Source organism: Lichenostomus cassidix, chromosome 3 (assembly GCF_008360975.1).
Source record: "Lichenostomus cassidix isolate B80296 chromosome 3, HeHo_3.0, whole genome shotgun sequence".
NCBI classification, from domain to species: Eukaryota; Metazoa; Chordata; class Aves; order Passeriformes; family Meliphagidae; genus Lichenostomus; species Lichenostomus cassidix.
This window is the reverse complement of record NC_139483.1, coordinates 13,992,635-14,213,284: the sequence shown is the minus strand read 5'-3', so window position 1 is coordinate 14,213,284 and position 220,650 is coordinate 13,992,635. Positions and strand designations below refer to the sequence as shown.

Sequence of the window (220,650 nt, the reverse complement as noted above, 5' to 3'; positions counted from 1 at the left end):
ACTGAGGCTTCATCCTGATGTCTTGTAGGGCATCCCTCAAGAGTACTGTGTTTCACACATGATTTTCTCAGAAGAAAAGAAGAATTTAGGTTTTTTCTAGTAGCTCAGAGCTGGCTGTCTCTAGCTCTACTTCACCTTTTCCCTTCAATTGTTTCAGATTTGCAAGTAAGATGCCACTAGTAACATAGGAAAGCTGCAGTCACTTCCAGCCTGTTCTCAGCACTGCCTACAGACTGATGCAAATTGGCACATTTAAAGCCCAGGCAGACAGCAGCTGTGTAATCCAGTGGCATTTCCTTCTAAAATTTTCTGCACAGAAGAGGAGCTTGAAAGGAAGTAACAGTTTGGGGAGAAATCCAATTCCAGCCCCAGAGGCAATGCTACACTAAGCAGTAAATCTTCTTGTCTGTGTCTACAGAAAGACTAAGGCACTTCTGGCTTGCTGGCTGTGTCTCTGCAGCCAGGGAGGAGCCTGCAGACTTGCTGCCCCACTCTTCTATATCAGAAACCTATTTGACCATGCAATTCCCTGTCAGTGCATGCTCCAGGTTTTCTTTTCCACAGAAACCTGGATGCTGCCAATGGAGGATGGGAGAGATGCTCTGTACCTTATTTCAACCTGACATGGCTTTAGGACATGAGCAAAAAACAATACCAGAGCCAGACACTTTTTTTTTTTTTTTTTTTTTTTTAGCTTGCTAGGTATCCAATAGTTCCAGGCAAGTCAGGCAGTGTCTGATGTGAAAAACAAGCTCAAAAAATCTGGAAACATCTAATTCATGCAGAAAAGTACTTACTAAACTGGAGGAAAATAGAGACTTAAAGCTAGTCAGTGCTGTAAAGTCACAGACAGTTACATAGCTTCAAGGTAGGAATGCCTCCCATCTAATTCCAGCACAATCTGTCACTCGGCTTTGAAAAAGGCAGTGTGAGCAACAGTCATTCAGTAGCAGAAAACATCAGCATCCATTGTGCCTGCACATCACTATTGGAAGGATGATTTCTGCATGATTTCCTTCCTGGGATCCCACTGGGGTTTTTTGCTACTCCTTTTTAGTAAGAATGGACCTACTTCTAAATTTCCCATTAAAACAACGTTTTTGATCAAAAATGCAGTTTCTGCCACATGAGAAACTCTAGTGCACTAACAACTCTTTCATCAGGAGATGTAAAAAAAGTTTTGCTTTTAGGGTTGCCTAACCTGAGCTCTTAGGGTGCCTAACGTGAGGTTACCATCCTTCAGCCCAGTGAGCTAACCCAAAAGGCTGAATTGCTGCCCCTGCCACCCTCCAGCCTCCCCATCCCAGCAACTGCTCCAGCAGCAAAACATGCTTTCCTGGCTGGGCTGAGTCAGGGAGATTGCTGTAGGTGGTGTGTGGCAGTGACATTTTAGGAGAAGGAGTCCAACGTAGGAGGCCAGACCAAGAGGAGACACAGAAACCCAGGCTGCAGCTCTCAGGAGATGTGGTTTCCCTGCACAGTGAGAAGCAATTTAACTTTGAGCTGACTCAAAATAAAAGGCTGAAGGATTTTTCTCTCCCACCTCCCTTTTACATCACATGGGTATTTTTCTCTTTCCCAGTGTCTTCAGGCTTTCAGTTCCTCTACTCAGCTACAGCCTGTTCTGCTTCTGGGAAGATCTGGGGAAAGGAACTGCAAATAGAAAATATGTCCCCTTGTTTCTGTCCACCTCTTCCCTCAAGTGCTTTGGTTAAAAAATAAAAAACAAGTGTAGATCTTATACCTCTTTATTTTTTAAGTCCAGATTGCTTCCCCTAATGCTTTCTCTAGTGTTTTCAGCTATACTTTTTTCTTCAAAAAGAAATATACCACTTCACATTTAAAAGTCACAAATTGTGGCTTCCATTTTGTCAAAAAGGCTGGGCTTCTTCCAGGTTTAGAAATGCACTGAAATCTGCCAGGTTTTGTCAAACATTACCTTCCTTTAACAAGAAATATTCATACTTTTTGGATTAAAGAGGAGAAGCAGCCATTCAAGTGCCTTTTATAAGAGGGAACATTCTGTATTTTCTTGGGTGCAGACATGGGGGAGGAGGAATATGGAAAGAAGAAACAAAAAAGAGCAGACAGAAATATCCAGCTGAGGGCCAATCTGAGTTTATAATTGGTATCAGATTCTGCCAGTCTTACTCATGTAGTGCAATTCCTATTGATTTCTGGAGGTTCCTCACAGGGTAAGCTAATGTTTAACATAAATAAGGGTTACTGAATCTTGTCCTTGAGAAGCAGGGGTCAGGAAGCTGTTATCAATTGAACTGCTCTATTCCTGACTGGCAAGCCTGCTCAATTCGGGGTTAATTAACTGATTCCTTAAAGTGGAAGTGTTGTGGAGGAACATGATCATTACCATTTATACTCATTCTAATATGATGTATTCCAACTCCCTCTCCATCATGTCTTACAAAGAGTGATCTGGTGAAGTAGAATGACAAGTCTTTGCAAAATGATCTTGAATTCTGCCAGATACTCATAGTTTAAGTTGTCTGGCAGTGCAAGATCAGATACAGTGTGAAAGGCAATAATGTATACATTTTTACTCCAGACTATTTTCTAAGCTTGTGTGATACAAAACCCCATCATTGCTGCTTGCTAACTTTTTATGTCAACCTTTGCTATCTATCCCACTCCAATGTGCAGGAAAGAAACTTTGAATTTTACCAAGATGCCATGCATCCTAGTAACACTCTGGAGAGATTGGCATGGAGTCTGGATTCTGGGGCTGGATGCAGTATTGCTGCCAGGAGGCAATGTTGCAGAGAGGGGCTATGGCTGTGGTCTCTGAAGGGACCTGGCTACTCTGTCCATATATCCTTTCCCTGTATCTTGCAGTACTTTAAGGTACTCATTTGCTCACATTTTCCTCCATTCATTAATGCATTCTGTCCTTAAATATTCAGCTTTTCAAAATAGTAATGTGTATTGTCTAGTTGAAAGGTTAATCACAAGGAGGTGCTTGAGGTGGGAAGGCTTTTCTGGGGAGGTTCCACATGTTGTCAGCTAGTCACTCTTAATGGCAGTTTCCAGTAGGTCCCCTAGCTTCTGGAAGTGACATTCTGTCTGACATGTGCCAGCCATGCAATCTACCAAGCCCTGAAAAGTGCAAATATTAACATAAATGCATATTAAGTTACTGTGTGTTAACTCTTAACTGAAGTAGGGAGTGGGGGTTCCAGCAGAGGCAAACAAATAGCATTGATTTACACTGGCTTGAGGATTTGGCCCATTACCATCTCCTTATACCCTTCTCAGAGAAGCTGCAAACTAGTAAAAGGCTTTTCCTGGAACATGGCAAGGAATTGTATGTTTAGACTGACTAGTAGTAAAGTTGGGGAATCTTTCTTTAAAATTGTTTTGCTGGATAGCTCATTCCTCAGATAAGAGCTACTTAATTAGTTAAATCCTCCATCCTAGGCCTGCCCCTCAGGTACATCTTCCTTCTCAGCTACCCCTTTGAAATCCAAGTGGATTTTGAAGAACAGCTCTGAAGATCCAGGATATCTGTGTGTCTGACCAGTCTGTCTTTTGAAGGAGATCCTGGATCAGCTGTACCCTTGCTGGGTAAGGGCTGTGTGCTGAGCCCCCCGTGTGCTGTGGCCACCCCAGCAGCTCCTGAGTGTCTCCTGCTGCACTGCTGATGGTATTCTGGTGGTTTAATCTGCTTTAAAAGCTGGTTTTCTTTGTAGCATAATTTGACGGCAGTTTTCTTGGGCGTTTTTGTCGCTCTAATAAGTATGCTGTGAGTACATCTGCAAGCATTCATATGTTAAGATAAAATTACTGATGGTGCTCATCTCCCCCTGTGCTGCTGCTGCTACCTCCAGTAAATGCTTGTGTGCCTGTATGCCCATGTACAGACAGATGCATGTGCACAGCACCTGATCCTGCTTCTTAATTATTTTTAGCCCGATTCCCAGAGTTGTTCCGCTTCCTGCTGATGAATGGGAAATTCTAGTAGTGCTGTTTCATTTCACCAGCCTCTCAAGTGTAGAAATTATGGTAAATTTGAGAACAAGTGAGATTAGATTGATAGTTACACCTCCTTCTTTAATTAGCCAACCATGGGATCTGTGGAGATAAGGGAGGGGAATAAGAATTTACCATGGTGAGAGTGCTGGAGGTTCTTTCTTTTCTGTCCTTTCTTGTCCGTCTGTTCTCACTGACAGTAGCCCCTTTCGTGATGTGGGTTTATTTACAACTGCCCTGACTGTGCTACATCAATGGTTTCCCTGACCTTGGCTCAATGATTATGCAACAGAGCGTTGTAAATTATCTTGTCACTAGAATCTCTATTTAGGCAAGTATAATCACTTCCTTGTAAGATCCCAGGCCTGGTGTACAGAAACAAAAAAATCAACTGCATAATAATGAGGGCAGTGCACTGTTAGGGATGAAAAAGCCCCTCTGCCATATGGAAAACTACCACATACTGGCGCTGGAAGCCTGAACGTCAGGAATTTGTGCAGAGTGCTTAGCAATCTTCAGCAAAAAGGTGTAAATTACTATTTGTTGCTGCCCTATAAAATGCAGCATGCCCCATCCTTTCTTTGATGCAGCACTGAGCCTCTCTGTGCCTCGCTGCAGTGACACTTGGCAGTGCTGTGATCCCTCCCTGGCAATGCTCCTGCAGGCTCCATATTGCAGGGCGCCTTCTTCGCCTTATTGGCTCTCTGATCAATGTGACTTGCAGCCTAGTTCTCCCACACCCATGGCAATAAAACATGTAATGCTGGCTCTTTCCGATGCATCAGAGGGGCGGGGCGGAGCGATCGCATTCTGCTTGCTCCGAGCAAATCCCATTATGGAGATGAGGGATCAAGTGGCCGTGTGGCTGCAGGTGGGTCTGTGCACACATGTGCATACTGATTCCTTCAAGGATATGTATCCTCGCTTGGCTTTGCCAGCTGGGCTGCAGGGGATGGGAGAGGGATGGGCTCTGCTAGGGATGGCTGTGTCCAGCGAGCTCGAAGCAATTTCAGATGCAGCGTAGCTGCTAAAGCCAGACCTGTTCTTGTGTTTGTTTCACTTCAGCTGAGAATTACACTTTCCCTTCTTGTATTTCAGAATGATGGGAAATGTCCCTCCCACAAAACACCCCTCCAGTATATCTCTAGACCAACTCATCAGCAGCTTTTCATTTCTCTCTCCAAAACCTTGAATGTAAAACCTTGGGCAGCTAAATTATTACTACTGTACCTGAGGGAATCACACTGTCTTGTTCTTGCTCCAAAGATTTTACAATTAGTCCTCCAGCACAATACCTTCTCCTCTTCCTCTCCATAGTAACAGGGGAACTGTTATTTTTATATATTTGTTAGGAATGTAGTTAGCATTCACTGAATAAACTCAGAAAGCAATATTTCACATAGAATAATTATGAATATGTATTTACGTGAATAAGCTGTTGATTTTGCATGAATTCTGCACACTGTTTCTTAGGCAAATATGCTAATGATTGATGTGTGAAAATTTACTTTATTTTGGGCTTGTCAGACTAACTAACACAGTGATCCAAATCCAGAAAATTATTTCCTTATGCCTAAGGAACCATAACAATTACAGGAATATACCAGGGAAGTTGATTACTAATACATCAAACCCTTCTCTATGGATATGATGACTTCGCAGCAATATTTCCAAGTAAAATTTATTTTGCTGCTGTCTCTTGGCATTGGTATTCTATCAGGTCCTCATGGCTGTATCAGCTGCACCAGGAGACCAATTACATTAGAATCCTTTCCCATGGTCTCTGTGACAAAACCTGGGGGCAGTGATGCCAATGGGCAGAGAAAGGGGCAGTGCCAGAGGGCCATGGCCATCTCAGCAGGCACTGGGGAGCAGTGGTGTTGTTTACATAAACTTCAGCAAGGATTTGGACAGTCTCCTGTGTGCTGAGCTGGAGACAAGAGGACTGAGCAGGAAGATGAGTGGAAAACTGACTGGACCACAGGGCTCCAGGTATTCCATGCTGCACGTCTGAAGTAGGGACTGGTTACTGGTGGTGTTCCTCAGGGTTAACTACAGGGTCTGATATTATTCAATGTCTTCATTAACGCTGGAAAATGGAGTTATGTCTGATGGAACCACTCCAAGATCACCGATGACCCAAAACTCGGGGGAGAGTCAATACACTGAAAGGTAGGGCATTGAAGAGGGATGACAATTGGCTGGAGGAATGGTTTTGAGTTTTGAGAGAAACTTCATGAAGTTCAACCAAGGCAAATGTAAAGTCTTGCACCCAGTAAAGAATAATGTCCTGCAACAGCACAGGCTGGTCTTGCTGGAAAGCAGCTTTCAAGGGGAGACCCAGGGGTCCTGGTAGACAACAAGCTGATGGTGGTGAGGCACTGGCACAGATTGCCCAGAGCCATTGTGGATGCCCCATCCCTGGAAGTGTTCAAGGCCAAGTTGGATGATGCTTTGAGCAGCCTGGTTTAATGGAAGATGTCCCTGCCCATAGTGGGGAATTGGAATGATGTGATCTTTAAGCTATTGTATGATTCTATACTGGGTCAAGTTCAGCAAAAAACACCAGGATGCTCAGGGTGCTGGAGCATATGGTGCACAAGAACAGGTTGAGAAGGCTGGTTGTTCACCTGGAGAAGAGATGGCTCAGGGAGTATCTCATTGGTCTCTGTTACCTACAGAGCTACAGAGTACCTACAGGTTACAGAGGAAATGGAACCAGACTTGTCTTGGGGGTGCACAGCAAGAGGCAGGGGGCAGTGAATCCCAACTGCAGCGAGGTGAATCCCAATTAGGTATAAGGAGAAAAGCTTCATGGTGAAGATGATCAAGCACTAGAACAAGTGCTCAGAGAGGTTGTAAGCTCTCTGTTCTTGGATATACTCAAAACTTATCTGGATAAGGCCCTGAGTACCCCCTATTTTGAGCAGGAGTGTGGACCAGACATGAAAGCTCCTTTCCTGCTTATTTTATGGAGATTTTATGGCGAACACTTCTAGTGGATTTTGCACTTGGAAAACTACTCCTTTTATCTGTATTTTGGATATCTTTCATGTCACAGTAAATTTCACCAGAAAGGCATCCAAAGAATGGGAGTTTTGCCAAAGAAAATGAGTGCTGAGACTAATTTGTATCATGACAGTCTGGCTATGAATTTATAATTGTATCACTCTAAGCCCTGACTGGTTCCATACCTACAGTTCTCTGTAGCTGAACATTAATCACCAGCTTCTAGGGATGAAAACCTTCCGGAGCTTTCATCCCAAGGTTGTGGGGGATGTAAGCTCTGCCCTTCAGTGGGCAGCCACAGTCTCTGGCTCTGTGTTTGCAGCCTGCCTGACTGCACTGAGCAGCCCCACGTTTGTGTGATCTGTGACTGCTCTTCAGAGCAAGTGTCAGGGAGCCAAACGTGCAGCCTGAGTGTCTCCCACATCACTTGCATGTGGAGAACTATGCAGAGAACTTCCCAGCTGTCCCAAGTGTTAGTCAGTGGGAATTGTGCTGTTGATATAAATGACACCAAGATTTCACAGCTCCCTTCCCTTAAACATGTGCATTCAAATCCTAGAGGCAATGTTTAGTGCAAAAGTAAGTTAAATAAGCAGGTTTGCACAAAACCTCTGGAGGTCTTTTTGGGGGTGTTTCTTTTTGAAATGTGAATGGGATTTTGTTTGCAAACTGAATTTAATAGTTCAGTCCTGATGATGAGCCAGAAACAACCATCTTGATGTGAGTTTGTATCTGGAGGAGCATGCTTTGCACTTCGCTCAGCCATTTCAGTGGCAGGTCACCTATTCTTCTAATTCTCTGGCTGATGTGCTCAATGAAGCATACACAGAGAAGTCCTCCAAATTGTTTAAGAAGCTTTCCTAAGCCCACAAAGATAATTCTAATTTCTGTTCGTATGGCAAACAAATAAATAAGAGGAATTAAACTAGTGGGTAGCTACATGTTACAAGACTTTTTAGCATTGTGACTGATTGAGTACAAGATGTGTTGCTTGCCATTTCCTGGAATAAAAAAATGAGCTGTTGAGTCTTAATGTGCTATTCCAATTATGGTTATAAAATACTGAATCAAGTCTTTCTTTAAAAAAAAAAGAGAACCATTTGGAATTAAACAGTTCAACAGAATTAATAATGATTCCAGATGGGCCTGTATTTGGCACTAAAAAGTGTGTGAAAGGAAACATTTTAAACCAGAAGCTTGAATGATTTATAAGAGTTCTTGAGAGATTTTTCACTAGTAAAGATGCCCTTTCAGCCTCTGCACATTTGGAGCTAACAAAGGAAGTGACACTCAGTGAGTGAAAATCTTGGCATTGGTGAAAAACACACATATGTTCACAAGCAGAAGTGCCTGAAATAGCACAATTAGCAAAGCCAGGTTCTTGACACACTCTCGGCTCCTTGTCTCCCTATCAGTAAAAGAGGAAGAGTAGCAGCTTCTCACCTTGAAAAGGTACTGAAAATAGGAAATTTCTCATGACTGTGGAGTAAATGATACCATGGTTATGATACCTGTAGCAATCTGGTGAGAATAAATGCAGCTTCTGCTTGCAAGTTAAACATTTTATTAGGTCTGGGAGAGACAAGACTCTGAGCCAGAAAGAGAGAGGTCTATGTCTGGCAACAATTATGTTAGTATCTATTGCTGGGCAGACTTGGGACTACTGGAAGTAGCACAAGGCAGAGTTACAAGCTCTTACCCAAAAACGAACACTATCTAATGAACTGACTAATTGTCTCCCTCTTCCATAGCACCCCTGTTAAAACCACAAAGTATTTAGCAGACATTTGACTTTCTTAAATGCCAGTCAGTAGTTGGAATTAGCAAAAAAGTTCGCATTGTGTGGTCAATCAGCCTCTTTACTGGTCACCATGATTCATGGATTGTATTAAATGGAGGAACAAGGAAACAGATTACTCACACTTCTTGTATCACATTAAATCAATTATTAATAGACAGCTGGGTATCTGACTGCCTTGTACTCTGTTATGAGCTTGTGGGAATGATGAGCAGCAAAGCAGAAGTTAATAGACTGCCCCAAACCACTTTTTCACCAATTATGTTGTTAACCTGGTGTCAATTAATGGAAATCACTGAACTTCGCATCCTGCCTCTCCTGTGATTTACAACCCATTCCTTGATCAAGACTTTAGGGAGGATGTCTTTTCAGGGGGAGTGGAAATGACAACACATGGCTTCTGTCTCATATTACATCCATTTGTAACCTGCAGATTTAACTTCTTTTCTTCCTGTAAAGCCTGAGAGACATCCCCTCCTCCCTCCACCGTGGTGCAGCTAGATGCCAATGCCACAGAATCTCTCCTTGCCAAATTCCTCCCTTTTATTCCAATGTTCCTTTCCTTTATTTCCCCACTTTAACACTTTTCTGTCTGTTAATGCCAGTCTTTCTTTGCACATAAGACTGCCCAATTATTCATAATTTCTGGGCCCAAGTTCAACTAGTCTGTTTGAAGATGATAGTTGTTCTGCACACACAACTTCTTTTTATACTGGTGGTCCTGAGGCTCATATTGGGCTCCTGGGAGCTTGTCCTTTTTAATGAATAAATGGCATTCTTATTTACCTGGGTTAAAATGTTAAAAACTTATTCCACATGCAAGTGATCAGATCCCATTTCTTTCTAGAGCCATCATGTGCTGACAGTCACACAGTGGCTTTATCTTGTGAATGAGTATCATGATCCTAGTTATGATTTAAAGGCAGATGTAGTGTGATCAGGAATTTCATTCATTAATTCCAGTTGTTGAAAATAACCAAGAATTAGCCTTTAAGGTTTCATTTTTAATTGCATCTTAGTGGTTAAGCAGCGTATCTCCACCATCTATTAATTCTAAACTTAAGAAACATCGAAACTGGTCCTTTCACTTCCTGGATTTTCCAGGCCTTCAGTTCTTTCCCCTTTACAGCTGCATGACCTTGGGAAAAGAAACCAACCCCAAACATTGCATGTTGGATGTAGGAGAGTTTCCATATTGTCCATGTACTCTGTGCTCTGCTGGTTGTGCTGCCTGCTCTCTTCTGCTTTGGGTGCTGTAAGAAGACTGCTTCTGTAACCACTGCTTCTCCTTCACCCTCACCATGAATTTATCTCTTCTAAAGGAGTTCACAAGGTTGCTCAGTTCCTTCTTGTTCTTGCTTGTTTTGTGCTCTTGTGCTAAAAAGATTAGTAGAGAAACTGATCTTGTGCCTTTTCTTCTCTCTGCCTTATTCAGCAGCCTCCATGGAGTGAAATGTATTGTGTTGTCCACAGCTCTGTAACTTTTCCATTCATCCAGTATGTTCAGATGAATCTGACTTTCTAGTGTTTAAACCAAAACTCATCCAAGCAGATGGAAAAAATTCTCATTCCCTCAGTTTCTGGGCCTCATAAACTTGGCTTGTCTCTGCAAGTCCTCGCACCTTTTGTATAATTATTTATAACTTAGCAAAGTCATTGGGAAGTTTTCTAAATGTTGCCCAAATGAAATATCAGGGTTTCACACCCCCTCTGTGGAGCTATAGATGAGCTAGAAAACTCAGAAAATTTGTTCTGCTGAATAAAATAATACTAAAGATTTGGGTTTAATGTTGGGCTTAGGCAGGCAGAGCAAAGCACCAGCAACTCTGCCTACGAAATGTAGGGAGAAGAGCCAAACCTCATAAACATTTCCTTTCAAGGAAAATAGGTTTTGAAACAATGTAAATAAAGACATTACCAAAAGCATGCTTTTCTTACAGGACAGCACCATCCAGAATGGATGTTTTTTTCCATTTAGAAATAAAGAAGTCTGTGAAGCAGACTGAAGCTTCTGTCAGAAGCAAAGCAGTCTGGACAAGGATAGGAACAATCAAATTAAAATTAATCTTATTTTTTTAGGTTTGTAGAAGCTGTCTGTGAGGTTTTCTTTTGTTGGTTTTTTTTGTTGGGGTTTTTTTTGTTGTTTTTTTTTTTTGCTCTGAAGGTCTCATTTTCTGACAGAAGATCAACAGAATTTTCAACCTATGCTTCTGTACATGTTTCTGTAAAATAGCAGATGCTAATGCTAGCATTTATTCACAAAAACAACCCCAGATTTGAATGAGCCACTAGGAAAAATACAACCTTGCTGCTGCTGCTTGTTAAGAGACAGTTTTCCTGCCTTTTTTCCTGACCCAGCCCACGATTAAGGTGGGAGTTGGGACTTGAATCCTGCAAGACTCTATGGCAGGCTGGATTATTCACTTACTGATAGCTGTGTTGCAGTAGTGTGACACAAGCTTCAGGTCTGCACCTGCACAGCATTACTTCATTTTTTGGATATATCCTTCTATCCTTCACAACCCCTTTCAGTTATGCATAAGAGCCTTTTAGCCATCTCCTACAGCTTGGGAAAGGAGAGGACAATTCCCAGCCCATTCCTTGGTCTCTAACAAATCCTTGCTGCCCCATTGGTGGGAGAAGAAATTAAAATGAGGAGAAAGGCTCTACTTCTAATGCAGAGCCTGGGTCATTAAATGGCTACCTTGCAGGCCCACAACACCTGTGTTAAAGCTACAAACTCAAGGTGATTGTTTATAGGTACAATTTTTCTTCTTAAAGATGCAAATTTGCAGCAGAACCACGCATATTTCTGCTGTGCCGGAAAAAGGCGTTTGAATGAACTGGCAGATTCTAAAGCCCACTAGAAAGTGAAGCTCACTTCTGCTTTCCCAGTTGCCTAGGTGATTAACATGAGACAAACACAGTTCTTCCCATGGTTAATCTCCAGTCCTTAAGACAAAGAGTTTTTGGGCTTTGTGTTGCAAGATGTGAAGGTGTTTCAACAGCTGGATTTCGCAAGAGCTGTGCCCTCCTCCTGTCCCTTTGCTTGTGTGGCGTTTCTGCTGTGAAGGTCACCTTAGAGTCGCTATCTGAGCACCCTCCAAGCTGTCTTAGGGCCAGGAGGGGACAACTGTCCCTGGGGGCAACCAAGTTCAGCTGGTGTGTGCCTGTATGCAAAGCTCCCAGTAGTTAAAAATATCAAGCCATAGGCAATTATCTTTAGTGCCATTAACAGCCTGTAAGAACCAGAGCAGCAAAAGGTGGCTGGCCGTGAGAAAGAGCAGATTGCTGGGCTGGAAATCTGAGCACCAGGCTCCTGCCTCTGGCGTCCTCACCAAACTGTGCAACTCTGGGCTCTCAACTGATTTCTAATCCTCCTGCTATTCTTCCTCTGCCGTCTCTGTTTGGAGAGTAGGTCCTTTGTGACAGGGGTGGCTCTCCCTGGGTGTTTGTACAGTGCATGGCACAATAGGCCCTGATCCCCATGGATGGCTCCCAAGCACAGAGCCTTCGGATGAGGCTTCTGGTGCAGAAATTATCTTGTGTGATGGTTCAGAAAACCCGGTTCTGCTGCATTTTTCCTTCTCCTTTCTAAGGATTCCAGGCTGCTCGTAAACCAGCATCAACACGAGACATGGAAATGCTGCTGCATTTCTGTGACAGATCAGGAAAGAGAGCTACTAAAATGTGGAATGAGTATCTTTAGCTTATATAGCAAACCCCTTTTTCTCCCCTCTCTCTCCCCCAGTTCAGTATTGCAAAGAGACAAAACCTTTTTTCAAAACAAAAAATTCCCTGCTTGTGTTCAAGGTTTTGCCTCCTGCTTCCTCTCCTTCTTCCTGGACTGGAAGAAGCTGCCACATCTGCAAATATGTGCATCCTTTAATGTCTTCACTTTCTTCTATGATTCTCTGGTGACCTCTGGAAACTCTCCAGGGACTACTGGAGCAAATTTTAGCTTGAGAAAAATAGTCTCCCTTTCAGAGGCAACCACTGAACATGTGTGTTATGCCTAATCAATGATGTTACAAACACCTGCATCCACCTAGCCCTATTCACCCACAAATTAGGAATTTTTTTGTGAGATAAGAATTTTTGGTGAGACTTGAACATCCACACATTGACAGTAATCAGATTTTTAATTTTTTTTTTTTTTTAACTGGGAAGCAAAAACTACATCATCACCCTTCATTTAACCTCTCAGCTCCATGGTGGAGGAGACAAGATGGAACAGGATCTCTTCTGAAGATAGGCATATAGAGGTGAGGGATTACAGTACAATTTCTCTGACTCCTACAGAATTCAGAGGTGAGGCTGGAGGGATTAAGCTGGTGATATTTGGGCTAAAGCAGCCCATCACCTGCTTGTTACCCAGGAGGGGAAACCATTCTCCTTTGGGCCAAAAACTTTCCATTACCTTGCAGGGCAAAACGGAGAGCTGCCTTTTCCATCCTGTGCACTGTGCATGAATTTGAAGCTGCTTCAAAAAAGAAGGGGTTAAAAAAAAAAGAAAAGAAAAAAAAGAAAGAGAAAGGGAGAAGAAGTTATTTCAGACATGTTTCCTGGGTTGCTGTTTGTGTCTTGATGTTTTCAGCCGAAGCCAAGTGGAACGAAGCAAATGCAGCCCTGGCTGCGGCGCTCTGTTTCCCTGGCTGGCAGGGACACCTAGTGGGTAGGACAACGTGTGCTGGGGAAGGCAAGGGAAAACACGCGGTCTTGACTTCCCACCAAGGGCAATATTTCATTTTCTGAGTCACGGCAGTGCCTAATTGATGCTCATGTTATCCTTTGGAATTAGAGTGGAGTCGGGAGGAGTTTACAGCCAAACCTCCTTCAAGGAACAGGGAGTGTAATGTGAGAAGGTGATGCGAGCAGTGTTACCCAAACTACAGCTTATGGGAACCACTGCCAGCCTGGCTTTTGTGCAATGGATTCTTTTGAAGCCTGTTACAGTCACAATAACACCTACACTGCTCTGGGTGAGAGCTGAGTCGCTGGTGCCATGATTCATCTCTGACTGCACTTAGCCCTTTCACGGGGTGCTGCATTGGGGCCACTTTTATTCTCCTGCAGACACCTACAAAATGACATTTACTGCTGTGCTCAGTGGGACAGCTTCGGCAGGAAAAAGCAGCAGGAAGCTTAAAAAGAAGAGGAAGGCAGTGTGACCATCTGCCTCCCCCAAAGCAGCAGGGCTGTTTGGAGTCAGGGCTGAGCCCAAATCCCTCCTGCCTCCTCACTGCTCTAGGCACAGGTCGGGCTTTGCTGGCCCTGTCCCTCAAGCTGTTTACCAGACTGGATCCTTGATTGCATTCCCTTAACACATGTTTTCATGGGAAAAGGTTGTTGAGTAATTTCTTTGTTTCTATTGTGGGGCTGTGGACAACTTTTTTCCTGGCCTCTTCCCAAGCACCTGTCTGGGAGGGCTGGCATGCGGATGCTACACTCCAGATTGGTGGCATCCCTAAAATCCTGCAGCCTGTGCCAGAAACAGAGACGTTACATGTGAGAAATTTCATGCAGGGAATAAACAAACCCACTTATAAACACGGTAATTTTCTGTTGTTGTTGTTTGCTTAAGATATTTTTCCTCTGCAAACTACATAATGCAGAGGCTGAGAAGAAGCAGCCTCCTGCTACCACTCTGGGGATGTAGGCCCCAAAAAAATTCTTTCACTTAAAAATATAAGATGAACTGCAGCTTTTTATTCAGAAACAGATCATCTAAATAGCAAGAAGCAGTTATGCTCTGGACATTTTGAAACCATCTTCTTCTGATCTAATTATGTGCTAGCAGTAAAACTGACACTGTTATGGTTATTAAGCACTTTTCCTTTTTTCCAGCTTTTACCAGGAATTCTATTTTAGGATTAATAGGTACTTGCATCATTTCAGTCATATGTGCTGTATTAAGGAGCATCTACATCATCAGCAAATATTTTTATTGTGCTGACACTGCACACAAAGTCAAATGTGAAGGTACAGAGCTTTACTTTTTTCCTCTGGACTCTCAACATAATTTGAATAGCTTATGCCTCATAAGTTCCTTTATTAAAGAAGGAGGCTTAATTCTCATTTAATAAAATTAATGTATTTGAAGGAAGGAAAAAATTACTTCTTTCTGACAGAGCTCCACAGTTTTGTAGCAGGACCTGAATATCTGTATTCTAAGTACTGATGATGGGAAGAAACAGCAGATAGTATATTTAATAAGCTCTTGGCACTAGTAACGTGAATTCATACATATAAGCTAGCAAAACGCAGTTTATGCAAAATTATGATTATCAGTGTGTATACAAATAGATGAAAAACTCTCAAAGTATTATTGCCAATGACTCAATGTCAAACTGGAAGGAAATTTCAAGAGAGCATTCCAAGCAGATGTGCAGAGATCTTCAGAAGTGATTTTAGTCAATATTTTTATTAGTGATTTTCAGGGTAAATATAGAGTACACTTATAAAATTTGCTCAGTCTGGCAGGCAGGATCAGAATGCAAAATGCTAAATTGAAGAGATGGTCTCAGATGAACAAGATGAAGTTCACTAATGACAAGTATGAAGTGCTACACTGCAGAGGGAGATATCAAATGCATAAATATGAATTGGGAAATAATCAGCTCAGCGTCAATATGAGAAAATGATACTGTGTGTATAGTGGTTCATAAATTAAATATGACTCAACAATGTGATTATGCTGCAAAAATTGCTAATCCCACCCGGAGTTCTGTTAATAGAAGTGTTGTATGTGGAAGAGGAGAGATTGCGCAGGCATCCTGCAGCTCCTTAATTACAGTCTGGTCACCCAGGTAGACCTTGCTGCCCATCACCTCCAGACCTTCCCTCTGCTCCCTCTCCAGCTCTTTCCTCGGCCATTCTTTGCTGACTTCCTCTGCAAAGGATCCTTGACCTCTTCTTCCCTTTGGAAAACACTACCCATACTCCTGCTGCCTCTTGTTGTTACTTCTCATGAAAACAAGTAACTGGTGATGCCAGGGGTGGTCTCCATGTGAATCCTATAGGCACATCCTATATGGATCCCACACAGGCAACATGTGCTGCTCCGAGGAAGCTCACAGGGACTCTGGCAAGGAGAGGATGTGCTGCTCTGGCAGAGGTGCTGGCTCTTGGCAGCTCTGTTCTGACACACGGGAGCATCACTCAAACCAGGGCAAGTGTGTCACTTCCAGGTGCAGCTCCATTCAAAGGGGAAATAAAACCCTTAAAAGAAACAAAGAAAGAGACAGTGCCCTGAGAATTACCACTGTCCAAGGCAGGAGAAGAGCATGGAGGGAATGGATTGCATTTCATTGCATTGTTTTTTCATCCCGATGAAATTTTGGAAGGTGTTTGGTTATGGGCTTTTTAAAATGTTTTAAACCATCCAGGTTTTAACCACCCGGAATCATTCCCATTGCACCATGTGATGACTAAGGCAGCTGCCCCAGGGCTGTGACACTGTCACAGCCAGCAGTGACAAGGTTCAGAGCTCCTTCCACCACTTCTGCAGGCAGACAGGGATGGTGGGAAGGCTGCGACAGCGCTAGAAATCGTATCTGTGTCACAAATCATAAACAGATCACCCAAAAATCTGGAGGGGGGTGCGCGGCTGCTCCCAAAGGCCAGAGGCTGCCGCTAGATGGCAAACTTTAATTTTCAAATCCTGAAGCTGCCGAGGCTCGTGCCTGGGGCCGTGTGCGGCCAGGGATGGGGATGGGATGGGGTTTGGATGGGGATGGGGATGGGGATGGGGATGGGGATGGGACCCAGCCCTGCACACACCCAGGTGGCCACCGGTGTGCCACTTCTGCCCCGCTTCTGCTCGGCACCCAGCTCAGCACTTTCCCTGGGAGCTTGTGCACTTGTGTAAAGAGCCACGAGATGCTTTGCCAGGTGTCTCTCCCTCCAAACCAGGGAAGCAGGGCTCTCCTGCGGTTTTCCGCTGTGTGGAGGCTGCTGGTGATGCTGTGAGTGAGGCCATGGGGACAGAGGTACAGGCAGTGGCTCAGGCAGCCTCAGGACTCTGCAGGACAGGGCTCACCTGGACACCCTCCACAGACCCACCACCTCTTCTCCTCCAGCCCTGGCTTTTCTCCCTCTCTTGGCCCTGGGCTGGCGCAGGGTGTTCTGGAGAACAGAGGTGTTTTTCAAGGCTCAGGACATTGTATAGGATGGGAAAAAGAGTTTTCTGCACTTCTCACCCTGATGGTTATCTTGGAAAGCATTACGAGGTAAGCTAAGAAAGCAACTCTACTGAACCTGGTCTTCTCCAGATCTTTATGGACCCCGAGGAAATGGGCACAAACTGAAAATCAGAGTGGTGCCAGCATTGCAGCAACCTCAGGTCTTGCCATATGCTGAGATGCACATCAAGTCTTACATATATTTTAGGAAAGTCTAAATATTTTCTAAATCAATCTTAATTGTCTTAGGGACTCAATGAAAATACTCATCTTCCCCATCAGCCATGTGTGTTGCCTTATTTTAATAAGTTAATTTATCTCAGTGTGAAGAGATACCTTGATGGATACTAGGAAACTCCAACCCAGGTGTGAGAAATGTGCTCCCTGTACAGAAATAAACTGTTTGATCGTGTTTCTCATACCTCAGGTTTTGGACCAAGAGCTGACCTTATGAACAACATCACTTCTAACATGGCAACTGCGACATCCTTCAATGGGATAAATCACATTTCCACCACAAATTTGATTCACTGTTCTGTGTCACACTACCAGGAAAAGCATTTCTTCACCACAGCAGATAATGTTTTTGTGGCAAAGCACAGTGGTTAACACAGCAATTTCTGTGATCCTTAGGGCTCCATAGGGTTCCATATGGTTTTCCTTGCATCTGCCATCCTTTCACATCTTTTAAAATCTTACTTACTAAGTCATTCGATACCCACCACTTGTCCTCTACACGCTAAAACTCTTGCAGAATTTTGCAATGTATTATGAAAAATAGGGCTCACTTTTACTGACTGTTTTAAATTGCGTGGCAGGAGTGCCATTTGAGCTGTATTTTCATCTCCTATATTTTAATTCTTTTCAGTTGTCTGGCCCTATATCCAGTGTCATTTGCTGAAAGCAAAATGAGACATTCCTTCCAACTGACAAAGAGGTGGCTCCTCCCCATGGTATTCAGAGTCTCCTTTTTGAAGCCCAAACTTCCCCAAGTGTGGAAGGATCTCCCCTGACTCCACACAGCAGGGTTAATCACCTCATTTCAAAAATAATGTCCTGAAAGAACCACAGGTTTTTTACCAACAAAAGCAATATTTGCTGTCTAGAATTTAGATTTGTCAGCAAGGTGAGGAGTTCAAAATACCCTTGGACTGGATAAAGGACTTCTGCCTCCAAGCCTCTTGGTGAATCCCTTTCCCTGAGGCATGGACTGGTACAACACATTCAAAAGAAGGCCTCTGCCTCCTATTTCCTTTCTGTGGGATGGGGATATGTAGTTCCTTTAGCTTTTTCTGAAAATGGCTGGCCAAACTCATGTTTCCCAGATCACCAATAACGGAGTCAAACTGAGCCCTCCTTCTCTTTTTCCTTCTCCCTCCTCTCATCTTGGAAACCATAAGTTTCTTGCTGGGTCTTTCCTCTCTTTTTCTGATGTCTTGTCAGCACTGGGCAGAGATATGTGATACCAGTGATACTTCTCAGTAATGTGGAAATTCAGTGTTAGCTAACACAGAGCTAAGGCAAACAATGAAGTATATTCAAAGTCTGATTTCCCTGATGGATTCTTGCACCTTTCAGTAATAAAAATCACAGGCAAGTGAAAAGATCAATTTAGGGTCGAATAACAAATACATAATACATTGTTAGTTATTACTTCCTACAGGCATAAGCTGAAAACTGAAAGATTTGGTGTCAAAATATGTATTCATTTTTAAGAGAGAAGGGCTAGCTGTGGGAAGGGCGAGACTGTATAGCCTTCATTTTCTGAGTGGAGAAAGCATCAGGTATTTACACAAGAGCAGGGATTTAGTTTGTTTTACTTTATTAAGGTCTCATTCAATGCTCTTTCCTGTAGTCAGGATGCACATGAAGGAGTTGCACCATCTACCTGGAGTAGCCCAGGACCTGTAGTCAACTGGGACAGTGCCCACATGCTGTAACACTGGGAGAAAAATTTAATTGCAATGCTGTTAACACTTCTCTGACATCTAAAAGGCATTCCCTGTGTGAGTGTTTGGTGCAAGGGGTGAGCATTCCCACCCACCCAGTCAGGATCTCACCAATATGAGGGACATGCCCTGTGGCTCTGAGCAGTCGAAAATGTCAAAGAGGGAGAAACATTTCAGTCTATCTCCTTACATACAAGGAAGGAAAAAAGTTTTCAAAATAACCCTCCTTCTCAAAGTTAACTATACTCACCCTCTGTGAGAGGAGAAGTGAGCTGAAATGTAATCTGTTCATGAGAAACTGCAACCTTGAAGAGTGTAGCTTGAACAATGAAAAAGTATACAAGGAAGGACTGGACCATATCATATAAGCAGCTGGATGTCCCACAGCTCGTTCATTATTGCAGAAAGGTGCCACTTGTGAGGGACAGGGAGGCTCACAGGGGCTCTGGTGCCTGGAACAGCAGCTGGGGAAAGTCACTGAAGTTTCTCAGTAATTCCAGAGCTTTCGTGAAGGGTGCTGGTTACACATTACTTCCCACTGGATAAATGTCTGGGAGGCAAAATCTGCTACCAGTGGCATCAAGAGGTGTGTTGGCCAAAGGCAGGCATGGTCTGATGGTTGTTCTGGTTTTCCCCAGGAATGCTTGTTGCACCACCTTATGGCTGAGGCTCTCTGGAAAGCACATTCAGCTGTGGAGGAGCCCAGGTGGCTTCCTGTGGCAGTGCATCCCTGGAGGTGCTCCTTGCCCCTGGACATGCCACCCCAGTGACAGTCCTGTTCACTTCCCTCTGCTTAACTGGAGGGCTTGGGGTGGGACTTTGCCTTCCATGTTTTATTCTTAATGCCACCACAGGCATTTAGTAGTGCTCAATTGAACATTTGCATTCATAGATTGACAGAATTTTGCATTCAAAATAATATTGTTTATGATTTTTTCTTGAGTTTCTAAATAATAACTGTTTTCTTTTATGTTATGGTACTACCTGGTTTCCTGTTGCCCTACATATTATGCAAAGAAATACCATGGGTAATATAAACCCAGACACTAAAAAAAAATGTTAATGACAACTGGATGGAGAAAAGGGGAATAATTATTTGAATTTTTCAAATTTTTATTGTCCTTACTCAGAACAAAGCAATGTTTAATGCCTGCAAATTTTTTGTGAAAGTGATTTAATTTTTCCGTGTGTTTTTCCTGACACATCTTAGACATGTTTTGATTTTCATTAGCTATTTGATAGCAGATTCCTGAGGTAGTGGAGAAAAAATAAAAGAAAACAAAAGAATAATACTGCTAATTGTTTTTCAAAGGGCTGTGTTAGCATTCCAACCGTTCTCATTATGCAGCAGGGTGGTAAATAAAATGAATGAATGAATGAAGAACTGGCTTTATTTAAAAGCATTAATTGCTGATGGAAAAGGTGCATGGGATTTAGTCTTAGCTGGGAAGGCAATAAAATCCTTAATTATTAATTTTTAGTTTTTAACTTTATATTTCCTCATCATGAGTCTGTAAAAATGCAACATCCTATTTTTTTTTTTTATGTCCTGTGTTAAATACAAGGGATTGCATTTAAGAAAATACAAAAACTTCCTCTTTTTTCAGTAATATTGTTTCATTCTCCCTCTCCCCCCAGGTAATAATTAAATGTAGAGCATGGAACAGGGAAGGTCTGTTTTTAATCTCGGACTGGTATGAACTGGGAGCTAATTCATGGACTCAGTTGTGTGACAATGTGGAGAAAATGGTTGGGAGATCAGAGTTAAGGCTTCTGTTTCTAGGAAGACTCATTGAAGAGCATATAGCTATTTTCCTGGAGAGATGCTTCGGAGCCTTTCACATGCTTTTTTTAATCATTTATTAAAAATACACTGAAGAGGAAAAAAAAAAAAAAGTGGAAAAAAGGAGATGTTTCTAATTCTAGTAGTTCCAAGCGGTGTCTCAAGGTTGAGCACAAAACAAACCATACAGAAATAGTAGAAAACAGTCCGCATCTTGTTGCCATGACAATGCCCTACTTATAGCACATTAAGCTGATTCATGTCTTTTCTCACCTCACTGTTAATAAATTATGGTGGCTGATGAGAATTAAGCCAGCTGGAAGAGCCAGTGAATGTAAGCAGCAAATTAATTTGCCACTTAAACGTGGTGTCCTTCAGGGGAATTACCCTCTACATAGCAAATAATATCTTACTGTATATGTAAAGCAGTAGGAATAAGTTGAAACAGCTAATCTTTGTTTTCTTTGTCATATTGACATATCACAGCTTATTGATGTACCAGCAAGAGCTGGTGCAGCCCCCCACCTGCTGTAGGCAGCAGCACCAACTTCATTTGGTGGCAGACGAGTGATGTAGAGGCTCCTGCACTCCATCAGTGAAGATTGCAGGAATAATTCTTTAAAACATTGATTCCCCAAGTCTGAGTCATGTTTTCTCATTGAAAGTGTGGGACATTTGGCCAGCAGCTGCTGGAGGATGTCACCTGCAGTCCAGCACCTTTATGCTAAGCTGGTGCACTGTGCCTACACGTGCAGGGTTACAATGGGGACAGCAATTTCCCAGCTGATGTGTCAATGGGGTTTATGCAGGTCACAGTGCAAGAATTCAGCTGAGAGCAGGCATTCATCCACAGTGAGCAGAATTTAGGCTCCTTGATTAATGTATATTCACAGTGGAAAAGGTTTTCTTCTTTTTCTGTAGGGACAGATTCAACAATGGTTATGGTAGAACTGAATAAACACTGTATAGCTCATAATGGCAGCCTTGAACAGAAACCAGCCACACTTCATTCAAACCTTTGTCTCTACACTCTCTTGAAGTCAATAAACTCTAACAGCTGGAGCTGGAGATCTGTATTGGAGGACTTTCCAAGTTACAAGTATAAACCCCCTTGAAAAATTGCAAATGCTTACTCTTGAGGTCTGAAATCTGTGAAACGCTAACTGAATTCTACTTATAAATATTCTGTGATCTTCAAGTATTTGCTCAAGTGCAGGAGTCTTACTGCTTTTGCTATATTTTTTCTTCACTGACTTTCTTCTTGAATGGATTCACTTCTCTCTCAGCTGTAAATCAAATGCAAATTTTCTTTGGCATTGCATTTCAGTTCAAGTTAACTAAAGCAATATTACCTGATCAGAATCACCGGAGGAAGCCAAATTAAACAGTTGTTCTGTATAGCTTGGCTAAGCTTAGCCTTCCTCCTTTTGATTCCTAAGTTCGTCTGTTTCTGTCCATGACATGAAAAATCAGTGGAGGCTAGCACCTGCTCATTTATCAAAAATGCCACTACAGTGTATTCCTGTGTATTCCAGGGGCTCCTTGTTAGCCCCTTCTGGTTCTGCAGCCTCCCTCAGCAAGGCTCAGCCCGGAGGATGCCAAGCACACCTACTCCTGGTCCTCCCCCACTGCATTAATTCAGACTGGGAGACAGAAGAGAGAGCTTCCCCAGCCTCAGCTCTTCTAGCAAAATGATGTTTGGGATCCACGTTATTTATTTCCCCCACAATGCTCAGAAGCAGAACCTCCCCCATATGCACCTACACACACAAAGTGGGACACAACTAAAGGTTACTTCATTATTTGTTCTCCACACATTTCTGCATATGCTCTCTGAGCACCTTTTGGAGAAGATGCACTCCATTGTGCTGGGGACCTGAAGAGATGATTCCCTCCGGGAACTGAGTTCTGCCCATGATCTGAAAGCTGTGCTTTGTTTTGGGCAGGAGCATTGTCAGCCACAGCACAGCTGGAGAGCTGGAGGCTGCAGCTGCACAGCTCCTCAGAGCTGACAGCTCCATGGGGATGGATCCTGCCAGCATCAATAGCTCAGCCTCTCAGTGTCTAGACACTCCTGCCCATCCTTTCACAGCAGGAAAACAGCCTCCATGATTAGATGGATTTTGCAATTCAAAAGCACGTCTGTGCACCTCGTCCAATGGCTTTGGAGCCGTGAGGAAGAGGCAGGCACACATTGGGAATTCTTGCTTTGTTCTGTATGCAATCCTAAAGTCTCATCTTCTTCCATTTTTGTAGTGCTCATCAGCTCCGTAGCAGTGTGAAGCTTTCTTTCTTTTTATTTCCCCATCAGCAGATTTGGATCTCAGTGAAGAGGGTGGACTGTTCTAAAATGCCTTTTTTTTCCCCCCTGTCTTGATAGGACTAGCTATGGGGACAGCTGAGAGATTTTCTGAATGGAGATTTTCAGAATTATTAGCAGCTTTAAGTCTACAAAGCTAAAATTCCTTGACTTCTTGCAATTTCAAGGCAAACACAAATTTTTATTTTATCTGAGATGAATTTATCACCAATTAATTTGGATACCCACTCTGAATTATGGAAAAATTAGCATATGTTAGTGCTGCAGGAGTTTTGCATTGAAATCTGCTAAAGACTTTCTGAAAATTGCAGGAACTGATGTGAAGCTGATTTCCAGCCTCTCAAACAAGGAGTTTTGGAAAACTATGAGTTAATCTGTACGCTACTTTTACTCTTCCCTCTCCTGTTTTGCTTTATGACAAAAGTATTAATGATCCAAAGTGGCTTCACACATGAAACGAAACCCCAAATTTCAGAAGACAAATGAATGCCACCTTCTCTCCTCTAGTGCCATCATCCACCCTGCCCTGCCAGAGCATCAGCTGCTGCACAATGGCTTAAAACCTCTCCCCTCCAGTGCAGCTGAGCAGATTTATATAAGCTGACTGACTCCTTTGCAATTTGCTGTGTGTGGAGGCCTATGGATTTCAGGGGCTGGAGAGACAGAAAGGTGACAAAGCATTTCCATGTTTCCTTTTGATTGTTTTCCCTACTCAAAAGAGTAAGTGAGAAGAGACTTGGTTATTTCTAAAGCAAGTACTGAGCAGCCACAGAGAAAGAGGATGTGCTTAGCAAATGTCCATGCAGCTTCTTGTCATGGTAGGGTGGATAAAGCAATGGCAGAGAGGGCTTTGTGATGTGAACAGTTGTGTTTCCTTCTGCATGTACTGAAAATACCAAAAACTCAAATCAACCCATGCATGTGAAGGATCATAGACTCCAAAATCTGCTATTACCTTCCTGCCCTCACCAGGAATGTTGTTGATTTGAATTAAGATATGTCCCACTTAATGCATCTTGGATGTCTGGGAAGTTTTTCTTGTTCTCTCTGCATGTACCTCTGAAAGAGGGAGACATGGGGTGGAGAGACTTTATAGATCAGCTTGCAATTTTCTCCATCTGTTTCAGTAAATAGTAGATGGAAATCATAAAAGGCAGAGCAAAAAATCAATGCATTCAGTTGCATGACACTTAGCACAAGGATGTCTGACTTCTAGAGCCTCATTCTAAAAACTACTTTATAGATGAAAGACGGGTTTTTTTTTCTCCCTAGGTTATTCTAGTTCATCTTCCTCATAATGATTCTCTCCTTCAGTTTCCATTGTGTGGCACATGATGTGATTCTTGGGGCTGCTTTGTGCAGGGCCAGGAGTTAGACTAGGATTCTGTGATTTTATGTATTGCTATTTTAAATTAAAGTGAAACAGTTTTGTGCTGTAAGATCACAGAGTCAGATTTACAACTGCTATATTTTGCCTTTTCCTCATTTCCTCCAGTACAGCTACATAGAGTGATATCAGCTTAGGGTCTGATTTCTTGTGTGGTTTTCTTAAAGCATATGACATCAAAAAAATCCATCAAGTGTAAGTCTAAGCACAGCAGCAAATTAGGGGCTTTGTAGATAGGTAGCCTTCAACAACCTATGCTATTAATACAACTTAGAATTGCCTTTGAGTAATTGTGTTGTCTATAAAATGCAGAAGGAAAACCAGTTTCCAGTCAAATTTTCATGTGCAGAAACTCCTGAGCTCAAAATTGTGAGTGTGTGATTTTATATATACAAGTGCCAGTGATTTTGTCTGCAGGTGCCAATATTACACACTGATATCATGATACAAATTATAATCTTACTTGCTAGCTTTAAAAGTGTTAATGCTCCTGATGACTTTTTGTTTTCTAAGATACAGAATTGAGGGGGTTCAGTAGCTATTTTGCAGACATAAGCAGCCTGGCTGATGATGTTTAGTTCAGCACTTAGAACAAATGGTCTTAGCATTGCCCTAATTTTATGTGCACCTTGTGTAAGAGGAAGATGTTAGAGGAAGCAACTGATAATGCAGCCACCATATCAACCTGTCTGATCTTGCTTCCCCAGAAAATAAGTGGACATTTTTTTCTTCAGTGGCTAGAAGCAGCCCCTGCCTTCCCACACTCTAATATATTGTTCTGTGTGTGTGTGTGAGAACCTCTTACCAATGTGACTTATGCTCTTTGTCATTTCTTAGCCTTAGGTTTCTCTTATTTACAGTCACATCTTGTATATGTGGCAATTACAGCCATGACTTATTTTGCAGAAAGTATGCTGGGGAAGTGTGTGATTTCTGACACTGTAAATGTGGGGAGAACCATTACCAGATGATGATCAGCTACTTGAGGATTATGGCCCATTGCAGAGTTTAACAATTTTGGATCCATGATACTTTGCCATGCTTTTGCCTGGAGACTGTATGAAAGTAATTTTTCATCTATAAAGATTTTTTTATGCTGAAGTTAGTTGTATTAAGATAGCGAATGTCAAAAGCTGTGCAGAGTGAATTATGGCTTCACTTATTCTCTTCCCTGTTTTTGGGAGGGTGGTGTCTTTCCCCCTGCAGAACAAGGAAACGCAACATGAGGCAGAATCCAGGGAGAAATGCATAGCCAGAATAACTGTAACTAACACCAAGCTTAGCATTTGGCCTCTGCTGAATAACCCCATTCCTCAGGCTTCCTAAGCCAGAGCTTGCCTGTTGGTGAACCAGCAGCAGGATTTGGACAATTGGACCCAAAGGAGGGGGTGACAGCAGGTGACAGCAGTGGGTGACAGCACTGTGCATCAGCAGCTTCTGGCCTCTGCTCATTTCTGCTCCTCTGGCCCGTTCCCAAATGGGTCAGCCCCAGAGCTGGGGTGGATTTCAATAGCACTGTTACCTAGAAACTAAGTCTGTCTCTTCCTTCCACTGCTCGCTGACTGAAGGCTCAAGGGGGAAAGTTTTGCGTGTGAAAAAAAAAAACCCTCAAAAAAAGAGAGAGGAAGGGATGCAGCTTGGTTAGCATTTCTAGACCACTGATAGTGCTGTCAACTGGTCTGCAACTCACAAGGGGCCCCAAAATCTCCACTCAGGCAAACATGGGCACTGCAAGACACTGATAGCTAGTATTTGAAAGTCAGCACTTCCTAATGTGTCCTGCTTGTCCTCTCTTCCAATGAAATGCATACTGAAATATGAGACCCAAATGTCTCCTTTCCTGATCTGAAGCAGTGGCAGAATACTGTCATTGACTTGCTTCTGTGACAAAATCTGCACAGTGGCTGACAGCCACGACACCAAACGCTATTTGCCTTTTTGTTGTTGTCAGCAGTGTTAACTCTTAACGAGCACAAAAAAGCCTGTTCTCTTTCAGAGCTCACATCCCCCTGTCTCAGTGCTGTGGGGTGAGCCATGGTACCAATTGCTGTGAGCAGTCCTGGCCATGCTTCAGCTGTTTGTCAGCTGCAGGTCTGCAGCAAAACCTTTACCAGGAGGTTTTCCTTGAGACTTAAGGTGTTTGCTGCACTTCTTAATCTTGAAGGTAGATCAGTAATTGTAGTGCTTGTGGTTACTTTAAACAGTGCCATTTATAGGTCAGGTCTGGGGAAGGAGGGGTAGCTTTGGTCACAGTCTGTCTTTTGACAGCAATCTGATTTTGTAAGGTGGGATGGGGTCACATGAATGTTTTTAAATTGCTGTTTACTACATCCTGTGGTCCAAGGTGTGCATGTGTGGAAGAACTTTATTTCTAAGGCCATGTCAGTTTATCTGTGCATTCTGAACAGCTTGATATGCTGGACATGGTTTGATATGGCTTGAGTCTGTCTACAGGTGGCTTGTTGTTCAGTTTTTCCTTATACTAGAAAATATAAGGAAGTTGCTTTTCTGTCTATGGCAGTGCATGCCATTAATTATCCAGAAATCATCTGAGAAATCTGAACTCAGGGAAACACAGTTTGATATCTGTGTGCATGAAACACCAGAGCTTCTGCAGAGACACTTAGCATTTATGGAGAATCCATTATGGTCAATGCATATTCTTCTAATTATATGATCAGGAGTCTGTGCAATGTGAAAGTTCCCCATCTGGTTCAGTCAGAGATGCTTTTTCTGGTTTTTAATTTTTTTTTTTTTACCTTGCTGCTATTCAATTTTCTGTGTATTTTCTCCCACCTGGACTCCTGTTTCCCTCTGCTGTTCCTTTCCAAGTCAGCTTGCTTCCCATCTTGTATTCCTTCCACAGTTATGAGGGGCTCTGTCCTGGAAGCCTTACCCTGGGTTCTGCCATGTGCTGAGCCCACACCAATGTCTGCTCCACGAAATCTTCCTTTCCTGAGCTGTTCCTCCTCAGCTGCGCTGGAGCACTGACCTGCCTTTAAAATTGCATATTGTTTTCCTGGGTTCATTTTTTCTTTCCCTTTGATTTAAAGTTGACTCAGTCGTGGTGGAGTCATGAACAGAGTAAAAGGATGCAGCTCCAGAAGATGTTACTTGATTTCTTAATTTTTGCAGGTTTTAAATTATTTTTTTCCTGTGCTTTGGATTTTATGCCTGACAACAGAGTTGAAACAAGTGAAGCGTTATAAATTTTGCTAAGCCCCCACAGCATTTTGAGAGTAGCTCAGGAATCATGGGACTGTTTTTAAGAGATTAGAGCTCATTTTATTTTGTCTGGGCTTTTAAGAAGTCCTTTGGCTATATTTGGGTCACATTTTCAAGCTTTGTGCTGCAACCATGAAGGCTAAAACTCAATATTTTATAATAAACTGGAATTTAGGGGAGCATCACTTCAAACAACCAAATACTGCAAGACATAATGGTGAGAGATGCCAGTTCTGGTTTTCTCCCAAAATGTGTTTTTACAGTGACCCCTTCACCACACTGAAGGTTTCTGGGTTTTCATTTATTCAAGCCACTGTTTTTTAATTTGTTTTCATCCACTGCTTTTGAACACAGCACATATGTGCAACCTGAGACAACTGTAAATTTAGTTATGAATCTGGAATAAATATATCCATACTTAGCAAGAGCTGTTTGTTGCATTGACACTTCACCTCCCTTCCCTGGGGCTATAGGATCTCTCCCAAATCCTCGCTGTGTGTAGCTGATCCAAATGCTGTGTAATCCTTTTGATGCAGTTCTGTTCACTTTGAGTCAGCAGAGCATTTTGTGTGCTTTTAACCTCCACACTGCAGCCACACCTGTAGGGGGGCTGCTAATCTAATTTTGATTCACAGTGGTGGCAACAAACAGGTCACTTAGGGAGTTAATGTCAGCTGCCCCACTAATTACTGCAGGAAAGTGATCCCATCATCCCGGATGAAAATGTCTAACTCCAGCCTACAAAGCACTTTCAGTGCACTAATTCTGTTAATGCTCCATTACTGCTACATTTGAGCTGTGTAGTCCATCTCCCAAAGCGAGGTAGTAAATCCCCAACCAGTTCCAGACCTGGGAAAATGTACAGGCTAAGACATTACTGACTGCATTATTAGGCATTGTTTTGTGTTGGGTTTGCTCTGTTTCTTGAAGTTTATTTAGATAGATCTTCCTTGCTAACTCTTAGCTCATAGTAGCCTTAATCCTCCACTTTACCTAGAAGAGAGTTAGATGCCAAAAAATACCCTGTGGACATGGATCTGATCTCTCTGCTCCTTAGATACTGGAATACAAAATGAGAATGTAAAGCTACACAATTGCAATATCTTAAAGATTAGCAGGGTCTCAGAAAACATGACAGTGGCAGGTTTTTATATACATATATATAACAGAGCATCTATATATACTCACCAATCCCCTCAAACACAGAAGTAAAGAATGCCTTGAAACATCTGGGTAGATATCCTTGAGCTTGAGATCTTGCAGCCTTCTCTTGGCATGAACAGCTCCACAGCAGCCTCAGTCCATGACAAATAACCTGGGCACTGCACATCAGCAAATATTGTAAGAATAACAGAGAGAATTCTTTGCTGCCCTCCACCCAAGATCCCCACTGAAGGCACAGGTATGTACAAAGTGTCTTATTTTCCTAAGTTTGGAAGGCTTTAATTTTTTTTCTTTTTGAAGTAAGGGGAGATCCTCACGCTGGCATCTTTAGAGATTCCTTAGGTTTCTTCCAATCATCCTCACTGTCATTTCTCCTAAAGCCCATTCGTATGTCTCCTTTGAGATATACAAGTTGTTTTGGAATTTGTTGTCAAGCAAAGTGCTTTTGAAGAGCAAAAGAAAATGTGCTGGGAGTTGCTGGCTGGCTTGGTTTTGAAAGGAGCTCTAAATGAGGTGTGTTCACAGTGACAGATCAATAAATATGCCCAGATGCCTGAGCGGCCTCCAGGCATTCCCTGTTCACTTCTCAGCTGAACTGCAAAGTTCATGCAAACTTTCATGGAAGTTGTAAGTGAAAGGGGAAGTGAAAGCTCTTGAGCTCCTTGTAGCTGCTGGGACAGGAGTGGCTGGGCAATGGCAGCTCCTGCAGGCACTACTTGTCTGATGCTCCCTGCATGCCCCATCCCTGGGATGTCTGCCAGTCAAAATTCCCTTGCACAGAGTCTTATGGAGTTCATGCCTCCAAAGTAACTCCAGGCTGCTTTTATATTTCTGTTCCTCTTTTTTATATTTTAAAAATGAGGTGTATAAAAGTGTGATAAATTGTGATATCATGACTGAACCATGTTGCACATCCTGCAGTGAGCAGAACCTATTGCTTAGAGCTCACTAATTCCATATGTAGAAAGAAATGTTTCTTCAGCTTTTTTTGAGTTTAAAAAAACCCTTATGGTTCTAAATAGAAGTTGAATATAAAAAATTGCTGTCTGAGAGGAATTTTTTTGTTAATGCTTAGGAACCAGTGAAGTGAATGGTTATAGATGACGTTGGAATGTAGCCTTAATGACAGGATATGCTGACAGTGTACATTATCATGCTATGAAACGGGTTTATTTATACAGATATAGTTAAAGCACCTCATGTGAGAAAGTGTCAGAATAAATAATGTGATTTGATCTGAAGGTGTGACTACATCTTGTTTTGCAATGCTTGATTATATACAACGCAAGGTGTCTGCTGCTTCCCGTAACTCAGACTGTGATTAACACATACTTGGAAAAACTGCATCTCTGTTTCCAATAGGGAAAAACCACCCTGACAGGTACATCTGCACCAACCCAGCAGAAGACACACCTTCAAAGAGCCAAGGCTGACATGGAGAGGCCAAAGCTGACATGGAGAGCATGGTGTGAGGCTGCACCTCTCCTGCTGCACAAGGGCTCTTGCCTTTATTTCCCACTGCTTCCCAAGGCTGCCCTGGCTGCTGGCTCTGCTGGGCTGCTTTGGGCAGATGGCTGATTTCCATATCGAGGGGCTGGGCTGTTGTGGCCACTGTGTGCACACCCTGTAACCAGGCACAGCGCAGCTGTAGCTAAGCACGTGAGAGCCACATTCGTCTTCCCGCTGACGCCGGGTTTGACCTTTCGTGAGGAAAACTGGTGGTGTCACTCGGAGCAGATGGTGAACAGGAGCTTGGTGAAACATCTGCGGTGTCATTTTTAAAGTGTCCTGTCAGGCTGGGCAAGGGCTGGAGCTGTGGAACCAGGATAACGCCGTTTCTCCTCGTTCCAGAGGAGAGCTGCCGCTAAGGGCAGCATGCACCTGATATGGCATGGAAAATGTGACCGTGCCTCCATGCAAGACATTGCCAGCGTTCCTTTGGGATGTCCTGAGCTAGGTGAAATGTACACTATCATCTTCCACAGTGCTGGACATGGCCAAATTATCCAGCAAGAAATGTTCAAAGCACAGTGGTCATGAGTGGTCTGTTGGACAGGCAAGATGCTGCGTGTGTGGATTACTCACTGACCACGGGACAGCTGCAAATGGAATACTTGCAAACCCACTCTTGTCAGCACTGCAGTCATTCTCAGGAGCATTTTAAATGCATTGTGTTGTTTTTAACTTGGTATTTAGTAAATTCAACCTGATTGAAGAATCAGTGTTGGTTCTTCTATTCCCAGAGGTAGGAGGTGAAGATGTCTAAAGAGAAACGGGCACCACTCTAGGATGAGCTGGGGAATCTGGGAATCACACCTGCTGGGGAAGGCACCATTGCTGTGAAAACTGCTGTATTGACACTGTGTCACCCATATCTATCCAAAGATATTTCTGTGCACATCTGAGGTGGGGCCTGGCTGTATCAAGGCTCACAAAAGTAAGTGGTGGCAATGGCTGATTTAGGCAGGACTTTCTCTGCTCCAAAGGGAAGGGGATGAGAGAAATGATGGATACAGATTGCCCAGGGAAGGTGATGATGCCCTACCTCTGGAAGTGTTCAAGGCCAGGTTGGATGGAGCTCTGAGCAGCCCTGGTCTAGTGGAAGGTGTTCCAGCCCATGGCAGGGAGGTTGAAATGACATGATCTTCAAGGTCCCTTCCAATCCAAACCATTCTATGATTCTATGAAACTTTGAGCAACAGAAGTGACTGAGGGGAGTGTTTAGAAGGGTTATAGGGGAAGGCTGAGACCAATGGGAAGTTTTCATCAGAGCAGAGTGTCTCATGTTGCTGGGGGAGCTAAGCCAGGTGAGAGAAAACAATTCATGTGCTTGACATCCTGACACTGTGAATTACCAGGGCCAACATATCCTTACATTTAGGGTGTTTGTGCTTCTGCTAGTGCTCCCTGAGCTTGCACTGATTTTCCAGTTGTGTGATCCAGTTTGTGTGTTGTTTGCATCTGACATACAGTTCCTGATGTGTCAAGCCTGTGTTTACCTGTGATATCTACACAGCATCTCTGTGTGTTTCATTGTGGCAACCTAAAGTGACACAGGGATGTGCCACTTTTTCCTTTGCCCTGGGCATAAAGGGAAATCAAAGTTGGCAAACAGGTCCCAGCTGCCTCAGAGGTATTCCTTCCCTTCAGTGGCTCCCTGGGACTGGCCCAGGTCAAATATACAGGTGGCTGTAAAAATATGAATGAAAAGAAATGTAACAGCACATGGTGACAGTTACTCAAAGGCTGAATTGTCTCTGTGAAGAGTAAGATAAAGGACAACTGACTGGTTTGGGTGCAGTGCCAGTGGTCTGCAGCAGTGGGAATGGGATTGCAATGGAGCTAGTTCATGGAGAGAATCACACACCCCCAGAGACATTGGTGGATCCTCCCTGATGGATGGCATGAGCATCCATCCATGACGGTTTATTCTCTTTGGAGTCCCTGAGCATCGCTCTCATGGTAAAAGCACTTTTCTCACACACTGATGGTGCTTCTGCTGCCTTTTTCAGGGGGGGATGGTTTGGGCCCCCCAAGAAGCAGCAAGGTGTGCCAGGCACTTTGCCTTTCCCCTGGTTCACATATCCCCAAGCCTGCACTCAAACTGCCATGGTTCCTTTGCGATGTCCATCTGCCCCTATTTGCTGCTCTCTTCATCTGGTGCCACTGGGCTCCTGCACAGTCATGGGGTATCTGGCCCTTGAAACACTGAGCACCAAAACCTGCTGGAACAGTTAAAATACAGCACTGGAACACCATGCTCAGCAGACTGCCTGCTTTTGCCTGTTTTGTTCTTCAATCACCAGTTCTGCCGTGTGCCTTTGGGAAAGAGCTATTTGTGTCTTCAGCGTTAACCCTGGCTGTTAAACACCACCCTTACATTTAATTATCTCAGCCAAATTCCTGTCCTTAAGATGAGCTGGCCACAGCAGGGACTGCCAGAGCACAGACCCACCAGCAACAGGCACCTCTGGGAGCTGCTGCTGCTCCAAGTGACGTAGGTACTCAACTCTACAGGCGATACTCGGAAGCGATCATTTCTGTTATCAAATTTAAAGCATTCAGGCTGACTGGTAGGTTTCATCTGATCACAAGGCAAGCTTTTATTAATCCCTTATCAATGTAGTGCTTTTGATTGAAATCTGTCTCTCTCTTTCTGTCTCCTCCCCCCTTTTCCTTGCTGGACATAAAAGACAATGGAAGGGAGAGGGCCAAACTGCTCTTCTGCAGACAAGAAGCCAATTGTCTCAAAACAACACTTCATTCAAGACCACGGGAGACTGAGGACAGTGGCAGGAGCATGAATATACAAAAGTGCCTACTGTTAAGGCCACAGCTTTAAGTGTTTAAATTCAAATCACATTTCCATTTGAGGTTTGAATTTATAGCAAGAGCATACACACAAGGGTTTCAGTGTTCTAAATAAATTTCATCTGATTTCTCAGGGTACTCCTCATGGCAGCACATCAGAGCTGAGTGCAAGGGAGCCTCGCTTTCCTTGCTCTATGAAGCAAAAATACTGAAGTAAGTTATTTTGGTTTGGTTTGGTTTGGGTTTTTGAGCTCTGTGTTAGTAAATAGGGCAGCCTGTCATATCTAGGCTCTGGTTTTCCGATTGTGAGGTTAGTCCTTGGCTTGAAACGCTATTGTTCTTGGACCTTTGCCTTGAGCTGGAGGGCTCATGTGTGGGGAGGAAGAGGAGGAACCAAGCTAAAAATAAAGTGGAACAAAATGCTGCTTATTGCCATGGAGTAGATAAAGTTTTCCTAGATGTCTCCACAGCCCTGTCCTCACAGGCAGTGTGGACTGGCACAGTTTGCTTCCGTCACATGCAAGGTGTGATTATCTGTATCCCATATCGCCTTCCTAATATTTTGCTCTGTGCTCTGTCTAATATTTTGCTCATGCTGGTCACAGCAACGGCCAGAGAAACAGGCTCCACTTTCCATTACACATCAAGCAAAGAGCATTTGCATTGCAGATGCAAGAGGAAGGTCAAGTTCCTTCTCTCCTTCATGTCCCTCAGTGTGACCCTGTGGTGTCTGTTCCTACCACAGTCCTGAAATGATAGAAGATGCTGAGAGCCACAGGGACTGCAACATTAAATACCATGTGTGTTCACATGGCTGCTCTGTCCAGAACAGAACCTGAACCAAAAGCACTCTGTCTCCCTTTATGGAGAAGCACTGAAGGCAGTGAAGGAAGGACTTCTGCACCAAGGGCCACAGCACTCGCTGTGACAGGACTTGGTACATGCAGGAGCTGAGCAGGTATTAGATTTCTGTTGGGAACAATGAGAATATCCCAAATTATATCAGATGAGCTGCAAACTAAACTTGGGGCAACTGCCATTATTCAGGATTTAGAAGAAAGCTTCTGCTGGATGGCACATTCCCTCCTTGCCCATTTTCAGGCTCTGAGTACGTGACCCTAAACCCTCAGCTCTGAAACCCTGTTGGGCTGGGCACTTGGCTAAAAGCACAGGACTGACTCAGTGCACAAATTGCCCTGTTCAGTATAGATGCCACAGAGACAGGTAAAATATTCAAACATTCAAATATTTTCCATGAAAAGCCCTCAGCTGTGTTTATCTTTGGCCAGTATATCAACATCCACCATCACACAGATAGGAAAGATCCCAGAGGCTGCATCCTCTGCCTGTTCAGCCACACTCCTCTTGCACTGGTAAAACATTCCTGCAGCCTTACAAGTTCAAAGAAATGGATGAAGGGTTTCTATCAGCAGTGTGGTTTTAGTCAGGTTGTTGTGAATAGTTCATGCACTGCATCATGAGGTGCTCAGTTTCTGAAATATTGGTGCAAGCAGAATATCACAACTGTTTAAAATTTGGGTTTAGTGTCTCTATACTGAGTGAGAGTGCATTTTCAGACATTTTAGAGACCAATCCATAATATTTCTCTATGTGAGTATAACACAGAGCACTGGTGATGCCTCTGCTTTCCTTTTGCAATATGTACTGCCTGTGCTCAGTGGGCCAGTGGCTATCTCCTGAGGATCAAACCAGGGTATCTGCACAGAAAATTCCCAGGTCTGGCATTTTAGTTTGGTTATATTATTAGCACACCCTGTTTCTTCTTTTAGGGCAGCTAATTGAGAAGCTGCAGCAGAGCTGTCTTTTCCTGAATCCCCAAAACCACAGAGGTCCCTTTTCCTTTGCAGCAGTAATTGAGAACATGTAGTCAGATTGCCTCTGGGAGTGGTGAGTTATTAAAAATCAAGCATTTGAGTACTGGTTTTGTGAGATAGAATGATGGTAAAGGGCAGACAGGCAAGTCCCTTGTGCAGAAACTTCAGGCTGGGTGTGACCTGTTGCCAAATTGCAGCTGTGTGGTGCTTCAACTGTCTTATTCTAAAGTCCTCTTCATGACTAGGAAAGGGGCTTGTGCACCCAAAGGAATGGATAATTTTCTTCCTGTGTGGGCAGTTGGTTTAATAAAACATGTCATCTCGTCTTACAAACTTTGTCTCATTTAATGGAGAAAATGCAAGTCATTTTAATGGCATGTGGGTTGAAAAGTGCAGGAATTGTCCATTTGCATCCCAATCCTTTGTCTGTGCCTTATTTCTCTAGGAGATGGGAGGTGTAAAAAAGACTCTGAAGCATCCTCTACCACCACTTTTTTCAATAATTAAGGCATTCTCTTTTTCTCTTCCTGGTACATTTGGTGCCTCACTGATTACTAAACCTTAAACCACTTCCCTCCCCTTGGCTACTGTGCATTTCATGCATGCTGGTTGCAGTAGGAGTGGGGTGGCCAGGTAGAGTTCCCATGTCAGCTCCATCCCTGCAGCCACTGGAAATTCAGGTTGTGTAGACAGTGTCATCACAGAATTGCAGAATATCCTGAGTTGGAAGAGACTCACAGGGATCGAGTCCAGCTCCTGGCCTTGCACAGAACACCCCAAGAGTCACACCACGTGCCTGAGAGTGTTGTCCAAATGCTTCTTGAACTCTGTCAGGCTTAGTGCTGTGACCATTGCCTTGGGGAGCCTGTTCCAGGGCCCAACCACCCTCTGGGTGAAAAACATTTTCCTGATATCCAACCTAAACCTCCCCTGGCACAGCTTCAGGCCATTCCCTTGGGTCATCTCACTGTCACCAGAGAGAAGAGATGAGCACCTGCCCCTCTGCTTCCCCTCATGAGAGAGTTGTGTTGCTTGCACATGGCCTGGGACAACACTCCAATGTCCCATCTGGAAGCAGGACAAGGATGTGTCTTGTGCCCCAGCCTTGCTCCTCACTGCAGGCAGGTTGAAGTGACTCACTCTTCCCAACCCAGCACTACAAGAGAGCTGGGTTTTCGTTGGTCCTCATCTTGTCATTTGAGGATTTTGGAAAAAAGAAAAAAAGAAAAAAAAAAGAGAAAACAGCAGCAAGGCAGCCTGGCAGTGCCATCTGTGCTGAAGGCTTGCCACCCCTCACTGGCTGGGATCTGCACTACAATCTGCAGCCAGCATCTGCTGGGGAAGCTTGTGAGCTCCAGCTTCAGCATTATGGGGAGCAAATTACTGTTGGAAGGAAAAATCCTATATCAAAGCAACCTCAAAACCTAAACAGGAAGCAGGGTGTCACCTGTAAACACTTGCTGAGCCTGAGTGGGCTGGACATGAAACATCCAAGGTGAATGGATGGAAGCTGGCAACACTGCCTTTTTTGTGCCTGCTGAAGGTCCTGCCTTATCTCCTGGAAATGCAAGTACAGGTGTTCAAAGTCTCCAGCATGTGACTCCTGAAAAATAAAGGCAGCAGGCTTCCTTCCTTCTGTGAAGTAGCTCAGTGTCTTCAGGGCCCCCCTGGAGGTACAGCATGGGTGAAGTTGGCTCTTCTGTTTAAAGTCTTCACCCTACCATTAAGGTTGTTATGAATGTCAGTGCTAAATTAATTGTTGTGATACTCTTATTCTGATTCTGTCTCCCCCAATGGCTGTTCATTTAAAAAAAAAGAAAATTGTTATAATTCTCTTTGCTCACCATTCTCATAGGCAATCAAATCCAGCTCATTCCCCTGGTTATATTACTGTGCACCACTACAGGAGGTGGTTAAAGGCTTTTTAACTGGCAGCTACAAAAGTATCACTTTGGTTCCACAAAATGTGTGATGGATATCGAGAACACTTTCAACCAGTTGCTTGCCTTGTTTGAATTGTGTGGCACAACTAATGTAATACCATCTTTACAAATTACGTTAATGATGACTTTCCCTGTGTTATGGAAACAGAATGGAGAGGTTTCTCAGAATACAACAACCACACTTTCTCATGTCCCACACTTTGCAATATTCAAACCAATTATCACATCAGTAAAAACATGAAAAACAGTTTCCCTGTTGGAGTCATTATTGAGAATACATGGCTGTAGTTGTTGAAAATGTGCTATCTACATCTCCATACATCTTAGTGAATGCCAAAAGACTTTACTTAAAAGAATTTTGTATTTTTCAAGCACCCACAGTGTTACAAATAGCCACAGTGGTGATAAACAAGTACACTTGCTTCTGTGGTCGTGGCTTAAATTGTGCTTTCAAGATGAATGTCTGAATATTATCAGATTGATACAGATTTTAAATCTGTATTGTCATAAGTGTGAATAAGGCTTGCCTTAGCAGCTGGGAAAACATATTTAAAGCTGGGAATAAATTAATATGAATAAGAGGATGTGTGAGGAGCTGTTTAATACTGCGGGGAGCAGAAAGACTAGGTTTTTTCAGTTAATACAAACAGAAAATTTGCATCTGCATCTTACAATACAGACCCAGGAGTGATTGAAGGCTGCTGTATAGATGTTTTTGTTGGTACGATTTTGTCAGCAAAAATTGCAGTAGAGACAGCACCTGTAATGACAAAAATTCCCTTCTTCCTAGGGCGATAAAAATCCCCCAATCAATGTGATTAATACAGTAAAAAGGCTCTACTGCCACTGTCAGTTCTGCATGTGCTGGTGGCTATTTTGCCAGTGTTGCTTCATTGGTGGAAGAGCCTTTTTCTTGTCCCTGTGGCTCCATGTTTGGTTTCAAAGTGTGGCTTTGATGGTAGATGGAAGCCTTCACCTGAGCAGCCTGGAGGTGGCTGGGTGGAGCAGCTGAATGGTCACATAACTGAGAGGGAAATATCACTGCCCTGAGTCTGCCACATTATTTCAGATGCAATAAAGCAGTAAGCCTTATTTTAGATATAAAACTTAATGAAACACTGCTGCAGAGGTGTTTCAGGAACCCTGCTGGCTTCCCTTGCTCTTCATAAATTTGGTAAACAACCTTCTGCTGTGTTTTGGTTTAATTCTCATGGGAAAAGTTTACCCTTTTGTTTCTTTGTAACTCACTAAATGCCGCCAGCCAGCCCAACATTGTGCAAGGCATGGGAAAAGGGAAAAGAGAGCAGGAAAACTCAGAAGAAACGTAACAGAGGATGTACCCACCACAGGAACCAGAAAGCAGCTCTAAGTAGCAAAATCATGGGACTTGCATCAGCCTGATGTTTCCTGGATAAATAAAATGAAGCTAATTTACACTGATGCTCTAATTGCATTTCTGCCGAGTCCAACTGCAAAGTTCCCATTTGCCGTCAAGTACAGCATCTTGGATTTGTAGATGTGATATTCCCTGCAGAGAGAGACTGGGATAACTCAGAACAAGGTCAGCCAGCCTGTTGTCACTCTCTTGGTGAGCCAGCCTGCTGTCTCTCAGTCACACTCCCAGTGGTGCTGGTGCTGCCGAGGCTGTGGTGGCTCAGGGGTGCTGTGGCTGAAAGCAACCCTGATACACATTGATTGTGTTGATGTTATGCCTGGTTTGTCACATGCAAGTAGCTCTGCCCTGCCTGTGCTGTCCCTGCATCAAAACATCTCTCGGAGTGACATTCCAGGGCTCTTTTTCAGACCCCTTCGTCCATGGAAGGAGTCAGCAGGGGAAGCTGGGAGACAGATGTGCAGCTGATGCAAACACAAATTCTCCTAATGAGCTCAGTGGAGGTGAATCAGTTCCATCAGCAAAAAAAACTTCCATTTTTTCCCAGGTCAAAAATGGTGACCTGCAGCCTGGCTTGCCTGTACCCAGCCTGAGTGTTGTCATTTGCTCCCAGGAACAATTTTTTTGCTCCCTTTCCTGTATTTTTAGAAAGGGACCGTGAAGATCCAAGGGAAGAGCTGAGGGCACCGAGCTGGAGCACCAAAAAGAGTGTTTTTGATTAACCACCTTGGTGGCTGCTGGGTTTCTTCCTGGGTGGCTCAGCGTGGCAGAGTGTGAGGCACTGACCTGATGTCCTTCTGTATGGCAAGAGTACATTGTATCAGCCAGCAAAAGCCTGGATATGTGTAATTCTTTACAGCTCATCCTCCCTCTCCTAGGCAGACACTTTGCTTTTTTATAATAGAGGGTAATAAATAAATAAATTGATATTTTTATATAATCAGCAACAACAAAGCTTTAGAGACTTCCTGAGAATCTGAAAATCTGATTGCAAAAACAAGCTAAAGGACATCTCCAGTGGTTAAAACTCAGGGCTGCTCTTTGAACTTTCACTACGTTTTTTAAACAAAGTCATCAGCTGTGATTGCATCCAGTTTGAGATCATTGCCATAATTAATTTTAATTAAAGCATTCTTAACTTAAACCTTGTGAAGGTTTCTTTTGTGTCCTTGTATAGCACCGATATTCACGTGTGATAGGACATCACTCACACGCAGTTTTGTAGTTTGATGTTGACTCACACAGCACCTGCCAGCTTAGCCATGCTTTGAAAATTCAAAATATGCTCCTGCAAGTAGGTTGCAGAGAATGCCAATACAATGATTACATAAGCAGAGGAATCCACGGTCATGCATAAATGCAGTTTTGTGAAATACCCCATCACACGTGTCCTCACATGTGCCAAAAGGTTTTTATGGCATACAGGGGATTGATTTTGCTGTGCCCTTGTCACTCTATTCCATGTGATGATCTCAGCTTGAGGTGATGATGCACCTGGACAGGGATTTGATGCACACTTCCAAACTCTCTGTAACTCTGGCTGTTTGACTGACAAATTCATCTCCTGCTCCCCCAACTGCTGTGTCATTCACTTTGGGGAAGCTGTGTAAAAAAAGGAGTGCAGATACAGCTGAACTTAAGAGTCAGAAATGTCTGGTATGGATATAAAAGTGTTCCTGGCAGAACAGAAAAGGCCATCTTAATATCTAATTGGTTTTATTCTCACTACACATTCCTTTGGCAACTGGCTGCAGGGTCAAAGCAAGTGATACTATTCCCTTTAGGACTCATATAAAGAGATTCTGATACAGAAATCAGAAAACCAGCAAGTGTATACAGGTGTGACCCTCTTGATTAGCTTATGAAAACATCATTTGGATTTAGTAGAAAATTTAACAGAACCATTTCTTTTATATATTTGAAGCCAATGTAGGGACAAAGTAAATTATTTACCATACAAATCTCCATATAAGCAGGTCCCTGTATCTAAGAAAGGCTGGAAATAATAATAATTGAAAAAATGTTGATTGAAAATTGCCTCTCTTCCCGAAATTTACTGCCACCATGAATTAGTATTCCTCATGGTAAGTGCTTGTCAAGCACATGGCCAATAAATAACGCGAGTGGTGCAAACACAGCTATGTGATCAGGAAGTTTAAAAAAGTCTACTAATGCCTTTTGGGGGGTCTTCCTGTTTCCCAGATGAAGAGTTTTCCTGCCCAGAACACTCTAAGATATCTGTACAAGCCTGTGTTGGCTCAGCCAACAGTTCACCTCTGTTCTGCAGATTTTAGCCACAGGAATCGTTTCCAGTTCTGCTTTCCTATTGCCTCCTGTTCTCAAAGGGGAGTGAGTGCAATCAGAAATACCCAGCATTACTGTTGTTGTTGCTAAAGCAAATGAGAATAAAGTTGAAAAAGCTCTTGAATGGCCTCCTGGAAGCCAGTGTTTAACTCCTGGTGTTGGGATGAGAAATACAGGTTTTTCTACACTCTGGGAAGCATCCAACACTAGTCTGCATGAGAACTGCTGAACAGACTGGACTTTGAGATCGAGCCAGGAGATTAATTCCTACTTTCCTGTCACAGCTTCCTTCCTCTTGAAGGTGGAAAAGGAGCCAAAAACCCCTAAGCAGTGTGTCTGGTCTTTGCTGTTGGCTGCCAGGGCCCTGAGTGCACCCGTTGCTTGGCTCTTGGGATCCCCATGCACCCCTTTCCCATCCCTGGCTGCTCCTCACATGCTTGCTGGATGCCCCATCTGGTCATGGACGCCTGATGTTGGGTCACCTCACCCATGACCAAGGTCTCCCTGGCATGGCCACCTGCCTCCCTCTCTTGGGCAATCCATCCATCCTAGCCCCCCTCTGTTAAAGGGCAAAATTTGCTCTGGATCAGAGTACTTTATTGTCAGTATGCCAAGGAAGCTGGCCAGCCTTTGTCACACAGAGATGGTCTTTAAGAAGAAAGATGTTGTAATTTTGTACAGGGAAGAAGGTGACCTCTGCTTGACTGCTACCAAACTGTAGGTAGGTAAGCAAGTAAACCAGGTTCAGGACAAAAGGAATTGGTGCTCCATGAAAGCAGTGGTGGACCTGAGGACCTTGGGAAGTCTCTTCCAAAGGGTGGTGTTTGGATGGTGTTTCATGAGTTCAAAGGGAAGATGGCAAAGTGCTTGGAGGAGAGACCCTTTGATTACTGAAAGACAAAGTGCAGCAGGCTCTGGAAGCCCCTGAGCTGAATGTAAGGAGAGGTTGGGAGAATGTTAGGGACAGAAGGATTATGTACACTTGTGCTGTTCCTGCCCTCCCCTCAGTGTCCCCTTATGGCCACAGCTGGGCACAAGATGATGGGCCAGAAATGAGTTTTAACATTATCTGACTGACTTTTTTTTTCTTAAACATTAAGTAAATTCATAATCTTGATTAATTAGAAGTGATCTTTTGAAGTTAACAGAGCAAAATTGCGTATTGCTGGTGGGTGTACGTACAGATCTGTGACTAAAGTTCACATGAGAGCTGAGCCCTGCATTCATTGTAATTATACTCACATGTAATGTTTGTCTAGCTTAGAAGTTATCCAGTAACTTCAAAACTTACCTTTCTGACTTACCTTTCACGAGTTCCCAGAATAATCAAATGAACCCTCAAGTAAGGAGTAGCAGTTTCTATCCTGCTGTCGATTAAGGCTCCAAAATCCAAGTTGCAGTAAAGAGGAAAAACAGCAGCATGGTTTCATACCACCTCAGACATGCCAGTGGAATAACTAATTTGGTCGTCTTGATGATTTTGTTCCATGTTTTCAAGTCAAAACTGATTTGAGCAAGACATCAGTTCAGAGAGAATTAAATGCAGTTTTTGTTCATTGTGATAATTAATTGGAACCTGTTTTTCTCTCCATCTCCCTAGTTTGTCTGATGTTTTTCTCTCAGTTTGTCTGATGTTTTTCTCTCAGACAAAGGGGTCAGTGCCAGAACGGATGTCAAAGTATAACAACGTAACATGAAACGTTAACAATTATTTGCATTTTATTTTGTTTCTCATCGTGTTTCTCATCAGGCTCCCATCTCCCCACTGAGTCTCTCAGGATGAGTGTGTGCTTTCCACATGGGTTGGAGGCTTTTCTCCACCCCCAGGTTTTGACCAAGGCACCTGCAATGTCTTCAGCTCTCTCAAGAAAGGCAAACAATGCAATTTTGTTAATACAACATCCTTTATGTGTGGATTAAACAGAAATAGATGGATCCTCAGCTATGGCTGAGGCTATCCCCATGCAGATGCCAGAATGTATGAGGCCACTGGACAGCTGTAATCAGGTTCAGGCAGTGATCCCTGCCAGCTGTTGCACAGATGTGCCTGTAAGAAGCATTTATAGCTCAGGAAGCTTAACAGGCACCATCAAAGAATGTCCTCCTTTCCTTGCCCACAGCAAAGCCCCTCCAGTGGTGTGGTACCAAAGTCTGCTGATTTCTAAATAAGTCTCCAAATCATATGATTCTCAAAGATTTCTGGTGATAAAGTGCAATGGTCTATGGAGGTGAATAGCTGGTGCATGCCTCAGAGCCTGATTTTGATCTCAGTTACACTGTCCAAGTTACGCTGCTGTAAATCAGGAGTGACTTTCCACAGAGAGATACCACATGGAAATGAGGCAGCAGACAATGCTCTGAACAGGCAGAGCTTGCAGGTTTGCCAGCAGGATTGCCAGGAAGCACAGGTGCTCTGCAGAGCAAGGTCACACTTGTGAATGCTTCTCTGCAGATGAGCTACAATGGGTTTTACAGCAACTGCTCCAGTCCCAGGGGAGAAGAACTTCTAGAGGGTTCTCCAGTAACCATCCTGGGACCACAAGCTTAGACTAACTGGGAGAAAAGGTGCTGGAGCCTGAACTGTGGTCCCTTCTGCCTCCTTGGAAGGGGTAGGGAAAGCCCCTCATGCTGTGCTGGCTGAGGCAGTCTCTATCAAATATGGGAAATAGGTGAGCAGAAGGTGCTTTTGACTTTCTGCACCTGACTGGAGATGTTCTCACAGACTCCAGAAAGGACAGAAATTGCTCTGAGGGAGATTCTGTCATCCTAAACCAAGCAAGATGCACAGGAAAATCCCATCTTTCCTCAAATGAGGATTACTGTGCTTGAGTCCAGTCATTTATCACTATTCTTCTCCACCTTGTTCTGCCCCCAGATACTCTAACCTGAACATTGTCCATTCTTTTGTTGGACTCCATGCACACCTATAACAAAGTGGATTTATACTGAATATTTAGTATAAACTTACAGTTCAATTATACATATACAGTTAAATTATGTGTATACAAAATATACATATATTCACATATATATATATATAAATAAATATATGCACACACATATGTACATATACACACTCACATAAATACAATAATCTCAGCTTCAAAAGACAAAGAAAATGTAGAGGTGGAATACAATCAGTGACTCACAGTGTTTCTGAAAGCATTACATAAGAATAACCCTGAACATGTTAGACAGTCCAGTTCAGCAACACCAGCCTGGATATTTTCAGTGGCATATGGAGAAAATTCCTTGCAATGATTACAGAGCTGTAAACTGCTGCTGAGCAGTAACCACTGCTACATGCAAATGCGGAAATTGCTTGTTAAGTGTAATGTTCAGTGATAAGTGTTTTGATTGCAGTCGTTTTAGGGAAATCTGATATATGGCAGCAGCGAGATCGAAGGAATATTAATTCCAGCTTGGATCATCTCAAGCCTTGGGACAGATGGAAGATAGAGAAAACTTTTCTCTCCTGGATAGCTTTAAGTTTTAGACAATTCTGAATTATCTGGGGTCTTAAGATGAACGAAACATGAGGACATCAAGGCTGTTAAAGCCTGTCAAAGTTAGAGTGCAGAATCACCCCACTGGCATCTGCAGGCACAGAGGGCACACCACCAGCTCTCCAAAACTCATCAGGCAGCTTCATTAGCCAAAACCCAATCTTGCACTATAAAAAGCAAAGAAAATCCTGGTCCAAAGCCCTAACTTTTCCCTGAGGATGTAGAAGCAATATTTGTAGTGAAGCTATTTTTTTCTCAAGACATTGGAGATAAGATGTGGAGAAATGCCTTCTGAGGAGGAGAAGGAGCTATATTTCTCCATAGCTCAGAGAGCAAGCTCATTGGGTTGTGGTGTTGGGTCTTCCTCCTCACCACCAACTCAGCAAAGTGATCTCTGAAAACTGGCTTTGCTTGCAGATTATGCACTGGAGGACAGTCAATGCCTCCTCCCACCCTGTCCCCTCTCCCATCTTGGATTTGGGCTTGGGAGCCCCTCATCAGGGATATCTGAGTTATCACAAGCATTTGCATCCGAGCTCTAATTTTTTATTTGCCTTTGATCTCTCATTCAACCCTCTATTTTTTTCCCCTGACAGATTCATACAAGGACAAAACAGTTTTTTTTTAAAAGTCCAAATGAAAAGTAAGTAACAGAATGTGGGGAATATACACTGCTAATTCCTGACATTTTAATGAACTCTGTGGTCTCATTCCTCCACTAAGCAGCTCTGGTCAAAGCAGCCCCCTTAGGGCAATGACAGGCTCATAAATGAATTTCAAACAACATTTTTGTGGATTTTCTCCATTGCATATTCAACACAGACTGTGCTTGGTGAACAAAACAAAGGGTTTAAGGACTATCTTAAACTGGACACCAAAATTTTGTCTGCCCCAAAAGAGAGCCAGTAATAATAACCTGGGGAATGAGAGGCAGGATGACTATTCTTTGGTTCCTGACTAAAACCAGCCTCAGATGGGGATCAAGACATGTGTGGACACATGATTTTGCACAGAATTGCATTTTGTCCTTCCAACATTCACCCCATCCTCTATTTTACCTGCTTTTGGGCAGGTTGTAAATTCTCATTCACAAACAGAAACACCCCCTGGGAGCTTCCATCGGCCGCTTGCAGCTGGATGCCATGGTGATACGAGGCTGAGAGGTGCTGTGCAGCACGTTCCTGTGCTGAGAGGGACCTGCCAGCCCTTCTTGAGCCGTGGCAGCTGCCAAAGCCACCCAGCTGAAGGGTGGAGATGCCACTCGAGCAGCTCAAGGGCCATTCGGCAGCAGGATGTGTCAGCCTGTGCAGAGGTCTACACCACCAGTTATTTTTGGCACAGCCTCAGATACCTGGCAGATCCATGACCCACAGGCTTAATGTTGGCAAGCCAGCTGTTGGTACTTTGATAGTGAAGTGTGTTAAAACCTTGATAATCCATGAGTGATGGGTATTGTGAGCGTGCCTCAAAGGACTGACTTCCAGAGAAAAGGCTTCCTACACTCAACCAGGACCATTAGTGACATATGGTTTGCTGGCTGCAGTAAGTGCATGAATATATCAACCAAACAAAATGCTGCATGATCATTACACTGCCCTTAATCAACTGGAAAGCACCTTCCTGAATGCCACAGAGAAATGCACCAGCTGGTGTTGAATAGGCTTTCTTCTCTCCAAATCAGACCATAACCAACAGGACATCTGAGTCCACATTGTTTTCCAAGACCCCATCCATCTCCTGCTCTGACTCGTGAGATCACACACAGCATCAGTGCAGTGCAGAGGACAAGTTTTATTCCTTAGCCAGGAGTTTCAGCACAGTTGATCCTTCTGCCCAGCACATCCTGCCCAGGCAGTGAAAGAACAAAACAGTACTTTTTGTCTACAGAATAAAGAAGCCATTTCAATCACCCTTCTCCCCTGTGCCTTTTATACTCTGAGTGATGGCAATATCACAGGTCAGTGTCTTTATCTACTTGGTCTGCCTTCCTTTGATTTCTCCAAATCAGCCCCTCACAAACAGCCAGCAGGAGCCATGCCAGCCATCAGCACATGGGGATAAGAATTTCAGTGTTCATACCCTGAAAAAGAAAGTTCAATGAAAATGTGGTTCTGACTGTCAGAGACCATGCAGCAACCAGACACAAGGTCCTTGACCATTATCTTTCTAACACTTCCAGACAGGAAGCCTGTCTGAAATCACTGACTGGAACAGGCTGTGACTTTTCACCTGATGATAAAATGTCATCCATGTGAGACTGAATTTCTTAGCATGCTCGAAGAATTCCTTGAGAATTGGTTTGTACCAAACCAGCCATTGCTTCTTGCCTCATACAAGGACCACATGTTTTGAGTTTCTCTTGTATGGAGAGATTATCAACTTCAGGTCTGGGGGAGATTCAGACAAAAGAAAAATTCCCTGCTGAACCAGGCTGCAAACCCACAGTTTTCAATGTACCTGAAATGGAGTCTGAATCCATCTGGGTCCTAGACAGGGAGGATCAGTAGCCTCACTACTCTTCTTATGAGCTCCTATCACATCATGAAGTCACTGGATCTGGGAACTTATACTGCCTGGGTCAACACTTCGATACCAATGATGGCATAACTCTGCAGCAATCTCTTGACATAAAAGCTTTGGTTGTGGATTAAGCACAGCTGGAAATTAAGCCACTCTCACACAGCTGCTCTCTCATCCCCCTTCTCTCCCCTCTCCCCACCCCAGTGGAATGGGGAGGAGCATCAAAGTAAACCTTGTAGGTTGAGATAAGAACAGTTTAACAACAACAAAAAAAAAGTAAAATGCAGTAACAATGGCAAGTTGCAATAATAATTATGATAATGGAAAAGGGAAAAAACAAGTGATGCACAATGCAATTGCTCCCCACCTGCTGACAGATACCAGAATCCTCCTTCCTGAACACAGATTTTCCCCTCTTCCAGGTAACTCCCCTCAGTTTATATACCGAGCTTAATGTTCTATAGTGTGGAATATATCTTTGGTCAGTTCAGGTCCCTGGCCCAGCTATGCTCCCTCCCAGTTTCCTTTTTTTTTTTTTTTTTGGTACCTCCTCACTGGCAGAATGCAAGACAAGGAAAAAGTCCTTGACTTAGGATAAACATGACTGAGCAAAACCCAAAACATCAGTGTGTTATCAGCACCATTCTTACTCCAAATCCAAAACACAGCACCACAACAGCTACTGGAAAGAAATTAACTCTGTCCTAGCTGGAACCAGGACAGCATTGCACAAAGTAGCCAGGAAGACACAAGGAAGACACAAGATAGGCTGATCATTGTCTTGCTTTGCCTCATGCCAGGTGCTCCTTGGTTTATGTCATGAGCAAAGGGGACATTCAGAGAGCATGTCCCAAAGCTGTCTTCCCAGCCCTGGAAAGCTTGTGCATTCCTCTTGCTGGACATGAGGATGGCATCACCTGTAACATGAGTCCAAAAACAACTGACAGCAGAGCCACAGCTCTTCTGTGCTGTTCCTAATTCAGCCAAAACACATCCTGATGGCAGGATGAAAGCAAACCTCTGCAGGGATTATTTCAGAGATGCTGAGCCCCAGCCCACCATGGTACAATGATGAGATGCTGTTCCCCTCCCAGTCCCCCCCATATGAACCCATCTATATTAGAGGAGATTAGAATAACCAGCTGCCTCAAATGGTGTTTTGAAGCTAAGCACTTGTAAATGCTTGAAGATATTTGTATTAAAGATAGGCTAAGCAAAAGCTGGTAGGAGAAGGAAAGCTTATAACGTGCAGGGAGATTGGGGGGTAGCTTTCAGGTTTTTCATTGGGCTTTAAATCACACCTTTTCTTTTGAATAATAATGTAAAACTATAAAACTTTGTTACTGAGAGGCACCATAATGAGTATTTTGCATTGAAATCAAAGTAGTTTCTTTTAAAAGTACTCAAGCTCTCTTCAAGCTGCCAAGTCCTTATATTTAACCTCAGATCAGAATTTGAACTACTGCCATTTGTCTTAAAATTTTAGGCATCAGCATAAAAATGAACCACAAGTAAATTCATTTCAAGTGCTGCTGAATACAAGTTGAAAGCCAATTGTTAAACAAGCAAGTACTCTCCTAATCACAACAAAAAGAGAGTGCCATAACACAAGGTGAAAATAAGCAGAAAGCAAACAGAACACACCATTGATTGAGTCCTTCATTATCTAGGATAGCTTTTAATGGAGGAACCTGCCTGTGTGTCATTGCTCTTATCTCTCCAAAGGCAGTATGCACACACTGTAAAAATCAGTCTCTTCATTTTCTGCTTGAAAAGATCATTGTGAAAAAAAGTGTCAGGGAGTGGAGGTCATGCTGATTTATTGGCAATTAAACCTGCAGGATTTCTGCACTCCTTTCAAAACAAAGTATCTCTGGGTAATTCAGCCTGGCGTGTTACATAGTGGGCTAGATTCTAAAAGGCATGAATCTTTTTTTTTTTTTTTTGGGCGCAACAAAAACAATTGACTTGGTCTTATTTAGGAAATTGCTACTATTTTCTGTAAGGTATTTGTATTACCTGTAAAGAGAGGGAGGTAAGTTACCTCTCAGCAATGCAAGATTCTTTCTAATACTCAAAGTGCTGATTTTATTCCTCATCTTTTGTTGAGGATAGCAAGTCTACAGAGACAAACTTCCTCCTGCTTAAGAGTAAATAGATGACAGTGCTAAATATATGATGTGTTGCTAAGGTAGACCACATTTGCTTTGCTCCATGATTGATTTGTCCATTCTTGAATAGGTTCTTCTGCTCAAGCTTTCAAACAAGGCTGCATCTTGTCTGATCTCCTTGTGTGTATTTTCCAGCTGCATTATTTAGAAGACTAAATAATGAAAATAGAAAAATAATGATGATAACAATGAAGAAAAAAAGTCACCCTCAAGTGACACAGCTAAACTGGAAAAAATGTTCACTATTCTGTTTTTGCAGAACCATCTCATGCAGGTTTAGGCTTACATCATTTACTGAACTAGCATAAGTTATATCACACAACCAGGTGCAATTAGGATTGATATTCCCACTGAAAGTGTTTCCAGAGTAGTAATATTCTCAGACTCTTTCTAGTCAAGGTATCTTCTTAGCTCTACAAACCTTTTTGGAGATCCAATATTGAAAAGTCCTAATGTTTTGATGGTAATTCAATACATGTAATTCAGTTCTTGGACATGTGACATGATGCGGGAGGAATACTGCAACCAACACTTCACATTTTTCCAATCAGTGATTGTATGGTTGAGAAATTATCTAATTATTAATTTTGCCAGGTAACACTACCCCTACAACTTCCTTTATAGTTACCTGCTTGTCTGAGATCTGGATCTATACTGGTGAGATGTTCATAGAAAGCTGGGTCTCAGCAGATGTTAACAGACCCTCAGTCTTAGGACAGCTGTTAAGGGGAAAAGGAAAAAGCCAAGGGCATATTCAGTCCCTAAAATGAGTGACTGTGGACCTGTCTGTATACAGCTACAGCAAGAACAAGAACTTCAGCACTGACTCCCATTCAGGATGCAGCAAGAGTTGAGAGAGAGCAAACATGGCAGGCAGCAGGATGGGGGAAGAAGAAATGCAACAAACCACACACTGCACAGTGTCCCTCATGGCTTTGCCTGGGGCAAGGGAAGAGATCAAATGCTAAACCAGGCTGGTGGTAGGAGACAGCAAAGTGGGAGACATTGCCAGATAGAAACCACAAGCAGAAAGTTACAGTGTGGGAGCTGAGTAGGCAGGCACACCAATCTGGAGAAATAGGAAGTCCCTTTGAAGTTATTACTTCAAACGGGGCTGTCAATGTAAATCAGAGATGCTGCTTGCAACAAGAATTCCTAGAAGAAGCAGGTGGCCAACCACTGCTGGGCCAGCATTTCTCTCACAGCATCCCTGGGCAGAAAGCAAAGTTAGCAAAGAGCTGTGAACAGCAGCCTGGTTTGCTCCTGTGGAAGAGACAATGCTATTCCTGGATGCATTAACCTGATAAACTCTTCTGCCAGCTTTTTGCAGGGTGATACACCAGGTGTAGGTCACCAGGATCAAAGGGCTGTGGTTTCATGGGAAGTGCTGAGACTGTATGAAGCCTGGCTGACCATTCACACATGTGGCAGAAATACCTGCATAGTAACTGAGGCTCCCTGGCTCTCGTAGCACTCACCCATGGCATTGCACATGCAGCACCCACCCCTGTGCTTTGTAGCAACTCCCTTCTTGCCTTTCCCTGCTCTTGGGTGCAGCCTAAGAGCACTGAACATGCACTGAACTTTAGCTTGGGTGAGGAGGTGCTTGGGTGAGGATGGCACAAGTCAGCTGATGCCACCTTTGGAAGGTCCCCATTGTGCCCTCTCCTCTTAGGAGAAGCAAACTGCATCTGCCAGGAGGCAGGTGTTGTCTTCCCAGGGGGATAGTGCTCCACAAAACAGCTTTGGATGGCTGTCCTCTGTGCCTAGGGAGACTTCTCCCAGGATGCCCTTCTCCATCCACACCTCACTTTGAAATAAAAGAGGGGAGGTCTGAGGGTATTGACTCTCTCATGGGAGAAGTGGAAGGGCTGATTTTCTGCACAGAGCAGAAAAAACCCCGAGCAACAAAAACACTTCACATTTTTGTGTTTGTTTTCATGCACTCAACCACCTGTGGTGATGGCAAATCACCCAGAGTCGTGGCTGTGCCCTGAAGTGGAGAGGACAGCCAGCCTCTGGTAGAAACCACGCAGGAGGCAGGAAGGAGGGCTGCAGTGATGACAGCTGCCTTGGCAAAGCAGGCACGGCTGTCCTTCAGTGGGCAGGACATTCAAGGACAGCCTGGAGCCAGGCCAGGAGGCACCAGCAGCCTCTGTGAGTGTGTCTTGGCTCAAAGCATGAGGTGACAAGGGTAGGATGGAGGGCACCTCCTGCCACCTCCTCAGCACCTGCCTCAGCCTCTGCAGCCCATCTTCCCCACACCTCCTGCTGCAGGGGGATGCAGGAGATGCCACACAGACATCCTGGGGAGCTGTGCAGAGACCCACATAGAGTACCATGACTAATGTCTGTCCCACCTATTTTAAAGGTCTGTGTTGGAAAATAGCATCACATCCTTGTCATATTTATTGGATGAGTTCTGCTTCGCGTGGTTGCTGTTTTGCTGTAAGTTTCCCTTAGTAGCTCTGGTGCTCTGAGCAGAAAACTAAGATGGAGCAAGAGGTCTGTGGGCTCAGACTGCCAGTAGCCACAGGCCTCCATTGAGGGACAGGGGACATGGCAGGAAAAAACAATCTAATGCCTTCAGTTTGAAATTTGGGAGCCAGCAGCTTTCAGGGATTCTGCACAAAACACCTTGGCAGGGCATCCTCCATGCCATGGCTCTCCAGCTTCTTGGGGCTGATCAAACACACAGCAGGACACCACCGGTAGCCTTGGCTCTGTCTGATGCCATTGCTCCCAGCCCTCCACCACCTGCTCCCTCTTGCTCTCACTAATCACATACAGAATTTAGCAGGGAAAATGGACCATGGTGAGGAAGCAGAGATCAGATTTGGAGTGGACACTGAGCAGAGACAAACACAGTTCCCATGATCATCTGGTTGCTGCCTGGGCACTAAGCGAGGCATCCTGGTGCTGTTATTCAGGAATTAGTACAGGTAGGGACAGGCAAACATCGGGACAGGTGTGAGTGTTCCCTTGATGACCCAAAAATTCTCTGCACCCCACAGGGCTGGATTGGCTCCAGACAAGCTGTTGCAGAGCTGCAGCTATGCATGCACTGCTGGGAGGCTTAGCTCTGCCTGCTGAGTTTCATGGGGATGAGTACAACGTGAGGCAGAAAGTTAATGCCTGTCTAAGAATTATGCTGGACTTTCTTTTGTCCCCTGTCCCAGATGCACTGCTGCAGCCACCGGTGACTTCACAGGCTGACAAAGAGTGAAGATGACTGTGGTCAGACTTGGAGATAAGGGGGAGATACAGAAGGTGCTCCAGAAAACCTCAAATCTTGGTTAGCGTCTTTATTGATACAAAATTGGTGGACTTTAAACACTGTAGTACGGTTTACAGCCAAAAGGAACCAGCAGGGGTACACTGAGGAGTAGAGAGGGTTGAAGAAGATAAAGGTAATAATGTTTTTTCAGGAGGTGTAGATTTTGTTTTATTTGAAGTGTTGTGCTACAACATGGTTTAAATAAAATACCTGTTTTATTTTTGTTTTTGTGAGGGGGTGTCGACTTCAGGGCGTTTACAGCTTTTATCTTTTTAATTCTCGATTGGTTTTGTGGTGACTTTTTCCACTAAATTATAAAGGGGGAGAGAGCATGCATTCCTCCTGAACTCAGATTGCATTTTTAAGGCATAAGTGGAAAGAACCTTGCGAGAGCAGACACACTCTAAAGGCCAGGGTGTAAATGTAATCAAAGGCTGAGAACAGATTCCACCTTTGGCGGCCCAAACAGAACCTTCCACATAATAAACTGAAGCCGAAGGCATCCTGGATTCAAACGTCTCTCTTTCAGGTTGCCGCCCAGCTGGGCAAAAGTCAAAGCAGCACACCCTGATCCCAAGGGGCAGGCAATGCTCCCTGGGCCCTGCTCCTTCCTCTGCCCAGGCTGCTGAGGTGTGGAAAGCACACAAGGCACACGGATGTGCACTTTGAGAGGGATAGGAATTTAGGCAAAAGAGCCTCTTAAGGGCAAAGTGTTGCTGGTACCAGCAGTGCTAGGTCTATTTTTAATGATTTGGGAATGGAGGGTGCTTTCAGCATTAGATGGCTTTAGCAATACATAATTAATACAAGTGCACTTCTGTTGTCTGCCGAGAGGGTAGGGAGGCCCTGGCTAACTTCTGAGGCTGTAAAAGGAGAAAAGGAAAGGTTGAATGAATCATAACGCGTTCAATCAGTGGAAATTAGGTAGGAGCTAAACGCAAGTTGCTGAGAATAATTTATTCTGTTCAGAACTCTGTGGCTGGGCTCTGTTTCTGCAGCTGGTCATGCTTCATGGTGCAGTGCAAGGAGCCTCCCTGCCACTGGATTCGATCCTCTGCCCTTGGGAGAATATTCTGCCTGTTATAACCCTAAGCCTGATATATCCTCACTCTTAAAAAACCCGAAAGGTTCTTCCCTGAAATTGTTTCAAATGAAAAAACACCTCAACCACTGGTTCCTCCTAACGTGGAGTGGGGGAATTTCCTTGAAACGCATTCCCATCGTTCCTTATAAATAAAATTACCAAAAGTCATCACGAGGCAGGGGTAAGCTGTGTTCTTCACAAGGTGAGGAAACCTCGGAAAAGCGAACAAACTTTTTTTTCTTTTACCCAGTGGAAGATCAGCTTCGAAACAAGACTTCTTCCTGCAAGCAAGTTCCCGAAGTCCTCTTTATGATGCTGTAAGACTGCGAGTTGCACGCAGGGCTGAGCAAACAGCCGAGTTCTTGCCCTGCAAAGCTGGAAGCCCAAAGCACGAGCGCACAATGAGCTACAAGGCACGGCAAACACGGCGGTGGCTTCGTTTTGGTTAAGAGGACAAAAAAAGGGAGAAAAAAAAAAAAAAGAAGGCGAGGAAAAGGAAGTGAAACTACGAAACTACAATGAGGGTTTGTGCTTTTATATTTTCCTGTTTTAAAAATCTTAAGGCGGCGGTACTTGTGCGGGGAAAGGGGAACTTTCGGGAGGCGGTGAGGATGCTCGGGCGGGAGGCGCAGCCCGGCAGGCTCCCGCAGCCCTCACGGCCCCGGTGGCGGTGGAGGAGGAGGCGGTGCCGGCGCCGAGGGCGGGAGGCGGTGAGGGAAGGAAGGCGGTCGGAAGGAGGCGGTGGCGCTGGCGGGGGGGCCGTGCTTGCTCGCGGTTGCCATGGGGAGCGGGAGGGCGGTGCCGCCGCCGCTGCGCAGGGAGCAGCTGCTCCCTGACACATCCCCCCGCTGCCATATTGTGTCCGCCGCCGGCCGCACGGCTTCATGACCGCGGTGAGTGCCGCCCGCGCCCGCCGCCCCACGCCCGCTCCGCCCGCTCCCGCGCCTGCCTTCGCTTTAGCTTTCGGCTTCTGCCCGGGTTTGGGGCGGGAGTTTTTTTTGTTTTTGGCGCTCCGGGAGGGTTTCGTGGGGGAAGGGGGAAGCGCGGGGAGCGTGGCGGCGGGTCCGCCGGTGCCGGGCTGGGGGGGATGCGAGCAGTGTCCCCCCATTTCCCGCGTGGGGACAGGGCGCGGAGGCGGCGCTTGCTCTCCGGCCGCCCTGGGTGGCGATGCGTGGGAAGGGGGGGTCCCCGCGCACCCGCGGCTCCTCCTCCCGGCGCGGCTCCGCGGAGCTTCCGCCCGCCCGCGGCTCCCGCGGGGTGAGCCCCCCTCCAGCCTCTCCCCGGCGGGGCGAGCCCGCGCTTCTTGCGCGCTTCCAGCCGGGCTGATGGAAAGCGGGGCCAGCCCGGCACTCGGGAGCGCGGCCCCGACGTGCCCCTCGCCCCCGGGTCAGCCCCATCCAACTCGGGCGCTCCGTTCGGTGAAATAAAGGCGCTTCTGGCGTCGCTCCGCTGCGCCCCGCTGTCCCCGGAGCGGCGGGAAGCCCCCAGGGATGCGCGGGGCGGCTGTGGCTCGCAGAGGCGTGGGCAGCGTGGGAGAGCGCTCCGGGGTTCCCGCGTTTTGGGGGGAAATCCAGGGAACGGCTGGCGAGGTGCTGGAGGTGAGGGTGGGATCTGCACGTGGCCCTGCAGAGTTTTCCATCTTTTCCGGGGATTTTCGGTGAAGTTGGGCGATGAGTCGGTGGCGGCGGCGGAGCAGCGATGGCATTGCCTTCCTGCCTTGCTCCTGCTCGGACACAGCGGCTTGGTGTGGTGCTTGGGGCTCAGGCTCTGTGCGAGCGGAAACCGGCTTTTGTTGGTAAGGGTTTCGGTTGTGAGGAGGCCCAAAGAAAGGCTTAAAAGAACAAAGAGTAAACTAAAGGGTAACCTTGAAGAGGACCCAATAAACTCATGTTCCTGCCGTGCGTGGTGCCTGCCTGTGGATGGATGCTGGATGAAATGTGGAGTTAAACATGCTGAGTTATGGTGGACTTAAATGCTGAGAAAGCGACTTGATTAGCTTTGTGGCTAACCTATAAACTCAAGATAACTTTGTATACAATATACTGTGTATGTGTATGTATATACACATATATATGCACGCACACACTCCCCAAATCTTCTTGTTGGTGGGCTTGCTTTTAGACACGTTTAGTAAGGGTTGAGTTGTAATATATTGACATGTGAGTCATTTAACTTCTGTTGTGTTTCTTGGTTTGGGGTCTGTTTTCCTCTCCTAAAAGTCTGGTGTTATTGCTACGTCTATGCAAGAAGAATTAAGCTGGCATTATCCTATGTCAGGAAACTTGAACTAGTTTGAGGGTTGTTGTTTTTTGTTTTCTTGGCAGGTGCCAATTCACATTTCCCGAGCTCTGCAGAAGGTAGTTGGAGCTGAACGAGTCTGAACTGAAAGCTCTATAGTAGCAGTGAGTGCAGCACAGGGCTTGAGTTGATGAACTTAGCCGGTGCCAGGGTGTGTTATCTCTGAGCTCAGCCGCGCTGCTGCAGCGCATCAGCTTCTGCTGGGGGCTTGCTGGGTCCAGCTGTGCCACTTGACTTCTGTAGAAACACAGAGGAGGTGATGGTTCTCACTTTGTATGTTTGAGTTGCCTCAAATAAGTATAGGACTTTTGTGTGCTTTTAGTATTTTTTTTGTTTTGTTTTGTTATCAGATATGCCCATAAACTGAGCAGTGCTGCTGTACACGGTGTTTACACTTGCAGACTGTGGTGGAGATGCTGCGTTGGCTGCCCTGCACGTCCTGAAGGGAGCTGGAGGCTCTGGCCTTGTATCAGTCCTGGCAGGTGGCCCTGAGAACTCTCAGGGACCTTGCTGTGATAAAACTTGGTTGATGTCTTTGTTGGCAGTGTCTAGACCAGAGGATGAAGTTGTGACTGCTTTGGGTGCTGCTGCTGGGGCTGTGCTGAAGGAGCTCCTCAGGGATTTTTCAGCCCAGAGGTGAGATATTTTTTGTGTAAAAAGGGACACTAACTAAGGAGTGTGCTGCCTCAACAGCTCCAGCCCCCATGGCATTTGTGCTTGAGGAGCCTTTCCATGTCCTCCAGAGAGCTTGGGATTGAAGGCACCAGCATTGCCAGCAACTCTCTGTGTCAGGACATGCCAGTCCAGTAAGTAATGGAGCAGATAGAGGGATGTGTAATGGTCCTGCTGAACGAGAAGTACTGCCTGGCGTGTGAGTGGAGTGCCTGGGAAAGAAGACAGAGGCTTAGGGACACATCAGGCTGATTTTTACCATCTTTATGAACCACGGGCTCTGTCCACTCAGTGCAATAGACTTTAAAACCTGACATGCTGAGCAAAAGCAAACTCTTCTGGTGACTGAGATAGTTTGGCATCTGAAGCTGCTGTCCGTGGGTATAGTTTAAACTGGTGAGAAAACCATGCAGTTCCCATGCAGAACTGTTGGTTCCCATAACAGCAGCGGAAGTTTTCACGTTGGTTTCACTGGGGTTGTAATTCCACCTTCCTGCCCTGCCATCTCTCCTTGCCTGCTCATTGCTGGGGTTAAAAGGAGCTGGTATTTATGAGAGGAAGTACCCCAGGCACTCAGAAGACTTTTTCCACGTGCAGGTTTGTGATACCTTATCAGAAGGAGCTGCACAGGGGGATTATAGCTAGTGAGGTGGCAGGAAGGATGGGTGTTGGGAAGAGTGCCCACAGCCACCACTGCCATGCATCACTTGATGCTGTTCCCTGCCATAGGATAGTCTTACTGTACTACTTTGGTGCAAAACAAGCTTTGTGAAACACAGCTTTCATTGCCTGGTTGCAAGTGGATGAAAAGCAGCCTCTAGTCCTCGGAAGTAAATGGCTGTCAGCAATTTGGATGAATGCTCACTCTTTTAGCAGAGATGCAACTTATGGGTTATTCCCTTTGGCTCCTTGAGTTTTCTTGCTGTGGTGGTTCCTGCCCTCCCAGGGGAGTGCTTTGTGTATAAGCTCATTTATAGGACATCACTCAGGGATGGTAACTTTTCCTGGAGGAAACAGATGGAGGCAGCGAGTGCCTCATCCCGGGGTGTGTGTGTGTGTTGCTGCTCCAAACTGAGATGGTGTTGGGCAACTTCCTGCGCCGTGTCGCTGCTGTGGCAGCCCAGGGTGACTCAGGCAGCACCCAGCTCTGCTCCCAACAAGTGCTCGCTTGCAGGCTGCAAACCCCATCCATCCCCACGGGGAGACTCCCTGTGGCTGCACGTGGGGTGTCTCTTTCCAGATCCAGTGGCTGCTTGGCTCCCAGAGAAGACACAAGAAAGCTCTGAGATCTGCTTCACTTTTTTCCTGGCTGCATCTTCTACATGTGATAGGTGTGTGTTTGTTCCCTGTCATATCACACGTGCCTGCTGGGTGATGGTGAGCTCTCCATGCCGTCCTCACCATGCTGGGTGAAAGCACGCAGTGGTGTTCCATGATACTTCCAAAATACAATTTAGGTCAGCAAGAAGAGACAGCTCACCGTGCTTGGGTAATAAATTACGTGGAATGGGAGAAGTGCTGCCTGATGCCAGCCAGCATCTTTATGACCCCTGGTGCGCTGCCTGCTCCCTGTAAAACATTGTGGCTGTGGAAGCACGAGGGTTGGGAGAGTGCTGCTGAGTGCTCTCGGCGTGGTCAGCAGCTGGGAAGCCTGGCTGCTGTGTTTGGGGCAGGAATACCCATTTTACTGAGTGGTTGCTCAGCAGCATGAGGACCATTTCAAGAGAAGCCTGGGATTTGTGCAGATAGGAATACTTATGCTGAAAGTCAGTGATGTGGATTTTGGCCTTTTTTTTGCCCAGTGCATTCAAAATTTTTTCCGATTATGTTCAGACTAGACTGAGAGCTCCCTACTTTTTCCTCAAGGGTTAGGGGATGTTAGGAACTCCATTAAATTGACTACTGCAGGCATCACCTCTCACCCCTACTCTTCTGCACACTCAGGCTTCATGTCTTCTCTCAAGTTATTTTCAGTGCATTCCTGTCTTGCAGTTTGCAGCTACTTTTAGTTTCCCAGTTTAATTGTGGTCCTGTCCTTGCTTTCTTGTTAACAGTGTCTCTGGATTCTGTTGTGCTTAGATTTGGGGCAAGTATGTGGTTGCCTAAAAGCTGAGTACCGGATTTAGAGAGAGCTTGGTGCCTGGAAAAGTTTTGTGAAGTAGAGCTGAAGGAGTGGGAGCCAAGCAGCAGCAACTCATCCCATATCCTCTGGTCTGTGAGGATCATCCCAGACCAGTTATCAGCCAGTTTGGTTTGGTTTAGGGATGTCAAAAGTAGGAGGGTTTGTTTGTTTGTTTGTTTAAACAGAAAGCCAAGTTCAACACTGGTGGAATAAAATTAAAAGCAGGTTGGCCAGGGAGGTCAGCACAGCAAAGAGCATTGCTTTGCCTTCCCCAGGCTCCGGAGGAAAGCTTTGGGAGCAGGAGCTGGGAAGGAGCAGCTGGGAAGCAGCAACTGGGGACAGCTTCCCAATCCCAAAGTTGTACCAGCAATGGGGTTTTGTGAAACGGCTCTGATGGTGCTTTCCAATTAAATCTTGCAGAAGGGTCACTTGGGGTGAAGCTTCAAATCGTTGGTTTTCCACTGGAAATTGGGAGTTTTGGTACTTTAAAGGCAGAAAAGCTGTGTAGAAAAGATAGCTTTATGTTTTCCAGCATTGGTAAACTGGTACTGACACCAGCTGAAATGTGGCTGTATTCATTTCTGTTTCAAGATGGTAGAGAAACACAGAAGGGTTACCTTGGAAAGGGAATTAACATCAGAATTATTTCGCAAGGCATTTGCTCAAATGGCTCACATGAACATATCAATGGCTTACATTCTTCTTGCATTTTAGTCCACTTAGCAAGCACAGTTCTGACTTTAAGGAAAATGACCCATAAGCATCTGTTGAAAAGCTACTATTAGCTGTAAAGCATTTTTCTTGAATGCACTTATTTCCCTTCCCTCCCCACCCCTTTATGTGACACCAAGGGTTTTTGTTATTAGTTTAAATTTCACTGCTTGTTTAGCTTTGTGTTTTCTTTTTTTAAAATTATTTTCATATCCCAGTTTCTCTGTTAGACTGTTTTCATGTGCATGTTTTAAATCTGAGGCACAGGGAACCAGGTCCAACAGTGACTGCAGCCTTTGGAAAGGCTTCAGGTTTGCAAAGTCTCTGAAGGCATTGTTGGAATAAATGTCCTAGAGGCTCTGAGCCCTGTACAGGGTCTGGGTTGGGGTCAGGACATGTCTGAGTCCACATTTCATTTTCCTTTCAGATATTTGTTTCAAACACAAACTCACTTATGTATGCATATATGTGTGTATTTAATTTAAAAATGCAAACTTTTGTGAAAAAAGTTAGATGAAATCTTTCTGTTGCTCCCTGCCCTTTCCTGGGCTATGATAAGGGTTTATTTAATCCCTTCCCTTTTGCAGGATTTCTTAAATTTTCTTAACATTGGACCTTTGAATTGGTTTTCATTACTTTTTCTCCCTCACCCTGCCTTTAATTATATCACAGAATATGGGAGAACATTGACATGAGAGAGGCTTGGAAGCATTTCTTCAAATCCCTGAAAACCTCTTCCCCTTTGAGCCCACCAACACCAAGGTTAGAGTGAAGCCCTTGAGCTTGTCCAGTCCTTTGGTTGGTTGGTTTTATTTTCAGGCTGAATTTGAGAAGCTGATAACTCCCTTTTTAATTTTTTTTTAATCCATTATTTTTAATTTCCCCCTGCTTTGCGAGCCAGGAGGAGAGCATAGGGCTCTGCTGTAGGTGCTGCCCCAGGGAGCAGCTCTGGGTGTCCTTTGTCACCCAGGGGTCCATCTCTTCCACTGTCACTGAGTCAGTTTGCTGAAATCTACAGCTGAGAGGTGGTTTTATCCTCAGAAGACTGTAATGCCTTTAGTTGTCTTGGATACGTGACATCATATAGTGTTATAATCAAATATAGGCCTGTCTGAGGGCTGGGGGGAGGAGGATCTCAGCTGCCCTGAGCAGGGGTGTGAGGTGTGCAGGGCATGCAGCAGGGCAGCCTGAGACAAAGGAGATAAGTGGGGGAAAGGTTGGATTAGTTGGGGGCAAAATGTTTGGTGTCATCCTTTTAATGCTCCTGGTCAAGCAGATGGGGTGCTTTTAATTGATGGGTTTTCATTAGTTGTGCCAGAATTTTTTTTTTTGCCTTCTTTCTTCTAACATGCAACGACTTGTAGCCAGTCCTGTGCTATGAGCACACTGACTTGGAAGTTTATCTCCAGCTTGGGTAGGTGAGCAGTGACAGTCATTTATTTGTGTAATTCTTGGGCTGTTTTGACAACACACATCGATGTGTTTAAGTCAGGACAAGCCCTTATGTTTCTTGTAGATGCAAGGGAATATGAAAAATCAATAGAGGAGTGTGCTCTTGGTGCAGTTGCTTGCATGCAAAAGCACGTACCAATCATCTTAAATGGTCTTACAGAGCCTGTTTGTGTCAGTGCAGAAGTTGTGTGCAAAGCACAACTGCCTGGCTCTGTAACTAAGACTGCACACCCTGAGCTGGTTCTGGAGAGAGTGGGTGCAGAGCTGCTGTCATTAATCTAAGTGGGATATGGCTGAAAAGCTCTTTTCCTGGATTAAAATTAGGTTTGACTCCTCAGACTTGGGCAATGCATTTGAATTTTTTTTTTTTTATTATTTGTTAAACCTGGGGGGAAATCACTGCACTGTTGGCAGGCTCCAGGTCTTCCCACTATTAGCAGAGGTGACCTAGTTGCTTGGCTGGTCCTGCAGAAATAAAGAGGTGTGTTTAGCTGTGGAGAAGGTTGTCCTAACCTGGGGCACTGATGCTGTGCAGGTGCCAAAAGGGCACCTTTCATCTGATGCCACTGTAAAGAAGGGTGAAGCAGCAGCTGCAGCTCTGTTCTCATGCAAGCTTGGCACAGACAAGGCTGTGGCATCTCCTGACAAAAAGGCTGAGCTCTTTCTTGCCAGGTCAGTGAGTCCAGCCCTGGTGGCCACAGGACTAAAATGATACCTGTGCACTTAAACCTGCAATGCTGCTGAGTTTGGAGAAGGCCACCTTTGGTGGGATGGTGGCATCTGCCGCAGCTTCATCCTTTGGGCCTGGATTCTGCTGGAGCTGAGACTTCTTCCAAGAAAGGCTGCTACAAAATAAATGTGTTTCCCTGCTTGCCTGAGGATATGCCCCAGTGGACTTCCAGTTTTGTTACCCGGTTAGCCTTCATTAAATGCTCACGCATCAAAGCATTTGCTCCTGTGGCAGAACATCCTGGTGCTCAAGGTCTTCCATCAAAATTCGCTCATAGCTGGGGGTGTTTGTGGGGGTTTGCAAACCTGGCTTAACCCAGATGTGCTCTGCTAGGCTGAGGACCTTTCAGAACTTAACCTTTCCCAAACAGCTCTCCAGTGAGTTTGAGAGAAGGCTGCAGAAAATATTACCTTGGCTTGAGACATTGAGTCTCCTCCGATCTGTTTGTGCTTCTCTGGACCTGACTGCTGCCTTAATACACCTGCAGCCTTCATCAGCCCCTTGAGACCTGGGCTTTGCTGTTTGGGTTGTGAGTGGTCTGGAAGAGCAGGTCTTCTCTGGGCTTTGGGTGCTGGACTGGCATGGATTAGCAGTAAGGTCTACTGGCTTTTATGTGATGCCAAAAATCAGACTGCTGGAACCAGGTTGTCTCTCTTCCCTCTTTCCTGATGCATCCTAACTTTCATTTGATCAACCTCGCTTGGCTTTGCAGCCTTTTAATTGTCTTACCCTGGAATCATAGTCCTCTGTCTGTAATTACCGTGCAGAATGATGTGCACCTCCACTGTGATACTTTGAGGAGTAAATGTTTTAGTTGGCCTTTCTTTTGGAGGTGCTAACACGAGATAGATGCTTGAGTTGCTTAGGATTTGGATGCATGAGGCTCTGCTTCCAGTTGGGAGTGTTAATGCCAGGAAACAGCAGTGTGCTATGTCCCTCTGAACTCTTTGGTAGGCTAAAGCACATGGGCAGAGCACAAACTCTTCCACTTTGGTCAGAGGTGCGCTTAAAGCATATTATTTTTGCATATGCCTGGCTGGAGGTTGCCTCCTGGCTCTGCTTGCAGGGCTGGGGCTGTCCCCATGGGAATTATCAAAACATCTGCACTGGAGAGCTACTTCTGTGCTCTTTGCTTCTCACAGTTTGCTCTCCTTGCTTTTACTGTGGTTTTTCTGCTGGGTCATCCCTGAGCACAAAACTCTGCCAGCTTATAGCCAAGATGGCTTTGGCGAATTCCATGACCCTTATGTAAAATTTTAAACCCCAAATATTGGAAGTGGTAGTCTTGAAAATGACAGCTTGGGGGCTGTGTTCTCACAGTGCTGTCTGCTTCTGGGCAGTCAGAGCACACGGGGAGAACAGAATTGTGGTTTTTGGGTGTCATTAAGGGTCTGTGTGCATGGAGAGGTGTTCTGGAGAGCACACAAGCTGTCAACTTGCATACCTTCAGATATGCTCCAGTGGCACTGGCTTTGCTTCTGTGATTTTATTTTTTTCTTATTTATTAGTTGATAATAGTCTAATAATAGCCTTTATGCCTTTCTAGAAAAAAAAAATTAATTTCTGGTGTGTTCATGTAGAAGATCTGTGAGGTGGTGAATTAGGATAAAAGGTAATGAGATGTTTGGATTTTTGTAATGCATCTGCTAAAAGAAACATGGCACTAACCTATATTATTTACTGTAAGTATATAACCTGCAAATAATTTTTATTTTCAAGTAGGGCATTAATTATGCTAATGATTCTCTGCTGAAACATAGTAGCATGCAAACAAACAGTGCACTGACACCACAAAGACTACGTGATTATGAGTGCCAGCTGAGTAAGTTAATCTTTTTCTCCCTTCTATTTTTGAGAAGACTGAGCGTGCCCAGCCCATATTTGTGTTGAAAACAGATTATTGCCCCCTTTCCCCTAAGAAATGGATACAGTGACCTCAGGCTTGCATGTGTGTGTGTGTGAGCCATGTGCATGTTCTTGATCTGCCACGCTGATGGAAGATTTGTAAAGGGAGATTTTGTGCAACATGAACCAGGAGCTAAAATTACCAAAACACGGCTGTGAGGTGTAAGCTCCTGTGTAGCTGCCTAAAGAGGTGCTGAACAAGGGGGAAAAGTTAATCATTATAGAGAGAACAGAGCAGCTCATGTTGCAGCAGAGTTGGGGTTTGTCTCACTGTATGGATTTTATCACTAGCTCTTTGTTTGTTTCTTTTTAATTTACGGAAGGATTGAAGGAGTGACATGAGCATATGTATATATGGCTGTGTTTAAAGCCAGCCATCGCTGACTGCCAATATAAATCTGCTCTGGTGCCTTGGGGGAGAAGTAAATTGAAGGGAGAGCAAAGCTATTTTTGACCAGCTATTTGAGCAGCTCACTTGGCTTTAATTTTTTTTTTTTAATACTGACTGAGCTGGTAGTTAATCATACCCATCCCTGCACTTAATAGAAATAAGAAACAGAAAATTAAAAATTTATGGGTGTTTTCTAGCACTGCTCCTGGTAAGCATAAGTGCAGGTGCTGTTGTCAATGTAGCTTTGCAATAGCTGGTGCAAGAGCACAGGAGCAGGTGAAGAGAGGAGCAGAAATTGCTGGTGGGAAACACGGTGTGTTTTCTGGGGGAGGCACAAATTCTGCACCTCACGGCTGCCTGGCACCAGGCAGGGGCTGGCAGGAGTGGGGAGCATAAAATGGATTATCCTGGTGCCTTTCTGTGTCGCCATGCCGCTGCTCCATTGCACGCATCGCTCCCCTTCTCCAAAATAAGGAGGCTGAGCAAATCCATCAGCAGGCAGGCTGGGCACTGTGCTGCCATGGACACGGTGAGGCTGCCAGGTTGCAGCTGGGTGGCTTTGGGGGTGGCACAGCCAGGCAGTGGACACTTTGTAGGGGAAGATGCAAGTGCAAGGAGGCTAGTGTTTACCTCAAACTGGTGTAAGAAAACATCCAGTGACAGTGCAGAGCTGTCTGGTGAGGTGTGATATGGAAACTGTCCTTGTCTTGAGCTCTGGCACTGGGAGCTGGAGCATGAAACCAGAATGATAGCACTTACAGGGACAGGGAACTGGACTGGGGTTTGGGTTTTTGTTTGCTTGGTTTTTTTTACAGTTCGTGTGAACTTTATATGAACCAGCTTTGCTGGTGAACTGCTTCAATAGTTGGAGTGTCCTGTGTCTACAGTATATGTGTGTGTGTGCATGTACACACCCTACATCTGTACAGTGGTTTTGTTGCTCTGTACTTTCAGTATAGCTCTGTTGGCCAAAGCTGTGGGTGCAGTGAAGCTCTAACATGTTCACATCAGCAGGAAAAAACCACAGCTGTTCCCATTGCATAGTTTACTAGAAGACCCCTTTTAAAACTCTACAAGTAAGGTGGTTTTTGTTGGTGTAATGCCTGTTAAAGCATGGGTAGCCTGTTCGACTGTGCATTCTGGGTGGCAGTTTTTTATAGACAATATTTTCATGGTTAGGTTTTTAGTATTTTGTTGTTTTGGATATTTTTTCTTAATCTTAAATGGTCAGCCATTATTCCTGCACCAGGTCTGAACTGCTACCCCAGTGGATGGTCCCTTCCTGTCGAGAGCTGCTCCCAGCACCCTCTGCTGTGCAGGCAAGCCCAGGTTAGGGCAGCAAGCCCTTGCAGGAGGGGAAAAAGATCTTTTGGACCCAGGCAGCTCTGGGGAACAGCTTATGAACATTGTGATAGGCTGGCCAGATCTTCCCTTGGTAGAAACAGGCAGCAGAACTTGGGAATGGCTGTGACTTGTAGGGGGATGTAAAGACTTCATTTGACTGAGACCACAAATAGACTTCTTGCTGATTTAAGTTTTGCAATTCCTTTTTCACTCTTTGGACACCAAAGGCAAACACTTCTAAACAGGGACAGTTTACAAAATAATGAGTAACTTAGGAGCTAATTTGAGAGCTGAATGGATTGGATCCTACCTGTTAAGGTCTTTTCCAGGTTTCGGATGTTGACATCAAAATAGCCATTATTTGTGTGTCTGAATTGGTGTTTCATGATAGATACAGCAGTTTCCAAGTGCTTCCCATCAGCTCTGCTTATAAACCAAGAGGAGTTAACCCATGCTCATGAGTTTGCTGGGAGGCTCCTGTTGGACCCTGTTTCTCATCAGTGACCTCGGTGTTCTTGCACAGCGTGGGGATGGTGCAGCCCTGCACTTGGGTTTGGTGGGCTCCTGCTGAATGTGCTTCTGGTGGTTTGCAGTGATTTCTGACCATGTCCTTTGTTGCAGACCAATAAAGCTCAATGGGTCCAGTCACTGGAATGACTCCGGATAAGAAAGCTGAAACGCCCGGAGCAGAAAAAGCCGCGGGACTACGGCAGTGCCATGGGATGGGCAGCCTGCCCGACGCGGGCGACGCCGGCAAGCCAAAGGCCACCGTGGTGGACAGAGATTCAGCAGATGATGAGCTCACAAATTTGAACTGGCTGCATGAAAGTACTAACCTGCTGACAAACTTCAGCCTCGGCAGCGAGGGCCTTCCCATTGTTAGCCCCTTGTACGACATCGAGGGGGACAGCGTGCCATCCTTCTCGCCGTCCTGCTACCAGAACCCCGAGAAAAAATCCTCCACTTCCAAACCCCCTTACTCTTTCAGCCTTCTCATTTACATGGCGATTGAGCAGTCCCCCAACAAGAGCTTGCCAGTCAAAGAAATCTACAGCTGGATCCTGGACCGCTTCCCCTACTTCGCCACGGCTCCCACCGGCTGGAAGAACTCGGTCCGACACAACCTCTCCTTGAACAAGTGTTTCCGAAAGGTGGAGAAAAGCCATGGCAAGGTGAGACCTGGCAGGAGGGAGGTGGAGCAAGTGGGAAATTCAGGGAGCAGTGGAGAAGGTTTTGTTGTTCTTAAGGACCTTTTTTTTTGGGTTGTTTTCACCCCACAGTGTCCTTTTAACTCTTTATTTGCAGATAGAGCTGGTTTGGAAATGCTGCTTCTGAGAAAGCATGGGATGACAAGTCACTGGGTTTTGTTATTCATTGTTGACCTGAGTACACCCAGCAGTGGTGCATCCTTTTTAAATCTGGTGCATATGCAGTTGCAAAAATCTGTTTCCATTTACTTAAAATTTTGTTAGCCTGCAATAACCAGCCAGAAATTTTAGATAACCCCTCCTAGGATTTCTTCTTGATGAAGCTTCTTAAACTACTGCTTTGTCTATTTTCCAGTGCTGGAATTTTGGGCTATGTTTCTCCTTCCCTGCTTTTCCAGCACAGCCATGTCTATGATCACACTGGCAAGCAGAGGAGATTGTGGGATGCCAACCATCTTCCCTGCTTGGATAGCAGGGATGTTTCCCCTCTGGGTGCAGATGTGATCCTCTGCAAGGTGCCCTTGCTTGTGGGCACTCTGGGTGTGTGTGGCTGAGTGTTCCTCAGTCAAGCAGCTTTCTCAAATATTAGATTGACTCTTTCACTTGTGGTGTCCTGTTACACTTTGCACAGCTCTAGCTTTCCAATAACAGTATTAATTCCTGCATTTAATGGACTGTAATGCTCTAACATCTGTCATAAGATGTGTGTCTCTGCGTGGTGCAGACACACTTCTTAAAGTCAAGGCTACTCTTTTCTGTACAAATTCTTTCTTCTAATTCATATGATTCTACTATGACTTTCTTCCTCCCTCTCTCATTTCCCATCTTGTTCCTCAAAGAGCTGGCTCTGACTTAAATAAACCAACAAACCACAGACTGAAAGTCAACAAACAAGTCCTGTGTTTGGAGGTCAGACTTGGTGGTAGCAGGCTTGTTATCAGAAATGCCTGCAATGCCTGGCGTGCTTGACAGCCTCTCACTGTAGAGATGGATCCTGGAGCTGAGTGGGCACTGGGGAGGACTGCCTTGTGCTGATAGGACTGAACACCACTGCTTCATAGTATTCCTTACATTAAATTGGTAGGGTGTTGTTTTCCCAAGCAGCAGCTTTGCTCTGAAAAAAAAAGTGAGTTTTTGTTGCAGTGTGACAAGCCCAGTAACATCCCCATCACTTGAGTCCTGTTGGGTGTTAGGATGGCTCTTAATGTGGCTCCAGGTGCTGTCATGGGGTAACTGAGATGCTCAGGCTGTCCCTGTGTGGAGGGCTGGGTCTGAGCAGGGACCATATGCTGCTGTAGGTGACAAAAGTGCTGTTAAAGGCCTGGGTGGCTCTGTCCAAGGAGGGTGACATGAGTTTCAGAAGAAATAGGGCAGGAAAGGGAAATTAAATTGGTATATGATTTCCTTCTTTCTATGGATCTGCCCTTTATGCTCTGCTGTTTCCAACCTCATGGGTTTGGAGTTACCAGTCAAACCTGCTATCTTGGCACTGGGGTGCCAGGAGCTGGAACTGCCTGGTCCCCTGCTTACCCTGGCATCTCCATTAATGTTTCTGTGCTCAGAGGATGGCTTGCTGCTCGATTTGACATCTCTAGTAGGAAGAGTAAAATGCACAATATCTCCCACTGCTACCAGCAAGGTGATGCTGATGTGCTCTGTCAGTGTTTTCCCAGGGCTCCAGAAACTGCACAGCTCTCTAATTCTAAAGAACAGAAACTGTGCTTACCAAAAAACCTCCCCCCCCAAAAAAGCCCCTCCTGAAACTGCTGAAGTTTCCTCATTTCCTACAAACAGCAGTTAAATCTTTACCCTCTGCCTTGCTTAGAAAAGGACCAGATGAGGATGCTGCTCCAAATTCTTCGTGCAAATTAAGGCTGTGGCACACATCAGCATCCTGGACTCCACGGGAGTTCATCTGGCAGATGATGGAAATGCTTTGGATGAGCTCCTCAGGTGTCACTTCTTGGAGCAAGCAGCAGTTGCTCACAGGCTCATTTTGCTGATCCTGTTGCATGTAACCATGTGCTAGCCATGCCTCTGAGTGCTTCCCTGAAAGGGCAGGATAATTTTGGGGTTTTTCCCATCTTTTTCTTTGTTAACAGCATTTTGTACCTGAAAGGGAGTACACAATCAGCTTTCTTCTTTGCCAAGTGCCTGTGGAAGTGGAAAAGTCCACAGCATGTTGTATCAGAGGAGTATGGTTTATTTGGTAACAGCAGGGTAAGAAGGGTTTTAAAGCCTTTCAAATGCATCTGGGCTCTTGTGTTGGAAGATTGTAAATGTCTGACAGTAGGGGATGGATGGTCTGTGCCCCTTCATCCCAGGACAGGCTGCTCTCTGACACGTCCTTCCTGGCTATTGCTGCTGACTCTCAGCTATGAAATCATCTCTTCAAGGTCTGGCAGCAAAAGTGGGAAGAGTCCATCCTCATCTTTGCCATAATGCTGATATTTTGTTTTGGATTGGGAGTGTACATTGAAGGAAATCTGATTTTTCCAAACTAAACCCCCTGAGCTGGCACTGCAGGGCAGTTTCAGGACACTTGCACTGGATTCATTTTGGATGGTGCTGACCTGGAAGAGTTGCTGCAGGAGCATGCTTACTGTGCCCTCATGGCTCTGGGCATTGTCCACAAGGCTTTGCTGGAGCAGATCTGAGTAGAACATCCAAGGCACTAACAGGTGACCCCTCAGCACCAGCTGCCTTGCTCTGCAGAGCTCTTCCCACCTGGCTGTGCCACCTCATGTTGCAGATGGAGCTCTGGATGATCAAAGCTGTGGCTAGTTGCTCTGTTTGTGTGTTATATTTGCATCAGCCAGCTAAATATCTGCAGGGGTTCAGGAGTCTAGGACAGCAGACAGGTGACAAACCCACGGGCTGAAATACCTGCAGTCATCCAGGCAGATGAGATTTCCAGTGGATCTCTGGTAATGGTGCTGATGAGCAGCAAGGGGATGATGCTGGAACGGTCCCAGGGACACCTGCTTGCCTTCCAGTGTTCCTGCTGTGGCCCTGGTGCCTCTGAGGAGATGGAGGAGTGATTGTGAGTCAGTGATCCTCAGAAGATACAGCTCTTTGCATGGGGATTATTAATTAATTGATACTGAGGAGAAGAGGTGTGAGGAGGCAGGATCAGCATCCACATCAAACATCGATTTGGCAGGCCACTGCTTGCATGGATGTGGCCCTGCCATTGTTTCCTCTAGAGGCTGGGCTTGGATATCTTCAAAAAACCTCCTCTTGGTAAATATGTGGTTTAGGTGTTTGTTTGTTTGTTTGTTTGTGATTGGTGTTTTTTGTCAAGAGATGGTGATAAACAACCTGTGTAGCTCTTTAAATATTTGGCTAAAGAGCAGGGCAGGTCCCATCCATAAGCCTGTACAGATAGGAGAGAGATGCCTTTTATCTGGTAAAGTTCTTTGTGAATATATTACATACCTCCTTGCACACAGGTGGTATTTTCCAGTGGTTCACTTTGCTCAGGTGGAAGCAGCTGGTGAATGCTGTCCATAATCTCAGAACTGTATGACTGCCCCTGTTTTGAGTTGCAGAGTAAGAAGAGCCTGGTGGCCTCTTTTCACTGACTCTGGAGGAATGTTTCTCTGTATCTTAAGTAAAAGTTACACCTACATTTCATTCCAACACTTGCCTCACTGTTGATGTGAAATACTAACCTCCAAAGGCAGTTTAGCATTTTAGAGTGTCCTGAATTAGTCCTTGCTAGGAGAAATGGCACAGTCTGTTCTGGCTGGTTTTAAAGCTGGATATTGGTTCCATGGCATTTCCAGCTCCAGCTTTCCCCTAACACATGACACTTAATTCCAGACCTGGGCTGGACTTGTGCTGCCTGTCTTTGCTGAGCAGAGGGTGCAGGCAAAGCACAGGAACAGCCCCATCATCTCTTTTGCTCAATGTCTACTTTTAGTATCTCCAAAGGTGGGTGGAAGTGTGGTTTCACATTACACATGACCCAAAGAAGTCACCCTGTTCACTGCCTGTTCCATTGGATCTCTCAGTGTATGGATGGCTTCAGGGTGTGCCCAGGTTCAGCTCGGTGTTGCAATACCCTCCCAAAATCCTTGTGTTGCGTTGTCAGGGCAGCAAACTGGAGGAGGACCTTGCTGGGAAGATGAAAGAGGGAAACTAACCCCCAGCAGATGAACTGAGTGAGGCATGAAGTGAAAGTGCTCACCTCAAGTCGCAGATAAACAGTGTAGAGCAGAGGTTTGCTGATCAGAGGAGTTCCTGCAGCTCCCTGGGGGCAACAGCCTAAAAACTATGAAAGGGAGGGGGAAAAAAATAGGCCAGTTGGGAAAGGTTGGGATGCTGGGGAAGGGGGTCTGGAGGTACAGGAATAGGATCAGGGTGTAAGTCTGTCATTGAGAAGATGGATAGAGCCAGTTGGGAGGATCCCCCCTCTTAGTACCTAGGTGGCTAAACCATCCTGCCAGCCACTGTGGCTGTTTATTTAAAAGTAAGCTTCTTGATTAAGTATCTTATAGACTGTGCTCAGTTTTAGCATGAAAAGATGACTATAACAAAGATTCAGGTTAAAAAAATAACTTTGAGAGATGTGGCAGCTCAGAGTTCTCAGTGAAAGACAGTGGCTTCCTCTGCAATTGTGGAGGTGCATGTCTTTGTCAGATGGGGCTCTCCCTGGCTTGATTTTTCTCTATTGATAGCAAGGTATTTCCTCTTCTCAGAAAACCCCTGTGACTTAAATAGAACCACAGACTTACATGCTTTGTAAGTCCTTTTCAGTCTGAGAAAGTCGTGGAGCATTCATCTATAAATTGGTATTATTGCCCCCTGTGGTGATGGCAGGAGGAGGCCAGCTGGCCACTGTGGGCTCACAGGAGCTTCTCCAGAAGGCTTGGGTTTCTGCTCTGATATTTAGCTCCCAGAAATCCTTTAGAAGGATCTTACTGTTCAGGTGTACAGCTGCCCCATCCTTCAGCCATATACATTTCCATTTCTGAAGCATCTGTTTTCCCCAGAAAATCTGGTGCTGTTGCATGCAGAGTTTTTAGCTGATCCGTCAGGTCAGTGAGTATGGAATTGTTTTTATTTTCCTATTTAAATTTCTTCTTTAAGTTGCCAGAACTAGCAGGCTCAAAAAATTAGGTTCTTCATTTAGTAAATCTGTGAAGAAACCTTTGAGGAGGAGCAAGAGGTGCTTTATCTTGCTGAAGTTTCAACATACCAAATTAAAAATCAAGAATGACTAGCACAGGGGTACTTATGTTGTTAGGTGCATCAAAAGTGCATTAATTAAGTTTTCAGATTTTGAAAAAGTGTGAATAATCCATCTTGTAGCTGGCCATTGAGCAAGATCTTTTTCCAGGGTGATATAAAGTTAAATGAGTATGTGTCTATATCTAAACAAAGGGAAAGGTGCTTTGGTTTCTTACCTAGAACACTGTTAAAGAAAAGATTGCTGATCAGTTTGCAGGTGCCTGGACAGATCTTTAAACTCACAGCTGTGTTTACCGAGTGTTAAAACGAGCTTTACAGCTTGTGGGGGACAAATGGGAATGGGGCTTTAGAGAAGGGGTTGTGGAGATGTTATCCCAACCTGCAAGATGGGTGCTTCCATAGTGTATAATGGGGGTTTCAGGACCATTTTCTCAACTTTAGGAGCATCCACAGTGGAACTGCCTGTGGATGTTGTGCATCAGCTGTGTAGTGGTGCGTGTTTACCTGCAGTCATTGCACTGTGCTGCAGCTTGGGGATATTAAATTGGAAAGGACTGTAACAGCCTGCCCGTGGAATTTCTAATTTGCCGTGTTTCTTTGTTGCAGGTGAATGGAAAAGGGTCGTTGTGGTGCGTTGACCCAAAATACAAACCTAATCTTGTCCAAGCACTGAAAAAACAGCCTTTTTCTTCAGCACTTGCATTTTATACTCCACCAGCGTCGCCACCCAGGTAGGTGAATGTCCTCATCCGAGCAGGACATGTGGTTGTGTTGATGTGCTGTTAGTTACCTACTGCCACCCGAGAGCAGAATTTGAGTGGGGCTTGGGTGAGACCAGCTGGGTGAGGCAGGGAGATGCCATGAGCTCAGGCTTCCCAGACAGCACATCTGGGGTGTGTCCAAGTCGCTTATTAACTGTGGCAGAGTTGAAAAGAAGAAGGTCAGGGGTGTGCTGGCTGCTTACTGGAGAGCACAGTTTCTCCAGGAGGGCAAGCAGTCCTGGGAACTGGAGCAAAATCCTTCAAGCACATTTTGTCAAGACTGTTCTAGGGTGGTGCCTGGTGCTGCTCTGTGGAGGAGGTGGGTGTCTTCTCCTGTAAGTCACTTGTCTGGATATGAAATGCATCCATTCTGTGCTGTTGTCAAAAACAATCAACTTTCCTACAGTCTGAAGTGCTTAGAGAGGCTACTCTGAGAGGGTTGTTTTTCTCCAAGGCTGTTTAAAAGCATTTTGCAGCAGGGATGGAAAAAACAACCTTTGCCATAAACGTACTCTGAGGTGGGGCACGCAAGACTTCTGAAACCAGGACTTCCTTACCAGCACAGTTTAAGATTAGGCAATAGATTTTGGAGAGTTTGAAGTCAACTTTGTGCATCCTGAGCAGAGGAAGAGGAGCAGCAGCTGGGTCAGCCTGTGGAGGCAGGAGGACAGAAAGCAGAGGAGCACGTTGGGTGAGCTCAGTTCTGAGGTAGGCATGTGGCTGGTTTGTCTGGTTCAGGAAGGAATTTGGGTGAGATAAGAGGTAATTAAGGTGTCTGTACATTGCCCCGTGCCTTAACCTTACTGCAAGGAGTTACCTTAACAAACAGGAGGAACTGGGATTGCTGGAGCAGGACGTAAGACTGATAACATAGAGCAGATGTTTCTCAGGGTTCAACAGGACACTGACCCTGGGAGTTGGCACTCCTGTGTAAGCCTTAGGGGCTGAAGGGTTTTCTGTGGGATGGGCTTGTCCAGTGGGTCTTGTAGCCCACAAGATAAAACCAGTGGTCTCTGATCTCTGTCCAACCTGGGGCCATCCTGGGTTGCCACGAGCCAGGCAGAATTATCCTGTTTTCCAGCTTTCTGTTGGAATTGGGAGCATTACTAAAATAACCCTGACGCATTTATGTATTAAGAAATAGTCAGATTGGAGAGTATGAGCTGACTGGTGGTATTGCTTGGGTTTATGGGAATAAAGATCATTGAAACGACTGTAAGTGGGCTCTGGAGGATAATGCTTTTACAGGCTTTAATGTCTCTGTGTAAGCATGTGGACTTCTGGGTTTGGGTACAACTCAGGTGAAGGTTTGGTCCTTGAGAGCTTTAATACTCTGTGTTAGTACAGCCAGACTGTAAAATGTAGGGAATAATGCAGATGGGAAGGGACCTCTGGATGTTGTCTGTCCTGCCAGAGGTGCAGAGAATCGAGACAGACTCAGCCTAGGGCAGGATGTTCAAAGCCTTGACCAGTTAAGCTTTTAAAATCTCCAGGGTCTCCAAGATTAGTTGAGCTGAAGTTGTGTTAAGTGTGGTTTACTTAGCTTGGATAAATGCACCATACTGGAATTAGGTGTGAGGAAGGAGACATTTCATCTGCATGCTTAAGTACTTTGGAAGATCAGCACTTTAATTTGAAGCTGTTGTTTTTGGTAACTTTTTTTTTTTCCTTTACTGAAGGACTAGTCACACTTGCCAACAATTACAAGGAAATCCTGGATCTAATGAAGCCACATGGCAAAATTCCCACTGACTTCAACACGGGAAGAGTTTTGCAGTGCTTGTATTTATGAGTACAAGAAAATAAGAAACAACATATTAAGACACTGCATTGCTCCCTAATGAAAGCTGTTTATTTTCCTTCAGTAATAAAAAACATTTATGTGACTTTCCATCACACACAGAAAAATATTTTTTTTCCCTTTCCGTGCTTGGATTTGATTTAAATTCTGGCCTAATTTTGGGGAAGGGCCCCCAAGGATCTTCCTTGTTGCAGAGAGAGAGGAAGCCCAGAGGTACAGCTGGAGAGAGGCTGGAAGTTCTGTCCAAATTTATCTACAGAGTGATCCTAGAATTCAGCTGCTACAGTCTCTGAATTTTTGTGTGGGGAGGCTGGTGTTCATGATTGTTTTACAGTGTGTTTGTGGGGAGTATGCCTATCATTCAGTGTGATTTTAAAATAAAATTTAAGCTGTTACTTTGAGCAGAAGCTTTCCAAAACTGTAATCTGTGTCTAGTGACACTGAAATTTGTATGATCATAGATGATTGGCATCCCTGATGCATTTTATTTCTGCACAGCTTGTTCAACAAGTCATTGTGAAGCCCTGGCTGCATTCTGGTTCTAGTGCCACACAAATTGCAGCCCTGAGGACAGCCACAGTCCTCATCTTGCAGACACCTTAGGCGTGGCTTGTCTCAGTCAATACCAGGCATTAATTTGCTCTTGGGGAGCTCTGTGAGGACATGATTTTTGAAGGAACTGGGCTTAGACAAAAGGATGAAGATGTTTAGCATCTCCTTGTACAATGGCTGGGTGGGCTGCAAAGCCAGCCATTTTGGGTTGGAACATTCCTTTCCTTTTATTTTCAATTTTTTTTTACCCATTTTTGCATATTGTCTCTTTGTGCTCCATCACTGCTACAAGAAAAGATACCAGACAGTGAACCCTAATTTTGCACATTTTCCCATTCAGCTGAGGTGTCTCTTACAGGTCAGGCTTGAAAATTCTGTCATCACCCTTCAGATTGTTCCAGCAGCACTATGAAAGATGCACATTGCTACATCTCATGCAATTTTAATAGTGTGTACTATTTTTGTTGTAGTTACATCTAACTGCCCATTAATATATTTATAATAAACTGAATTATTGGGGCTGGGTGTGTAGCAGGAAAAAAAATCAAAACGTGTGAAAGCTTTAACTAGCCCTTTATTTTGTGAGGGATTTAGGGGTACTTTGTCAGGTGCAAAGCTGGTCTGGTTATGAAAAACAACCCTAGATAGCATCACCAAAACAGTTGAGCTTCAGATAACTTTAAAATCAGCAGGTGTCTGGGTTTGGGTTTTTTTTTTCGTTTGTTTGTTTGGTGGGGGTTTTTTTGGGGTTTCTTTTGTTGTTGTTGTTTGGTTGCTTTTGGTTTTGTTTTGTTTGGTTTTTTTGTTCTTCAGGTTTTTGCCCATTACCTTTTGTTAATTGCACATCTGTTTGGAAAAGCAGATGGACACACCTGGTCCTTACCTGTCCTCTGAGCATGCCTGTATGACCTAATGTTTTGTTCACATGTAGGTTTTATGTACTAAAAAATACATATCTCCGTTTAAAATCCAGCCTTTAGGCAGGGGGTATTTCATATAGAAGGCAGTGACTTGCCAACAAGATTTTTGCTTAGTGTGTGTGTTTGGAGGTGTTTTTCAAGTGCTGCTGATGGCTTAAATAGTGCTACACAAACTCTGAACCAGTGCCAAGCCATCTACTGAGGGCAGCAGAAATCATTTGCCAACCTGTGGCCATAGAGTTGGTTTTATTTTTACCCTTCTGTGCTCATAATACTGTGTCTGCTTGACTTTGTACAAATCATTTGCCCTAATTAGGACTAGGCTTTGAGCTGTTGATTTTTTTTTTTTTTCAGTAGGTCATCATCCCCTCACTACCTGACTTCAGTCCTTCAGCAGAATCATGGCCGATCTCTCAAAGGTAAATTTTGAATTTTCCTTCACTCTTCTCCCCTAGTTTTGGCCACAAGCAGCTACTGCAGCCCAGCTGATGTTGTCTCTGTCCCTGCTCTGAAAGGTCTGCTAGATGATAAAAAAACCCAGATGTAGTGCAATGCCTGTGTATTATATTAGCTACTTGTGTGTTAATTTTAAATCCATAAGGTGAATTTCAAAGTGTAATTGGGGCCATCTTGTTCTGACAGCAAAGTATTCAGCACATGCATCACTCCCAAGTGTGACCTACTTAATGAACAGTTCAGTAGAAAATGAATCTGAAAGCTGCATATCTCTATGCAGGTTTTATTGGAGACCAAGAACTAAGAACCAAAGGCAGCAAATCTTAATGTATAGAACTTGTGGTACCAAGAGGGAGCTAGAAAGTGTGCTGGGGGTTGCAGCTTTTCTTTTAAAGAAGCCAGTTGAGCACAGCTCTTGCACCTCACTAATAAAGCTTAATGTATTGAAGGCTTATCCTAAGACAAAAGTAATCATAATTTTTTTATAGCCTGAAAGGTGAAACGTACTCAGTTTTAAAGGGTTGCATCTAACAATAAGTGAGCATGTGTTGTAGAGGAATGTTGTTAAAGCTCTTTCAAAAGGACAGTGAAAGGCTCTGCCCAAGTGGAACCTGAGCAGACACCCAACTCTGTTTTGCTGGCTCAGTAGGCTTAGGGGTGAGAAGGTTGCTTTTAGTTTTTGGCACAAACCAGCAGCTTTGGTTAGGCAGCAAAGCCAAGGCTTTTTAGAGCCCAAGCAGCTGCCTGGCCCACAGGTGATGAATACCATCCACCCAGGTAGAGGTTCTGTGGTGGCATCTGGGTGCCAGGGAAACATCCTTGGCTGGCTGGCTGCTGCAGGGCTGCTGGGTGTGGGATTCTCAAGGCTTGTTGGAGAACATGAGAAATGCCTCTCTTCCTAGTGATTTTGCTGGTGTGTCTTACGACAGATTTGCAGGTTGCCAGTCTGATGCTGCCTGTTCCAGTTAGCTATGCCAGAGGTGCCAAAATATTGAATATCTGGTGTCATTTATTTTCTGCGTGTGGGGGAGCCTGTTCTGCATTTCTCTGGCATTAGAAACAAGCCATTCATGTTCCTGGGGTCACATAGGGCAGTTCTTGTGCAGATGAACAGGATTCCCTCTGATAAGGTGCTTCCTCAGCCGTTCTGCTGGAGAAGTGTAAATTTGGGAAATACTGCTCTGTTGGGAAGAGGAATCACAAATGAAGCCAAAGACATTATCAGTGACACAGAGCACTGCTAAGAAGCCACTGCAGGAGTGTCTCCCCTCTTTCTTTGGGAGTATTAATGTACAGAAATACTCTTTGTGGGTAGTAATCCTGCATTGCATTAATGCCTCCGATTGCTGTCATTTTAACAAGGTGGTGCTTATATACCAACATCAGGTGATAAAATAAAATGTCTGTGATAGCAAGTAAGGAATGGGAATATTTCACTTTTTGATTACACTAGTAAAGTGTAGCAAAGTAATTCTTCATGCTTTATTTTTCTTTATCTTTTTGTCAGCTGGGTGCATATAACCTATGAATTCAGTGGCTCTATTTCTTCCAAAGAAAGCCATAGCAGAATGGAAAAAAAAATCACTTGAGTACAATGGGGTAGACCCTAAAGTATGCTGAGTTTAAAATGAAAGACATTGAAAACAAGGGGGGATGGTGTATATGTTTTAGAACCAGTGTTGGAAACAGCAGCTCAGTCCCCTTCCCATGTTGGTACAACATTCCCAAGGTTCTTCATGTTCTTCAAATTTCTCCTTGATCAGAGGTGAAGGTAGGGAGAATTGTCAAGATAAGGAAGCCATGCTGACAGCTCTGCAGTCCCCTTTCCAATACTATCCTCCCCTTAAATTCAGTAATATAGTTAATGCCTGTAATGTGGGGAAGAAAACAAATGCCATAAAAAATGACATTGCTGATGTTTTACTTTACCAGTTCCCCCCACAGTTCCAGTTCAGCAGAACTGAGAGCCTGTTCTGCTTGCTGCTGGTCCCTTCCAGCACATTGTCTTCCAGCCCTGTTCTCCACTCACTGCTCATACATATGTCATGCCTACCTACACCTCAGATGTGATCTTTGCTCTCAGACACTAAGGCTCTTGTGAGAACTCACTGTCTCTTTGCTCCTATTTTGCTTGGTTAGTCTGCCATACATATTTCTGTCCTGTGTAAGGAGTATTCATTACCCATTGCTGAAGTGAGCCAAAGAAGACCTTGGATTTCCTCTTCTTTAAAGGGCATGGGCATGTCCTGAAATGAGTGGGAAAGGTGTGCTTGTTTCTTTTCCCTTTCACCTTGTTCTGGTTAGAAATGTCACTCTTTGCCCTGTTATCCTCAAGGCGCCTTTCAGAAATGTAAGCAATCTACTCTGCAAAGGATGGCATTTTGCAGCAGTGCTTCTCACTGCAGCTGACAGTGCCACAGTTCACCTCAACCTTTCTCTACATGCCTATTTATTATTTAGATCTCCCTGCTCTCTAGATTGAGCAGTTCAGTGCCCTTTCCCCCCTCGTAGTCTCAATTTCTTCCATTTGACTTACTAGTGTGGAAAATTCTGCTGGAGGAGGGAGGTGTGCTGAATTAGTGCTGCATTAATGGGCACGGCTGTTCTCAGCCTTGCACATTCACTCAGCCAGGCTAGGGAGCTGCTGAGGTGCTTTGCTGTGCCATGTGTCTAATCTTTCCCTCCCAACTGGTACAAACAAAAGGCACTTGTTAAGTATAGCAACAGCATTGTCACATGAATGTCTAATTGTGTCACTGATTCTTGGCTTCGGTGAGTGCAACGTGAGAGTTCAGCCTTTGAATGTCATAGTTAAGGTATGAGGCTGATCTGGAATGGTATTGAGCTGTACAAGGGTCATGCTTTGTCTGAGTTTGTACATTCCCCCCACCCCTGCTTTTTGTTATAGGTCAGTGTAGGCAGGTATATATACAGATATATCTATATATTCTTTGTATGTTTTAGAGACCTCATCTTGTCAGGCTTACCTGAGTTCTAACATTTTGCTGCTTCTGCTTCACAGAATCTGATATTGATGCTGCTACTGCAATGATGCTGTTAAATACTTCCATTCAACAAGGGATGCTGGACTGTAAGCATAAGCCATTTTGCTCTTGTTTTTCTTCTCTGCTTAGTAGCTAAATACTTTCTCTATAAAATTTCAGGAAACAAGTATGGTCTAGTCTCCAAAGGGTAAGAGCAGTCAAGAAGTAATTCTGGTTTGAGTATTCTTTTAGCTAGCAATACAAGGGTTTGATTAGACACAACCTTCTTTTTCTTTTCCCAGTTAATTTTGATTCTTTTCTGCAAAGTTCTTTCCCTGCCCTCTCTGTGCTAGATGGTAAGAAGAGTTTCTTGGCTACTTCTCAGTTCCTCTAGCTCTTGGTTGCGATTAGCTGAAGACTGTGGTTGACAGTAAATTGGCACATTGTGACTTTAAATGCTGGCACTCCGCTTCCCCTGCAGCCAGCCAGGCAAAGTGTGCTCCTGGTGCAGGTGATCTCACTGGAGCATTTGCCTACTGACACATCTTGTTTTTCACAGGTGAGAAACCTCAGCCTCTGAAGACACCCAAGAAGAGGAGCTACGGCAGCGCCTTCAACGCTCCCAGCTCCATCAACCTGCAGGAAAACGATTCCACAGCCACCAACATCGATCCCAGCGAGGATCACAACTACAGTGCCAGCAGCATGGGCTCCCAGCGCTGTGCATCCAGGTCCAGTGTGTCTTCCCTGTCCTCCCTGGATGAGGTGTACGAGTTCATTTCCAAGAGCAGCCACGAGGGCAGCGACGGCAGCGAGGGATTTCACAGCGAGGTGGACACAGACGTGGACTATGAAGATGATCCTCTGGGAGACAGTGGCTATGCATCCCAACCTTGTGGAGATACCTCGAAGGAAAGTCAGCCCAGCAAGAAAGTACTGGAGGAGTTGTGTCAAGAAATCGATGAGGAGTTGAAGGAAGCAGCAGGGTCTCTGCTCCACCTTGCTGGCATCCAGACGTGCTTGAGTTCCTTAATAAGTACTGCAAAGACCCACTGTCACAAGCAAAGGAAAAAATAATATGTTTGTCAGTGTTGAATATATACATATATTTTTTTTAATTGTGGCAATACTCTTCTACTTTTGCCCTTCACAAGGGAGATCAAAGCCATAAGAGGACTCACTGCTTTTTTTTTAATTTTTGGCGCAAGCTATAATTTAGCCATTTATTTTTAAATCACCACCTAAAAAGAAAAGTAAAATATGTAATCTTCTCAAATTAGAAGATATGCATGACTTGTGCAAACCTGAAAGCATACTTCTTAATGATCACTTTTTCATTTTTTTTCTTTTCAATAGTTGACTTTTTTTTTTTAAAGATATATGTTTGCTCAGATGCACACTGTGGATCATATTTACATCTCTGCTGGCCCCATCTGCAGAGGTGAATTTTGTTCTGTCTAAGGGCTCTGACTTCCATGTAAAGGATTCAAATTCATTTTGCAATAAGAGAATCTCTTTATAGTTCCTAGACATCCTTCAGCCAAAAAATGTTTTGTGGTATGTTGAACTTTATCCCTATTTTTCTTTTAAAATCAGTGGTGATTGCTTACATCTTCCTGTAGATGATGCCTTTTTCTTTCTTTTTTTTAATTTTCTGTTGAGAAATGGGTAAGCAGTTCTGTTGGAGTGGGTTTTAACAGTACTGTACATACAAGGATGCCTTAAGTATGTTGCAGAATTGTATACAGCTATCCAAGGTCATCTTTCCTGTTGCTGAAAGGTAGCATGATGTGCCATAAACGTTCTCACCAATGTGAAGCTACTGCTTCCAGCAGGTGTTGGGCAAGCTGGGTAAAAATTAGGAGCAGAGCCACTTAAGAAACCAATGTCCACTGTTGAAAACAGTGCTGGATTCAGCCAAAAGTTAACCTTTCCCTAAGGGAGTATTTTCCTGGCTATTTGAATGCCTTTCTTAGACTAGTGTGGGTTTTTTGCCCCTTTTTTTTCTTTTTTTCTTCTTATTTGCCACTCTCTTCATGAATACTGTCCTAAACTGTCTACTTCCAATGCAAACACAGCCATGCTGCTGAAGGTCTGTTGCTCTGAGGGCTCATTCCAGTGCCTCTTGAAGACAACACTGGTGCTCCCACTGACTCAGTGGCTGTTGGATCAAGCCTGAAATATTCAAGGTTCTTGGTGTTTTGGAATTTAAAGCACAAACACTAGGAGAGGAAAAGAAAAGTTGGTGTTTTTTTGGGTTTTGGGTTTTGTTTTTTTTTCTTTTTCCAATTCAGTTTTAAGAATGATTTGGTTTATTTCTTGAAAGGGAAGGAAAATACTCTGCTTCATTCCTGCTTTGTGTGAGCACCTGTTAGCCTACACCTGTGACAGGGCAACGTGTGTGCAGACATGTGTGTGTCTTCTGGCTACCACAAGTGCTGCATTAGCCAGTTAGATCTGAAATTGGATGTGTTACTGGCGAGTAGTAGAGGTAAAACTCGCTGTTTAAAGGAAAATTAAGTACCAACAAAGTGGTTCTTAGGATTTCAGGAGGTGAAGATGTGAATGCTTGGTGGAACTGCTTTTTTTGCTCATGGGCTGCTTTTGAAGTCTCATGGAAAACTGTGAAGGGCAGAGCTTGTGTCAATGTGAGATGGAGGATTCAGATGCACAGAAATACTGTGAGCAGCCTGAGGTTTTGCTTGGTGCCATGATTCCAGTTTCATACTGTTGAAGAGGGGTGCTGCCTGGCTCCTGCTGAAGTGGTTGCAGCTTTCTGTAGCTTCCAGTGATCAAGGTCCAGGTATTCTGGAAGCTGTGGTCATAGTTGGCTCTGTGGTTTGGTTTGGTTCTGAATTACTTTTTGCCTCAGATAAAGCTTGAGAAGGTTAATACTTGCTGGGAGTGTGGCTGTGCTGCTGTTAACCCAGGAGCTGGTGACAATGACTTCAGTATATCTGAAGGATTGGGGTCGGGACGCTAACAACGCATTTAATCACCTTATGAAATGACCAGTGAAAACCAGTGACTAACCAGAAGTCAGCAGCAAAAGCTGCATCCCTCCTTACAGCTGTCAGCCTGGGAGAACTGGAATTGTGGAAGGGGGGAGCAGTGGCAGCCTTTCCCTGGGACACAGAGCGGGGCGGCAGGGCCGTGCTCTTCTGCTCTTCCTGCTTTGCTGTCTTCCCTCTCTGCTTCCAAAGGGGAAGGCAGATGAGCTGTGCCCCTGCCTGTCCCACCGTGGTGTCCCAGGTGGTGTCCCAACACCTCTCTTGGCAGTGGGAGAAGAGCTGCCCTTCCTTTCTCTTACATATCTGTTGGGTTCGGGTTTGTTTGCCACCTCAGTTAGAGACCCTGGTGTATATAGTATAAATGGAGTATAATTAAAAGTTATTTTGATTGTTGGGCTTTGGGTTTTTTTAGTGACATATGTAAAATGTTGATGCCAATGGTTGACTTGGATACATTTTGGCAAGAAAAGTATTAATGAACCACATTCAGTTCTTTAAATGCAGTGGAGAAGTGTATGAGACCTGTGTACATGGGGGGTTGCTCTGTTCAGGGTAAATCTGATGTGATTATAGTAAAAACTCATATTGGCTTTTTGGATTCCTGTCCTAAATTACTAATCTGCAGATGTCACATCAAATGTTTTCAAATCCAACTGTAAAATGGAAGTTGTGTGGTTTGCAACTTTTCATCAACCTGAAAAATACGAGCTTTAATTAAAGCGAAGTATACTCATACACATTGATAATGGTGTGGTCAAAATATTTATTGAAAAGAAAGGGTAGACTATTTTAAATGTTGCACCTGCTATTTTATCTTAAAGCACATTCTTCACACCTAACTGCCAGTGCCATTATCAAGTCTGTTTTATAAATGTACATTTCTTCAAACTAAAAAGTGCATAATTAAAAGTATTATGTTACTGCCATATAGTGATAAAAACATTTTATAATTGCCAATTCATTGTAACTATTATTTATTTAAAAGTGAATTGTAAGAATGCTTTCTGATCAAATGAACCAGAGTTGTTTTTAAACCATTCCCGTTAGCTTGTTTCTAATGTAGCATAAGCAGTGTCCTTGGGTTTGTTTAGAATAATTTTGCCAGTAGGTGACCAATTCTAACCCTTTTTCCTCTGGTTTAGTCCTTTACCTGTTTTAAAGACGATTTACGAAAGTTTAGTTTTTTGTATGCTAATCTCTGTTAATTAAAATGTTTATAAATTTTATTTTTACCAAAGAGATGCAATTCATTATGACAAAATATTGCAGAATAAACTTTGTTTTATAACATTTGTGACTTTTCTGCCCACATTTTTCATTCAGATGATCAAAGGGGCTTTTCTAAAATAAACAGCATTGCAAACAGAAAGCTCTGTGTTCTCTCTTTGTCTGCAGACCTTGCTCTGCTCTCGGATAGTGCTGAGTATTCCACCTTCCCATTTAAACTTCTTCTACAAGATTGGGTTAATGTGAAAAGCCAAATGTGTGATTCATTGTAGGTTGGTTAAGATGGTTGGGGAAGTCATGGGTAAAATACCTGTCAGTCCCTAGCAGGATTTGCTTACAATCACATTCATCCATAGTTGGCCCCTAATGGTTGAAGAGCATCTTAGTAAGACCAAGATTTCACCTTTAACCTGGAACCCGAGGAATGTTTTGACATCTTGGAAACTGCTGAAACACTCCTGCATAACTTTTGCCCTCCTGTGCAAAGCACTTGTTTAAACAGAAATAACTTGAATCTTTTTTGCTGATGAAACATCTGTGATTATTTGCTGTTCTGTGTCTATATTGCTGTGGCCAAGTTGCTTGGATGAGACTCAAAGATCAACAGCCTATTACAAGACAGGTAATTTAAAAAACAAGTCCCTGGATAAAGCAGCATAGGTCTTGTTTGGGGTTTTTTTCAGTGTTTCCTTTCTCTAGATAATGATTTATGATGTCTGTTGGTTCTTTATACAGAAGGCCTTATGGAAAGCACCCAGGTGGGAATACCCCCTCTTCACTAGCACAAATAACATTCCCCATCCCATTTTATACTCAGCTTGCTGCGCCTGAACCAGTGTTTCTGTCAAATTCACACACATGGCATGTGCCCTTCCAGTGCCTGAGAGGCAGAAGTGGCAGAGGAGGAAAACAAAAAGCGACATGATGTTTATTAAAAGCAGACATTGATCCATCTCTTGTATTTTTATTTGTTAAACCCACTGGTATCACTGAGTTGAGCTTGCTCTCCAGGATCTGATGACAGTAAAACTGTCTCGGTACTTGAAGTGATACTGTAGATGTTAACAAAGACATGTTTTTATTGCCATATCTAACAAAATTTAAATCACATTACAGAATATATGTGCACTATTAATATATTTGATTTAGTGTTCATCTTAATAGACTGATAAGAGAACAACTGCTCTAATTAGTTTGGACAAAATCACAGCCATGTATCCTATGTTAATGATACCTTTCTAATTGTTATTCACTATATTATGCTGAGAACCTTGAGCTCGTTGTTAAATTTCCCAAGAGTGTTTTCCTCTGTTATAACTTTGCTGGAAATTATCCTCTGTATGGAGCCACAACTCTCAAAATAAAGCATTAACTGAAGCAATTATGCACTTACAACAGCTGTATTTTAAGGACAGTTGTTGAGGAAATATGAAATAGATTAGACATATTTGGGAAAAATAGTTGTCTAAATTTGACACGGAATCTGGTTATTCTTTCACAGGTTTTGAGGTTACAGGTACCTGTAAGTGTTCTTATTTCCTGAGTGAATACATGTAGCTTAGAGATAATCACATAATAGTCCAGCAATGCTGTTACTGTGAACTTTCCCAGCATATTTAGACATAAAAATCTTCCCTGTTTTTACCTATGAGGGTTGTTCTCATACGTGGGAAGGCAAAGCAATATAATCTCTGCTTGAATTTTCTGTCTTCAGATCTGTTGGGTTTTTTTCCTCTCCTTTCCTCCAGAAGACTCTCCTGAAATATGCCTGCTCTTACCATTAGAAACTACTTAGAGCTGACATAAAATTACTACCTACCCTCTGCCAGGGTTCGTTTAAACAGCTCTTCGTTAAACAGTGGCGTGTTTATTTTCCTATTGCATCAGGACAAAAGCAATCATTTCCCTCCTTAGACTCTTGACTTGTTAAACAAACCCAGATTATTTGTTTTCCGTTTGGAAGACATGATCTTCATTCCTCTTAACCACTTTTCTGTACCTCAGTTCCAGACTGAAGTCAGCCTGCTGGCACGTGCATGAGGAGAGTGAAAATCACTCTTCTGGAGTGCTTTCCTTTGAAACCTGGCCTTAATGTTTCCCTGCCTCTGCAGCACTCTTGCCTGCATGGCCTTCACCTGGTCACATGCAGTTGACTAATCCTGTTATCAACTAATATGTTCCTATCTTCATTCTCCTCCAGCACTGCCGAATGGTGAGGCCCCAGTCAGCAGGAAATTTGGTAGCTCATGATCTGGAAGTTGATTTAATGAGATCTGTCACGATCTTTGTGATCCCTCCTGGTGACCTTCCTGCTCCCCAGGAGCAAATTTTTGGCATGGTCTGCCCAAAATAAAGAAAGAAGCACCTGTCTGTGCTCTTTCAATCTTCAGAAAAGGACATCCAGTTTCCTAAATCTAACTGTGTCTACCTGACTGTTGCTTTTATGCTGGTTGCCATAGTCTCCATATCTTGACTTTCTAAGCCCTAATGGGCAGGTGGGACTGAATACCCAATTTCTGTATTCATTCCAGAGGTGCTCATAGCAGTTAAGATATTTGGTATTTTCATACCTAGAAATGCAAGTTGGTTCTTATCAGGCCAACCTTGGATGCTCTGATGTGCTTAAGTGCTTTAGAGTTGCCAGGCAGGTGTTCAGAAAAATCTTTGTAGGTGCCTGTACCAACCCTAACACAGCATCGCTTTGAAAAACAGATTTTGTGCCTCAAAGGCTTCTTTTTTTATTTAATTCACTTGGTATCTTGGTTCCTTACTAAAATCCAGTAGGTTCCTAGTGCTAAAATTAGCTCAACGAACTGAATTTTCAGTTATTTTCAGTAAGGGTACATTTTATTCTCTCTCACTGGCTTTGTGCATGTTTTCTGAACTGCTGGTGGAGGTTTCCATGCTCTGAATACAGTGAGGCCTCCACAAATAGCAGGCATTTTGCTTTTCTTTTGGCTCTGAGCAATTTAAAAGATGAAAACTCCACCTGTTGAATTCGGCTGTGATGTGCTGGCCGACACGTCCTGCTGTTCCGCGCAGGCTCTGCACAGGCTCTTCCCCGGGTCAGGTGAGGTGTGGGCAGAGCTGAACCATTCCAGGAGAGAAGATGTTTCCTTAAATCTCTGGGTATTAACTCGAGTGCAATCTTGTTGGCTGCTACCTTAAAATATGATGTCACCTTGCCCCAATCACAGCCCATTTTCAGTGAGCGTGATGTGAGCTCCCCAGAGAAGCATCCTCTGAGTGACAGCAGCATCCCATGCGGCTGTTGCTAAGCAACAAGATTCGGCTTTCAGCAGGATCTAATTTTAAAGTATTTAACCCTAGATCTGTCAAGGTTCATTATTTCCAGTGTGCTGGTTAATCCCTACTTGTTGGTGCCCAACTTCACAAATACCCTGCTCCTTGTAGTGATGCTGTTTTATTTATCACAGATGATGTCTCAGAATGAGGGGAAGCAAAAACGCCCCAGGTAGAGCTCGATACCGAATTTCCTCTTAGCTCTGATCTGTACACAGAAATGTGGGACACAATTAGAGGTAAAAATCCTGCATTGCTGTTCTGGGAATCTTCCTTTCTTTGCAGGCTTGTGCAAGTGGCTCACCCCTTTCCTTCTAAGGAATGCTGGATTTCAAGTGAATGAGTGCGTGTGGATGGGAAGATGACAATAACAATTAAGCTTCAATTTTTAGTAATGTTATATGTCCTTTTGTTTCTTGCTGAATTTCATCTAGGTTAAGAAGCTTGTTGTCTTATCTAAAGGCATTTGAAAAACAAATTATGTAATTTTGATATTTAAGGGTGTTTTAATACCAGAAGACTGTAAATCTTTTAAATCATTACATTTGCAAATAATGGAGAAGTTCTACAGAAGATTTTTTTTCGTGTGTTTTTGGGGGGTTGTTTGGTGTGGCTTTTTATTTTTCTTAGTAGTTAACTACATTTTGTTTCTTTCTAAAATGTAGAGGCCTGGAATCCTACACAGGTATTTCACAAAAAAAAAAAAAATTCTGACCAGCTGTGTAGCTGTGTCACTCTGACTAATTACTACATGTCCCTGTAAGTGCACTCAAGTTCACTGCTACCTTGTTAATGTGATATCTCACTCAGCTGAGATAATGCTGCTTTTACTGGTCAGTATCATAACAACAACAACAAAAAAAGAAAACACACTGAGAACTGCACAATCCCTCCTCTCAAACGAAGCAAAATAAAAACAAGATTATTCAGATTTTTAGAAATGCTGATTTACTTAATCTCAACCTCATAAACCCACCTAGGAATCTTCCTCCTCCCATTGTTAGGGTTTCAAACTCACACTATATTGCTCCTCATGCTGTTTCTCCTTTCCAGTTCACACTAATCCGCAATGACAAACTGTCCCTGCCAAGGCACTTTTTGCAGCAGTCAATTTGATCAGGATACCCTCCTGCTGCCTTTCAGTCCTCCTGAGGCATCCTCCCTTCCACCACTCCAAGTTCCCATTTCCATTCCCATTGCTGGGCTTGTGTTATCAAAAAAACCCTGTTTCTGGCTTTTCTCCTGCTTGGTGGAGTGGTGTCCCTTCTCCCTGTACTGTCAATGAGGAACCTTGCCCCACATCTTCTCCATCCCTCTTCTTTTTCCATCACAGTCTTTACATATCAAAGACCTGGCTTTAGCTCATCCAAAAAGTTCAAATTATTTCCAGAGGCACCACAATCTTTTAAAAAATAATACTAAAAAATAGTAATGAACAGGAATAGTTTTGATTAAAATGTTCCCTAAACTCTGGGTAAATCTCCCAGCTCTGTCCTCTCTCCTTTCTCTGCTCATGTGTCAGTCTCTGTAGAGAAGACAAACCCACAACACCTTTGCTGCAGTAACAGCTCCAGGTTTGTGGATGTTCCTCACATTCCTTCCAGGGCTTGCAGATCTGTATCACAACTGGTGTACATGAAAGAGCATCCACTCCTCACTCTAGAATCTTCACAATGCTCCTCCTCAATTCATTTTTTTCCGTACAAAATCAGGCAATTTGTCTCTTGGGATTTAATGTGTATTGCTTTTGTTTTTCTTTCTCCAGCAAACGTTTAAGACTCTGGAATCTGAGTGTGGGCAGTTCCAGCCCGGCTGAGGTTTCTCAGCTATGGCCCCTGCAAGCATGAAGAAAAGCAAGAAACGAGGCTGCAGAAGATGTGTAGACCTTCAACAAAAGACAGCAGAGCTAGGGGAGAGGTTTCATTTCCCCAGAGAGGGGGAATTCCACATTCCAAAGAAGAAAGTAAACCCCAAACTTTTTCAGCTGTTACTGCGTTCTGCTGTTTTATGGAGTGAGTATCAGCAAGGATTTGCTGTGGAGCGACAGCAGTTCCTGCAGTTGCACCCAGGGCTGGTATGCGTTGTACCCACGAGGAACGTGAGCTGCAAAGTTCAACTCTGACTTATCACAGGCAGCTGCCTGCTCAGTTTTTCCATCTTCTCGTCCTCAGCAATTTCTTTCAGTACAAAGGCACCGCTCCCCTGGCCATGCACACACCCTATACATGACTCAACCTATTTAACCTATGGGCTGGGAAGGGACGTGAGAGAGAGAGAGAATTGTTCTCATTTCTATTTTTAAATGCTATGGGAACACTGAAATTATGCTAATGAATAGAATAATAATTAAACTGTTCTATGAGGCACATATCTGTACATACATATACTTTTTTTTTTAACTACTTGGTTTTTTTAAAATCAGAACAATCAGGTTTTGAAGAGGTGAAAGGTTATTCATAACGAGCAGTTGGTCACAGTCACCATGAGAAATAACGAGCGTGCGTTGTGAGCACACATCCTGCTGTTCAGACTTGCCGTTGCTACGATAACAGAAACAAAACACCAGTTTCGGGTGTTCACAGCTTCCGAGGATGTGGTTTATGTGCTGCTTGTGATAGTCTGATGACTGAAGATGGCTCCCTTCCAATCATTTTTGAATTTTTTCTGTCTCTTAGAAACCCTTTTGTTGTGAGTATCTGTGAGCACATAAGTGATGACAATGAAGTTTATTTTCCCAAAGCACAGAAAACATCCCGGATAATCTGAAATATGTTCTTTATTTATTTCTTTACCTGCAACTATTCGTGGGGTCTGTGAGTACAAGTTCTGACTAATCAGACAGAAAGGGGAAGACACAGTTTGAGCAGGGAAGGCAGAACAAATGAGCTTGGAAATGGGGCATTTTAAAATAATCACTGTAATTCTTAAATAAATTAGTTGTCTTGAGACAGCATCTAGAATTCAACACCCATTGTACTAGATGCTAAGCACAGACATAAGGGAAGGACAGCCTCTGTTATACTATCATTTGCTATCTGCTCTCTCCCGTGAAGACAAAAATGCCATGAGTGTTGGGAGGGATTCTTTTGCTCCACGCATCATGTTTGAGCTTGCATTCTGCTCTGCCGCCACAACCTGTACTTATATCCCCGTGGGTGTGTTTGCAGAAGGCAGTATTTTGGGGGTCCTGTGGTAACCACCCCTCACTGCTTGGCATTCCACTCCCATGAGCTCTCTCGCTCCAAAATTCTGACAGCAGGATCAGTCCCTTGCAATTACTGAGTCAGTGCTGTGGCAGCCTTGCGACACCACGCCGCAGTGACACGTCTCGGGGGTGCAGTGCCGGGACAACGTTGCTCTCCAGGGAGAGGCGAGAATTAAGGATGTGCTTGCAAGGAAACAGAACAATAAAGACATTTTTTCACAGCTGACGTTTGGGGAAGCAACGTTGCAGCTGCCATGGCAAATCAAAAGAATGAATCTGAGAATTTCCTGAGAGTTAAAAAAACCCCAACCAACAAACAAGCTGCTTAACTTTTGTCACCTGTGTTTTTGGGGAATTTTACCTGAAGCTGTTTGCCAAGTATCACCATGGGACATTGATAAATCACAACACTGTATGCTCCTAACATTATAGAGACTCAGGGATTTATGAGAAACTGGGCAAGAGACAGTACCACTTTAAAACACAAGAGGCTGGCCTGATGCTTAAATACACTGAAGTAGGGCTGTTCTGATGAGCCTCAAAATCCTGCAGTCAGCTCTCAGCCTTAAAGCAGTAGAAGCACACAGCTTGTATTTGCTCCTTTCACTGGTTTATGAAACTGGCATTGCCTCCTATGATAAAAGCCCTATATGATGGACACTTGGATCTTGTCACTCTGGGTGGATGCAGGTGAAAAAATTCTGTGTTCTTCCGCTCCGAGTGCTTGCTGCCCAGTTAGGAACATTGCTGTTGTCAGTGGGGGAGCAATTCATTCTGCCACAACTAGGCACTGTAATTCCCTGAGCTCCCTTTCCCAGCTTTCAGCTGGGAAACCTCTCTGCCAGCATTCACTGCACCAAAGAGGAGAAAACTGGATCACAAAAGCATCTTTGAAGGCAGCACAAACTCAGGAGGACTTGTAAAGTGTGTTCAAAATATTTCAGTGTGACATTTCAAGGAAAGACGCATTCTAGAAAACGCGAACAAAAAAGTACAGGTTGAAGTCAAGTGTAAAGGCTTTTAATAATTTTCCTGAACAAAATTTAGTGCACTGACATATAAGGATATACCATGAAAGGTGTGCTGCTCTTAACCCTGATGAGGAGCAATTGCAAACCCCATTTGCTTCCGTAGAAACTTCTGTAAGGAATGCAAAATAGAGTGGAAGGAGAAGTGTATCACCACTCTAATTGTTAAAAACTAGAGCTTCCTTATTTCTTATTCCAGAACTGCTGTTTAAGCCTTTCTGGTCAAGCAGAACAGCAGCAAGATCATTTGGATGAATGATGACAGTGTGTGTTTTGCTTATTTCCTCTTTTATACTTCCTAAAAATGCAGAGTGTTGTTGTTGGCAATATGGACAAGCAACATGCCCTCCAACATTAAGGCTTCCTGTGGAGATACAAACATATTTACTAATCTGGTCCCCATGTCATCTTTAGGGCTTGCCAACTCCACTACTGTGATAAGCAAAAGAATAGCATACACAGACACCATCAAAGCCTCAAGACTATGGAAAAAATTAGCTTCCATTACAGGCACCTACTATCCACTCCTGCTTAAGGGGAACAAAGACAAAAGGAGGTAACAAAAAGATGATTTATCACCTCTAGCTCTACCCACTACTGAGGAATGGCGATGAAGGCACAGTGCTGAAATCAAGTGGAAAAAAATGATACCATGGAAACTGAACAAAAATAATAATCTGCTGCTACATCTCTGTCCTAGACCAGGAAGCCCTTAACCTGCAAATTGCCAGATGCTCAGCATATACTGGTGAAGTCTTATCGCATTTTTGCCTTATTACTCTTTTCCTTACACGTTTCCAGTCATGTTCAGAAACAAAATTCTGCATTGGCCAAATACCTGGCAGGACCAAATACACCTTTTATGATGTTCTTAGCTTCTGCTTGAAGTGTGCTGATGGTATATACAGGTTTGAATGTTTGGCAGATCTGAGGATAAGCAAACAGGAGATAATTAGAGTCTCAGCAATCTCTAAAGGATGGCTGAATGCTGGAGAAGCTCAGTGGTGGCTCTGAAACAGAGACCTGCACTCTGGAGAGAACAGAGCAGAGGGAAACAGGAAAACCGAGGGTGTAGACACCCAGAATCACAGAATTGTTAGGGTCTGGAAGGGAAGTCTGGAAATCATCTAGTCCAACCCCTGCCCGGGCAGGGTCACCTGGAGCAGGTGGCACAGCAGCACATCCAGGTGGGGTCTGAATGTCTGCAGACAGGGACACTGCACGCCCTCCCTGCACAGCCTGTGCCAGTGCTCTGCCTCCCTCAGTGTAAAGTTCTTCGTGTGTTTTAATTTACAGCCACTGCTCCTCGTCCTGACACTGGGCACACTGAGAGGAGTCTGGCACCATCCCCTTGGCACCTGCCCTCGAGATATTTATATGCACTGATGAGATCCCCTCTCAATGACGCCCGAGAGTGTTGAATTGGAGTTTCTGCAGCTTGCGAGGGCACTGCACGAACCGGGACCGACCCGTGCTCCCTCCATCAGGATGTGATGGATATATTCACTATATCTCCCTCAGCTGGGACACGAGGGCTGGACGCTGCAGGGAGACCCAAGCGCAGGCACGGACACGCACTGCGGGCAATGGGAGGTCACTGAACGGCCTTTTGTTGAACGGAGTCCCCTGTGGGCTCGCAAATCACCGCGGCTGCCTCAGTTTCTCTGTGTGGAGCCCGCGGTGACGGCCCGGGGCTCCCCCTGGCGACAGCGCTGCCCGGGCGGCGAGCCGCGGGACCGGCCCCGGCACGGTGCTCGGGCAGGGATAGCGCCGGGGCACCGAAGCATGGCCCGCCGCTTTTCTTATCGCGATGGTCACGACATGAGCAGCCGGCCCCGGCCCCGCTCGCGGGAGAAGCTTTTTGGCCAGGCGGCGCCCCGTAGCCAGCGCGGCCCCGCAGCCGTTGCCATGGCAACACAGTCTCGCCGGTGTCACGTGATCCGGCCCGCCCCGCAGCCCCGCCCTCCTCCCGCCGCCATCTTGGAAGTTGCGTCAAGATGGTGGCGCCCGCGGCTTAGAGCTCCGCCCCCTCCCGCCTCGCGGCCGGCGTGTTCACGTCATCGCGTTCCCGCCGCCCTGAACCCGGAAGTGCGTCTTCTCATTCGCGGGCGTGCGGGGCCGGCGGGAGTCCAGCCGAGCCCAGCCGAGTCCTGCCGAGTCGAGCCGAGCCGAACCGAGCCCAGCCGAGCCGAGCCGGCGGGGCGGAGATGGCGGCGGCGGCGGAGCTGCAGGGGAAGTACCAGAAGCTGGCCCAGGAGTACTCCAAGGTAGCGGGCACCAGCGCCCGGCCCCCTCCCGCCCTGCTGGGGCTGAAGCGCTGGGTTTGCGGGCTGCCGGGGCCCAGGGTGCCTCCTCCCGGGGATGAGGGGCAGGCAGATCCGGCGGGGCAGGGGAGGTGCGGGTCTGCAGGTGCCGAGGAGCAGAACGGCTTCGTCTGCAAAACACCCCGGAATGCAAACAGTGGGCTCAGCTGTGCCAGGGAAGTGAAACCGGCGGTGTTTTCCCTTGTTCTCCACTTGCCAGGCGGGAGCGAGAGTTGGTTGGAGCCGCTCGGGTGTGAGCATTTGCTGAGGTCTTGGAGCATCTCACCGTGTGGTGTGGGAGCTCGGCCGGGTCAGTGCTGCTTGCAGTGTCCTGGAAGCGAGCGGGACACTTGCTTCCTTCCACACGTGCCTCCTGTCTGTCCCCGTCCTGCTGCCCTGGGTGCCTTGGCGAGCTGTTTCTTGACTCGCTGCTTGACACAGGGTTTGCAAAGATGTGGAGAATGCCCTTCCTTTGCAAGGTGCCTGAGCTGACTTCTGAAGCAGTGGAGCTTTGCTTAATGCAGACCTCTTCATTCTTTCTTCATTAAAAGGAAGAGGAAACTGTTGAATGGCCCAGTCCTTCAGCAGCCTTGGGGAAGAAAGGCAGCACTTTGGTTTTGTGTAGCCCAGCATCAGTGATTGGCACAGGGCACTTGGCTGTATTTGACACTTTTTCCCAGCTTACAAAACTGTGTGTCTTTAAATACTATTCTCCTTGGAACTGTTATAAAAATGCCATGTGTAGAATCTAAATTGTTCACAGATAGATATCCTTTTAATGCTTCCACAAAATAATTTTAAGAAAATTTCATTTGCTTTACAGCTTTGTAGGTCACAGAGTTCATGTCTTGTTTTATACAGTGGCTCTGTTATTCCTTGGAGATCACTAGTGGCTGAGGATAAGATAACAGATGGATTTTGGTGCTTGATTGCTGAATGAGCATTTGAAATGTGGACTTGAGATTATAGCTTCCAAAAGTTCCAGCTGCTGGATCCTCCTTGTTTTAGTATCCTGGTGTCCAAAAGCTTTCTTTGAACTTCATCATGCCCTTCTCAGCCTTTCTCAGTGGCATTTCTCTGCTCCTTTGGGAACGATTTGTTTCATCTCTTCCCACTTGTTGTGCAGTGCAGGTCATTGTGGGACTCTCCTTTGCAGAGCCTGTCCTCTCTGTGAAGATACTCAGTTGTTCAGTTGGCTGCAGTTGGAAATGGAGAGTAGCCTAAGTAGTTCACTTAATGTGTTGTGAATGCCAAGGAGAGAGGTGGACAAAGTTTGGCAAACTCAGGCAGTGTTGGGGGAAGTCCTTGCCAAAGGATTGCTTTTCGTCTCGGTTCACAGAGCACTCCAGAAGAAGGATGAGGGGAAGAAGAGACTCTGAAAACACACAAGCTGCAGCTTTGGCTCTCTCATGAAGGAGTAACCAAAAGGCTCTTGCAGCTCGTGGCAGCCTGTGTGGGTCACACTCCAGCTGGGCTCTCTGGGTGCAGCAGGACTGAGCTGCTTCATTCCCTGCACCTGATGTGTTTCTGCAGTCGTAGCTGTGGCAGAAAAACAGGAGTGGAAAACTGCTGCACTGCTTTTTCTTGCTAGGGAAATGGTGTGCTTGGAAGTTTTTCTGTGGTGCACTTGGAAGTCTCTTGCCTTGCCTTGCCTTTGTGATGCCTGTGCAGCACAGTGGGAATACTGCAGGGGAAACAGCTGTGCTTAGCAGTGACTTCTGACCTTTCAAATACACTCAGTCATCAGACTGAAACAATTAGCCACTGCTGTTTTACATTGAATCTTGCCTTTTATGCACCTGCCACTGGTATTCTCAAACACTGTACAAACCCTTTTAATTTGTATCTGCAACAGCTGGATTCACACATGTTAAATGAATACAAACTGCCTTTGAAGAAACCAGGATTCAAGCATTTTTCAAGGAACAGGAAGATGGAACTGTTGGTATCCTCATTGCTGCAGGGTAGAGGTACTCTGTGAAGTGACTGGGAAATAGATTTCTTGAGTATCACTTTTCACTGCAGTGATCCTAGCTCAGATTTGTCATCTGTGGAAGTAAGGCTTAGAGGGCTCTTTTTTCTATGCTTTTTATGCCTTTTTGTGTCAGTCTGTTCTCTCTGGATCATCTGCTGCAACTAGTAATAAGTAGTTTTGCATTAAAGTATAGTTAAGCTCATTTTGTATTGATCCAGATTTTGACTTTGTGAGTCCTCCTTTTGTTCCAGAACCAGTTATAAACAATTTTGGGGAGAAGAGGGGAGACAGAAATAGAACTGAATATGACCAAAAACTTCATTAGTCAAGGACGAAGTTGCAGATTTTCCATATTTGTTCCTAGTTCTTCAAATCTTAAATATATTTAAGTAACTGATCTTCAAAGGTGTTTATTGAGTGAGAATTTTGTTCTATTTGAACAAAATGTTCAGGTGGTAAAGTAACTTCTTGTTTCTTGCCAAGTCAGGATGAGAATTGGATACTTTTTTTCAATCTGATACCACTGCTATCTACTTGAAGAGAATACTTGAAAAAGCATTCACACCTGGTGCTCTCCTGAGAGAATATGATGCTTTCTGTACTTTCTCATGAATGGCTCTTATTTATTCTGTTGTCTTGCATCTCTTGTTTTTCAGCTTCGCGCTCAGAACCAAGTCCTGAAAAAAGGAGTTGTTGATGAACAAGCAAACTCTGCTTCACTGAAGGTAATCTCTAAAAACTGTTCATGCCAGGTGTAAGCTGTGACAAAATGAGTAAACAGGGGTACTTTTTACTCAAAAGTATTGTGAATGAAAGAATGAAGAAAAAACTTGATTTTACTAAAATAATTTCTGTTTTGCAGCTAGTCTATTGTTCTAATTTGTTCTTGTTTTTAATGTGATACTACTTACTAAAAGCTTGTGTACAAATAAGTGTGAACATTTTAAAATTAGGTTTTTGTCATTCAGGAGCAACTGAAGATGAAGGATCAGTCACTGAGAAAACTGCAACAAGAAATGGACAGCTTGACCTTCCGAAATCAGCAGCTTGCCAAGCGGGTGGAGTTACTTCAAGATGAACTTGCATTAAGTGAAGCTCGGGGCAAAAAGAACAAGGTATGTGCTAAAGGCAAAAAAAAACTTGCTTAACAGATGTCTGCTCCTCACCTGTCAAAGCCTTATCCTGATTTTTAGCAGTAGGTATTTTGTGTCAAGGGTTGAGCTGAATGTTCTTGTCAGAACTCCTGTTACTACCTGATATTAGTGAAAATACCCATAAAACAGGTGTTGATATTATATGTATATATATGTATACATATGTATCAATATGTATATTGCTATTATATGTATATAATACATGCTGTGTAGCATGTCAGCTGACTGATACTGAATTGCTGTCTTCCTTTGGGGATATTTATTAAGTCTTCCAACAACTGGGAAATAGCTTGGAGCTCTGTGATTAGTCAGCTGCTATGCAGAAAGCTGATCTCTCCTCATTTCCTATCCCCACCTCTTTGCTTTGTAATTTTGATGCTGGTAATAAACTCTTCAGCCTGTGATCACAGCTTTTCTATATGAATCTTGTCAAACGCTTTGAAATCTAAATTTTTGGCTTGTATTCTTTGTGTTATTTCAAAATGACAGAATAATTTCTGTCATTAAGTACTGTGATCTCTCTCTGCCAAAGTGCTTGCTGATTAAACCTAGTGATATCATATTCCAAGATCAGCTGTGCCTTCCATAGGTAACATCACAATTCCAGGGGTGGTGTGCTTGGGCTTAAGTAATTCTCAAGCATCTCTTGCTACTTTCCTCATGAGAAAACCTCTCTTAATTACTGCTGTCTTTTCTTTTTGGTTAGCTCTGAGTGTGCTGTAGTTATCAAGACTGACATTAAAGAAATAATTCAGTTGATTGTTAATATGATCATCTTCCTTACTTTTTCCCTAAACTCTTGTCCATTTTTCTGCTATCCAATTCCTTGACAAGCATAATACTGACTACGTTATTCATGCACCACAAGAGATAGTTCTTCAAAATGCAGTTTGACCCTTCTGTCCTTTTATTTCATCTTGTGTGAGTTACTGTTTTGCTAGCTGTGTTTCCAAGTTTTGCAGGACGTCAGCCTGTCTTTAATAGCTTTGCAAACCACTTGCACTGAGTTTCTTTCCTGTTCAACTGTCAAAATGCACAGCTTTGTTTCCCTGATCTGTGTCAGAGTGCAATCCTTTTAGAAGGAGCAGAGCATGGGCCCATATCTCAGATGGAGTTCACTGGCTGGCATCAAATACAAAGGTGGCTTAGCTGCCCTACCTGCCCCAAGTGCTTGAAGTTTGGTGTTGAATTTAAATGCAAAGAGTCTCTCCTGTGGTTGGTGATGGAAAGTACCTTTATTCAGCAGTGCAGTGTATGGAATTCCAGTGAATTCAGGTGGGCTGCTGCCCATACAAATGATTCCATGTGTGTGTGAGTGTGACTGCTGAGTGGAGGCTTTCCTGGCTCAGTGTTGTACCACTGTAGGGTTACAAGGATGTGAAGGAAAGTGTGCTGCCTTGAGGCTGATGCTGTGTGCAATATTCACACCTTTTGATATATCAGAGAGTGTCAGCAGGACATCTGCTCATGTGACCCTTTTGGGAATTAGCTGTGGGAACTGTTCTCACAAACCTGGGGCATGGAGATGATGAGTGCATTTTGTTTCTTTTAGAAAAGTCTAGAATCCTCATCTCAGTTGAGTCAGGAACAGAAAAGTGTCTTCAATGAAGATCTTCAGAAGAAAATAGAAGAAAATGAACGACTGCATATACTTGTGAGTGAAATTTTGTTTAGCCCTTATTTTTGGTTCAGAAAACTGGTGACACAATGATAAGGAAAATAAAGTGCTGTTTGAAAACTGGGGAGTTTAGAAGCTTAGTTATATGCAAAGCAGTAGATTGGATCAGATAGCTTGTTTATAAAGATGTTCACTAGGCAAAGAAATTATTTTGACTTTGGATTTTTAAGACAGTCTGTGGAATCACACAATACGTATTTCCTCATTTAAATTTTTAACTTTTGGTCACAGCTACCTTACTGAAAATAGCCTGGTACTGGATGGAAATTTATTAGTTCACTGTTTCAGAATTGCTTTAAAGTTTAAAATACTTTCTGCAAGTTGCCATAATTAAATCAGGAATTACTTTACCAAAATGGAATGCATTAACTTTAGAAAACTTGAGAAAAGCCTTATGGTTCAAGTTCAGTTTTTCATGTGTCTGCTATTAGTCAGCAATATATTTCAGGAATGTGTGGCAGTACAAAACTTTGTTAAAGTACTTTATTCCTGACTATTTTCTCTGTAAATAAAATAAAACTTCCATTTTTCTGAGAACTAGTAATTGCCATTAACTTGAACTGGCTAATGAAATTGGAGTAACTTACAGTACTGTATTCAATAGTAAAATGAAGCTTTTTAAAGAGCTTTGCTTTTCTTCCTTTAGTTCTTTGAAGCAGATGAGCAGCACAAACGTTTAGAAGCAGAGCTGAGGAGTAGACTGGAGGTTTTGGAAACTGATGCTGCCCAGCACCAAGCTGTGGTGGACAGCTTAACGAAGAAATACACAGAGACCATAGAAAAGCTGCAGAATGATAAAGCCAAACTAGAAGTAAGGAGTTTTTCCTCTTGCTTGCAAGTTTGAAAAGTTTTGAAATGCAATGTCTTGCTGTGTCAGCACTTACATTGTGAGATTATCTTCTTGCATAAAGATCAAGTCTCAGACACTAGAAAGAGAAGCTAAGGACTGTAGGCTTCGAACTGAAGAATGGTAAGTGTCTTTATTTCATATCATGAAAATTTCATTGATGTTAAGGAATAACTGCTGTAAAACATTACCTGGATTATTTCTTAAGAATAATATCTTTTTAAAAAGGGATTAAAAATACTTTGATAAAAACTCAAATTATATTATCATAAAGACAAGTCTGCCCTGTGCAGGTCAAGCCCCCTTTTCCTTTGCAGTGTGTGGAACTAGACAATTCCACAAATTCTGTATTCAGTAATGGCAGTTGTGTCTCCAAGCTTTTTAAGTAGCAGGGATGTTGATGAAAGTTTGAAGAATTTATTTGTAATGGAAAACTGTAGAAAGTAAACTTTTATGAAATGAAGATAATGTGAGTTTGTAAAAGCTGCTTCTAAGAACAAAGTTTGAGTAACATATGCTGAGAGAACTGACTGAAAAGAGTTTCAAAAATCCCCCTCCACTGCAAAAGCTTCTTGAACGATTGTTTTTGCTTCAGGTATAATGTTTTCAGCTAGAATATTTAGAAGTTTTTAATCAGAGAATTATATTGTTAGTTTTGGAATATTTTTGCTGTCTTGAAGACAAATTGTACAAAATGGAAAGTTGAGGACTGTGGGCCAAATCAAATCAGGGTGCATTTCTCTGAAATTCATTGAGGTCCATTTTTTAAAGAAGCTATATATGCAGTATAGATCTTTAATGTAGTGAATAGGGTGTGTAGTGAATCATCAGATGCAGAATTCCTTCTTTCACATGGTATCCCTGAAGTGTGTATTTTAATTATTTTGATAGATGTGAAGGTACTTGAATCCAATAACTCTCCTCTAATACAGCTCAGGGTTTCACTTAAAATGACTTGCAAAAGAGGATGAAAGCTGTGTTTGGCTGCCATTTGCTTTTTTGGGGTGTTTGAAAAACTGTAGTCTTAATCTGCTACTATTCAGTTCAGACCTTGTCTGTCATGTTCAATGATGACTGGGTAATTGATGTAATTGTAAGAAGTTGTCCCTACTAATTTAAGTTATACTATATTAAGTTTTTAAAAACAATAAAGCCCCACAGTTCATTTTAAATACCAAAATTACTATCTACTGAACACATGGCAGAATATGTCTCTGAGAATACTGTTCTTCTGTTTTCCCTGCTTTGTCAGGGGAAGGGATCCATTTGCCTCTGACACCCACACTTTACTCAGAAAATCCAGGGCCTATGAGACTTGACAGCCTGCATGCTTTGAAAATTAAAGGGCAGAATGTAAGGCAAAACATGTCAAACTACTTGTTTGTCATTCCTTTACAGTATGAAAAGGAAGTATCAGTACATTTGCAGTTTGTCTTGGAGTTCATTTTCTACCATGCTCAGTGCTACTGCAATACCTGCTGTACAGTATCTATGCAGTTTTGGAGCTGCTCTCCAAGAAAAAGATTTGTTGCTGTGCATGAGCTACTTATTGGCCAGTTTCTTCATCTCTTCTTTGTCTATTTTGGATTGTTTTGCCTTGTTAGACCTGATAAGTTTCTGTGTATCAAATGTTGTAAAAAAAGGAAAAAAACCTGTCACTTTGACACCCTCCCCCCCACCCTCCACTATATGTGCAGGAGTTCTAGATGTCAAATGGGAAGCAAAACAGTGAAGAATCTGGGGGACTAAGTTGGGTAAGGTGTGGACTTTGGTCTGAATCAATATGGAGTGTTCCTTGTAGACATATATATATAATGCTGGAATATATTAATGTTCATCTCAGGAATCTATTCTAATTATATTAGTAATCTTAATCACTTAGGTTCACGTGTATATACTCAGTCAAATGCAAGCGAAGAAAATTTAGAGAAAATCACTTGAGAATGCATCAGAAACATAATTGTCAAGCCTTGTCAGAACAGGTAGTATCATAGCAGTGTTTAAATATGGGGTTTTGAAAAGCTTGTAAGGTATTTCAAATAGTGATGTGACATGGTTAAGTGAATTATTGACAACTCATTACCTGCTTATTGGAATACTGCATTGGATGCATAGAAACTAATTTGAAGGCCCTTTTACATTCCCATTCAAATCCTAGTAGAAAAAAAACCTTCATATGGCTTATATAATAGTTGCACAATAGGAAAATAAGGTGAATTTTAACTCTGAAGTAAATTGAGCTTCTCAAGAATGGAATTCAGGATTTACAAGTTTATGGTAACTTTCACTGCTTTTGTTAGGGATTTGCATTCAATGTTGTGTTAAATGTGACATAAAGGAGGACAAATGATTCTTACTGTATTATTTCTATCTACCTTCTAGAAGGAGACAGATACCTATGCACTCAAAGGATGCTTATAGTGAGATATGGTGTTGGTGATACAGATGAATTTTTAAAGGTTTACAAATGTGTGTGTGTGTGTGGTTTTTCGTTTGTCTCTTTGTTATTTAGCCAGCAACAGCTAAAGAATCTTCAAGCAGCTTTGGGCAGTAGACTGGAAGAATCTCTATGCATAATTAATGAAAAAGTACCTTTTAATGACACAAGTACGTATTGCCTTGGTCTGGGTATCTTGTTTGATTTTCTTTTGGGTATCCATCTGGAGGAAGTACTCCTCATGAATTAAAGTGTGTTAGCTGTAAGAAATGTTGGACATCTGAACAGACACTTGGAGGTAACTGTAGTAAGTATCCCTAATACTCGTCATGGTCTTGTTTAGTAATTCTAAAATATCAAGTTTTTATATAAGTAATGAAAATTGTAGCTTTTGAAGGCTTTTGAGTGATTTGTCACTTGTCTTGCTTAGTGTTGACAGAATCTTGTAAATTATGAGGGAACACTGTCAATTTAATGGTGGATCCATAAAGATTGATTACTGATCTGAGAGGGTGTTATTTTTGGCAGGGTATATTCAAGAGTTGCAGTAAGTTAAGGTGGGTATAAACTGGCAGCTGCAGAGATATTGCATCAGTGATGGTCTGCACTTAGTGGGAAGTTTGTCAGCGTGTCTCATTGGTCAGTGCACAAACTGGCTGGTTCTTACCTGGAGGTTGTCTCAGACTCCTTTGTCTCTTCATGGTGAAAAAAGTCCTTTGAATCTGGGGACGTTTACCTGAAGCAATGTTCTTCTGCTTCCTTTCCAACTGCTGCTAGATCAACTGAAGTGCAGAGGATCCCCTGGAGCTAGGAGTGCTCAGCCTTTGCATGGCTTTGGTACAAGCATGGGTTAGTATGTGCTGGGTCAGTGCTGTGCATTCCTAAATAGCTGCACACAAAGGTGGGCAGGCACTGCCTGGACTCTTCAACACTAGGAGGATCTGGAATACTGAAAAAGCTGAATGTAGGGGAGAAGGAGCAGAGAAGTGAAAACGGGCTTTTGAATTTTCCTGTATATTTCATTGGTAGCTTTTTCATTTTTCATTGAGTTGAAAACCTGATGACAATGTTTTAAATAGCCTTTGGTTCTTTGAAAGCTGATCTGGCAGGTGCTGCAGGGGTGAGTGTTCCAAGTTCTCCACTGGTTTGGCAACCCCAGTGGGTCTTGGTTTAGGAGCACCAGATCATCATCTCTTCAGGAAATGCTGACTCTCATACAGCACATCATGCTTAGGTGTTGGTGCCTTGAATTGGTATCCTTTTCACTTCTCTCCTCTCACTTTGCCTGGCATCTGCTGCCTACGTCTACTTCTCTGGCTTCTTTAGCTTGCATTTTTTTATAGGTGCTTATCACTGTAGGAAAAACTTTGCTAAAATAATTTATCTGCTCTCTCAGCTGCCATAGCATAATGCTTTTGCTTCTGTAGTAGCAAACACTGCAAGTAGAGAACATCTCTTTAGTGATAGATCAATGAAAGTCAGGAGGTGTTTGTTTGCTGTGGATTCCAGCTGTCTTCCTATAGACTCTGTAGTTGGCTTCAAGTGTAACTAGCAGCTAATTTCAGTAACAATCAAATGACTTCCTGACTGCTGAGCATGATTTCCAGAGCCGAAATAGAAAGTTTTCTGAAGCATTTGGTCAGAAGTAGGATTCAGTAATTTTGGACAGGCTTTTTGTTATCTAAATGTAACTACCTCTTCCCGTGTGTTAGTAGCCAAATGTGAATGACACAAAGGGAATAGGAAATCAAAAATTTCCTTTGTGAGCAAATTTTAAACTAAATTTTAAACTGGCTGTCTTTCAACTGAATTGAGAATGGATGTGATCTCTTTCAAATCTGTGAGATTTTGTAAGCTGTTCTCTAGGTTCAAATAGCCCTCTGCCCCTCTAAAAATTGTGTCTGTTTGTAACTGAGTAATCATTCTAGTTACTTCATGACTGGAGCAGAATGCTGAAATACATGGAGAGTACATCTCACTCTGAATTATCAACATATCAAATATGCAGGAGCTTTAAAAAACGTTGAAACCATTCAAAAAGTATATTAGTCTTACTTGGCCCTCCTTGGAATGTAATTGAAATTTGAAAATTATTTTGAATTCTTTAAGTGTGATTTTTCACTCTTGTTTGTGATGAATACTGTTCTTTGGGCAAGAGGATTCTGCTGTTATCTATCAAATTCAGGGTCATCAGATGGTTAAATTTGACTTACAGGAAGGCAAGGGAAGTATTGATCTGCTGTCTCTTCACTTGATCACAGAAACTGTTACTAAGTGAGGATATTTGTGCTTGCCTACCTTATTGGAATCAGTTGTTTGTATATCTAGTTATTATTGCTTATATGACTGGTAATATTACTACAATGACTTTTTAAAAAAATCACTCTTTACCAATAAATGTCTCTTAAACCCCTCCCCGATTTAATAAGTGCATATAACTCAATTTTTGTCCTGTAGGATCTACTCGATACAATGCTCTGAATGTACCATTACACAACAGAAGGAATCAGGTAAGCACTTCATGTGGTTTCATGTGACTTTGTGCAATTTTCTACACAGATATGGAAATAAAACCTGTCATTTTAGTAGCTGGGATGGCAGAAGATAGCTTATCTTACTACTGTCATGATATTCCAAGGGCATTTCTGCCCAAAGAGCCTCTGCACTTTTCCAGAGGTAGTGTATATTGTTCTTATATCAAGGAGTCTTATTAATGTTATATGAAATATTCTTTTACTGTGTCAACCTGCAGTAAGCTAGAAGTTGGAACATGTCATTCTTAAAGTTGATTGAAACTACATTAGTTCAGAGGCCTTTTGTTGAAAAAAGGTAGGTTTGGTATCTTAAATTCCTTTTCCCTCAAACTGAGCTTCTTTACTCGCTCCATTTGGGTTCCAGAGAATGTTTGCATTTGTAAATTGCACATTGGTTTGTGCACTAAAATGCCATATTAATTAACATTACTTGTCACTAGTCACAGTCCTTTCAAGGAATAAATCTTTGAGATCTCTGTATGGTTAATTTACATTTTGTGGGATACTTCTTGCCAAAGCACCTCTTACTTGTAGCAAAATAACACTTATACATTGAAATATTTTTAGAAAACAGTTTCTGTTTGCCACTGTAATTTCATGAGATTCCTTGGGAATGTTCTATATTCAGTATTCAAAAATGAGCATTAGTTTTCTGTGAATGGCTAAATATATTAAGGGTTTTTACAACAGCAAATCAGAAGCCTGGATGCAGTCAAAATTTTCCTGTGTTGCTACCACCGAGGATGGGTTCTACAGTACTGTGGGTTTTTTTCTGTTTGCTTGTATACCTCAAACCTTCAAGTTAGTTGCATTCAGATGCCACTGCAGAAAGATTTGAAAGAGTTGCTTTCTCCATTCTTTAGAAATGCCTATAAAGAAACCTCTTTCCTAGTAATGTCTGCTGTGAGAACAGGTGACCTGCTGTTCAGTTTTCTGATGGAAATAGCCTTAAATTTCAGGTTGCTGTTGCTGAATTCCAAGAAAAGTCTGAATAACTGCATGGAGACTTTCTCCTTTTACTATTTTCTGCCAGCACTGTGTCAGGCAGCCTCACGCTTCAAGATCTGCAGTCTTGAAAATGTTCCAGGACAGATTTTTGAGTGGCTTTGCCAGTGGAGGCAAAATGCTGGTGTATTAGCACAGGCTGCAGTGTAAAGGACAGAGAAACAGTAATAGTGTCTGTTTTCCTTCCTTGCATAGCTAATTAATATACACAGACTGAGTGTAATGACTGCATTAATTATTCGCCACCATCCCAGATCCATAAACAAGATTGACTTGATTTAACAGTCCATTGAAGCATTAGGAGCACATCTCTGAAGGATAAGTTGTTCTTGGCTGAAATGTCACTATAACCTTATTCTCCTCTCCATAAGTCACAACAGAGTCTGGCTTTCTTCTGTCGAATTCGTGTTCCATTCTGGATTAATTTCTTGGATACCTTCCTGCTGTACTAAAGCCACAGAGCATCCTTGCTCATGAGCAGCAGCTCAGTTCTGTCCAGGAGAATAAGAATTGAGTGTTACTGGTTAGAGAAGCAGACACCTTTAATTCTGGGAGAAAACAGCATTGATTTTTACTAATTAAATTGAGGTTTCCTTGTGACCAGGTGTTGAGCTGTTGTCAGCAATTAGTCTGTTCTTTGGAAATTCCAGAGATGGTTTCTGTAACTGAGCTGACCTCTAAGTGTTGTTGTGGCCTGTAGTTTGAAAAATGCAGCAGAGGCAAAGCATCACCACTTGCGTGAAATAAAAAGGGACTTCATTGTCATAGAGCATCCTGCCCTTCTCTGGCATTGTAGTTTATGAATAAAAAGTTAAACATAATTGCTGCTATGTATTTTAGGCTGAAATAGTAACAAGAAAAAAATCAATGATAATGATATTTTGTATCCAAGCATGGTTTTTTTTTCATATTTAAATAGATCCATGTCAAATGCAATCATTTTATAACTGTTTTTACAGCTGAAGTTGCGAGACCTTGCTGGCCAGGCTCTGGCTTTTGTACAAGAACTTGTAACAGCTCTCTTGAACTTCCACACATACACTGAGCAGAAGGTACAGATCTTCCCCATTGATTCTGCAACAGACACAATATCACCCTTAAATCAGAAGGTAAAGTTTACACATTTCAGCTACAAGTCTGTCCAATTAGGTAGACTTTCATGAGTGGTTGATCTTAGTCATGCAAACTTCCACCACCTTTGCTGGAGTGCTGTGAATGCTCCTGACAGCCAACCTGCTGGGTGAATTCTCTGAATGTGGGTGAGGTGTAGCTGCAGAGAATCCTTTTCCCCTGTGCCTCTTCTAGAAGAGCAGTATGATAATCAAAGCTTCGCTTTTTAATTGCTAAATTGAAATGCCTTTGTTGAAAGTTCAGCTGACTTGTTTTAAAATAATAATGCACAATTGCTGCACTGCTAAATAGAGCTTGTTTTAGTTAATGCACTGGGGTATGGGAGATGTTGAGATAGAATCTGGTCTTGTGTTTAGAGTGTTTAGCTATAATGTTAAATAAAGGATAGAAGGCAGCCTTATGAGGGAGACAACCTGGACTTCGTTCCCCTGTCAAAAAATAACTTTATATTCTGATTTTGGGCTACTTGTATGAAGACCTTTCCTGTAGGTTCTGAAGCTTCAAGTCTGTAAAGCACATTGAAATTAATGTGTCAAAAGAGATGAATCAGATTTCTCATAAGTCCATGGAAAGACTTTGAGAGTATCATGCAGTGCTGTTAAGCTGCATATTTTGACTTTTTTTTCTATGCTGTGAAACATAGGAAATAACTGCGCAGGGATTTGTGTGGGGATGCATATATATATATGCTTGGGAACAAATTGCATTAAGATCAGAGTTGTCTTCATAGTTTAAAGGGATTTGTTTAGTGTTTCAGTTGCAGGGTGTATTTTGTGATTCAGTCTGTAATTTCAGTTTAGTAGTTCATAGTGCTCAGACTTCAGCTGCTGAGTTGAATTGTGGTTTGCATTGGTCAAATGGCTGCAGTGCATGTGGTGTCAGTATTAACTATCACAAAGCTTTCCTGTTCTTTGGAAAACCTCCTGTAATCTCTTTGCAGGTAACAAATATGCTTGTGGAGGTGGTTATCCACTAGAGAAATCCATTCTGTTTACCTTCTCAGTTGTTTCAACTATTTTAGTCAAAAATGCACTTCTACAGACATTCAGCGTAGATACTAGTTTGAGAACATTTTCTTGCTCCTGCTACCAAATGGCATGTCCTTCTTCTGAAAACTATGTGGTTTTGTCATCTCTCAGATTTTTTTGGGGGCAGGAATGGTTGTTTTTTTTTTTTTTTTTTAATGTGGCCCAGTATGGTGACTGGATTCTCAGATACTACCGCAGTTTACATTAGGGGAGTAAAATCATGTTTCCTAGACATCACTTCTCACATTTTTTTTTCCCTAACCTCCTAGTTAACACTTCTTTGTTGTTTTTCAGCACAGCTGAAAGATGCAATTTAATCAGAACCATAATTTCATTTTCCTTTCTTATAATTGACTCAGATTCAGTAGTTCAGGCTTTGTTTCCATAATTATGTCTCTTGTAGTCTGCCCTGTTGTGTATTCATGACCTCATTCCCTCAGAGCATGCTACTTCTCAGGACTTTTGCTTTCCAGTCACTTTCCAGCACTGAAGCACCTTTTATTGCTCACTGAAACTCTAGTTTCTCCTGTATTTTTGATAATTTATCTATTTGCTTGGTAAGTGTTCTCAGTGAGATTTTTCTTTTTAATTTTTTTTTGATTTTTGCTACCCCACCAAGCTGGCCAAAAGCCTCTCCTTAATGTAGTAGAGAAAATGAAACAAGTTTTAGGTAGTGGCTTAGCAGATTTGCACTGATTTATTTTTCCCCAACTCCAGGTCTTGTCTGGTGCTTTCAAGCTATTTTCCCCACCAAACACTCAAAGTAGATGTGGACAATTCCCTGCCAGGTTCAAGTATTCCTTTTCTCTTTAAGTGTTGGATTGCTGGGTTCTGCTGGGTCTTCAGCATCATGCTGGATAATTCAAGTCCTCTCTCTTGCAACACAAGTCAGGAGCATTCTGCATGTGTTATTTCTTCCTCCTTAGATTTAGGAATTTTCCCTAATTCCACCCAGGTTTGTGCATGCATGAAAGAGAGCTTAGCATCTCACTCTTCTTGTTAACAACTGTGACTGCACCGTAATCATCCAGGGAATGACTAAAATCTCTTGTACTCTGTTTGCCTGGGATCTTTAGCTGCTGTTGTGGTATAAATAATCAAAGGTGAAGGTATCTTTCTGTGGGGTAAAATAAAAACCAGGATTCTTTTGACTACCTATATTAATTTGTGCAAGAAGCTTTTTGTGAAACTGAAGTATCAAAATGGAAAGCTGGTGGTGTTCTTATATTTTGATTGTGTATAAGAATACGCAGTATGTTCTCAACTCTGCTTTTTTGAAGGTAAAATTAGCTGTAGGATTTACTTAAACAATTTTTAGCAAAGTCAGGCAGGTCCATGAGGCCAAAGTTTCATTATTGCCAAACCTGTCATAGTTTTAAGAATTCTCCTGTGATTAGTTGGAGCTCCATGCTTTGCTTTGGCACAAGCATGTTTTGACTCATGTTGAAAACTGGGCTGGACACAGATAAAGGTGCATCTCTTGCTCTCAGTTTGAGCTTGGGCTTAGTTCTTCAGTACTTTGCACAGCATAGCTTTGCAGATGTTTGTGCTGATGGAGAAGGCTGGGAGGCAAAGAACTTTTGGGAGCAAGATAGGATAGTTTATTCTGGTGGCCTAATGGTGGTGCATGGATCTAGCCTTAATTGGATGGAGTTGGGAAAGGAGTGCAAGAGTATTTAAAACTAAAAAGCAAGAGTTTGGTGTTCTGTGCATGGCAGCTCAAATGGGATGGGATGCTGTGGCAAAGCCCTAGGTGTGGTTTTGCCTGGACTTCAAGTACTTCTCACTTCCCCTCAAGATGTTTATTTGCCCTACAGAGGAGGTTGCTGTACATCACTGGACTGTTGTGTCTCATTAATGGCATCTTAGGCATCGTTAGAGGTGACAGGTGCTTGGCTAAAATATGCCATTCAGTTGTTAAGTTGGCAGAACTCACCGGAGCTTTCAGCAAGCACCATTTTAAATCCTCTGTGTCCTCAGTTTTCACAGTACCTCCATGAAAACGCTTCCTACGTTCGCCCTCTGGAGGAAGGAATGCTGCACTTGTTCGAGAGCATCACGGAGGATACTGTCACAGTCCTGGTAAGATTTCCTCCTTTTAGTATCCGGGATGATTTTTACAGAGCAAAAACACTTACTTGTTGTTTTCTACTTCCAGGAAACAACTGTGAAATTGAAGGCCTTCTCAGAACATTTGGCTTCCTACTTGGGCTTTTTAAGAAAGATTCTTCCTTACCAGTTGAAAAGGTACTTTTCATTTGATAGATCACATTTAAAGGCACTGTGTGAGGCATGCAGCATTTTCAGCACCTATGACTCAAATATTTAAGTCAAAACTTAAAGGACTCCAGCCTCTACTCTGTTTTAAAAGGCAGAACTCTTTTTTTTTTTTTTTTTTTGTATGTTAATTTCTATATCTTGAGATTAGGCATGGTTTTTTTTAGGGCACTAGGACTAAAAACGTGTATTTTGAAGCTCCTTCCCCCACCTCTCAGATGAGACTTCAAAAACATGTGCAGCTTTTCTTAATGTTATTCAATAGCATTGATACTTTTTCAGGTGTGATACACTGAAACTGTTAATGCACTGAGCTTCTCTGAGGATTATTTATCATTCAGTAAATGTGGCAATGTAGTGAAACTTGGCCAGCTGCACATCCCTTCTGCTGTGAAAATCTTTGTTCCTGAGTTGATCAAATGGAGGTGAATTATAAGTGCAAGGAACTGCTTAAAGAGAGGGTTTGGACTAGGGAAGGAGAAAAATCTTGATTTATGCTTCCTTTATACCTGTTCTCATGCTCCTTAGGAAGCAAAAGATAATTTATGTAGTAGAAGGAAAAGTCTTCAAACTTAAATTGCTGCAATCATTTCCTTGCTGTGAGTGCAAGTCATTCCTGGCTTGTGATGGAAACACCTAAGAGTGGAGGTGCACACAGTAATTTTCATATATTGCTAAGTTGCTCTGCTATGTTAACCTTTCTAAAATAAATTCCTAGTCTGCTGTTGCTTTGGTCTGGGGAGGTAGAGAACACCTACCTGCTCCAAAACTCGTGAACTTGTTTTTTTTTTTAAGACAATTGCTTGCTTTTTAAAAAATAATTCATATATTCCTAGTTTGGAAGAAGAGTGTGAGTCTTCTCTTTGCACAGCTGCTTTAAGAGCTAGAAATATGGAGCTGCACAGAGACATGAAAAGGTTGACTGCAGTCTTTGAGAAGCTACACACGTATGTCAGTCTTCTGGCCTTTCCAAGTAAGTGTCAGTTCTGGCCCAGTGGGTTACCCTGTGACTGGTTTTCTGTGGGTTTTTCTAGTAGGATTGAGTGTGCCTTTTGTCTTCTCTCAATTATGAAATTGGTAATAAACTACATTTTGTTACTAATCATCACTTCAGCCCCTTGTCTTCATAAGGTTATTACAATGGTCATGACTAAATAAAATCAAGTAAAATCAAGTAATAAAATCAAAAAAGTATGTATGTGTGTGGGGAAGCTATCTCCAAATGCATCCTGTAAATAGCAGTAGGAAATGGTTATTGTATAGCTTCAGCTTATTTCAGTCTGCAGTCTTTAGAAGGGCCCAGATGGTCTTTCCTACAGCTGTGAGCATGTCTTTCTGTATGTGTGGTTTTTGAGACCAAAACAATTGATATTTATAGAATCTGAATAAAATCTAGGGAGCTTGAAAGTCTTTTACCTGCCTACTCTGGCAAAATTGGATATGTGTACATTTAATATTGAAGGGGAAATCTAAGTAAATGAATCTGTTATGACTCATACTCCATGTAAATGATTCTAGTGGGTGGAAATTGAATTATTTTCAAAGCTAACTTTTTTCATTCATGGTCAAATCTTAGTGGTTTTGTTTTCTTTTCCTTCTTACCTGGTGCTTTTAGGTACAAGACCAGAAGGACTCCTTAGGACAAATTACAACTTTGTGTTTACAAACATTGCTGCAAGTCTTCATGGATTCCATGACATTTTAAAAGGTGAGAGTAGGGAATGCTGTCTTGTTTCAGCTTTTCTTCTTTCTGTTTAGCATAGCACATGTGTACTCTCTCTGTAACAGTGCTGAATGCATCATATGTGATCAGTCTGGTTTGTTTTGCCTTTACAAGCTAAGATAAGAAACTAAACCTCCTAACTATTTATTTTAGACATTCATGCATGGTTTTCGTTTCTCCATTCTGTTAGCTTTGTTCTTCAGAGTTGCTGGATTATTTAATTGTGGCTTTTCAGATCTTCCTGAGCAGTACCACTTGACTTTCTGAACTTCATTCCTCTACTGAAACTAGCATACAGAATGGAATGCTATTAAATGTACATATTTTCCCCTGCAAATGTAGCATTGACCTCATACCTGCCTTTCAAGTGGAATTTTTCCTTCCTATTTTTAGCTTGATGACTATCTTTAAAACGAATATATAACCAAAGCTTACAAAGAAGTCTGGGTTCTTTTTGAAGCTTGACTTCCTCTGGAAAATGGCTTACCTTGCTTTTATCAGAACAGTGTGGATACATAATGTTTTCACTGGAGTGATACTTGGTTATAACTCAGAATTTTAAAATTGATGTTCCTCTATGTCCCAGAACTTCAGTACCATGTAGCTGTTCCTGGGGAGAAAATAATCCATAGAGATGAAGTGATTTTTTTACTAGTCAACTGTTTAAGCATTAAGCATTTAATATTGTAAGAAAAATTGGTTTTTTTTCCTAATAGCATGAATAGTATGGCCCCATTTTGCAGAGTCCTTGTTTTAAAATAAACCATGTTATATTAAAGATTGTACCTCAAACAAAATTAGACCCTAAACCAAGAGTTTTGTAGCATAGATAAATTTAAAATACTTTCTGCCACTTAGTATGATTACTGTAATGCAAAATCAACCCAACTTACACTTCAAAGGAAATAGAAGCTCTGAGGAAAACTGTCAGTAGATTTCTGTAGCTATCAACAGAAATTCTGTGCTTAACATCTCACACTCATGCATACTTCAGAATGTTTGATTTATCTCTTCTTTCTCAATCCCAACTAATTTTGAACTGTTTAAGATTACTTCAGATTATAAATTGTGGTGGTGATGATCTGGGACTTCTCCATTCTGTAGAAAATAGTACTCTGTTGTAAAATAGGTGCAAAATGTTCACTTGTCAAGCAATTACTTTTTTCTTTTTTTTTTTTTTTGATTGGGGCAAGTTGAGAATGTTCTTACATGATAAATACTTGATTCTTTTAAAATATTGCACTGTTGAAATTAATATCTTTAGGCTAAGATGCTTTTATGAATGACTTTCAGAAAGTTCTGTGTAGTTAATTTGGCATAAATGTGCTTTTCCTTTTCCAGACATTTCCAAGCACTATAGTCAGAAAGCTACTTTAGAACAGGAAGTTCCAACTGCCACACAGAAACTCATAACTACAAATGACTGTATTTTATCCTCTGTTGCTGCTTTAACAAATGGAGCCAGCAAGGTAATGCATATTTTTGTTTCATTCAATGCCCTAACTTGTGCAGATTTTTAAGGAAAAAAAAAGCTTAGCTGAATGATTTAGAAAATCTCTCTGTGCCTCTGATATCAATAAGCTATAGTGCTGCATTTTAAAAACAACTGAGTGAGTGATAAAGGTAGGTACTGGGAAGGGGATGCTTTGTGTTAGGAAGGTTGAAGTTACATGGAGGAGCCTTAGCTTGTTTCAGGGTCTTGTTATCAAGTCAAGTTTCACTAAATACTTGTCTTTTGAAAGATTAATTGCTCCAATCAATCTTTCTGGTCAACTTAATTAAAAAAGTGTCTTCTCTTGATGTGTCTAGATGGCCTCATTCTTCAGCAACAACTTGGATCACTTCACCACCTCACTGAGCTATGGCCCCAAGGGAGGAACAGAGTTCATCAGCCCTCTCTCAGCTGAGTGCATGCTGCAGTACAAGAAAAAGGCAGCTGCTTACATGAAGTCTTTGAAGAAGGTTTGTTCAGCCAGCATGCTTGCACAGGGAGAGCAAGGTTCTGTTGATAGTTGGTAATGCCAAAGAGAATACAAACGAAGGATTTGCAGGATTTGGAATGGAAGAGATTGTCTGAATGACAGTTTTTGGCTGAGGAAGTGGAACCCTTAGTGCAATAATGCTATTGAAACCATTAGAGAGCAAAGTTGCTCTCATGACTGATGGTATGTGCCAATTCTGCCATTACCCATTTCCACTAATTATTTCTGTGCCAGGACTCCAAGGAGAAGGGGGTGGCTGCTTATTTAAATTTCCTCCTGTATTCACCAGGAATATGGAGTGAATGATACCATGTTCTTACACTTGTGTTCACTGGAATAGAGTGAAAAGCAATAGGGAAAGAAAGACAGCTGAAAAGGAGGTACACTGGAGAAAAAGTGGTGAACCAAAGGATTGAAAGCTGCCAGATCTCCCTGCTGTCTCCATTAGAAGTAACAATTAAGTGATAGTGTGCTTAGCAGTTGTTACTAAATCACTTTACTGCAATGTCTGTAAAGAGGACCTTAGGATGCCTTTGATCCTTAATTAACACTTGGAGTTTTCTGAGCACCTTTTAATCAACTGTGCCTTTTGGCACAGTGTTTCTTGTGAGCTCAAACCATTTTTTCCTACTGCCTGGTAAGCACTCAGAACATGGGGGATTTTTTCCCTTTAGTAAAGTGAGGAAAATAGTAAGAAAATAAAAATGGACTACATGTTCTGATCTAGTGTGTGACATGTTTTGAGAGGGTTTTTTTGATTCTCCTGCAGCCTTGTTCAGATTCAGTGCCTTATGAAGAGGCTTTAGCCAATCGCAGAGTTCTCCTGAGTTCTACAGAAAGCAGAGAAGGTCTTGCACAACAGGTATTCTGGTATTCATTATGCTAGCATGTATGGTAGAGTGTTTTGTAAACTTGTATCAAAGTCTCCACATATTTATGGCTGGGGTCATTTGTGGGTATATGTGCTTGTACTGAACCTTAAAATTAGACTGTAGATATCTTGTAGAGTTTTGAAAGTAAAACTTACTCTTGTCAGGCTGGGTTATCTCCTGTGCCTGCTGAATGTACATGTGGATATGAGAGACAGGGTTATGCCATTGATACTTTCATTGGGAAATAGAAGAAGTCAGATACTCTCTAATAATTCAAGTAAATGGAAAATAAAGACAGGAATAAGGCATATACTGAAAGCATTAATTTTTAATTTTGCGTGCTGTTTTGAGTCCTCTTTTGGACAATGCAGGATTTATGGCACAGGTTAAGAGCAGTGATTTTACTTTTCTCTTAGAGTAATAGATTAGTTTGTCTTCCAGTCTGCATATGTGGATTTTTTTTTTTTCTGGGGGGTGAAGCAGAGCAGGTAGCATGGTATTTTAAAGGCCTACACAGTTTGTCCATTGCTTCATATGAGTGAGAATTGCTGATTAATGCTGACGCTTCTTTATTAGCTTGTATACTCAGCCTGTGCTTGGCTCATTGTTACAGAAGCAAACACTTTGGTGATTCTTTTTTTTTTATTAGTAGACAGTATTCTAAGTGTATTAGTAGGGGTGAAATGAATTTCAGCTGAAATGTGCAGTGATTGGATGTGTTCTGTTCCACAGTTGTTCTCTTACCTGGACAAAGTGGGGGGTTCTGTGTGAGGTGGGACAGTTTGTCTTTCTAGCATAGAAAAATATAATGCTAGTGCCAGGTACACATCTTTCAAGCTTTTATGAGATTCTTCCCTGCTTTTTTTTTTTTTTTTTTTAACCTTATAGGATGTTGCCAGTTTTATGAGCTGTACCTTTATAATGCATGTTTCAAACTAATTAAATAACATGGCCATTTTTGACAAAGAGCCCCAGCTAAGCACTCAGCTCAAAGCAGTAGTTGTTGTTTACCTGCTGCAGTTTGTTAGCTCACTTATGTCATGGTTTAAAATAATACTGTCCTCAAACATTTCCTGTGTGTGGCTTTTTTCCTCCCTGGGTTCAATAACCTGGACTCTAAACTTTCCCTCCCAAAGGTCCAGCAGAGTTTGGAGAAAATTGCCAAACTTGAACAAGAAAAAGAGCACTGGATGTTGGAGGCCCAGCTAGCCAAAATAAAGCTAGAGAAAGAAAACCAAAAACTGAAGAACTCTCTTAGTGGACACTTAACTGAAACTATCCAGGAGCGTTCCGTTTTGCCAAATATAGCAGAACAAAAGAAGGAAACCACAGAAAAGAGTCTGAGGGAACCTATTAAGAGCACTAGCCTGGTAAGTGACTTTTCCCTTCAACAGAGAAAAATCCACTTTCTTTAGTAGCAGTGCTGTTTGATCAGTGGAACAGTAAAAATGAAAGCCTTTTGACTGTGTTGAAAAGCATTCACTCTTGGGGTCCTTGTATTTGCAAAGCTGCTTGCAAATACTTTGTGCAGAGTCTGGCACTTCTTGGATTTTGAGACTTTGTTTGCTGTCTGTAGTATTGTGGAGGTATTTTTGTAGTTCTGTATTTGTGTGACTGAGGGGGAAATAACAGGTGCTTAACCTCTAGATTTGTCTGTAGTTAGGAAACCTTGCAAGTGGTGTATATCTTGGGCTGGCTCTGAGTTTCCAATACTTCTATTCATCTCTAGGTATGTTAAAGCAAATGGAAGTAGGTAGGTAGTGTTTGTAAATGGGTTTGAAGGCTTATTAGGGTCAGTTTGGGTTCAGCAATTGCTTTTGGATGTAGCATGCATTCTTTCCCCGCTCTTCTTTGTTGGTAAATGGCTTTTTCCTGTTTACTAGACATATTTAAAATGAGTTGGCCTTTCCCCTGAATTCCACTTCTGAAGTGGCATAGTGGTATTAACAGGAATGTCATCTGTAAGAAATAATAAATCTACTCAACTCAGCATTCAATAGATTTTTTTTTTTTTACCTCCCCACTTTTCTGCTCAAGGATAAAAATAACCAGTGGATTGTTTTGAAATCCCCAGTTTTAAAGTAAACTGGCATCTTAAGTTTTTGATCCTCTATTTGAATCCTTAGGAGTTTGAGGAGAATGATGTTACTCACAGGTCAACATATTGTATAAATATTTCCCATAAACACAAATCTCTAGTCCTGTTGAGATCAAGGGGGGAAAAAAAACCTTGAGCCTCTATGAAGATAGTGTTTCATGAAACTAGTTGTTGGCATACACTGCTCCTGTAGAGTTTTGTCAGTGCTTACTAGTCCAAGTGGAAAGGAAGGAATTTAGAAGGTACTCAAGAAATTCAAGTTGACTCTCCTTGCTCTTAAACATAAGTAATGTTTCAGTGCTCTAAAGTGCCTCTGAATTAGTTTCATATGGTCAAGAAATTGCATAACCATACCAGCCCAGCTGCATCTTGTTGCTTTTATTGCCTTTTCCCTGTGTACATCATAAGACAGGAGATATATTTTTGAGAGTTGGTGTCAGGTTTAATTCTGTTCAAGGCATTCATATAAGCACTCTTGTTTATGTTACAGGTGGAAGTACTTAAATTTGGTTTCAGTTTGCTGCAAGATTTTTTTAGATTTAAAGTCCTCCTGTAACTGAAACCCAAATGCAGCCATGGTATTTATCTTTTTTATGCAGTTCTCATTAAGTGTATTTTTTTTTCCTTGTTCTAGATTGGAATGTTGACTATAACTACTGATAATGAAAAGGTAATCTGTTTTAAACATTGTTAAAGTCCATCTGTTAAATACTTCAATTCAGTTATGTGAAGGAATTCTTCCTTGTTGGGAAGAGAGTAAGTTTTCATGTAGGTGAAAGCAGTTCACTTCTGCAGAGGATTTTCATCTTCATCAGACACTTGATGTGTTAAAGCAAGTTAAATTCTTACCTCCTCAGTCAGCTCTTTGTCCTGTAAGGAAGGCTGACATTGAGTTGCCATCAGAGTGGCAAATTGCAGTGTGACCTGCTGTAATTGGTCTGTTGTGTTTGGGGAATTGAATATTTTTTGATAGAGCAGCCAGGCCTCGGGAGGAAAGTTGAGCAGTGTGTATAGAGGCAATGTTGTGATTCAGGTATTCAGTCCACTAAACAAATGCTGTGTGCCTAAATTTTTGCTTTGCCAGGCTCCAGATGGAGAGTCTCGTGAGGACCTGATAAAAAGTCACTACATGGCCAGGATAGCAGAGCTCACCTCCCACCTGCAGCTTGCTGACAGCAAATCAGTGCACTTCCATGCTGAGGTGAGCATGAGGCAATGACACCAAATCTCTTCTTGAGCTTTCCACAGCCAAGTGCTGTGACAGTGAGTTTAAATATATGGAGCACAATGTTTTATAAAAATCTCTTCCTGGAAAATTTTTGACTGTGGTCTAGTATGCATAAAAACAGATTCTGTAAAAGAACTTTTTATGTTTAATAAATCCTTTGGTAGCCTTGTCTTGGCTGTATTAAGAAGTATAATGTGTATCATGTATAGGTTTGTTCATATAAGCTGAAGCAGCTGGCTTTAGTTACTAAGGAAGTTTTGACTTAATTTTAAAGTGATGCTGATGTCATTCAAAAATATTTGAGTGTATTATGAAGTGGTGGAAACAGCTCTCCTGAGAAAATTGTTTCTTAGGCATAGGTTATAGTTTGAGAATTAACAAGATGATTCATTGTATCTATGGTTTCCTTTTCATTTCAAGTCATGAGGGAACATTTCTTGAAAGTAGTGGCTTTTTTGATTTGTGTAATAAGCAATCTGAAATATACCAAATCCCCAGGTTAACAGAGCAAATCCTCCTAAATATTTTTTTTAATGGTAGATGACAGAGTGTGGAAGAACCACCTTTTCTGTGATATTTGAGCCTTGTATGAAGTGAGTTGTTTCTGCCGCTTTTTACTTATGAAAAATTTTGTAGCAGTTATGTGAAAAAGGTGATATTTAGAGGATTGGCAATATGGCAGCTCTGTAAAATTAAACATTTAGTGTTAACTATTGCATTACTTTTGCATTTAAAAACGTGCACAAGCTCTAAGTTTCTCAAGATCTAAGCAACACAGAAAGATGGAAAAGTCCAAAGCAATTGCTTAAAGATGCCATGAGGCAATACTCTGGAACTCACTTTCCTCCCTTTGCCCTCCCTATCCTGTTCCTGGTAGTGTCGAGCACTTGCCAAAAGACTGTCTCTGGCAGAGAAATCCAAGGAATCACTCACGGAAGAGTTGAAGCTTGCCAGTCAAAACATCACCAGATTACAGGCAAGTAAATTGTCCTCTAATGTAATAGGTGCATTTTGTAATCATGTGTAAAGGGAAGTTGGAGCAGAAAAATTACAACCATCTAGCCTGGCCGTGCCATTACTAGGTCCTTAGTTATGGAATATAAAATCTTTAATGGTATGTAAAGGGGAGCCTTAAATAATTCACTTTAAATCCCAGGTATAAAGTTGAAGTTGGAACATGCTTCCAAGGAGAAGGTTAGAGTGGCCAAACCTGTGTGTTTTAGCACACTTGATGGATTTTTGTGAAAACGAGGTAGGGTTAATGTCAAAAGTTGTGAATTCAGATTTCAGATGATACCAGGACTTCTTAATACTTGGCTTTGTACTTGCTGCTTTGCACACTAATAGTGAGCTGAGGGCCTCTGGTTATTTTATTTTTCCCTCAGGATGAGCTGATGACAACGAAGAGGAGCTATGAGGATCAGTTAAGCATGATGAGTGACCATCTGTGCAGCATGAATGAAACCTTAACCAAGCAAAGGGAAGAGATTGATACACTCAAGATGGCCAGCAAGGTGAGTTGACAGTGCTGCCATGAGGCCCTGGCTGTAGCTGGAAAGTGTGAGGGTTACATTTGGGGTTCCTGAAGTACCCTTGGACAAACCAGCTCACAAGCTGTAGTTCTTACTCTCAGCCAGTTGGAAGGAAAACTCCAAACTTGCTCCTTCAAGGTTCAGTGAAGAAAAAAATTCTTGCAAAGCATACATGTGGGAAAAAACAAGCTCTTCATGTCACTTCATTAGGTTACACACTTAAATTTTTTACCAAGCATGGAGTCTACCCACTTGTCAGAAACAAATTTTTGACTTATCTAATGATAAAAAATACAGAAGTCTGTTGTTTTGAGCATTCACTGATTGCACCATGGTTTACCCTATTCTGATGGTTCTAGGGAGGAACAGATGTGAAGGCCTTTGCCCTGCACTTGTCTGACTGTGACACAAATAAATTATCATAGTCTATTGAATTGTGGAATGCATGGAAGCAGGTGTCACTCACCGAAGGGTTAAAAAAATTAAAATTTAAAAAATTCTATGTTTTGATTAAAGTTCCCATGATGGTGATTTTTATTTTTTAGAGTAAACTCTTCCCCTTGTTTTTCCTCAGACTTCTGAGTGTTTTAACATGACATTGTATTCTTTAAAATGACTTTGTGGTGTTCAAGCCCTTATTTCCAGAAGGAAGCTCTTGGTTACATACTGACCATAGCAATTCCTCTTTTTATAAAATGTCTTCTGGAATTTTTCACTTTCTGTACTTCCAAGACTTTAATTGGTACTCTATCTGTAAGGACCTTGGAATCTCACAGCAGAAGCCACACAGGTTGTCCAATGGTGCTGATTCAGTTGGAATCAAACTCTGAATCAAATATAGGTGGTGTTTCAGTTGAAAGCAAAGTGATGCAGTTAAAGCCCTTATCACTTGGGGAGATTTGTTGGTTAGATTCAAAACAAATGTTATCTTCAGGAAATAGGAAGACTGAGAGTTGCCAGCAAATAACTATTGCACAAAACTTTATTTTAAGCTCCACATTTCCTTTGTGGAATTATTGCAGGTCAAATGTGAGTTAGTTAGCTTTGGAACAAACTCTCTTCTGAACTAGGAGTAATCTGTACAGACTGAATTAAAATGTGTTTTGGAAAACACCTCATCAGGTGGGGGATTGATTTTTAATTTGAGGCAATTATTCTATAAGGAGATACTTGAAGTAGCGTCTGAAGGTGAATTATGATTTGATTTGCCCTTACTGCCCTTACAATATTAGTGGTATTAATACAATTGAGTGTCTTGGGATGTAACTCAAATGTCTTTCACAGGTTTCAGTTGTAGTAAAGAGCTGTTGTGCTGATGTGAGATATGTGGTATTCACCCCCCGTTGTGCTTTTTAGAAATAAAGGCATTTTCAGAGCAAACAGTTACAATCTGCCAATATTAAAAGTCTGGACTGCTTATTTTCAGTCTGACTGTACCTTGTTTGCTGTAGGCATGAATTATCAGATGTCAGGTTTTGTACATTACCTGTCTAGATTTTCTTACCTGAATTACATGTTCTGTTTTGCTTGTTTCTTGTTGCAGGGAAATTCTAAAAAGAACAAAAGTCGATAGCTTACAGCTGAGTCTTTGGAAGCTGCTGCTGCACAGGATGCAGATAGTGACCATTCATTATCCAGTTCCTGTTTGTTCCAGGAAGCAGAGGCTGGTACTGGGTCTAGTAAAAACTGAATTGGTGCTGTAAATGGCTTTAAAGTATTTAGAACTTGTAACAGATAAAACAGAACTTAATGTTGGCTCTAACCAGGAAATACACACTCTGTGGATAATTTATATAGTAATTACCTTCAGTTTTTACTGTGCACTTTTTAAAACCAGGTTTTGATTTCATGTAATAACTTCAGATTTTGTATATTTTCAAATATGTTTATGCATTAACAAATTTGGATCCGTGCAGTAGGTGTCTATTTTTGAGTTCCACATTTAATTGTCAGCACATGTACATTCCGTTACTTGTTAATAACAGTTTAAAAATGAGTTTGGAGGCTTTTTTTGGCCATGCAAGCTGTGCAGTTGCTGTAAATGTATTATTCCTGTTCTCAGCCCTCTAGAATTGGAATTATGGCTTAAAATGATTTTTACAAATTCACCAAGTTAATGGGATCATTGTTGGACTGCAACAGTGGAAACCTTTCCTGCTTGTATTTGGCACTTTGGGTTTTGAGGTAAAGAGCACAAATAGCTGAATTGGGATACTTCTATGAAATTGCTTTAAGCCATTTCTGTAACATTTTGTTTACACATGTATGTATATATATTGGTTGAAATATCTGTTTAAAGCTAGAGGAAACTGTGATTGTCCTTTGCCCCAAAAGAGTGAAACAATGTGTGTAGAATAGATCAGTTTACTGTGCTCTCTTACAGGAAAGGGGGACACAAAATATGTAGAAGATTTAAACACTGAACTTGCAAAAGGTCTTCATGGAATTAAGTTCTGATGGATTCACTGGGGGGATGCACATGGCTTTTCCTGTGTTCTTGGAAATTTGTGACCTAGAGGCCTCTCCTAAGATTTTTAAATTTTTTTTTTTTCAAGTGAAGTTTAGTACCACAAGTTTTCACAGCACTGAGTTGTTATTGGGGGGTGGGGGTTGTTGGTTTGGTTTGGTTGGATTTTTGGTTGTGTTTTGGTTTTTTTTTTTTATCAGATGCTGTTCTGCTCCACACTTTACACACCAATCTTCTGTTCCATAATTTCCATTATGGCATTTCTTTGTCCCACAAAGGTTTACTCTGATACCAGATGTGTTGATATGTATTATCAGTATGTAATAATAAAATCAGCAACGTGAAACCAGCTTGACTTTTTTCTGACTTCTGGCTATGCCCAGGTTGTGACATTGTGGTGGGGTGTCCCAGCTGTTGCTGGTGAAGTGGTTACACCAGTCTAGGTGCTTCTTTGTTCTGATAGTTTTTCGTTTTAGAAATGCAAAATAGAAGTGCTTATGGAAGGGAGGGGAGATGGTGAAAGTCTGCAGGATTTCTTACTGATGTTGAATTAAGAATTATGTGCTGGTGCTAATGAGGCTTGGGAAGTGTTTGCTTTCTCTCCAACCATTTTATGGAAGCAGATGCAGCTTTAACTGTTTCATTTAGGGTTGGAAGCTAATTGCTTTCTTCCAATTATTTTGAAGCTGCCTTTTCTGAGGACTTTTGTCTTGCAGTGAAGCTATTCTCTGAATCAAATTACTAAACATGTTATTGATGCTACTTTTTGTAGGTCGCTGCATTCAGAAAAAGGTTTTGCTTAGGCTTTTTATATGTCTGAATAAAAATAGTGTGTGTTTAGAATTTGCATTAAAAAATCAAATTATCAGACTATGTCCCAATATCCAAACTGGAATTCATATAGAATGTATAGGCATTTAGGTACAATTCCATTGTATGCAGTGATATGTGCAGATTATCACAGAATGCACAAAATTTAGGCAAAGAAATTTTACTAATACTGTAATTAATCTTCAAAAATGCAAAGTGTGGGTGTTTGACTTCCTAACTGGTTTATTTGGGGAAACCAGTGACAAAGTGTTGTAAAGTGTAAAAACCTTCAGCACAATATAATGTAAAACCAGGGTTAAAGAAAAACCCCAATGTCAGTTATCTTTTTTTAATGGACAGTTGACTATAACATGTCAGTTTTTAAAGCATTTTTAGAGTGCTTAATTCATTTCTCCATAATGTTGGGTGCCTCTTGAATAATCTCTCACTCTCAGGCATGACTAATTCAGAAAACAGCACTATTTTAATGGTTGTAATTGGATTTTCAAGAAATCTTTCCGAGCTTTGTTTTAAAGCTATACTAACACGTTCAAGGATTTCGAAATGTTCAGCTGTCCTAGATTCCTGAAAACACATCCCCAGAAACTGTTCTGCGTGTTCAAAATAAATATTTGCAGTAATCAGGCATTAATTTAACTTCAAGATTGCCCTCTTAAGAAGCACTACTTCATCAGTTTGAAACTGCCCAAGAAGCACCAAAGACATTGTCTATTTTAGAAGGCCTTAAGCTGCTGGAGGTCAGAGGTTTCCCTGCCTGAAAGCTTAACTTCTAAAACAGGAATCTTAGGCTGACGTCATAAGCTGTGCAAGGGGTGCATCTCATTGCTGTTTGAACAATGATTATTTTAAATTGCCTCATCTGTGATTTAAACAGCAATCAGCTGAAGTGTTCATTTAAAATTGGTGATGTTTGTCGTGTCCTTTGTTCATCCCTTCAGCTTCATTCTGAACCAGTTCAACATTTCATGGTATGATGGTGCCAGGATCTTCTCAATGGATGTAAAAGATCCAGACTGAAACAGCTTGTTTTGGCTGTTCTTATGGTTATTTTTCCTTTTTCCTAAGCCAGCTTCGTTTCTAATTTGTACTTGTAATCCTGCTGCTCCACCTCCCCTACCTTCCCTCCCTGGCAGATGAAGTTTTGGTGTGAAGGTCTTTGGCCCAACATGTTTTCCTGGATGCTGACATCACTGTTCTCAGTGCTTCCTACAGTTCCAAAACTCAGATTTGCTTCCACATGCAAGGCATCAATTACAAACAGGAAAGGAAATAAACTTTGTGTCCACATAGTGCCTGTCAGGAGAGGGGAGAAGTTATTTAGTGGCTTGGTTGAGCAGTGTGGAGGCTGTGGGACTTTAATAGTGTAAATCCAATGATATATTAAACTTTGGAGAACCATCTGGCCTTGTAAATTGGGCAAACCTGTTGTTGAATGCAGTCTGCATGTAAGGTAATTTGAGAGCACTGTCTTAGCAACAGGAGGGTCATAATAAAAACAAAGTTCAGTAAAATTTGTAATTGCTGCCAGAGGTCTGATTACTTCCTCCCACAAAAGGCTGGATGGTGCTCTAAGAATGCTTGTTCTGTCTCACGGCATTTTCTGCCTCTGCCACTACCTGCAGTATTGCTTGGCTGTGAATTAAAACCATGCTTGTTTAGAGGAGGCCATTTTTGCCCAGATTCCTGAATGGTTTTTTAATCACACAGAAATTTGCTCTGCCTGCAGTTGTGTCTGCAGCACTGCCAGCTTGGTTCCAGGAGGGGACAGAGGAGAACTTTTGGGGAGCTTTGTAAACCAGGGCCTGACTGGGGCTGTGAAGTGCAGCACATGGAAACTTGCCTGGGGCAGCTCTCATTGTCTGCCTCTGCTGTGTGTGGGCAGCTTTAGACATGTCAGTGCTCTTTCAGAATCCCCCAGCTCCTTACAGAGGCAAATACTTGCATTGCTGCAATGCTGAGCTGCAAAGAAAGTGTGTGGTTCTCCTCCTTGCTTATTTGGCAGAGCAAGATATGCCACCAACAGCCCTAAAAGAATTCTGGTTATAAACTTGTATGGAAATTGCAGAGAATATGGTAGAAAGCACAATTTGTCTGTTCTGGTTTTAGCACTAATAATTCGCCCTCTGAGTCCAAAACTTTCTAAGCTGGTGAGGTCTGAACTAATGCAGAAGCCTTTGAAATCCAGGCCTGGTGTCAAAATTGGAGTTATGATCTCCCATAAACAACATGGCTTTGTCCACAAAATTTAAAAGTCCAGGTAATTTCCAGTTATTTTAAGCACTCAGGATTCTTTCATGAATTGACTTGGAATCTAGTCAATGGTGGCATGTAGCTTCTTGCAGCCTGTCTCTGTATAAAGTTCTTTGCTACTGAAATGAGAACACCTTACATCTCCACACACTCCCCTTTCTGCCACAGAGTGTCTTCATCCTTGTCTGCCCTCCCTTAAAGCTTCAAGTTTCTTTTCCCTTGGGTTTAAAAGACTTCAGTTTGTGCTTGAACAGCAAATGCAGAACATTCTATCCAAGAAAGATTATTTTAATGAAGTTATGAGCTTGAAAAGGTCTGAACTGAGAATTTCGGTGCAGTTTCATTAACTGCAGCCTTTGGCACAAGGAACAGCTGTAATCCTGGAACTGGTGCTGCACCTCTTCTGTGGCTTTCAAATTGTCTGTAACATATGCAGGGTTGGACAGAAAATATGCACCTGGAGAGGGAACAATCAACTTGACCAAAAGTTTCTTCTGAAGTCTGGAAAGTCTGGTTAATTTTTAGTCCAGACAAGGAGGCAAGAATAAGTTTCTCTTAAATTATCAACCTAGCTGGGTAGGTCAGGAACATTTGAAACCAACAAGGACTCAGTTTCTCACAGAAAGGACATTAGTATGCTAAATTTCTATAACCAATTTATATGTAATAAATATATGTTACTGAAATAGTTAATATACTAAACTTGTAAGTTTTTAATTGCAATTGTACTAAGTGAAAGATGGATTCATTAAATGGGAGGAGAAGAAGAATTTGACTTTTCAAAACAAGATACAGAAGTAATTCTTAATTAAGAGGAACTTTTGCAGAATTTGCTTGCTAATATAAAAGCAAAACAGTAAAGAGTTAAAATAAGTCTAGAAACAAGTGTTTTTCTATTTACAAATATTTGGTTGTAGCCAGATAGGAACTGACAGTTTCAGAAACTGGTAGGTTTCACTTTTGACAAAATAGTCATAGACAGTAAACGTTTTATAAAAAGGGCAATATACTGCAAATCATGTTAAGATCAATTTAAATATAGTCAGCAAGATAAACTGAATTAGTTAGTGTTGTAAAATGTTGAATGAGTTTTATAACTGCCTCTAGCAATATAGAATACTGTATCTTTATGTGAAATGCTCTTCAAATTGTATTTACAGTGGAAGTAATTTTAATAGTTCTAATCTGTTCTGTAGATACTATTTGTCAAAGTCAAATTATTTTAAGGCATTTTAAATGTCCATATCAGGGCTTTTTTTCTCTGATGCTTGAGTTTATATTGCACTGAATTATTTTGGAAGATAAAGTGATAGAAGAATTTACTGGGGAAGAATAGTCTTGTCTTGAAAATGTATACCAACAAAGAAAAAACGGGTTTATTCTTAGATATGCTGACTTTGATGAGGACATATGAGAAATTAATACCCTTCCCACTTGAAAACCATTACGAAGAGCTAATGTGGATGCTGGAAAAAATGGTTTCATTGAATGTTGTGCAGGAGTACCTGAAAATCTCAAGGACTCATTTTGGAGTATGTAGAAAATATTAGAAATTATTTCCAATTTCCTGGCATTTTGGAAAAACAGGTGGTATTGATCCTTTGATTCCCTCTCCTAAGAGGCTGTGTGTGTCCTGGGAGAAGGCAGAAGACTGTGCTGTTTACGGAAGATCCAATTTTTGTGGAAATACAGTTTTTCAAGGGCAGAATTTCAAGGATTTCAAGGGCAGAAGACTTCCTGGGATGGAATTGCAGAGGGAAGAGGTTGGGCTGAGGTTGTGGCACTTGCAGGGCTGCATGCTGGGGTGAGGATGGCAGGAGGAGCTGCCCACCCCTGTGCTCTGAGCATGGAGGCCTCAGGCTGGCATTGCTCAAGGAAGACCTTCAACGAGAGAAAAATGTAACAATTCACTGGCTTGCGAGTTACTGGGGAAATGATGGTGAAAAGTTTCGTGCTAGATTTGGCACTGGATTTTTAAAAATTAAGATGACAAACCCAGAGTTTTTTCAAAACCATGAACGGCCAGTGTTTCTCCTAGTGCAATTTGTGTAATGGTGTTAAGCTTACAGAAGAATTTATTTGTAGGGAAAATAGTACTGACCACTTCTAATGCAAATGCAGACAAAGCCGGAATAGTATTTCCCATGCGTAGAGCAAAGAGGTAGGCTTGCTTCACTTTCAGAGAAAACACAAAAAAAACTTTTCAGAGAACATAAATAAGACAAAAGAAAAGAATTTGCGCGCAGAGGGGAATGGATAAGAATAACTCAAGATAATAACCGGCAGCATTATACAGTTGCGTTAAGACATTTTCCAAGCCTCGTTCTGCATGTCCTCGGAGGATCTCCTCTCCCCGGAGGAGCTTTGCCCGTGCTGCCTTTGCCGGTTTGCCGGGATGCTCCCGCGGGATGCGCCGGGCGGAGCTTCTCCTGCCACCGCCCCCGGCCCGGCGGCTGCTGCTGCTGCTCCGCTCCCGGCGGCGGGAGAGCATGGCGGAGCGGCGGGGAGAGCAGCGGGTAAGGAGCCGGGAAAGACAGGGGAACGAGCGGGGAAGGAGCGGGGGACGAGAGGGAAACAAGCGGCTGTGCCTCGGGGGAGGCGGACCGGAGGAGCGGGGCCGGGGGGGATCCGTCCCGAGTGGAATTTTCCCGCTGGTTGAGGCGCAGCCCCGAAGTTGTGGCTTGAAACGGGCCGGTGGATGGGGCTCTTTTGTTTTGGTTTGAGAACGGGATACAGTTAACAAAAATATTTGGGTCCTTTTTCTTTTTTTAACTTCCTCTCCTCTTTCCTCCTCTTTCCTCCTCTTTCCTCCTCTTTCCTCCTCTTTCCTCCTCTTTCCTCCTCTTTCCTCCTCTTTCCTCCTCTTTCCTCCTCTTTCCTCCTCTTTCCTCCTCTTTCCTCCTCTTTCCTCCTCTTTCCTCCTCTTTCCTCCTCTTTCCTCCTCTCCCTTTCCTCGTCTTTTAGAGCAGAAGTGGAGAAAAGGGGATGGCTCTGCCCAGGGTTCCCGGGGATTTGGATCCCGGCGGAATTGGGGAGGGTTTGGGTGTTGGGCATCCTGCTGGATCACGTTCCCATGACTTTTGCATTTCTAGGGAGGAGACTGGGGCAAGCGAGGAGTGTTTTGATTTAATACTCGAAGTGAATTGAATTCCTGGAGCCTTGCTGGTGTTTTCTAGTGGTTCAGCTGCTGGTGTTGAAGTGTGCACGTAGGGTCTCGGTGTTGGAAAGCGCTGCTGCATTAATCCATGCCATAAATGCAGCCGGGGCGCAGGGCTTTGGGGAAACAGCCCTGTGGAGCGGATGCGGGAGGATGTGCTGCAGATGGTTAGGCTGCACTGACCATGTGAATCCCCAGTGCAGAGCTCGGGCTGGAGTTACAAGGATAGTGTAAATGAGGGGAAAAAACCCGTGGAAAGTATTCACTTTCTGGCTTTAGGTAAGTGCTCACTGAAGGGGGGCTTTGCTGGAAGGTTTCTTTAAAAGCGTAGCTGCTGCTCTGATACTTGGGGCAGATAAGTGTGCTGAGAAAACTGCTGACTAAGCTGTTTTATGGACCCAAGGGAAAGTTAGGTTACACAAATCTCTGCGTCCCTAGTGTTTTTTCTGTGAGGGGGCAAACCCGGAGTGGTTTCTCTGCAAACAGGACGTAGCTTTTTTTTTTTTTTTTTTTTGGAGAGTGGTAATGACTGACTGGGGAGGAGGGAACAGAATTTTGGAGCCTGAGGCTTTTAAATACGAGCTGTTCATTTTGCTGTTAACTCGCTCTGCCCTGTCTGGGGACTGAGACTCTTCTGGAGCTTTAAAAGAAGAAAAAGCAGTAGCCGAAGACAACACTTTCTGTTGCCTGGTTTTGTGCACTGAGAGCAACTTCAGGGAGAAAATACCATGAAAAGATTAGCTGCCTTCTTGCCTGTGTGTGTGAGTGGAGGAGAACTCAGCACTGATTTCTAAGCAGTTGTGTCTGAGCTCAGTAGTTTGCAGAGCAGGGAGTGTGGCCAGAGATTGTATTTACCTGATGCTGGAGCTGTAAATCACACCCCTGGGAAAGCCTGCCCGAAGGCAGCTAGGAGCTCCTTGCTTCATGCTCGGCTTTGATTGTTTTCCTTCTCCCTCATGAATATGTAACAAGTGTTGTTTTCTATCACTTTCAAAGCGGTTGGGGTTTGTAAGCTTAATGGCCCAGCTTGTTGATCTCTGAATAGCAAGCTGATGTGGGTTTGTAAGTTAATCTCTGTGTGGACATTAACCCAACATGAAATGCACTCATTTGCACAAACAGAGATGCACTGTGCTATCCTGGGCAGTGTTTGACTTGGGTTTGAGTAAACAAGATTCCCCTAGTCCACCACTGTTTTTCTTCTGTTTTTGATTGGTATAAATATAAGCTGACATCTCTGCTACAGAAAATGAGGCTGCCCACACATCTGTCTTAAAAGGCTTTTGGAGAGGAACCCAAATGAGGCTTTTTTTTGGTGTCTGTGTTAAGAATTATGCTTTCGGACACGACTGTCATCAGTTGCTATTAAAAATACCTCTATCCAAATAAACAAGGGTTCAACTGGCACACCTTCTCCTTAGTGCTAGTATTCCTGTAAGGCTTTAGGGCAGGGAGAAGGGGATTATCCTACAGTTGAGGTGAGAGTTGGTATGTCAGAAAGTCTTACTGACAGCAGTCAGGCAGTACTTTTCATGTTTAGAAGACCTCTGCAAATCTTATGTCATGGGTTAGACTCCAGGGAGGCAGTAGCACTTGTTTGTTGGGCACTAAAGAATGAGGTACTTTTAAAGGCAAATATAAAAACTGACTCAGAACCAAAACTAAATTCAAAACAAGGGGGACTACTATGTTGCTCAGTGAATTTGCTAAATACAGTATTTCTGTTAGCTTCCCTACCTTTTATTTTTCACTCTGTGATTAGTAGCAAGAGTTTGAAGTGTTCCTCTGTGCTGTGTATTCTTTGTGGCATTCCAGCCCTCCCTTCCCTTGGACACTGCAAACACTAGCAGAGAACCAGACTTAGACTTCTTTCTGACCACAGGCAGCTTAATATTTTGATATGTGATCTGTGTGCCAAAGCATTCAGACTTTTTTTTTTTTCCCTTTAATCTGGAGGGCAGCTTAATCCTAACAAAAAAAGGCTGTTGCTATTACAGAAGTGGGACAGCCACCCACCCATAACTCCATTCCTGCTGCTTCTTAGCCCATTATAAATCTCTATCTCTGCCCAGGGGGAGAAGAGAGGGAGAGGTTTGGGATGTTAAAGTATTTGCCAGAGCCCTCTGCAGAGTTGTCGTGACCAGAGCACTTCTGTGGGATGTGTGTGTGTTCCTAATAATAACATGTTTCCTAAACACAGTTAAAAATTGCTTCAGTAGATGCAGTAAGATTCCATTAACTTAGTGACCTGCAGAAGTGCTGCAAATAAAAATAGATTTATTTTCCTGTCTCTTCTAGGCCAGAGCTTTTTTTTTTTTTAATTAAATAAGTCAACAAATCTTCTGTACAGTAAAATGTCAGCTGGTGTCAATAAACTGTTTACATGAGTCCCTGCTGTCCCTTGGCTCTCCAAACTCTGCCTGTGGAGTGTAAGTTCTGCCATCACTACTGTGATGCTGAAAAGGAGTGAGATTCAGAGGACAGAGCAGGACTAGCCCAATGAACTAAATGTGAGTGGGTCTTGTGGGGAGGTGTGTTGTACATGAGAGGAACATGTGGGTGCACAGTGAAGTGAATTAAAAATCATTTACCTGTGTTATCTAAGCAGACAATGAGAAGAAATTAAGTGCAACAGCACAGATCAAAAACCAACCTCCAGCTAGAAAACATTTAAGAAGGATCACAGGTTTGCAATGAGCACTTTCCAGCATTAAAAAAACAAAGTAGTTTTCACAATACGAAGCTACAAGTAATTGTTTTGCTTTGAGAAGATGCAATCACATCTTGCACCACACTTTGAGTCACATCTTGCACACAAGTGATGTGTCTTAGAAGGCACTGAGATATCCAGAAAGGAAGAGGATAAAAACACTGAGTAGTTAATACTGATTTTATCAGGCTTTTTTTACTTCTAGGAAAAGTGAGCTTTTTTCTGTTAAAGATGTTCACTAAAACATAGAGAACCATTTTGTGGTTCTTAGCATTTAATCCAGTTCTAATCTGAGCTAGTAAGGGTGTTCCTACTGTCTTCGATAGCAGACTGTGTCCTCCTGAGGGTTTTCCCAGCCATCCCATTTGCCAGCAAGTGGAACACAAGCAGGGATACACCCTGTCCTGCCTTCTCCACTGCCAGCCTGGAGCCCAAAGAGGCACAGAACCACTTGTGCTCCTAGACATGTGTTAGTGAGACCTGGGACAGTCTGTCACCTTCTGAGGCAGGAAATCTGCCCCCTAAACAAGAAAACGCTGGACATCCCAGATGGAACTCTGCTGGGTGTCATCTGGAGGAACTGACTGAGAAGGTAGAACTGATGTACCCAAGAAAGATGCTCAGACTTGTGTTTGAGTTCTGCTGTTTGCTATTCTTACACATATGGCAGAGATAAATGTGTTTTTTACCACCCTGGTTACATTAAAAGGAAAAACAAACAGGTTATAAGTGCACCTGTATGTGGCTTTTCCTTCTGTACCAGAATTGTGCAGAGTTTGTGGTGTAAGATGTTATTCCATGTTCCTGAAATGAAAAAGTTACATGTGGCTGTGGATTGGGAAACTGTTTTTTATGTTCAGAAGTGTTTGTTTCAAGCCTGTGATCCTTGGATGTTTTGTAGCTGTAGTCTGATTTTTGCCTGACTTCTTTCTCCATGCTGTCATATTCGCTGATTCACATGTTCTGTAATGTGTCTGTGGGCTGAGTGACAGCAGCTGCTGCAGGACCTGCTGCAAGTCACCTCAGAGTTCCCCTCAGGTGACACAGGTGGCCTTTAGGGTAAGAGGACCACTGTTGTTTTTTGCAGCTTCAGGTCTCCATTCCATATCTTTCCCAATGACTCTTGGATCTCTATTTAAGTTTATTTATTTATTTAGTTTATTCTGTTTAGTTTATGTTATCCCATTTGAAAATTATGTTCCTGACAACAAGCTCTGCAAAATATCCTTGAGGGCAATGGCAGTGCAGATCCCTGGTGTTGCCATGATTTTTAAAAATCTCTCAATTCCAGTAGAAAATACCTTTGGTTTGTCTCCATAAAATCACACGGGCACTTCCAGTAAAATGTCTCTAGGTTTTTCTGCCTTGATTTCTATTCCCCACTAAGGAAACAGTGCAGGACAAAGCTGATGTGAGTCACCCGTGGTGATGTGAGTGCTGGAGCGGGGTGAGGAGGGTGTGGGAATCGCAGCTCACAGTGTATGGGAAGTGGCTGAAGCTGATGCTGTTACACACAAGACCAGTCATGCATGAGGTTTTGTTGTCTTTTCGAGGCAGCTTTGGAATGACTTCACATCTGAGTGTTAGGGAAGGTCTCCCAGAATGGATCTGGACATGAAAAGGAGGTTGTTTTTTTTTTTACAGTGTGTAACAGCTGAGGCTTGAGTGATTATTTGTGGCAAAGATGGGAGTTGTTTTGAGTAGCTGTGCTAAATTTTCATATAAACTGGAAGGCTCTCACCATGCAACCTCCTCCTGTTGTCAGCAAGAAGAGCTGCTTCTTTGGGGGAGACCAACTTCAGCTGCAGGCTTGAACAGTTACCAGAGATGTGAATCTGGCTGCTTGTCTTTCATTTTCCATTTGGCAGCTTCCCATCGGTTTTCCCTCCTGTGTGAATCTCCTATCTGCTCACAGCCTTTAAAGCATGAGGTGTGACTCTGAGAGGCAGAGGAGGTGGGATTTCCTCAGGCCTCTGCTGTGCAGTGCCTGTAGGATCTCTCCTGGGCTGGATTCAGGATGCTCTCCTAGTATGCAGGGACTGTCAGTGCTGTCCCCATTGGTCCTTGACCTTGTGGTGGGAAGTCCCCCACGCCCCAAACTGTGACACCATCCTCACTAGAGAGTGCTTCAGCCTCTGCCCAACCCTTTTCCCTATCAAGGAAAGTAGGTGTTGTCTTTGCTTAGAAGCAGTGAGTGATGTGTGTTGCACTGATGCCCTTAAAAATGTCAGTTTTCTCAGGCTTGTGCCTGCAAGTGCCAACCGCCTGATCTGTAATCCCCTGTGACCAAGGCAGGAACGAGCAACAGCGAGAGGTGTTTGCAAGAGCTGGGCTTCCCTTTGCTCTGGGGATGTGCATGCTGTCGAGAGCTGAAAGCTTTAATTCCTCCAGCTCTCGGGGCCAAGAGTGAGGAACTCCAAATTAAACAGATTAGCTGCAAGCTCTGAACTTCTCCCAGCTGTGCCTATGCCCCAGAGAGCGAGAGATGTAAATAAAAAGGCACATTGCACTTTGAAGTCGATGTATTTTTGCCTATTACACCAGTTCCTTGTTTTTTTAAAATGAGTAATGCAGTGGGAGGCTTAAACCATATCCCAAAAATGAGAAAATGCCAAGAAATTGCTATTTCCCATAAGTTGTGGCTTTTGCTTGTGTTTATTTCAGAAGTACAGACTGGATAACTTTTTTATGTGTATCTAGGGTAGAAGAAGCAGAGTTAAATAGAAATGCAGCCATATGTAGTATCAAAGTAAAATTTGAGGTAAATCATCATAAATCAAGCAGTATTTTATGCAGAAGTTGTGCTTCAAGTTTTTTTGCAGACTTGAGTAATAACCAAAGCAGTGACACAAAGAATATGGCTGCAAAGCACAGAGATAAATCTGCCATGTTTTACTTGGATATCACAAGGGCTTAGAAACATTTAGGGTATTTTATATACCATATGTGCTTTATTGCTTAAACTGCAGAGAATTTGTACTTCCCTTCGAGACTACTGCACTCTATGGCAAAATGCTTGAGGAATTTTCTGTATTTATACTAGAAACAGTAACAACTCATATGGTTTGGTTATGGGACAGCTTCACCACAGCCTGCACAGGATGCAGAGCTTTGCATTAAATTTCTAAATGGCCTGTATGCAACAGACAGCCTTGTTCCTGGAAATAAAATTGATGTGTAGCAGTGTATGGGGTCCATAGTTTTTCTGGAAGGGTGGAAATAAAATGACCAGGCTTTGTCCACAAACACAGCAGCTCATGTGAAGAGCTCAGCTTATTTTGAAGGGATTATTTAACTCTTTTGTCACTCTGTGTGTAGATAAATCTGGGGTTGTTTTTTGAGCTTGAAGCAATTAATGAGGGTGATATTTACTCAGTAAAGCCCTGCTGAACAAGTGGCACACATGAGGTACATGCTTGGGTGTTACAAAGAGATTTTGTTCAGAGGATGTGTAGTTTAACAGTTTTGAAGCCCTGCTGGTCTCTGGAGCTAGACAGGCAATAAGAAATGTATTTAAAAAATTACCCTTTTCGTTGTGTTGGGAATGTGAGCTCTGTCTATTAAACACTGCATTTACTTGCTTTATGCTTTGCAGAAGGGAGGTGTTTCCCTGATGCTCCTCATTAGCTGACCCTGTGCTACTCCAGTATTTTAAAAGAGGACCTTTGTGTTTAAGTCAGAAGGGGATGTGTTTGGGGACAGTGATGTGTCAGTATCCTCATCCTGCAGAGGACCCAGGTGGATCTGGATTAAAAATACCAACGCCAATACCTTGAGTTACAGCTCAGAGTGAGTAGGGAGTTACCATTAGTGTTCAGTGTAGGAAGAGGTAACAATATCCCTCAGCAAGGCACAAAACTTGAGCCGTATTTTTGCTGCAGATTTGCTCTGGGATTTCTGAAGCAACAAAGGACCCAGCAAGGGCTACAGCCTATGAAATCTCTCAGTAATAAGATAGGGTTTCTCTTCCTTCTATCCTCAAGGTATTAAAATGAAGAAATTTAGCTGCAGCTATGGTTCATTAAATGCTGAGGGGCTGCGTTAATCTGATAAATGGGGAAATTGTTTTCAGGCAGAAGAGGATGAATTGAGATGAGTTGCCAGCTTTTGGGTTCATTGGAAATAATGCATCTAGGATCAACTGGTATTTCAGCCAGCTTCTTTTATTGGCAGTTTCGGTATTCTAAAAATGGTATTTCCTGCCTCATATCTGACCAAGATACCACACGTGCTTGTAATTCAAATGTTAGAGGCCACATAACATCTGTGTGATCAATGGTAACTTGTATCAGTTTCCTTTTACCCAAAGCATTTGGGTTACATTTATGTGGGTCCCATGGGGGACCTTTACCTTTTGGAAGCAAAACACATCCATCCTTAAGCCTGAATTTACTTCAATTTCAAGGAAGACCATCCAGAAGGAATTTGGAGCACGGTTTAGGACAAACTAGAACTTGAAAGCATTACTTTATTGCATTGTGCAGATGTAAACGAATCAGAGAACAAGAGTGACGGAAAGCAGCATAAGACTGGTTTTATTTATTTATTTTTTCAATACTAGATGAATGGTGCTATCCTTAACACAGAAAAGGTTGCATTTCCTTTTATTAGCATGACATTATACAAGTAGCCTGTAAAAATCCATTTGGGCTTTTTTATTTTTTTCTCTCCAATCCTGGTAGTCAGTTTTGGGGATCAGTGAGCAATATTGGAGGAACCCCTATTTATTTGAGCACTTCTTGCATGTGTGTATTTGCTCTCATATTTTCTTTTAAAAAACTCCCACATAACTGCAAGAGCAACAAAAGGTGAAAGCTACAGCCTCTGACAGGTACACTGAGGGTGTTGTGGCTGCAGAGGAAAGGTTTGGGAAGGTGGTTTTCTTCATTGACACTTATTGACTGAAGTTGAATGTTTGGCAGGTGGAGTTCAAACATCTTGTTCAAACATTGTTTTGTAACAGGAAAAAACCTGCCAAATAACCTGCAACATCCCATTTTAAAAAGTCAATAGTAACAGACACTGGGGAAAAAAATACCCCAAGCATCTGGGAATAATAAAGGATGCTGAAAAACTCAATTTCTAACAAGAAGGGGAAGCAGTCTGCAAATGTGTTCTTTATTGCAAACACCCCATTTTACGATTTCTTTTCCACTGGTGCATCTCAGTGCTGTGTGCTCTGCCCCTTGAGCATGGCTGTGGTCACACTGGAGGGTTGTGGCATCATCCCCAGAGCCCCTCCGCAGCAAAAAGCTTCTCTCCCATCCACAGCATGTGTTTTTCTCTCTCTGGCCGTCACTTATCTTTGGTAAATTCCAGAGGAGTTTTTAATGGCAGCCTTTGAGGCTGTTTCCTTATGCTCTCTTGTCTACCAGGCTGCCCCAGTGTCCCGGCTGTTCCAGGAAAAAGCCACGCCCTGCATTAGCATCACATAAGCTGCTCTTAACAAATGAGGCTTTGAAAACAGGGCAGCAGACTAGATCTAGAAATAATTAATGCTGAAAGAGCCATGGTGGCAACCAGAGGGAGAGGAGGAGAAGGGTGTGATATGGGCGGAAAAAATGATGACCAAGTCAGAGAGCAAATAGCTGTGATTTTTCTTTCCATTGCTGCACTTTATTATGATGAAGTGACTGTGTGGGTGAAGATACACTGGTAGTTGTGTGTGTCTGAGCTATGATAGTAATTTGTACTTGTTTGCTCCTTTTCTCTCACTCTTTCTGGAAGTGGTGTGTAGAGTGCTTATAAAATAACTAGCATAGTGCAAATATTTTTCTGAACAAAAAGGTCAAGAGTTCAAAAACTAATGAAGGGCTCCTCCATTGCCAGCTCTCTGTTGCTCAGCCTCAGAGTAAGCAGGCTGTGCCATGCTTTATGGCACTTTCCTACCAGCTACAAACTGCCCCAGAAATAATGGAGAAATGGTAAAAATAATGACTTGCAGCACAAGATTTCGCTTGGCTGAACTGTGGCACGTCTAGAAGTGAACTGTTCTCTAAATGCTACAGATAAAGAATGTCTTCTACAGTTATGTGATTCTGTAGCGCTGTGCAATTAAACAGCCTGACTGAGGCTGGCTGTGCACGGAGGGCAATAGCTCTGAGCCATCATTAGCTGACCTTAATTAACAGAGTAATGTACATGCAGGTGGTTTTTGTCTATATGAACTCTGCCTTCCTTGTGCTGTCAGGCAAATGTGAATGTGTTCTGACAGAACAAGAGTAACTTTCTATTAAATGAAGGATGTTTGTATGTGCCCCATGGTGTTGCATTGTACTCCATTCCTCCTCAGGCATTGGCAATTTTTTGCTTGCTCCCTCATCAGGCAGGAGCAGTGGGGAGGAAAAGCTTTGGGGACAACATGCCCTGCATAAGGATGCAATGAGCATTTAAATTTCAGGGCACAATTTAAAACCACGAAGGCAAGATTAATGATTTGCTGGTTGCAGTCCTGCTCCGATGGCATCCAGCTGAGTCCTTTACCAAAGACACTTTGTTTGATGAAGTGTAGTTTATTAATTGGTTTAAAGACCTGTCCTTTTTCCAGGCCACCAGCCAATTCGGTGCTTGGCAGATGTGAGTGTTGTTACTTGGCCTTGACTTGTGTTTCATCAGCATTTTGTCTGCGGTGGAGGCTTGTAGTCTACTCTTCAGCCCTAGCTAATCCTTAGGGCTAATTTCTTGTTTATAAGTTTAATGCCTTCCCAATGTTTCCTTCTAACACATCCAGTCTCTAAGAGCCTAAGTCTGGGTTGAAGGAATTATGTAAAGGGATTCCTGCCCAGGTCTGGCAGGCATCCAGGTTTTGCCCTGATGGCAGCAGCATGTGTACCTTTACCATCAGCACTAAGTTGCTACAGCTTTCCATGAAAAAATAATCCCCTCTCTCCCTCCTGATTCTGTTTTTGGAAACAGTGACACCATTCTTAGCAAAATGCTATTTTGTTTAATGGGGGAAGCAGGGGAAACCACCCCGAGCAGATGCCTAGTATGGAGAATCTCTGTCCATATTCCAAATTATACATAAGCTGTATAGTGTTATGTTGTATAGTATGAAGCTGAAAGTATTATGCAAGCAGTCCTATGCTGCTGTGGGGCATTCTGCTCTGTCTGATTGAGAACCTCTGTACATCAGATGCTCTGAACAGCTCATAGAGCTTAGAACTCCCTTCAATCCCCAACCTGGGAGAGCACTGGGGATTCGTGGGCAGTTTATCTGTTTCTACACAGCTGTCTCAGATTATACATGTAAAACAAAATACACTGGATTTGTGAACTGCTTGCAGATTTGAGCTTTGTGTGATTTGAGTTTGATTTGAATCGTTTGTTGTTTCTTCACAGATGGCTTGCGGGTGATGCGTTGTGCAAGTGCCTCGGGTTTCTCCTACAAGATGTGTTCCCCAAATCCAGCAAATTGGGTCACCTTTGATGACGAGCCTCTCTTCCAGTCACCTCAGAAATTGGTTGATAATCAGAGCAGTTGCAAAGCAAATGGCCTTAAACTCAATCTGTCCAGTGTTCATGAGTCTTCAAGCAGGTCATCCTCTACAGGCAGCACTCCACTCTCATCTCCTGTGGTTGATTTCTACCTGAGCCCTGGGCCTCCCAGCAACTCTCCGCTTACTACACCTACCAGAGACTACCCAGGAAACCCGTGCTTTCCAAAATCTGGGGTTCACACGCTTTATCCCATCCCTGAATGGCCATCACATGTTAACCCTCCTCCATCGCCCGGGATTTGCTCATCCCTAGCCTTGCAGAAACCGAGCAGCCTTCCTTTGAGCCCCTCACCTAATGAACATCCAGGTAAGACTTTGGTCTCCAAATCAACAGATGATGGAAGTCCTAACCCACCAGGCACCTGTGAGGAGCTGGCTCCAGGACCCTTCCCGTACTTCCAAAGTGACTGTGCTTTTTCCAGTCCTTTTTGGAAGGAAGGATGCTCCCTCAGCATGTCGCCAGCTAACGTTAGCATGCACAGGAAGGACAAAGTGCTTGACAGGAGCAGGTGTCATCCTAAAGATAAAGAAACTTGTCATGATCAGAAAAGCCTCAACCAGGGCTCCTTCAGTTACATCTGTCAGAGGCTTGAACACCTGCAAGCTGACAGCTGTGAGGCTGTGGAAAACCCACCCATCTCCAGCAGCCATGCATGGCACAAGCTCTCCCCCACCATCCCACGCAGCCTTTTCAGGAGCCGGAAATCCGATGGGTGGCCATTCATGCTGAGGATTCCTGAAAAGAAGAACATGATGTCATCTCGGCAGTGGGGCCCTATTTACCTGAGTGTCCTGGCTGGAGGGGTGCTGCAGATGTATTATGAGAAGGGCCTGGAGAAACCTTTCAAGGAATTCCAGCTGCAGCCGCAGTGTAAGCTGTCTGAACCCAAGCTGGAGAGCTACAATGTCTCAGGAAAAATCCACACTGTGAAGATCGAGTGCGTGTCTTACACGGAGAAGAGGAGGTACCATCCCAAAGTAGAAGTGATCCACGAGCCAGAGGTGGAGCAGATGTTAAAGCTGGGCACCACAGACTATAATGACTTCACCGATTTCCTCGTGACGGTCGAGGAGGAGCTCATGAAACTTCCTGCTGTTCCTAGACAAAAGAGGAATTATGAAGAGCAAGAAATGACTCTGGAAATAGTGGATAACTTTTGGGGAAAGGTCACTAAGGCAGAAGGAAAACTCGTGGAAAGCGCGGTCATCACGCACATTTACTGCCTGTGTTTTGTGAATGGAGGTGCTGAGTGTTTTCTAACCCTGAATGACCTGGAGCTCCAGAAGAGGGATGAGCGTTACTTTGAGAAGGAGCAGGAGAAGAAGTGGATTGATATTCTCGACTGCCATTTCCATAACTGTGTCAAAGCACAGGAATTTGAGCAGTCACGGATTATTAAGTTTACACCCCCAGATGCCTGCAGGCTGGAACTGATGCGTTTCAGGACACACTACAACGGGCAAGACCTTCCCTTTTCTGTGAAGGCTGCAGTAGTGGTTCAGGGGGCATACGTTGAACTTCAGGCTTTCATAAACATGTCTTCAACTGCTCTGACTCCGACACGTTTACCTTCTGTGAAACACTGTGAAAATGTTATGATACGCTTTCCCGTTCCCACACAGTGGATCAAAGCACTTTGGACCATGAACCTGCAAAGGCAGAAGTCCCTAAAAGCAAAAATGAATAGGAGAGCGTGCCTTGGGGCTTTGCATGAGGTTGAATCTGATCCTGTAATCCAAGTCTCGGTTGGAACAGCAAAATACGAGAGTGCCTACAGGGCTGTGGTGTGGAAGATTGACGGGCTTCCAGATAAAAATTCAAGTAAATTATCTGTGCTATGAAGTAATGGGCTTGGGTGTGTCTTCACTGGGCTTATGCTTGTGTTCCTCCATCAGCTGTCGTGGTTTGGGTTGTTATCTGTGGGATGCTGTTGGTAGAAGCTGGAGTAATCTTTTAGGAAAAAAAGAATATAGCCTTATTAATGTTTTTAAAAAATGTTTTTCTAATTTATCTATTTGATGGACTTTCAGCCATTTAAAGTGTGCAGTATCATGAAAGTGGATCTCATAATTCTCAGTGAACCTCAAATCTTTAGAAAGACAGAGGGAAAGGTTTATGCATCCTGTGTACCAGCTGGGCAGTGGGTGGGATGGGAAGCAGAAGCTGGTTGATAAAATGACTTGTTCACCCAATATCACACAGTTAATAGAGGAGGTGGTATTGTCACTGTTGTGTCTTGGCTTTCTAGCATCATTTCAGAAATGGTAGGTATGATACAGAGCTAGAAGGTGCTGTGGTTCAATTTGCTCTAGGAAGACAATTGTGCTTTTGCAAAGGCTGATTTCTTTTACGTCTTTCATGGGTTTGTGCACTGAGATTGTACCTTCATGGCAAAAACTGCACTGACAAAAAATGCCTCCCACTTTATTCCTGTTTCTTTCTGGTGGTGGTATTTCTTTGAAAACTTGTAGCAGTCAAAGCAGCTATGTTTTTAATTGCACACGTGGAAATAGTTAGATACCTTAACTTAAAGGAGAAATTAGTTAAAAAAAAAAAGTTATCAATATTTGCGTTTAAAATTCCAATTTTTAGTCATGTTACCAGTACCTTTCTAAAGACACAGTACTTTTCTAAAGGCATAAAAGTTCTCGAGGAATACAGTATCCTGCTTCAAGTTCTGTAGAGTAAAGGCATTTGATCCTCTCCTTGATCCTTTGCATTATGTGTACCTGAGGCTTTGGGAATCTGTGTAAGACAAGGGCACCTGTTAAAGCATTTCATGCAAATTATCTGTAAAATCTGTACTTTTAAAAAGGAGTTAAGTGTGTGTTACTAACAAAGGTATTGTCCTAGTCTTGTATTATCCCAACCTTCTGGGCTAATTGCCTCTTTAAAATGTCCAGAAAAGGTTTTATCGTTTTAAGTCCTGGTTTCAGGTATTCTACTAGTAAGGCAGGACTAGTGGTGGGGGAAGAGAAATGGCAGAGAGAAGGAAGATAAAGGGAGACAGCAAAGAAGCAAGGGCTGGGGAGACTGGAAAATGGACAGGGAGGGCAGAGCAGTTGATGGAGAGGTGTAGGAGAACTAGTAGGCAGAAGAAGATTCTTCGGGTCTTCAAAATCTATGTCCTGTGCTCCAGGATTCAGAGATTTGCACTGTGTTGCTGTGACCCATGTTTTTTCCCAAGGCTTACAGGTCTGTTTGCGTAGCTTTTAGTATTCTTTGCTATTTAATGTAGGTTTGCTTCTGTAAAATCAAGTCAGCAGTTTAGGCAGTTTTAAAGAAGATTATAAATCCTCCAAAGTCGCTGCATTTCTTTCACCTGAAGATTTGTTCTGCAGAGTTAACTTCAGATTTAAGTTGTTTGGAAATAAGAACTGCTTTTTTTGTGGCATTCTACAGCTTTACATTATTTTCTACCAGTAGCTTAAACTTTTGACATTTGAATAATTCCTCTAGCTGAGATCTGCAGAATCATTTGTCTCTGTGAATTGTTCATGCATTTGAAAAAACATTTGGTAGTAATACTGCCCAGTCAAATTTTAAACCTCTTTATCAAGTGCTCTGTACACAGTTAAGAGTTTAAAAATAGAGTTGTCCCAAGGCTTGCCAAAAGTCTGGAGACAGTCAAACTAATAGAAGTATGTAAACTTTCATAATCTGTTTACCGCAGGCGGAAAAATATGCCGAGGATTTTGCTTTCAAAAAGCCTTTGTCCAAGGCTTCTTAAAAAAAAAAAAAAAAAAAGGGAGAAGGAAAAGTTGCTTACAGTTATATTGTGGCTCCATTTATAGACATTGAAATATGTTAATAACCACTGGATTCTACTAAAGCATTTTCTTGGAAAAATGCTGGCCAAGTGAAGTTGAGAGGAGCTGCAAGAAACACCAGACTTTTAAAAGCTCCCTATGCCTACTCAGATATACAGATGGCGAGTCTGCAGTCATAATTTCAGCAGTATTAAAAAAAAAAAAAAAGAAAAAGAACAATAGAATTTCTGCAGATTGGGTCTATGTTTGTAAGGAAATGCAGAACATGTTATGATTTTAGCATGGTACTGGGGCCAGTCTTTGCAGAAGGAGTGTCAGCTGTGACAGGGAGAAGGGGAGAAGCCATGTTAGCTGCTTCCCAGGGAGAGAGCAGACTGCAGAGCACTGTGCTTCAACCACTTGCTGTGTAAATTTGAGCCTGGTGGTGTTTCCTGCTAGGACACCTCCATCCTTGAGCCACTGTGTAAAGCAACAGTTCTTCAGCTGATTATTTCTTCTTTCATTCTGCGTCATGGAGCCACTCTGAGGAAGCAAGCTGGAGCTAGTGGAGCTTGTGGCTGCTGGCAGTCCTGTTACTGCCTTTATCATCTATGCATGGATGTGGCTGTGGGAGGTGATGTCTTTCCCAGCAACCATCACGTGCTGCTTTTCATACTTTCTGAACTGCCCAGGGGGAAACTCAAAGCCATGAGTTTGCCAGGTGGGCTCCATCCCTGCCAGTGCCAGTCCTTCTGGCACTGCTGTGAACTGCTGCTTGGTGCTGGTGCTGTCCCACTCCTCTTTTTCCTAAGCACTTCTCCCAGCAGGTCAGATAAATGTCCCCATTTAGACATAGCTGCAGGAGTTAGTAACTTCTAACAATCCTAATGTAAATCTGTTCTTAGGAATTGTTTATGTCTTCATGTTCAAAATAAGACTTTTAGAACTGGACTTATTTGGGCAAAAATAGAATTATTATATAACTAAAATAACCAGTACATTATTTTGGCTTAAACTGCTTTGCTTCATGAGCCTTTCTCAGATCCAGGTAGCTTGAATGATACTTTCACAGGTGAATAAGGGCTAAACAGTGTTAGTAAGTGCAAAGTTAGATTATTAATTGCTTTTTAAATGCTATGTGAAGGCTAAATGATGTTTGGAATCTGGTTTCATAGTTTTACTGATCTTTTGTTTGTTTTGGCTTTTTTGTTGGTATTCTTTGGAGAAAGAGAGCAAGAATTTGGAATGTTTTTAGGAAACAAGAGCCAGATTTTCAGATTAGGGCAGACTGAAATCTCATAATTCACAGAAGTCTTAACAAGTTGCATAGACACCTAAACTGCAGGGTTTCTGTCTCCTGAGTTAGATAGTAAAAGCTCACTTATCTTCCTAAATTATCACGCTACTTTTCAGGAGTGTTTAGATTTCATTGGTCCAGGTGGTCCTGTCTCCAGGATGCCTGATGGGACACATTTTGGATATGTCACCTTGCATATGTCAGGGCTCTGAATATGTCACCTTAGCACACTGTGCCTGCTCCAACCCACCTGTCTTCCTACAGCACCAGCTTTTCTCTCCTTCCAGCCAACATCTGGCTTTTTCAGCATTACAGTTTCTTTTGCAAACGGATCTTCTACACACAGCCTCTCCTTCTTCTAACTCCAGTGTGACACAAGGCCTGGGAAGCAGTGGTTTCCTGGAGCAGAGATGACAAGAATTGCTCAGTTTTAGGTGAAAACTAAGGTGATGTTCACAGTCTTCCAAAGTGTTGGTCAGTCACTTTGTCATCTGACAGCCAATGGGAAGAAGTTGCTCCATGTTCCCAGCACAGCCCAGCTGTGGCAGAAGAATTTCTCCACAAGTGAAGGGGTGAGTACATTTTTCTGACATTAGTGTTGGTACAAGAGACAGATGGGCTGGGGGAACTCTGTGTTTTAGGAATAGGCAAAAAGGTCCAATGGAGGCTTCTCCAGAGGACCCAAGGCATTAGCCTTTTCCAAATCCCAAACCTGTTGTCTCTGCCTTTGCAGGTTACCACCTAAGGGAAAGAAAGCACCCCAGAATTCACTGCATCCCAACACCAAGACCACCTCATGGGTGTGGGTCAGCTGGAATATAAACCCAGAGGTTGCTTTAAGTGCTGGATGGTCCTGAATCACAACTATGCCATGTCTAGCAGGAAAACCTTCAGCAGCAGACCAAGAGGTGTGGCCTGTTTATGCCTGGACTCAAGGACATCTATTATACAATATTTACCATCTGATATCTGCCCAGGAGAATTCCAAGTAGTGATTATTTCTGGATTCCATTTCTCAGAAGACAAAATAATTTGCTAGACAATTCCCATTGCTATTTGTTTCTTCATATGCCTTCCACCCCAAAAAGCCCAGGAAGATGCTGAATTTGATCTCCAGAAGCCCTTAGATCTGTGCTGGTTGCCATCGACCACAAACGAACTCCAAACAACAAACCCTTTTTCCTCAGATCCTAGATTAACCATAGCCCCAGAGGCAGAGTGCCTTTTCCCTAGCCAAGGCTTGCCATGGCATCTTGGTGCTGCAGCTCCTGCTGTCCTTCCTCCCCAGGATGCTTCCCTTGTGGCTGACACTGTGCAGTCTGTGCAGCCCAACCCAGCAAACAGCACAAAGACCAGGTGAAGTCAGTGTATTCTCGAGCTGCATCCTGGCACCACCACAGGAGAGTGGAGCAGGTCCTGGGAATCCAAAAGAGCACAGTTCAGATGGGATGACATCCTGCAGTTTGGCTCTGGAACAGGGTGCTCCTTATGGTGTCCTGTTGCTGTTGCCACAGCTATTGCTGTGATGATTCAAGGATGGAGAGGCTCACACCAACAGGGGCTCATTCCACCATGTCCAGGCAGTCTGGAAGAGGGACTGTGGACCAAGAGAGTGTTAGTGCAGGAGAAATGGGCTTGGACACAGCAAGAGGTGACCAGCAGCAGATCATGGACATGGCTCACATCACAGAGATGCAGGGATGTGCCTGTGCCTGGGTACATGAGTGAGGAAACACCATCTCCTCCTCACATTTGTTCCGTGCTCCAGCTTCCTTCTCAAGAGGTTGGCTGGTGGCTGTAATCCTTATTTCTTCTTTGTTCCCTCCTCTATTTCCATAATAAAGTCCCTGATGTCACATTTTTACTGGTCTCTGTGTTTTGTGTTATTATCCTGAGACTTTGGCCATGTGCTGTGTGGCCCTGGCATGGCACTCCTTGCAGACTGGGGATCTTTGTGCTCCAGGTCACGCAGGACTCTCTCCTCAGGTGTGCCCAGAGGTGTGAGTAATGTTATAGGGAAAACCTGCAGCACAGACAGGCGCCCAGCCCAAGGCTCCTAGGGGAGATGGAGATGTAGCTTTTTAATTTATTTTTGCCTTACAAAACACCTGTGAGCCAGTGAATGTGGAATATTACCATGATTTTTCCCATGGGATGGATAAAGCTCGGTTTATGTTAACTCCATCTTTAGTGTTTCCTTCATTCTGATATGAAATTGATTCCTGTCACCAGAGGAAGCCAGTGCATAAAGAATGGGACATTTTTTCCTGAACTTGGAGATTCCATTCAGTGTAATGGATGAAAACCAAATATACACTGCCAGGCTTGCTTTTGATGAAATACAGCCAATCCTTTCCCTGCTTTTTTTGTTTTTCCCTCCTGCCTGCAGCCAAAGCAGAGTTAGTTGCCTATGCTGATGAATAAAATCCTGGAGAGAGGGAGAAATGCAGAATTGCTACGTTTTGCCCTGAAGAATTTGGAGAGGATTCTTTTCATTATATGAAATTGTATTACCCTGCTTTCACACGCATAGTGAGTCTGCTGACTCCAGTTGCTTTGGGAAGTGGGTTTTCACCTTGGTGTTGTGTGTGCCGGGAGAAGTGCTTGACCTTATCATTGCCACATGTAAGAAATGCTAAAATAAGTGATCCTTAGGATCATCCCTAGGATGATTAGAGTAGTTCAAAATATGCTGCACAAATCCTTCATGACTCTGCTTTATACTGCAGAGTATTTATTTTAGCAGTGGTTTTTTTTTTGGGTTTTTTTTTTGGCAGAAATGGGCTATGTTCTTTTCCAAGCTAAATAGGGACTCCAGGTAGCCCTTATCCTGGCAGGTGGGATGTATCTTGTTTGAGCAGCACTCTGAGCTGCACCTTTATCTTCCTGCTGTGGACATACTGTAATGAATGATGGTACACAAGATAGCTGCAGTACTTGAAATAAGCACTGCAGTAAAATTTCAACAGAAAAGAGCTCTGGAAAGGGGGGTTGTTGGACACAGGGCAGCATCTCTGCCTTGGCTACACTGGGACCTTTCAGTTTTAATTTTTCTATGAGAGTAAGAAATGCATTTTTAATGGAAAACTGAGATTCCATCAAATAATCTGAATTTAGCAACAAAGCGCTTAGTTTGTAATATTCTTCTCTTGATGAAAAGCTGAAAAGATCTGGTAAATCTTGTGTAAACTAATTTGTAAAATTGCAATGACTGTGACAAGTGTGCTGCAGCAGACAAAATTGAATAGGGAGCCACCTTATGCCCAAGTAGCAAAAGATCATAGAATAATCTATGTATCATAACAACAGCTTTGTGTTTATTAAAGATAAAGCTGTGCTGTTTCTCTAGGAGACAAACCTTACTCTGTAAACAAAGAAATGAGAATTCAGTAATGGTGTGATGGTTTTCTCTTTCTTTTCAAAGGTTTGGATCATCCACACAGCCTGTCTTACAAACTGGAACTTGGATCAGACCAGGAGATACCCTCTGACTGGTATCCTTTTGCCACTGTCGAGTTTGTTGTTCATGACAGCTGTGCCTCAGGAACAGAAGTGAAGTCCCTGGGCATAGAGAGCGATCTCCAGCCCCAGAAACACGTGGTTCAGAAAGCTTTTTACAATTGCCAGGTATTCTCAGGGCTATGCTTTCCATGTTTTCCTCCTCTTCTTCCTCCCCCTCCCCCATACAGTATTTGGAAAGCAGATGTGTTTTGTATTCTGAACATATTTTGCATGTACTTTTGATAGTGACTTTGAGCAAAAGAATCATTAAAGAATAATTCCTTGTCTGATCAAAGGTGAAGCTGAAAAATAGAACTGTGAATGCAGCTTTGCTTTTCCTCAGTTGAGCTATTTTTGGGAGTAGTGGTTTTGAAAACTGTTGTGTCTGGAAATATTTTGATTTTGTGTCAAAGCTTTTTTCTATGCCATTGCTGCAGTTCATGCTTTCAGTGTCCAATTATTTGCTAATTCTACCTGCTGCTTTTTGTTTTCTACCTACAGGTTGAAATTGAAAAGAAGTGGATTAGGCTTGATGGAGAAGACCCAGATAAGGCTGGCAACTGCCTAATGCAATGAAAGAGGACAGGAGGCACCATCATAGGATATTAGTAGGAATCAATTTACATAGGAAATTCTATTGTTAGAAGAAGCGCAGTGACCTAGTTTAGGGTAAACATGGTCATTGAATTTTTTTTTTAGTGCTTACGGGTTTGAGTCTGCAAATCAGGACTCATTTGACTGGCCTGCATTCAAGTAAACTTCCTGTCATGGCAGTCCTGGTATGAGGAAGGTCTCCTTGTCAGAGCTGCAGGATGTGAGCACTTCATTGACTGATTCTAATATATTGTTTTCCTGTTGTGGATCGGTGACTTGGGAATGATCTCATACTCAACACTGAAACCTAATGGCACTGCTCAAAAGGTTCATGTCACTTGGACACATAATATGTGGTAATAAAAACTTCCAGAGTGCTTATGTGTAGACCAGCACCTGTGTAAGGTCCAGCAGGACCAATTACATCTTTTAGTGTTGTTTGAAAACTAAAGTCCCTCATGTTTCTGCTCCCCTTGATGTTTGTGAACACAAGAAGTCCAAATAATACTCTCCACAAGAGCCTTAATTAATGAGCTGGAAAGTGGGTGATTTCATTGGTAAAAAGGGCCCTCTGCAGTAATACTTTTTATTGTTCTGTGGCTGCAACTGTTTCCTCCTCAGCACTTTATAGTTTCACTCAAAGTAATCTCTTGGGCAAAAAAACCCATATGGCAGATGTGATTGAAGTTTCTGTGCCCAGCATTTGACAGTTCTTTTTCACTGCTGTAGCAAATGAGGTAAGGGGTGGATTTTCAGCGAGTGTAAATCAGTCCAAGCCCATTTCATCTCATGAGGCTTTGAGAATTTACACCTGAGGAGGTTTTCCCCCACAAGCTGGAGAAAAGACTGGTTGCTGCTGTTTGCTCTGTGTCTTCTTTAGGATGCCAGTTCCAGATGTTGGTATGGAAACTGCAGGAGCTGTGGCTTTGAGTAACTTTTAAGACATGCATGGGAAGGGAGATGTTTTCATGCTACTGGCTCCAAAGGCATTTTCCATGGGGAAATAATGCAGGAATGAACTGTCACAAGAGACATGAAGCTGTGATGCTTCACCAGGCAGCCTGAGCTACTAATCACTAATGTCAATGTGTTAACTGTGTTTTCAACAAACCATTGGCCTTTAGGGAAAGGCTCTAATGCTTCCCTTCAGCCGTTGTCCCCTTTTTCATTTTCGGCAGGCTGTAATTCCAGGTCTGAAAAAATACGATAAATTTAAAAAATGCTCATGAAACCTTGTGGGTTTTTTTTTTTTTTTTTTTTTGGCTGTAGTTTTCCTAGTATTATCCTTACTTCAAACTAAAATTAGTGGAGAACAAAAATATAGTAATGCACTGCCTCACTTTATGTTTTGTACAGCTTGTAACTGTTTATATGAACACTGTGTAAAAATACAGATAAATGGTTTTCCCCAAAAGTAGAAATATGTGGGATATACACTGAGAAAATTACCAGTCTGAGGAAACAGAAGACCATAATATGAACCTAGTTCATCACAATAAACTTTTCCCCCCATTCGGAAGCTGAGAATGAAATAGGTAATAGATTCTATAGTAAGTCCTGAGGGCGGGTTTTTTATGGGTATTGCATTGCCAAAGCCCCAGATAGACTATTATGCTATTTGGGCTTCTCTATATATCCCTTTTTATTAGCAGATTATATTGTTATAAATCTAAGCAAGCATTGGACTGTAGTAGAGATCCAAATATGTCTCAGCTGTTGCATCCTCCATCTGTGTTTTGACTCAAGAAGCCATTAGCACCTTCAAGTCATGTTTGGTGTGTTTTATTAATATTTAATTTTGGTTTATATTCTGCTCAGCTGAACTAAGGGGCACAGTGTGCACCAGGACAAAGTGTTTATACTTGGCAACATGGCAAGCTCTGCAGATTGCTGAAGTCCATGGTTGTACTACAGCTATGACATTTATTAACCTCATTGCTCAGCGAGGTAGAGGAAGCAAAATATGTGTTGCAAATACCTGCAGTTACCTTTGTCTGAGGCTGTTTTGATTGGAATTAATATAGCTAATTCAGTAAACCTATTAACAGTGGTTGCCCTCCAAAGCCTGTCTCGCCCAGCTGGCCCCTATTTTTCTGTTTTTAAGAAGGAGGAACATGAATATCTCCATTCCATCTCTCTTTCACCTTAGGATCTCCATTCACAGCACTCACATCCTGGGCATTGGCTGTCTGGTGGTGTTACAGGTCCTGCAGAAGCAGTGGCTGCTTTTCTCCTCTCAGGTGTCTGCTGTGTCTCGGGATGTGTTTAAGGAGCCTGTGTAGTATTGACCCTTCAAGATACAGCTATTGTTTGGAGTGAGTGGCCTAAATAATGAATGACCACCTTACAAGTCACCATTCCTGCTAGTGAGTTGTATTAAGGTGTTATGATGCAAATGATCATTCAGATTTATTGAACTCCTTAACATAAAAAGGTCAAGCTACAGCTTTATCTGTGTTGCAAACTCTTGGATTTTCATCTGAGGCTTGCAAGACTCGCTGTTAACTTTAATCAGAATTAAATCAGGATCACAGGGAATTAATTCCATAGAAATATTACTACACTGAAAGGTACTCTGTTTAATACATGGCTTTCAGTTTAAACTTGACAATTAGTGCAGCCTAAGGCTGAATAATTGCCCTGTTCAGTCTCACACTGAGGTTTATATACCTTGATGTCAGAATATTTAAAAATAGGCTGCAGTCTAATGAAAGTAAGTTTGGGTTGTCTGACTTTCCCGCCCCCCATCAAATTCTAACTTCCTTTTCTTTTGCAACATGTCAAACCAGAAACACCCAGGCTTCCCATTCCTTCTGCATTGTCTTGAGCATAACCTACTGAACAAATATTCTTAACTTTAAGACTAATTTCTAACATTTTCCATGAATGTTACAGCAGCTGATAGTGAGTAAACATATGGGCTTTGAATTCTTTAGAAATCTGGGCTATAAGTAATCTAATTGTAATTTTGGGGAGGGGAGTGGAGATGAGGAACAGTTGCTGTAAGCTGTTGTGATGCTCAGTGTCCAGCTAGCAGAAGGACTGGAGCTTTAAATAACCCATGAGGTATTGGCATCATGTGAGGAGCCAGGTTTCACACGTCTGATCTCTGCTTCCCGTGGCGAGCGCCTGCAGTCACTGAAATGCTTCCAACTGTCTGGGTCACTTAAGATGCTGACATTTTGCTAACATTTATTTCAGGGCAGTATTTAGGTATTATCTCTGTTTCCTTCACAAAGGACCAGCAGGGTTTGGGGTATTTTATATTTAAAACAGAAATCGATGAGAACAACTATTTTTATAGTGTGTTTGCCTTACTTATCAAGTGTCGCATTTGCTGAAACCGACAAACTTTATCTTTGCATTCATCTTTCTCATACTAATTGTATTACTCCAGGTAAATGGTACTTGATGTAATTTTGGATTCAAACACCCATTGAAGTCAATGGAAGTCTTTTAACTGACAAAATGGGATCTGCATCAAAGTCTCTAAGAATAAAAGAGAGGCAAAAAAAGAAGAAGAAAGGAATAGTGGTCATGGTCTGTAGATGATTTTTTATGTTAGTGAGTAAGAAACCTGCAATGCCTGCTTATTTCAACCAGAAGAGAGCACAAAAGATAGGAAAAGAGGTATTACTGGATGTCACAGCTGAAGCTTTGCAGTGACAGGGGACAGTGATTCTGCTGCCCCTGGGTAGCAGCTCTTGAGAAATGAAGATGATGATGCACTCCATTGAACTTGATATCAAGCCACTGTCATCCTTATGCTCCTCGCTTTGTTTTCCTCCAGATTCTGTATTAATTGTCCAAAAGTATTTTACATCTGAACAGGTTTTCACATGTTGCTTTTGGCTGTGTTTATTTTACCTATCAGACTTCTTAGCTGCAATATTGGTGTCCATACTTCTGTTTTGCATTTATTTGTCTTTTTGTTACTTAACACAGTAACTAACTGCTGCAGTTAGTAGTTCTTAGCAATAATTTTGATAACTCTGAAGCAGTGCTGTTACTCCTAATGGAAACTATAATTTTATTTGGGTCTTTTGTCAGTATAAGTATAAACAGATCATGCTGATAATCTTGTAATAACATTTTGTAGATTGCATATTGATTAAAAAAATAAAGTTGTATTTCAAACTAGTAGTTTCTTGTCCCCTCACTGGAAATTTATCAAGCTAGTTTTGAATTTACTGTAATTAACTGGTTGATCTTGATCATCAGGTATTGCAGCTCATTAGAAAGAACAGTTCTGCTCTGAGAGTGGGGAAGATCACTCCTCATATTTGATAAAGCTGGTTGCAGAAAGCTCAGCTCTGCACTGCATTACATTTATCACAGAATGGTTTGGGTTGGAAGGGACCTTGAAGGTTATCCAGTTCCAATCCCCCTGCCATGGGGAGGGACAATTTTCACTAGACCAGGTTGTGCAAAGTCCCATCCAACCTTTTACACTTCCAGGGCTGGGGCATCCACAGCTTCTCTGGGCAACATGTGCCAGTGCCTCACCACCCTCAGAGCAAAGAATTTCTTCCTAACATGTAATCCAAATGTGCCCTCTTTCAGTTTAAAGTCATTCCCCCTTGTCCTATCACTGTACTCTTGTAACAGCTTTTTGTAGCCCCCTTTAGGTACTGGAAGGTGCTCTAAGGTCTCCCTGGAGCCTTTCTCTTCTCCAGGCTGAAAAACTGCAGCTATCTCAGCCTGTCTTCTCAGGAGAGATGGTCCAGTCCTCTGAGCATCTCCATGGCCACCCTCTGGACCTGCTCCAGCAGATCCATGTCCATCTTTTGGTGGGGGCCCCAGAGCTGAATGCAGCACTTGGGGTGGGGTCTCTTTTCTGCCTTATTTTCATAGTAGTAGTAACCCAAAGAATGCCATGGTTTTTCCTATTGAGTGCTCCCTCTGGTCTCTCTGGGATATTTGAATATAACGTAGCGACAACTGTTTAAGACTTCCACAAATTTCTAAGCCTGTTTTGTTACTAGGGAAACAGTAACACCTCTGTGGGGAAATATGGGAATGAGGCAAGAGGTTTATGAGGCAGCATTCAAAGAATGGGTTTAAAGAATAAAATAACCGTGCCACTTGTCCTCCTATGCTTCTGTGTCTGTAGCAAAGCAATCAGCTATTCTGGGAAACACTGGGAAATAGAGTTAACATCCATTTTCACTTCAGTGGTGTGCTATCCTTCAGTGAGCACCTGCAAATGGAAAGCAGATATCCAGCAAAAGTATAGTCCCCTTACAGAGTTTAAACATTTTGCAATGTTTAAAAGTATCAGTGAGCAATATGATTCAGGGACATGAAAAAGTGGGATGGCAAATTGCTAGAATACAAGTGAAAACATGAAAACATTTATTTTGGGACAGCTTCCTAGTGTTTGCAATGCCTTGTATGTGCTATTTTACAGCACTGTTCTTTCTTTAGCAAAAACAACCTGTAATTTTTTTTACAATAACAAGCATAACATGTTGTAAGTGGCGCTCATGATTCCTGCTGAAGCCTTACTGGTAAAAATAAAAGAAAAGCACTGGCTCAAAATTCTGCTTTGCCATCCCAACTCCCAGTGCGAAACAAAACCCAGCAGTGAAACAGGGAGAATTTAAAGCAAGAATTTAGGTATTAGCCTGGTGATATCCAGAGGTAGGCCATCACTGTAACCTTCATTGACTGCTATATAGGAAGGGACCTTGCTCTGTCACCTGTAACGTGGAGTAGATGTTACTGTCTAAATGTAAGTAACAACACCAGGATTTAGATGAGACTTCATCCAAAGTGAAGGGAAAAGGGAAAGGGCTGTTTTAGCCCCCTCCATGTAAATCCATGACTGAATATATTTGTGGCTAATTGTGTGATTACAATGTTAAAAGGGGAGTGCAAAAGATCTGCTCAGGGTAGGTTTACACAAAAGTGGAGTTGAGGGTAAAAAGAAAAAAAAAAAGGTGTGTACAGTTGTGTATTAGGACAGTAGGAGTCCCTCCTTGTTTTCTCAGGAGAGGAAGATCAGGAATATGTCCTTTAGCAAATATTGGGGTCCTCATATAAATGCTTCCCACACCCAGCATGGCAATGAAGGTTATTCTCCATACATCTGAGTTATTCTTTAGCAGAGTGTCCTAGGTTGCAATATTGATGTAGTTAAGTATTCTATTACCACCAGCTGTGGGCCATTAGCTGCTATCACCCACTCCGGATGACAGGCAATGGGCCATCCTTAGCTATTATCACTTGCTAATGGCCCACCCCGCATGACAGGCAATGGGCCATCAGGGACCCACCGTGTGACTCGTGGACTTATCTCATCCCATTGTGAGATGCTCTGCCAAGGAGGGAGGAGCCAGGTGTTCCCACCTGGATATAACCTGGTCTTGGAACTGCCTGAGCGAGCCCTGTCTACTGGGTTCCCAGAGGACCAGAGCTACTACTGGATCTTCAGCTGGAGACTAGACCTTCACAGGATCACCGCTTCAACTGGACTACTTCAGTTGGACTGCTACTACCACCCTAACAGGGTGTTAGGTTGTATCTGACTTTGTCAGTACTTTTCCTTGTATTATTTCACTTATTTTTAATTTCAATCTTGACTTGTGATCTCCCACTGGTTTGTTTTCAAACCAAGACATATTTTGGCGCCCAACGTGGGGCTCAACCTGGGGAAACTCAGAAATCCTATCACCATGATGCTCAGCTTATCTGTATGGGTGCTTTATCTCGCTCTCTATATCTTTCCTCAAATGGGAAACTATCTGCCCGTCGTATTGCTCTTGTTACGATCAGGGCATGGCATGAAAATTGCTGTATTGGTTTATTATGCCTATTGCATGGTAACCTGTGAGGCGATGAATACCATTCGGAATATATACTCGACTTTGTCTGCCTGGCCTAACCTGAGCTGCTTTGTCTGGGATCTCATCAGCAATCGCACCCACCCTCTGGGGCTAGGAGGAGAGAGCGGTTTCTTCCAGCCTTTCAGGTCAGGCACAGCCATTTTTGACAATATTGAGTTCTCTCTGGATGCTAGGGATGGCATAATCTTTTTGTTAGTTCTGTTTTCTTTGACCAGCACCGTCTACCTCATGCTGAAGAACAGAACAATACTTCGTCTTCTTGAGGAGGAGAAACGAAGCAAGTCAGCAGGCAAGAGGAAAAGAACCAAAGGAGCAGTCAATGTCTCAACACAGACCATTGCCGAATCAGAACAGCCAAAGCCAGTAGCGGTTGCCCCCGTCCAGAAAAAGAAATCAAAGAGCAAGTCAGTCCGCACAGCGACTGATGAGGATGCGGCAGGACCATCTCACCAAGCAGAAGAGACAGAGCCAGAGATAATCACTCGCTCTCTATCCCTGGGGGAGCTGCGTGACCTACGGAGGGAATTCACCCGGCAGGCGAATGAGTCCATCTTGACCTGGCTGCTCCGTATCTGGGACGCCGCAGCTAACGACACCATTCTGGATGGAAGTGAGGCCAGGCAACTGGGATCCCTGTCTCAGGATGTAGTCATTGACCAGGGGATTGGGAAAACCCAGGAAACTCTCAGCCTCTGGCGGCGATTGCTGCTGAGTGTACGGGACAGATACCTGTGCAAAGAAGACCTCCAGATGCACCAAAGGAAATGGAACACAATAGAACAAGGTATCCGATGCCTGAGGGAATTGGCCGTGCTAGAGATCATTTTCTCAGACAACGAGAGATTCCCCAGGAGCCCAGATAATGTCCGGTGCACTTCACAAATGTGGCTAAGATTCGCGCGGCTCGGACCAGAGATATACTCTCGTTATCTGGCAACATTGCAGTGGAGGGAAGGCGAAGACCAGGTGGGCGTGTTAGCAAACAAACTGAGAATTTATGAGGACACTGTCACCGCCCCACTACGCACCCAGGTCTCATCGGTAGAAACAAACCTGGCCGAGCAAGTCAGGAGATTGATTGAAGAGAGCCATCAGAAACTAAGGAAAGAGCTCACAGAAAGATTTTTCCATGCCACACCAAAACCAACCCGAGTCTCTGCCATCAGGAGCAGACATACTCCAGTCAGGGAAAGAAAACAAACTCCACGACGTGACCTCTGGTTTTTCCTTCAAGAGCATGGGGAAGACATGAGGAAGTGGGATAGGAAACCCACCTCCACCTTAGCAGCCCGGGTACGTGAATTGAAAACAGAAACATCCACCTCAAGAAGCTCATCTAGGTACAACACTGCCCCAGTCTCTTGTGGACAGAACCCCCGACAGAATGGAAATGATAATATGACTGATCCTCTTGAAGGAACCTCAGGAACACATTTACAGGAGAAGAACATCGTGCACCAAAAACAGGAGTAGAGGAACCCTGCCTCTAGCCAGGTAGAGGAAAGGGATAACCGGATCTATTGGACTGTGTGGATCCGATGGCCTGGCACGTCTGACCCACAAAGATACACGGCTTTGGTTGACACCGGCGCTCAGTGCACCCTGATGCCATCCAGGTATGTGGGGACCGAATCCATTTCTATTTCCAGGGTGACAGGAGGATCCCAGCAGCTGACTGTACTGGAAGCTGAAGTGAGTTTAACTGGGAACGAGTGGCAGAAACACCCCATTGTGACTGGTCCAGACGCCCCATGCATCCTCGGCATAGATTATCTCAGGAGTGGATATTTCAAAGACCCAAAGGGACATCGCTGGGCTTTCGGGATAGCAGCCGTAGAGACAGAAGACATAAGACAACTGAATACCCTGCCTGGTCTCTCAGATAACCCGTCTGCTGTAGGACTACTGAGAATTGAAGAACAGCGGGTACCAATTGCTACAGCAACAGTGCATCGCCGGCAATACCGCACTGACAGAGACTCTGTGGCCCCCATCCATAAGATGATTCGGGATCTGGAGAGCCAAGGGGTGGTCAGCAAGGCTCACTCACCCTTCAACAGCCCTATATGGCCGGTGCGTAAGTCCAGTGAAGAATGGAGACTGACAGTGGATTACCGTGGCCTGAATGAAGTCACACCACCACTGAGTGCTGCTGTACCAGACATGTTGGAACTTCAGTACGAGCTGGAATCCAAGGCAGCAAAGTGGTATGCGACCATTGACATTGCCAATGCCTTTTTCTCCATTCCTCTGGCAGCAGAGTGCAGGCCTCAGTTTGCTTTCACCTGGAGAGGTGTGCAGTACACGTGGAACCGACTGCCCCAGGGGTGGAAGCACAGACCCACCATCTGCCATGGACTGATCCAGGCTGCACTGGAAAAGGGTGAGGCTCCAGAACATCTGCAGTATATTGATGACATCATTGTGTGGGGGGACACAGCAACGGAAGTATTTGGGAAAGGAGAGAAAATCATCAAAATTCTCCTGGAAGCCGGTTTCGCCATCAAGAAGAGCAAAGTCAAGGGACCTGCCCGAGAGATCCAGTTCCTGGGAGTAAAGTGGCAAGACGGACGGCGTCAGATTCCTTCTGTGGTCATCAATAAGATCATCGCGATGTCTCCACCAACCAACAAGAAGGAGACGCAAGCTTTCCTAGGCGCCATAGGCTTTTGGAGAATGCACATCCCTGAGTACAGCCAGATCGTGAGTCCTCTCTACCTCATTACCCGCAAGAAGAACGATTTCCACTGGGGCCCTGAACAGCAGCAAGCCTTCACCCAGATCAAACAGGAAATCGCTCATGCGGTAGCACTTGGCCCAGTCAGGACAGGACCAGAGGTAAAGAATGTGCTTTACTCTGCAGCCGGGAGCCATGGTCTGTCCTGGAGCCTTTGGCAGAAAGTGCCTGGTGAGACCCGAGGCCGACCACTGGGATTCTGGAGTCGAAGTTACAGAGGGTCTGAAGTCAACTACACTCCCACTGAGAAAGAAATCTTGGCAGCTTACGAAGGAGTCCAAGCTGCCTCAGAGGTGATCGGCACAGAAACACAACTTCTCCTTGCACCCCGACTGCCAGTGCTGGGGTGGATGTTCAAGGGAAGGGTTCCCTCTACCCACCATGCCACTGATGCCACGTGGAGCAAATGGATTGCCCTCATCACGCAGCGTGCCCGTATTGGAAACCCGAATCGCCCTGGGATTCTGGAAATCATAACAAACTGGCCTGAAGGTGAGACTTTTAAATTATCTTCAGAAGATGCAGAGGAGCAAGTAGCACGTGCCGAGGAAGCACCCCCGTATAACGAGCTGCCGGAGAGTGAAAGACACTATGCCCTCTTCACCGATGGGTCCTGCCGAATTGTAGGCGCAGATCGGAAATGGAAAGCTGCAGTATGGAGCCCCACACGACAAGCTGTACAGGCTACCGAGGGACAAGGTGGATCGAGTCAGGTTGCAGAGCTCAAAGCCATCCAGCTGGCTTTGGATATTGCTGAACGAGAGAAATGGCCAAGGCTCTATCTCTACACCGACTCCTGGATGGTAGCCAATGCACTGTGGGGATGGTTAGATCGCTGGAGAAAGGCTAACTGGCAGCGCAGAGGAAAACCCATCTGGGCCGCTGAGATTTGGCAGGACATCGCCGCCCGGACAGAAAAGCTGACCGTGAAAGTTCGACATGTGGATGCACATGTACCTAAGAGTCGGGCTAATGAAGAACATCGTAACAACGAGCAGGTGGACCGAGCTGCCAAGGTGGAAGTGTCACAGGTGGATCTGGACTGGCAGCACAAAGGAGAGTTATTTCTAGCTCGTTGGGCCCATGATGCCTCTGGTCATCAAGGGAGAGATGCGACATACAGGTGGGCTCGTGACCGAGGGGTGGACTTGACCATGGACAACATCTCACAGGTCATCCACAGCTGCGAGACTTGCGCTGCAATCAAACAGGCCAAGCGGGTGAAGCCTCTGTGGTATGGTGGACGATGGTCAAAGTACAGGTATGGGGAAGTATGGCAAGTTGACTACATCACACTTCCCCAAACCCGCCAAGGAAAGCGCTACATGCTGACCATGGTGGAAGCAACCACGGGATAGTTAGAGACCTACCCTGTGCCTCATGCTACTGCCCGGAACACCATCTTGGGTCTGGAAAAGCAAGTCCTGTGGAGACATGGTACCCCTGAGAGAATCGAGTCTGACAATGGAACCCATTTCAAGAATGGCCTCATAAGCACCTGGGCTAGAGAACACGGAATTGAATGGATATACCACATCCTCTATCATGCACCAGCTGCCGGGAAAGTTGAACGGTGCAACGGACTACTTAAGACAACTTTGAAGGCACTTGGCGGGGGAACCTTCAAAAATTGGGAACTGAACTTATCAAAGGCCACCTGGATGGTTAACACAAGGGGTTCTATCAATCGAGCCGGTCCTGCCGAGTCCGAACCTTTGCACACAGTGGATGGAGATAAAGTCCCTGTGGTACACGTAAGAGGTTTTTTAGGAAAGACTGTTTGGATTAGTCCCACCTCAGGGAAAGGCAAACCCATCCGTGGAGTGGTTTTTGCCAAGGACCTGGTTATACTTGGTGGGTGATGCAGGCAGATGGAGAAACCCGTTGTGTCCCACAAGGAGACCTTATCTTAAGTGAGAACTGTGTAGATGGTAATAGAATAAGGGGTGGATAATGTCCTAGGTTGCAATATTGATGTAGTTAAGTATTCTATTACCACCAGCTGTGGGCCATTAGCTACTATCACCCACTCCGGATGACAGGCAATGGGCCATCCGTTAGCTATTATCACTTGCTAATGACCCACCCCGCATGACAGGCAATGGGCCATCAGGGACCCACCGTGTGACTCATGGACTTATCTCATCCCATTGTGAGATGCTCTGCCCAGGAGGGAGGAGCCAGGTGTTCCCACCTGGATATAACCTGGCCTTGGAACTGCCTGAGCTAGCCCTGTCTACTGGGTTCCCAGAGGACCAGAGCTACTACTGGATATTCAGCTGGAGACTAGACCTTCACAGGATCACCGCTTCAACTGGACTACTTCAGTTGGACTGCTACTACCACCCTAACAGGGTGTTAGGTTGTATCTGACTTTGTCAGTGCTTTTCCTTATATTATTTCACTTATTTTTAATTTCAATCTTGACTTGTGATCTCCCACTGGTTTGTTTTCAAACCAAGACACAGAGTTAAATTGGTGTTAATGAAGCAGTAAAAGGGAGAGCCTGACTGCTAAGCTGTGCTTCAGCTTGTCTCTCAAAGCCACTTTCTAGGTGATTTTAGTGGTTGCTTGGTTGCTGCAACCTCCACTGCTGGTGAAGGGGCCTGATGTTGCCACTCAGCTTTATTCCTCTTGCAATTACCAAATGCAAAGTTAGAGAGAGCAAACTGGCCTTGACCAAAACATGCTGCTCTGCTCTTATTTAACGTCACACTAAAACTGCTGGACTTCTGCCATCATCTGCTCAACGAAGAAATTCCAGCAGCTAATTCAAATAAGGAGAAATGATGTTTCTGGCATTTCTTCTCCCACTGCACTGTGCCTCTGTGTGGTTGTGCAGCCCCATGGTAGCTAATCCCTCCCCACTGGAGCCAGGGAGCCAGGAGCAGATGAGTGGCAATTATAGACAGGTGAGGAAGGAGTGAGATTTCAACTGCTGATGAAGAAGGGTAAAACCAGATATCAGGGAAGGGACTTAGGGAGTAATGAAGGCAAAGAGAGTGAACAAAGGAGGAGGGAGCTGGGCTGTGGTTTTTCTTGGTAACACAGGTCAGGAGGTTGGGGTCTCTGGGAAAGAAGGGTGGTATCTGTATGTCGTACCCAGGGAAAGAAGGCAGACAGCAAAGGAAGTGAGGGGAAGAGGGGATGAACACTGAGCTGGACACCACCAGGAGTGTGATAGAAAGGGACAAGAACAAGGACAGTGAAATGGCTGGTGGCAGCTGTTTCCCTTTGAGACTCTCTCCACATAAGGCATACGTATCAAGGTGAGTATTTAGAAGAGGCAAGGCTTGTTTCATCCTTAGTTAGGCTGACCCACACTACACAAGTCTGGGCTTATTGAGGAGCTGAGATATACATTACTATTCAGTATATTCAATCCATCAGACTGCTATTTTTATATTGCCGTTTGTACAGGTTAGAGCCCTTCATAAACCACCCAATGTCCTGAAAATTTGTCATTAAATTGAATTAAGGGAGAGGTCTTTCTACAGTTTTTCTGATAAAGTGGCTTAAATCAGGTAAAAAAAGAGAGGGTCTTGAAGAAACAGGAGTCACACATGATAAATGAAAACAGAACAAATCACAGGTCCCAGTATTATCTGTCTCAGAACTCCGAGGGAAATGATGGAGCTTGTAACAAAATCATGCTGTTAATAAAATTGGTTATGAGACTGGAGTGTCATATATCTATGAGTCAACAGCTGAAAACAAAGGGAACATGTTAGAGGATATCTTTAAAATGAAATTACACCTCTGCTCATGTCATGTTATCTCCATGAAGACAGCCTGGATTCTGCAAACAGTTCCTCCTAAGAATGATTGCCTTTACTCGGAAAGAAAAGGCAAGATGGAATTTGTATAAGATGCCTCGAGTAAGAATTTTGCAGTGCTGCAGTTGTGGCTATGTTTCTCTCCAGGAGCAATGCTGGATTTAAACAGGAGAGGGCATTCATGACCAAGCATCCGAGTGTGCTGAGGGCTCTGTTTCTTAGAGGGAAGACATTTGAAAACGGTAACATTTTTTTTTAATGATTAATAAAGGCTCATAATCCAAAAATAAATCTTCTCTAGACATCATGTAGCAAAAGGAATATAAATAATTACAAATTAAAACCTGTCTAGTAAACGAATGTTTGAGGTGCCCTTAAGCAGCACCATCCCAAATGCAGACAAAGCCCCTGAAAAATCAGGAGATTTTGAACAGCATGCTAATCTGTTCCACAGACTCTTTTCTAAAACTCTTCTGAGCTCTTAAAGAGACTGAAATGGGGAAAGCTGGACTGGAAGCTGAACCAAGACTGATGAAACCTTGGTGCTGCTCCTGACTGCAATTTGCGATCTTGGTCAAGATATTTGGTGTTTCTGTGCCTCAGTTTCTTCTCTTAAAAATGGGATTAAATGTTAAAAACTTCCATAAGCATGAAAATGATTACAGGGTTGTACTTTATACTGCAGGACACGGATAGCAGATTAAGATATCATATCAAGGATAGCCAGCCAGTGTGAGTAATGCTAGTCACAGATATTTTAATATGTTTTTCCTTGTTCAGAAATGACTGAATTTTTTCTGTGCATACCAGGCTTTCTGACACTGTTCAGGTGACAGTGCTTGGATGAAAAGACACCTTCCCTAGGAATTTGTAAAAGAAATTATATAAGGTGTGTTAGGCCGCAGATGAAAATAGAAGTGTCTTGGTTAGCAGGAATTGCCCTCTGCAATCTCCCTGTGCAGCTCAGAAAGTCATATTCCCATTCCCAGTTTCTGCTTTATCCCCAGTTATATCTGTGTGCTGTAAGTAGGTTTATCTGTTGTCCCTGCAGGAAGGGAGCTGACATGTTGACCTGGTGACAGGACCCACAATACAAAGGGTATAATTTGGAACAGGTGGGGGATGCCCACACTGCCTTGAGGGAATGCAAGTACACAGACATGCTGTGCATGTACTCAAATGCAGGTAAAGATAACTTGCTTTGGTCTGCAAGTTTTCCTGTGGACATAGGTGAAGTAACCTGACCACTCTCTGAATAGTCCTTTGGTATCAAGCTCCCCAGCTCCCCTTCTATTTGAAGTTAGGCATACAAACTGCTCCAATTCCAAGGCACTTTGTAATCCCTAGATAAACAAAGGGAGGTAGAAAGCAGGGAGCTAATATATAAATCTCCTTTCTAGAAGCCCTGCACAGTGTGCTGGCAGGGTGATGGCTCTGTGTCAGGTCTGGCTGCCTGAGGAACAAGTGGCAGCCAGCTGCAGGATCCCCATCTGTGACCTTCAGGGCCCAGCGAGATCCTCAAGGCTGCAGCTCCTTCCTGCTATCTCTGCTAACACGACAGGAAAAAACTGTTGAGAGAAAAATAAGGACACTTTTGGTATGCACTATCCCAGGCGGTTTCAAATGAGCACTGTGCTTGAAAAAAAAGTTTTATTATTTGAATTATTCTGTAAGCAAAGCAACATGGCTTGCCTTTTCCTCACAATGATGGAGGGCATACAGAACAGCTGAATATGCAACTGCTGTTTAATTCAAGACTTAAGCAGTGTCATTAAACATATTTTCTTGCAGAGAAAAATTACTTCAATAGCAAATTGCATTTGTCTCACTTGTGAAAGCGCAGCTTATTATGGATGTTGCTTCTTCTATTTTGTAGGTGTTAGTCTGGCTATTTAATTAAGGGTCTGACAGTATTTTCATTAAAATATTTTTATTTTTCAGGATGTGTAAGCCTTAAGAATTAAAGCTTAATGGGTGAGTCTCTGCAAGCCAAACAGCACTGTAACAACATAGCTACATAAAAAATGAAAAACAAAGGAGAATGAAAGGAAAAAGAGAAGATTATGTTTCTAGGTTCTCAGAACACCCAGGGCAACACAGACTGAAGGTGCATAAAGACCTAAGTATATATTCTCCTACGTATACGAGATTAATGAACATTTTTCCAGATTAGTAACTGCTAAATTGGTAGATCTCTGTATTAACATACGAACAGATTGCTGCAAATGTAAGCAATAATTGAGTAGTTGTACCAGATTGCTGCTGCTTAACGGCAATACTTAGCTTCAGCTATCCCCATTTAGGAGGCAATCACGACTTCAGGCTTTATTAGAGCAAAATGACACGCTTTTGCAGCCAGCTCTCCTAGCTGCATTCCCGCACCGCGGGGACAACTGCGGCTCTCCAGATAAATCCCGCTTTCCCCAGCGCGCAGAACACGATGCTGCAGGGTGTAGCTTGAAGCCCAGACCGGCTAGAGGCCGCTCCCTTTTGTTTTAGGGTGTGTTTTGAGCAGCAGGGGTGTTCAGGGCTGTGTGGGACAGGGCAGGCAGGGCAAGGCTGGGCGGGGCGCTACGGCAACGGCGCCTTAAAGCGGGCGGGGCTGAGGCGGGCCGGGCCGCTGCCATGGCTCACGGCAGCCCCGTGGTGAGGGCCGGGATGGGTCGGGATAGACCAGACCAGACCAGACTAGACTAGACTAGACTAGACTGGACTGGACTGGACTGGACTGGGCTGGGCTGGGCTGGCGGGGTCTGGCGGGGTCTGGCCGGGTCTGGCCGCTGCTCCCTACGGGACGCAGGGAACGGGGATGGGGAAAGCACCTCCCGCACCCTGCCCCGGGAAGAGCCGCCCGTCCCGTGGCGCGGGAAGCCCAGCGACGATTTCGATGCCTTTTTTTTTTTTTTTCCCTGTTGCGAAGGGCATACTGTGGGCAAAGGTGTTGCGGCAGGGGTTGGCACGGGGTGGCTGCAGGGTGTGAGGAGCTGTGGCAGCTGGGCGGTGTGGCGAGGCGGCGGCATTTACCCACCGGGGTTTGGCCGCTGCCGCTCTCCCTGCCTGGGGCTGCAGGTGTTTGTTTCCTCAGAGCTCAGGAACCCCAGGGCAGCCTTGGAGGATAAACCTTGGAGGATAAACCCCTCCTGCCAGCTCCCTGCACACAAACAAACCGGGAATTTGACGCTTCCCGCTATGGATGGCCTGGTGCTGGCAAACGAGTGCCTGTGTGTAAAGGGATTAAGCTGGGGTACAATAATGTCAGCGCTGTAACCATTTTTCTCTAATTTGCAAGCATGTGGTGTTTGGATTTTACAGTTGCTGTGTGCAGTTTTTATGTAGCACAATAAATATTTGTACTCACTGTAGCTTGGCAATCCTGGGGAGAGGAACAGGCCCGTTGAAAGATTTACATTCAGATTCTCTTCTGGATTAGCAGTGAAGGCAGAGCATTTGACATATGGGCTGATCAGCAGCTTTTAGCATAGTGGTGCAAGAGGAAAATTTCTTTTTCCCTCCTTGTCTTCATAGTATCCTGAAAGGTGCTGGGGGAATCTTTGGAGGTTAATAACCCCTGATAAAAATTATAGATAAGTATGATTACTTTAAAGGAGTTTTGTTGATTGCTTTTCCCAGAAAATGTAACATGTTACTTCTTAATATCTTATTTTCTTTGAAAAGAAATTGTTTTATCATCTGCACTTTAGAACAACTTTAGAACAGTAAAATATTAATTTGGTGTTAAAAAAATTAAATTATTAATCTAGAATCTTGTAAGGTTTCCTGAAATACCTCAGCTTCATTTTTCATCTTGTGTATGCTATTCCAATGGTAATGATTCACAAGATTAATAAGCTTTAAATTGCTAAAAGCTCATTATCTTACATTTGCATTGGAGTGTAGGAATCTTGAAGCTCATGTGGATCTGCTGTCCAGGTCTGTCTGAAGGATTACAATTTAATTACTGACATGGGCAGAAGAAGATATAAAATGTTCTGTTGGGAGTCCTATTGCAATATAAGATGAATGATCTGTTTTGATAATGGCAGTGTTAAAATTTCCGTAGCTAGGTTACCTATATAGCATCAGACTGTTTCCACAAAGACAAAACAAGTAATCTCTTTTATTTTTTGCAGTTTCCTTTTGTTCTGCTTCTTATGGAACTGGCACAGCTCATTTTTAGTAGCTTGTATTGTTGGTTGGTCTTTGAGTTTGGAGCAATGATTCTAGAATGATAACAAAGTGATTAGAAATGCTTGTTTGGAAATACAGCAATGGTTTTTGAACATTTCTAGGATTTTCTTAAGCATTTCTGTAGTTTAAGCAATATTTTGAGGGTCAAATCCAGAACTTTTTTAGGGATATTAGATTTAAAAGAATGAGTGGACTTGCGGACCTTCATATGTGACATTTAGTTTATTGAACAGAATTAATTACTCTGTTCAGTTTGTAACAGCACTTTATAAAGTGAAATTAGACTTTGTGCTATCTTTTCAAATGGCTTAATATTCATCTTAACTTGAAAATATGTATATGTATTTTTTAATGCAGCCTGAACTATACAGGTCCATTATTAAAGATGTGATTGAAGGCGTGCGGGAACTTTTTGCAGAAGAGGGTGTAGAGGAGCAGATTCTGAAAGACTTGAAGCAGGTTTGTTTGGTTTCCCTGCATTAAAAACAGTTGTGTTTGTGTTTTTCTTTTGAGATGATGGATCTGTCAATTTCTTTGCCCCTCCAAAACATGAAAACTTTTGCCCTAACTTAGAGTCTCAAGTATCCTGCGAGTGATCTGTTGGCTACTGAGTGTTGAAATTGCTTAGTTATTGCTACCATGTTTATTGGATAAAATCAGTCAGTTTACTCTTGGAAAAGCTAGGAATACCTGATTATCTTTTGTGATGCAGTTTGTTTTTAAAGCTGTTATTTGTTAACCCTAATAATAATTTCCCTGCAGCTTTGGGAAATGAAGGTAGCACAGTCTAAAGCAACAGAAGGCTTCTTCAAACATAGCCACAGTTCTCCACAGTTCACCCTGCAGCTGCCACGCAATTCTCGCAGCATTTTGCAGACTTCACCAGGTCAGATGTTGTTGGACACAATAACAACAATTTAAGAATATCTCACTGATTCAGGCATGTTTTTGGAAGACTTGCAATAATCTTGGTTTGTGATGCTTATGTATATATCTAGTTTGATGTGGAGCAGTAATTATTTGAAAGCAGAATTTGACCAATAAATGATGAATTACACTTTGATAAACTATTAGAATTCTGTCTATGTGCTCTTGATCTACTGCTAATTTCCAGTAGCAAAATTTGCAGAGAATTTTAGCGTTCTTGTCTGCAGTCCAATAGTGTAGCCCTTCAGCTGCAAATTTACCTGCAGGGTTAAGCTCCTGCTTCTCCTTTTAACGTGTGTCCTGATGTGTGCAGAGGCTGTGTGGCTCGTTTGTGCCATGCAGCTCTGCTGTCAGGTTGGAGTTTAATCTAGTTCTCTATTTCTTAAAATGTAATCCGTTGCTCAAATAGAAGGAATTTTTTTAGTTTTTCTTTCAGTTAGTTTTTTTAAGAGCAGTGTTCCTGTTGCAGGGAAGTACTTGACTTTCACACAGCCTCTGACATCAGGACCTATTCTTCTCAATTAAGTCCAGCTGACCACTGTGGTATTGTTGTGGTGGAGTGTAGTGCTCAGCTGAGACTTATCCCAAAGTGAGAGGCTGTTAGGACCTTTGCCCATAAAGGACAAAACCCATATGAGGTGATTTAATGAAAATCTGTTGTAGTGCATTTCAAGGTTGGGCAGGCATTCTTTATCTCTTTTTTTGTTTGTTTTTATTTAGGTGTTTTTTTTTTGGTTTTTTTTTTTACAGTCTTCATAGTTGAGTGAACTGTTTTTGGAAGCAGGTGTTTTATTTCTTCCATGTAACTAAAGGGAATATACTTTTGTGTTTGCAGGCTCTTGGAAGTTTTATATTTAAAGAGCATTACCTTCTTATTCTTAAGTATTTAAAGGGCAATTTGAAGGCAAAGCAATCTGTTGAAGCCAGTAAATCTATTTATTATTAAAAAATGGGATTTGAGTTGCCCTATGGCTAGAGATTTTCAAAGTAGTTAGGGCTGCTTAAATTGTTTGCTTCCCAAAGCCTGGGAAAGTTTTCCTTTTGCCCTTTTTTCTCCCATGGCAGTCAGTCTTGAGTGCTTTTGAAAATCTGATCCTACTGTTCCTACTTTTAGCATCATTGGATTTGTTCTGCTGCAAAAAAAACGCTTGCATGTTTTCCTCAAGTTGACAAGGCAATACTTGTGCTCACTAATGAGTGTGAACTGAAGTTAGATTGCTTTGGTTTCACCCATGTTTGCTGTAAATTATTGAAAGATAACTGTATCCAAGAAATTAATTCTTTTTGTAAAGTGACTTTTTTTTTTTTTAATAGCTTCTTTTGTCATCCAAACTGGCAGAGGTTTTCAGCGATTCCCAGCAGCAAAACTGGTATGTAGCTGTAGTGATGTTTTACTTCAATTTTGGTTTTGTTGGACTCCTGAATTTTTAAAATTGTTTGTCAGTTATTAATAGACTTCAAGAGGGAGAGTTGTAACACTGCTGCTTCTGTTTGAACAGTGAAAAAGGATGGGGTCTACTGGCTGGTTCTGCAGGCAATGGAGCCAGGAGTGTGTTGGAAGACAGAGCTGCATGTATTTAGCCCATAGGATGAAAATGTAGTGGAAATACACATACTTAAAAAAAATAAATTATTACTGGTTGTTTTTAGTGCATGGTTGGGAAATACTAGCACTAGTGAAGCTGGGAGCAGCATTATCTGTGAGGTGTAGAAATAATCCAAAATGAAAAGGAGTGTTTTTATAGTTGACAAGTACTGAACTCTGGGCATGGCAGAATTTCTTTGGGGAGCAGCTACTAATTGTCAGAGCTTGATGAACTTACTGAGTGCCTCCTGAGCCTCAAGAGTAGCTTGTCAAATTGAAATATAATACTGGGAAGATGTTTGTGCAATATGTAAGTTTCCTGATTTAAAATCTGGATTTCCTCAGAACAGCTAGTTTAAAAGGAAGCTGTATATCCAGCTCTTTCCTTCCCAGGAGAAAAAGAGAATATGACATGACTTCATAGGCCTAGGCAAGAAGCCTGTGCTATGTGGAGTAATGCATAAACTTGGGGAAAAGTGACTTTGAGTAAAAAATTACCTTTCTGGATGGTGGGTACTTTGAGGGGATATGGGAAAGTATTCCCTTAACAAAAAGGGAATGTGATAGCTGGAAAGTAGGAAACACCAGAGACAAGTCATTACTCTGTCAGTGCAGAATACTCTTCACCTGTGTAAATCTCAAAAGCATGAGGCAGCTTTCCAAGGAAGATGACCACAGAGAGGCCTCACTTGTGTTTCTCATGGGTATTCCCAGTGTGGAATATCTCAGGGCCCCAGGGGATAAGGTGTGCCCTGTTCCTGACTAAACCCAGCTCTTGTGTTCCAGGGCCCCCCACGGGTGGGTGTGACTCTTGCTCTCCCTTCGGGTGTTGCTTATCCCATACAGATGCCAGCTGGAGTGATGCTGCAGCCAGCACCAGGTAAGGGTAAAGAGGTGATGCCAAACCTTGCAGTGCCCTGGGGGTGTTGAAAGCCAGTCCCAAGGACAGTAGATGAAACAGTTGTGAAGATGAAGTGGGTAGAGCCAGTTAACCTCCTCTTCCTTTGTATGTTGTGCTTGTAGTGGCTGCGTGGGGGGAAATAGGTTAGTTGGTGTGTCAGTTTAACAACTTGTTAAAAGTATTTTCCTTTGTCAACCCAGGCATGGGTATCTTCTCCCTGTCTCTCTGGGACAATCTTCTATGTTTTAAAAAAGCCAAGGGTACTCTGGTGTTTCAGAGACAAATTGATTTCTTATTCAAATAAAATCCAAAATAGCCATTAACCTTTTTGATCCCATTCTTTTGCTGATAAAACTGCCTATACTGCTTGTACAAAAATGTGCTTGTACTGCTTAAGTGTGATCAAGTGGAAGGCTTATTTCAGTCATTGACTCTTCCCTCAAACAGCTGTTCTTTGATGAAAACTGATGTCACTAGTTTTCTCTTTCAGGTATAATTCCTGATGTTATCAGACCTATAGACTGTTACCAGTGACTCTGTCTGCGTGAGCATGTGTGGGGAGAAGAAAAATCAAGTGAAATTTAGAACTTGGTTCTGGCGTCTCAGTTCTAGCACTGATAATAATTTTAAGCATTCAGTAGTTGGAGTGGTTTTCTTATGAAGTTATATTTAAATTAGGAGTGGTTTGGGCTTTTTTCTAGCTAAAATAGGCAGTTTTTTTCGAGAGAATACCTAAAGGTCCATAAAAGAATGAACTCTCTCTGTAGCTATGGACTAGTTTACTGTTTCACCTTGTATTCCTTAGTTTCTGAAATGACATAGAAAAAATTCAAAACAGGGTTTTTATTTATTTATTTACTTTAAATCCAGTATGTAATTACATTATTTAACTTACTGTCACAGAGTACTGTGTAGGCCAAACCCAAAAAGAGGTGTTAAATATAGACTGGATGGAAACCATGATTCAGAAAGCTTCTGAGTGCCTGATTTTCAAGGGCTGGAATTGTGCTTGAGGAAAGTTTTGCTTTGTAAACACCCTTTTCCTCATAGTTTTCCTGAATGTTTGCTCTTGGTTTTGATGGTGACAGGCCAGTGGCCTGGATGAACCTTTAGTTTCACCTGCTGAAGCAGTTTTAACTCTTCTCTCTGTAGGACAACTTTACAAGGTGAATGTGCCTGTTGTGGTTACGCAGGCCTCAGGAGATGGAAGCATTCTACACTATCCTGTGCAGCAGATGTTTCATCCCTTTGGGCAAGCTTCAGTTCTGCAGGCCAGCATTGCCAGTGTGGCACAGGTGAATGCACCTGCTGCCCATGCAGCTGGTGAAACACTGCAACCCCAGGAGACTGCTGTCCAACAGGCTGTGCTCTTTAAACCATGCTTTGTGGAAAAACAACACCTGGAGGACTCTGCTGCCATGGTCCAGTTGCCTACTGCGAGTCTGCAGGAGTTTGAAACTGATGCAGTGTTGAATCTGTGTGGTACATCCACAGAGAAATCCCTGCATGACAACCTTCACACAGCTGTGTTTACTCCAGAGTGCTCTGAAGGTCTTTTTGTTGATGAATCCTTGGCAAGCAGCTCAAGCAGTGTCCTGCTGGATGTGGAGGGGCAGCTGGACATGGAGCATCCAGAGCTGCTGCACCAGCAGGTGTCTGATGATATCATTGACCTGATTATCGCAGGGGAGAGTTTGGATGAAAGTGCATTTCTGAAGGATCATGGCAGCATTGCTTCCTCTGACAAGGTCAGGCCTTTTCTTTCTCAGGTAATGAAAATACATCTGTTAGAGGTGGTTGTTTGAACACATCTGTGAGTGACAACTAGCACCTCTAAATGGAAAGAATAAAAGTTATTTTGATTTTACAGTTCTTTCTTGAGCTTGTTTAGAATAGCAATAGCTGACTGCTTGTTTTCACGTTAAGAATTTGTCACAAATACTCCTAAAGTACTGTGATTGATGAGAATGTCAGTTTAAAAATGTGAAAAGTGTAATAGACATAAGGTATTAGACTTATTGATTGCTTTTGGCAATCACAGGGGTTTTTTTGTAACTAAGTACACATGAATGACTGCTTGAGCACTTCCATATAATTGACACTGATCTGCATATGGATACTGGTCAGTTGTGGGCAGAGTGCTTTTGCAGTATCAGCTGGGATTAATTTTAACTTGGGAAGACCATTAAAGTTGCACTGAGAATGCATTCAGGATAAAAAGTCAAATTTGATAAGTGAAAATCTCCTTGAAGGAAATGCATTTCCTTGGAGAAAAAGTCCTGGACAAACTAGAACTCAGCTAGAGCTGTGTGGAAAACTTGAACGATTTTAATTAACAAACCACTTTCCTGACCTCATCTAATTTTAGTTCCAGAAATTATTTGCAGATGTTTGAAGTTCAGGCTGGCTTGCTGACTGAGTTGTAGTGCTCATATGTGATTGAGACAAATTTATTAAATGCAAATTTAGTGACAGTAATGGCAAATGTCTGTAAATAGAAAGCATGTAATGTTGCTCATCTGAACTCTGATGGCAGCATGATGAAGACTGTCTGTAGTGAGAACGGGAGGTCAAAACAAAGTGTTATTTTCTTGAACTAGAAAGTGTATGTGGATGGGAATTAAGTGCTACAATAAAGATTTAATGAGAAACTGAAGATGGCTGAAAACCTTAAAGCCCTTTTATGCTCCTGTGAACGCTCTGTTTAGGAATTCTAGCACTTTTATGAACAGTAACTTGAAGTACTGAAATATTTACTGTCTCTCCCAGCTTTTTATATCTTATTTAAACAAAGCATTTTGAATGAGTTGAGGGAGAGAGATCAGTTCATCTTGACTTTTATTTCAAAAATGAAAAATGCTATTTTTGGGGGTGGAGGAGTAGCTTGCTTCTTTTTTTTGTTTTAATGGGAGTTTTTTTTTTACAAAAGAAATTCTAAAGACCCATTTGACTGTCTTTTTCTTAGAGTTTTTTGAGTACAAGGGTGTTTAGAGAAAAGTCTAAAATTTCTTTTTCTGTGTTGCTGAGGAATACTTGACCTGGGCTCCATTTAGGTTAGATGCAAGCATAATGTTTGCAAATGCACTCAGGGTTTACAAGCTGTTTGACTTGAAATTCTCATTTTAGTGGCCTGAGCTTGTTGGTTTATTGAACAAAAACGTCAGGCTTTGTGGTAAACATGGCTTTCATTGTGGTGTGAATTCACAAGAGGTCTCTGGTCTCTTTCATTTCTGTCACATGGAACCTGTGGAGCAGACAGAATCGGGTTTACCATTGGAGAAGGATCTCTGCAGTGACATTGAAGGCATAAGTCAGCTTGATGGCACTGGTGATGTTTCTTCCAAAGCACAAATACCACTTACAAAAGATAAGGAAGAGAATGAATTCATTGGCTTCATTGATTCAGAGGATCTAAGAGCTCTGGATGATGAGGAAGACTATGATGAAGAATGTGACAGTTCTTCAAACATGGAGTCCAGCTGCAGTGATGGGGATAATGAAGACCTCCAAATAGATATAGCTGAGGAGGTAATTTACTTTTAAGGCTTGAGAAATACATAACAATATTAGATCTCTTCTGACTGTTGAATTGTTGGACCTAGAACAGTTCCTGGTTAGTTTAATGCAGAGCATGCACAGTGAAGTTACAGACCTCTGGAGCTGGGAAGTACTGCAGAGAAATTACTCAAAATCTTATTATGAGGCGTGTGGACAAATGGAAGTACTGTTGAAAAGTCATTTGTTTATTGGATGAATTAAAATACTTAACTATCAGAATTAAACTTCTGTTGTAAAACCCTGGTCTCAGTGGAAGAGAGTTCTGCTTTTTATTTAAATAAGATATCATTTAAAGAATTCCATTTAAATAAGATCAAGGTACAAATCTAGGTTTCCTTTCTTTCTGAAGGACCACTGGGGATTTAGACAGAGAACAATGTGATACAAGGACACATTTCCTGGGTTTTCCTATTTTTAAAGATAGGCAATTTTGTATCCTATAGGTTTGTTCACAAGAGAATAAACTTGTAGTATTTGTACTTCCTATAAATTGGAGTTGATCAGTATTTCAGTTATTGGGATCTGCTTTATCAGTCAGCAGTCTTGCTGTTTTGACATGTATTTTTGTCTAGGGTGTTTTTGGTTTTGAGAATGCAAACATGTCAAGGTACTTGTAAATGACGTTTGTCAACGTGGTCTTCTCAGCTTCTAGGTCTTGATTTTTTGCAATGGTAGCTTTATTGTTCTGGGTATGTTTAATTCCAAGTATGTTCAGTGCTATTCTGAAAGAGTGTATAAACCAGAATTTTAATCTGCAGGACCCTTTAAACTCTGGTGATGATGTCAGTGAACAGGACATTGCAGACTTGTTTGACACCGACAGCGTGATAGTCTGTCAGTATGACAAGGTACAGTAATACACTTCTGTCTTTGTTCTTTAATGATCTAAATGATAATGATCTTTAATGATCTAAATGATATCTTCAGCAAATCCATGATTGCTCTGTCAGTGCCTTATCAAGAAACACTAATGCTACAATAGCATGTTTAAATTATTTGTTTAGCTGACAATAGTCTGAAGACTTTCCTGCTGTTTTCTGAAAAGAAGATAATCATAATGGCCTATTAAAGGAAAAGAGAACAAGTCTTGCAAAATTATGATTTGTAAAGGTGCAAAAGCTTCTTTATTTCCTTAATTTTAAGTAACATCAACATCTCCATGGATGTATGTTGGCATATTGAGCCATGAATTAAGGCTTTTGTAATGGATAACAGAAAGTGGAGTGTATGTATTTTTTTTTCTTTGTCTTTGGAGTGCTTACTGAGGGATTTTCCTACCAGAATTTCATTGTGTCTGAAAAACAAAGTAGTTGTTAAAGGCCGTTTTACCCTCTTTCATTTTAATATGTAAAATTCAACCTTATTTTGAACTCCTGAAGATTAAATTAAGTACTTTTAGCTATGGGTATGGTTTTGGATGTCAGTAATTTAAAAGATAAAAGAAGTGCATATTTTATTTTAAAGCAAATATGGAAAAATATGGCTGTAGTTTGTTTGAATGTGCCTTGTTTGTTTTTTTTTGTTTTAATATTCTTTCAGAAGTGACTGGTGATAACTTTTTGTGTGTCCAACTAGGCCTGCCTTAATGGTTGTCTGTGATTTAGGAAACAGAGGAAAATTGTCTTTTTAAAACTGTGACAAATTGAGTGTTCCTGAAACCAGTTATTTTGGAAAGTTATAGGGATATGTGTAGAAAATACCTCTGAAATGAAGTCATTGGTATCTGTATTGTATTGAAAGCTACAGGAAGTTTTGAAGCTTCAGAACTCAGATGTTACAGATGCTATAGGTAGTGCACACTGTTATCTAGAGCAAGTATTGTCTTAAAGAAGCTGTAAAATTGCTTGAAAATCTGAAAGAAACTACTAGGAAGGTCAGCATTGGACATGTCTAACAGGAAATTTAGTATCAGATGTTATTAGAAATTGACAGTTACAGAAGTTGGGAAAGATGTTGGTAACTTTCCCCTTTCCAGGAGAGATCTAATAAAACATGTAGGCCCAGTACATAAAAAGTACATAAAAACAGTTATCTCTTGAATTACCTTGTTACCTGTAAGAGAAGGCTGTTGGTAAAATTGCTGTCCTGTTTGTTTTCTTTCTGGAGTTGAAAATAGACTGACGCTGAAAATTCAAGGAATTTTCTAGACATATTTAAAATTCCTTCTTTTAGTATCAAACAAAACTGTCTGCAGTATAGATCCTTTCCCAGGCCTTTAAAAAGAAACAGAATATGCAGAGTATTTCTTACTTTTTTTTTTTTAATGGCAGTATTTGCTTTTCAGCCAAGTTTTTTCATGCTTTTAGCCTGATCCTAGCACCTCTAAGCATGCAACATTGCTTTGCCATGGGAAAAGGAAAGCACAGCATTTCAGTTGGTCAGCACTTGTTAGCAAGGTGTGCTGTGTTCTGTTGTCCTGCTGGTGTTGAGCTGCCATAGGTAACACTTTTTTTTTGGGTGGGAGAGTTGTGGGAGAGGAAGTGTGGGAAAGGGTGTGATAAGATTCAGGAGGTTTCTCTCTTGAGAGGGAAGGGAGTTCATTGTAAACAACTGAAATATACTGCTGCCATTGAATATTTTGGACTATAAGGATTTTGAAATAAAAACCAGGTGTGTAGACCAGGTTGTGCTTAATTTTTTTTTAAATGGATGTTCTAATGTGTGTTTGTGGGGGCATTGATTTTGATTATTGTTTTTCATCAGATACATCGAACAAAGAACAAATGGAAGTTCTACTTAAAATATGGAGTTATGTCCATTGAGGGTAAAGACCATATTTTTGCAAAAGCTATTGGAGATGCAGAGTGGTGAAACCTCACTCCAGGATGGCCTTGAAGGCATTATTTCCTTCTGTGAAACAACTGGACTTTCCATTGTTGGGACAAAAAAGAAAGAAAAAAACCACCCAAAAAATCCCCAAACATCCAAGCTGTGATAAAAATATGCAAAATCTGTGTTGTTAATTTGTGTTGTTAATCTGTTAAGTTTGCAAACTAAACCAGTGTATTGTTAGCTACTCAGCTGCATTTGCTGTTCTTTTCTGATTATTTCACTATTTTTCTAACCAAGAAACATCATTGGAATGAACAGCTTTAAAGTTTGAAATATTATGTTTGTTTGTAATTCAAGAAAGCAAAGAAATACTTAGTGATTGGTAAATAAATACTTAGTGGTCATAATTAACCAACAGAACTAAAAGTTTTCTTTCCAATTCTTAAAAGCTGAGGTATGACTTGAAATATAAAACTACAGTATTGTTGTTTATACTATGTATTTATTTTCCAAGACTGTTGAGTTAAAAAAAGGCAGTATCTGTGCAAGTCTGAAACCTGTGGCTGTTTCAGCTGCACATTTCTTTCTTGATTTTTTTGGTTGCCTTTTTTTTTTACTTCAGTTTAAAGACATGCATGCTAGATGTATGTTAGGGAAATGTTTGGGAAAGATGTAGGTTAGGGAAATGTTTGGGAAAGATCCTTGAGCTCTCAATATATGAGAATTAGTGTTGTTTATTCTATACTATCTGTGCCTACTGAGATGCAATGAATAGTGTGATGCAACATTAAAATGTGATTTATTTTCACTGTCAATGCAAAGTCATTTAAGTTTGCTACTGTACATTTCCACTTTGTTCTAGGACTGCAGACCAGTAAGCTGTGAATTATACAAATTGTGCATAATAATAAAGTGTCATCTCATACACATTTCTAGCAGAGAGCTGTTTTTTGTCTTCCACAACCATAAAACTTGCTTAGAGAAATGTGTACCAGCCATGTATGCGGCAGTAGCTCACCCTGCCGTGAGAACTGCATTCCTTCCAGCCTTCAACATCAACTTTTTGTTAGTTCTTCTAGAAAGAGAGGCTCAAAAGAAGCTTTAGGCCCTTGTCTTTCAGAGCTCCAGCTTTTCCCTGGCTGGCTCCCATTCCTTGTAGGGCAGTGTGGGCAACTCCATGGTAAAACCTGAGCCAGGCTGACCCAGAAGAGGATGATCCTGCTCAAAGGGCAGTGCTATAGCACCCCTCCCTCCTGGCTGCTGCTCCCACTTCTGCTGAAACGAGTCATTGTGAGGCTTTTTGGTTGTATCTGCTCCCTGAGAGGATACAGGGGAGTTGAGAAGGTAAAGAAGAAAAATGGGAAAGTTGGAGAGAATGAATATGTGGAAGAAATGAGGGGAAAGCCCACAGCCCTTTTTCATAATGGTGAAAAAACCTACTTCCCTGCTAAGGGAAGTAGGTTTTTAACAATTATTGACCTTATTGCATGCCTTTTTTGGTGTATCTGCCATTCTCCAGTATCAGAGACAGGACACTGAACTAGAGCACTTGAGCCAAGTGTGTAATTTCTTTTGTCTTTTCTAGATGCTGCTGTGGAATGTAAAGAATTGTGTATTCAGAGACAGTTAAAATATTCCAGTGTATGATTTCTTTTCCCCCGTTCAGATGACTTGTAGCTGCACTGGTGCTATGCATCAGACCCATAAATGTACAAGAAATGCAGCTCTTACCACATGATAGATGCTTTTATATTTCAGCACTCTCTCACAAGCCCTGGGGAGTTCATGCTCTGTAAATGTGCACATTATGAACTGTGGGGCCATTTCCAACATCAGAAAAGACTGGAAGCAGAGGTAGTGTGGCACAGGAATCCATGGGACAGGACTGGATATGCACCATTCATTTAGCACCACACAGTCTCTGACTGTTCCTTCTGAATTTGACCTGTTTTTCCTAGTTACTATAAAATAAAGTAGCTAAAGAGCATTTACTATTTAGTTGGCTTTAAAGGTAATATTAGTAAAGAAATACAGCTTTGAATAAGACATCTACAACTAAATATAGCTGAAGTCAGGAATTTTTATACTGAAAAAAAAATCTTATTAAAATGTGAGCTCTAGCCTGTGAGTTGAACAGTAATCAGTGCTTTTGATCTCAATAGTTTATGAATTAATGTTTTTGATTGCTGCTACTTACAGTTTAGCAAACCTATCACTGCAGAAGTGACTGGATGAGGTGTGTAATACCAGTTATGGCCATCAAAGATATTTCAGTAAATGGTTGTCTAAAACTTTACGCCAGAAAGAATGTAAAATAAAAACAGGGAGATAGAATAAGTGTAACTTGTGTGAGAAGCTCTGGCATGAGTCTAATTCTCTTTATTGAAATGTTGCTTTTACTTATTTGTTTACTTTTGCGTGTAGAAAAATTGTAAGTATATAACTTACATTTCCTCTTTGTCAGTGGCTTTTATATTTTTTTTCCCTTAAGACATCAATTTTGTGAATGGTGGATTTCACTCAACTTACAGCAGGTACAAAGAGAAAAATGCCCACAGAGACTCTTGCTGCTTTGCTGTTACCTGTGGAGCACTGTAGGGCAGGTGCTATGAATTGTTGCTAATTCTAACTCATTTCCCTTCCCCGTAGTTTCCTGACCATGTCATGTGGTGGGGAGGCTGTGCTGGCAAGCTCTTGTCCTGTTGAAACGTAATGCAAGTAAATCACTTACTGCCCACTTAAGATATTGTGCTGTCATTGCCTAAATCATGTGCAGGACTCTTCCATGGGATGCCAGAAGAAATGAATCTCCAAAAACCAGTTTTGAGATGGGTGACACAGAAGCTTTAGGCCAGTAGCTTTTTTTTTTCACCAGTGTCTTTAGTTTTCATTGTAGTTAAATATCCTATCATAGTCCTATTTGATCATTGTCTAAACTCAGGAGCTGGTGTGTGTAAAGAGGTGCATCATATGGGATTTGTCCTGATTGCTAAACCATGGAGTTTTGAGTCTTTGTTCTCAATGCTGCTTCATTCCTCACCTGTGGGAACTGCTCCTGAGTACAGCTGTGCTTACATCCAGAGCTTCAGTACTGATTGAATTCATGGCATTAAGCTGAAGGTAAGAGTGGGTCAGAGATGCTATGTCTAATTATCACAATTATGAACTAATGATAGACCAGTCACTAGTACAAAGAATTGCTTTCATTAATGTGAAGAAAATTTAACTTGCTTGGCAAGTGTTTTGGCAACAAGAAGAGTGCTTTGGAACTCAGTTGCTGTCATAGACTCGAAAGCAAAGGACTCAGTTGAAAAAGAGAATATAAAAGGTTTAAAGTGATTGCAATAGTACCACTTTCTTATGTATCAGACTCTGCACTTAAATTAGGAATGCAGTCACAAATCTGGACCAGGCATTTAGCAGGATCACTTAGCGTGAGGCAATGCATAGTGAAAGAAAGAGATTTTAATCGGGAAACGTTGTCACTAAAAGGTGATTACTTTGCTTCATCACCTGGCAATAGAGCTGGACCATGAGTGCTGAAGAGGCCCTAATGCAGTCCTGAATGCCACTGGCTCTGGTGATGTCAGAGAGTGGACAGGTGAAAAGGATTCCTGAGACTGTCCCAGGCGGTAAAACAAGGCAGCACTTCCTTGCCTGTGCAGGAAGCATCTCTCTGCTACTGAGAGGGAGCCTTCACAGTTTACCTGATTTGCATGTGTGCACATATGATACCCTAAATAGAGTCCTCTGTGCAGCAGGGGTTTTTTGAATCTCTTTTGATTTCCAAATCACACATGGCTGTGTATGGCTTAATAATTTAAGTAAGCTATCTACCAGCTCAGACTGAGCTCTATTGTAAACTGCAAAATTGCTGGTAACAAAGATTCAATAGATCAACTTTCCTTCTTGGTGACATCTTTACAGCTTATTGCTTGAACACTCTTCTTTAACTGTGTGTAGGTGGCTGTGTAATTGGAAGTTTCTGTTGATGAAATGGAGGCATCTAGTTTAGTGCCTCTTTCTTTAAACCAACAATGCCAGCACAAGTGATAGGAATGAAAAAAGAAGCCATGAAAGGTAACAGACAGGCTCTAAATACTCCAGGGAAACAGATCTGGAGAAAAAAAAAGCCAGGCTGCAATCATTGTAGTAGCTGTTAACTTCAAGAGCAACTTGATCACTCCTGGACTTTTCTGGTTCCCCATAAGGAAAAGTTTTGCCTAATAGTCACCTTCCACACCCATTGTTACAAAGGAAGAGAAGGGAAAATACCACTTTGAACGTCAGAACTGTTGTGTTGCATAAGAATTACCGACTGGCATTTTTATTTGTTATGAAATGTTCCAGATATTATAAAATAATCCCTAGTCACTAAGATAATCACAGCTGGCCTTGCAGTGGGTTAATTTTCCTTGTGAGATGTCTTGTCCCGTACTGCAGGATAGGGCTTCTCTAAGGCCGACAAGAGCAGGAATGCTTGGGAGGCTTTGCTGGGGGCTGTGGCTGCGCCGCCGTTCTTGCAGTTGGAGTTATAAGCAGAGAAATAGTTCATCCTGTAAAGCTCTGCTCGGCTCTTGCAGCAGCCCAGCTTGCTCATGAGCAGAAAGAAATCCCTCCGAAATGCTTTGGTGAAAATTGCGTAGAGAAAGGGGTTTGCGCAGGAGTTGACGGGGTAAAACAAAACCAGCAGGATCTTGGAGTTGGTCACTGTGATAAGAGGCACTTTGAAGGCAGCGGATATGGCAAAAAAGGAGATGGGGGCCATGCAGGTGAAATCCGTGAAGATCAGTATTGCCATTCTCTTGGCGACCTTGGTGTCTTTATTGGCAGCTACCAGCTCCGGGTTCTGCACGGCAATGTAAATCTTGATGTAGCAAGCACAAATGACAACGAAGGCAACAACGTTCAGCGCCAAGATCAGCAGAATGTAGGCTTGGGAAAGGCTGGTTTCGATATCCATGGGCAGACAGATGCTGACCTTCATGTAGCTGCTGACCCCAAAGAGCGGCAGCACGGCGATCCCGACGGAGAAGAGCCAGCCACCCAGCATGATGGGCACGGCGTGCCGCAGCCGCAGCTTGCGGTCCAGCTGCATGGCGTAGGTGATGGTGTGCCAGCGCTCCAGGGTGATCACCGTCAGCGTGTACACCGACAGCTCGCTGGCAAACACTGTAAAAAACCCAGCAGTGCTGCAGCCACTGCCTGTCTGCCAGTCTATGGCATGGTTGTAGTACTGACCGCTGGTCTGGGCGTCCACGGAGGCGATGAGCAGCAGGTACAGCCCCATGCAGAAGTCGGCGAAGGACAGGTTGCACATGAGGAAGCGAGGGACGGTGAGCTTGTAGTGGCTGGTCAGGAGAACGAGGAGCACGGTGAAGTTGCCGGCGATGGCGAGGATGTTTATGAACCAGATCAGCACTCTGAGAAAGCTGTATCCCAGGATGTCTTCGCAGGGGTTGAAGGCATCTGGTTCTGGAGTGCACGTGAGGACTTTAGGCTGACAAAAGTCATACTCGAAGTCAAAGCCGGCCATGTCGCTGTCATCGAAAATGGTTGAGTAACTGTAGGGAGAACTTTCTTCACCTGTCGCAAATGGGTGAGTGTTCCTCTCTGGTGACCACAGCGATATGTTGTTGGAGTAATCTCTGTAACCATGAAAAACCACCCCCCCAAACAGAAGTGAATTATTTGTTACATGCTACTCGCATTCTTTTGCAAAAGACAACAGATAACAGTTGTTTGAAAACAGTGACTTCCTCCATGTGTTTCTACAGGGTGTTTACAAATAACGAAGCCTTGTAAGGATGCTTTATGTTTGAGAAGCAGCCTTGGAGAGCAGCAGAGGTCACAGTCCCATCCACAGAAATGCTCCCTTATACAACTTGCTTATTTGTAAGTACTTTATTGTGACTTCTTTGTGAGGGAGCCATCATTCTCATGCTGCCAGTTGGCTGTAGCACAAGCTACAGTAACACTTGAGCTGATGGATTATGGGTTTGATGCACTGAGGTTTAGCAGGCAGCTGTAGAAGCCATACTGAAATAACCTATGGATTTTAACTCTGCACCTTTGCTCCCCTTAGGAAAGGCACTTAGCAAACAAATTCCTGAGACCGTGAATGGCTTGGGAGGTGCTATGGAATTTGATGTGCTCAGTATTATAAGGCAAGGAATAGAAATGGCATAGTTAACTAAATAGTGTTGATGGCTAGGAATTAATTAAATTTAGACTGGACCCAATGCCTAATGAAAAATTTTGTAGGTTTCTAAGATAGACTTCTATAATATCTAGATCATCAAGAGTGTGGTGATAAGCCTACCAAAGAAGGAAGGGTGTAAAAGCAAACACTGTCTTTTCTGGCACTTCCCTGCCATAACAGGTGCCTATTTCCCAACGTCCCAATCATCCTGACTGTGTTTGCCCACCAAACACTCAGTCTGCTGTGAGACTGGAAAAGCATCTCTATTGAGGCCAACTCTTGAGAAAACTGCTAGCTTTAGGATAATTTAAATACATGCTTAAACTTCCACATCTACTGAAGCATGTCCATGAAATGATATTTCTGGAGCAGGGTCTTAACTGGCAAATGAAACTGAGCTACTTTTCAGCTATTCCTGTGGGCCAAATAACTTCCCAAGCTTGTTATCCTAACTCTTCTCTCTGTATATGAAAAACTGCCGAATGTCTTGCATTTACTTGCCTGGCTCAAACTGGAAGAGCTTGGAATATGTTTGACTCTATTAAGTAATAAAAAATGATTGTGATTTTCTGAGAGGCTCTGTACACGTGCTGCCATGTGCAAGCTGAATTTTTGTGGATTTTTTTTTTTTTAAACTAATAAGAACTCAGGACTTTCAGATGATTTCTGCTGTGGTTCTGCAGCTGTTATGAACCATAACATTACTTTCATTTGCTTATTTTAATGTCTGCTCAGAGAATTGCTGGGACTGGGATTTGCCAAAGGAAAAAGCTTCAGGAGCCAATAGGCTGGGCAGACTATTTAATGCACAGCAGGAGTGCAACAGATGCTAATCCAAAACAAGCAGACAGATAAAACCAAATGGCAAGTGTAGGACAGCCTCACCAAGCAGCAAACAAGATAATGTCCAAGGAAGTAATTATCCCAATGAATCAATCACATTTCAGCTGCATTTAGCCTTTGGAATTTTGTGACCATAGCCTTGTTTCTTTTAGACTTTACAATGCTTTGACGCCATGTCAGGGCTGCTAAGAAGTTCCAAGGTCTCCCATTCAGCTGTAGAGGGACGAATAAAAGCAAATCCTTACACTTCTCCCTTAGGAGCAGGGTTAGAGCCTGTGTCATCCAGCACAGCCAACACAACAATTTTGATATTAGCCTCTCTCATTGTCACTCTGAACACTGTCAAACAAAACTGTGATGATATGCAAAGACATGTTTAGACGGAGTAAACCACCGGTACGGGGTCATCACACTTGTAACTCAGGGACTCCATTCTACCACGGAAAACTACTGATATGCAGAATTCTAATTATCCTTTCTATAGAAAATTGTTAACAGTAGCAGCTCTTCTTTGAATCACACCAACAGCTGCAATTATTTCAGGGAATGGAAGGTCTCCAGGTAGGCCATTAACTTCTGTAAATATTTAATCATTGCTTTGAAAACCTTTCAAGAATTTGGAAGACAAACTGGAGTGAGTAAAGCTCGTGAAATCATAGGGTATTTCTTCCCCCCTTTCCTTTTGAACATCCAAATCTTGATTTATTGATAGTAAAATTACTGCAGTTGCAACTTGTAGGGGCAACTGAATTGGCAGGCAAAGATATGCTTTGTGAAAAAAACACCTGAACAGCAGAAAGGGGAGGAGGTCTCTATTTGCCACTTCCATCATCTCTATGCCGAGGGGTACTTACAGCATTTCATCAGTCAGTTTCCTCATGGTGCTTTCACACTCTTTGGAGAAGTTGTCAAAAATTGAAAGCAACAAATTCTGTCTGAAAGAAGGATAAAAAGAAAGTTAAGTTCCAAGCTGGATTTTGGCCAAAGCCTTGTCTTCTCTGCACAGTGGTCTTCATAGGCATGTGAGGCAAGTCAGAGCTGGCCTCATGTCAGCATGAATGTTCTTTTAGACATCTGGAAGTGGGAAGGAGAAGGCCACAAATACTGTGAAAATAGGCAGGCCCTCATGGGAGGTGTAAGGATGGTCTTTCAGCTTGGTTATGGTGTAGGATGTATTTTTTTATAGTGAAATAACTTGAACTGGAATTAAAAGGTGTGTTTTGAAATATTGTGTTGAAGTGGGACAGATTCTCCACTAGGATGAATGGAAACAGGCTGGCTGAACAGGTCCAGCTCCCTCAGCTGTTCCTCATCAGAGAGATCCTCCTGTCCCCTCATCATCTTCATAGCCAAGCTTCACGCTCCCTTCATAGGGAGCAGTTGAGCAGTCATTTCCTGATTTGCATGGGGTTTTTCCCCCCCAAAGTTTACTAAGAAAATAGTCACTTAATATAAGAAAGTGACTAACTAAAGCAGCCCTGGTTTTGTAGACCAAAAATTAATATAGTATCAGAAAAGTAGTTATCTTTATCAGAATGAATACTTTTTTTCTCTCCCAGAGTTGCTCCTGCATTTAATAAACTCAGAGATGTGATCTATGACTGAATCATTTCAGTAGCAATGGAAACCCTTGACAGTAGGATCTTTGGTCCCTTCTTGCAGAATCATGAACCCCTTAGTAAAATGAGGTAGGCAGAGAAAGCATAGCATCACCCCTAATTTTACCCTAAAGAATTGGAATCTCCTTCTGCCTTTCCATGACACTCCCAAAGTGAAGGCACAGGAGCAACACCATCAGAGCTGCCAGCTCATCACGTCTTTTCTGTGGCCTTCACTTGAGGCAGACAAGAAGCAAGGCACCTTCATGGCTCAAACTGAACTCGTTTGGGGTTGCTTTGGCTGTCTAAAGCCAACTGAGGGTTGGTTTCTTTGAAACATAAATGCCGAAAATGAGCTCCAGTAGTCTCGGATTAACTGCCCGAAGTTAGTGGATGCAAAGCTCTCTCTGTGCCACAGTTTCCAGCTGTGGGGAGAACAATACTGCCTATTATCTGAAATGGCTGGAACTAAACTGAGTAACCTCTTTCTGTAGGCTTGTGGCAGGCACTAATTTTGGTGGGAAATTGAAAGTGTACCCTTTCTAATATGTCATCATATCACCTGTATTAATTAAGCTGTATAGCTGAAGGCTACAGGGGTTTATTTTTTTTTTAGTAGGGCAATGTGCTGTTGATAAAGACCTGTCTTCTGTGTGCCAGTGGGTTTGTAATTGAGAAACCAAGAAAAATATAAGCTTTAAGCAAACAGAATAATGTTTCAGCTGGTAGATCCATGGCACAGGATGGGATCCATTTCTGCTCTGAAATAAATGGACATAATTTTCCTGGCTTTAGCAGAGATTTGCTGTTTCCTGCAAGGCTTTGCAATGTACCACAGCTTCCCTGTAACTGGAATAAAGATAATCAAACCTTGTGAGCTGAATAAAGCCAAACTGCCATTTTGGAGCTTCTGAAGCACCGCAGTACAACAATGTGCTATTTGGACTTACTTTTCTGTCCTTAGGTTTCGAAAAGCACAGCAGTGGCTGGGATATGTTAGGACAGCTTCCAGAAGGCTGCTGAATTTTTCCAGTGGTGGCAGCCTCTTTAATGAGTAAGATGATGTTGCATTTAAGACCTGAATGGCCTCGAGCCCGTAGCTAGGCAGGGACTCCAGTGCTGTTGAAGAAATATCCCTGTGAAACAAAGAGAACATTTGCTTTTCTTTTCATCCCTGTAAAAATACTACCAAAGCATGACAGCAGGTAGCAGCAACTGTTTTTTTCCCAAAGGTTTAGATCTACAAAGCTGCTTCAGCACCTGATGCCCAGCTCAGAAACGTGGTCTGTCAAACTACAGAACAGCAGGGTGAGAGCATCCCTGTGGCTCAGCAGCTCTGGCAAGGCAAGGAGCTCTGTTTGTCCTGGGGAAACTGAAACCCACCTCTCCAGGGCCTATGTCCTGACCTCTCTGTTTGAAATCCATGCATGGAGTGAGGGATGCCTCTCTCAACCAGAGACAGGGAGAGAAGAAGGTGTGCAAAAGTGATTCTCTGGCCAGCTAGCAGGTAGGACACCCTCCTGGCTCTCTGCTTGGCTCTGAATGGCTGCTCTAGGTGCTTTAATTAAATAGCTGTTAATTAAAACCCCGAAAGAGACCATCATTCTTGCCAACACAAGCTTTTGGCTTAGAGTACCTACAGAAGGGCTTCTTGTGTGAAGGAAGTCCATCAGTGTGACTAAGGATTTTCAGAGCCAGGTCATTAAACGTAGCGAAAGAGGCCTCCAGTTGTGACAGGGATATTAGCAATGCTGTGTGCCATAAAGCACCACTAAAATGAACAAAAAGGCATGTGCAGCACAAAGTGCTATTTACAGAACCACACTGTGTTTTACTGCGTGGGGTAACAACCAGGGCAGCCCTCCAGTAAGAACTTGATTAATAAATCATGAGGATGGTAATAACAACGAATTTTATTCAGCATGAGCTTACAGCGTGCAATCAGCTGCTTCACTTTTATAAACAAATTCTAAACCAATATATATTGCCCAAACATATCCACCCTACCAAAGGACAAGTTAGTTTGCAATGCCAGAATATAAGACACAGGAGCAGGATCAGGAGGATCTGACACAAATAAAGCAAAGGCCAAAATATCTAAGAGGTGGAGGTCAATGCCAACACTGGAACTGCCTGATAAGCGTTTGCCATGGTGCAAACTCCTCTCACCCTGTACTTCCACGGCATCTCATTGCCATGGTTCCACTTCATACACAGAGGGTAAGAGATCAAATCTCCCTCCAGACTCAAACCTGTGCTTGCTGTGGTGACACAGCTCTGGTGGCACAGTGCTGTTCCCACAGGACACTCAGGGAATGGAGTTGTGGATACTTACAGGACATCTGGCCCTGTGGCCCCTCTCAGGGCATCATTGTGTATCCGCCTGAGGTTCTTATTGTCCTTCAGGATCCTGTGGAATCAAAAATGAGCTCTCTTTACATCTGTATTTTAAAAATCACTTTTTTGGTTTCTTCTTCACACCTGTTTCAATTCTTTCTCCCACCACAGCAGTGGTTGCTGCACTGCCTGGCTGGGGAGTGCTTGTATTTCCCTCGTGACCTTTACTTCTTCTGATGCCATCAGATCATTATCATCTACACTTAAATCTGATAAATTCTAAATTCTTCTGACTTAAAGCAGGAACAACCAGGCTGGTTCTTTCACTACAGTAGCAAATGTACATTTGCCTAAGCCAGGAGACTAGTTCCCCAGTGTGTGAGAGGGATTAAAAAACTAATGATGTTTCCAGACATAAACTATAGATTCCGTAGTTTGGGCTATTGTTTCAAGTTTTACACTAATTTATGAAATTTTGCTAAGAATTATGAGCTTTTCTCACAAAAGCTGTACTATTTTAATGGCTGTTGTTTTCAGGAAAAGCATTAAGAGCTGCAGGAGTAACGACTGAGTCACAATAACACTGAAAGATTCAGTTTTCTCATGAGTATTGGGAAATACAAGACACAGCCAGTTAATCTGTAGGAAGAGCCTTTGAATGTATTTAAATTGTTATTTACAGTTTAAGTTACTGAGGAGTGAAAGCATACTCACAATTGATTCAGCTTTGTCCCATTGAAGGCATGGCTGTGGATATCTTCAAATCCATTTTTATACAATTTGCTGGAGATTAAAAAATGTAAGGGAAACAGATTTGGAAAAGGAGAGATTATGTTATGTACTATAAATTTAAAATCTTGAGGCTGCATTAATTTTGGGGATTAGAGGGTCTGCTTATAAAGAATGAAGGTAACTAAAACTCTTAAATTAAGAAAGATGCAGTTTAAATTTCCTAAGCACCTTCATGTTTAGCTGCTGAAGTGTGGGAATCACCTGCCTCCACTTGATAGAAGGGATCTACCTCAGCATAGAGCTGAAATTAGTGATAGCCTTAAAAACCATGACAATATGTGGGATCAATTTCCCAATCCACAAGAAACATTAACTGTTGGAAAGGCTATATTAGCTGTTTGCAGTGCAAAGTATGACTGCAGGGTGACTTTACACCTCCACAGATTACTTGTGTTTCACCAGACTGTGCTGTAACAAGAGGAATTCATTCAGCTAATTACAGCTAACCACATGGGGTGGAGTTAACACGTAGCTCTACAATTAGGAAGCTGCTGATAAGATAATTCTTTTCTTCTTGTGGTGAGCTCCCTATCACAAAAGGATGGGAGAAAAATGACTGTTGACTGTTTCTTGACTTAGACTGCCTCCCATTTAACACACTTTAGGGTGAGAGTAAAGACTTTAAGCACCTTTCTCCATCTCTTTTATGTTCATTTTCTTGCACCATTAGCAGAATCATAATTTTGCTGAAGTTATTTTGAGAGCATGTTGGGAAGAAAGAGGCTCATAAGATGAAATGATGCACTAATCTAAGCAATGGCTCCTCTTTAGCATCGTGTAGGAGTAGCATTCAGTCACATTTATGCCCAGTTCCTCTCTCGTTTCTAAAGGGTATTGGTCACTACATAAAATCTGTGTTAAAATTACTGCCATGCTGGCACATCAAACTGATGAGGAGTCCATCAGCTGCAGTTCTTGCTCATGTGCACAGCTCCTTTGCAGGCGCAAATATCCATGGAGTTTTGTGCAGGACTCCTGCTGGGTCTGTGTTGGAGTCTCAAAGGTCCCCCAAAGGTTGGCTTCTCTGGGCTTCCCTGGGCTTTGTGGCTACAGCCCCAGGCAGGTGGCCTGCTGCTGCCCTCTGTGGCTCAGAGGGTCCTTCCTTGGGACACCCAATTTTTGGCCACATCCTGCCGAGAGGCTCAGCTTGTGATTTTTCCTCTCCCAGCACGACTTTGTGGAAGGTTTTGCCAACAAAAGTGAGCTGTGAAATCCATACATGGTTCTGGCTGTGCTGGCAGAGGATGTCTCACCTTGGCTTTCTGCTGCTTTCTGCATTCCTGAGGTGGGGCATCTCACAGCATCAAACCCACCCATCTCACATAGGCCTGAAGCAATGACTCCACAGCTGGCTAAGAGGAAATTCTTGGGTGTGGAGACTCATAGGGATCTTATAGGAACGTAAGCTGAGGCAAAAGAAATCAGGCTAATAAGCAGCATCCATAGTTTGTACCAATCTCTTCTGTGTCTCCATTCCTTCTCTTCAGAGGGAACTTGCAGAGCAGCCCTGAGACTGCTTGGCCTCTGAAAGCACTGTTTCAAGAAACTGCATCCCTGAGATAAGAACAGAGGCTTTGGCCTCCAGTGCAGCTTTTGTAGTTTATGTCCTGCTGATGGTGTTTGTAAAACTAACACTGCATGGAAGATGAAGATTTAGATCCCTTGTCCTATTTTCTTTCCTAAGTGAAGTCATCTTTTGGATAAAATTCTGTTCTTCATCTTGAAGAACATCCCTATGTTTCTTAAACATTTCAAATTCAACTCACAATACAGATATATATTTTATGGGGCTTAATGTCAAGATGTTCATGCAGTCAACCCACTTCCCTCAAGCAAATGTGTTATCCTCGCAGAAGGAACTGCAGCTAGGACTATTTTACTTACAGTGTCAGTGATTCATTGTTCATCCCTTGGAAAGCATTTTGTGGTATAATTGTCATACGCAAGTTATCGCAGAGCTCCCTTTGGAAGGAAAAAAATGGTAATTTTGTCAGTGATTCGGGAACAAGATGGAAAACATTCATAGCTTGCTTAGGTTGGGTCTCTACTTACAAAATAAAATGAGCTTCCAGTGAGAAGATCTGTGTCAGGTCTGGAAATTGTCTTATTCCAGTGTTACAAATGCTCCTAGAGAAAAGCATAATTCCTATTTGTAGAAGAAAATATTACCAGAGTGGGTGCCAGAAGAAGCCAACTTGGTAGGTTCAAGTCTAACAGTGCTTTAAAAGGTGAATGAGAAATACAATTTTTATATATGCTCCAAAGGTATTTGTAAGGCCTGTAAAAATAAAATTTTGTAGAATTCTCAAGAATTCTCAGTGTCCTAGAAGAGCAGGATATGTTCTCACTACATTAAGCCCGAGGGAGGGATTTTAGTTACCCCTTTTGTTTATTACCCTTTTAGTCTGAACACTTTGTTCTAGAAATAAGCACTTACCAGAACTACTTTGCAGACTTCTGTTTTGTCCATCACTGCCCTGCCCTTGTCTATTGAAAATCCTCACAATTGGTTAACTCTACATTAAATTTATTATAAACGATGCATGTACTTCTAGTTTAGTGAAATGCATGAAAAACCTTTTCCCTTAGACTACTTAATCTGATTTGTTTACTCCTTCAGAGAAATGAATAAATAAAGCAAACAGAAAAGGAATCTCTCCTAAAGGAATCTAAGAAAAAGAACTCTTTCTTACAAGTATTTTAGCCTTGGAAGATTTCTGAATGCTCCATCCTCAATGTGCAACAGATTTTTCGTGTTCAGGATTAATCTGTAATGAGGGAAAAATATTTCAGTATTATAATCATTATGGATTTGGGAGTGTCCTGAGTTTTGCTTGCGACTTGTTTTCTAAGAACACAGTCTGCAAATCTGCTGCTGGCTGCATCTTGAAGCACTGTTGGTAATAAAAATGGCCTGCAATTTTTAGGCAGCCAACAAAAGATAACACTGCCTGAATTCTCATGGCTCTCTGAGATGATCTGGTTTGGATATCCTGGTCACTGGTGGGATTTAGCATTTTGGGCTTGGATGTGGGGCTGTGTGTGTGTGCCTGGTCCTTGCCCCACAATCAGATCCCTTCAAATCATCCCTCATTTCCATTACATTACTGATGTTCTTCCAGGAAAGGCAGTTCCTCAGATAATTTAACGTCTTAAGAGCATCATGGATTTCCTTAGAGCAGTGGTTGGTAGGAGAAGATCAGCAGAAACTGGGAGAGAAGTGTGTGAGAAGTCCTGTTTGCTAGTGGTCACCCAAAAAAGGGGCAGATTTCTTAATCAAGGAGCACTTCTGCAGCTAAACTATCTGCTGAACCTCTGTGTTTGCCCTAAAGGCCAATACCTGTAGCCCAGCTCCCTCCCCATGCATGACTTACAAAATAAAGAGGTTTTACCATGTGAAATGGCAAGAAAAGTTGAAATTCAAGAATGCCATTGAATGCACCTACCCTGATCATCCATGAATATGGACTTGAGTGCAGCTTGGGACATTAAGCCCTTGCAACATGAGTCCTGTACAGCACTCAAGATTCAAGGAGGTTTTCTTGCCAGCTTCCTGTAGCTCTTTAATGGTCTTGTTTAGCTTTTGGGTTTTGGAAGACAGGCATAAGACAAGCTATTCATAAACTGTAGGTGAATGCATGGGGTCAAAACTTTTATTCTTTTCCTAAGCCCACCATTGATTCTCGTGGAAGCTGGACTCAATCAGAGGTTGACAAATCTGTACCCCTTGCTTATGTGATTAACTGGCTTCAGTGATGTTCACACATTAAAAAAAAAAAAAGAGATGTATTTGTCCTCACTCAGTTGCACAATTTTAAGCCACTCACTGGTCATGCTGTGCGAAAAAAGCAGTAATGAGATATCTAATCAGATTTATAGTTTCCAATTTCACTAAATATTTCAGAGCATTCTCCTAGTTATTGCTTTTTACTCTCTCTCTCTCAGATGCCTGTGCTATGCAGGTCAAGTTTAAAATCAGTGCGTGTTCTGTTTGAGTAATATTTTAGTGCTCCACAGAAGAGCTATGCATACTAAGCAGCTGCATTTAAATACTGTAGGGCTTTGAAAACGGCATCTTCAAAAAGAAAGATTTTTCTCATCTGTTGTCATCTCGAATTATTTCCCCACTTAGAAAGCTTGACAATGCCAGCAGAAGCAGACACAGATCTCCACTGCTGCCTGGGAGCTCACTGCAAGCAGTGGGACTCTGTGCAGGGATGTCTTAGATGAGTTACATCTCCAAGGCCAGGCCTTACAGAATGCTTCTATGGTACTTTGGAGAGAAATGTTTCTCATCACAGACCTCAATCAAAGCCTACCAAAGTAACAGAGACAGATTTGGTCCAAGAATACTTCTCTGCAGACTGTTTACTCCTTGATGATCCGAAACCATAACATGGATGCCTTTTTTTATCTGATGCTCACATTTCAGACAAGGTGGGAAGGCTGTCAAAGGCACTTGCTTCTATTCTCTCCAGGGAGTCGCTCTGAGAGATTTCACTACAATGAAAACAGCAGACACAAAGCAGCACATTACCAGGGAAGACACCAGTAATTGGCTTTCTACTTTGTATTTCCTTCTTTTATGTGCACTTGTTCAACCCTTCCTGCTAATCTTGTCCATGCCTCACCTCAGACATTCTGGGAGCTCATGCCAGTGGGGTTTGAGAGAGGAGCAGCTTTTTGCTGTCTTGGCAAAAGGGAAAACCAATCCTTTGGAATAAGTATCTCTGTAACAGCCAATCTCCATTTGCTCAGTAAATTGCAGGTGAGGTAGAGACCAAGGGCCAGAGCTAATGTGAGCAGAGTGAGCTCAAGCCTCGTGAGCCTTCTCCTCTCTCTTATTGTTAGTGCTGCTTAGTGAATTTATTTGCTGGGTAAGGACATGGAAAATGTTCACAGTGCTTCATATGGTGTTATCAAGTGAGAATTATGGTTGTCTAATCCACGGATGTAGAAATACACAGTTATGGATTCAGCACACTTTATGAACAATCTTTTGGATATAAATGGCATTTTCATTACCTGCATGCAAACTGAAAGGAAGTGGCTCTTTTTCCTCATTACATCAACCCATATGATTGTTTTTGTAGGCACTCTTGGACTGTGATGTAGAGATATACCTATTTCACTTATGGCATGAGAATAATTTATCATCTGATTATCAGAGAGTAATGTGTTGCCAAATAGCTGATTTAGAGATTTATAATTTTAAAATATGCATTTTTCAAGGTAGCATTAAATCTCAATAAAATTATGAAGTGTTCTGCAAGCTAACTTCAGAAAAATACATTGATCTCTACACTGTTAATTTGGAGAGATTCATTACAAGCACACAAAAAGATCAATTAAATTCTCATTATGGAAGGGAAAATGTCCATGAAAGAAACCATTCTCTATGGAGAATATGACATGTGTACAGTTTGAGAATGTGTAGCCTCAAGTCACACAGGTAGGAGAAATTTTGCAGATTTAAGTTGGTCTCCACTGTCAAAATGATTAAGTTCTCATTACACATTCAGATGCAAGTGAATGCAAGAATACAGCACTGCTGGATTCTACTCTAATATTGTATTGCAGTTGAATATGTGCATCAGAGAAGAACAAAATGTGCACCTTGAAAAGAAAGCAGCATTTTTTGTGCTGCTGCTTAGGATCTGGGGGAGGTCATTCCCCTGCTCTTCACTGCACTGCTGTGTCATCAACTTTGTCCTTTAGAGGCCACTCCATGCAGACAAAATAATAAAAAAAAAAAGGAGACTCAAGCATGCCATCTTTCCGCTGGAATAACAGCAGGAATGAGGGCAAGATGGGTACGATGAGCCTTATGGTCTGAATCCTTGATGGAAAATAGATATAAAGCCAAGGGTTGGGAAGCAATGCAGACCCAGTGTGCAAAATTACAACACTTGCAAGCTGACAGATCAAAGAGAAGGCTCAGTCCTACTGATCCCCTGCCAAGCTTCTCTCTCACTGCAAAATGCTGAAGAAATATCTTATTTGGGTCTTCTATAAATGTATAATCACAGAATGCCGTGGCTGTCATTGCAGTGGTAATGTTTGATGATAGAAATCTATCTCCTCTGCTAATCAAATGCTCCTCTCATCAATTAATAAGCTGTATCCAGTTCTTTCTGACATGATTATTATTTCGTTATTTGATCTTTAAACAGCTGTTAAAAGTCACACATTTTCAAGGGATCTTTTATATATTGTTTGTATGAAAAGGAATGCTATGTTTATCCTTCCCCTGTGGGTTTTTTCATCAACAGTGTGTATTAGACACACATTTTTACATTATTATAAAAGGTGAATTTTGTAAGAAATTAAGGAAAAGCCTATGGAAAATATTGACAACTTACATGATGAAGGCATCTCGAAGTCCTTCAAATGCATGTGATGGGATTACTTTTACAGGGAGATGAGTAAATGATCTGAAAAAAAGAAGAGAGGGAGGAAAGGGTTGTAAGGCATGGGGTTTCCTTGTTAATAATTGTACCATTATGGTAGGGAGAAAACCAAAAAAGGCACTTTTTTTTTCCCCTGCAGATCTTTGTACCTCTCGAGCCTGATCTGTTTGCCATTGATCTCAGTTAAATGCAATTTAAAAGATATTGGGTCAGTTCTTCAACACCATAAATTTGAGAGCAATCACCATCAAATCAATAATAATCATAACCTACTAAGTAAATTTATAGCCTGATGAAAGTAGGCTGCTATGTTCACAGTCAAAGGAAGCTATAGGCTATTTAAAGTTAGATCCTCAGAAGTGGCTTTCATGTAAAATATTCTCTATAAAATGGTATCTTTGTGTTCACTACACCATGTTCTCCTCCCAGCAATATCTCTGTAATGTTGCAGTGTGGCATCTTGAATTCACTGGCAAAGTTCTGGCTGTGCACAAAATGTAGAAGAAGTTCAAATCAGGCTGATATAATGGATTTTTTTTTTAATAAATTGCATCAATGTCGTTAATTGATTCAAAGCAAGTACACATTCTCCCTTTTAATTTTTTAGTTTCTTTGACTGAGAGGTTAACAATGATGTGGGAGACAGAGTCACATTTTACCATTCTCCACATCTAAACCACAGTACTTTACCAGCCAGTTTATCTACCCATGACCACACTCTCCCTGATAATGGCCATAGGAAAATATTGAACATATTTAGCATATTTCAAAACTTTATCTCTGTGAAAACAGACAATTGCTCCATTTTGCTTTAGAATTACAAATATCTAGAGACATTTGTTTCTCATCCTTAAACCCTGCTCAAGGCTTTTCGACTGAAATGTTTCTGTGCTATTCACATAAAGCGCTTTTTTTTTTGTTGTTATCATAATCAGTTATACAAAGAAATGTGTTTATAATTGTCAGTGTTCATGTTAAATGTTTATCAAGTTCATATATATATATATATGAATATAAAAATGTAATACCTACACATTATAGTGGCAGGTTGTCACACACACAATGTCTAGGGCTTACAAAACTGGATGTACTAAGGAGCCTGGAAGTCACTTCCTAGGAAGTCACTGTTCCAAACAGTCTGCATGATTTGGGGCAAATCATTTAGTTCCCTTGCACCTTGTCTCCCTGTCAGTAAACTGGGAATAACAATGCTTCCCTACCTGACAAGGGTGATATAAGGATGTTTATGTTTGTCATGCTATTGTGGTTGGGTCATACCTGTCTCTAGATTGATGCTGGCATGATTTGCTGCGTGTGAGGTTTGGTTAAATCAGAAATCAAACTAAGTCATGCAGCTTGAACAATGTATTTTTCCCTGAGGCTTAGAGACAGGTAGAAGTAATCTGCAGTAGGCTTTAACACTCTGAGCCAAAAGGAAAAGAGTTTCAGGAAGAAGCAAAAAGTAGGAGCTGAGAAATTCCTGCTCTATAACCCCATAACTGCACCATCAGCTCAGGCTGCTTGGAAAACAAAGCATACCTTCTGTGAAACTGCTTGCAAAACATATAGTCTACAAAGGATGTAGGAATGTGACAGAAAGTGCAAAAAATAAAACAAAATCTTGGCTTTAAATTACATCAGCCCATGAGCCTACTACCTCGCTGTGACATGCTGTGACACACTGCTGGTTGTAATGGTGCATGGCTTGGAGTGACAGGTCCCTTGGATCTTCAAGGTCCCTTCCAGCCCAAACCATTCTATGATTCTATGAATATTTACTGAACAACCCCAGCTCTCTCAGCCTGTCTCCTAAGGAGAAGTGCTCAATGATCATTCTTGTGGCCTTCTCTGGACTCGCTCCAGCAGGTCCACATCCTTCTCATGCTGGAAGCCCTGGAGCTGGATGCAGCCCTCCAGGTGGGTTCTCACAAGAGAAGAAGGGGAGAATCCCCTCCCTCACCCATGCTGCTTTGGATGCAGCCCAGCATACCATGGGCTGTTTGGGCTGTGAGCACACACTGATGGCTCCTGTCCAACCTCTCATCCACCAGCACCCCAAGTCCTTCTCAGAGCTGCTCTCATTCCATTGTCTGCCCAGCCTGTATTTGTGCTTGGGATTGCCCCTGGGATTTTCCCACATGCAGGACCTTGTGCTTGGCCTTGCTGGACTCCATGAGGTTTGCAGAGTCTCAAGGCCTCGAGCTTCTCCCACCTCTCAAGGTTCCTCCCCTCCAGCACATCGATCCCACTGCGCAGCTCGGTGTCATCACCAAACCTGCTGAGGGTGCTCTCTGTCCCACCTGGTTTCCAGGAGAATCTGCTCCAGGATCTTTCCAGGCATGAAGGTGAGACTGAGTGGCATGTGTTTCTTTGTGTCTTCCTTATTTCCTTTCATAAAAATGGGGGTTATGTTTCCCCTTTTCTTAATCCCATCAAGACTTTAGCTTTCCTAACCTGATCCCTGGCTGCTCAAATTCTCTGCATTCCTCCCAGGCTACTTGTCCTGCTTCCACCCTCCATAGGCTTCTTTTTGAGTCTGAGTTTGTCCACGAGTTCCTTGTTCATCCCTGCAGGCTTCCTGGTGCTTTGCCTGACATCCTCTTTGTTGGGATGCATCACTCCTGAGCTTGGTGCTGATCTTTGAATATCAACTAGCTTTCTTGGGCCCCTTTTCCCTCCAGAGCTTTATCCCATGGGACACAGCCAAGCAGGTCCCCAAAGAGATCAAAACCTGAAATCCAGGGTCATGAGCTTGCTGTGCACCATCCTTGCTGCCCTGAGGATCTCAAACTCAAATTTATGGTCCTGGCAGCCAAGGCTGCCCTTGAGCTTCCCTGTCCCCACCAGGCCCTCCTTCTTGGTGAGAAAACAGCCCACACTGCACCTCTCCTCCCTGGCTCCTCTACCACTTGGAGATAGAAGTTATCATTAATGGATTCCAGGAACCTCTTGGATTTCTTACATCCTGCTGTGGTTGAAGTCCCCCCTTAGGAGCAGGAATTGTGAATATGAGGCTGTTCCTCTCAGTCTGTTGATATCTCATCCTCTCAATCTCTCTGGTGGGGTGGTCTGTTCAGATTTCTTTCTGACAGCACTCAGATTGTGTGTAATACTCAGATATGGCCATTCAGCTGACGAAGCTTTTGATAAAAAATGGTTTTACAAAGCTGCAAAGCTTTTATACATCTAACTTACCCTCACTACTGGCCTGGTTTCTGTAGCTCATGAAAGGAGGGATGCACCCATCTTTAATATAAGTTACCTACACTGTTTTGAAAGCCTATTGTTGAAGGATAAACCTTTGCCCTTTTAAGAAAACCTGTAATGTTTCTTTCATATTTAATGCATCATAACTCATATACTTGTATTCATTGCTGTCATTTGGCGCTGACAATGCGGCAGCTCCACGGAATTGCAGAACTTTTCATCCTTGGAAAAAGACAGAAAGAAGTGGAGAGCCAGCCTTCCTGGCATTCAGCAGCCTTTGGCATTTCTATATATTATCAAGCTTGGTTTTCAAGGTACATAATTCTGGGCAGTAAGGTTTGAAATGGCCAAGCTAAATGTATTTAAGGCTATCCAGGAGAATTGGAAAAGACAGGAACTGCCACCACACAGACTTGAGCTCCAAGAAAAGCTTTTGAGAGCTCTGGATGCCCCAAGAGCTCAGGATCACTTGCAACCCTTTTGAGGAGGAGTTAAAGCCCAAGCCCACTCGCACCACTGGAGGAAATCTCTGTATTTCAGAATAGGCTTCTTGCAAAAACTCTTTAGTTGAACTGATAAATAATAATGATAATATTAAAAGGCCCAATAGCAATAGGTATGAATATGTAGCTGGGTTGGTTGATATATTTCAATATGTCAGTTTTATTGGATTACTTTTATTTTTTAACACCCAAAAGGTGAATGCATAAGGTAGACTCTTGTTGGCAAACATTTAATTCTGTGGCATCCTTAAACCTGGGAGGACTGGGAATGTTGATTGAAACTACAGCTGCAAAACCCACTATTTTCCTGAGATTTTTATCAGCTTCTGGAGGGCAATGTAAAGGGCTGCCATTGATTTTTAAATCCCTATATATTGGGTATTACCTGCCTGGGTTAGGAACTGTGATGCTGGATATATCACAGAAGCACCCAAAGAACACCTTCCACTAGGGAATGAGGGGTGATATCGTCTCCTATGGAAGACACTTTGGCCCTGAAACTGAATTATTTTGACAATTCCAAAGAGCCAAATATGCCTCCAATGAGGACATGGTAGAACTGTCTACTTCTCCAGGTTTTTGCCACAAAGTTTTGTGTTCGATAACTTGTAATTTGGTGCCTAATTAAGTGCCACTAACCCAGCTGCAGAAGCTCTGCACACAGGGGCACACATTCAGGTACAGCAAAGTGAACCTCACTATGAAATGAAGTTTTTGAGGGGGCAAAAAGATCTTAAGTTATCCAGTACCCAATGCTGTACAGCTGGAGTTGGGTGCATATCCAACCAGACTTTGCTTAAAACCCCAAAAGTACATACAAGACTTCAAAAGAAGGAAAATCATATTTTGTTTCAAAATACAATGGTGTATATATTATTCTGCTGAGGGTAAGAAGACATATATGTGCTGCAGCCAAAGGGCATGCAAAAGTGTCTGAATAAGGGAGGTTATATAGTGTTTGTGTAATGTCCAAACTCAAAACAGGAGCTTGAGAAAGATATGGTCAATTCAGGACTGTATAAACCCCATAATTCTGCAACCTGTCAGAAGTCTAATAATTTTGAAAACTATTTTCAGCAATAAAGTGACATGGCAAGGATAACTCGAGTAAAGAAAAAATGGATGAAATTTCCTATGGGATATATGCTAAGGATATAACAAAGTATCAAAAGTATATTTGGAAGCAGAGGTGACTACAGCATCAGATTTTACTCAGATATAGCTGGAGTTACATATTGGAGCTTATTTTCTTGACTGGCCATAAAATTAAGAAGGACTTTCCTGTGGTCTGGTTGCTGTGTTACAGTGGCATTGATGGAAGGACATGGGCACCCCAAGAACTGTGCTGGAACAACCTAAACCAGCATTTCCCCCCCAAATTATTGCAAGTGCACTTGCAAGCACCACACTGCGATTCCCCTGGTGCACAGAGGTACAGATGTGGCTATGTGGGGATAAAATTAATATTCTCTGGCTTTGTCTCTCTTTGTCTCACAGAGCTGTGCAGGGGGAGAAGTGAGATAGGAAGATTGGTAAGTGTGGAAAAAGAGGCAGTGTGGAAAGATTGGCAAGTGTGGAAAAAGTGTGGAAAGAGAGGCAGTCAGTACTAAAAAAGCTCAAAAAGTTGTATGAATAGGAGAGAGGGGAAGGAGAAAGAGAGAGGGGAAGACAACAGCTAAATGGATAAGAAGAAACTTTTATGAAAACCGAAGGAAGAGATGAAAGAAAAAGAAAAGAGGTTGTTGAATAAGAACTAAATGAGTGAGCACAGATGTACACCTGTAGGATTAGTGACTACATTTATCTGTACAGCTCTGAATTTGTATGATGAATGCAAGCTTTCTATTAAAAAAAAAACCAAAGTGGAAATTTTAATAGTATAGGTTCAGTTCAATATAAATCAGGTTGGAAGCAGAAGGAGCTGGATATATCTGTGAATGCAGACTGAAAGATAGGGGGTTTTTTTACCTTTATAAATATTTTCTCTGTGGGAGCATTGAGCAGAGTCTTGGTTGAACTCTTTCCTGACTGTAAAGTTGGTTTCTACAGGCAGCCTAATAGCTGTACTTTGTGTACAATCATGAAGATTAAATGTTATATTAAAGGTGGAAAGGAATATTTTGTCTCTTCTTTTTGTCCATTACCTAGCCCTGTTACTGTCAGTGAGGCAGAACAGGCAGAAGCTATAAACCCATTATCTGTCCTAACGTGATCACTGAGGTTGAGATGTGGTTTCTTCTTGGGGTGGAAAAAGGAGAAATAAAAGACAAAACCAAAACAGAGAAGGAATAAAATCATATAACTTTAGAGCTCTTGATAACCTCTCTGGGCTGTGATGTGCACTATTCTAATAAACATGCTTAATCCACTGCCTGCTTGGTGTGTGCTGTGAATACTGAGGAAGAAATGTGCTTTTTGCAAAAGCTGTGGAGAATCTCTCCAACTTCCATGGAGAAAAGTGCTTTCTCTGACACTAAGGTAACACAGGGAAATAGGGAAGGAACAAATCCAGGACAGAGATTTTTCTAGAATCTCTGACTTTTCAGGAATGGTTCACATGGCTCTAGATTAATACAAATTAGGTTTTCTTGCTCCTATCTATTCTCGAGCTATGAAGAAAGGGCAGAGGAGATCAGGGTTAGTATCATCCCTAGGGAATTTCAAGAGCAAGTTAAATTTACAAACAAGTCAGATGAAAAAGGAAAACACAGGCTTTGTTACCAGAAGGGTCATAATAAGAAAACCTCAGCTCAATTCCTGCAGAGATAACCAAGAGATCCTAGAAATGGCAACCACCCTATCTGCTGCTCCTCTAATCCCATATTTTGACACCATGATTGTTTAGATCAGGGCTGTAACTGAGCCATAAACAACACAACACTTCAATACCTATGTATATCAATTATTTTGTTTGGTCTCCTGGATCATGAGTTTGGACTATGATGTGGGGAGTGGGGAAAGGGAATGTCCATGACTCCTTGTTATTTTAATTTAATCCTAATTCCCAGAAAAGCAGTAGGCAGAAAGCTATGATGGACCAGCCTGCAGAGATCTAAACAGCTGCTACAACTCATGGTAGCTTTTTTACTAAGAGAAGGGGAAAAGAAATTAGTCAATAACTTGTCAATCAGCTGAACCTCAAGAAGGAAGATACAAGGAGCGCAGAGAGGAGGATTTTCATGCTTCAGTATAGAGGGACAATAAATTGCACAAACTCTGGGAAAAGTGGTTATGAGAAGTCCAATTGATTTGTGAAAGAAAAGAAAACAATCCTAGAACTGACAGAAGGTTTAAGACCACAACTCAGCCTTTCAATCAGGTTTCTTTAAAGCCAACCATGTCACTACAAGGTGTTGCTTTTGGAATAGGAAAGGCAGTTTATGCCTCCTGCCGCAGCAGGAGAGCGCAGAAAGCCCTGACACCTGCACTCCGTCCCTCTGTCACCGAGGCTGCTGGAGAGTGAGACAGCCTGCCCCTTGAGAAAATGTCCCGAAGCGATGCGCCTCTCCTTCCCACCGGGACAACTTTGCGCCCGGATTTGCCTGAAGTTGGAAAGTTTGAAAACTTCATCCCCAAGTTCCGCGTCTCCGCCCGGCGCGGGATGCTCCGAGCCCGCGCTGCCGGTGGCAATGCCCCGCAGTCCCCCCGCTCCCGGTGCCGGAGCTGAGCGCGGCATCCCCGCGGTACTTACGCGCGGGCGGGCGCGGGCAGCGCGCCGTGCGGCGGCGGCGGGCAGCGCAGCGCTCCGTGCGTGCAGGCGCAGCTCAGCGGGCAGCTCCCGCCCGTCCTGGCAGGCAGCGACAGCGACAGGGACAGCAGCAGCGGCAGCAGCGCGGGCACCATGGCCGGCCCCGCTCGCCTCCCGCCGCCTCTCGCTCGCCTCTGGCCGCCCGCAGCCCGCGGGATGAAGCTCCGCGCCCCCGCCTCCTCCGCCCGCCTCCCCCCGCCCCGGGGCGGGATCGCCGCCCGCCGCCCTCCGCCGCGGGGATGCCGCGCTCCGAGCCCGGGGCTGCCCGCCCAGCATCCTTCCTCGGCTGCTCCCGCCGGGAAAGTTGGCTGCCAAGCCCACAGGTGGCTGGCAGAAGGTTGCCTTGGATTTTCCCAAGTTCTGGTCCCCACCGTCCCGCCTAGGAAGGACCACAAGCGATGCTGCCCGTTCCTAGCGGAAAAGTCCCCAGTGCCCTCCGTTCCTATGGGAAAGCTGTGAGGAGGTGTGGGCCCGGCAGGCACCCATTTGGCTGGCTGTTAAAGGCTTTGAGGGTTTGAGCCTGGGGGAAAATACGCCGCATTTCCCTTAACGGGGTAAATGCTCAGATACAGCAGCATCATTAGAGGATGGAAGTGGTTGAGACACAAACCCCAGTGTCAAAAGCTCTCCTAAGGCTCCATGCACAGTCGCTGTATCGCTGATGAAGGATTATAATCTGCCTGCTGGGTGATAAGAGAGGCATTTCTGAGTGCGTGACTTGTTACTTTATGATCAATTATACCCTTTGTGTGGAAGCAGAAATCATGTTCTCAGCACTACTTATCTTCACAAAGGTCCATCCGTTTTCTAAAGGACTGTTTTTCGTGCAGCTGCCATTATTGCTGTTGTTGTTATTATTGTTTATTGCTAGAACTATAGCTTCCAGAAGCTAGAAAGAAGCCAGTTAGAAGCTAGTTAGAAACCAGGACCTTATTTATGGTGAGTGATGGAGCAAGCCACCAAAAAGATAATTGTTCCCCAGAGCAGGTTTTGTAAAATAAGTGTAAGGGTATAATCAAAAGCTACCCATGTCCTCAAGTGTATTCAGGAAAAAGTCAGAGTCAAGGAGGGAATGACCCAGCACAACATGCGATGTGCCTGACAGCAATTCTTCCAACTGTTGCATTAAAATCATGGAATTAAATAGTAAAGTCTCATGTGTTTCAAGAATTAAATGTGAGACAGGAATGAGATGTGTGTGGTCCAGGGGCATCCCTCTATTCTCAGCAGGGACTGAGTGGTGGGGAATAGTTAGCAGCCGGTAGAACTCCTCCTGGACTGGCCTCAACAGCATGAGCTGTGTCTGTCTGGACACAGCTGGAACCAAATCTTGCACAGGAGTGTAGGGTGGCAAAGCCCTGCCTTACTGTCCCTTCCAAGAACCCTACCATCCACTCCACCTTCTTTCTTCAGTGTTATCTTCTCCACTTTAGCTGATAGTGACGTTAGCTTCTATTCTGACCTTGCAATGGTTAGGAGGTGAGCTCCTATTCACTTTATTCTGCTATGCTTGGCATACCCTTTTATCCAACCCTGCAGCAGGGTTATTCTGATGGATGGCCTACCTAATTCCAGCTAGCATGTGCCTTTATATTGATCTCTCCTCCCCCTCACCATACCTCCCCATCACTTTTGAAATCAAAGGATGTTATGGAGTTATGAAACTGAGGGACCAACTGAGCTGTGCCAGATGACAAACACAGGGTAACATAGTGCCCTTGTGACAACCTGCAATTTCCTTGAGATCTGTCTGTGTGGCACTGCTGACTCTGTCCTGACATTTAGCTGCCAGGGTTGAGCAGCAGTAGGTTTTTGGGTTGCTGCAACTTGGTTTCCTAGGGGAGGATCAATCAATGAGCAAAAATGTGATTATATTCTTGCATTATTTACATGTGCCTCTATACATTGATTTGGGGAGGAGACAGTCAGAGGGAAAGCAAGAGAGTCTCTTCTCCAGACTTCTTCTGACAACTCACTTGTTCCCAAGGAGCAGCTTTGTTCCTGACTGACTGCATGTGCACTTGATGTGAAGAAGCAAACTCCCTTCTGCTGGATAGTTTGCCTGTCCACAAAACTGCTTGTACTCCCAAAGTTAGGAAAAGTAGTACATCATTATAAAAAACCAAAAAAAAAAAACCCTAAACCCCATAAAATTAAAAAGAAAATTTGTTTGACAAGTCATCTTGGAAGAGCGTGGGGAGCAGCATGGCTGAGTGACATCTGTTGTCACTCTTTGCCTGGCAGGTGTCACGGGTTGCCCCCATTATCCACAACATTTGATGGTTTGCGGGATTTCACCGATGCTCAGATGACTTTGAGGATATTTTTAACCAGGGTGTTAGAACAGTGTGTGGTGTCTGAGAACGTGACTACTTTTCTCAGCAGAGTCCCTGCCAGGAGCGGTGGCACTGCTCTGCCTGTGTCATGCCTGGCAGACATGGCACTGAGTGGCCTCTGTGCCCTTCAGGGCTTGCTGTTGGGTTGTGATGGTGAATTTAGGGGCAGACTGGCCTCACTGAGATGTAGCCATTCTGGGTAAAGGTGGTTTTGTGTGCTGCAGCCGTGTTGAGCCACTTTAGGTTTAGCTCAAGCTGGTTTGGGTACGAGCTGCACTCTCATCTTCATCAGCAGTGCCAGCACAGCACAGGCTGTAGGGGCATTTCTCTGTCCTTAGCTGCTTCTCTTTTTGCCTTCAGCAAAAACAGTACCAAGTAAAGTACCAGTGGCTGTGAGGTGTTTTGTAACTTAAGGCTCACTGAGGGCTGGATTTGTGCTGATATCAAGACATATCAAGTCTCTGAGCCCCTTCTTGCCCCTTCAGCAGGTTTGGCAGAGCATTGCAATTAGCCATGTAATTATAAATCTTATATTTATAATATATGTGTCTTTATGCTCATGTCTGTAAGAGTATATATCTTGTGATCAAATGCAAAAGCAATCAATAATCTGTAACAATCATACCTAGTTGCATTCAGCCCATCGATTTGCATTCAGCCCACTGATTCACCTAAGCTGTCAAAGGGATTAATTTACACTTAGAGAGAAGAAATTTTAACCCCTGAAAGTGCACCTATCCCTGAACACCCTGCTCCCAGAAACTGAGAAATGTTACCCATATGTACCAAAATGTTTTAGTGCCAAATTTTTTTAATGTACCTAAATAAGAATTGTAAGCAAGAAACTTTATTTCTGATGGAAAGACATGATCATCAATCATGCTGTATGCACATCTGGTCCTGAGTTAATATCTATCCAAGATGAAGGAGTAATTATCCATAGGTGTAGTCATATACTCACATGGTGTTTAACCTAAATTGACAGATTCAGGAATAATAGCAGCTCATACATGGAGGAGCCTTATACAAAACTATTACAAAACTACTACAAAGGGGTTTACACCTACATTCATAGCTGGCTATATAGTAATAATGAATGGCAATACATGTATTTTGCAGTTTGAGGAACTATCTTTATTCTTGCAGTACTGAAGCGGGAGCTTAGCGTTGATGGGTTGAAGTTTCACTGAAGTCACAGGGGATTAAAGATATGCCTGATGTTACTCTTCTGCTCAAGTGCTGGCAGAGGCAGGGATTGCTTTACACATGTTGGAGTGCTCTCCCAAATCCTTGCCTCAAGGCCGCCTGTGCAGCAGTGTCTGTGAGCTCTTGTGAGCACAGGAATTGCAGGAGTGATAGCAGCTGCCAGAGCCGCAGCTGTAGGTTGTGGGTTTCCTGTGCACAGGCAAAAATGCAAACAGGAAAACCCCACAGTCCTTATGCCATTGGATCTCCCACTGACCTAAAATGTGGGGTTGATGGAGCAAGGACTGGCAGACCTGGTTTGGAGGAGCTTGCACAAGGTTTCTCACTTGGGGCTGCAACCTGTCAGCCCACTTTGCTCAGGAGCAACCCACAACTTGCAGTCTTTGTAGATCCAGTTTAGGCCAGTTATTCTAATTTACTGTCTTTCCTTCACTTTCCCCATTTATTAACCTTAACACGCCTTTTTACAGTTCCTCAGAGAAGGAGTGCCAGTGGAATACTCCTGTGCAGAAAAAATTGCTTCTGAGATACAGAACACAGCTAATTACAGTGCTACAATTAGCTGAATGCCCTTAACAGAGTCCAAGGGGGGAAATCATAGTGCAGCATCTGCTGTAACATATGCTTTTCCAGTTTCCAGAAGATAACAGCGAGCATGTAGGCTGCCATGGATTGTGCTTTCTGCCTGAAAAGCAGAGCAGCCCACAGATGCTCCGCTATTTCTTCCACCCGACCTCTGTTAGAAATGTCTGATGCTGTGTGCATCTGCCGTGAGGAATTATGCTTTATTTTTTGGCTTTAGTCTCCCACATGCAGACTGACTTATAATGATGCAATGATAACTCAGCTCCCATCGTTTCTGAGTGCACACTTCATGGTAAGGGTAGGTGAGCAGCACAGGGGTAACAGGCAGTGTGGCACATCACAGCAGTTTGTGCTCACTGCTTTCTGTGTGAGGGTTTCTTCTCACTGTGGTGCTGGAAAGATGAAGTGCTTTTCTGTGTGCTGTTTAGTGAACTAAACCTAAAGTGGCTCATTATTTTCTATCCTATAGATTAACTTGGCTAGAATATTTGATATAGCCCTGCTAATATACTGCTCAATGTGCTGAGCTGTGTTAATTACAGCTGAATTAGAGCTGACAATGATTGATCCAGCTTAGTCAAGTGCTGCTTCAAATTTAACACAAACCTTCAGCTCCTTTCCATTACCTGAATTTTTTATCACATTTATAACATTTCCCTGTCTTTTGCTTTAACCAGGCCCAGAACTCCAAAAGGAAATGCATTTGTAAAGACACTTAAAAAGATGTCACTACATTCACAAAGCAGCAGTAGAAAGTACCTTTGGACCACATCCATCCTCCCGAGCACTGATTAATAGGAGAGTTTGTTTACAGGAAGCAGGTCTCTGTTTATTTAGCCAATTACTTAATGATCGACTCTTTGTTCCCGGTTTTTCTTACAGCATTGTGCTACGATTTGTGGCAGCTCCTGACTGAAAAACTATTAAATTTTTGGGAAGGGCTTTGGCCAGCATATATAAACCAGTGATGCAGGTGTTAAGTGAGGCCAGTGGGGCTCTTGTCTGCATGAATGTCTGAGTACCTGAATGGGTCACTGAGTGGAAAAGGCAGGCTGTGAATTTATTCTGGTACAGTTACACAGCAAAGCCTAAAGGCTGGGTAAGCTTTGAAGTAGGGTGAGTTTTAAGCTTTATTTCACTAGATGACAAACCCCCCGGTCTTTGATCCAGTAATCCGTGTGTCAGTCGGGTGATAAATCCAATAATTAAGAACAGCATAGTCTTTCAGTCTCTCTTCCAAAGACTTTCTTTCATGCTCTTATTTATTTTTTGTCTGTTATCTCAAAATGTCAAAAGAGGGTGGTACAGCCATTTGCAATGAGGTCTGAGCCATTCACAATGAGGTCTGAGCCTGGTTCCTCTGTCACTTTTAGCATGCATTATGCACTGATTTAAAGACTATTTTAAAATAAATTAAGGCCATCATGAGAAATGAAGAGATACTTGCTCTTCTGGGTTGTGTTTGATGCTTACCTTGTTGAATTCAGGAAGACATTATTAAAGATATAAAAGCTGTCTCTGTATCAGCGGCTTAAAAACACTCCAAGGGAAACAAAATCTGTTGTGCTTAGCTGCTGTAATTTAAGAGCCAAATTCTGCTCATGTTTGTAATGGCATAAATTTGAATTTGATTGAACTCTGGATTAACATTGCTGCAAATGAGACCAAAATGTGACTTTCAAAGTTCCTGAGGTAAGAAGCAGTTTTGCACCCAACCTTGTTAATTTTACATGTTTCTGCTGTGGGATGCCACCCTGAACAAAAATACCTGTGACACATTTAGTTTCTTTTTAATGGTCCCAGTCAGAATGAGTATTTTTTATTCTATCAGCAGGTGTGGCCAAATTGGTAAAATTGAACTGAGTTTCTACACTTTGCCGTTCCCAAGATATTTGTATACTGCATGAAAAAAGCAATGGCATGCTGCCTAGATCCTGAGATTTTTGTTCAAGTATTTCATGGACTTTCAGGTTCAAAAGGGCTGCAATTTTCAATTGCTACATAGGGCAGGCCAGCTAGTGTGATTCTGACAGTGCAGAGATGGATAGGAGACAGTCTAAAAAGACTGCAGTTATTTCAATAATAAATATTGATTTAAGAGTTAATACAAGTTCATTTGATAAAAATAATAGCTCACAAACTGTTGATAAAAAAATCAGAACTTCCCATACTAGACTGATTAAAAAAAAGGCAATTTTTTTGGTAAATATTATGAAGTGGTTTGGAAAGCAGTTAATACTCCTGTTTTTCCTGGGAGTTCACTAAAGTAGAAGTTCTTGAGTTATACAGATATACAGATATGTGTAGACTTAGGAGGGAGAATAACTCCAAGCCTTGGTGTTCATTTCAAAAAGTAGTTGTGTTATCCATCTTCAGCTTGTTCACATTCTTACTTCTTCCACCGACATCCAATAGGGTTACATTATTTCAAGGTCAATATTTCCAAGGGTGATCATCTCCAAGGGTGTGGGATGTGTAATTTGCCACCAGTCAGAAAATGCATTAATAATGATAAAGCATGTAGGAATGATTTCTTCTGGCTTTTATATAACTTACGAAGTATACAGCTCTTTTTTCCCCAACTCAATGTCAAATTAATGGAGTCTGTCAGCTGTTTAGGTAATGAACTAGAGCAGACATTATGTTTTTGGAGGAGATGTGTGTGCGTTGCATTGTGAGGCCAAAATCCAGAAAGATTAATGTTTTCAACCATCTTGACAACCAGATTATCTCCCTGAATATACAGTGCCTAGTAGCCCTAAAGAAAGATGATTTTGTAAAACCTTTTAATGATTACTGGCAGAAATTCAAGAAAGATGAAAGACATTTAGATTTACACCAAAGTGAAGTGAGATTGGAATAAAGATTTAAATGACAGGCGCTTTTGGTTTACTTGTGGTAAACCTCATGTCTCATTTTTTCCTTTTTTATTTTTTTTTCCTTTCAGTAAGGCTTCACTGGTGTGGATAAGGAATTAGTGTATTGCTTAGGAATAGCCCCAGGAGATGACTGACCCCAGTTCTTTCATTTCTTGCCTGGACATAGCTGAGACCAGTCTTGTTTGAATACCAGCCAAAGGAGAATAAAAGCGAGCCCTTGGGTGGTGGCTCACATCACCAAATCCCAATGAAGTGGGGAAGGGCCACAGATGACATCTTGAGTGCAGTGCTTCTGATTATTTAATTGTTTGGATTTGGAATCATTGTCAACTTTTATACGTGAATTTGGGATGTCCCACTGCCCTTCCTGAGCTATGCTCTCCCATGTGGAGTCTCTCAGCTGCACGTTCCCCGATGTGCTTCAGATCCCTTCCCTCTGCTTCCTCTGCGTTGCAAGAGCTTCCTATTCCCCCCAAAGGCATTTATGCCAGCAGAGCTTGCCTTGGCACATTCCAGCTCTCTCCAGTCCCCCTGCTCCTGCCCTGGCCCTGCCAGCCCTAGGTGCCCAGATGAGCAGATCCCTGAGCCCCGTGGGGCTTTCCCTGTGTCTTCACTGCTACCCTGAAACTCTGTCATGTAGGCAACATGTGTTCTCCTCCCTACTTCCAGCTCCCACACAGCATCCTTTCCTACTCCCTTCCGTGCTAGCTTGCTCTGCTCACACTCTCCCCACGCCAGCCCAAGGAGCCAAAGTCATTGCCAGCCACAGGGCTGGTGCTGCCCTGCCGTGCCTCTTGCTGGCTTCCCTGTGCTCAGACGAAGCCTGTGTGTGAAGGGGAGCTGGAAAGAGCTCTGGATTAGGCAGCCAGCGGCTGCTGCATGCCCAGATCACACAGCAAGCACCCTTTGGCTCAACTCTCCTGTCTCCACCTCGTTCCTCTTGGCTCAGAGCAAGTGTGGGATTGTATGCATGGCTGCCAGGGGAGAGTGTTTTCCAGATAAAGTGAAGCAGAAGAATATGGGTGGGATAAATATCAGAAAGATATTTCATGGAGCTTCCCCTGCTATCCTTTTTCTCTTCCTTCTCACCATGCTGTGCTCCTTTCCCAAGGGCAGGCTGGCCACAGGATCCTAATCTTTCTTTGTGGTCATGAGGCCACTCCTTGGTGTAGTTGCTAAGAATGGGGCCAGGTTGTATCAGTGTGGGATGTCAGTTGTTTTAAGGCTCCACTTCAGCTGCTTTGGGTTCAAATAAATAGGAACAGTGTGCACTTCTTGTGAGTTCATATGTAATTGCTGCAGCACCACAGATAAAATGTGTTCAGCACATCTCTTGGTTGTGAAAAATGCAGAGGTCGAGATAGTCTCTTTTCACACCTTTCCTCATTACTTTTTGACTTGTGTCTTGTTTAGATGAGCAACAGAGAAACTTAAAAAAGAAAAGCAAATATGCTCTTAAAAAACCCAATTTTGTTGCTTTGATTGTTATTAAATAAATTTATAATTGCTTACCAAAGCCTAAAAGACAGAGGGAGCATCAACACTCCTTATGTATCCATGAAACCTTTGCACAGATCTGTAGTCTGCTAAAGAGAGTAAGGGGCTCCCAATAAAAATAAAAGCAAATATTTCAATCTGTGATGAATAAAAACTAAAGGAGATGAGTGATTTTTAATTCTATACTTCATAAATTTGTGAATATTTGTGAAGAGTGAAGAGTATGAAGAGAGAGAGAAGAGAGAGAGAAGAGAGAGAGAAGAGAATTTGTGAAGAGTGTTGTCACTTACTGTAACAACAGGAAGTTATTTGCTTTTTTTTTATTTGTCACTGATGTTTTGGATGCCTTTCAGTTATTGAAATTGCATGGATGTGAGCAATCCCATGAAAAGCAAGCTGAGCACACTCATAGGAGTGAAGTTAGTTGCATGTATCAATCCCACTGAGTTTAAGGGGATGGATGGTGTGGGTACAGCTACCCATGGATCCACAGAGCTCTAGCTCCTGTCTTGCAAAGGTCTGCTACAGCAGTAAATACTTGCTGAAGCTGCCACAGTAGACAGGTGTGTATCCCATCTTCCGTCTCCCCAGATGAAGCAGTGAAACCCAACTTTTATAACCTAGTCCATTTGTCTAAGTTCAATTCCTCTAAGTTCATGTAGCTGTGACAGGGTGGAATTTGTCCCAGGATGAAGTAATACATCAGTCTTTCGACATGATTTTACTTCTTTATAATAATGGATGCAGTTTAGATGTGCAAAAGAAACCTGAATTATGGATGGTCCAGGAAACTGCCTTTTGAGCAGACACATTTTTGGGAGAGCACTGGTTTAATCAACAGGCTTGGTGCCAACCCAGATCTAACCGGATTGTCCTCAAGCCAAAGTTGAGGCAGATGGCTTGTGAGAAACGGCTTGCAGAATGGAAAAGAACAGCAGGAAGTTTTTACTGGTTTGGAAAGGCTCAGTCTTGACTCAGAAATTGTGTTCCAGAAGAAAAGCACAAGCTGCTTGGGAGAGGAAGATAGGTCTGAGGCTGTCCTGTCCCCTCTGCCCCTGGCTTGGGATGTCATGGGAGAGCTGCCCCTCAGCACAGGGGGTTCAAATGTGGCATTATTTCACTTGTTCCACATACCAAGGGTGCAAAGGGAAGATCCCTCTGTCACCTCTCAAATTAGGTAGACCTAACCTGATCCATTTCCCTAAGGACCCTTTCCTGGAAGAGCATCATTAGTGTGGATGACAAGTGATTGCAGAGGGCAGTGTGGCCAGATCTGTGGGCTGGCTGCAGTCTGGAACTCCTCGTGCATCCAGTCATGGTCTGACTGAGCGATGAGTGTCGAGAGGCATGGCTATTGTCACTAAAATCAAAAGCACTTAGTATCAGGCCAAGATGTATCTGGAATGGAAAAATCTTTTGAAGTTCCCTAGCAGTTATAGTCTATCCAAATGAAAACTAGCTCCAAGTTCAATCCTTAATTAGCCCCGATCTTTCTTTGCTCATTAACACTAAAGCTGTACACAAATGTACATACTCTGTGCAGCTTGGGGCCAGCCTTTAGATATGCTTAACATTTCAAAGAGTGAGAAATGCACAGGGCAGAAACGTGGAGATGGGATGTAAAATGCAAATAACTACTAATAACTTGCACCATTCCCTGTCATCCTGGTGCCATTCAAATCAGCACTCACAAGACTGAGTAGGGATTCCATTTCCATAGCTCAAACATCAAGGTGTTCCTGAAAATAGAACTTCCAAGTGTGGATCTCCTACTTTCACAATGCTGTTGGGGTAAATCCAACATCATCAATACCTAAATGGATGGGAAAACAATAGCAAACTTTTACGTAATGCTTTTACATTTAGCACTTTCCAGTCTCTCAAGCATCCCTCTTTACTGAAAGTTAAGAGCTGAGGCATCTAGAAGCCAAGTCACTCACTCATCAATAGCACACGGAGAGTTCAAATAATATTTTAGTCACTGTCCCTTCCTTATTTTACAGGGTTAAATAGTGTTTTCTGTGTGAGCTGGTAGTTTGGGTGCCCAGCTCTGTGCCTGCAGACCCAGATGTGATACAACAAAGAGCACATCCACGGCTGGATCTGCTGCAGCCCACTCAAGTCACCTGAGTGATCCATCTGGTTCTCACATACTCAATTGTCCAGTTTGCTTTTTGTGTTAGGAAGAAACTGGTGTTTGGATATCTCTAATAATTTCCTGCCCAGCAGGCCAGGTACTTAAATCCCAACTCAGTGCCACTGATATTTGTGTTTTTGCATGAGAGAAACATCCACCGATGCAAGGAAACTTGCCCAAATAAACTTAAAGGAACAATGTTTATTTGTCTGCTGTACTAGTTTCTCACAAAATCTCCTGTGTCTGAACACCTGCATATTCTGTAAGGACTAAGTCTGCACCTTAGCATCCTCAGCTCTCTTCAGTGAGTTTGCTTCATACTTTCCACTGAAATCCTTCTGAGTTAAGCACAAGTGACATCACTCCTGTAAGCTGTGATGTCATGTTACTACTCTTGCAGTATGAAAGACCCAACATGATGATCTTGAGACAACATTTTTGATGTCTATAAGTTAAAATGCATCCAAACATTTTCTGCAACAAGGGAAGTTGTGACTTTTTTTGTCTCCTTGACTCAATTTTTTTCCTTTTGTTTTCAGATCTTGTCATAATACAAAAGTTGCAAATGAAGGCACAAGTTTTACAGTTTTGTCTTTTCAGTTTTTTTTTTTTTTTGCATAGAGACCCCACAGTGTAATGTGCCTTAATTAATGGAAAGCGAGAATGGATTGCGTAAACTCCCAATGAATATTGTCTTAGCAAATTAAATCTGATTTAATGCTTTAAGCCAAAGACATATTTGCATAGCTAATGAAACTGATTAACTTGGAATTAATTTGCAATGTTTAGTCATAAGGCTTAAAACTAAAGTGATGTTAGTAATGTGTTGATTATTATTAGTACTCAAGATAATCAGGCTTGCTGGATGATTAAATGTAAATACATAGTAAAAAAATTGGTTCAGGTTAATAAACAATTTCAAATAGGAAAATGCCCCATGATGTTAAAGTGAAATGAAGGAGTGTTAATTGCACAAGCAGAAGTTAAGAAAGCTCGAGTTCCCTCTTGTCTGCTGGAAGTGGGTGAAAAGCTGCTTTTTTTTAGCTTCCCTGTGATTTGATAATGATTTCTTTGTGGTCTGTGTTACACTTGTGCCTGGGAACACTCAGTATGGGCCACGGACCTGACGTACCCAAGTGCTGTACAAACAGATCTCGGTGAGCTCAGGGAAGTGTGGACAGGAACTAATGGGTGGAGGAGATGGTGGTTTGTGTTCATGGACAGCAGGGACCTTGGCTCCCCAGCAACCTCATTGTAGCTGGGGATCTTTTCTCTTTTTTTTTTTTTTTTTTCTTTTTCCCTATTTTCTTAATTCTACAAGCTTTGCAGGAAGGTTTTGGGATGGGGTTGCAAGGAGGACAATGTAGAGGCTTTCAGAGATGTATAGAAAACTCTCCCTTTAAGATAAGGAAGTCTATTGGACAAAGCATTGAAATGCATGCTTAAAAATGAAGTAGTTGGGGGGCTAAGAGGTGGTACTGATGATGTGCAAGGATGCAGAGGTTGCCAATCCCTTTCCATAAAGTTGCCTATTTAAATAGGAGTTTTTTTCTGTGCTTTGAATTTTCATAGTGCAAGAGTCAGATTAGAGTCAACGAAACAATTTCTTCACTTGGGTACACTAATGTAAATACCAATTAAATGGATGTACAAATTTGTTTTCATACAGCTGTGAGCAGAATTTGACCCAGAGAATCATCCTTTGACCTCCCATTAGCACACTCTTGTGCTTTGTCTATAAATTAGGCGGAAGAAGCATAAATCAAATCCACTTATGTTCATCAAGAAGAAGAGCTGCTTTTCTGTTTGAGTTCTCTGAGATCCTTTCTCAGGCTGGAGTGCTCCACAGAACTTACAAAGAACAAAGACAATGTTTGGGATGGCAAATATCCTCTTCTGGGTCTGATAAACACCCCAGTTTGGGGCAGCTGACTGTTGTGGCCAAAGTGCTGGAGTCAGTGTAAAAGGTCATGTGAACTTTCCTCACCCACTTTGCTGTGAAGTCTGTAGTAAGTTTTACCTACGTGGCCAAAGAAAATTCATGTGATCTTTTTTTGTTTCAGAAGGTACTGTGGAAAGTTGCAGCAGAAGGGTTACAACAAGCATGTGGTGATGCACACTTGGTGGTTTTTGGCAGCAGAGGAACACATGGAAAGTGCAAAACTACCTGTTTCATGTCCCATTGCCTCTCCTCATCATGTAACCTCTATGCTTCAGTGGCTGGCTCTCATCCCTCCATGACTCTTGCCTTCCCAATATCTGAAGATGTGTGTGGTATGAATTTTTTGTTTTCTTTTCTTTTCTATTTTGCTCTCCTTCCTTCATACCACTAGATTTTGATTCAGATCATTTTGACCTAATTCTCTCCTTTGACTCCTTAACATGAAGTTTTGCAATGCCTGTGGCTTATAATGCTATCTCTGTTATGGCTGGTGAGGTCTTGATAGCCACAAGAAAAAGGCTAAATTTAACTAAGCTGAGCAACCATTCCTGCACATTATCACAATGTGCTGCCACTCATTCCAATATCTCAGGGGGCCTTCCATATAGGATATCATCCCCAGTTCCACAAAATTCTCTAGAAATCCTGGCTGCCAGTAGTTCAACAGCACAAACATTGGATTTCTAGGCTGAGCAGTAATGTTGAGAAGCTCTGCCATCTCTGTTACTCAGCAGAGCTGTGGTCCCATCCATATCATCCAGATCCACTTCTTGCTCCCCATATCACCCTTTAGAGGTGGCAGATATTCTGTCTTCCTGGATAATGTGAGTGCATTCATGGGATGTTCCAGGAATTGATGTTTGTGTTTGCTGTGGGTTTTTATGCAAGTGAAGAGTGACAGGGAGCTGAACAAGGAGAGGGAGGCACGTCCTGGTGTGAAGGCAGATGACCCAGATTGTGTGGTCATGTCATGTGGCTCTGCCACATGCTGCTCTGTGGTCAGCTTTGAGTCTATCAGCTGAATTCTTCCTCTTCATCAAATGCTGGTAATACCTTTTTCTTCATGCCATCACCTTCAGGGGTTTGATGGCATGATTTTAAAGCAGCTGCCAGGATGAGGCCCTGGCCTCTGCCTGGATGTTCTAGGTCCTGCTGTAACAAAATAATGTGGCTTTCATACATCATTCACAAGTCCCACCAGCTTCTCTGTGTCCAGGAAGCCCTGGAGATTTACCATGTGTGGTAACCTTGGGAAGGTATCAAGTCTGTAATATTGTCCAAATGTTGTCATGATACAACCCATGTGTACAGACATGTATGCAGCTCCCAAGGGCTGTTCAGATTTACTTGTTCTGGTAAAAATTGAAAGGAATCATAGAGAAAACAACTTGATTCAGGGCAGAATCAGGCCCTCTATGAGGTTCAAGACCTATTGTCATATTCAGGATAATTCTGTACACTGATAATATTATTAGAAGAAACCCCCTCTATTGCCTCCATTACCACATAAAATATCTGACCTTCCACTGTGTATAATGCATGAGAACAATGTTTATAACACAAATTTTCTGCTTATAATGTAATAGTGTTCTTGGTCAGCATCCTTTGATGTTTTACAACCAAATTGTAAGTCCATTTAAATGATTTATTACACCACAGCCTGGTTAGTAAGCACAGGTAAACAAGTTCTCTGGGAAGATTTAAACTGTGAGGACAGTCACTATAAAGTCTATCAGAAATTCATTGCATTTCACAGATGGAACAGATAAAAAAAAGTCCTTAACTGCAGACAGCAGGGAAAGAAAATCCTAAATTATCGAGGTGCAATGAAATCCTCTTGCAGGGTGCAAATTGCTGGGAAACATTTTTATTGATTATCTAAAAGAGAAGATGAAAACTTGTCTTGGTGGTCAGCTATTTTATAAATTTGCAGGTGACCTGTCCCCAGCAGGGGGTTATATTTGGGTGGACAGTGAAGGGGAACTTATTGTAATGACTTTTTGTGCTGCCAAAAACTGCCACCCATCTACAGACTGAGAAGTATCTGTTGTCATAGTCCCAAGCAGTTAAAAATCACGTTTTCCTGCAAACCCCTCCACCACAAAAAAGAGTAAATGTCAGGATTTTAAATTTTGTTTTCTGTTATTTGGCTTTTAGGGGTTGCTTTTGTCCTGCTCTCCCAACTCCTGTCTGTGACCTTGAGCATTCGATGCCTATTTTGTAGATGGTGAGTTGGAAAACTCATCAGCTATTGGAAGATTTGCCATTTAGTCAATCAAGATGACAACACTAAATTGAAAAGGAACAGCAACCACCACAGTTGCTGGCTACGAGCATGGGCTAGAAAATTTAGAGCAAGTGATAGTTTTCAGAGCTGTGAGATGCCAACAAAGTATAGAAAAGCAGGACAGAGCCAGCAGAGAGGCTTGGAGCTGGAGGGAAGGAGCATCTGTGAAATGACTTTCAAAGCCACAACTTTGAAATTTTTGGAAGTCTGTAGAGCTACAGTCAGTAAAGCTTTGCCAGTTAATGCTGGATCAAGACCTTAGTTGTCCTCAATTAGGAGTCCTTTTGCTTAATGAGGAGCTCCTCTTACAGATTGTCTGAACTGCAGCAGTGAACTTGCTCTTGGTGCAAATTGATTGTGGCAGCCCAGAGTGACTTGCAGGAGTCAATGAAGTTGGTGTCTAATTTCAGCGCTGTATCTGAGTCAGAGCTGTTGCCTTCATCCTCCAGTTTTGTTGCAAGCCAGATTTTGAGGGACAGGGAAATGGAATAACATGCTTAACATAATAAGAATTAGAAAACGAAATAAAATATTTTTGTCCTTGAATCCTGAAGAATTTGTCTTTTTACTATTTCACACTGAAGAATTTTATTAAAAAACAATTAAATTACCCCAATACCATTGTTCTTGCAGGGAACTGTAGTAGTTTGCCAAATAAAAGGAGAAACTTTGCTTCGCAGGCTGAATTTGTTATCCTCCAACTTTGAACTTGATCTGGGAATATGGGAACTGAAGTGCCTTGTGCTATCAGTTTTCCCTCATCCTTTATCCAAGCACACATCAAGTCCTTCTTTTGTAAAGAGACTTCTCTAACCTGGTAACTGCTTATGCAGGGAGGAAACAAGAGGCTGAAATATTTTTTTGCTTCATGAACCCATCACTTGCCTCAAAAGAAAGCAAACCATTTCTCTGTCTCTTTCATAATTTTTCTGCAATACCCAGACAATAGATAGGCATTTTTTGTTGAGTTTTGGGCAGACTTTACCCACTGTGAAAATGTGTATAATGTTCACAGAGATCCTGTAAACAGCCATACTGATAATAGTGGTGTCTGAATTCTGACTGTTGGCTGGCTGGGTATTGACTTTGTGCAAATAAACACAGGGCTCTTCCCAAAATCTTCCTGTCAGTCATCTACAGTGCACCATTCCCTCTGCTGCAGGAGTCCTCACGTGGACCTCCATTGCCCAAGCCATGCAGGAATATTTAGACTGAATACCTCCTGTAGCTGCAGTTTGCAGAGGAGTTGTTTTATGACAGCAAAAGGAAAGAGATCTTTGAGGTAACTGAGAGTTCAGGTCTGTGTTTGTATGATACTTGCAGAAAAAGGCCTTGAGACCTACAGGAAAGGTAACAGTGACTAATGTTTAAAAGTTATAATCTACGGAACTTTGTAATTTTCAGTTAAAATAAATCACATTTTCATTTCAAATGTCTATTATTCATGATGAAACAGATAGATTTATGCCCTCACTGAAGATCCATATACCAATCCTGACCCCCCTGCTAACACCCACTACCTGAAACCCATAGCACATCAAAGCAGTGCATCTTTTTGAAGTCTGCAGTCATGCATTTGCTTGGCTGCTCTTACTTCCAAGTGAATGTGCTGCAGGGACAGTGGGAAATCCTTGGTTTTGCTGCTGCAGACAAACACAATTTGTGAAGGGCACAAAAATTAATTGGCTGAGCAAGCTGAGATGGTATTTTTTCCCTGCTGAAAGGAGGGATATAAAATTTCATGCTTGTATTTGTGTGGTTTGCAGATATGGAGGTTCTGTTTGCAAAAATTTAAGAAAGGTAAGACAGTAGTAGACGGCTGATGTGGTTGGATCTTGTTTCTACAAAGCTGTTGATTCTCTTAATGCAGCAGAAGTTATGCTGCCATCGCATATCATTTGTTTTTGGTGGTCCAGATCTTTGTCCTTGTGGAGGTTAGATGGTGTTCAGCAAGAGAAAATGGCTAATAATTTCTGCAGTGGCTGATCCTTTACACAGGAATGTGAATTGTTGATACAAATGTTCCTCACCTGCTGAGCCTGTGCTGGATTCCCAGGACCCTGCCTGAGGACCACAGCCTGCATCCCTGCTCTCCCTGCACTCAACAGGCTGGAGGATGGCAGGGCTGTTTGCTGCCTGGGTGGTGGTTTTGGCAAGGACACAGAGAGAATCTGTTTCCAAAATGCTTTCTTCCTTACTTTCACCATTCCCCTCCCATCCACTCATGGTTTCTTCCAGGGTAGCATACAAGGAGTTGTATTTCACAAAAAATGTCTCATATATGTACACTTACATATTTTGTCCTTTTTGGTCAGCTGAAGCATGTAGAGGTGTGTTTGACTTACCATTTCTACAGAAAACATGTAGAATTGCCTGCTGGAGGAATTGCCTAAAGTCAGATTTAAGGAAAAGAATGAATCCTGAATGTGCTGGAATTGGATTGAGAGAGCAACAGTTCATATTTCAGCCTGTGAAGTGATGTGCTTTGGTATCAAATCTAGGTGAGTGGAACACATGGTTGGTGTATTAAATCAGGTTTATGCTTATTTCATGCCAGTGTCCCTTTGAGGATAACCAGAGCACAGTTCTTGCTCAATAAAAAAGCTGCAGCAAGAAAATCTGGTCCCTTACAAGTGATATTCATTTTGCTTTTGAGCGTTTTACCATTTCTACTGCTAAGGATGGGATAGTGGATGAAAGAGTTCAGCAAACCTTATTTCTCACTGATGCCTTTTCTAAGTAAGCACAGCATTTCAGTTTGATTTACTGTAATTTTTTTTCTCCCATGGAAAGATTATAAACTAGAGAGCATACTGACTGGAAGAAAATGGCTGCTAATCTTCTGAAACTAATGTTTAATCAGTGATGGAAAGAAAATAAGTAACTAAAAAGCTTCATCCAGCTAATTAAATAAAGCTGGTTATTCTGCTGGAAACAGTTAATGAACCTCAAGTAATATAATTATTTTCAGAATATTAAAGCAGGAAAAAAGTGATTACTTATTTAAGACTAAATAATTACAGTGTATTCTTCACTATAAGAGGTTATAGATGCCAAAGACTAAATAACCACCGTGCTTCTGATTCTCCATAAAAGGGTGTTTCTCAGGAGTTATTACATCTTATGCAGAGCTTGTACTGAATTTTCCTCTCTAAGATAATCTCCAACGATCTCTAAGGGAATTTGCCTCCCTCGGTGCCTGTTATTATTCTCATTTTTAGGGACTGGCTGTATTTGATTGCCTCTAAGAGGAGCTGTGATTGTATTAAGTGTGCAGAAGGGATGTGGCACAGTTGGGTTCTGCTCTGCTGCTCCAACACTGCTGGGGCAGTTTGGCCTCTGGGGCTCAAATCCTCCCTTGGCTGGAGCTCAGCTTGTCTCTGAAATGCTGCACATCCCTTCTGTTCCCAGATTACAGATAAGGGGGAATTTCTAGTAGAAAGGCAGGCTGTAGCCTAATTACCCCTGCAAGTGCTGGAGCTTCCATTTTGGGAGCAGATTCTGCTTAATGCCAGGTGCTTTGGAAAAAATCCTACCTGTCTCGATCCTAATAATCACTGTAATTTTTTTCCTTTTAACCTCTGAGAGCTTGCACGTGAGGTGCTTGAAGAAACCAAACACCAGAACCCCTGAGCTAGCAGGGGGAAGATCTTGCAAAGCTGCTGTCCCAGCCAGCTCCAGACCAATGGTATTTATTTACTTATTGCACATCCCCGAGGAAGGGGCAGCTCAGAACAGCCTGTCCTGGGAGGCATCCCTGGAGGAAATCCCTGTGCCTGCCCTGCTGCCCTGCTGGCATTGGTGTGGTTGCACCTTTCTCTGTCCTCTTTGCTGATTTCAGAGCCACCTCTTCTCCCTGCCGGCAGGCAGCTAAAGCTCAACCCCTGCACCACCCTAGCCATGAGTTTGCCTGCCTTGTAAAGAATCTTTGCAGAGACTGGGAGGCTCCCTGGTCCTCCAGCTCCCCCTGTTCATCTCTGCAGGGCTCAGGCTCAGTTTGGGGTGGGGGAGAAACCCCAAAAGCTGTGCACACTGGGAGGGAATGGGACTGGGTTTCCACCTGCCTCCCTAAGCCTGACTCAGCGCCCTTTCCCATCCAAGGACATCAGATGAAACCCACAAAGGGCAAAACACGTCCTGTGGTTCTCACTCCTTCCACTTATCTCAGTTCTATTCAGTGCCCAACACCACTCACGCTCTTACTGACTGCTCCATTCACTTTGCCAGGGGCAACCACCCAAAATGGGGATCTGGCTCATATGATCATGGAAATAAACATCTCAGCAATTTAAAATTATATCTTACACTTGAGAAAGACATGCTGAGGACATAGAGAAACAATAGATTTAATTAGGGTTTTAAAATCTGACACATCTATTATATGTTCCGTTACAGCTTTTAAAAAGTCTCAGTTTCTGTGTAATAAATCTTGCTAGAGTACTACCATTTAATTAAATGGGAGTCAGCACTGGGAACAATTAAAATGAGTTTATGCACTTTCAGGGAAACCCTATAGCAAGATGTGCAAAATAGCATACAATAAAATGAAAAATTAAACCCTTAGTGGGTTTGAGCTGCTGCATATAAGAAATTTGATAAAAAGCTTTTTAAGAAAGTAGGCAATTTTACAGTGTAACAAGTAGTCTGTTCTGCCTCAAAGGTACCAGCCCATGTCCCTTGGATTTTTGCCATTGGCAAAAGATTCCAGATGGACGTATGCATCAATACTAATAAGTGAAATTAATCTCTGAGAAAAAAACCCAAAAACTTTCTTTGAAGCCCTGAATAGAAATGGATGCCATCTAGCAGAATGTATGCATAAATAAGTGAGAAAGATATCTCTATTCTGAATAGTTTCTGAGCTTTTTCAATCAAGAGTTTCTCTGCTTGTGGGATTTAGTGAAGGCAAATTTAACTTTTATGATATAGTTTGTACAGTAACATATGTAAGCAAATAGTGATGCTTTCTTAACTAGAACATGATATATACATTTTATTGCATATTAAAATCCATTTCAACATTGCATTCAGCCTGGAGTTTTTACTGTGTTTCCCCCTCTCTGCCTCAGTATAAACAAGCAGCCTTGAAATGAACATCAAAACTAAATGGCATTGAATATAATGAAGCAACATTGAGTCTAATGAAGCAGAATTGCTATGTAAACAGGGATGCTTTTATCTCATCGGAATTTTTATGTCCTTGCATGTCTCTCAGCTACATTTTTGTAACCTGATTCTTAGGAAATGTCTGATATCTCTTTATGATTGTTAACAGAGACCAAGGCAGCGCTGCAATGTGTGCTCAGCTGAGTGGTGTGAAAGTCACACTGAGTTTGCTGCTTTAGAAACAAAATGTTCATCACCCTCATCTCGTTACAGGGGCTTGGCTGTAAAACTTGGTCAGCTCTAGGTGTGAATGGATCTGATGAGAAGAACAGGTTGCAGACAGTCAAGGGTAGGGTGAAAGTGCCACTTGGAAGCTCCCTGCCTGTGAGCATTCCAGCCCTTTCCTTGTCTGTTCATGCCTTTGTGAAGGCACAGGCAGTAATAACACGAGAAATAACACCACAACTCATAAACCTTTCTCTGGGCTGAGAACCATGCCTTCCACTGTCTTGCTGCAACATGAGCCTTAGCAGGACACGAGCTGACCTTCCTCTGCCAGGGAGGACTGCAACACACTAGTGACTCTTCATCACCTCAGGCTGTTGCAAGAGCTCTGAGAAAGTCTGTGGTTCCTCCATTGCAAATTAAAATACTAGCAAAGACCTCCCTCCAATACGCTTTTTATTATTGCTTTCTTTTGATTCTGCACTTGGAAGTCATGCTCTTTAATATATATTGGCTGGCACCTGAACATCTCCCAGTTCCTCACACATATGAGCCTTCTGCCCTTTTGGACAGCAGCTCAAAATTCAGGATTTCACATTAATGTACTGCAGCTCCTCATGTAAGAATTGGGTTGAGCAGAAGCAGGTGAATAAATGCTGCTATTTGGCAGCGTTGGACATGGAAGTATTTGTCATAGTACACTGATATATGGTGCCCTTTCACATTCTCCACAGACCACTTCAACTTAAAAAAAAGTATGATGGCAGGGAAAATTAATGGAATTTTGTCTGAAATGTAGTCACTGGGAGAAAGAGAAGGAAACCACTGGGATATCTATTGCTGTAAACTGTCCTGTTCTGTAATAGCTACTTCATCTAAAATACCATCAACACTGCCAAATCTTGCAGTTGTGGTGCTGTTCTTAAACCTCTTGCTCCTGGAAGTTTGTGAAGGTTTTTTTGTGATGTTTTTTGTTTGTTTGTTGTTGTTGGGTTTTTTGCTCGTTTGTTTTTTTTCCCCCTGATAATTTCTGTTATACGAAAAATTCTTTCTAGACCTTCAACCCGTTGCATTTCTCTCTGTGCTGCCTTTTAGTGGGCACAGTGCACAGAAGAGCTTTGGTATAAGATATTCCATATCTGTGCATTTGTATAGGCTGAGGACTTGGGTCTTAAAATGTATTGCTCTCCACGGGTTGTTAAGTCTGTAGTCAGAAATTTAGGAGAATGGCTAGC

General features: G+C 42.7%; 5 protein-coding genes across 18 annotated transcripts; 4 read left to right on the top strand and 1 right to left on the bottom strand.

Moving 5' to 3' along the window:
- The first annotated feature begins 53,923 nt into the window (after positions 1-53,923).
- FOXN2 (forkhead box N2) lies at positions 53,924-83,029 on the top strand. 6 transcript variants are annotated; one of them, XM_085054592.1, is made up of 7 exons: positions 53,942-54,039; positions 55,471-56,080; positions 65,393-65,943; positions 71,782-71,906; positions 75,564-75,628; positions 78,688-78,756; positions 79,209-83,029. In XM_085054592.1, exons 3-7 carry the CDS (start codon positions 65,407-65,409, stop codon positions 79,724-79,726), a joined length of 1,314 nt encoding a protein of 437 aa, XP_084910718.1. In that variant the 5' UTR covers positions 53,942-54,039; positions 55,471-56,080; positions 65,393-65,406; the 3' UTR covers positions 79,727-83,029. The 6 variants fall into 6 exon arrangements, with proteins under 6 accessions (XP_084910720.1, XP_084910715.1, XP_084910718.1 ...); XM_085054591.1 differs by lacking the exon at positions 53,942-54,039 and adding an exon at positions 54,614-54,744; XM_085054594.1 differs by lacking the exon at positions 55,471-56,080 and having other exon boundaries at positions 53,924-54,039; positions 75,567-75,628.
- A 9,441-nt stretch (positions 83,030-92,470) lies between these two features.
- Positions 92,471-121,043, top strand: PPP1R21 (protein phosphatase 1 regulatory subunit 21). The gene is made up of 22 exons (XM_085054587.1): positions 92,471-92,690; positions 95,358-95,426; positions 95,670-95,816; positions 97,408-97,509; positions 98,180-98,344; positions 98,445-98,503; positions 100,893-100,987; positions 103,275-103,327; positions 105,316-105,465; positions 108,496-108,597; positions 108,674-108,762; positions 109,629-109,765; positions 110,408-110,500; positions 111,857-111,984; positions 112,325-112,477; positions 113,267-113,359; positions 114,506-114,739; positions 116,102-116,137; positions 116,552-116,668; positions 117,573-117,671; positions 118,081-118,209; positions 119,771-121,043. Exons 1-22 carry the CDS (start codon positions 92,631-92,633, stop codon positions 119,798-119,800), a joined length of 2,340 nt encoding a protein of 779 aa, XP_084910713.1. The 5' UTR covers positions 92,471-92,630; the 3' UTR covers positions 119,801-121,043.
- Positions 121,044-126,163: 5,120 nt separating this feature from the next.
- STON1 (stonin 1) lies at positions 126,164-150,423 on the top strand. 4 transcript variants are annotated; one of them, XM_085054584.1, is made up of 4 exons: positions 126,164-126,291; positions 136,984-138,963; positions 145,613-145,815; positions 146,191-150,423. In XM_085054584.1, exons 1-4 carry the CDS (start codon positions 126,171-126,173, stop codon positions 146,263-146,265), a joined length of 2,379 nt encoding a protein of 792 aa, XP_084910710.1. In that variant the 5' UTR covers positions 126,164-126,170; the 3' UTR covers positions 146,266-150,423. The 4 variants fall into 4 exon arrangements, 3 of the variants coding, with proteins under 3 accessions (XP_084910710.1, XP_084910712.1, XP_084910711.1); XM_085054585.1 differs by lacking the exon at positions 126,164-126,291 and adding an exon at positions 126,970-127,211; XR_014850672.1 differs by lacking the exons at positions 145,613-145,815; positions 146,191-150,423 and adding an exon at positions 142,922-144,052 and having other exon boundaries at positions 136,984-142,760.
- An 11,247-nt stretch (positions 150,424-161,670) lies between these two features.
- Positions 161,671-174,241, top strand: GTF2A1L (general transcription factor IIA subunit 1 like). Of its 5 annotated transcripts, none has more exons than XM_085054580.1 (9): positions 161,671-161,751; positions 164,190-164,291; positions 164,595-164,718; positions 166,074-166,129; positions 167,131-167,224; positions 168,398-168,993; positions 170,501-170,773; positions 171,562-171,651; positions 173,507-174,241. In XM_085054580.1, the coding sequence occupies exons 1-9, from the start codon at positions 161,686-161,688 to the stop codon at positions 173,612-173,614; spliced, it is 1,509 nt and encodes a 502-aa protein (XP_084910706.1). In that variant the 5' UTR covers positions 161,671-161,685; the 3' UTR covers positions 173,615-174,241. The 5 variants fall into 5 exon arrangements, with proteins under 5 accessions (XP_084910706.1, XP_084910705.1, XP_084910708.1 ...); XM_085054579.1 differs by having other exon boundaries at positions 168,398-169,014; XM_085054582.1 differs by lacking the exon at positions 161,671-161,751 and adding an exon at positions 161,987-162,144 and having other exon boundaries at positions 168,398-169,014.
- A 3,739-nt stretch (positions 174,242-177,980) lies between these two features.
- On the bottom strand, positions 177,981-199,320 carry LOC146439108 (lutropin-choriogonadotropic hormone receptor). Of its 2 annotated transcripts, XM_085054577.1 has the most exons (11): positions 199,159-199,320; positions 191,710-191,781; positions 189,773-189,847; positions 188,041-188,115; positions 187,400-187,474; positions 187,232-187,309; positions 185,270-185,338; positions 184,554-184,628; positions 183,169-183,354; positions 181,475-181,555; positions 177,981-179,223 (listed from the first exon to the last, which is right to left on the bottom strand). In XM_085054577.1, exons 1-11 carry the CDS (start codon positions 199,308-199,310, stop codon positions 177,981-177,983), a joined length of 2,181 nt encoding a protein of 726 aa, XP_084910703.1. In that variant the 5' UTR covers positions 199,311-199,320. The 2 variants fall into 2 exon arrangements, with proteins under 2 accessions (XP_084910703.1, XP_084910704.1); XM_085054578.1 differs by lacking the exon at positions 184,554-184,628.
- Between the last annotated feature and the right edge of the window lie 21,330 nt (positions 199,321-220,650).

Excerpts from the sequence above, each read along its gene's own strand:
- FOXN2 (XM_085054589.1), top strand. The coding sequence starts at position 65,407 with ATGGGTCCAGTCACTGGAATGACTCCGGATAAGAAAGCTGAAACGCCC. Across the intron at positions 65,944-71,781 it reads TGGAGAAAAGCCATGGCAAG|GTGAATGGAAAAGGGTCGTT; the intron begins GTGAGACCTGGC and ends TCTTTGTTGCAG. Across the intron at positions 71,907-75,563 it reads CCACCAGCGTCGCCACCCAG|TAGGTCATCATCCCCTCACT; the intron begins GTAGGTGAATGT and ends TTTTTTTTTCAG.
- PPP1R21 (XM_085054587.1), top strand. The coding sequence starts at position 92,631 with ATGGCGGCGGCGGCGGAGCTGCAGGGGAAGTACCAGAAGCTGGCCCAG. Across the intron at positions 95,817-97,407 it reads CTCGGGGCAAAAAGAACAAG|AAAAGTCTAGAATCCTCATC; the intron begins GTATGTGCTAAA and ends TGTTTCTTTTAG. Across the intron at positions 113,360-114,505 it reads GAGAAGGTCTTGCACAACAG|GTCCAGCAGAGTTTGGAGAA; the intron begins GTATTCTGGTAT and ends TCCCTCCCAAAG.
- STON1 (XM_085054584.1), top strand. The coding sequence starts at position 126,171 with ATGCTCCCGCGGGATGCGCCGGGCGGAGCTTCTCCTGCCACCGCCCCC. Across the intron at positions 126,292-136,983 it reads AGCGGCGGGGAGAGCAGCGG|ATGGCTTGCGGGTGATGCGT; the intron begins GTAAGGAGCCGG and ends GTTTCTTCACAG. Across the intron at positions 145,816-146,190 it reads AAGCTTTTTACAATTGCCAG|GTTGAAATTGAAAAGAAGTG; the intron begins GTATTCTCAGGG and ends TTCTACCTACAG.
- GTF2A1L (XM_085054579.1), top strand. The coding sequence starts at position 161,686 with ATGAAAGGAAAAAGAGAAGATTATGTTTCTAGGTTCTCAGAACACCCA. Across the intron at positions 164,719-166,073 it reads CATTTTGCAGACTTCACCAG|CTTCTTTTGTCATCCAAACT; the intron begins GTCAGATGTTGT and ends TTTTTTTAATAG. Across the intron at positions 167,225-168,397 it reads GATGCTGCAGCCAGCACCAG|GACAACTTTACAAGGTGAAT; the intron begins GTAAGGGTAAAG and ends TTCTCTCTGTAG.
- LOC146439108 (XM_085054577.1), bottom strand. The coding sequence starts at position 199,310 with ATGGTGCCCGCGCTGCTGCCGCTGCTGCTGTCCCTGTCGCTGTCGCTG. Across the intron at positions 188,116-189,772 it reads CTTCCCACCTTGTCTGAAAT|ATTAATCCTGAACACGAAAA; the intron begins GTGAGCATCAGA and ends CCCTCATTACAG. Across the intron at positions 184,629-185,269 it reads GGGACAAAGCTGAATCAATT|GATCCTGAAGGACAATAAGA; the intron begins GTGAGTATGCTT and ends TTGATTCCACAG.